This window comes from Staurois parvus, unplaced genomic scaffold (genome assembly GCF_062004578.1).
Source record: "Staurois parvus isolate SC_StPar_1 unplaced genomic scaffold, SC_StPar_1.0 ptg000026l, whole genome shotgun sequence".
Taxonomy (NCBI): Eukaryota; Metazoa; Chordata; class Amphibia; order Anura; family Ranidae; genus Staurois; species Staurois parvus.
This window is the reverse complement of record NW_028317822.1, coordinates 359780-648137: the sequence shown is the minus strand read 5'-3', so window position 1 is coordinate 648137 and position 288358 is coordinate 359780. Positions and strand designations below refer to the sequence as shown.

Here is a 288358-nt window from a genome sequence, read left to right as displayed (position 1 = left end):
TCCTGATCAGGCTCTCCTATACTTAAGAGCTGTCTTGACCCCATGCCAAGCCTACTGCTTTGGGATTGGTCAGAGTCCCTTGAGTATGAAAATCAGCCCCTCCTCACCCCAACCCACTGCCTTCTAGAAACTTCTCAAGCTTCAAGAGCAGGGGGAGGTATCAGGGAACTGAGCTACATAGCCCTCAGCCCTGACCCAAAGTAACCTGGCTGACTCATCCCAGGCAGACTCACACCAAGCTGCTATCCAGCCTCTAACTAAAAAACCTAGCTATTTCCCCCTGGCTAAGTAGAGGGGTGCTACACAAGGCCACAATACTAACTAGGTAGGCATTCAAGGACCAGTAAAAACGCAGATCACCCACCTGACACCCATGTAAAATGGTCCTAAGAGCATCCATGAAATGTTTCAAAGCATGCAATCTCCTAGCGTTCATTTTACAGAAAATAATCATAAATTTATACGTTATTGTTGATGTCGTTTTCTTCTTGTTATTACTTTTGATGTTGCAGGAAGGTGAAAAAAGAAAAAAAAATTGTACCAATTGCTTGATAACGTTAGCCTGTTGGCTCATTGCCTGTCGTAATGAATCACCTTACCTGTCCCACATAATGGGGTATGTTAGCACAACAGCAGCCTGAAGATGATGGAAAGGTCTACGCTATGGGGTTAATGAACCTGATCAATGTCAATTTCTACTGCCTGACCCCAGAGATACTTTGTACTGACGTCCTTCCACAGGGCTATAAGCATAAAATACATAGTGGCGTACAGACGGGTGTCCGTATGATATACAGAATCCATCAGCTAAGGTCAATGTTGAATGCCCCAGAGAAAATTTAGATTCATTCCTACATATATCGTCTTCTAGCCATTTGGTGAACATTTTAGTCTTTTAAGACTGACTCCCATCAAAACCGATCTCCTAGAAAACTAAATACACAGTTAAAATTCTTGTAAGTAAACGGAGATTCTGTTTGGCTGGTGTTGTGTTCTAGAAATCCCTGCCACACAATAGAGCCAGCATTTGAATCTCTCTGCAGATAGCACTGCCCCTCGTCCAGGACCCACCCCAGCCTAGGGTTGGACAATGAAGGAACATATGTACACTAGTTCGGTCAACCCTGTGCTTTTCCTGTCCACTAACATCCTATAGACTTGAATGGGACACACCCATACTGCATTGCTCCATGGTCTGTTATTGTATAGGAGTGGGAATTTTTACCGTCTGGGCTGAAGACAACCCGGAAGCCCTCCACTGGAGAGGATAGGTAAGCACGTTCTGGAGTTTGGGGGCCAGGGAGGGGGTTGGGAGGTTTCGGTAAAACATCCAAACATGTCCTTGAAGAATTTTTAATCAATACATGGCTGAAATAAATGGTAATTTGTGGGGATGTGCAGCGTGGTGAGGATTGAAAATACACAGGGACCAGTTGCAGCAAAATTTGGAACTTGTATTAAACAGAATGCCAATGTTACAAACACCCTGGTGGGAGAACACTGCTATTGAAACAACTCACAGTTCAATATAGTCAGATGTAGAGGATGAGAGGTGCCGACAGCGTCTGTTGCAGAAGGTGAAGCATGGCCTGGCCGGTCTGGGCCCAAGAGGGAGGTTCCTATTCTAGATAGCAAGTCCCTAATCTTTCCCTCCTCGTCTGGAACCTTTCCCTACTGCTAGTTGCTTTCCCTAACCAGCGGTGTCTCTCTCCCTACACTAGCCACGAGCATGGCAAAACCTTGGGGCAGGGACTTATATAAACCCTGTTGACCCAAGATGGCCCCTGAGGGTCAACTGGATGCAGCATAGCCAACCAGAACACTGTTCCATCAACCCAGGAAACCCAGAGAAACTATGTTTCCCGTGGACTTCGTCTCCAAGCTGTGGTGCCATTCGTTTGAGCGCCATCTACAGTGGAGAAAACAAACTGCACCTATCTATAAATTGTTTAAATCTGCCTTGGCTTCAGCTTTAAACCTTGAAATGCATAGAGGGGTAAATATTTGAGCCTTCAAATGCACAAAAGGGAACATTTTTAAGAAGTGAAGTGCACAGGGGGTACAGATTTAGGCCCTGAAATGCATGAGAGGGTACAGATTTAGGCCTTGAAATGCACAGATAGGGTACAGATTTAGGCCTTGAAATGCACAGAGGGGGACAGATTTAGGCCTTGAAATGCACAGAGGGGGACAGATTTAGGCCTTGAAATGCACAGGAAGGGGGGGGGGGGTACATATTTATTTATCCCTGAAATGCATGGAAGGATATAGATTTTGCCTTGAAATGCACAGAAGGGAACAGATTTAGGCCTTAAAATGCACAGGGGGATACAGATTTAGGTCTTGAAATGCACAGGGGGATACAGATTTAGGTCTTGAAATGCACAGGGGGATACAGATTTAGGTCTTGAAATGCACAGGGGGATACAGATTTACGCCATGAAAGGTACGGGTGGGGTACAGATTTAAGCCTTTAAATTTAGAGAGGTGAAACACATTTAAGTCTTGAGATACACAAAAGGAAACAGATTTAGCCTTAAAATGAACAGAGCTCCTTAACTTTAATGCTGTTGTAGAATGCCTGGCCAACTCATGGCCTGAAATTCCCTTCCTGTCAATAGTCTGATACTCTGTGAACACATGTCCTTGAGCCTGAAATGTAAAGACCAGTTATTCCCAGCTCCGCCTACTATAGCCTTCATGTTGCCTCTCAAACAGAGGAAGGAAAGTTGACCAGGATTGAATGGTGCCACAAAAGGCTTCAGACTCCTTCGGGTAAGTTGTTTTTGCAAAGTTACAAGGTTTTCTGAATGACATATGCCTGTGAACCCTTTGTGATTAGGATCCTTTATTTCACCAGACTGATATTATGTAGTATTACACTGATGGTCAATATGTAATGGCACATTCATAGTTTACAGCTTCCTTCCAAAAGAAAAGGGAATCACTAGTGCCATATATACAGAGATTTTCAATAGGCACTTAATATCACCTAGGGGGAAACCCTAAATAGCCCAATTCTAACCTAGCTGTCATAGGCAGTGTTCATTTCATCTGGAACTGGCTGGTTTTCTAGTTTAAACATTTTCAGTTCATTTAAACTTTGGTATTTCCAACACTTCCTCTCTTTTAATTGAAAGTTGGCCACCTCTAAATCTTTCCAGCTCTGCTATGTTCTTCTTGTAGAGAGGTAAATAAACCTTTCGTGTCCATTATACCAAGCATAAAAAGTAGGAATTCGATTAATGAAGGTATCAGAAATCTAGCACTGGAATGTTAATGTAAACTGACTTCTGATTGGGATGTAGAACATGTAGCACGCACTATTATTTATGAAAAGTGTGTGAATAATATATTTCTGTTGATTTATACTACAGTAACTCTGCTATGCACCATGTACACTGGCCTTTCTCAGCCTTTTTACCATGGGAATAACTTTCACGTCTTAGGGAAACCATACCAAAAAACCTTTATCTATAGCCCATGGTACTGTAGCATGGTGGTCAGTGGGAAGAATGCTTCTCACAATTATGGTCAGTGGGAAAAATGTTCTTTACATTGTTGGTCAGTTGAATGAATGCTCCTTACATTGGTGGTCAGTAGGAAGAATGCTCCTTACATTGGTGGTCAGTGGGAAGAATGTCCCTTACATTGGAGATCAGTGGGAAGAATGCTCCTTACATTGGTGTTAAGCGGAAAGAATGCTCCTTACATTGTTATTCAGTGGAAATAATGCTTCTTACATTGTTGCTCAGTGGAAAGAGTGTTACTTACATTGTTGGTCACTAGAAAGAATGTTCCTTACATTGGTGGCCAGTAGCAACAATGTTCCTTACATTGGTGGCCAGTGGGAACAATGTTCCTTAGATTGGTGGCCAGTGGGAACAATGTTCTTTACATTGGTGGTCAGTGGGAAGAATGTTCCTTACATTGGTGGCCAGTGGGAAGGACGCTCCTTACATTGGTGGTTAGTGAGAGGAATGTTCCTAACATTGGTAGCCAGTGAGAACAATCTGCCTTACATTGGTGGTCAGTGGGAACAATCTTCTTTAGATTGGTTGCCAGTGGGAAGAATGCTCCTTATATTGGGGGTCAGTGGGAAGAATGTTCCTTGCATTGGTGGCCAGTGGAAAGAATGCCCCTTACAAATAGCTAAAAAGATTGTTGGTGTCAGTGGTTTCCTATCTGAGAGGCAGAAATTGTTCAATGCTCAAGAAACTCTTACAACCACTGGAGGAGCCTTTGAAATAACTCAGGTTCCAGGGAACCCCTGCAAAAAATTACTTAATCTACAGCTCACGGTACATTAGAGCGGTGGTCAGTGGGAAGAATGTTCTTTACATTGGTGGTCAGTGAGAAGAATGCACCTTACATTGGTGGTTAGTAGAAAGAATGCTCTTTATATAGGTGGTCAGCCGAAAGAATGTTCCTTACATTGGTGGTCAGTGGGAAGAATTTTCCCTTACATTGGTGCTCAGTGGGAAGAATGATCCTTACATTGGTGGTCAGTTGGAAGAATTCCCCTTACATTGATGCTCAGTGGTAAGAATGATCCTTACATTGGGGATCAGTGGGAAGAATTCCCCTTACATTGGGGATCAGTGGGAAGAATGCTCCTTACATTGGGGATCAGTGGGAATAATGCTCTTTACATTGGAGGTCAGTGGGAAGAATGCTCCATACATTGGTGATCAGTGGGAAGAATACTCCTTACATTGGTGGTCAGTTGGAAGAATTCCCCTTACATTGGTGGTCAGTTGGAAGAATTCCCCTTACATTGGTGGTCAGTGAGAAGAATGCTCCCTACATTGGTGGTCAGTTGGAAGAATATTCCTTATATTGATGGTCAGCTGGAATAAAGCTCCTTACATTGGGGGTAGTGGGAAGAATGTTCCTTATATTGGTCAGCAGCTGGAAGAATGTTCTCCTTACAGATAGCTAAAAAGGTAATTCATGTCAAATGTTACTAATCTGCGAGGCAGAAAACGCTCATTGCTCAATTAACCCTCAATAAGCCCTGGTTGAGAATGCCTGATGTACATTAAACTACACACAAGCAAAATGAAACCAAGTTCATTCCAACAGAGAAGTTAGCTGTCATTGCTGCGCCAATTACTGCGTGCTGGGAATTCCCTGCCCCAAAGCTGACACACACAAGGGGGGTGGGATGCTTATGACATCACTGACCTAATATGAGCACATGGATATATTAGGTTAATGTCATTGACCTAATATGGCCATATTAGATCAATGATGTCATGAGCATCTTCACCCCTTTGAAACTTACAGTTTTAGGGTGAGGAATCTCCCACTTGCCACTCATTGGCCCAGGCATGACAGCTAACCTCCAGGTTCAGACCGAACCCAAGCTCACCCTACTGGAGATCCTGATATGTAGGTCTTTGTTCATGCACTTCCTCCTATGGAGTGACAACTGTCTGCTAATTATGCATCTGTGTTGTCATTCTGTCATATGCGCAGTGATGCACTGTACAACCTGCCATGCCGACACACATTTAGCAAGCATGGATCACCATTGTCACTATCAAGCCAGTCCAGAATGATGATGTGCAGCCAATGCTGGAGCAAGTGAATGTAGACAGAAAGGGAAAGATGCAAAAAAAAAAGTTGAAAACATTTTTTAGAAAGAAAATGGCAGTTGCTTTGATACATAAACTAAATTTTATCTTATTAGGGTTTTTATCTATTTTATTGGCCTTCTGTTGGAAACCTATCCACCTATTATGTTTAGATTGGAGTCCTTCTTAAGCCCAAATTTCAAGTCCACGCCTTTACCAGTCCTTTTTTCTGACACGTTACTGACACATAGGGCTGGGTCACGGCATATTTTGTTCTCCGTCTTCTTTTGGGTTCCTGTTTTGCTCGTTCTGTGTACACACACAAGCGTTTAGCTACAATCACGGCTAAATACTGTATATGTCGTATCACATAATAAGTATCTGTAATTGGAGTCTTTTGTCTACTGTAATGGGTAGGCTGCAATTTGCAGTGCAGATGTATTCGTAATCTACCTCTGTTAGTTTAATATCTCATACACATCACATACACGAATCACCTACAGAACAGCAGGCAAAGTGGAGCAAAGTGGTTACGGCGATTCCCCGCAAATGGTTTAGAGACTTAGAGCGGCAGAAAATGAAGATTTCCCAGCCGCTATTTGAATATAAACACTCTTCACTTACATGCAGAAAAGTTTAAAAGAAGCACATCAAGGAAGTAAAAAAAAAAAAAAATCAGATGGAGATAGACACTGATGCCTCACATCTTCATGAGAATGTAAGAAGACAAAAGGGTGTAAAATGATGGCAATTTTATGTATTGCGCATAAGGGCTGTCTAAGTTAATGCATATGACAGGGTAATATAGGGATGATTACAAAGAGCCTTTTGCTCTGCCCCATACCTCTGCAAAGAACAAAGAATGCATATGGATTAACCCTTTGTTGCCAGAGAGGTCTGCATATCCAACTGACCTCATGGGATGACACTTTCCCTTAGGCTGAAAACACATTAGTAGCGTAGAAACAGGGATGGAAGAGACCATCTATTACCGGAGATGCTTAGCCACTTTAGTTTGCTATCTTATAAGGAGCATCTTCAAATGGTAATTGTGCCTAAGCAGTACCCTGAAAACGTACTTTTTGTTTGGGGTCCCTCATGAAAAATAGCAGTGCACTTCCTGTGCCTAGGTACCCCTGTATCTACTGCGCCATAACTCTATATCTGTAGTGTGAGGTCATCTAAAGCAGCATTTCTCAACCACAGTGCCATCTGGGTGCCACGAGCACAGGACCCAGTTTGGTCTGGATCAGCATCGTGCGTTGACATGTGAATGAGGGACCTCTGATGTGATGGGGGTCTCTGGTGTGACGGGGGGACCTTGGATGTGTAGAAGGGACCTCTGATGTGATGGGGACCTCTGATGTGAAGGAGGGACCTTTGATTTGATGGGAGACTGCTAATGTGAAGGAGAGACCTCTGATGTGATGACGAGGACCTCTGATGTGATGAGAGGGCCTCTGATGTGAAGGACAGACACTTGATCTGAATGAGGGACTTATGATTTGATGGGGGTCTCTGATGTGATGGGGGACCTCAGATGTGAAGAGGGGACCTCTGAAGTGAAGGAGGGACCTTTGATGTGATAGGGGCCTGTTGGTGTGAAGGGAGGACCTCTGATGTGATGTGGGACCTCTGATGTGATGGAGGGACCTCTGATGTGAAGGAAGGACCTCTGATGTGAAGGAGGTACCTCTGATGTGAAGGAGGGACATTTGATGTGAATGAAGGACCTCTGATTTGATGGGAGTCTCTGATGTGATGGGGGAACCTCTGATGTGATGGGGGACCTCTGATGTGAAGGAGGGACCTTTGATGTGATGAAGGACTGCTGATGTGAAGGGGGGGACTCTGATGTCAAGGAGGGAAATTTGATTTGAAGGAGGGACATTTGATGTGAATGAGGGCCCTCTGATTTTGATGGGGACCTCTGATGTGATAGGGGACCTCTGATGTGAAGAAGGGACCTCTAATGTGGTGGAGGGACCTCTGATGTCATGGGGGATGTCTGATGTCATGTGGAGACCTCTGATGTAATAGAGGATCTCTTATGTGATGTGGAGACCTCTGATGTGATGGGAGATCTCTGATGTGATGGGGGACCTCTGATGTGATGGGGGACCTCTGATGTGATGGGGGACCTCTGATGTGATAGAGTGACCTCTAATGTGATGGGGGATCTCTGATGTGATGTGGAGACCTCTGATGTGCTGAGGGACCTCTGATGTGATAGAGTGACCTCTGATGTCATGGGGAATCTCTGATGTGATGTGGAGACCTTTGATGTGATAGAGGATCTCTGATGTGATGTGGAGACCTCTGATGTGAAGTTAATTTCATCAAGGCAGTTGTGTGCATAACTCAAGGCTCAGGCTTCCAATTGATAAGTAACATTTATTTTTTTCTACCTTTTAGACTGGGGTACCATGACTGAAAAAAGTTTGAGAAATGCTAAGGCACCTTAGTGGGATTTGTTTATGTCACCATTGTGTTGCCCACTGTTCTCCTTGCTGGATAGGAAGCTGTACCTGAGGAACTGCAGTGCAAGGATCTCCCTGCTTCATTCATCCTGTGGATCTTCATCCACCTCTCCTGCTGCTTTTTGATCATTACCCCACCAGTGATCAGGGAGGATCTTTCACATGAGATGCAAAGCCCTGTTCCTTCACCACGATGGTCATCTCCACAAGTAGACACAGGGCAGAACAAGGCATGATAAGTTAGTAATATGGAAAAGATCAACTGTAGGGAGGATCCAGGCAATACTAGTAATTAGTCTTTCTCCCTATGCTTACCTTTTGCTTACTTTGACAGACTTATTAAAGGCAGACCATTCAAAGGAAGACCAGTCTTGAAAAGCACAAGCTTTTTGTTCTTATTTTTGTGTCTTCTAAGACCTCCTTCATGCATCCTCAACCTGTAAGCACTAGTTTCCAGAAATTCTCTGTTTTAGCCCCAAATTGGCACCCTGCCATGCCCCCCTCTTCCATCAATGCAACACAGGTACATCTGAAGTGCCTGCATAGATTGATACTTTAAAGTAGAACTAAAGGAAAAGTCGTTTTTTTCCATTTTGAATGGAATAGGGTTATAGCCCCTGTCCGTTTTATTTTTGTTATCTTTAGCCCATTGGGGAGATTTTTCTTCACTTTCGTCTCACTTCAAGTGAAGGAATTCCTGGTTGTCACCAAGGTCACCAGAGCTTCCCCATTGGAAGAATTTCTCATTATTCCTTTTCTGGTGACAGCCCAAAATTTGGCATTTTCTTTCACTTTCGGTGACAAGGGTAAACAAGGACAAAAAGAGAAGGCACAGACAGCAAAAAAAAAAAAAAAAAACAACAAAAACCCAACAGGTGTTCCAATCCATTGCCACTTTATCCAAAACTAAAATAAAAAACTTTGCCTTTAGTTATATTTTAAGATTACAATGATGCAGTCAGACCACTGGGGGAGAGACTGAGGAAATGCTTCCTCCTGTCTGCAGCAGACTGATGTAATACCATGCAAAAGAAGTTCATGGGCTCCAGTACAGTAAATTTGTCATAAAGCTGAGATAGTGCCATCAGTCTGCTGCAGGCAGGAGGAAGCATTTTCTTAGTCTCAGCTTGATCAGTACCAGGGGCGGACTGACCATTCGAGCATTCAGGCACTGCCCGAGGGCCCGGGGTCAGTAGGGGGCCCCATGAGATGCCCCTGGTACCTTTAATTGGCTTTTTCATAGGCTTTTTTTGGGTGTGGGCGAGGACACAGGGGCCCCATTATCCCCTATTGCCCGGGGGCCCCATGAGTTGTCAGTCCGCCCCTGATCAGTACCATAATGTCTAAAAGTAGATCTGCTTGCTGGTTTTAGAATCTTACCATTCCAATTGAGAAGGAAAGGGTTAAACTCCCCAAGCAAGTAAGATATGGGTGTCGTTATGCTACAGCTGTTGGAAACATCATTTCAAACAATGTTGAGAAACGACATTTGCGGGCCAGGTAATTTGGGTAATTTGCACCAGTCACACTGGAGAAGCTATAGCTCCAGTATTTATTTTCTTATGGCCGTTTCATGTGGTTCCAGTTTGCAGACGTAGAAATCCAGAGCGATGTTTATTTATAAAGTGCTAGCACAGTCTGCTGCAGCCATGCAGGAAAGGCTCGGACATGCAAATAGCATGAAAGGATAAAGGCATGGCTGTAGTTTTGTGGGCTAACTCCTTGGATAAAGGCGGCTTGCCGGAGAAAGTTTTGGGGTTTTTTAATTCCGAGGTCACTTGTTGTTATTCCTGGTGGCCGGCGAGCCAAAGGAAGCAAAAGAATTAGGTTTGAACGCTCCAAACACAAGCCCCTTATAGAATTGTTCCCACAAACTGAATTTATGGGAGTCTCAGGAGCTCACAAAGCTTGTAGACTTCCACAGCTTCATGTGCCAAGAATGTGAAATGTCAACAGGCATCTTGGCCGAAGCTGAGTACTAAAACAAAGGCCAGCAAGGTATTACTGAAAGTCTTGACATTTGTTTTTGGAAGCCATTTTGAATTTCATTATTTGCGGATGGTTTTGGCCTAGCCAGGAATGTTAGCTAATAAGACCTGGATTTGGTTGCAATTGGTTTATAAGACCTGAAATTGGTTTTACCATATTAGGTGCCACTCAGCTATGGGGTGGACCACCAATCACATCAGAAATCCCCCTTCACATCAGAGGTCCCTCCATCACATCAGAAGTCCCCCATGACATAAGAGGTCCCCCATCACATCATAGGTCCCCTCTTCACACCAGCAGTGTTGGAGGGACCTCTGATGTCATGGGGAATCTCTGATGTGATGTGGAGACCTCTGATGTGATAGATGACCTCTGATGTGATGGGGTCCTCTGATGTGATGGGGAACCTCTGATGTGATGGGGGACCTCTGATGTGATAGAGTGACCTCTAATGTGATGGGGTCCTCTAATGTGATTGGGGACCTCTGATGTGATGGGGGACTTCTGATGTGATGGGAGATCTCTGATGTGATAGAGTGACCTCTAATGTGATGGGGGATCTCTGATGTGATGTGGCGACCTCTGATGTGATGAGGGTCCTCTGATGTGATGGATGAACCTCTGATGTCTTGTGGAATCTCTGATGTGATGTGGAGAGCTTTGACGTGATAGAGGATCTCTGATGTGATATGTGATAAAATATCTGTATCCATGTAACTACACAGAAACCCAAAAGAGCTTGGGAGTGTAAGTTAGGAACAGGGATCAGGCAGATCCCTTTCATTTTGATCCCTTTGACCCATAGAAGACCCAGATGCTGTGGCTTAGTGGTTCGCACTTCTGCCTTATAGCCCTTGGGTCATTGATCCAAATCTCAATTAGCACAACACCTCCATGGAGTTTGCATGTTTCCCCTGTACTTGTGTGGGTTTCCTCCCACACTTCAAAAGATGTGCTGATAGGTTAATAGACTCCTGACAAAACTGGTCCCCGTGTGTGCACATGGAGATAGGGACCTTAAAGTATAAGCGTCTCTACAGCAGGACTGAAGTGAATGTACAATATACAGTTGTGCTCAAAAGTGTGCATACCCTGGCAGAAATTGTGATATTTTGGCATTTATATTGAAAATATGACCGATTGTTCCAAAGAAAAACTGTCTTTTTATTTAAGGGTAGTGATCATATGAAGTCATTTATTATCACATAGTTGTTCAGCTCCTTTTAAAATCCTAATGATAACAGAAATTGGACTTGATCAAAAGCTTACATACGTTGGAATGTTTGGCCTTGGTACAGACACACACAGTGACACACACACAGGTTAAAATGGCAATTAAAGATTCATTTCCCACATCTGTGACTTTTTAAATTGCAATTAGTGTTAGTGTATGAATAGTCAGTGAGTTTGTTACCTCTCACTTGTATGCACTGAGTATATTTAAGGCTTCGGGTATCCTTTTATATCCTTTTCCATCTTAATAAAGTTCCATTACCTTGTTACGCAGGTCTTTTGACAGTTTTTTTCTGCTCCCCATGACTCAGTAAATAGCCTGCTCAGCGCAACTACATGAGAGCTAACAAACTTGTTGACTATACACTGAAACTAATTGCAATTTAAAAAAGCACAGGTGTAGGAAGTTAACCTTTAATTGGCATTTTAACCCGTGTGTGTGTCACCTTGTGTGTCTGTACCAAGGCCAAACACTCCAGGGGAGGGAAACTTTTGATCCGGGCCATTTGGGCAATTTCTGTTATCATTATGATTTAAAAAGGAGCCAAACAACTATGTGATAATAAATGGCTTCATATGATCACTATCCTTAAATAAAGACAGTTTTTTTGGCATGATCAGTCATATTTTCAATATCAATGCAAAAATTTCACAATGTCTGCCAGGGGATGCTATTTTCTTAGCACACCTGTATGTAAATTGCTGGTGCTGTTGTCAGGTGCTGGACTACAGCAATATTGAGAAGACATTGCCTTTTATTTTACTCAACCTCTACTGAGATTCAATCAGACAAACTGACCAATGACTGCTGGCCTTTTAGCTAACCCATGGTGCTCTGGGAATCCTTTGTCATGTATATCCCATAGAATAATAACTATATACAACAGTTTAAAAACATATAAACTTTGGAGAAAAAAGCTAAAACATGTATTCAAACATTCTTTCAGTTTCCTGGTCCAGAAATAGTTTTCTCTTGCCTTGTTGACCCATTTTCAGAAAAGAGAGAAGTCCTGAGTCTCCGTCTGCCTTCATCTTGTATCATAACGGTCCACATATGAAGCTCAAGAATAGAATATTCTATTGATTGCAGGGAGCAGGGTACTCCCTCTTAAAGCAAGGGTCAGTAGGTTCTTCTGAAGAACTGGAGCCTCAAGAATTAGAGAGAAGGTGAGGATATCCATTGATGTCCACCTTACCTATCTGTATGCTACACCCCAGCGAACTAGTAAAGGACTCCTAGAACTTCTTACCTTGTGCTGAAAATGCTGTCAGGAGGGGAGGGCATTGTGAGCTAAGTGATGATGATGAGTGATGATTGAACCCTGTCCTGCTGCTCCTTTACTATCCAACCAGCAGACTGGAGGCGTGTCCTTCACTAAGCTGTACTGCTCTAAAGGTCAAGGACCTGGCTGTAGTGTCCATAAAGGTGCCTGAATCACAAAACCAGCTGCACAGAATTGTAAACCCTTGACAGGCAAAACAGGCCTCATGCATGAATTTCCACTATGTATTGTGCTGGAGTTCAGCTTTAACCCAAGTAGTTAAAAAAACTGGTAGCAATCGTGAAAACTGGCACGGATCCTAAATTTGTCTGCGTGTGGGCTCGTGAAAGCATTGTGCCTATTTGCAATGTTTGGAAGATATAACAATTACAATTACAAAGTCTCTTTGTAAATAAACTCTGATGCGCAGAGTTTTCTCCATCAATGCTGCTTTCTCCAATGTTACTTCCAATAACCACATCAAAAATTGTACACTGAGAAAAGATCTCAAGCATTCATACAGCTGTCATGAATAATCCTTGTAATTTGTTTACTTCCTTTGCAGTGGCAGTGGCCATAATGCGCTCCTTTTCTGATTGGGGTATTTCAGGAAAATACCACAATATGGCCACTAGATGGAGCTGATAATTATAGGAGATCAACATTATGCTGTGGGAATTCTTGAGATATTTTCACAGCAAATTTAATCAAAATGGCACCTTACTATGTATGAAAAAAGAAAGAAAGAAAATATGATAACTCTCATAATATAGGAGGGTGTTGGAAAAACTTTTGTCACCAAAGCAATTTACCGCTTGCCCTCCGCCCTATAGCAGAAGTACTCCTACAGGGCGGCACAGCGTATATATACACGATTTGCATTTCTGGGTAGGGGGCACGCGCGCCGCCCTACCCGCGCCACTATTGGCTGCTGGGGATGTCACTCTGTGATTGATCTCTCTCCTGTCAGCAAGGACATGCTGCTTTGTATCTTTCTGCACAGCATGCCTCCCTAGTAAAACACACACAGCAGACAGTTAACCCTTTGGTCGCCCCAGATGTTAACCCCTTCCTGCCCAGTGTCATTAGTATAGTATCAGTGCTTTTTATTAGCACTGATCACTGTATTAGTGTCACTGGGATATCAGTGGCAGTTAGTCAGTTCCCCCCCAGTGTCAGAATACCCGCTGCAGTCCCGCTATAAGTCGCTGATCGCCGCCATTACTAGTATAAAAAAAAAATAAAAAAATATCCAGTATATATACCGCCATTTGTAGACGCTATAACTTTCACATAAACCAATTAATTTACATGTAATGGGATTTTTTTTTAGCAGAATACATTTTGGCCTAAATTTATGACAAAATTTGATTTTTTAAATGTTGTTATTGGATTTTTTTTTAGCAAAAAGTCAAAAATATTGTTCTTTTTTTTTTTTTTTTTAAATTGTCAGTCTTTTTTTGTTTATAGCACACAAAAAAAAGCAGAGGTGATCAAATACCACCAAAAGAAACCTCTATTTTTTGGGGGAAAAATGATATAAATTTAATTTATGTATAGCATTGCATGACCGCGCAATTGTTAAAGTAACACATCGCTGTATCACAAAATATGGTCAAGGAAGGGGGGTAAATCCTCTGGAGGGCAAGGGGTTAAAGCAGAATTCCAGGTATGGCAGCTTTTACTCTGTTACATTGGTCTAGCTTGGAACAGTGTATGTGTGTGCCATGTCCCTTTAGGGAGATTTCTATTCTCTTCCTGCACTAGAGACACAACAGAATGAAAATCTCTACAAAATGAGAGGAATTCTGTCCTAAGACCGCATACACAGACCCAGCCCCCTCTCCTCTCATCTGCCATCCTATCTGCTCTTCTGGATGGATAGGGAACAGATTCCCATCCGTCTGTTTTTTAGCAGATCAGATTGGATGCAGGCAGGTATAAATGGGCATGAGTCCATTTACATCCATCACTCCCAGGAGCGGACTGACCATTCGGAAAATCGGGCACTGCCCGAGGGCCCGGGGTCAGTAGGTGGCCCCATGAGATGCCCCTTGTACATTTTTCATAGGCTTTTTTGAGTTTGGGCAAGGACACAGGGGCCCCATTATCCCCTATTGCCCGAGGGCCCCATGAGTTGTCAGTCCTGGTCACTCCATAGAAGATAATGGAGGATCCGATTGGGTCCACTTGGAAAAACTGACAGGTGGACCTGATTGGTCCGCTTGTATGAAAGGGGACTTACTTTTTTAGGAAACTTACCTTTTTCGGATGTCTTCAGGAGTTGAGTCCTCTTTTTCTCCTGATTTTCTTCATCAATGGGCAGTCATCCATGACGGAGAGAGTTGTACTCTCTGAACCATTGTAAATAAAAGGCGATGTCCTCAGTTTAACACACGTTTCAAACACAAGGCCCGTGGGGTGAATCCAACCCACCAGGCTATTTTATGTGGTCCTTGACCCTCTCCTGCAACTGCAGCACCCCACTCATCTCCACCCCCACCTTGTTTTAGCAGTCGGCAGCAGGGAGGATCACAGAACTCCTCCTACAGATCCTGCTCCTCTCTGTGCAGCTGCAGCATTCCCTCCCTCCTCCTCACCTCCCCTCGTCTCAGCATTCAGCAGACTTCGGCAGCTGACTCCAGCCCTCCTCTGGTCCTCCTCCAGACCCAGCACTTTCTGCTTCCCATCCCCACCCCCAACGTTTTCCAGACAGCAGCACTGTGCTGTAAGGGAGGGTGTAGGACTCTTGACTTCTGATAGTGGGGGCTCATGACATCTAAAGTGAAGGGGGATGGGTTGCTCTGGACATCTAATCTAACAGATAAAACTGACTCTTGAGGGCAACCATAATGCTGATGTGATTAGAGGGCAGCTAATCTGCTTATTAGCCATGCTTTCAGCTTCAAAGGTAAAATAGTTAAAGGCATACTCCCCCTTTGGGACCCTGATTCATGTTACAGCCACCCATTCTCCAACCCCCCCACCCTTAAACCAATCCTCCTCAGTCAACTGACTTGCAGGGTGTTTCTCCATGCAACTATGGGTTGTTTGTTGCTCTGCGTGGTTCCACTTGCACAGCCGTATCATCCATTCATAGGGATCTGTAAATGAAAAGACTACAAGTCCCATCTGCCACCACAGCAGAGGGAATCACTGATCGCACCTCCTCAGTTGCAGTGATGTCACTACATTTGTAGTCCATTGTTTACTTCCAGCCCTATAACAGAAGGCCCATACCTTCATATAGACCTGGGGTTGGGGTAATCAGTACAGAAACGTGTGCACTGCACCTGCGACACACCGGACACAGTTGCAATGCTCTGCAGGCTTCAGTGCAAACATTTAACTCCTTACCTATTGGGCACTTTGACCCCCTTCCTGCCCAGGCCAATTTTCAGCTTTTTTTTTAATGACAATTGCGCGCTCATGCAACACTGTACCCAAATGGATAGAGCTTTCTTAAGTCCATCCGTGACATTTCCTGGCTACTAAATATTCCACGATCATCTGTTAGTGGTATTATAACAAAGTGGAAGCAACTGGAAACAACAGCAACTCAGCCACCAAGTGGTAGGCCATGTAAAATGACAGAGTGGGCACAGTGTGCCGAAGTCGCCAACTGTCTGCAGAGTCAATAGCTAAAGACCTCCAAACTTGGTGTGGCCTTCAGATTAGCACAACAACAGTGCATAGAGAGCTTCATGGAATGGGTTTCCATGGCCGAGCAGCTGCATCCAAGCCTTCCATCACCAAGTGCAATGTAAAGTGACGGATGCCGTGGTGTAAAGCACGCCGCCACTGGACTCTGGAGCAGTGGAGACGTGTTCTCTGTAGTGACCAATCACTCTTCTCTGTCTGGCAATCCGATGGACAGAGAACGGTACTTGACTGACTGCATTGTGCCAAGTGTAAAGTTTGGTGGAGGGGGGATTATGGTGTGGGGTTGTTTTTCAGGGGTTGGGCTTGACCCCCTAGTTTCAGTGAAGGGAACTTTTAAGGCATCAGCATACCAAGTTATTTTGGACAATTTCATGCTCCCAACTTTGTGGGAAGAGTTTGGGGATGGCCCCGTGCTGTTCCAACATGACTGCGCACCAGTGCACAAAGCGAGGTCCATAAAGACATGGAGGAGCGAGTTTGGGGTGGAGGAACTTGACTGGCCTGCACAGAGTCCTGACCTCAACCCTATAGAACACCTTTGGGATGAATAAGAGCAGAGACTGTGAGCCAGGCCTCCTCCCCGGCATCAGTGCCTGACCTCACAAATGTGCTTCTGGAAGAATGGTCCAACCTTCCCATAGACACCCTCCTAAACCTTGTGGATGGCTTTCCCAGAAGACTTGAAGCTGTTATAGTTGCAAAGGGCGGGGCCAACTCAATATTGAACCCTACGGACTAAGACTGGGATGCCATTAAAGCTCATGTGCGTGTAAAGGCAGGCAGACCAATACTTTAGACAACACAGTGTATGTATATATATGTATATATATTATAATGGTATTCAGCCTTACCTAACACTTTCAAGAAAAAAGATATCTTTGCTTAAATGACTCATTAATTCGTGACACGGGCAGCAGAGGTATGCGTTACTTATTACTTCTAAAGTACGGAAGTCCAGTCCTGCCAAGTATAATGTGACAGGTCCTTGAGATTATTGCTGAGAGTCCTGTAAAAAATGCTGATAGGTCAGGAACATAGTAAAGAGAGTGTAAAAAGGTATTCAGGGCTTTCTGGCAAAGGTATGTCTGTTATGGACACTGTAGGATGCTGCTTCATTTATCTTTCCCACTTCTCACTGAAAACTTTTGCACACATGGCCTTTGCGGAGTCAGATTTATGGTTGGGTTTCATCCCTCCTGGATATCTGGGAAATTCATCAGAGGTGCAGAGGTCACATCGACTGTCCCCGCTTCCATCCCCTGCTGTACGATGTATGGATCGGGGTCACGGCCGGCGTACAAGCCTTTTTTAAAAGCATTCAAGAATTCATAACCGTACAGTCAATATTTTTCTACAATTTGTGTGATTTATGGTACCGTTCCAGAGATTTACAGTGTTGGGAGAAAGAGGGGCTGCTGCAAAATGAGAGCCGAGGCTGGGGCCGGTCCGCTGCATACCACATCTGATAAAAATAAACATTGAACTTCACCAAAAAGACCAGTGGAAGAATTGAATAAGCAAAGGAAACGGACCAACGCTTTATTCTACAGCTTGGGATAAATATTTTACCTAGTACTTAGCAGTGGCGTAATGAGAACCTTTCAGGCCGCTCTGCCAGGAGGCCCACTGCCGCTGTGCAAAGAGGGGTGTAAACAGCACAAAGCCAGGCCTATCGAGAGGCACGGGTGAAACCTTTTGTAGATTGACACTTTTTTTTTTTTTTTATAACTGGTCAAGAAAATACTGCCGATTATTACAAATACTGTAATGCTGGGAAATGCTGTTTCGGCACATCCAGCACTGAATGTACACCCTGTTCCAAATTATTATGCAAATGATATTTTTCTCATTTCCCTAAATAATTGATGTAAATAACAGTCAGCATAATTCTCATGTTATCAGCTATAAAGAGTACAATTCACATTTTATTGAACAAACCTCCTAATGATAACAGGATTTTTGTTCCAAATTATTACACACCGTAAGTTTCAAAACACTTTATAGGTTGTAAAGAACTGAAAATTGTCTTTTGTTGTGTTTGCAGCATATTTACTGAAATCAAAAGCTATTTCAATCAAACTTTTAACAACATTCTAACTTTTTAAACATTTGAACCGGTCACGTTACATTGTAACATAGGAGCCCTTATTTGATAGCAGCTTCACAAGTCTTGCATCCATGGAACTTGTGAGTTTTTGGACAGTTTCTGCTTGAATTTGTTTGCAAGATGTCAGAATAGCCTCCCAGAGCTGCTGTTTGGATGTAAACTGCCTCCCACCCTCATAGATCTTTTGCTTGAGGATGCTCCAAAGGTTCTCAATAGGATTGAGGTCAGGGGAGGATGGAGGCCACACCACGACTTTCTCTCCTTTTATCCCCATAGCAGCCATTGATGCAGAGGTACTCTTTGCAGCATGAGATGGTGCATTGTCATGCATGAAGATGATTTTATTACGGAAAGCATAGTTCTTCCTTCTGTACCAGGGAAGAAAGTGGTCAGTCATAAACTCCACATACTTTGCAGAGGTCATCTTTACACCTTCAGGGACCCTAAAGGGGCCGACCAGCTCTGTTCCCATGATTCCGGCCCAAAACATGACTCCACCACTGCCTTGCTGACGTCGCAGCCTTGTTGGAACAGGGTGGCCGTCCACCAACCATCCACTACTCTATCCATCTGGACCATCCAGGGTTGCACGGCACTCAGCAGTGAACAGGACTGTTTGAAAATTAGTCTTCATGTATTTTTCTGCCCAATGCAGCTGTTTCTGCTTGTGAGCATTGGTTAGTGGTGGCCGAATAGAAGGTTTATGCACAGTTGCAAGACTCTGGAGAACTCTACACCTTGATGTCCGTGGGACTCCAGAGGCACCAGCAGCTTCAAATATCTGTTTGCTGCTATGTAATGGTATTTTAGCAGCTGCTCTCTTGATCCGATGCATGGATCTGGCAGAAATCTTCCTCAATGTGCCTTTATCTGCACCAACCCGTCTGTGCTCTGAATCAGCTGCAAATCTCTTAATAGTGCGATGATCACGCTTAAGTTTTCGTGAAATATCTAATGTTTTCATACCTCGTCCAAGGCATCGAACTATTTCACTCTTTTCGGCAGCAGAGAGATCCTTTTTCTTCCCCATATTGCTTGAAAATGGTGCTCTGCTTAATAATGTGGAACACCCTCCTTAGTAGTTTTTCCTTAAATTGGGCTCACCGGCCAATCTAATTATCACAGGTGTCCGAGATTGTTTTCAGTGATCAAAAGAGCCCTGACACACAATGCCATCCATGAGTTAAACTGAAAAATGAAATATTTAATCTTTGTGGCACTTAAATAGAATTTGCATAATAATTTGGAACACGATGTATATAATAGCAAGAGGTGAAGGGGTGTGCTGGAGACAGGGTCGGGACAAGGGGTGGGCGGGAGAGACAGCTGCCCTGGGCGCAATGGTTTACTGTAGGGATGGGGGTGTTATAAGGCTGACAGTGATTTTGACAAGAGAGTGACTGCTGGGCATAGGATCCCCTAAGCTTGCACATGATGAATGGGGGGGGGGGTTGCAGTTTGGCACCTTTGCCCTGGGTGCTGACTGACCTTGCCCCAGCACTGGCTGGAGGGTCTTTTGATGTCTACTGCTAGGGGGTCTATTGTTGCTGGTAGGGGGATATTTTGTTACTGTGTGGTCTTATGTTGCTAGGCGTGGTCTACCACGCTTGGAGTCACTGAGCTCCTGAGAGCGACCCATTCTTTCACAAATGTTTGTAGAAGCGGTCTGCTTGCCTAGGGGCTTGATTGTATACACCTGTGACCATGGAGGTGATTGGAACACCTGAATCCAATGATTTGGAGGGCTGGCCCAATACTTTTGGCAATATAGTGTATGGATTATGGATCACATTGTTTCCTACACTTTCTGTCACAAGTGGAAGAGGACCTCCAAATCTCCAGACACTTGTCACTTTGATAATGGGAACCTCTGCGACTCTGGAACAATTTTTGATATGGGCTTTAATAAAATGTTGGACGTGACTCTGGTCTGCTTGATTTTGCTATATATTATCCATAATAACTTAGCAGTGGATAACACCTTATTACTTTTTCCAAAACTTAAAAAAATGGTTTTAAATAATTTAAAAAGGGTTCCTTTAACCTTGCAGCAGTTTTCAATGTTCTTTGAAAAGCGCTCTGTGGTGCATCACTTTTCCTTCTCTCTATCTGCTTTAGGCCTCGTTCACACGGGGTGTACTACATCTGCCCATGCCAGTGGTGTGTTCACCCACATGAGGATGCACAGGTGTTCCATGCCTTATCATACAGGCAGTCCCATTGATGTCTACTGGGGTGCAGTGGCTGCACGGACACAGCTGCTGCTCCCAATCTGATGTTTGTGAAGGTGTGGGTGCATGGCCCCAAACTCAGGCAGTGGACAATCCGCGGTGGATCGCAGTCCAGAGAGCAGTTGATAGATGACTGGCAGGTGATTAGTCACCCTATCTATGCCTGTTTTACCCCTTGAATGGGTGCAGTAATGCTTCGCAACCGCATGCCCTACATGTGGTTGCAGTGCAATCCGTGGGGGGCCACTTTACAGAGGGCAGTTGACAGGTGGCTGTGGGGTGATCATTTGAACGCAACATGGGGTATACATGTAGGCAGTTGCAGTCTGTTTTCTCCACTGTAGGTGGCGCTCGACCGGAAAGGTACTGCAGCTAGATGGGAAGTCAAGACAAACTTGGTTTCTCTATGGTTAACTCGGTCTCCTGGAGCAGCGTTCCAGTTGGCTATGCTGCATCCAGGTGACCCTGGCAGCCATCTTGGGCCAAGCAGAGTCTATTTAAGTCCCTGCCCCCAGGTTTTGGCGCATATTTGGAATGTGTTTTTGGAGAGTGGCTAGTGTAGGGAGAGCTCATTCATCTGTCAGGGATAGCACTAGCCATAAGGAAAGGTTCCGGAGGAGAAGGGAAAGAGCAGGGCCTACATCTACACTTCAGCAAGTTCCCTCTTGGGTTGGACGGCCAGGCTGCCCTCCGCCCCCCTTGGCAGGTGCTGTCTTTAGCTCAGGCCTACTACACTGACTCTATGCTGCATTGACAGTGAGTTCCCAGAGGGGTGCCCTCCCTGTCAGGCTGTTGTACTGTTCTGCCAGTTCTTCAGTACAATAGTTTCTGCATTCCTGGCATCAGTGTGATTACTACCGCTGCACCTAGCCCAGACTAGTTTTGCAACAAGCCAACAGATGGCAGCAGAAGGCTGCATGCACAGTCACAGGGAGCCCCAACCTTCATATGTCAGTGTGCAAAAAAGGCATCGTCATGTGTACATCAGGAGTAGAGATGAGCGAATTATTCAAAAATTCGATTCGGCTGATTCGCCGAATTTGCGGAATAAATTCGATTCGATGCGAATTTATTCGCTGCGAATTTAACTTATTAAAAGGGTTTCTAGGCTTCAGAGAGCCTTTATATTAGTGCAGAACACTGTACCTTTAATTTAAATGCCCTTGGAGTCTGCTGGGGAAGAGAAATAATACTGTCAGTCAGTATGACATGCAGATGAGTGCCGTCGATCTTAGAATCACCGCACACTTCACTCATTTGGGCAGTCACGGGGCCAAAACCAGAGTGTGGAGCCACAGTGTGGCGGTGGAGGCAGCAGCAATGGGAGGCCATACAGCACCCTATGACAAAATGGAACCCACCAGCAGTGTGAAGAGACCTGAAAGTGGCACATGGCAGAGTCTGGCGATGAAGTCAGCAGCAATGGGAGGCCGTACAGGGACCCATGACACACTCTGGACCTGGCAGCAGCATGAGGAGGCGGTACAGGGGCCCATGGCAGAGTGGTGAAGCGTAAGCAGCTTAAATTGAAGGCCATACAGAGGCCTATGTTAAAAAGTCCCCCCAGCAGCAGTGTGGGGAGACGATTATCAAGAGTCCAATGGCAGAGTGGCGGAGCAGAAGCAGCTTCAATTGAAGAAGAAGAGGATGAGGATGAAGAAGAAGAGGATGAGGATGAAGAAGAAGATGAGGATGAAGAAGAAGAAGAAGAAGAAGAAGAAGAGGATGAGGATGAAGAAGAAGAAGAAGAAGAAGAGGATGAGGATGAGGAAGAAGAAGAAGAGGATGAGGATGAAGAGGAAGAAGAAGAAGAAGAAGAAGAAGAAGAAGATGAGGATGATGAAGAAGAAGAAGAAGAAGAAGAAGAGGATGAAGAAGAAGAAGAGGATGAGGATGAGGAAGAAGAAGAAGAGGATGAGGATGAAGAAGAAGAAGAAGAAGAAGAAGAGGATGAGGAAGAAGAAGAAGAAGAAGAGGATGAGGAAGAAGAAGAAGAAGAGGATGAGGATGAAGAAGAAGAAGAAGAGGATGAGGATGAAGAAGAAGAAGAAGAAGATGAGGATGAAGAAGAAGAAGAGGATGAGGATGAAGAAGAAGAAGAAGAAGAAGAAGAAGAAGAAGAAGAGGATGAGGATGATGAAGAAGAAGAAGAGGATGAGGATGATGAAGAAAAAGAAGAGGATGAGGATGAGGATGATGAAGAAGAAGAAGAGGATGAGGATGAGGAAGAAGAAGAAGAAGAGGATGAGGATAAAGAAGAAGAAGAAGAAGAAGAGGATGAGGATGAAGAAGAAGAAGAGGATGAGGATGATGAAGAAGAAGAAGAAGAGGATGAGGATGATGAAGAAGAAGAAGAAGAGGATGAGGAAGAAGAAGAAGAAGAAGAGGATGAGGATGAAGAAGAAGAAGAAGAAGATGAGGATGAAGAAGAGGAAGAAGAAGAAGAAGAGGATGAGGATGATGAAGAAGAGGATGAGGATGAGGAGGAAGAAGAAGAGGATGAGGATGAAGAAGAAGAAGAAGAAGAAGAGGAGGATGAGGATGAGGATGAAGAAGAAGAAGAAGAAGAAGAAGAAGAAGAAGAGGATGAGGATGAAGAAGAAGAAGAAGAAGAAGAGGATGAGGATGAAGAAGAAGAAGAAGAAGAGGATGAGGATGAAGAAGAAGAAGAAGAAGAAGATGAGGATGAAGAAGAAGAAGAAGAAGAAGAAGAGGATGAGGATGATGAAGAAGAAGAAGAAGAAGAGGATGAGGATGAGGATGAAGAAGAAGAAGAAGAAGAGGATGAGGATGAAGAAGAAGAAGAAGAAGAAGAAGAGGATGAGGATGAAGAAGAAGAAGAGGATGAGGATGAGGAAGAAGAAGAAGAAGAGGATGAGGATGAAGAAGAAGAAGAAGAGGATGAGGATGAAGAAGAAGAAGAAGAGGATGAGGAGGAAGAAGAAGAAGAAGAAGAGGATGAGGATGAAGAAGAAGAAGAAGAAGAAGAGGATGAGGATGAAGAAGAAGAAGATGAGGATGAAGAAGAAGAAGAAGAGGATGAGGATGATGAAGAAGAAGAAGAAGAGGATGAGGAAGAAGAAGAAGAAGAGGATGAGGATGAAGAAGAAGAAGAAGAAGAAGAAGAAGAAGAAGAGGATGAGGATGAAGAAGAAGAAGAAGATGAGGATGAAGAAGAGGAAGAAGAAGAAGAAGAAGAGGATGAGGATGAAGAAGAGGATGAGGATGAGGAGGAAGAAGAAGAGGATGAGGATGAAGAAGAAGATGAGGATGAAGAAGAAGAAGAAGAAGATGAGGATGAAGAAGAAGAAGAAGAAGAGGATGAGGATGAAGAAGAAGAAGAGGATGAGGATGAAGAAGAAGAAGAAGAAGAAGAGGATGAGGAAGAAGAAGAAGAGGATGAGGATGAAGAAGAAGATGATGAGGATGAAGAAGAAGAAGAAGAAGAAGAAGAGGATGAGGATGATGAAGAAGAAGAAGAGGATGAGGATGAGGATGAGGAGGAAGAAGAAGAAGAAGAAGAGGATGAGGATGAGGATGAAGAAGAAGAAGAAGAAGAAGAAGAGGATGAGGATGAAGAAGAGGATGAGGATGAAGAAGAAGAGGATGATGGTGAGGAAGAAGAAGAAGAAGAAGAAGAAGAGGATGAGGATGATGATGAAGAAGAAGAAGAAGAAGAAGAAGGAGGATGAGGATGATGATGAAGAAGAAGAGGATGAGGATGAAGAAGAAGAGGATGAGGATGAAGAAGAAGAGGATGAGGATGAAGAAGAAGAGAATGAGGATGAAGAAGAGGATGAGGATGAAGAAGAAGAAGAGGAAGAGGATGAAGAAGAAGAGGATGAGGATGAAGAAGAAGAAGAAGAAGAGGATGAGGATGAGGATGAAGAAGAAGAAGAAGAAGAAGAAGAAGAAGAAGTAGGATGAAAATAAGAAGAATTCCATTCCAGCAAAAAGTGTATCTGCAGAGAGCTCCGCTATTTCTGACAGTTCTCTGACAGTTCCTTCACATTTACAGCGGTTGAAACATTGTATCTATTTGTTTCCGAATAAAAACATCTGTATCCTAAATGGAAACAAATAGATACAATGTTTCAACCGCTGTAAATGTGAAGGAACTGTCAGAGAACTGTCAGAAATAGCGGAGCTCTCTGCAGGGACACTTTTTGCCGGCTGTAGAAGGGATGAAAATTGGCCGATCGGGGAAAATTCGATTCGTGCATCCAAAATTTGCTAATTTTCGGATTCGGCGCGAATCGAATTTTTCCTAATATTCGAAACGAATTCCACTTCGCCAAGTTCGATTCGCTCATCTCTAATCAGGAGCTGTGCAACTGGTGCTATGCTGACCACGTGCATTACCACATCTGCTGTTTCATCATGGACAGCAAGTTAGAACAAAGAGCAAATGTGAAATGTTGCGTGAAACTGAGCAGATCTACCACAGAGGCATCTGAGAATGATTCGTTCGAGGTGTTTTGAGTGGCATGCGCACTTCAAGAGTGGAAAAACGTTGTGGGAAGACAACAAGAGATTAGGAAGACCTTCAACAATCTCAACCTGAGAAAATGTCAAAACCATTCGGAATCTTGTGATTATTATTATTATTATTATTATACAGTATTTATAAAGCGCCAATAGTTCGCTCAGCGCTCTACATTACAAAGGGGGTCAGAACATGTGACAGAACAATACCAATACAATGCAAAACATGAGGGGATCGAGGGCCCTGCTCTTTCGAGTTTACAATCTAGGAGGGAGGGGATGGTGGTACAGGAGGAGATAGCTGTGGGGGATGGAGTGGTAGGAAGAGTGGAGGAGGTTGGCAGGTTAGCAGGGGGTGGGGTAGGCTTCCCTGAAGAGATGGGTTTTCAGGGTGCTCCTAAAGGAGAGTAGGTGATAATCTGATGGGTTGGGGCAGGGAGTTCCAGAGGATGGGTGACATCCTGGAGAAGTCCTGGAGGCGGGCGTGGGAGGAGGAGACCAGGGAACTAGAGAGAAGGAGGTCTTGTGAGGAGCGGAGTGTGCGTGCTGGGCGGTACTTGGATATTAGGTCAGTGATGTAGTTCGGGGCAGTATGGTGGACGGCTTTGTACGTCAGTGTTAGGATTTTGAATTTGATCCGTTGCGCAATCGGAAGCCAGTGGAGGGATTGGCAGAGGGAGGTGGCGAAGATGGAGCGGTTGGAAAGGTGAATGAGTCTGGCAGCCGTATTCAGGATCGACTGAAGGGGGGATAGCCAGCGGCGAGGCAGGCCAGTGAGGAGGGAGTTGCAGTAGTCGAGTCGTGATATGATGAGGGAGTGGATGAGCTGTTTAGTGGTTTCTGGGGTTAGGAACGTGCGGATTTTGGCGATGTTGCGGAGGTGGAGTCTGCACGAGTTTGTTAAAGATTGGACTTGGGGCTGGAAGGATAGGTTGGAGTCCAGAATGACACCAAGTACTCTGGCCTGCGGGGCGGGATTGATGGTGGCGTTGTTGGACGTGATGAAGAAGTCAATGGGGGGTGGTGTCCGGGCTGGGGGGAAGACAAGAAACTCGGTTTTGGAAAACAATCATTGATCATTGAAATCATCAGTGATCATTGGAAATCAATCTACAACATTGCTGCCATTGTCATTGTGTCATACGGAATAGTCCAGGCAATCCTCATGTATGATTTGAATATGCGCCATGTTGCTGCTAAGTTCATCTCCAGGCTGCTGACCCAGAAGCAGAGGGAACACCACGTCGAAGTCTGCCAAGAACTCCATCAACTTGCCATGGATGACCTGTTCTTCATGTCCAGGATCCTTACTGGTGACAAAACTTGGGTGTACATGTTTCACGCAGAATTTCACGTTTGCTCAATACTTTTTGATTCCACCTTGTACACAGTCAGCTCTAGGTGCAATGTTTTGTTAAGGGGGGGGGGGGGAGGCTTGGTAAAACCATGGCCCAACTGCCAATTTTTACTGCCCCTTTGCCACAAGTATAAATAAATAAGCCCTAAGAGCGAGCATGGTGTAGTCACACTGATCCAAGATTAAACCAGTGAAAGTTTTTTTTTTTTTTTTTTGCCCTAAGCAGTTTAAGTGAACACAAAATTTTGACCTGCTTCTGTTCTAAGTTATTTTCAAAGAGGGGAAAAGAGAAGCGCCTCTGAGTGTAGACACTCTATAAATGTATTTATTTATTATTTAATATACAAAAAATGATAGAGTATCTACACTTAGAGGCTCTTCTCTTTGTTTGTTACATTTAATATTTATTTCAGGTCCTTATATAGCACCGTCAATTTACACAGTACTTTACATATATATTGTACATTCACATCAGTCCCTAACCCTCAAGGAGCTCACAATCTAAGGTCCCTAACTCACATTCATATACTAGGGACTATTTAGACAGGATCCAATTAACCTACTAGCATGTCTTTGGAGTGTGGGAGGAAACCAGAGTACCCAGAGGAAACCCGTGCAGGCACAGGGAAACTCCAGGCAGGTGGTGCCATGGCTGGGATTCAAACCAACGACCCTAGTACTGCCAGGTGGAAGTGCTAACCATTTAGCCACTGTGCTGCCCTACATGTACTGGAGTCAGCTTCTGCTCCCTGTAGGAAGCCTGCCCTTAGTGGGTGGGCATCTCTTCTTATTACATGGTGGACTTTTGAAATAATACTGTTTCCATTATTGGACATGTAGTGATTTATTCACCTTTAGGAAGTGTTCATCTCTTGCACTCTTTTTCAGTATACACCTCTAGGCTACTTTCTCAGTGCTCTGCTGAAAAAAACATATGCATATGCTTTTTTTTTACGTTTTTGATGAAAGTTTGCTGTGGTGTGTTGCGTTTTATATGTGTTTGCATTGTGTTTTTGCTCACTGGACAAAGCACGTCACACAGATTTGTTATGCCTTTTTCAATCCTTTTAATAGAGGGGTGCATTTTTGGTGTTTTTTTTTTAACTGAACAAACATGCACTAAAAATGCAGCAAGCAGGATTTTTTCACCCCAACTGAAGTGCATTGGATCAGTGTGAAGACGTAGGATTTAAAGGAATTCATTTTTCTTCCACTTTTCTTCTGCTCCATTCCTTCAAATTATAAGGAGCGCTTCACACTGGTCCATTGCACTTCAGTTGTGTTTTTAAAAGTCCTGGTGCATGTTTGTTCAGTTTAACTACTTGCCCTCGAGAGGATTTGCCCCCCTTCCTGACCAGGCCATTTTTTGCGATACGGCGCTGTGTTACTTTAACTGTCAATTGCGCGGTCATGCAACGCTGTACATAAATGCAATTTATGTAATTTATTTTCCCCACAAATAAAGCTTTCTTTCGGTCATATTTGATCACCTCTGCATTTTACATATTTTGCACTATAAACAAAAAAAAAAAGACAATTTTGAAAAAATATATATATTTTTGACTTTTTGCTATAAAACATTTCCAATAAAAAGAATTTAAAATATCTAATTTCTTAATAAATTTAGGCCAAAATATATTCTGCTACATGTCTTTGTTAAAACAAAATCCAAATAAGTGTGTATATATATTTTTTTATACTAGCGACTTATAGCGGGACTGTGGGACTGCGGTGGGCATTCTAACACTGGGTGGGAACCAGGGGCGGACTGACCATTTGGAAACTCGGGCACTGCCCAAGGGCCCGGGGTCAGTAGGGGGCCCCATGAGATGCCCCTGGTACCTTTTTCATAGGCTTTTTTAAGTTTGGGCAAGGACACAGGGGCCCCATGATCCCCTATTGCCCAGGGGCCCCATGAGTTGTCAGTCCGCCCCTGGTGGGAACTGACTAACAGCCACTGACATCCCCAGTGACACTAATACAGTGATCAGTGCTAATAAAAAGCACTGACACTGTACTAATGACACTTGGCAGGAAGGAATCCTCGAGCAATCAAAGGGTTAACTGTGTGTTGTGTGTGTTTTACTTTGGAGAGGGAGACACAGCATCATATCCATGCTGACAACAGAGAGAAATCTGTGTTGTTTACACACAGATCTCTCCCCTCTCAGCCCTCTTGATGATCGCCGAGTCCTGGCCGAGAATCGCCAGCCGGGACCCAATGATTGACATTCCCAGCATAAATCAGGTATATATACATGATTTTGCACAGCTGTGCCTCCCTGTAGCAGTACTTCTGCTATAAGGAGTAGGGTAACTAGTTTAAAAAATGCACCAAAAACACAACACACTTGTGTAAAGTGCTTTGTCCGGTGGGGAAAATAAAACACAAACGCATTAAAAAAAAAAATGCACCTCATCAAAAACACGTTCAATGGAGCAGTGTGAAAGTAGCCTTTAGAGCAGGGGTCTCCAAACCTTCTAAAAAAGGGCCAATTTACTGTCCTTCAAACTTTTTGGAGGCCGGACTGTGGCCAGTGGGAGAAGAAAATGTCCCGACGTCAGTGGGTGTAAACAGTGCTCCATCGTTGGTATCAATAAGAGGAATAGTGCCCCGTCAGTGGTGTCAGTGGTAGGAATAGCATCCCATTGTTGGTGTCAGTGGAAGGAATAGTTCTCCATTGTTGGTGTCAATTGGAGGAATAATGCCCCATCGTTGGAGTCAATGGGAGGAATAGTTCCCCCATCATTGGTGTTAGTGGGAGGAATAGTTCCCCATCATTGGTGTTAGTGAGAGGAATAGTTCCCCATCATACGTGTTAGTGGGAGGAATAGTGCCCCATCATTGGTGTTAGTGGGAGGAATAGTGCCCCATCATTGGTGGTGTCAGTGGGAGGAATAGTGCTCCATCATTGGTGTTAGTGGGAGGAATAGTTCCCCATTATTGGTGTCAGTGGGAGGAATAGTGCCCCATCATTGGTGTTAGTGGGAGGAATAGTTCCCCATCATTGGTGTTAGTGGGAGGACTGGTTCCCCATCATTGGTGTTAGTAGGAGGAATAGTTCCCCGTCATTGATGTTAGTGGGAGGAATAGTTCCCCATCATTGGTGTTAGTAGGAGGAATAGTTCCCATCATTGGTGTTAGTGGGAGGAATATAGTGGGAGGAATAGTTCCCCATCTTTGGTGTCAATGGGAGGAATAGTTCCCCATCTTTGGTGTCAATGGGAGGAATAGTTCCCCATCTTTGGTGTCAATGAAAGGAATAGTGCCCCATCATTGGAGTCATAGTAGGAATAGTTCCCCATCATTGGTTTTAGTTGGAGGAAAAGTCCCCATCATTGTTGTTAGTGGGAGGAATAGTGCCCCATAAATTGGTGTCAATGGGAGGAATAGCGCCTCATAATTGGTATCAATAGGAGCAATAGTGCCCCATCATTGGTATCAATAGGAAGAATAGTGTCCTTTTGTCGGTGTCAGTGGCAGGAATTATGCTCCACTGTTGCAGACAGTGGGGGGAATAATGTCCCCAGGGGCCACATAAAATCAAGCAAAGGGCCACATCTGGCCCCCGGGCCACAGTTTGGAGACCACTGCTTTTAGAGCAATCATCTTTGACTGTTACACAGCACAGTCTTCAGAGAGTACACTAACTGCAACCCTGTGAGGTGCTCTGTGAATTCTGACTGCACAGTAAGAATGGAGTGTCTGACCTCAGCACAGCTGCAGTCTTTGCTATGCGATGATTGGCCTCACTCGTTGCTCGTAATTGCTCTTTCATACACATTTATACATGAAGCTCTTCCCAGGGATCCGATCAACAAAGACTCCAACCTATTCCGGTTATAGATCTGTCTCCTGGCAAATCTCTTGCTCATTGTAAGAATTAGTTCCTAAGTGAACCGTGCCACCTGAACCCGTCTGCAAACGCTCATTTTTTTTTTTTTCCGTTACCACCTGTGCACCCTTCCCGCGCATCTTATTGATGTAAAATTACAAGAGCGGTATAAATAAGTTATGCCGCGATTGTAAAATGGGAGAAATTTTGTTGTAGCAATTATGTTCAGCAAGATGACAAACGAAATTTTCAGCGCCGTGGCTGTCGTAACCTGGGGAATTTAAACCTCATAATTTCCATTCATTTCGGATAATTTGCAGTAATTTCTCCATGTAATAACTTTGTAATGAAAAACACAGTGGTATTGAAGTGATTTGACTCAGTTTTGTTTCTAGGTAAGGCAGGGGCCCCAAAATAAATAATAAAAATAATATTTCCTATTTTGAGTGTGAACGTTGGGTAATTCTCTCAGCAAAATCATAAACTAATACCAAGGGGTAAATCTCTTGTCCACAAAATGAAAAATAAATTGAGTTAAAGCAAGGAGAGAGAGAGAGAGAGAGAAAAAAAAGCTACAGACAATGGATTTTTTATTGTTGGCTTTATTAAATTGTGTCATCTCTCTGCTCTCAAGTACTTCCACCTTTCACTGGGAAAAAAACAGAAAAGTTCGTCTTCTGCATGGATCAGAAACCCAACCTTCTCATTAATGTCTTGTTTTAACGGATCCGGTGCCAGAACAGGAATGCAAAACTGTCTATTTAAACATTTAAGCGCCAAGTGTTCGTTCAACGTATCTTCACTTCATAAATAGATTACAGAAAGTCCAGGTTTGTAAATGTAACCTTTTACCTTTTTTCCTTGCTCCTGCTGTCCCACGGGAGCTCTAAAATTATTTTCAACAGCTCTGGTAGGCTGAAGCCTGGTAAACCGTCCTACGCTGCTATTCCAGAAAGCATCTTTAGCATTCTTTAGATGTTTCTATGATACTAAAGAAAAATCACAATTTTCACCTCTCATGAAATACCAAAATATATTTGCATTTGAAGCAATGTTAAAGTGTTACTAAACCCAGGACCCTGCATCCACTATATCTGGTCTCCCCAGACCCTGCATCCACTATATCTGGTCTCCCCAGACCCCGCATTCACTATATCTGGTCTCCCCAGACCCCGCATCCACTATATACGGTCTCCCCGGACCCTCCATCCACTATATCTGGTCTCCCACAGTACACAGCACATGGGAAAGCAATTATTTTAGTAAATATAAACTGCTAAATACCTTTTCTCATCAGCAGTATATAGAAGTCTTGTGACTTCTATCAGTGTCACTGGTTAAAGTTTGTAGGAGGAGTTTTCATTCTCCTCTGACTGTCCTATGAGGCTGCATAACCCCTTACCCTCTGTCCAGACAGCACTGATTGGTCCTGTGCTGATCACATGCACCCTCCAAGAGAAAAATAAAACTCTGTTGCCATATACACTAAGCTGGGCATGTGCAGAGTGACTCCTAGAGCTCTGTACTATCAGCAGATGGATCGGAGACATTAGAAGATGGGGAGAATCCCAGAAGAGAAGATCAAACAGCCTTTTTTACACAATGTGAAGGATTAACCCCTTATGTTCCACAATGAGTATAACAAGCATTCTTTCCTGCATATACAGACTAATTTTACTGTTGTGGGTTTAGTAACACTTTAATGTTATGTAGCACCCTCTAGGGTGCTACCAGTGTTAGTGTAGGTAAAGTTATTATGGTAAGACACATAGCAATTGTGTGAGTCTTTAATTAGGTTGGGTTACTGCAGGTCAGGCTGGGTAACTCTGAAGGTTGAGAGTTCCTTGCCTCCACCTGATTCTGGAGGAGCATAGGAGCATGGAAGCTTCCAGAAGCCAGCGAACGAGAGGAGTGGAGACCTAAATCTGCATGTTTATGGGTTTTTGACCAATCCTAGGTTTGGAGGCCCTGGTAGTGTGGTAGCGTAGGCTAACCCATAATTATGAGAGAGCCATGTTAGTGGGGAGTTGGGTGGAAGATGGAGTGTTGAGGAGGTTGTCAGTGGCCTGGAAGGAGTCCCCTAGGTCTAGGGGTGGGGATTGACCTACAGGCCAGGCTCTGGCTGGCTCAGGAAGATCCATTCAGATCATGGTATGAACAGGACCATTGTCAGGGAGAGTAGTGGGAGCAAGGAAGACAGAGTAAGTACATCAGCATCCCCAGGCATTCACAAGGGGAGAGACTGTCTATACTACACTCTCCACAAATCCTATCCAGGTGCAATTTCTTGGCACTCTCTAACAATTGTGTAGCAGCTTCATTTTATATAGCTTGGTCTGGTTTTAGGACACCGTCTGTTACTTTCACCTCCCCAGTGTCCCCCAGGACCACTCAGAACAGCACACTTCTGAGATCTCACACCTCTTTAATGTCCCTATCCAGCAGTGCAGCCTCACTGGTGACTCCCTCTACCTTAAATTTGGGTGACCCTGGGTTTGAACTCCTGTCATTAGCAACCCCAGCAGTCTTATCTTTCTCTGTTCCCATGGCCTCTGTCACAAACTTGGTAGTATGGGCAGGTCCCTGTACCTTTGGCTTTCTGGTTAGAGGCCTTCTTCTGCAGGCCACAAGAGTAGTCACCTGTACTCAGTCCCATCACAGGCGAACTCCTGGTGCTGATTATCTCCGTAGCATAATACACTTGGAGTAATCAGAGCTTCAGGTCTCTTAGCAGCACGTCTGGTGAACTCCGGCAAAAAAATGGAATGCCTTGGGCACTTCAAAAGGAGGAGACGCAAAAAGGGCAGGACCAAAAATCTACACTTCTGAAGTAGTTCGCAGCTCATTGGGGGGACATACTTTGGCCTTTTTTTGCCTTGGGTGCTTCGGGACTTTGTCCCACCACTGCTAGTTACAATGGGTGTGGCTGTGACACAAAGTCTACAGAACTGCAGGGTCTTAAAGTGGCTGTGTAATGAAAAAAAAAAGCTTTATGCAAGCACCATTACGTACCTGCTTCGGCATTGTCAGCACTCCCCCATCACCCCACTTTAGATATTGGGAAACCTCTTCACCCAAACAGTCCAGTGCTTGGTGCCTGAAAGGCCAGTCACCAGTCCAAAGTCAAGTGGGGTTATGTTCAGCATACATAGCCTTATACAGACACTAACTGGTGGTATCTGCATAGACTTTTTGGTGGCTGTACGGGTAGAACAGGTAAGGGGGAAGTGTTTCCCAAACAGGAGCAGGTTCTTTTGCACAATAATATATCTGGAGTGTCAGAGAAAAGACTGAAGTTGTTATCTGCATCACCAGGCCAATGAGCCTGTGTGGTAGGGCTGTGTGAATCTTCAGGACTACATGGACCACACAGGGGGTCATTTGCTTGGCGTGGCCATCATGCCTAGAGCGCCTTGTATTTTTTTTTTTTTAATTTGTTACAAGGTATTCTTTAACTGGACAAGGTGAAGATTATGATGTCACCACCCCTCCTCTCCATTTCCTCTAATCAGAGAATGCCTTGTATTCACTGAAAAAAATACAAATCATTATATGAATGGTGCCAGTACAGAGCGTGCATGGAAGCATGGAACTTGAGCAGGACCCCTGAAGATGACACTATCACCATAGTAGCTCTGAATACCACAGTTACTTTCAGCTTCCCCAGCAGGACAATCAGGCATGAGATATGAACACTTTCATTCTGCCAAGCTGGGCCAATGTAAGTATGCAATAAAACATAATTCCTGGAGTTCAGCTTCAGAATATTATTTATGTTATCGCTCCCATTATTCTATGTAGAGTATCTAAAGGCAACATTTTTTTAGCTTTGGATAGAATGGAGAGGGAATAGAACACCTGTCAGGATTTTAGCAAGATTCACCTTCTACAATTGTCCTTATACCATTATCACTGAGAATGAAAGTATCATGTACCTGGTGAAGACTGGAATGTTATGGAGGCCTCTCTTGCACCTCCTGCCCAACACTCCTGAAGATGGAGACAGAGAGTGTGAGGGCAAAGAGTGGCACAAGTGCTGGAGTAGCTGGCTGGTGGTGTCCACTCTGTAGGTTGGTAGAGCTGGTAGTCGCAATCCTTGGAATGGGACGCAGGAGCAGCTTGGCACCAGAGCAGAAGACAGAAGCAGGACTAGGAGACAGACAGCATTCAGCAGTCAGCAAGGACCAGGCAGCGAGGGACTGAGAGGCAGGCAGACCAAGTCTGGGAGGCAGGCCAAGGTCAGTAACAGCCAGGCAAAGCAGTACAGAAACAGCAGGAAAATGCAAGTCCAGTAAACAAGCCAAGGTCAGAGTAATCAGGTGAACAAAGCTTAGGCAGAAGCGAAGTCCAAGGGCAAGCCGGGTCATACACAGGTAAGCAGGTACAGCGGATCAGGTCACAGGAACAGAGGAACAAGCTGAAGACCATTCAGCAGCTGCTCAAATTGACAGACCAGTTTAAATAGGCCATTTGACGCCAAGTGTGCACGCTAATTGGAATGCACACATGCCCATTTGTATGAGCGCATGAAACAGCGCGTCTATTGCTTCTTTGTTCAGAAGTATGAGCATGGGAGCAATGTATTTGAATATGAGCATAAGCCCATACCATTTTTCTGGTGCAAGGAATTCAGTTTCCCTTACAGAAAGCAAAAGAAAATCCCACATTTTGGTTTGTCACCAGGAAAGAGAGAGAAGACAAAGAGGAAATCTTCCAATGTGGATGCCTGTAGGCAGGTGTGCAATCATACAGATGGAGTTGAGCCTTAGAGTGTTCACTCAGGAACTGTCTGATTGGACCCTGCAACTTCTGGTGACCTCTGGTAGCCATCTTGGTTTGAGACCTTATAAATTAGGGTACCTGCATCATTGAGGCACCCCTGGAACAAGTGGTAGGTGAGGGACATAGACCATGCTTGTTGGGGAAAGTAACGAGTGTAGGTAAAGGTTCCTGGAGGGTAGATTGTACATTGCATATGAACAGGGAACATTCTGGTATCCAGACGGGTGAAGTGGGGCTTATCTCAGAAGCATACTGTTGTCCCAGTACACCACCCCTCCAGTGGAAGCTGCCCTCTGGTGAACAGGCCCAAGCCTGGTGACACTGTACAATTACTTTCTGTTACATTGCCTTATATCAGCTGCTATATTGTCTATTGCCAGACTGTGTGTGGTCTCTCCCGATCGGGTACCCTGAGCTTAGGCACCACCTATTCGCTTGTTCTGGTGACAACCAGGGATTCCCTCACTTTATAAGATTTTCTCGCACTTCACGTTTGGGCTATGGGAAAGGAAGTGAAAGGAAATCTCCCCAGTGGGACAAAGAGGGTCAAACAACCTTCGAAGTTATAACCCTCCCTTACTGTATTAAATTAAAAAAACAAACGTTTGGCCTTTAGTTCTGCTTTAAGAATATGATGTATGCTGGCTCTCTTCTTATAATATGGGGTCATTTAACAGTAGGGATGGTGTATCACAACATTTTTTGCACTTCTTTACAGTCTTTCAGCTAATGATGTAGTCTCTATATATGATTCAGCCGTTTACTTTAAGATGTTAAAAAGCCTGCAGACTCCTTTTGAATTCACTGCCTGGAGAGAAGGCAAGGGAATGTCACGTTCACAGTTCTCCGCTCTATAAAACAGTCAATGTACATTACAAACAATCCCTGACCTTAAATAATGTACATTTAAGGCATACCAGAGCCCAGTTATGGCTCTCGGTCAAAAGTCGCCGACTGATACACATTTATTGCCGGCTATCTCGGTAATCTTTAACCTTTCACGGCAGGAGTTAAAAAACGAACAAATAAAGGCTGGGCATTAAGTGACTGAAGTTTATTTCCGATATTGGCACACATGCTCCGCCATCTGGTCATCAGAGGAGAGAACTGGGATGGACTATAAGTGTTTGTTGACAGTGGACAATCCACCAAGCCAATCATTTGTTCTGTTTCCCTGACGACCTGATAAGACATAATAACCTCTCCACTGTGTAGCCATTGTTTTAATAGGTGCTCTCCAGTTGCCTTGATGCAATACGGCCTCAGGTCACGCCGTCACACAGCTCCATGAAGGGAACTTCCCACCAGTCTGATGGCCACTTTTTAAGGCTGCCTATACCCTACAACATTTCGAAAATTGTCCAATAGACTGAATTAATGTAGAACTAAAGCAAATGTTTTTTTTTTATTTTAGATCGAGTAAAGGAGGGTCTCAATCTGTGTTTCATTGGAAAGACTTCACTTCCTGTCCCATAGTCAAAACAGGAAGTGAGAGGAAATCCCTCCAAAGTAAGGAAATCCAGAGATAGTGTCCCCATTGGAAGATTTCTCCTCTATTCTTGTTCTGGTGATAATCCAAAATTTGGAATTTTCTTTTACTTTCACTCTTGATGGTAAACAGGACAAATAAATTAATAAATTAAATAAATAAAAAAGAGCAATAAAAACCTGACTCTAATCCCTCTTTACTTTATCCAAAACTAAAAAATACTTTTTCCTTTTAGTTCTACTTAAAAGCTAAGTTTCACTTAAAAAAAAAGTTTTTCCATGGAGTGGGACTGTGCCCACACTGCAGGGGTTAATGGCTAATTTTTGTTCAAGGGAGAGGAGGAAGGAGATATACTTACCTATTTCTCTGATCCTCCCAGCACAAGACTGGCCCAGCACCTCCGCGCTCCAGTGGTCTTGAGTTGTTGACTGTTCCTGATGTCATCATGCAGACTCCATAGACAAGGAACAGTCCACCACTGGACCGTGGAGGAACACTGTTATCTGGTGGAATTAAGGATCAGATGAATCTCTCATCCCTGGACAAAACAAGCAGTTGACCTGTGCAGTGTGAGCACAGCCTGACGGCATGAGAAACTTTTTTTTGCCAAAGTTGGACTTTAAAGTTCAACCTTGGGCAAAAATCAGCTTTCAATAGTGTGTAGGCAGGTCCAACCTGACCCACTTGCTTTCCACTAGGAACCCACCTAGAACAGGGCTGACTAAGGCTTAAAAACACCAGCTATGCACAGGGCACAGCCCACAAAGTCCGCTTCTGCATCTGGTGTGCACGTATGGCAGGTCCTAAACCCACCATTCACCACAGGCCTCATGTCTTCCATGTGGTTACAGGATCGGGCTCCAATAGTCTGGCGAACACCTGAGGCCCATGTGACATGGGGGCCTGGGTGACTTGCCTTACATGGAGAGGGTCAGCTCCTCACTGACAGGAGGAAGACCTCATCTCTTATCCACCACCTACCCCAACCCAACCAGGTTTGAACTAGAATTTTTTCTCCAGGATTTTGTATCCCACAGTATGTTTCCTCCTGAGATGCACCAGCCTAGCACTATGGCCTAACAATGTGCTGTCTCAACTTACACCTCCAGTGGTAACAGGCATCCACGTCAGTCATTCCAAAGAGGCCAGACACTTGGTACAACTCCATTTTATTGTACTTGAGGGAATTAATAATAACAGTCCATAATAAACAAATGCTCTTCACTCTAACAGTAATACAGGACCTCTTTATATAGCAGTGCACCTCTTATGTCCCAGTATGGGGTGTCCATCCAGGGGCAAAGGAGAAAGAGCAGTGCCTTCTTAGTGTAGCATAAACTGTTTATTACACGAGACATAAAATTGGCAATTTACAAGATTAAAATCATGTCGGCCCTCATTAGTATGTATAGTAACTGCTGGCCGGTCCCGCTGCAGGCGCGGTGGTGTGGAGCATTCAGTGGTGCTGGTGGCTCCCAGCACATCCTGAATGTTCCATGACCCTGGGAGAGCGAAGATGGCGTCAGCACAGGAAGATGTAAGTGGTGGGCCTGGCATGCATTCAGAGTATGCGTGCTCCTTCCTCAGGCCATAGGGAAGCTATCTTGGAGGTGTCCATCCAGGGGCATCAAGAATTAGATTAAGTCCTTTAGTTCATTTCTCCAACCACACTCATCTCATTCCATCAGCCTCTGAACAGTTCCAGCCAGAGTTTATATAGGATCATCATTCAATGCACTTCCTCTGAGCCCAGGTTGTCCAGGACAGGCCCCCAGTCTGTGACTGGACAATAAAATCTGCACAGTGATGAGCTTGTCACTCTGCTATCCACTCATATCAGCATGCTTCTTGTTAGCGCAACAACTGATTTACTCTTTGTGCTGCTGCTTCCTCTCAAACTCTAGCCCTGCTGTACAGGAACTAGGCTGATACCAAGTCACATTCAGGCTCTGTCATCACTTGCATTTAATAATGTTTTAACGATTACTGCATTAACTAATTAGTTTAATGATGAGCTGCATTGATTTGTGCCATTCATATCTGCCTAGAGTTCAACTTTTAAAAAACGGAGAAAAGTTTTTAAAAGCATTTTCAGTACATCTCTGCAATACGTGAAAATGTGTCCATGTTTTGTTTTCAAAAACATTGCAAGTACAAAAAATACTTGCTGATCTGCCAGAAATCCATTGAGCTGACAACGCTTCCTCTGCTGCACTAAAGTCTCAAACTGAGTTGTCGGGCCTGTCTCCTGGAGTTTTCTCCTGGACTTGTGTTAAAGGATAAGTTAGCCTTTTGGAACATGCTACATGTTCCACCCTAAATACAGGTGGCACATGTAACATGCTCCAGCTCCTACAATCCCCCCCCCCCTCGAATCCCCCCTTAATGTGACAGCGGGCGAGCAATCTCCCCTCCCCCCCACACACACACACCCACTGTCAAAATTAAAAAACAGCGCAGCCATGCAGGGCTCCGCCCACGTGGATGCGTCATTCATTCCCGGTTTCCTGAGAATGAACTACAAGTACCATCAGCCACCGTGGCTTACTGCTTGTAGTTTTGAATGAACTGAGAAAGGGGCTGATGAGCACTCTTATAGTTCATTCACAAGCCCTGTAGTTTCAAACTGACAGCCCATATGAAGGTATGGGCTGAAAGCTGCAGGGCTTGTCTGCAGAAGCCTGACATTGCACCCCTAAACCACTGATCGCAGGTGCAATGCTTTCCAGGCTCCTGCAGGAAAAAATAATCAATGCAATTTTTTTGTGTCAAAATTATGTGCATTTATTATTTGCACTTACCGTTTAGGAAGATGAGTGGATCTGAAAGTCTGAAGTTTTCAAACTTGGCGGTGAACCCCACTGAAGTCTGTGCAGGTTAGATGGAATCTTGTTACTCGATTGAGTTATTTCAGGAAAATACTGCATTTTGTCCACTAGATGGAACTGTTGATCACAGGGAATAAACATATTAGACACATTACGGGACTTATTTACAAATGTTGTTACATTCACCCAGCCATTGCAAATAACGTATCTAATACGTATACTTTTCTGATGACCGTCAACTCCATCTAGTGTCGATAATACATTACTTTCCTGATTGAGGTATTTCAGGAAAATATCACATTTGGCCCACTAGATGGAACTGGTGATCCCAGGGAATAAACATGTTAGACACAGTACGGGGATTATTTGCAATGGCTGTGTAAATACTGTGACATTTACACAGCACATTTTAACAAATAGACTACTCTTCGCTGATTTCCAAAAGAAAGTCCAATTGAATGCACTTGAGGGTGCAAGGCCCAAAAATGTTGTATCATATGCCCTCTAGTGGATCCTTGATAATAAACCATGAAGAAATCATAGGCCTGTGACACAATTAGCTCAGCTTAAGTTCTCAGCTCTCAGCTTATCACCACTGAGCGAGGAGTGTAGTGCAGGTTTTACCTGCTTGGCTCCCGGATAACAGTGAAGACCTTGCCAGGGTTCCCTATGATTAAGTTCCATGGGTGGGACGAAACATGTCAGGGGAGCAAAGCCAGGAGGAGTTCAGGATGAAGCCGTATCTTCACCTTTCTAAATAGAGTCTGGGTTCCGGTGTGCGGCATTTCCACTTTCTGCCTTCAGATCTGAGCAAGGAGGGTAATTACCTGCTGGGTTCCCGGATAATGGTGAAGACCTGGCAAGACAACAACTCTTCTCCCACTCCACTGAAAAACAGAATTTCATTTTCAGGGGAATTGCTCTTTAAAAAGAAAAAGTGACTAATATGGTTATTGCTTTTTCCACAAAAGAACCAATTAGCATATTGACTGCAGTAATAACACTGTTTTAATTATGTTTTAAAAAATTAAGATCCAAATTAACTTTGACTTTAAATATGAACAACATGAAAGCTCCCTCTCCTTTTTGTCTCCCGGAATTCACAGCCACCCGCGAGTTAGCCTCTATCTACGACGCGCAATTTCAATTATCCTAAATTGTTTTACACGAGATGGCAGCCGAAAACTTGTGATCTGTCAAAATGCAGTGAGTGTCTAATTGAAGAGACAGAGCAGTGTCCTTGCTATCTATTAACGAAGAACCCCCATCCCCATTTTCAAACGTTTTACAGATAATGAAAATATCATTTTAATTATATTCCTGGTAAAAGCTGCGCATTTTTTTTTTTAGATATATTTGCTTTATTTGCTGTTGTGTGAATACATAGAGGCAAACATGTAAAATAATGGGAGAATTAATTCATAAGTTATCTGTTAAAGCGGAAATCTCTATCAGTTGTTGAATAAAAATTTGTTTTCAGCGATTGAGACCTGTGAAAGCGCGTCTAAATATAACTCCTATGAGATGTAGAACACGTTCGGTATCTGTTGTTTCGAAGATAAAATCATAAAGTTATTAGCAATGGAGAGAATGAATTGAGAGGCAAAGGCACCATAAGAAGACTGACTCGGCAAGAACTACGTGAGATCAATGCTTCATTGGTCCGAAAAGGGCCAGACTGATCAACTGTCATTCCACGACTAGGAGTCATTCCACGACTATGTTGAATCATGAGTTCTCGAAGATCACAACTTTGTATAGGTACTTTGCTTCTTCCAATTTGCTTCTGATAGGAGATAAGGTAAGGATACTGAACAGGGATATATTTAAGGGCTTTGTTAAAGTAACTCCATTAGTTTGGGGCTACTAATAAGGGGTCTTAGTTTAAGTTTTAGGGTTCAAGCATCTCTTTTAGTAAAATAAAAAAAAAAACCTGAGTTGCTTGGGGGGTAGACATGGGGAAATTGGGCATTTCTATAAAATGCTCCAAATTAAAGTTGCTACACTCATTTCCCTATGTCCACCACTTGCCCCCCCCCCCCCCCCCCCATGCCATAACACTGCACTATTCTATAGTCTCAAGGCCTTCCTGCCCCTTCTTGCTCCTGCACATGCAGCTCACCATAGTAATAGACCAATAGGATGGTGTGGTAGGTCGAAGGGAGCAGGCTAGCTTTCATCTTTGATACTACCAGGAAGAATGAGATTGGCTCAGTATTTGGGCTTACTGGCATGGACTTGCTGCAGATATGTGCAAACAACTCTATCATACCCCCCACATAATACTTAATACTGACCCGATGAGGCCCCCTAGCAGCAGGGTGTTTGGCCAGTTCCTGCACTAGGGCCCACAGCAGAAGTTTTGATGTACTTTTCAAGATGGTGAGACAGTGACCTAAAATAATCATCTTCACTCAGTTTAGGTTCCTGTTCACTTTGGCCCAAGGCCATGATGGGAGTCACACAAAAATATAGGCTTCATTCTTACTTCAGTGGTTACACGTTAGATGCGTAGGGGTCTCACCAAGCATCTACCACCAGATGATCCAGTAGCCTGTTACTAAATAGAGAATTTCTAATTTAGGGCTATACCCTCTACAAACCTCCTCTTCTCAAAGCCTAAACCTAATTTTAAAGAATAAATCTACCAATAATAAGACTTAGACTGACTTACATTAGCCCACAATCCCTCGTCTACATTTTAGATCTTAGTTTTGGGATTTAGGTTAAGGCCACTGATTAGGGAGCTTAGTTTAAGTTTGGGTTAAAGCAACTCTTTCAATAAAATAAAGAAAATCTAGAGTAGCCTACACATTCCTGCAGCATCCTCCAAGTCTCCATTGTTTCACCCACTTCCCCATGTCCACCACCTGTCCCCCAATGCCCAAACACTGCAACATTCTGTAATTTCAAGGACCTCCCCCTCGTCCTGCCTACTGCACATTCCAATTGTCAAGTTTTGCAGCCCTTTATAGTTATTGGCCAATGGGAATGTTTGGTAGGACAGATAGAACATTCTAAATTTATCACCAACCAATAAGAATCAGAATGGGTCAGGGTCTGGAAGCTCTTGCAGGTACTGTATGTGTAGGCAACTCTAGTTTACCCCCACCCCAGCCCCACCATTTCATAAAGTACAGGTGTACCCTTAATAAAATCTGCACTAACCCACCCTCCTTAGACCTTCTGAACTAATCTACACTAACACCTCCCTCCCACCACACACATGCGCACACACACAACCACAGCTACTTACTTTTCTCAGTAGGACAGCTATGGTGGGCTTTTTTTCTTCATCCTCAGCAATGCTTAAATCCTTTATACCAATGGTCACACCTGCAAAGTGAGCCCTCATAGACTTGAATAGTGCCACTTTTTCAGATTGAAGGCTCTGAGCAAAAAACTATATATGTAGCACCCTCCTAGTTCACTAGGGGAAGCTAAAGTTCTAATTGTTAGTTAGAGGCTGAGTAGCTGCCTGGTGCAACAGTCAGAGGTGTCAAATTTTGGTCAGAGCTGGGAGGCTCTGCAGACTGGTTCTCTGAGACTTCCCCCTGCACTAGAACTTTGGAGAAAGTTCTTAAAGCAGTGGGCGGAGGTAAGGAGTAGCTAGTCTGCACTTTTAAGGGATCCTAGCCAATCCCCAACAGGAGGCTGGGCAAGGGCCCAGGACAACCCTTAAGCATGACAGAGCCTGCTCAGTAGCAGGAGAGTTTGGGTGGAGGATGGAGAGGACGTTAGGCTGGAGATCAGGAGCCTAGGAAGAAGCCGAGATGAAGATGGGCTCACCTACAGGCAGAGGACCTTGGAGAGAGGAAAGCTCTGGATTACACCAGCCCCCAGAGCGAGGACCACCTGTACAGCAGGGAAGGAGCAGCCCAGCTAGAAGGCCTGGTAGCAGCCACTGACCCACCAGCAACACCGGAGAAGGACTGAGTGAGTAGACATGCACCCCCCTGGGCCACACAAAGGAAGGAGCACTCTAGTGGAAAACTGGATTTGCTTATTTACTCTGGACTGTTTCACACTGCACTGGATCCCCTGCCCAAGGATTCACCCAGTGCAGCTGGATGAGGAGAACATTCATCTAGGGTTCGGGATAGTACAACCGAAGATGCTGGCTAGCTCTCCAAAAGAATTTTTGCTGTGAAGACTTGTACATAGTTGCTATGGAGTTCGTATTCTGTTGTCATTACCCTTGGGCATCCCATACACCCCTTACCCCATCCAAGTTCAATCTCCTAATAAAACTTCAAAACAAGCTCAAGGACTGGTTACTGTCTCATGGATACAAGTCTGTGTGAAGGAAATGCGTGTTGCCTGGCTATGCACGACAATAGAGGGACCAAAACTTCAGTGACTCCTAACGAGGTAGTGCCACATATAAAAACTAAGAGGTGTCAAGCGAGTGGCAGTTCTGCAGCTAAAAACATTTTGTTCACCTACATTATAGGCTGTAATGAATGAACACCTCTGTTTTTCTATATAACGTTTGGTCATGTGTTTGTGATATTAATTCGTATGCATGTGTAGGTGCTACCCCAGCAGGAGCCTCGTGGTAGATTCTCTGTTCTTCTGCCTTAACTCTGAGAACAACCTCAGCCACACTCACACACAAGTTAAGCAAATGGATACTGCATTGCTACTGGGAGCACAAATATAGATAATCTGCACACAACTAAGGTTTAGTATCAAAAAGGAAACATCAGACTGGTTAGTGGTAAATTAACCCAATATATTGTAATGGGCTGTGGTAAATAGCAGTATGCACACAAATGAATAAGCAAAGGATTAGGTCTATCACAGTTCACTAGACAATATGTTCACTAGACTATAGCAGCACACAATGGAGTTCTATGCAGCTAGATTAGAGTAAACCTGGTAATCCACAAAATCAGCAATAGGTAATGGCATTGGAAATCAGTAACAGGAATGATAATCAATACTGTGATAATTTGTCTGTAAAGAGTAGTCTATATCCATTTTAGAGTGCACTCTATATGATTGCAGTGATGACCTCTTACTATGGACAATAGGCAAAGCACTCGTGAAGCAGCTATATGAGTGAACAGTCTTTAGCCCTAGTTCTTCAGCTGACTTGTGTTGGGGCCAAGTCTTTATGGTGGTGCGCATAAGTACAGTCTCAGGAAAGTCTGCATTTGGTAAATAATGCTGCTAGTTAGATAGCCAGTCCCTATGTGCTCAGTCTCTGCTAGATGCAAAAAGTTAATGGCAGAAATGTCCTCTCACCAGTGCCAACGATACAACAACAGGGGTCTCACTGTTCCATTTACTTCTGGATCTGTCTGAAGTGACCATGGCTGTAGGCTTGTGGAAGGTTGATATGCACATAGGAGCAGTGATGTGCACAACTTGGACTCCTCACAGCAAAGAGAAAGTTCCTCTGTATTCAGCCTGAGAAACTAAACCTCTCTCCTCTTATACCCGGATCACATTGGGAATTTTTTTTTTTTTTTAATCAGGTAATTTTTATTGAAAGTTTTCTTGTACAAGAACAGTACAACATTTATCTCAAATTCAGAGAGAATATAGAGCAAAATTCATGGAAAACTGAAAAATATAAAAGTAACACAACAAAGAGATTGTGCATTCTATAGTTTTTCAAGATAAAATAAACTTATATATAAATGTATATATAAAATCGAGCGCAGTATGAGGATGTAGATAGGGTAGCTGCTGGCACAAAAGGCACCTCGTGAACCTCCAGAGTAATGGTAAAATATGATGCACTTTCATATTTTACCATTATAGTTTTTCAAGACACAAGACCATATATCAGCAGTAAAGTGAGATTGACCCCCAGACCCTCCACCAAGAATCCATCCCAAGCAGGGGTGGATTGACCATTTGGAAACTCGGGCACTGCCCAAGGGCCCAGGGTCAGTAGGGGGCCCCATGAGATGCCCCTGGTACCTTTTTCATAGGCTTTTTTAAGTTTGGCAAGGACACAGGGGCCTCATGATCCCCTATTGCCCGGGGGCCCCATGAGTTGTCAGTCCACCCCTGATCCCAAGTGTAGGTCTATGATTCCAAAGATACAAATGCTAATATAAAGAACCATATGCAGTTGGCAGAGCATTTATCCTTTTCTTAATCAACATTCATGGATGAGGAAATATGCGGTTTTTTTTAATTTCTTGGGGCAACCTGTATTTTCTTCCCTCCTTAGATTTAAATTAAGAGCATCTTGTCATTGTGAAAGAATCAGAGGTGTAAGCAAAATCCAACTCTGGCAGGAGATACCTCTTCCAGGATAATGCCCAGGATAGCAACCTTTGGATCGGGAAGCACACAGAACAGATGCAATTAAGTAAATTGAAAATGGATGTCCAGTAACCATGATGTTTAGGGCATCTCCCCAGCATAGACAGTTACATTCCTGGCACATGTCGGGAATGTAACCGTTTTTTGAAACTATTAAATTGATTGGTTTAGTTCCACTTTAATTGCACAACATGCTCATTCCTGTGTGTTAGCTTGAATAACCATGCACATTCAGCACTAGTTTTGGAGCCAAAAGCTCTATTTTAGGCATAGTACAACTAAAAGAGAGTTTCTGGGTGGTCATCATCTCCTGTGACCAGTGACCTAACCTGCATTTTGCTATCCTGTGTTCTGTATCCAGATCTCCTGTTGCAGACTCTGGCTCGTATCTCTTGACTACGCTGTCTAGGTATTTCTGCTGCTCATCTGTTATATTAACCTTGGCCTATACCTTCTTTCTTCTGAATTTGTATTTTGTCTTTTGCTGACCCTTCTTGGCCTGACGACAACTTATCTCCTTGTGTCTGCAAGTTCCTGTGGTTGACCTGTGTAACAGGTTCCTGACCTGGTCTGAGTATTTCCAGCAGCATAACAACTCCCAGACTTACCTTCTGCTGCATCTGGACCCACTGCAGGCACCATTGCCTCTTCTTGTCCTGCTACACCTTGTCCATGGGGTACTGGGCAAGGACAGAAAATAAGAAAGTCCCGTAATGCACAATTAAGTCAGGTGGGTAGGCAGAGCTGACTGGAGCCACTTAGAGACTTGAGCAGAGGAACGTTATCTTGCAATGATGCTGACAGGCCTGGCAGGTCCACATCCAAATAGGAGGCTTGCTGAAAGGGGATAGCGTAGTCCCTGCACTTTCCCTACTCCTGTGGAACTTCTCCCTTTGCTATACACTGTCCCTGACAGACAGGGAACCTGTCCCTTCATTAACCAGTCACACAATGCACACCAAATAATTGATCCACGGAATATCCGCTTGCCTCTCAGGGGATCAGAAAGGAATTTTTTCCCTGCAGGAGCAAATTGGATCATGCTTTGCTTGGTTTTTTTTGCCTTCCTCTAGATCAGTGTTTGTCAACTCCAGTCCTCATGGACCCCCAACAGGTCATGTTTTCAGGATTTCCCTCAGATGAAACAGCTGTGGTAATTACTAAGGCAGTGAACTGATCAAATCACCTGTGCAAAATAATGGAAATCCTGAAAACATGACCTGTTGGGGGTCCATGAGGACTGGAGTTGAGAAACACTGCTCTAGATCAACTGTGGGTGTAGGATTGTAACTTTTTTTTTTTTTTTTTTTTAATGGTTGAACTGGATGTACTTTTGTCTTTTTTCAGCCAGACTAACTATGTAACTATGTAGGGAGCCAGGGCCTTAAATAGGCTCTGCCCTCATCCAAGATGGCCACAGAGGTCACAAGGAGCACCAGAGTCTAATTAGACAGCTGTTCCCCTGGTGACTGCAGGAAGTCATAGTCAAGTTCCTCATGACTTCCTTCCCCTTCTGTATTTCAGCTTCGGTCGAGCTCCACCTACACTGGGAAGTACATACTGCACCTGCCTACAGGCCTCTACCAGATATGTAACAAAAGCCACTCAGAATAGTGGAGCGGGGCAACTCCATATTAATGCACGTAGTTTTGGAATGAGATGTCCAACAAGCTCAAAGTATGATGGTCAATCACCCACAAACTTTTGGCTATAAATTGTAACATGCAAGTAACTCTACAGCACTTTGCAGACATAGGAAAACATAACTTCACACTTATCTCATTACCTAAAACTTTATTAAAAAGCATGCAGATTTACATAAAGATTCTTACAAAACAGAAATCAGACTCACCTGGGATTTGTAAGTGTTTGAGAGATGTGGTTCATTTTGAAATGATGATTCTAGGTTCTCATCATAACAACCGCCATTGGTTTTAATTAAATATTATTGCCACACAATCCGCGCACGAGACCGGCAAAGTGAGAAATAATTATTATTCCTCATTTTCCTGCCGCCGTTTACCAGCGTTGGAGCTAATTAAAATAAATTAAATTTGGACGACTTTAGAAAGGTAGATCAATATGTGCTGTATTACAGGAGGCAGGCGCAACACGAAAGGTAATATTTGTAAAGTGTCTTTATTTTTTTTTTCCCTGTAGAAAATTACTGGCATTCATCTTCTAATCAAGCCTGACTGCTGTGACTTGTACGTCCACGTTGTGTTTTTTATTGTGCTTTGGAGTTAGCTGGAGTTCTGCATTTTCCTCAAAATTAATTTTGTAGAGAGCAAAAAAAGAAGAGAGCGGACAACAGGTTTGAAAAGTTTGTCCCTGCTGGAGATGACTTCAGCTTGTTCTATGATGGGAACTAAATTCTTTTTTTCCTATTTCTTTTATCTATAAAACATATTTTTCTGATGTTTAAAACTTTTATCATGGACCTATGGTGAACATATACTTGACCATCACACCTATACTATGTAGGCAGGTGCAGTTAGCTATTTCACCACTAGGAGGCACCAGAATAGTGTCTGGTACAGCAGGTAGTGACACCAGGTGTTAGGCCCCTTTTGGGTAGAACCCTCCTACAGTGATGTCAGGGGTGAGTCAGCACCCACACATAGGCTAGGTGGTGAGGAGCACACACACTCCTGGGGTATAGGAGATAAACACCCCACACTTGTGAGGATGTAGTCAGCACACTTAGGTACAGGACAGGGCAGGAGGGTGGAGTGGCCCTGTATGCTGTAGTCATTCTGTCCCTTATTGAGGTGGGGGCTAGGGTGGATTGCAAAAGGCCTTTTAGGCTAGGCTGGAGATCCCTGAGTGAGGCCACTTCCCTGGAGAGTTCCCGGAGAGATGTACCTAGCAAGGAGGTGACTACAGAGAGCACAGTCCTATGAGTACTAATGACCCTGGGCAGAGGAGAGACTGTAGGGAGACAGTTGCTGAAGTGCTGCACATGCTTTCACTTGTGACTTTTATTGATCGGCCACTTTATGTGATATACTACCACCAATAAATTGCAGCAAAACCTATTTCTTATGTGAACATTCCTTCCTTGGCATATAAAGGTCTATAGCCAGGAAGAGGCTTATGGCAAGGAGTAAGATGCAAGATGGTGGAGGGTTGGGCCTCAGCAGGAGGAACAGTGTTCTAGCAGGGCTGGAGCAAGGGTAGGAACTTGTGCCTTGGTGCCAAATTTAACCACAAAGCCCCTCCTACAACTCTCTGGCCAAAAGTATGTTGATACCACTCAAAATTATTGAGTTGTGTGTTCCCAGTGAATGGCAATTTTAACGCTACAGCATACAAAGACAATTTAGACAATTGTGTGCTCCCAATCTTGTGACAAGTTTGTTGAAGGCACTTTTTGCTTCAACATGATGGGGTCCTGTACACCAGTTGTCTCCAAACTGGATGTGGCCCTTTGCTAGCCTTTATCCGGACCTTGGGGCACTATTCCTAACACTGACACCAAAAGTGGGGCATAATTCCCACAACTGACATCAGCAATGGGACACTATTCTTCCCACTAATATCAATGATGGGGCCCTATCCCATCCACTAACATCAATGATGGGCCAATATTCCTTCCAGTGATAGCAATGATGGGGAACTATTCCTCCTCCTACTGACCACAGGCACTAGGCAACTGAACACCACACCTGAGACCTTGTTTACTCTCACTGATGTTGGCCCTGAGACTTTTTCTACCCCCACTGGCCACAATTCGGCCCCCCTGAAGTCTGAAGGACAGGAAACTGGCCTTTGTTTGAAATGTTTGGAGAACCCTCCTATACACAAAGTCAGCTCCATATAGACACAGTGTATTGAATTTGGTGTAGAGGAACTCAAGTGTCCTGCACAGATCCTTGAACTCAGCCCTACTGAACACCTTTGGGATAAATTAGAATATGATTGCAAGTCATGTCAACATCAGTATCTGACCCCACAAATGCTCTGTTGTCTGAATGGGCACACATTCCAACACTCCAAAATCTTGTGGAAAGTCTTTCTTGAAAGTGGAGGCCATTATAGCCAGAAGTTGAATGGGGCAGCAATTCCATACTACTGACCACGGTTTTGTAATAAAATGTCCAGCACAGCGGTTCTCAACCTGTGGGTTGTGACCCCTTTGGGGGTCGAACAACCCTTTCACAGGGGTCTCCTAAGACCATCACAAAACACATATTTCCGATGGTCTTAGGAACCGAGACACCGCTCCTCTATCAGTCTCCAGGTGGGTTCGCCCACATGCAGATACGTCCACATTTCCCTGGACCGTGATGTGTGCGCGGGATGACATGCTGCCCCTGTCATCTGGCCACATCCCAGGGATCACTCAACAGCTCCGCCTCCTCACCAGTGATTGGCCGCCGGAACTGTAGCTCAGGAGAGGCACACTGGCGGCCAATCACCGGCGAGGAGGTGGAGTTTGGAGAGGTGGAGCCGAGCAGCAGCGCGAAGATCAAAGAAGATCGAGCAAGGGAGCCGCTGAAGGATGAAGACAGCTGACAGGTAAGTGTCTGTAGCGTGCAGATGGTGCTGCTGCAGCCAGGTATGCTGGCTGTAGATGGGAGAGGGAGGGAGTGAGCCCAGGCTGGAGCAGAAGTCAGCAAGGTAAGTATCATTGGTGTCAGTGGGAGGAATAGTGCCCCATTATTGGTGTCACTAATACCAATGATGGGGCACTATTCCTCCCACTGACACCAATGATGGGGCACTATTTCCTCCCCCCCCCTGACACCAATGATGGGGAACTATTCCTCCCCCCACTGACACTAACGATGGGGCACTATTCCTCCCCCCACTGACACCATCGATGGGGCACTATTCCTCCCCACTGACACCAATGATGGGGCACAATTCCCCCCCACACTAATATCAATGATGGGGCACTATTCCCCCCCCCCCACTGACACCAGTGATGGGGCACTATTCCTCCCACACTGACACCAATGATGGGGCACTATTCCTCCCACTGACACCAATGATGGGGCACAATTCCCCCCCACACTAGTATCAATGATGGGGCACTATTCCCCCCCCCCCACTGACACCATCGATGGGGCACTATTCCTCCCCACTGACACCAATGATGGGGCACAATTCCCCCCCACACTAGTATCAATGATGGGGCACTATCCCCCCCCACTGGCACCAGTGATGGGGCACTATTCCTCCCACACTGACACCAATGATGGGGCACTATTCCTCCCACTGACACCAATGATGGGGCACTATTCCTCCCACTGACACCAACAACGTGGTACTATTCCTCCCACTGATACCAATGATGGGACACTATTCCACCCACTGACATCAGTGATGTGGCACTACTCTCACTGCAAAATTACAGTTATGAAGTAGCAACGAAAATAATTTTATGGTTGGGGGTCACCACAACATGAGGAACTGTATTAAAGGGTCGCGGCATTAGGGAGGTTGAGAACCACTGGTCCAGCAAGATCATCAAGTGTGATGGTCAAGTGTCCACCAAATTTTGGCAATATACTGTAATGTAAAGTTGGCTATACACTAATAGATTTACGAATGAACATTTGTACGAAAATTCGTATGAACAAATTCTCTGCATATCCAATGAGTTGATAAATGTCTTTTGAAGGTATTTCAAAATTTTGTTTTGCTTTTGGAATGAATGGACTATCACGAACTAAAATCACATCCATGGTTAGAAATTTCATTTGAGAAAAAATTTCCATCCTGTTCCATCAAATGTTTTCATCACTGTGGTCGAAAACAAATGTCAATTTGACCCCACTAATGAATAGAAAATTAAATGAAAGTTCTTAAAATGTAAAAATATTAAGAAAATTCTACTAGTGTATGGCTAACTTAAAGTGTTACTAAACCCCGGACCCTGCATTCACTCTATCTACTCTCCCACAGTACACACTACATGGAAATGCAAAGATTTTAGTAAATATAAACTGCTAAATACCTTTTCTCATCAGTAGTTAAAGCAGTCTTGTGACTTATAAGTGTTCAGCAGAGCACTGCTTACTGCTTGTAGGAGGAGTTTTCTTTCTGCTCTAGGAGGATGCAGAACCCCTGACCTCTGTCTGGACAGTGCTGATTGGGCCTGTGCTAATCACATGATCCGTTCTAATTAGCCAGGGGCAGCTAGCTAGGTTTTTTTAGTTAGAGGCTGGATAGCAGCCTGGGATGAGTCACCCAGGTTAACTTTAGGTCAGGGCTGAGGGCTCTGCAGGTGAGTTCCCTGATATCTGTTCCTGCTCTACAAGTTTGTGAAGTTTCTAGAAGGCACTGAGTGGGGGGTGAGGAGGGGCTGATCTGCATACTCAAAGGACTACGACCAATCCCCAAGCAGAAGGCTTGGCATGGGGTCAGGATGGCCCTCAAAGCGGAGCTCCACCCAAAAGGGGAAGTTCCGCTTTAAGGACTGCTCCCCCACTCTTTATTAAGGATTGGCAGCTTTAAGGGGTGGGGGGGAGCGGGTACCCGAATTTGACAGGTACCCGCTCCCACTTCCGGTCCGATCGCCTAGGCGACTGGAAGCAGAAGGTGTCCTCCCTCCCTGTGGTTTTTTGAGACACGTGACAGGTCCCAGAAGACTACAAAACCATTCATGAAGCTCAGCACTACTCGTGCATGCGCAGTGGGCAACTGGCTGTGAAGCTGCAAGCTGTCACAGCTGGGTGCCCACACTGAAGATGCCGGCCGGAATACAGGACGGCTGGTGAAACGGGCTGCGGGGGACACACCGCGGGACCAAGGGACAGGTAAGTGCTGTTTTTTAAAAGTCAGCAGCTACATTTTTTGTAGCCCATATATATCAAGCCAGGGGTGCCAGATCTGTAGAAACTTTGTGTGGGTGTCCAACAGCATGGCCATCAGCTTTTCATTAACCATTATAAAATTCATCCGGTTTCATTAACTGCCTCAAAGCTGAGAAGAGGGGTTTTCCAAGCTCTCGCGATCGTTAATTTGGTAGCCATAAATAGATGCAATGCCAGCTGCCACTCAGGACGAAGTAGGCCCACTAATGGTTTAAATAATAGCACTTCGTATGGGTTGTGCTTAATATTTGTGTGAAACATAGTGCGGAGAAGGGCATAGGCCTTAATCAACAGTCTGCAAACCTTGGGACAAGTCCACCCAGGGGCCCATTTACCACAAGGCAAACAAGGCATTTGCCTAGGGCGGCATTTTTCAGGGGGGCAGCGCTGCCCCCCGGAAAAGGGGACTGAAGAAGGGACACATGCGACATGGGGATCAGGTGGGATCCGAGAGAGGCTGCGGGCTGCTTGACGGTATATGCAGAGCCAAAACAGTGCAAAAATTATGAGTGCAGCGCTAATTAGTATCTAATAGAACCGTAATACAATATATACTCAATCCCCAAAAAAAATCCAAGATACTCAATACATATACAGTGTCATGCATGTATTCCCTCATGGGGAATATCTCGTGCAAAAACGTGAAAATAAAGTAATATATACTATAATAACATATACACTAATAATAAACAGTGCCACACAAAAAGTGCACAAAGGAATGAACGATAGTTCAAATACGAGAAAAGTCCAAAGTTAATAATAATAATACTGATGATGCTGTGCTTAATGATGAACTTCACACTCCACTCTTCATGCAAAATTATGTGCAGTGTACATGATTCACACGTGACAATCCTTAACAGCCAAAATGCCCCCTCACCTCCTTCCTTAGACCCCAAGGGGCCAGCACGCTTTCAGGATCACACGATCCTATCAGTACGGATCACTCTCTAGATAATGTCTTCCTCCTCCAGCGTCCACCAGTTTAGCAGCCAGCTCCTCCCAGGGTCATAGTAAGACACAAGCAGAGACCCTCCATAGTGCAACCAGTAATTTTATTGGTAATAGGTATAAAAAGTAGATTTCCACTCACAAAACGATGAATCTTCCAGCCTCCTACCACATGCTATGGGTGTACTGCATGGGTAATACACAGTGTGTTCCAATATGGCCCCCACGCCGGAAATGACGTCACCGCGATTACCGGAAGCTCCTCCCCACGTACCGACTAGTTGCGTCACTCCCACTTCGTGACTTCATCAGCTTTTCATTAACCATTATAAAATTCATCCGGTTCTTAACTGCCTCAAAGCTGAGAAGAGGGGTTTTCCAAGCTCTCGCGATCGTTAATTTGGTAGCCCTAAATAGATGCAATGCCAGCTGCCACTCAGGATGAAGTAGGCCCACTAATGGTTTAAATAATAGCGCTTCGTATAGGTTGTGCTTAATATTTGTGTGAAACATAGTGCGGAGAAGGGCATAGGCCTTAATCAACAGTCTGCAAACCTTGGGACAAGTCCACCCAGGGGCCTATTTACCACAAGGCAAACAATGCATTTGCCTATGGCGGCATTTTTCAGGGGGGTAGCGCTGCCCCCCCGGAAAAGGGGACTGAAGAAGGGACACATGCGACATGGGGATCAGGTGGGATCCGAGAGAGGCTGCGGGCTGCTTGACGGTATATGCAGAGCCGACTCTCATTCTCGAGGATATCTGGAGCTGTGGAGGTGAGTGTCTTTCTGTCTTTCGCCGGGTGGGGAAGGCGGTGTAAGGGGGGCAATGGTAGTGGAAGGCTCTCTTGGGTGGAAGGGAGCAGGGTGTTGTTGGTCAATGTCTCAGGCTCTCTCCTCCATGGGGATGGGGGGTGGTGACATTGGTTGGTTTCAGGCTCTCTCCATAGGGGGGTGTAGGCGTGGCCGATTTTTGTGTTGCCTAGGGCAGCACAAAACCTACTTACACCAGTGAGTCCATTAAATATGAGCCACAGTGCCTTTTTGTTGACAACCCCCGAAAACAAGTCGGGGAGTATGAAGGGATAAAACCAGCCAGACGGGCGGGCGTATAATACCATCTATAGAGGACCTTATAGGCAATTTCTAAAATAATATCCTTCCTCGAACATTTAGACAAAGCTTGGGTCGTGATCACTTCAGCTAAGTTTCAAATGTTGTTGCAAAGGGTCTGAATACTTATGCCAATGTGATATTTCAGTCTTTCCTATTTCATACAGTTGCAAACATTTCTAAAATTCTGTTTTCACTTTGTCATTATGGGGTACTAAACAGGGGCGGACTGACAAGTCATGGGGCCCCCGGGCAATAGGGGATCATGGGGCCCCTGTGTCCTTGCTCAAACTCAAAAAAGCCTATGAAAAAGGTACCAGGGGCATCCCATGGGGCCCCCTACTGACCCCGGGCCCTCGGGCAGTGCCCGAGTTTCCAAATGGTCAGTCCGCCCCTGGACTACTGAGCATAGATTAATGAGAACAAAAATGAATTTAAATCACAGTATATCCTATATACCTCTGTGAAGGGAGTTTTGATGCTAGGAACTTCGAATTTTGAAGAGCAAGTGATTTTCCCTGTACAGCTCCGAGGACAACAAGAGCAATGTAACTGCTGAAAAGTAATATTTGCAAACTTGCTTGATTTTCTGCTTACATTCAAGGTGATAAGTTATGTTGAAATTTTACTTGTCCTTTAAAGCGACTCACATCCCTACTTGTAAGGGAAGCCAGTCAAGTGGCACAAATACATTCCTGACATAATTCGTACACCTCTGAATTACTGCAGCACATGCCTGTACTTACAAGCAGTGACCCGGCATGGTGAACTCAATCATTAACATCACACAGGCAGTAGATGTCTTCCTTCCTGACGGCCCACCCACACCTTTCATCACTGCTCCCTGACACACAACACAGTCACCCACTACATCCCGCTCAGATGCACACATTGGGGCTGATACAGAAATCCACAGCTCGCCACAGAAACTAGAATGCAGAACTAGGGGAATGACAGCTGGATTCTGATTGGTCGATGTGAGCAACACAGACATTTTCCTTTCTTTTTGTAAACTAACCTAGAAAATGTGTAATAAGTAGATGCATAGTGATGGCACAGGGGCTGATACTCTTTAAGGCTAGGTTCACATCTGTGCGGGTGATGTGGCTGCGGATCCGCACGAAAATCCGTGCAGCCGCACCACCCGCACAGAGGAATGTGGACCTGCGGGCAGGTGCCATTAGTTCTAATGGCACGCCGCCCGCACTGGAAAACGCAACCGTACTGGGAACCAAGGTTCCCGTGCGCGCTGGGTTTTCAGATGAAATGCAGGGACTTCTTCCCTGCGTGTCCCGGGGCACGGGAGTCCATTCAAATGAAGGGGCTCTCGTGCCCATGCAAAACGCGGCCCGCGCGGCCGCATATATGTGGACCAAGGGTAACCTCCCTGGCGATCTGATTATGTTAATATTTTTGAATGTCAAAGCGGTACATTATTTTGCATGGAAATTTGTTGTTTTATATTGTAGGCCTACAATTCTTAGGAATAACTCACTTAACCCCCTGGCGGTATTCCCGAGTGTAGCTCGGGGTAAAGTTTCAGCACCACAAGCAGTAACCCCGAGCTACACTCGGGAATACCCTGCAGCATTGCTCCGGGATCTCTTCTCTTACCTTGTCCTGCGCTCCCGCGATGGCCCCCCTGCAGTGTCCCCTGTAATGTCCTCCGGCCGATGCTGGCATCCGTCTTCTGGGTTCCGTTCCCTGCGACATCGGGACGTACGGGGGACGGAACGGCGGGAAATTTAAAAATGTGAAAAAGTGACATTCACTAAATACACTAAAATCACATAGTAAAACATTCCTGTATCACACCACTTCACATACATTTTGTCCCGAGTGCTTTGTCTGGCGCCCTGCCTGCATTTTTACTGTTCTTTCTGCCTGGAAACTGAGAAATGTCCATGGCGTCCAAAAAGCGTCCCTTTAGGTCAAAACCAGTTTTAGACCAGCATGAGAACAGCGATAGTAAATCAGAACCACTTGCAGAATTGAGTGATAATGATTTGTGGGGAGATTCATCATCAGACACTGAAAACGATTTTGTGACTGAGCTCAGTGATGTGCGAACTTGGCGCTCTATTTCAAATTTCAGTGTTTTTGGTTTGATTATATTATTGAATTAAATGTATTATTACTATTTTTTATGATTATTTATTAAATTATAATTCATGATTTCGTGTTTCAAATTGTAACATACCCGGGATGTTTACTAGACTCTTGTTTGGACAGATTTCAGTGAGTTATTCCTAAAAATTACAGGACTACAATAAAAAAATACATATTTCCATGCAAAAACTGTACTGCTTTGAGCACAGAAATACTGACATAATCAGACCGCTAGGGAGGTTAAATCTGTCCAACAAAATGTCTAGTTCACATCCTGGGGATAAACTTTGAAACACGAAATCATAAATTATAATATAATAAATAGTTATAAAAAATATTAACTTTAATTCAATAATGTAATCAAACCAAAAACACTGAAATTTGAAAATAGAGTACCAAGGTCGCATATCACTGAGCACATCACATCACTGAGCACATCACATCACTGAGCACATCACATCACTGAGCTCAGTCGCAGAATCGTCGCTGTTGTCACTTTCAGTGTCTGATGACGAATTTTCCCACGAATCACTATCGCTGAACTCTGCAAGTGATTCTAATTCACGATCGCTGTTTTGTAGCCGGTCTAAAACCACTTTTGACCTAGAGGGGTACTTTTTGGATGCCATGGACGTTCTCAAGTTTCCAGGCAGAAAGAACGGTAAAAGTGCAGGCAGGGCGCAGGACAAAGCAGTAGGGACACAATTTAGGTGAAATGGTTTGAATGTCATGTTTTTACTTTTTTTGAATCTCCCACTAGGTCTGCCCCCCTGCATCGCGACGCTCGCACGGAAGGGAACCTGGAAGACGGATGCCGGCATCGGCCGGAGGACACAGCGGGAGGACATCGGGGGATCGTAGGACAAAGTAAGTTACACTACAGTGCAGGGGCGGACTGACAACTCATGGGGGATCATGGGACCCCTGTGTCCTCACCCACACTCAAACCACATCCAAAAAAGCCTATGAAAAAGCCTATGAAAGGCACCAGGGGCATCTAATGGGGCCCCCTATTGACCAATGCTCGAGTGCCCGAATGGTCAGTCCACCCCTGCTACAGTGTAATCCCGAGTGAGGCTCGGGGTTACTGCTTTTGGTACTGAAAATTAACCCCGAGCCACACTCGGTATTACTGCCAGGGAGATTAATAATACATACAAGCCCAACATGGGTACCTAGGCTAAAGGGAATTAAACCCCAAACCAAAATTGTCATATATTGCAGCTTTTTATATCAAAAGTGCAGCACAACGATCATATCAAAAAATTAATACTGTAAATAAATAATAAAGTTCCTTAAAACCAGCAAAAAAAACTGTTTGTTGGGTTTATGGAACTTGATTATGACCCCTTGGCTGGGGCCCTTTCCACTGATCCTGGGGCTTTTACTCCTGTCCCATGGCCCTTTATTACACTCCTGCAGCAGACCCCCCCCCCTTCCTGGCATCTATGGGCCCCCCCATAGTGGAATAAGGCCAGGTCCTGGTCACTAGTGCAACCTTTGCAACCCTGGTAGTTCTACCACAGGTGTCAGTAGATTTTTTTTTTTTTAGTTTTACTTTATTTTACTTTTAGTTTTTTTTAAACCATTTTATTTATTTATTTTTTACAATTTTTTTTTTTTTATTGTTACAATTTTTTAGGAGCCCCGTTGGAGGCTCTGATGAAATATCAGGGGTCTAAGCAGGCCTCTGATGTTCCATCTTTGAGACAGAAAAAGGAGATTGAGGACACAGCCCTCAATCTTCATCTCTGCAGCCTCAGCAGCACAGGATGAATGGACAGGACTAGCTCTGTACAGAGTTTCCCATTTATTCACAAACTGAAGCATAGTAAACACAGTTGAATGAACAGAGTCAGTGATTGGTACTGATCAATGACTGTATTCATTAAGGCAAGGAAGGGGCAGGTAAATGACACATTTACTGGCCCCTTTACTGCTCCACATCCTGGCACATCTCCTGCAGCAGCAGGGGAGGGGAAGGGAGGAACCTGGCATCGCTGTGGGGGATGAGGGGGGACCAGAGGATCACACAGGAGCCTAATTACAGCAGAAGGTGGATAGTAGGGGCGGAATGCAGAGGAACCGATACCCTCCGTTTTCCTCCTCCACTGAAAGGTTAATCTACAGTGGGGATCGAAAGTTTGGGCACCCCAGCTAAAAATTTGTATTAATGTGCATAAAGAAGCCAAGGAAAGATGGAAAAATCTCCAAAAGGCATCAAATTACAGATTAGACATTCTTATAATATGTCAACAAAAGTTAGATTTTATTTCCATTATTTACACTTTCAAAATAACAGAAAACAAAAAAATGGCGTCTGCAAAAGTTTGGGCACCCTGCAGAATTTATAGCATTCACTGCCCCCTTTGCAAAGCTGAGACCTGCCAGTGTCATGGATTGTTCTCACTCATCATCTCGGAAGACCAGGTGATGTCAATCTCAAAGGTTTTAAATGCCCAGACTCATCTGACCTTGCCCCAACAATCAGCACCATGGGTTCTTCTAAGCAGTTGTCTAGAAAACTGAAACTGAAAATAGTTGACGCTCACAAAGCTGGAGAAGGCTATAAGAAGATAGCAAAGCGTTTTCAGATATCAATATCCTCTGTTCGGAATGTAATTAAGAAATGGCAGTCATCAGGAACAGTGGAAGTTAAAGCAAGATCTGGAAGACCAAGAAAAATATCAGACAGAACAGCTCGCAGGATTGTGAGAAAAACAATTCAAAACCCACGTTTGACTGCACGATCCCTCCAGAAAGATCTGGCAGACACTGGAGTTGTGGTACACTATTCCACTATAAAGAGATACTTGTACAAATATGGTCTTCATGGAAGAGTCATCAGAAGAAAACCTCTTCTACGTCTTCACCACAAAAATCATCGTTTGAACTTTGCAAGTAAACATATAGACAAGCCTGATGCATTTTGGAAACAAGTTCTGTGGACCGGTGAGGTTAAAATTGAACTTTTTGGCCGGAATGAGCAAGGGTACGTTTGGAGAAGAAGGGGCACAGAATTTAATGAAAAGAACCTCTGTCCAACTGTTAAGCATGGGGTTGGATCAATCATGCTTTGGGGTTGTGTTGCAGCCAGTGGCACAGGGAACATCTCACAAGTAGAAGGAAAAATGGATTAAATAAAATTTCAGCAAATTTTGGATGGTAACTTGATGCCATCTGTGAAAAAGCTGAAGTTAAAGAGAGGATGGCTTCTACAAATGGATAATGATCCTAAACACACCTCGAAATCCACGGGGGATTACATCAAGAGGCGTAAGCTGAAGGTTTTGCCATGGCCTTCACAATCTCCTGACCTCAACATAATTGAAAATCTATGGATAGACCTTAAAAGAGCAGTGCATGACAGACAGCCCAGAAATCTCAAAGAACTGGAAGACTTTTGTAAGGAAGAATGGGCAAAGATACCTCAAACAAGAATTGAAAGACTCTTGGCTGGCTACAAAAAGCGTTTACAAGCTGTGATACTTGCCAAAGGGGGCAGTACAAGATATTAACTCTGCAGGGTGCCCAAACTTTTGCAGACGCCATTTTTTTGTTTTTGGTTATTTTGAAAGTGTAAATGATGGAAATAAAATCTAACTTTTGTTGACATATTATAAGAATGTCTAATCTGTAATTTGATGCCTTTTGGAGATTTTTCCATCTTTCCTTGGCTTCTTTATGCACATTAATACAAATTTTTAGCTGGGGTGCCCAAACTTTCGACCCCCACTGTATATGCTGCCCTGCCGCCCTTCCTATCCTGGTGTACAGGAAAGCCGCATGGGCTATATCTCATGCACTGTACATGGGGGTGGGCTATATTTGCTTGCTTATTGTGACTTATAATGACATTTATTTGATCTCAGCAGTTTTTGAGCAAGAATGCTTCCTGTATTCTCTGACGTACTGAGAGCTGCTAAAGAAAGAACTTACCATCCCGTATCAGAAACGTCAATCAGTTGAAAGCCGCGCTCTGTCTTATGGCGGCAGAGACGTTGGGTCTACGGGGCACGAGCGGGTAATATAACAAAGGCATAGCTCACCTGACCGCGAAGCTGGGGGAGGAATCCCCACCCTGCCCCATTCAGCCCATTTACTGTAATCCTCCAGCTACTCAAAATAGCGCAGAAGGGAACTATTAAAGCGTTCATTCTTGGGCTCGATCCTCGCTGGCTGGCTCACATGTTTAAATAAATGCCTCTTTTATGTGATGTCCAGATGTTCTCTAGACACATTAAAGGGATCTGCAATTAGCCCGGCAGTACAGGCCTGCCCCGTAGGACTGCGGCGAATGGAAAGGGTTAAAGGTGCCACGATAATTGGGAGAGCGCCGATATCAAGCACACACTCATTATGTGGCCATCTTCCTGGAATGACATCAATATTCGCAGGACAAATAAAAATCAAGGAGCGCCGGCTTTCCTTGCGGTGTTTTTACCAGGCTTAGCGACTCTTCCCGACTTTTAGCCCTAAAGGGCTCAATCTTACGTGCCGTGGTGTATGACGCTCCTCTGAAAAGCGATTGGTGGTGGAAACTTTTCAGAGGCATTTGGCAAGCAGGAAGATGATGTGACGCCTCCTCACTGCCTGCTTTAACCTTCAATATATCGACCCACTGGTCGCGTTGCGGCCCCATTCACTTGAACGGGTTGCGTAAATCGGTGGTACTGCCTTCAATGCTTGCTGCTGCCCGGAAGCAAATCATTGAGGCGATGGGTACAGACATGAGAGGCTGCATTTCTCTTTTTAGGTTGGCAGTCAGTTACGGCGGTAAAACTGCAGCTCAATTGCTGCTTTTGCCACCCCCCCCCCCCAGCCACCTGTATGAAGGAGCCCTAAGGGCCCCATTCTTAGTGGCAATTATGTGCAATAAAAAGGACCATGCCCACAATGACAGTGACGTATGGGCACTTGAATGGACCTCTTTCACCCTGGCAATGCCATACGGGCACGTGATTGGGCCTCATTCTCACTGGCAATGCCATACGGGCATGTGATTGGGCCTCATTCTTACTGGCAATGACATACGGGCACGTGATTGGGCCTCATTTTCACTGGCAATGACATACGGGCACGTGATTGGGCCTCATTCTCACTGGCAATGCCATACGGGCACGTGATTGGGCCTCATTCTCACTGGCAATGACATACGGGCACGTGATTGGGCCTCATTCTCACTGACAATGCCATACGGGCACGTGATTGGGCCTCATTCTCACTGGCAATGACATACGGGCACGTGATTGGGCCTCATTCTCACTGGCAATGACATACGGGCACGTGATTGGGCCTCATTCTCACTGGCAATGACATACGGGCACGTGATTGGGCCTCATTCTCACTGGCAATGCCATATGGGCACCTGGCAATGTTGTACGGATACATGATTGGTCCTCATTCTCACTGGCAATGATGTACAGGTACGAGATTTGGTCCTCATTCTCACTGACAATGCCATACGGGCACGCAGTTGGGCTTCATTCTCACTGGCAATGATGTACTGGCATGTGATTGGGCCTTATTCTCACTGGCAATGCCATATGGGTACGTGATTGGGCTTCATTCTCACTGGCAATGCCATACGGGCACGCAGTTGGGCTTCATTCTCACTGGCAATGATGTACAGATACGTGATTGCTCCTTATTCTCACTGGCAATGCCATAAGGGCATGTGATTGGGCCTCATTCTCACTGGCAATGATGTACAGGTACGTGATTGGTCCTCATTCTCAGTGATAATGATGTACAGGTACGTGATTGGTCCTCATTCTCAGTGGCAATGCCATACGGGCATGTGATTGGGTCTCATTCTCACTGGCAATGACTGACAGGTACTTAAATGAGCCGTATTCAGTGACGGTAAGGCCTGCCATGAAAAGCATTGCTGCATGGGTATAGCTGTGAGAGGCTTCATTTTTCTGTTTAGGTGGGTGGTCAGGTAAGGCAGTAAAACTGCAGCTAAAGTGTGGCTTTAACCCCCAAAAATGTACTCCCAGCCATTTTTTTTCCACTTCACTGATATTTTATTAACACTTGTCAAACGTGCTGTAAGTACGCCAGGAACGTGCTGTAAACACGGCAGGAACGTGCTGTAAACACGCCAAGAACGCATTGTAAACACGCCAGGAACGTGCTGTAAACACGCCAGGAACGTGCTGTAAACACGCGAAGAACGCATTGTAAACACGCCAGGAACGTGCTGTAAACACGCCAGGAACACATTGTAAACACGCCAGGAGTGTGCTGTAAGTACGCCAGGAACGTGCTGTAAGTACGCCAGGAACGTGCTGTAAACACGGCAGGAACGTGCTGTAAACACGCCAGGAACGTGCTGTAAACACGTCAAGAACGCATTGTAAACATGCCAGGAACGTGCTGTAAACACGTCAAGAACGCATTGTAAACACGCCGGGAACGTGCTGTAAACACGCCAGGAACACATTGTAAACACGCCAGGAGCATGCTGTAAACATGCCAGGAATATGCTGTAAACACACCAGGAAGGGAGAATGTCACCAGCACACTGAGGATCACCAATATGGGTCCACAAGATTTAATAAATGATCACATAGTTACAGCAAGGCAACATTTCGGAGTCTCGCAGGACCCCTTCATCAGGCATGTGACTGCGTTTACATTCTAAAATGCCCGTGCTCACTAGTTTATGTGGGCAAAACAAATGGTTCCTTTGAGCGTAGGTTTCAGAAACACATCCTGCTATACCTCCACCTGCCTTCCTCTCCACAATGACGGAACCATCTCTGTTCAGCCATCATCCTGCTTCTACTACCTAGACTGAGATCTCCGCTCACAGATGACACAGCCATGTAAATTCTAGTACCTGGACACTTCTTGGCTGTGTTCACAGATGTCTGTCCTGCCACAAATGTATAGTGTACAGTCCAAGTGATCATTGAGGGGGAAAGAGACTGAGGAAATGCTGAGATCCTGCCTACAGAAAACTTGATCCAGCCTAGGCAAAGTCACTGACAGATATATGGATGGATGGATGGATGGATAGATAGATAGATAGATAGATAGATAGATAGATAGATAGATAGATAGATAGATAGATGTCTGTTGCTACAGCTGAGAAGGATCCACCCATAGCAGCACTGTTGCAGCTGGACTTATGATTGGCTGTAGAGGAAAGGAGAGAGGAAAATGGAAGAAGAAGCACATGTGGGGAAGCAGACATTTTCAGGGGACCACATGGAGCAAGGGCTCCTGGTGTAAAGTCACAGAGTCTCACTCTCTATGCTACTAGAGCCCATGGGCTGGGCTGGGAGTGTGTAGCAGAGAAATTCTTGCAGGAGGACAGTGTGCAAACTAAGGATTGTCCTGCTTGACACTCAGGATTACAGCCACTCAAGTGCATGTGTCTCTCAAAGTCTGGAACTGGTGAAAGAGGGAGGATTTCTACTACTGTCTAATGCTATCTAGAGGACAATCCAGAAACAGTCAGTACTCTGTGATGAAAGCAGATTTTGATATTGCTGCATTTGCTGCTCATCTCTGGAGAATGGTCATGAGAAAGCCTGCTCTCTAATTCTCAGAGTGACACAGATTTTGAAAAGCCCAAGCTGCTCAGAATTAGCTATTCCTGTTGCTGATTGATGAGAGAACTCTGTCTCTGTATATTACTGGTTTGTCTCCTCAGGACTTGTGCTGTGGCTGAAGAGAGTGTTTAGTTCCAAGTCCCCACAGAAGCTTGCTGCTCTGAATATACCGAGCAAGTGTCAGTACATCAGGATTTCACCTGTATGGTAAAGATTTTGTTGAAGTGTTGTTTTCTTCTATTGCAATGTTCACTGGAAGATTCTACTTAAAGGAAACTGTGCTATCCTGCTACCCCTGGATTACAAATACTCTCCCATGCAGAGAGTGAGCGCTCTTCCATTGATTAAAGGGCCCCAACATTGAGAGACTTTAAGTTTCATCCCACTGGGCAGTGGTTAGGGAGGACATTTCTGATCTAGATAGTACTGCTATAGCAAATGTCAATAAGCTGTTTAACCTCATTAACAGTCATTGTTCATGTGTCAATGTCACCCTCATATGTCACCCTAGTCAGTGTGATACTAGTCAGTTTTTGGAGCCTTTGGCGAGTGAAGAGTGATTTCTTACTAACTGTGTTATGCAGAGTGGTATCTGTGTTCTATGTACATTACCTGTGGTAAATCAGCTAGTTCTTTTTCAGGGTTTTTCTTCTTCAATAAAACCCATAAAAAATATTCTCAGAGTGTCGAAGTGTTCTGGGTATAATCTGAGGTGTCACCAGACTCAGGTGGGAGCTGAACCTATATATCTAGCCAAGTTCCACCCAAGGGTGTGCTACAGATAGATAGATAGATAGATAGATAGATAGATAGATAGATAGATAGATAGATTATAGATAGTTATTGGATGGATGGATAGATAGATGGTTGGTTATAGATGGATGGATGGATGGTAGTAAACTGATGGATGGATGGTAGTAAATTGATGGATGGATGGATGGATGGATGGTCAGCTATAGATGGATGGATGGTAGTAAATAGACGGATGTATGGATGGTAGGATATAGATGGATGGATGGTAGTAAATAGATGGATGGATGGTCGGATATAGATGGATGGATGGTAGTGAAGGGATGGATGGATGGTCGGATATAGATGGATGGTAGTAAATAGATGGATGGATGGTAGTAAATAGATGGATGGATGGTAGTAAATAGATGGATGGATGGTCGGATATAGATGGATGGATGGTAGTGAATGGATGGATGGATGGTTGGATATAGATGGATGGTAGTAGATGGATGGATGGTAGTAAATAGACGGATGGATGGTCGGATATAGATGGATGGATGGTAGTGAAGGGATGGATGGTCGGATATAGATGGATGGTAGTAAATAGATGGATGGATGGATGGTAGTAAATAGATGGATGGATGGTCAGATATAGATGGATGGTAGTAGATGGATGGATGGTAGTAAATAGATGGATGGATGGTAGTAAATAGATGGATGGATGGTCGGATATAGATGGATGGATGGTAGTGGATGGATGGATGGTTGGATATAGATGGATGGATGGTAGTGGATGGATGGATGGTCAGATATAGATGGATGGTAGTAGATGGATGGATGGTAGTAAATAGATGGATGGATGGATGGATGGTAGTAAATAGATGGATGGATGGTCGGATATAGATGGATGGATGGTAGTGGATGGATGGATGGTCGGATATAGATGGATGGATGGTAGTGGATGGATGGATGGTTGGATATAGATGGATGGTAGTAGATGGATGGATGGTAGTAAATAGATGGATGGATGGTCGGATATAGATGGATGGTAGTGAATAGATCAGCGGTTCTCAACCTGGGGGTCGCGACCCCTTTGGGGGTCGAACGACTCTTTCACAGGGGTCGCCTAAGACCATCGGAAAACACATATTTCCGATGGTCTTAGGAACCGAGACACCGCTCCTCTATCCGTCTCCAGGTGTGGGCGAGATGACAAGGCGCCCCTGTCATCTGGACACACCCTCGGGATCAATCCTCGCCGGTGATTGGCCGCCGGAACTGTAGCTCAGGAGAGGCACACAGGCGGCCAATCACCGGCGAGGAGGTGGAGCTTGGAGAGGAGGAGCCGAGCAGCACCGCGAAGATCGAGCAGGTGAAGAGGAGGAGAGTGGCCGGAGAAGGAAGACATCTGACCGGTAAGTGTCTGTACCATGGGAGAGGGAGGGAGCGAGCGAGCCCAGGCTGGAGCAGGGGTCAGCAAGGTAAGTATCATTGGTGTCAGTGGGAGGAATAGTGCCCAATCATTGGATTCACTAATACCAACAATGGGGCACTATTCCTCCCACTGACACCAACGATGAGGCACGATTCCTCCCCCCACTGACACCAACGATGGGGCACTATTCCTCCCCCCACTGACACCAACGATGGGGCACTATTCCTCCCCCCACTGACACCAACGATGGGGCACTATTCCTCCCCCCACTGACACCAACGATGGGGCACTATTCCTCCCACTGACACCAATGATGGGGCACTATTCCTCCCACTGACACCAATGATGGGGCACTATTCCTCCCACTGACACCAATGATGGGGCACTATTCCTCCCACTGACACCAATGATGGGGCACTATTCCTCCCACTGACACCAACGATGAGGCACGATTCCTCCCCCCACTGACACCAACGATGGGGCACTATTCCTCCCCCCACTGACACCAACGATGGGGCACTATTCCTCCCCCCACTGACACCAACGATGGGGCACTATTCCTCCCACTGACACCAATGATGGGGCACTATTCCTCCCACTGACACCAATGATGGGGCACTATTCCTCCCACTGACACCAATGATGGGGCACTTTTCCTCCCACTGACACCAATGATGGGACACTTTTCCTCCCACTGACACCAATGATGGGGCACTTTTCCTCCCACTGACACCAATGATGGGACACTTTTCCTCCCACTGACACCAGTGATGGGACACTTTTCCTCCCACTGACACCAGTGATGGGACACTTTTCCTCCCGCTGACACCAGTGATGGGGCACTATTCCTCCCGCTGACACCAATGATGGGGCACTATTCCTCCCGCTGACACCAATGATGGGGCACTATTCCTCCCGCTGACACCAATGATTGGGGACTATTCCTCCCGCTGACACCAATGATGGGGCACTATTCCTCCCGCTGACATCAATGATGGGGCACTATTCCTCCCGCTGACACCAATGATGGGGCACTATTCCTCCCACTGACACCAATGATGGGGCACTATTCCTCCCGCTGACACCAATGATGGGGCACTATTCCTCCCACTGACACCAATGATGGGGCACTATTCCTCCCACTGACACCAATGATGGGGCACTATGCCTCCCACTGACACCAATGACGGGGCACTATTCCTCCCGCTGACACCAATGATGGGGCACTATTCCTCCTGCTGACACCAATGATGGGGCACTATTCCTCCCGCTGACACCTATGATGGGGCACTATTCCCCCCACTGACACCTATGATGGGGCACTATTCCCCCCACTGACACCAATGATGGGGCACTATTCCCCCCACTGACACCAATGACGGGGCACTATTCCTCCCACTGACACCAATGACGGGGCACTATTCCTCCCACTGACACCAATGACGGGCACTATTCCCCCCACTGACACCTATGATGGGGCACTATTCCCCCCACTGACACCTATGATGGGGCACTATTCCTCCCACTGACACCAATGATGGGGCACTATTCCTACCACTGACACCAATGATGGGGCACTATTCCCACTGACACCAATGATGGGGCACTATTCCTCCCACTGACACCAATGATGGGGCACTATTCCTCCCGCTGACACCAATGATGGGGCACTATTCCTTCCGCTGACACCTATGATGCGGCAGTATTCCCCCCACTGACACCAATGATGGGACACTATTCCCCCCACTGACACCAATGACGGGGCACTATTCCTCCCACTGACACCAATGATGTGGCACTATTCCTCCCACTGACACCAATGACGGGGCACTATTCCTCCCACTGACACCAATGACGGGGCACTATTCCTCCCACTGACACCAATGACGGGGCACTATTCCTCCCACTGATACCAATGACGGGGCACTATTCCTCCCACTGACACCAATGATGGGGCACTATTCCCCCCACTGACACCTATGATGGGCACTATTCCCCCCACTGACACCTATGATGGGGCACTATTCCTCCCACTGACACCAATGATGGGGCACTATTCCTCCCACTGATACCAATGATGGGGCACTATTCCCCCCACTGACACCTATGATGGGCACTATTCCCCCCTCTGACACCTATGATGGGGCACTATTCCTCCCACTGACACCAATGACATGGCACTACTCCTCCCACTGCAAAATTACAGTTATGAAGTAGCAACGAAAATAATTTTATGGTTGGGGGTCACCACAACATGAGGAACTGTATTAAAGGGTCGCGGCATTAGGGAGGTTGAGAACCACTGGAATAGATGGATGGATGGTCGGATATAGATGGATAGATGGTAGTAAATAGATGGATGGATGGTCGGATATAAATGGATGGATGGTAGTGAATGGATGGATGGATGGTCGGATATAGATGGATGGTCAGCTATAGATGGATGGATGGTCGGATATAAATGGATGGATGGTAGTGAATGGATGGATGGATGGATGGTCGGATATAGATGGATGGATGGTAGTGAATGGATGGATGGTTGGATATAGATGGATGGTAGTAATGGATGGATGGTAGTGAATAGATGGATGGATGGTCGGATATAGATGGATGGTAGTAAATAGATGGATGGATGGTAGTGAATAGATGGATGGATGGTCGGATATAGATGGATGGTCGGCTATAGATGGATGGTAGTGAATAGATGGATGGATGGATGGTCGGATATAGATGGATGGTAGTGAATAGATGGATGGATGGATGGTCGGATATAGATGGATGGTAGTGAATAGATGGATGGATGGATGGATGGATGGATGGATGGATGGTCGGATATAGATGGATGGTAGTGAATAGATGGATGGATGGATGGATGGTCGGATATAGATGGATGGTAGTAAATAGATGGATGGATGGTAGTGAATAGATGGATGGATGGTAGTGAATAGATGGATGGATGGTCGGATATAGATGGATGGATGGTAGTGAATAGATGGATGGATGGATGGATGGTCGGATATAGATGGATGGTAGTAAATTGATGGATGGTTGGTCGGATATAGATGGATGGTAGTGAATAGATGGATGGATGGATGGATGGATGGTCGGATATAGATGGATGGTAGTAAATTGATGGATGGGTAGATAGATAAACACATAGTAGTAAATGGATGGATGGATGGATGGTCAGTTATAGATGGATGGTAGTAAATAGACAGACAGACATACGGATAGAACATGTATTTGCTGTCTGTATTTATTATAAATCTAGGAGTTATGGACTGTGCACAGGTGTGCTGGTGGGGCCCGGGGCCCCTGGTCTTGTCTCCAATGACCTGTCCATATGATGGGATGCTGGACTCCGCACAGCTGTCACAGGGACAATGCTCCATCCAAGGTCGTCTCACTGTCAAGGTCAATGATGGAATGTGCCATCAGCGGTTGGCCCTCTGGTTCTCACACTTGGCCGGGGCCGGGATTCAGTCCTGATGGCTCTCCAGTGGCCAGGAGGCAGAGTGTGTCATAGTCTGGGGATTTCCATAGGGGGGGGGGGAGATATTACATATCATCCCACCATCCAGTGGCAGGCCTCATCATAGTCTGCATGCTGTCACATGGATTTGGTCATCCATTCATCATCTGGACGGTGTCTGGGGTACGCTGGCCCTCCCTGCCCTCCCATTGTTCAGCTGTGACCCTAGGGGGGGGGGAGGGGAGCAGTCCAGACACCAGGACCAGGGGGGCTGTGCAGACTGTGGGAAGACCCCATTAGTGGGGACAGAGAATGACAGGGCAGCCTCTTCCCTCTGGCAGGGGGGATGACTGATGACTTGGAGAGCCCCCATCCCTCCCCATCCCCCACTTCTTGCTGGCTGTAGCCGATGATCCCATGCATTCTTCTCGGTGTCCAGGCAAAGCCTGGGGGACCCTCATTCCGCAGAGCCAGACATCCAAGAGGGCCACCACCTGCTTCCCGATGAGCAGCACAGGCCCAGACACTCTGCCCTCCATACCAATGAATGGAATCCATACAACACAAATAAAAATGACACCGGCGGTCAATGGATGCCGCTCTGCGGGGGGGGGGGGCGCAATAAAACCTGAGCGGACTGGGAGCGCGGACATATGCTGCGCAAAGCTAGACGTGATATATTCATGACGGGAAAATGTCACCGATCCACCTCTATAGATAAATCTCCTTTATATAGCGCTGACATATACCGAGGCGTAGAGTGTCTCATCGCCCGCAGCTCCGCGGATTCTGTTCTCCATTAACCCTTCCAGCTTGGCTTGCACCGTCTGCGTTGCATTTAATGGTGACGCATGCGAAGCGTGCCGGAGGGGACTTTATTTCGCAGTGCCATCCAAAATACTTTTTTCTCCCCCAACACACATTGTACCGCGCCGCGCTGCGGTCGACTACAGCATGTTCCATTCTGGCTCAGTGCGTCGGTGTGAACCCGGCCTATCGGGAACAACGCACGTCAGCTTGTCATCGCCTTGGGAACACATTGAGTGTGAAGGGGCGCTAAAGCCCACCACCCATGTCACCATCCCATTGTACAATCTCCGATCGATTTGTTAAGTTAAGCAGGCCATAGATGGGTCGAAAAAAAAAAATCGGCCGATTTTCACACCGTTAATGGGTTAATTGGTCGGTCGTTTTCGGGGTTTTGGCACATTTTTTTTATCGGTAAAGTTGGAAAATTCACGGCCGATTTTCCCGGTAATGATGGGCAAATCAGCCGATCGTTTTACCGATAAAAAATCTGCGCATGGGCCGTGACCTGCAAGAAGAAGAAAAAGAAGAAGAGAAGAAGAAAAAGAAAAAGAAAAAGAAGAAGAAGAATTCCAGTCCGCTCCTATATTTGATATGAAAAGTCTAGCAGTTGCAACAATGTATCTATTTGTATCCAAATAAAAACATCTGTATCCGAAATGGATACAAATGGATACATTGTTGCAACTGCTAGACTTTTCATATAAAACATAATAGCGGATCTCTCTGCAGGGACAGAAGTAATTATGGGGTTAAATGCCGGCCGTAGACAGGACAAAAATCGGCCGATTTTTTTACTGTTGGTGGTAACGTCAGCCGATCGAACGACCGATTTTTCTTTTTTTTTTAAAAAAAAAAGCCCGGTTTTCGACCTGTCTATGGCCTGCATTACTCATTTCGTTTCGTTGCATTACTAACAAAATTTGTTTCGTTTTGTTTACATCCAGATTTACTATTTTTTCAAATGGATTTGAAATATTTGAATCTAATTCGAATCGAATTAGAATTGAAAATATCGAATCAATCCAAATTCATTGTGAATAGCTGGTTCTATTCTATTCAAAATTAGAATTTTGGAAGTCAGTTATATTCTTTCTATTTTATTCTAGTCTTTTCTATTCTATTCTGTTTTATTCTATTCTATTCTTTTCAAAAATTCAAATTGTGGAAGACAGATATATTCGCTTTTATTGTATTCTGTTCTATCTTTTATTCTAGTCTATTCTATTTCATTCTGTTGTACTCTATTCTATTTTATTCTATTCTATTCTTTTCAAAAATTAAAATTGTGGAAGACAGATATATTCTGTTCTGATCTATTTTTTTATTCTAGTATATTCTATTTCATTCTATTGTATTTTGCTTTATTCTATTCTATTCTTTTAAAAATGTAAATTTCGGAAGATAGAAATATTCTTTCTATTTTATTCTATTGTATTTTTTCTATTCTATTCCTTTATTTTCTATTTTATTTTATTCTGTTCTATTTTATTCTCTTTTCAAATCTATTCTCTTTTCTATTCTATTCAATTCTATTCTTTTATTTTTCTATTCTGTTTTATTCTTTTCAAAATTTGAATTTAAGAAGACAGCTATATTTTTTCTGTTTTATTCTATTGTATTTTTTCTATTCTATTCCTTTATTTTCTATTTTATTTTATTCTGTTCTGTTTTATTCTCTTTTCAAATCTATTCTATTTTCTATTCTATTCTATTCAATTCTTTTATTTTATTTTCGATTCTGTTTTATTCTTTTCAATTCTTTTCAAAACTCGAATTTAAGAAGACGGCTATATTCTTTCAGTTTTATTCTGTTGTATTTTTTCTATTCTATTCCTTTATTTTCTATTTTATTTTATTCTGTTCTATTTTATTCTCTTTTCAAATCTATTCTCTTTTATAATATATTCAATTCTATTCTTTTATTTTTCTATTCTGTTTTATTCTTTTCAATTCTTTTCGAAATTCGAATTTCAGAAGACGGGTATATTCTAACAATAATACACACAGTCTTTGAAGGAAATCAGCAATAGTCAGCAAAATGTTCACATTTCAAATTTGTTTTCAAATTCAATTACGCTTACGAATGCAATTCGAAGCAAGTCAAATTTGATTCGAATTGCGGGCAAAATTTTGTTTTGTTATTTCGGATTCTTTTAAATTCATTGCTATTGTATGTTGGAAATTTGGATACATCCGAAACTCCATATAATAACAATTGTGTGCAAATTTTGATTCTGAACGAAACAAACCGCACATGTCTAACCATCAGCTATGTAGTACAAGGGCCTGCCTGATTTGATACAAACTGAATAGATTGTTCAGGTGCAAGGTGGACTAACTACTCATGGGGCCCCCGGGCAATAGGGGATCATGGGGCCCCTTTGTCCTCACTCACACTCAAACCACACCTAAAAAAGCCTATGAAAGGTACCAGGGGCATCTCATGGGGCCCCCTACTGACCCTGGGCCCTCGGGCAGTGCCAGAGTTCCCAAATGGTCAGTCCGCCCCTGTTCAGGTGGTTCCTCCTATTACATAGTTTTGGGAAATCTAAAGGAAATTGTACAGAGTTTGGACAATCAGATTGCATAGTGTATGACCAGTTTTAGGATTATCCCTATGTTGTACAGTAAGGTGGGCATACACTGTGCAATCTGATTGTACAAACCTTTTTAGATTTACAATCAACTATGTAGTGCAAGGACCTGCATGACTGGATACAAATGGAATGGATTGTTTAGCTTTATTCTAAGATTACATCATTTTGGGAAACCTAAGGCTTACCATACACATTACAACCTGATAGTACATTAGATCTATCAACAACTATGTAGTGCAATGGTCCTCCTGATTGGACACAAATTGATTGGATAGTGTAGGTGTGTAGGTAGGTCCTCATATTACATAGTTTTGGTATGTTTTACTCTATTCTATTCTATTCTTTTTTTGTTCTATTCTTTTAAAAATTCAAATTTCAGAAGATGGCCACATTCTTTCTATTTTCTGTTAATCTATTCAATTCAAATCTATTCTATTTTTTATTCTATTCTATTCAGTTTTATTCTATTTTATTCTATTTTTTTATTCTCTATTCTTTTCTGTGCTATCCTGCTTTATTCGATTAAATTTTAGGTTTTGGTAAACCTCCACTCCACTCACACCTGGGCGTATTATGATTGCGGCAGAATCGCATATGTGTGTACCAGGGCAGCTCCACTCACACCTGAGAGTATTATGATTGCGGCAGAATCACATGTGTGTACCAGGGCAGATCCACTCACACCTGGGCGTTTTGGAATCACAGCAGAATTGCATATGTGTACCAGGGCAGCTCCACTCACACCTGGGTGTATTGGGATCGCTGCAGAATCGCATATGTGTACCAGGGCAGCTCCACTCACACCTGGGCGTATTGGGATCACGGCAGAATTGCATATGTGTACCAGGGCAGCTCCACTCACACCTGGGCGTTTTGGAATCACAGCAGAATTGCATATGTGTACCAGGGCAGCTCCACTCACACCTGGGTGTATTGGGATCGCTGCAGAATCGCATATGTGTACCAGGGCAGCTCCACTCACACCTGGGCGTATTGGGATCACGGCAGAATTGCATATGTGTACCAGGGCAGCTCCACTCACACCTGGGTGTATTGGGATCACGGCAGAATTGCATATGTGTACCAGGGCAGCTCCACTCACACCTGGGCGTTTTGGAATCACAGCAGAATTGCATATGTGTACCAGGGCAGCTCCACTCACACCTGGGTGTATTGGGATCGCTGCAGAATCGCATATGTGTACCAGGGCAACTCCACTCACACCTGGGCGTATTGGGATTGCGGCAAAATCGCCTATGTGTATACCAGGGCAGCTCCACTCACACCTGGGCATTTTGGGATCGCGGCAGAATCGCATATGTGAGAACCAGAGCAGCTCCACTCACACCTGGGCGTATTGGGATCGCAGCAGAATCGCATGTTTGTGTACCAGGGCAGCTCCACTCACACCTGGGCATATTGGGATCGCGGCAGAATCGCATATGTGTGTACCAGGGCAGCTCCTCTCACACCTGGGCGTATTGGGATCGTGGCAAAATCGCATATGTGTGTACCAGGGCAGCTCCACTCACACCTGAGCATTTTGGGATCGCGGCAGAATCGCATATGTGTACCAGGGCAGCTCTTCTCACACCTGGGCGTATTGGGATCACGGCAGAATTGCATATGTGTACCAGGGCAGCTCCACTCACACCTGGGTGTATTGGGATCGCTGCAGAATCGCATATGTGTACCAGGGCAGCTCCACTCACACCTGGGCGTATTGGGATTGCGGCAAAATCGCCTATGTGTATACCAGGGCAGCTCCACTCACACCTGGGCATTTTGGGATCGCGGCAGAATCGCATATGTGAGAACCAGAGCAGCTCCACTCACACCTGGGCGTATTGGGATTGCAGCAGAATCACATGTGTGTGTACCAGGGCAGCTCCACTCACACCTGGGCATATTGGGATCGCGGCAGAATCGCATATGTGTGTACCAGGGCAGCTCCTCTCACACCTGGGCGTATTGGGATCGTGGCAAAATCGCATATGTGTGTACCAGGGCAGCTCCACTCACACCTGAGCATTTTGGGATCGCGGCAGAATCGCATATGTGAGAACCAGGGCAGCTCCACTCACACCTGGGCATATTGGGATCGCCGCGGAATCGCATATGTGTGTACCAGGGCAGCTCCACTGACACATGAGCATTTTGGGATCGTGGCAGAATCACATATGTGAGAACCAGGGCAGCTCCACTGACACCTGGGCATATTGGGATCGCCGCGGAATCGCATATGTGTGTACCAGGGCAGCTCCACTGACACCTGGGCGTATTGGGATTGCGGCAGAATCGCACGTGTGTGTACCAGGGCAGCTCCACTCACACCTGGGCGTATTATGATCGCGGCAGAATCGCATATGTGTGAACCAGGGCAGCTCCACTCACACCTGGGCGTATTGGGATCACGGCAGAATCGCATATGTGTGTACCAGGGCAGCTCCACTCACACCTGGGCGTATTGGGATCGCAGCAGAATCGCATATGTGTACCAGGGCAGCTCCACTCACACCTGGGCATATTGGAATCGCAGCAGAATCGCATATGTGTGTACCAGGGCAGCTCCTCTCACACCTGGGCGTATTGGGATCACGGCAGAATTGCATTTGTGTACCAGGGCAGCTCCACTCACACCTGGGCGTATTGGGATCGTGGCAAAATCGCATATGTGTGTACCAGGGCAGCTCCACTCCTACCTGGGCATATTGGGATCGCCGCGGAATCGCATATGTGTGTACCAGGGCAGCTCCACTGACACATGAGCATTTTGGGATCGTGGCAGAATCACATATGTGAGAACCAGGGCAGCTCCACTCACACCTGGGCATATTGGGATCGCCGCGGAATCGCATATGTGTGTACCAGGGCAGCTCCACTGACACCTGGGCGTATTGGGATTGCGGCAGAATCCCATGTGTGTGTACCAGGGCAGCTCCACTCACACCTGGGCGTATTATGATCGCGGCAGAATCGCATATGTGTGAACCAGGGCAGCTCCACTCACACCTGGGCGTATTGGGATCACAGCAGAATCGCATATGTGTGTACCAGGGCAGCTCCACTCACACCTGGGCATATTGGGATCGCAGCAGAATCGCATATGTGTGTACCAGGGCAGCTCCTCTCACACCTGGGCGTATTGGGATCACGGCAGAATTGCATTTGTGTACCAGGGCAGCTCCACTCACACCTGGGCGTATTGGGATCGTGGCAAAATCGCATATGTGTGTACCAGGGCAGCTCCACTCCTACCTGGGCATATTGGGATCGCCGCGGAATCGCATATGTGTGTACCAGGGCAGCTCCACTGACACATGAGCATTTTGGGATCGTGGCAGAATCACATATGTGAGAACCAGGGCAGCTCCACTCACACCTGGGCATATTGGGATCGCCGCGGAATCGCATATGTGTGTACCAGGGCAGCTCCACTGACACCTGGGCGTATTGGGATTGCGGCAGAATCGCATGTGTGTGTACCAGGGCAGCTCCACTCACACCTGGGCGTATTATGATCGCGGCAGAATCGCATATGTGTGAACCAGGGCAGCTCCACTCACACCTGGGCGTATTGGGATCACAGCAGAATCGCATATGTGTGTACCAGGGCAGCTCCACTCACACCTGGGCATATTGGGATCGCAGCAGAATCGCATATGTGTACCAGGGCAGCTCCACTCACACCTGGGCATATTGGAATCGCAGCAGAATCGCATATGTGTGTACCAGGGCAGCTCCTCTCACACCTGGGCGTATTGGGATCACGGCAGAATTGCATTTGTGTACCAGGGCAGCTCCACTCACACCTGGGCGTATTGGGATCGTGGCAAAATCGCATATGTGTGTACCAGGGCAGCTCCACTCCTACCTGGGCGTATTATGATCGCGGCAAAATCGCATATGTGTGTACCAGGGCAGCTCCACTCCTACCTGGGCGTATTATGATCGCGGCAGAATCGCATATGTGTGTACCAGGGCAGATCCACTCATACCTGGGCATATTGGGATTGCGGCAGAATCACTGTGATCGCATAATGCGAGTTCAAGTTCCATTATTGTCAATGGGCACCTAAAACGTAGTGTGGATTTGCTGTGATTGTCTCATTGCGTGAAGTCCCGGGTGCTGACAACCCACACTGCGCTAAAAAGAAAACCTGGCTCCTAACATTTTTACTGGCTCCTAGATTCAAAGCGAATTTGTCAAGCCCTGCCTTACCTGCATAGGTCGTAGGTGACCCGTGCCCCTATGTGACACTCTCGGGCTGAGATCAATAGGGCCACGTTCTTGGCTTGGTCCTTCACATACAGGAACCCCCCCTAACAAGCCCCCGTTGGGCCCCTTTCCGTAATTTGAAAATTTGCATGACTCTAAAATTTCAAACAGTTGAGTTGTTTAACGGTGGGAAAGAAGAAAAACAGAGAATAGACGTAAAAATAAACCGACCCCCCCAGAAAAGAGCCGAGATTCGGGGAAGGTGAGCTCCACTCTCATTTATCACCCCGAATAATCCAACAACAAGCTCCAGATGTTCCAATGCCTGGAATGTCTGAAATGTCATCAATGGCTGTGGATGGAGGTCACATCCCCCACCCTCCATACATTATACATGGAATCTCTGCTGTATTTATGGCTTGTATATACCAGCCTGGTAGGGGCAGAAGGAAAAACGTTTATACATTAGTCCCGGAGATCAGGACTCGCTGCCCCGTGACCCCCACCACCCTCCATAGAATATTTTCCAGGGCCCGGGTCCCTCCCAGCTGCTGCAAAATGCTGGCTTTAATTAGAACTTCGGAATTAGCTATAGAAGAGGCCTAAACCTCAACAACTGAAATGTCCAACATGGCCGCACACGAAGACTCACCATACACGGTACAATCTGACCAGGGACGGACCGACAACTCATGGGGTCCCTGGGCAATAGGGGATCATGGGGCCCCTGTGTCCTTGCCCACACTCAAAGCGCACCCAAAAAAGACTATAATAGTGGGCAGCACAGTGGCTCAATGGTTAGCAGTTCCACCTGGCTGTCGAATCCCAACCACGGCACCACCTGCCTGGAGTTCGCATGTTCTCCCCTGCCTGCACGGGTTTCCTGCAGGTATTCCGGTTTCCTCCCACACGCCAAAGACATGCTGGTAGGCTAATTGGCTCCTGTCTAAATTGTCCCTAGTATGTGTATGTATGAATGTGAGTTAGGGACCTTAGATTGTACACCCCTTGAGGGTTAGGAACTAATGTGAATGTACAATATATATGTAAAGCGCTGCGTAAATTGACGGCGCTATATAAGTACCTGAAATAAATAAATAAATGGTACCAGGGGCATTTTATGGGGCCCCCTACTGACCCCGGGCCCTTGGGCAGTGCTCAATTGGTCAGTCCACCCCTGAATCTGACCATACAATCTCTGTACAATCAACATTAGATCTGCTGAAACTATGTCATATGAGGACCTGCCTAATCTATCCTATCAATCTGTATCCAATCAGACAGACCCTTGCTATAGCTGGTGGCACTGATTGGTCAGGAAAGACCCAACAGGCTGGTTGTACAGAAGCTGATTGGTGGGACAGCGGAGATACAAAATGAACTTTGAACTGGCAGCTGCTGAGATTTAAAAAAAATAATAATATCCATTTTCATTAACAATTTGAATCTTCCACGCTATATATGATTAAATATCACAAAGTATGAAAAAGAAGCAGCCAGCACAGTATTGCAGGTATCAATACATGGAGCTTATGAAACAAAAAAGTGCAGCGCTACAAATGCAAAAGTACAACTAAACACAAAAAAAATAATATATAAAAAAATTATAGCGTCCAATAATGTGCCAAAAAAAAAAAATTAAATTAAACTTAAAGTCTTTAGTGACAAATAAAAGTTCAATTCAGAAAGAAGTATGTTTCCAAAACAAGAAATAAAAAAAATGTAAAAAAACTTCTTGTGGATCCACCATCACCAGCACCTCAAAAAAATACTGCCTCTTACCAGACTTATGTGACCCCACAATTACGTGGCGGTCAAGAAAAGCATAGTGCGGATACCAAAATAGGATGACTCTGGGGGATACGGTGCACTCCATACACTGGATGTAGATAGACGCCAATAGGATCCCTCTCATTAGATTCCCAAATCAAGGCATTAGCTCCCAACTAATACTTCAGATAAATTGCCAAATATAGAGCTAAAACAATGAATTATCCTCAAAGAGGACAAAATCATCCAAAAAGCAAAAGAATCCTCATGGTGTAGTATGATTAGCAGGATGTATTGCCTTACAACGTAGTATTATACGTACATCAAAAGATACTTAAAACAGCATGTCACCATATAACCAAATGGTAAGTTTCTAACCAACAAGATGGCCGCCGCGTTCCGGTGCGTGCTGACGTCACGCGTTCTGACTCTTCCCAACGCGTTTCGTCATCTATGCTGTCTTCAGGGGCGGAATCGGAGCAGTTCCTCTTTCTGTTCTGACTTTCACTGGTCGGATGGTCACTTTACCATTCTGGAAGAACAGAAGCCATCCCAGCGAAGCTCAGCCTTGTTTACATGAAGAAAGGCAAGAATACCCGAAATACAATGTACCTCACACAGGATCTGAAAATATAGAACTGTAAAGTACAGCGCCAACTAAAACATGAACAGCTTGTAAAAAAGATTAAAAAGAAAAAGTGGATTTTTCTGCAAAAGTCATCTTCAATCTGAAGCTGACACTCGCAGTACTTCTCTTCCAACACTAGATGTCCTCAGTCTTCCCACATCCAGCTTTAACCCTTTGCCTACTGGGTACTTCCACCCCTTCCTGCCCAGGCTGATGTTCAGCTTTCAGCGCTGTCGCACTTTGAATGACAATTGCGCAGTCATGCAACACTGTACCCATATGAAATTTTTATCAATTTTTTTTCACACAAATAGAGCTTTTTTTTGCTGGTTTTTATTTTTTGCTAAACAAATGAAAAAAGACCAAAAATTTTGAAAAAAAAAGTTTTGCTTCGTTTCTATTATAAAATTTTGCAAACAGGTAATTTTTCTCCTTTACTGATGTACGCTGATGAGGCTGCACTGTTGGGCACTGATAGGCAGCACTGATGGGCACTGATATGCTGCACTGATGGGCATTGATGAGGTGGCACTGATACGCTGCACTGATGAGGTGGCACTGGTGGGCATTGATGAGGTGGCACTGATACGCTGCTCTGATGAGGTGGCACTGGTGGGCATTGATGAGGAGGCACTGATACGCTGCACTGATGAGGTGGCACTGATGGGCATTGATGAGGTGGCACTGATACGCTGCACTGATGAGGTGGCACTGGTGGGCATTGATGAGGAGGCACTGATGAGGCTGCACTGATACTCAGCACTGATGGGCATTAATAGGCTGCACTGATGGGCATTGATAAGGAGGCACTGATGAGGCTGCATTGATATGCAGCAGTGATGGGCACTGATAGGTGGCACTGATGGGCAGCAATAGGCAGCACTGAAGGGCACTAATAGGCAGCATTGAAGGGCACTGATAGGTGGCACTGACTGGCAGCACTGCTTGGCACTGATTGATACCGCCTCGTATTAAACACAAAAGCAAACATTTAATTCACTGCAGCTTACTAGTCTTAGATGTGATGGCTGCTCTCTTTCTTCTTTTTTCACCTGGTGATCTAGCCAGTAAGTCTGTTGTTTTTCAAAAGAGCTCTCTTGCAGATGTAGCAGTTGCAAGGATTAGATAAACCATTTACTACTGACAGGGGTGCTTACAATGATCAGCCTTTATTTATTTACAGTATGTAAAATCTTTATCCCAAAAGAAAAAAAACAGTTTGCTGTAACTGATTATAAAGTGTGAGCTGGAGTTTTGGCTTCAGTTTGTTTGTGTATCTAAATCTGCTAGTACATTTAAAACTACCCTGCCCCTTCTCCCAGACTTACAATGATGCCGTCCAAAGGTTCCCTTTGTGCTCCTTCATCCAGAGTGGGGGCGCTCTCATACAGGTTGTGTGTTACCGGCCAGATCACCAGGTGAAAACAGGGAAAAAAGCCTAAAAAAAAAAAAATAATGCAGCCGCCACATCACATTGGTAAGTTTCAATATATCACATTTTTGGTTTTCCGTTTAATATTGCTTTCTGTGGGTGTTCTTTAATCTCAATGCATTCCCTGCATTACGGCAAAAAACATCCCACTGCTTGTCCCCCCCCCCCCCAACACTAACTTAACACCTCTCCCGATCCAGCGCTGTCCCCATTGGCAGCCCCATTCCCCTCTCTTCCTGGATTCACAGGATTCACTGAGAGCTGTGGGGGCCATAGGTTCTGCTGTCAGTCAAATCATGTGAAGAGGGATAAGAGGGTAACAACTCTAGTAATTTATTTAAAAAAATTCAAGGAGCTATTCAAATGTTATTGGACTATTTTCTGCCCGGGTCAAATATTATTCATTCATAAAAAGTAAAGTGAATCAGAAAAATAATGCATTATAACCACTAGATGGCGCCAACAATCACAGGAAATAAATACGTATTTACTATTTATTTATTTCAGGTACTTCTATAGCGCCATTAATTTACGCAGCACTTTACATATATAGTACATTCACATCAGTCCCTAACCCTCAAGGGGCGTACAATCTAAGGTCCCTAACCCTCAAGGGGCGTACAATCTAAGGTCCCTAACCCTCAAGGGGTGTACAATCTAAGGTCCCTAACTCACATTCATACATGCACATACTAGGGACAATTTAGACAGGATCCAATTCACCTACCAGCATGTCTTTGGAGTGTGAGAGGAAACCAGAGTACCCAGAGGAAACCCACGCAGGCACAGGGAGAACATGCAAACTCCAGGCAGGTGGTGCCATGGTTGGGATTTGAAATGGCACCCCGAGTACTGCCAGGCGGAAGTGCTAACCACTTAGCCACTGTGCTGCCCATCTATCATCTTCAGCTCCATCTAGTGGCTGTAATGAATAACATTAAACCTGGAGAGAAAATAGCTTAATAACATTCGATTTTGTCCCCATTCTCACAAAATGAACGCACATGCACTGCCACGAGATGAATAGCCCTGCAATTTTTTTAATAAATCTTTTTTCCAGGTCTTGACCTCAGACCAGGAAGATGAACATTTGAGGAGTGTAGCACTACCCCCTTAGGAGTCGTTGAGTTTTTGGGGCCCCCTATAGTTCTGCACAGCCAGGCAACTCACATTTGCTTCCTCTACACCTGCACCCTGGAGACAGTAACCAGTCCTTAGGCTTGTTTTTGTAGTTTTATTAAGGGGTATTGAACTTGGATGAGGTTGAGGGATGCATGGGATGCCCAAGGAACTGTGAACTGCAAGGACAATCTCCTTAACAACTAGTGATGGGGCGACCACCCCCCTGTTCGGTTCGCGGTCGAACATTGGAACCTAACGAGAGTTCGACCCTGAACTTTGAACAGAGGGGGCAAGTGGTATCCTATCACATCTGAGTGTGCGATAAAATACCGCACAGATAATAAACACATTCTTTAATCCAGGGCTTAAAATTTCAAGTCCTGAGCTACTAGCCAGGCCTTAGAGTTACTCGCCACCAACAAACACACACAGAGACACCTGTACACACACACAGAAACATGTACACACACGCACAGAGACACATGTACACACACACACAGAGACACATGTACACACACACACATACAGACACATGTATACACAAACAGGCAAGTACAGACACACATACACACAGATACATGTACATACACAGAAATAGACATGCACAGACACATGTACATACACACAGACACATGTACATACATACACAGACACATGTATGTACATGCACACACACACAGACACATGTACACACACACACAGACATGCACATACGCACAGACACATGTTCACACACACAGACACATGTAAACACACACAGACATGTACATACACACAGACACATGTACAATTGTACGTGCATACACAGAAACACACACACATGTACACACACACACACACACAGTTGCAGTACTTCGTTGTTCACTCACAGATCCGGGTACTGTACTCTAGGGGGAGGCAGAGAGCACAGAACACACTCCTTGCTTTGCTTTCACTGTGCTCAGCTATTGAGCAGTCTGACGGCTCCCAGTGCCAATGACAGATCTGGCCTGAGCTCCGAGCCTGCTCAGCAAGACGGCCCTGGGGGACACACTCACCCCCACTATAATTTCCACTCGCCATTGGCAAACAGGCAAGTGGAAACTTCAAGCCCTGCTTTAAGGAATGCTGTGACCTGTAGTTCTACCCCCACCAGGTAGACAATCATTCGGTCACAGGCTGGAAATGTGTAGTAGTCGGGATTGTACGGTAGTCGCAGGCCTCCACGGAGCACTTGAACGTCATCTGTGTTTGTATCAGTTAAAGTGCAGCTATTTTAGGTCAGAGTAAATAAGTCATGCACTGCACACCCCGAGCTTTGTACAAGTGCTTTCAGCTTGTTAATAATACATGGCGCCGTCCATTATAGGGTCTCCGTGTGCCTGTGTTTAGATGGAGAACCAGTCAGGCAGAGAACCTTCTCTTGCCGATATCTTGCCTGATGTTCTGAAGAGAGGGCACGGGCCGTACATGGGGAATGACCTGAAAGAGGGGCGAGAGGCCCTTCTCTGATCATCCTGCCAGATGCATCATTTATGAGAGATGACTCCATATATAGAACGCCCGCTGGCATCTTTCCTACACCCTCTCCCAGGCAAATGTACAAGAGCGCCATCAGGAGTATTAATTATCCAGACTGAGATAGCCGCGGTCTGTCTGACCATCCATCTTTTTTATCTGCTCCTCTGTCTTATATCAAGTGTTCCATCTACTCACCCACCTGCACTGCTTTTCTATATATCTATCCACCTCTCCAACTCATATGTCTGTGTATCTGTCCATCTTTTTGCATGTCTCTCTATCTAGCTCTGTAAAGCTGGCCATGCAGTTTACCCATTCCAACAGCATGGCTGGAGAAATTCTGAAACCGATCACTGCTGCATTTTGACAACAGCCGCCGCTATTGTAGTCTGACAGCCAACACCTGCCGCTATTGTAGTCTGACAGCCGGCAGCTGCTGCTATTATATATTGACAGCCCACAGTTGTCGCCTTTGTAGTTTGACAGCTGGCATTTGCCTCTAATGTATTTTGACAGCCAGCAGCTGCCGCTCTTGGATTTTGACAGCCAGCAGCCACCCCTATTGTATTCTGACAGCCAGCAGCCACTGCTATTGTATTTTCATAGCCAGCAGCCACCCCTATTGTATTTTGATAGCTGGAGGCCACCACTATTGTATTTTGATAGCCAGCAGCCACCGCTATCATATTTTGACAGCTGGAGGCCACCGCTATTGTATTTTGACAGCCAACAGTCGTCTGCTCTTGTATTTTGACAGCCAGCAGCCACCGCTATTGTAGTGTGTCAGCCAGAAGCTGCCATTATTGTATTTTGACAGCCAGCAGCCACCACTATTGTAGTTTGACAGCCAGCAGCTGCCGCTATTGCATATTGACAGCCTGAAGCCGACGCTATTGTAGTTTGACAGCTGGCATCTGCCTCTATTGTATATTGAGAGCCGACAGCCACCCCTATTGTATTTTGACAGTCAGCAGCTGCCACTATTATATTTTAACAGCCAGCATCCATTGCTATTGTATTTTGACAGTCAGCAACTGTCGCTATTGTATTTTGATAGCCGGAGGTCACTGGTATTTTATTTTGACAGCCAACAGCTACCTGCTATTTTATTTTGACAGCCGGCAGCCAACCCTATTGTATTTTAGCAGTCAACAGCCGCTGCTATTGTATTTTCACAGCCGGCAGCCACCGCTATTGTATTTTGACAGCCGGAAGCCACTGCTATTTTATTTTGACAGCCAACAGTCGCTGCTATTGTATTTTGACAGCCGGCAGCCACCCCTATTGTATTTTCACAGCTGGAAGCCACTGCTATTGTATTTTGACAGCCAGTAGCCGCTGCCATTGTATTTTAATTGCTGATTCCCATGGCTATTGTATTTCGACAACCAGAAGCCACTGCTATTGTATTTTGACAGCCAACAGCCACTGATATTGTATTTTGATAGCTGACACCCATGACTATTGTATTATGAAAGCCGGCAGCCACCCCTATTGTATTTTCACAGCCGGCAGCCGCCCCTATTGTATTTTGCATGCCAGAAACCACCCTTATTGTATTTTGACAGCCAGCAGTCGCTGCTATTGTATTTTGACAGCCGGAAGCCACTGCTATTGTATTTTGACAGCCAGTAGCCACTGCCATTGTATTTTAATTGCTGATACCCATCTGATTAGCTGCAGCCACTGTTGGGCCAACAATTGTCTACACAGCCCCCTTAATTTTCAGATTGAAGGATGTTGGGCGCCAACAGGGCCATCCATGTCTAAAAGTTTGGGCGATTTATCAGGAACCACCCAAAATTTGCTCCAAGCATTACCAGCTTAACGCTTTGGTTTTTGCAGTGTGGCCCCTTTGCAGACTTTGGGAATGTGGGCATTGATTTGCAAAGGGGCTGTAAAATCAGTGATCTCCAGCTGGCTCACATAACATGCCCCCATTTTCCGATTACCTCCTGCATCAGGTCTCTAGTAGTGATGTTCTAAGGTTTGGGACAAACACAGTTCAGCCTGAACCTGCAGGAAAGCAGGCCGCTGGCTCAATCAGATGATGAATTCTCCACCATGCAGCCGTGTGTACCAAAGGGTTGGGCATGCTGATGACATCATTGACATAATATGGCCACATGATCATATTTGGTCAATGACTTTATCTGAATATATTAGGTCAATGATGTCACCAGCCTCCTCTCCCCTTTGTTACATGCAGAGAATGGTTGATTGGGTTGGCAGCCTGCTATCATGTGACAGCTTATTCGTTTTGATTTTCTAATCATAAGTGGGGCCAAATCGATGTCCGTTTTCAACAGCAGTGCCGAAAAAATTCTAAGGGGCAGGAAGGAAAACTTTCATCCATCAAATTTTCGCCCAGTATATATGGTTATCATTCAGAAATTACATTCATTTTAAAATCGAATGTTAAAAGCAAAAGACAATTTCCGAACGACATTCGTCCATACATCAAATGTGCAAAGAATTTTTGTACGTCTTTTCTTGTGAATATTCTCATACGGAAATCTACACGCATATGGCCAGCTTTAGTGTCATGGAGGCCCCCCAGTTTGATTTGTAATAGGTACCCATCAAAATAATTTACAAAATGATAAATGCAACATAAGTTTAGGGTGGAACTTCAGCGTGTGACGTCACCGCATTCTGGAGGGAGGGCGGCCATGTTTTTGGTTTGAAACAATTTCAGTTCAATGCTTTTTATTTTAAATCCTTGATGTTTGTGGATCTTGTACTAAATTTTAATGAATTACTGCATCATGAGTTGCTTTTGTTCTTTATTTGTTATTTGAATATCGGATGGGAGTTTCTTCAAGTTTTGGAGGTCTTTAAAGTGGAAGAACTATATCTGGGAAAGGATTTCTATTGATCTATTGATTTCTATTGATTATCTGCCATACTGATTCCTTATTACACTGCGCTTATTGATCGGTGTTATACGGTCAAAGTGTCCAGTACGGGGCTCATTTTTTCGGGTGTATGATGACGGCTCGTGAGATCAGAATCTTCTCTTGCAATTTGTTTCATTCATTTGAGGACTTATATGGACTTTTATTTCTGACATTTGTATGCTTTTTAACCACCTCCTGTCTGGCCGTTGTATATCAATGGCTGGATGGTGGCAGTGCAGGGTCGGGTGGCCATTTATAAACGGTCTCCCCGCCCCCTGCTTGTGCGCGCTCCCTGGGAGCATGCAGCACCGCAATCCGGTGCCCGCTGTGTCCTCCGGACACAGTGGAACACCGATCGTCGTACGGGACCTCTCTGCGAGGTCCCAATCATGTGATCACTGATTGGCCAATCAGTGATCACATGTAGAGCAGTAAGCAAGATGTCACTTCTGACATCATTGCTTACTATGTGTGAAATCTGTGAATGATCACAGAGGTCACATGGTACAAGGCCATTCACAACAGCTTTGTACCATGTGACAAGCTGTGACCAATCACAGCTCTCACAGGATTTCTCAATGGCTGCAATGGGTGTAAAAGCAATCGGTGTAAAAAAAAAAAAAATCTTCATCACCCCCTATATGTAGTACAGTGTCACCATGCTGACACTGTACTGCTAGGGTGACAGTATAAAAAAAAAAAAATAAATAATAATATAAAAAAAATAAAACTGTCAAAAAAATGTTTAAAAATTATCATTTTTGGTTATAAACTAATTTGGGTTATTTTATTTTTTACTAAAAAGATAACTGAATACATTTTGGCCAAGATTTATAATGAAATATTATTTATTTGCAAAATTTTATAAGAAAAACACTTTTTTCAAAATTTTTGGACTTTTTCATTTACATAGCAAAAAAAATAAAAATCCCAGTGGTGGATAAATACCACCAAAATAAAGCTTTATCTGTCTCAAAACAGTGCTAAAAAATTCATATGGGTACAGTGTTGCATGACCGCGTAATTGTCATTCAAAGTGTGATAGCGCTGAAAGCTGAAAATTGGCCTGGACTGGAAGGGGGTGAAAGTGTCCGGACTGGAAGGGGTTAATTAGCACTGCATTTTTCCTGTTTACATTTGCAATATTGCCTTTTATGTGCAAGCTGCATTTTTGTTTTACTGTATTTTTGATTTTGGAGTGTGGTTACATCTAAGTGCAGTTATTGTGTTTTAGAACATCAGTTTATACACTTGTAATCCTAATGTCGGATTGACTATTGCATTGCTGGCACCGTTGCTCATGTTCCTGCATGACTGGAGGTGCGTTGCACTACTGTGCCATTCATTTTGAATTGCACCACAACACACATATACAGAGGACTGTAATGCACAGATGTTGAAAAGAATTGCAGGTTGCATTAGAACATTTTTGTTCAGTGCATTGATAGCCCATTCATAACGAACAGAGTGTCTCAAGGCAATGCACGCTAACACACCGCAACAGTGTGAAACCTGTCAAAAAAAATTAGTATACTTACTAAAAAAGCATTATTTTTTTTCTTTATGAATATTTTCTTAATATAAAATATTTTCTTTCTTTTAGATATTCATAGATATCCTTCGACGTAAACCTTTGCAAGGAAAAACGATAGGGTAACAACTGGGCACCCTCCCGATTGCCACCCCCTTGTTTATACACGTCTTCTGTTGACTTGAATCTCTTGCCGTGCTTTACCCATCACTACAAAGCCCAGTGGAAGCTCTGTTAACCACTTGTCCACCTGAGGATTTACCCCCCTTCCTGATCAGGCCATTTTTTGTATTACGGCACTGCTTTACTTTAATTGACAATTGCACGGTCATGCAACGCTGCACCCACATGAAATTTTTTTTTCCCCCCACAAATTGAGCTTTCTTTCAGTGCTGTTTGATCGCCTGTGCGTTTTTTATTTTTTGCACTATAAGCAAAAAAAGACCGACAATTTTGAAAAACAAAACTATATTTTGGACTTTTTTGCTATTAAATATGTCCAGTAAAAAAATTTAAAAAATCAAATTTCGTCATAAATTTAGGCCAAAGTGTATTCTGCTCCATGTCTTTGCTAAAAAAAAATCCCAATACGTGTAATTGGTTTACGTGAAAGTTATAGCGTTTACAAATGGCGGTATAGATAGTGGGATTTTTGTTTTCTACTAGTAATGGCGGCAATCAGCCACTTTTAGCGGGACTGCGGTGGACATTCTGACACTGGGGGGCAACTAACTTGGTGTCACTGACACCCCAGTGACACAAAAAAAAAGCACTGACACTGTACTAATGACACGGAGCAGAAAGGGGTTAATGTGAGGAGCGATCAAAGGGCTAACTGTGTTTTACTAGGGGGTGAGAGGGTGTTCTTCACTGTAAGTACTCTGATTGGGATGGCTGTACTGTGCACAGCCATCCCGAGCAGTGTGCTTGAGCTGACAGGGAGGAGAATTGTTTGTCGGAGATGCTCGGTAATTGACATCCGCAGCCGAGAATGGCGGCACGGGTAGGGCATGCGCATGGCTCACACGCGCCCCCCTGAAAAACAGATGTAACATGTTCCCAAAGGTGAACTTATCCTTTAATTATCCTTTGGTTCACATACTGTATACATTAACCTGTATACATTTCACCCGCAGAATGAAATATATATATACGTGATCCAGCGCACAGGTGCCGCCCTGTAGCAGTATATCTGCTATACTGCGGTCCTTAAGTGGTTAACCCGTTGAGAGCTTACACCGTGCAAAGGACTCTCTCACCACCTTTGGGCATACTGCATCATGGGAGGAAGAGGATAGAGAAATTCTCTAAGTTCCCCCCAACTCACTTTATTAAGACAGGCAAACAAATAGGCAGGGGAGCTAAGGAAAGGTGCATATTGAGGAAGATGGGTGCAGGTAATCAATTGAACCCATTACTTTTTCCTTCATGGCAAAAGCTGCCCCTGCTCCTATGTGTTTGGTCAAGGCAAAGGCAACATTTTTAACATTCACTCACCTCTATGGCCTAATCCCCCCCAAAATCTCTTAACAATACAGTTTGTTTCCATCCCCTACATTCCTGCTTTGGCAATACCATGTCATGCTTTAAAAAATGACTATTGCATTGTTTGCCGAAAAAAATCATAAAAACAAAGTATAATTATGGCCTTGCAGCTTTAGTTTTCATAAAACATTGAAACGAGCAGTTACAACAATGCCAAAGTGAACAATAGGAAATTGTGTACTGTAGATTGACAACACATTAGCAGCCTCGTGCAGATTTTATTCACAAATCAGGGTAAACAGCGCATTGCCTGCCGAGCAGCATTCTTTACACATCACCTTGGGGCATAATAAATAATTGACGTGGCATTCAGACTTTAGGCTGATACCCTGACAAGCTCCTTAAAGACAGTTACTCACTACAAATAAGTCTGTTTTCAGATGCATTTCAAGAGCTGTGCATAATAGGCTGCGACAGGTTTTTTTACCAAAAGGAAAGCTCCAGTCAAAATTGAATCTTACTACCAATTGAGTGGTCCTTTGTAAACAGGTTAATGTATACAGTATGTGAACCAAAGGATAATTAAAGGATAAGTTCACCTTTGGGAACATGTTACATCTGTTTTTAGAGTGGAACATCTAACATGTTCCCACTCCCGGAGCTGCTACATCTACTGACAGCTAGTGGGGATCTTCTCTCCCCGCTAGCTGTCCACCCAGTCCTCATGGAGAGGGTAGATGATCCTGGACTTGGGGAAGAGAGGAGACAGTGTAGTCTGATCATGGAGAAGATAGATGGTTCTGCACATGGGGAAGAAAGGAGACCATGTGATCTGATCACGCAGAAGGTAGATGGTCCTGGACTTGGGAAGGAGAGGAGCTAGTGTGTTCTCATAATGGAAAAGAGAGATGGTCCTGGTCTCGGGGAGGTGAGGAGACAATGTGATCTGTTCATGAAGAAGGTAGATGATCCTGGACTTGAGGAAATATGTAACATGTTCCCTCTCAAAGAGCAACTTCCTGCTATGCTGCATCTAGTGACAGCTAGTGGGGATCTTTTCCACCCCCCACTAGCTGTCTGCCCCATCCTCATGGAGAGGGTATATTATCCTGGACTTGGGGAAGAGAGGAGACATAGTGATCTGATCATAGAGAAGGTAGATGATCCTGGACTTTGCAAAGAGAGGAGCTAGTATGATCCGACAATAGAGAAGGTAGATAATCCTGGACTTGGAGAAGAGAAGAAACAGTGTGATCTGTTCAGGGAGAAGGTAAATGACCCTATACTTGGGGAAGAGAGGTGTGTGTGATCTGATCATGGAGAAGGTAAATGATCCTGGACTTGGGGGAAAAAAGGAGACAATGTGATCTAATCATGCAGAAAGTAGACTATTTTGGACATGGGAAAGAGAGGAGCTAGTGTGATCTGATAATGGAGAAGAGAGATGGCCCTGGACTTGGGCAAATGAGGAGACAGTATGATCTGATAATGGAGAAGGTAGATGATCTTGGACTGGAGGGAAGAGAGGAAACAGTGCGATCAAATCATAGAGAAGGTAGCTGATCCTGGGCTTGGTGAAGAGAGGAGACAGTGTGACCTGACCATGAAGAGGGTAGATGATCATGGAGATGGTTGATGATCCTACACTTGGAAAAAGAGGAGAGAGTATTATCTGATCATGTAGAGGGTTGATGATCCTACACTTGGAAAAAGAGGAGAGAGTATTATCTGATCATGTAGAGGGTTGATGATCCTACATTTGGATAAAAGAGGAGAGAGTATTATCTGATCATGTAGAGGGTTGATGATCCTACGCTTGGAAAAAGAGAAGAGAGTTTTATCTGATCATGTAGAGGGTTGATGATCCTACATTTGGAAAAAGAGGAGAGAGTATTATCTGATCATATAGAGAGTTGATAATCCTGGACTTGGGAAGGAGAGAACACAATGTGATCTGTTCATAGAGAAGGTAGATAAGAGAAAAGACAGTGTGATCCGATCATGGCAAGGGAAGATGATCCTGGACTTTGGGAAAAGGGGAGACAGCGGGGCCTAATCATAAACAGGTTTTAGAGAGGATACAGCATTACCTCTTCAGGGTCATTGGGAGAAAAAGTAGCATGGGGCTTAGCATGGTTGGAGAGCAGAAGAGAAATCTGTTATGGCTGTTGGGGAAAGAGATAGAGCGGGAGCTGTTCATGGACAGTGGAGAGAGTAAGCAGACATCTCCTTGTTGTGGAGGGGGAAGTAGAGCAGAAGCTGACCATGTTCCAATTGGGGAAGGTTGTTGGAGGAGGAACTGACCATAGGCTAGAGAGTGAAAACAAAGTAGTCAGAGGAGCTGACAGTTGTCTGGGAGGATTTAGTTATGAGCTCAACCTTCCTTCCTGCTGCAACTTATCTGCCGTGTTCCAATATGTGTGAAATAAGGGCTAAAGTGAGTTCAAAAAGAGGGCAGAACTTCAACCAGGGAACGCTCAGTCTATTAATCTAAATAGCCTATGCTGTTGCTGCTGAAAAAGGAAGCTGTCATGTTACAGACACTGTTGCAAAATAAGAAACTGCAGACCTTAAAGAGAAGGTGTGCTAATCACCAGAGTGCAATTAGCAGAGACATACTGTGACCTCCAGCAAGGAAGCTAACGCCATCTGGTATCCATATTAGGTAACCCATGGGTTTAATGGTCAATCTTGAGCTTTCACCTAACAGTAATTCCTCAGCACTGCAGTGTAAATCATTCTGCAGTGCACACCTGCCATTAATCAGTAGTGCTCAAACAGATTTATGGATACTTAGCCTAAACGTGATCTGCCCAGGGGCGGACTGACAACTCATGGGGCCCCCGGCAATAGGTGATCATGGGGCCCCTGTGTCCTTGTCCAAACTCAAAAAAGCCTATGAAAAAGGTACCAGGGGCATCTCATGGGGCCCCCTACTGACCCCAGGCCCTCGGGCAGTGCCCAAGTTTCCAAATGGTCAGTCCGCCTCTGGATCTCCCTGTCCAATACCTGTCTGGCTACCTTGTAATTTAGGTTGCTTTCAGTTCTCTGCTAGAATTGCACCATCAGAAGCTCTGGTGAAGACTTGACACGTCAAATGTGCCTCTGCGAGAATTTGTACCCCTGTACTGGTGACACAGTAGGTCTACTGGACTTCTTGTCAGCAAGAGTAGGTTGTGAATCCCTCTATTCCCTTTGTGCCTGACTCCCCGCAGCCTCTGATTCACTGCATTACAGAATGTAGCATTCATTCACTGGACTGGAGACTGCAAAGGGATTTCAAACTGTCACTGTGCAGGTACTGCTGCAGCTCACACAGGAAAAACAAATGCATGCAACCTGCTATTATGTAAATTATGCCAAATGGTATTCTCTTTTAATTCAGGTGTATTAAATGGAGTTTGACAAAGTTAACTCCGTCAGACGTGCTTCATCAGAATTGGAGGTAATTTGCGACCCAAGTAGCCATTAAGGCCTATTCATCTGGCATTCCCCTAGACAGCCTACATTTTTCCACAGTCACGCGCCTTACAATTTAGCATTAGTTAATGAACACTCATATTATACAGTTACCAAAATACGATCTGCATTTTTTCATTAAAAATGTCATTGGAAGTCCAGTTCCCTGGCGCTCGAGCAATTGAAGGCACTGTCGGGCCAGGCATACTTTTGATATTAATTAAATTGAAGGATGACAGCGCTGTAGAAAAAAAAAATGGCAGTACAATTTTGTTGCTTATAAAAATGACCTTTTCTCGAGTGTTTGTTCTTCTGTAAGAACTGGTCATTACTTGAAATTACTGAGAATTTTCAATAAAGCTTCAACGCTGGAGTCAATTTGTGACTTTAGACAGAGAGAGATGTTTTGTAATGAACAATCTAGCATTATCAAAGCCTTTACTTTATCACAGCTGGGAGCCCAGAATTCACAGAGCCAGATTAAAAACAAAGGTAGCGGAAATCTTACTGCCCTCGCACGGCTTCTCTTGCGTTTGATATTTGCAGCTCTTTTGTTATGATCACCCCAAGTATGCATAGATCATCTTAATATTGAAATATTCCAGGACGGGCATTGAATGTACAGACGTTCATTCTAAGGGTGGTAGGGAGGTGGGGGGGTGGGTTGGCCTTATAGGGCCCAGGATTTGCAATTCACGCAACAGAATTATCGTTTTTGATACCCGGGATCCTGAAAAGAAGCTGAGCTGGTGTATAGAAACCTGGCCGAAGGTTTGCGTTTGAGTTATGTTCCAAGCACTCACCTCGAAATATGGATAGGGGAAAGTGAAGGCTGTCATTGTGGACTTGCTCCTGAAAACCCTATTAAACTATCTGCCCAGGATTTTCAATTCAGGCAACAGAATTATCGTTTTTGATAACTGGGATCCGGAAAGGAAGCTGAGCTGGTGTATAGAAACCTGGCCAAAGGTTTGTGTTTGAGTCATGTTCCAAGCACTCACCTTAAAATATGGATAGGGGAAAGTGAAGGCTGTCATTGTGGACTTTCTCTTGTAAACCCTATTTGACTGTCTACCCAGGATTTGCAATTCACGCAACAGAATTATCGTTTTTGATACCTGGGATCCTGAAAAGAAGCTGAGCTGGTGTATAGAAACCTGGCCGAAGGATTGCACTTGAGTCATGTTCCAATGACTCACCTCAAAATATGGATAGGTGAAAGTGAAGGCTGTCATAGTGGACTTGCTCCTGAAAACCCTATCTGACTGTCTGCCATATTAAAGCAATTAAAGCTATTGTGCTAAAGTTCATCTCTGGGCAACATCCCAGGCCTCATCCCATTGCCACCCATTCACAAAATAAATGAACAATCCACAACTCTTTCCTGAATGACCACTGTGCCTTTTCCAGGAACTAATTAGAGCTAGGTACCACGCTGGACTGGTTTAAGTGGTTACTGATAGTTCTTAGGTGGGTATGTGGTGGAACTGATCTCCCTCAGAAGGTTTGGGTTGCTACCTTACGGATAGGACAGAGTTGTTGCTTCAGTAGAACCAATGCTTGAATGAGAAGAAAGGAGCACGCACTGTCAAAATGACGCAACTCTTGGTGGGAGATTACAGTCATTATTGAAAGTGTGAGAATGCAGAGATTGAGCCAATGCGTTTTGGGGGAAACTGCCTCCCCATTCCTTAGGGCTGTTGATACGTACTAACAGAGATGGATGGACTCCACAGTAGTACCAGAATTCTTTGTGATGGAAAATGCAGTAAAATGCAGAGGCAAAAGCCAGTATTTGCTATCACAAAGAATTCTGGTACTACCGCAGAGTCCATCCATCTCCGTTAGCACATGGCAACAGCTTTGAAAAAGGGTGAGGCAGTTCTCCCGAAATGAGTTGGCTCAATCTGTACGTTCTCATGCTATGTAATCTCCCACCAAGAGTTGTATTATTTTTGGCACCGGGCACTCCTTCCTTTCCATTCAGGCACCTTTTCTAGGAAAGAAAGGTAATCCACCACTGCATTCTGGACTTGCAGACCCTTGTTGCCACCCCTCGTCATGATATCATAGTTACATAGTTAGTCTGGCTGAAAAAAAGACAAAGTTCCATCTAGTTCAACCATTAAAAAAAAAAAATACAAGTTATAATTCTCCTATACTTACAGTTGATCCAGAGGAAGGCAAAAAACCCAGCAAAGCATGATCCAATTTGCTGCTGCAGGGGAAAAAATTCCTTCCTAATCCCCCGAGAGGCAATCGGATATTCCCTGGATCAACTTACCTATAAATGTTAGTATCATCACCTCATCACTGGAGTCTTCAAGACCCTATCAGGATCTTCTTTATAGACAGATCCTAGTGACATGAGCACCTGAAGAAGGACCACAGAGTATTTAAAGGGGGATGGGGTGGACAATGTTTTAGTGGGGGGGATAACCTGGTGATAAACTTTAAAGGACAACTACCATAAGTTGTTGTTTATTAACCCTCCGAAGACACACACACATTCCTGGATGCAGCTCACCCAGTGAAATACCACCCCGTTGCAGTGATCTGGACTATACAGCCCTGCCTAGATTAGGTATAGTGTGACCCAATGTGCACGTACCCTTAAGTGATGTAAACCACAACTGCACTATATTGTAAAAAAAATCCCCAAATTTGTATTGTTAAGAAAAAAATCCTCTTTTTTTGCATCACAGTTCAGCTGATCTCTCCTGCAACTTTCTGTCCAATGTGTAGGAATAACATCATTGCTCTGGACTGGCTTATTTCATGGTGACAATGGTGGACCATGCCTGTACTATATGTGTTTGCATGGCCAAGTGACATCTCCACAAGGGGCACAGGGGACAAGCTGATCATACAAGAGCTCAACTGGGAGACAGGGAAAGTGTCTTCACCCTATAATACTGAATACTTGAACAACCACTTTCATGGAAGGATCACCATTTACTTTATAGCCCCGGTTCACATATATGCGGCTGTGCGGGCTGCGTTTTGCGTGGGCACGAGAGCCCATTAATTTGAATGGACTCTTGTGCTCTGTCACACGCAGAGAAGAAGTCCCTGCACTTCTTCCGAAAACGCAGCCCACACGGGAACCTTGGTTCCTAGTACGGTTGCATTTTCCAGTGCGGGCGGCGTGAACTAATAGCACCCACCCGCGGGTCCGCATTCTTCTGTGCGGGTGGTGCGGCTGCACGGATTTTCATGCGGATCCACAGCAGCACCATTTGCACAGCTGTGAACCTAGCGTGAATGAAAGTTGCAGAATTAGAAAGATTGAAAACTCTTGAAATTATAGTAACATTGTAAACCTGACATGAGATTTTAGTGATTGGGATTGCGTCTATTTTAAAGGATAAGTTCACCTTTCATAACATGCTACATCCATATTCAGGGTATAATATGTAACATGTTATCATACGACCAGCCCCCGCACCCCCCTGATGTGACAGCTAGTGAGGGAACCCTCTCCCCCGCCGTCACAATTTTAAAAACTCCAGCCGTGTGGGGCTCCACTTGCATCATTCATTCAGAGTTCTGTAAATGAGAAACTACAAGTCCCAACAGCCTTTGCGGCTATCTGCTTGTAGTTCTCAATGTACTACCAAGGCACTGTCAAGCACTGTGGTAGTTCATTAATTCTTCCTGTCAGTGTAAGGGCTCTTCACGCAGGACGGACCAGTTTAGCAGATCCGCTTGCTCAGCGGGGGACCTCTGCATTGATCCCTGCTGAGCAAGCAGATGACAGCTCTGTGTCCCCTCCGCTGCTGCAGAGCGGACATAGAGCTGCTTGCTCTCCTCCATGGGCGGTCAGATGAAAACGGACCGCCTGTCCGTTTTCATCCGATCCAATCCGACGGACGGAAGGGGATTTGGATCCCCATACATCCATATTCAGGGTATAAGATGTAACATGTTATCGTACGACCCCCCTGATGTGACAGCTAGTGAGGGAACCCTCTCCCCTGCTGTCACAATTTTAAAAACTGCAGCCGTGCGGGGCTCCACCCACATCATTCATTCAGAGTTCTGTGAATAGGAAACTACAAGTCCCAATAGCGCCTTTGCGGCTGTCTTGTAGTTCTCAATGTACTGCCACAGCACTATCAAGCACTGTGGTAGTTCATTGATTCTTCCTGTCAGTGTAAGGGTTCTTTCACACGGGACGGATGGACCTGTTTAGCGGATCTGCTTGCTCAGCGGGGGATCTCTCTGCTGATGCCTGTTGAGCAAGCGGATGACAGCTCTGTGTCCCCTCCGCTGCTGCAGACACAGAACTGCTCGTTCTCCTCAATGGGCGGTCGGATGAAAACGGACCGCCTGTCCCTTTTCATCTGATCCTATCCGATGGACAGAAGGGGAATTGGATCCCCATCCGTCCCTTTTTGGTGGATCGGATGTCATCGGGTGTAAACGGACACGTCCATTTACACCTACCGCTTTATAGTGGAGAACGTAGGTTCTGATCGGGTTCACCTGAAAAACGGGCAGGCGGACCAGATCGAAACGTTCGTGTGAAAGAGCCTTAAAACTGCTTGCTTGTATGAGCGGACAGATTGGACACCTGCATGACACCCACAATCTGCTGATTGCTGGTGCAATGCTAAACTGTGCGGTTATTATTTTGTGTTAAAAGGTGACGTTACCCTTTAAATGCATGGGCGCACTCTAAAATAGCTAGTATTTTAGCAGAAAAAGGTTATGGCTTTGGCACATAAAAAGCGCATGGCTGTGTTAGTCTTCATCTCCTTTGGCTGATTTTAGTCCAGGAATATAATATTCCTATTTGCATTTTCTGGTGCCCGAAACTGTCCTCCCTCCCCCCCATACATTGGCTGCACGTCCTACACCATCTCTCCCGACAGCTGAGCCCCAAGTGAACTGTACGCTTGTATTCTTCCAGCAGCCATGCCTCGCTCCACATTTTTCTCCTGTATAAGGGACTGAAGCCGGAATGGGGACAATTTGACCTTTATTAACCAAATGAACTGTCACCGTCACCTCAGGTATAGAACTAATGACCAAGTAAGTAGCGCTAAAGAAGTTTGACAGTTTACAGAGATGTCCAAAAATATGAACGGAACTTCATTCGGGATTGTAAGGAAGAGAGAGAGCAGACCCAGCAGAGTCATTGAAGGGAATAGCAACATATAAAAGAAATGTATAAAAATCTGCTGTAAATATCCAAGTGTAAATGTATTTTGAACAATGCCATAGGATATAACAGAGCCTCAGTTCGTTTGGGCACTCCTAGGTCAAATATTACATTTTTTTTTCCCAAAGTGAAAATTTAAAGCTCAACTCCAGATATCTTCATTGCATAATTACATTGGTCCAGCTTGGAAGTTCCAAAAAATGAAAGGAACCTATTTTAATCAGAGTATGGCATCAAGTCAATGAAACTCCTGGTCAGTTAAGTAGCAGAGGGGGTTGTTAATCAGTTTCAGCTGCTTTGGTGTTAATGAAATTAACAACAGGTGCACTAGATGGGTAACAATGAGATGACCCTTAAGACCCATGGGTGCACCGAGTGTGACTTGGCATGCGAATTGCATGCCATGCAACTTGCAAATCGCATGTCAAGTCGCACCCTATTGTCCGCAATTACAGCGGTCATAACGGTGCGATTTCGACTTGGTCGGAGCCGCACCGATTTCTAAAGTAGTACATGCACTACTTTTAGCGCAATTTGCAGACATCTGTGTCAGATGTCTTGGAAATCGCACCTGAAATCAACATGTTCCCCGACTGAAATCCTGTGACTACACTGTAAGCCGCATGATTTCAAAGTTGGGCTTGATGTGACCGAGGTGTAAAACAGGAATGGTTTTACTGGTGGAGTCCACTGAAAGTTTTTTCCCTACTCATCTTTTCTGTTTTTCACTAGTTTTGCATTTGGCTAGGGTCAGTGTCACTACTGGTAGTATGAGGCCATACCTGGATCCTACAGAGGTTGCACAGGCAGTCCAACTCCTCCAGGATGGCACATCAATACGTGCCATTGCCAGAAGGTTTGCGATGACTCCTAGCACAGTCTCAAGAGCATGGAGGAGATTCCCGGAGACAGGCAGTTACTCTAGGAGAGCTGGACAGGGCCGTAGAAGGTCCTAAACCCATCAGTGGGACCGGTTTCTGAGCCCTACAAAATGACCTCCAGCAGGCCACTGGTGTAAATGTCTCTGACCAAACAATCATAAACAGACTTCATGAAGGTGGCCTGAACTTCTCTAGTGGCTTGATTGGCATTTGCCATTGAACACCAGAATTGGCAGGTCCACCACTGGCACCCTGTGCTTTTCACAGATGAGAACAGGTTCACCCTGAGCACATGTGACAGACGTGAAAGGGTCTGGAGAAGCCATAGAGAATGTTATGCTGCATGTAACATCCTTTGGCATGACCGTTTTTGGTGGTGGGTCAGCGATGGTCTGGGGAGGCATATCCATGGAGGGACGCACAGACCTCTACAGGCTAGACAATGGCATCCTGACTGCCATTAGGTATTGGCATGAAATCCTTAGACCCATTGTCAGACCCTACGCTGGTGCAGTGGGTTCTGGGTTCCTCCTGGTGCAGTGGGTCCTGGGTTCCTCCTGGAGCCGACAATGCCTGGCCTCATCTGGCGAGAGTATGCAGGCAGTTCCTGGAGGATGAAGGAATTGATACCATTGAATGGCCCTCACTCTCGCCTGACCTAAATCCAATAGAACGCCTCTGGGATATCATGTTTCAGTCCATCCGATGACACCAGGTTGCACCTCAGACTGTCCAGGAGCTCAATGATGTCCTGGTCCAGATCAGGGAGGAAATACCCCAGGACACCATCTGTCATCTCATTAGGAGCATGCCCCGACATTGTCAGGCATACATACAAGAACGTGGGGGTCATACAAACTACTGAGTACCGTTTTGAGTTGCTGCAATGAAATTTCAGCAAAATGGACTCGCCTGTTGCATCATTCTTTCACTTTGATTTTCAGAGTGTCTGAATTCAGTCTTCTGTAGGTGGATAATTTTCATTTCCATCAAACGATGGGGCGCCCTTACATTTCTAACACATTACCCAGTCCACATCAGTATAGAGATCCAGCAGGAGATTTTTCCCCATTGAGATCTGATGTGTTTTCAAAGTGTTCCTTTAATTGTTTTTGAGCAGTGTATATAAATCTCATAGTACGAAAAAAAAGAAAGAAGGTGCACCAGCCTAGCACATTACCTCTGTAAACCATGTATTGATAAAAACAAAATAGATGTATACTCACAAACAACGGTATATCACAAGCTCATCACAACCATCCAAAGTCAACGTTGCCTAATCACCTTCAGTGAGCTCTGATGAAGAGGGGATTCCCCTTGAAACATGCAAGCCAAACATATCCAGGTGGCATCTCCCCGCAATACTGTTTTTTTTATCAATAAATGGTTTGCAAAGGTAATGCCCTAGGCTGCTGTGCCTTCTTCTTTATGGTAACAGGGCATCCCCAGTCCTAAGAGGGCAGCAAAGTGTGGCAGCCTTTTTTTTATGTCTGGAGAAGTGGATGAATGTGAAACACCGGGGTCTGAACATCCCACTTGTGCGTGGGAGGTTGTTTATAATGTATGCATATCATACACCGGGGGGGAGCACTGGGGTAGTTGATAGCTACTGCAGTGATAGCCGTGATCCTCCAGGTCCCAAGAAGATTCTGTGCAAATAACTTCCCCTCTGCGCACTGAGTGCAGAGGATCACGCACTTCACACTACTGGCATTTATAGAACCCTTTGTACCTTTTTCAAAGAACACAAGAGTTCTCTGTTTGTATGAGGTACACAGGAGGCGGGGAGATGATCTCACAATCTCCCCCCTCATCCAATCAGAGAATCCTTGTGTTCACTGAAACAAATGCAAGTGTTTTATGAATGACAGCAGTGCCAAGTGAGAGACCCAGTGTGGTAGGTATGCCAGTGTTCAAAGGGGGGGCATAATCTATGCTGGAAAGCTGCCATGAATGTGACCCCTGAACAGGGCTCTATATCCAGCCACATTCAGCTGGTAGCCAAGAGATTTCCCAAGCCAGAAGCTAAATGGAAACAAAGGGACCGGGGATACTAGTGATGTCATTACCTAAACGAGACGTAAACCTGACGGGGAACTAGTTCACACAGCCCCATGTTAGACTAGTGGGCCCGATTTGGAACTGAGAGACTGTGACGGGTGCAGTGACTGACCTCTGACCTCAACCTCACTGTTAGCCTCCAACAAATTGATGCACCCGATTCTGACAGGTACAGGAACCTGGCCAAAGCACTGACAATTCTGATGCAGAGGCTCGATGGAAGAGTGTGCAAGTCACAATGCAGGAATTCCCCCAAGTATGTCTCAGCAATAAAAGTACTTCCTGCTTGCAGCTATTATAAATCAAAGTCAAGTGATACTGCAGCTCAATGAAGTAGAGCCTTCTTCAGAGAAGGCCTCGTTCACAGGGGGTGTACTACAGCATACACCTGTGCAATGGCTGTGTTCCATGCAGCCCCATTGATGTCTATTGGGACACAGCAGGTACTCGAACACAGCCTCTGTTCCAAATCTGACATCCGTGTGGGTGCAGGTACACAGAGCTGGTCACACACTGCCTCCCCATGCAGGTGAGCAGAGTCCTCGCGTGGCCTTACGCTGTAGTACGCCATATGTGAAGTCTTAAGTGATATATTTCATCTGTGTGTTGAGCAGTCGGCCTGCCGTCGCCCTGTAAATCACAATCTGATGCACACAAACAAGCACTGAGAAATAACGCCACAGCACAATTTGTTCACATCTCTTTTAATGATGATTTCAGGGAAAAAGAAAAGTAGCTTTGAAAATGTCTCGCTACCGTCGTGAGAACCAGAGGAGCCAAGAATCTACCCTGACCCATCACTTGGGAGATTTACCCCAGTAACCCTCAGCCCCTCCATGACTGCTCTGGTTAAAGCTTTGTGTGAACCCGTACGCCTCCGAACTCCCAGTGACTGAGCGTGCTGTAATGTGATTCACTGTCATAAAATATATACTGTATATATATATATAATTTTTTTTTATTTACACATATATATTAACTTAAACCAAAAGCCTCTATCACTTCTTTGAGTCAGTGGCCAACATTTTCTGGAACATAAACTTGTCTCCAAATGAAACATTAAAAGTATATAAGCATACGTCACCTTCAATTTAAAAAAAAAAAAAAAAACGCATGGCAATAGGGTCAGCGATCCAGGCAGAAGTTATAAACAAATCTTTCCTGTTAATGTCAATCTTGGCCCTGTCCTTCCTACTGGTCAGCGAAGCCACCCACAATGTTAAAGAAAAGGGAAGCTTGGGAACAGGTGGGACCTAGAACAACTTTTACAGCAAAGATCAACTCCAACTCCGGATCTACAGATCACCTTGACAACATTTTTGCTAAAGGTAACTTTGCTTAGGAGTATTTTTTTTTAAATATTTGCTCAGCTTAAGTTGCCAAAGTTCCTTACCGGTTTAATGAAAGGAAACCCCTCATTAAGGCAACTCCCCGTGGGAGGTCTTCTATAAAAGCTGCCAGGGTTTTGGCTCTCCGGGCCCTGAAGTCTATTTACTGCAATTCACATTACTGTCCTACAACTAGGAAGCAGAAATGAATAAGAACACAGCATCTTCCTCTTGAGGTTTCTCACACAGATACTACCACCTTCTGACAGATCCCTATATCATCACCAGAAACATCTTGGACCTCCTTGTTACATCTTCCAAAGTGGTCCAGCCAATCATTAGGCTTTGTTATCAGTAAAGTGAATGAGCTGGATAAGTAATCAAGCAATGGAGCTGGAGGCTTGTTCCAAGTTGGTGCCTCCTTGTATCAGCTGGATGGTTCTGGAAGATGTTTCTTGCAAAGGCGGCCCACAGTGATTCTCCTCCCTCCGATACAAATCAATGTAGAAATTAAAAGAAAAACTCTAAATAACTGCTTCAGGGTACGTAGACAACAGCAGTATGGGTCGTTAGGCATCAGAATACGACTATCTTTCCATATAGTTTACACGTCACCCACAGGCTTTTCATGAAGATCATGGGATTTGCCCCAGTCTTCCACAAAGTCTGTGAAGGTTCTCATTGACCCAGGTCTTGGTAGAGCGAGTAGCAGATAGTCACATTCAACTGGACTTATTCTGTAATGTTTCATAGCTTCTCCAAGCCAATTCTTTGATACCTGTGCGAATATAAAGGCGTGGGTAGGTTTCTGAAACTCATTGGAACTGAAGATGTGGCTTGGAGAAGCTATGAAACTACTACTAGTTCTCCTACAGAAAGATCGAACTGGAGGGAGCGTGACAACACTCACTGACAAGTCTCTGAGCATTTAATGCAGCTAGAATTCTACATGAAATGCTTTGACTATGCCTGGTACTGCTGAAAAGAGGTCAATTCTTTTCAGGACTGTTCAGTGAGTTACAAGACATAAATCACTTGATTGTAGGCAGGCCAAGAGCTGCTTGTGTCTAAGCCCTTACCAGAAAACAGTGGTGCCAATGATGACTGCTTGCTTGGAAAGGTGCTACCCCAGATCCCTATAGAACTAAACAAGTACTTTTCCCAATACTCAACCCACTTCATACTTGATTTCAAACAAGGACTCATTGCAGCTTTTACACTTTAGTTGGGAAGCTGAGGGCTGCATGTCAAACAATCCCCTTCTGTACATAGAAATATTTACTTTCAAGTGAAGAACTTCTTTTAAGTGTGTTCAATACAAGTAAAGTGATGAAGAATGCAGGCACCTGTTTGCAGTCTATGGATGCATTATCTTTACAGTGATCATGTGTCTGATTACTACAAACCTATCCTAAATCAAGAGCTTAGGGAACTGAATAAAGATGACCACTGTGCACTCAGCACTGGGCACAATCCATAGTACTCAAATCTAAGAAAAATTACAAGTGCCAGTGTGCTGTGCCTGCCTCTGGTGACCTTTGCAATGTTTCAAGAACCAGAGGGCTCCAGGGCCCCAACTCTTCATCATCATCTACCATTCTGCAGGTTGACCTACTTAAAGTGGACTCCAGCACCAAATTATGCAATGTAGCCACCACCCATTGCTATCCTATTGTAGACAACTGCAGGAAACTCACTGGTGTAAACTATGCTGCCTTGGCAGAATTTAAAGTAAACCTGTTGTAAGAAAAATGAAGCCCATTTAATAGGCTGAAAGAAAAAAACGTAAATACTTGTTCAATGTTACTGGCGTGAAGTATGGTGCATGACATCAATCAACAGGAATTTTCTGAAGGGGATCTCAGCAGTGGAGGCCTCTAAGCTTTTCTCATAAAAATAAACTTTTAAAGTAGATTTGAGGGCCAGAATAAGGGTGTTAAAATATTTATATATTCTTCAGTAAACAGGCTGTGAAATAAGCTCTGTACCAACCTCAGTAGCTGCAGGCACTGTGAAGCAATTCATCCTCAATATGTACAGGAGAAACACCACTATTATTTCATTAACTTATTTTGTTTCTCGATCAGCAGTGACTTGCCAGCCAATCTCTAATATAAACACAGCTGTTGCACAGGAAAACTGGAGCGTATAGAGTGTTGAGAATGGACTTGTAGCTAGGTATCTCTCCCTTCCTGTCCCTGTTCTCCCCTAGCCACATTACTTCTTTTTTTGTTTCCCTCTTCCACCACATCGAGATTGCCTACTCTTGTACCAATACTTGGTCTCAAGGGACTATTAACCTCTTGCCCTCCTGAGGATTTACCCCCCCCCCTTCCTGACCAGGCCACTTTTTGCGTTATGGCACTGCATTACTTTATCTGACAATTGCACGATCATGCAACGCTGCACCCAAATGAAATTTACATCCTTTTTTTCCCGCGAATAGAGCTTGGCATTTGATCGCCTGTGTGTTTTTTATTTTTTGCGCTATTAAAAAAAACAAAACAATATTTTTTACTTTTTCCTATTAAACATGCCCAGTAAAAAGATTTAAAAAATCAAATTTCATCATAATTTTAGGCCAAAATGCATTCTGCTTCATGTCTTTGCTGAAAAAAAAAAAAATCACAATATGTGTAAATTAATTGGTTTATGTGAAAGTTATAGCGTTTACAAATGACGTATATATGCTGTGTTTTTTGTTTTTTTTTACATTTTTACTAGTAATGGCGGTGATCAACGACTTATAGCAGAACTGCAGGGGGGCATTCTGACACTGGGGGGAACTGACTTGGTGTCAGTAACATCCCCAGTGACACCAATACAGTGATCAGTGCTAATAAAAAGCACTGACACTGTACTAATGGCCCTGGGCAGGAAGAAGTTAACGTGGGGCGATCAAAGGGTTAACAGTGTGCTGTTTTATTAGTGGCTGTGTGTGTGTGCTTCACTGTAAGCACATTGCTTTGCAGTGTTCAGGAGCTGACAGGGGAGAGAACTGTTTACCAACAGCTCTCCCCTCCATCGGAGATCCTTGGCAATCACCGCCTGGGATCCGGTGATTGACATCCGCGGCTGCGAATGGTGGCGTGGGTAGGGCTCATGCACCTCGGAAATACAAAATCACGTATATATACATGTGATTTTGCACACAGCTGCCGCCCTGTAGCAATATTTCTGCTATAGGGTTTTGCTAAAGCAGTTAACCCGTGTATCGATACCCTTTTCGTAGCTTTTGTCACCTAAATTGACATGTTACCAATGATAAAATGGCTAGTTTGTTCTGTATAGCACTTGTCTCATTTTTACCTTTTGTCCTACAATGTCCGCTGCGGATTTCTCTAAATTGCTCAGTTGTTTAGATTCTTTTTTCTAAACTACTGAAAGGAGAACCGACTTGTAAGGCTTCCATGCTTCTGTTTAAGGATGAATTACTGCACAGTGCCTGAAACTATGGAGGTCAATGAGGGCTTCTTTTAAAGCTTATTTACTGCTTGTTAGAAAAAAAAATATTTAATTCTTCAAATGAAAAAAAACATTTTATTCTTCAAACTAAAATTTTATTAAATATTTTTTTTTGCCTATAGAACCTGGCCACAGTTCTACCTAAAGGTTTCAATTGTTCATTAACTTGCAATCAACTTCTTCTGAGCAATAAACCAATATACTAATAAACGCGATCCCCACCCTGATTCTCAATGCCATGCGTGTCAAATGGTATACAGTTGTTTATAGAAACAGACACTTGTAGATATTAATTCCCAATTTGACGATGGATGAACAAATAGTCTTTTTGTTGTTAGACTGAACTTTCTGATCCCTCCGCAATATGTGCAATGGTGCTCATGGGGTTCCATCAGATCAGAGTGGAAAATTGCTATACCAGGTAGTACCTACAGGGGGATACTGTTGAAAAAGAAAGGGATGCTTTATATCTCTGCATTGGCAAGCCATAATATTCTTCAAACTAAATGTAAACTTTTCATAAAAATGGCAAATCTAATAGTCTCTTAAAAAAAGTCAAGTAAATTATATTTTTAAAAGTGGAAATCACCTTTAGGCAACTTCTTAAAGGTTCAGGCATCTATCTAATATCACCATTTTTTCCCCCAATGTGCTTCCAAAAAGCGTAAGATGCCTTGATAGATAAAAATCCATGGACATGTTGATTGTTGCCTATTCCTACATTACCCCTTTAGACAGGTACCCATAATGGAGGAAAGAAAAGCGCCTGCATTGCCTACAGCAGCTGAACAATTCCCAGCTGTCAATCATCCAGGACTGTTTCACAATAACTGCTGGAACCTCATTGGTGGCCAGAGACAACACAAAAACTTTCCTCCACACACTCCTTTTAAAAGGTCAACATAAAAAAAAAAAAAAAAAAAAAACAACAAAGCAGCAACATCTTTATCTGCCAAAAAGGTAACAAGTGAACACAGCAATGAAACTGCACTGTTTCGAAAACTCTGTATTTCTTTCTAAATCTCTGTAAAAGTCAAAAATAGTTCACAATTGCACTTTAGCCGTATCGGTGCACTCCGCAGAAATCTCTTTGGCGTCTTTGGTTGCTTCCTCCTCTGGGAGGACGGTAGCGCTTTCAGACTTGGTCCCATTGAGCAGAGAGTCTTTTCCATTGACGTAACCATTTTCGGTGAATTCAGAAATGGTGAGAGCCTCTTGGATTTTGAGCTCAGCCGGCTCCATGTCTTCTTCGTCAAGGTTTCTTAGCACCAGGGGAAGTTTGGAGTCTGATGCAGTGTTCTCCAAAAAGGCGATGTTGCTTTCTTCGTATTTTGGGAGCGGGTCACCATCCTCTAATCGTTTGCTGTACAGCTTGCGGTTATCGGAAGCACTTTTTACGGCTTTCTCCAAGATCTCCTTCTCCACCAAACGCAGTTTGACAGCCATTACTGCATGAAGTGATAGGTTGCCTTGCTCTAAAAGGTGTTTATCCTCCTATAGGAATAATAAAAAAACAATGTAAGAAATTGCTCAAAATCATTGAATTGCCATAGGCAGCTGTAAAGCTGAACAAAGGGAAAATATATATACCCTCAAAAGTCCCCCCTTGCAAGGGTTAACTGCTTGTTTTGCCTAAAGACCGATAAATATGATGATAAACGTACCTTAGGTCAGCCATACATGGGTTGAATTCTGAAAGAATTTTCTTTTCTAAGAACTTTCGTTTGAATTTCATATCATTAGCGGGCAACAGCAATGGCCAATTTCGAGTGACCATCGAATCTGAGTGATCGGGCATGTTGGAGATTTTTTAAAAAAACAAACAAATTTCTAATTAATGATGGGAGAACTGTGCGAGAAATGTAATTGAAAAAAAATGAGCATGAGCTGAGACCTGGAAAGAAAAGAAAATTCTTGGCCATAAAAATTCTTTTCTGTAGCAGTATGAGATGAAATTAAAGGCTCGGTTGGTTGAATTTCGAAATCAATGGTGGCACCATCGGATTACAAAATGCACGAAAATTTGTTCGGAATTCGATCCATGTATGGCCTGCATTTCTCTTCACTGCCACTAGCTTCTTTGTACGACTGATCCCTGGAAGCCTCTTCTGTTCGCTGCCTGACCTGTGCCAGATCTCAGAAGTCATCCCATACAATGCAGGGTTAGCAGGGTCCTGCATTGTAATAGTGAATGAGGAATAACGTAAGTAAATCACCTTATTCATCATTCCTTGGCAAAGCGAGCAGCTAACCCTTGTAGTGGGGAGAAGGATCCACTGTAAAGGAAAAGTTTTTTTCGTCTTCGGAGTTCAGCATTAAAGTGTACCTAAAGCCAATTTTTAGAACCTGTAAAGAATATCTAAACCCAGCAACAAAAACTGCATTTATTCTAGCTTACCAGTCCTTTGATGTGATCCCTGCATTTGTTTTCTTTTTTCTCCAGGTTGAGTATATTTCCAGCAAGTACAGAAAAATATCTGTTAATCCTGTCAGAAATCTTTTAACTTCCTCTCACACAATGTTTTCAGCCATCTTCATTAAACTACAAAGCACCCACCTCCCCCATGGTATATAAATGAGAAGAGGGAGGTGTTCTATAGTCTTACACATTTCCTGCCCTAGGGTGACAATGCTGCTCCTCCACTGATTCAGTACAGTGAGTGAGCATGGTCACCCTAAGAAAGGTGGTGTTACTGTCAAAGGAGTAGCTTTTGGATCTCTGTTTACAAACACCAACTTGTGGCTTAGTAAACAGTGTAGATAAGGCTGATTTCTCTTTTCTTGCTTGACGATCATTAAAGCTGGTTTATAAAAAACTTGATGTGCAATAATGCTTAAAATAGAAGTATAGGAATAGCAAAAAAAAAAACAACCATATACTCACCTAGATGGCTGCAACACCGATCTCACCTGTAGTTGTCCCCTGCTGGCTCTACGCTGAGAAGTAAGTGATCAAACACTGCCGATTGCTCAGTTCTCCCCCTCTGCTTTGAGCAGAGAACAGTGACTGTCAGTCACCGGCTCTCTGCTCTTCCCCTCCAGCGCTCAGTAGAGTGCTGGGCTGTGGAAGGGGTGGGAGGAGTGGCGGACTCTGGCTCTCAGCGACGTGCTGAGATGCTGAGCAAGCTGACAGGCCACACATCTGGGTGGATCCCAATGTGAAGTCGGGATCTTTCCCAAGCCTGCATATGTGTGTGTGTATTACACACACTTACACACCAAAAAATTAAAGGAACACTTTGAAAACACATCAGATCTCAATAGGGAAAAACGAACATGCTGGATATCTATTCTGATATGGATGCCCCATCGTTAGATGGAATCGAAAATGATCAATTTACAGAGGACTGACACCCAGAAAATCAAAGTAAAAAAATTATGCAACAGGCGAGTCCATTTTGCTGAAATGTCACTGCAGCAACTCAGAATGGTACTCAGTAGTTTGAATGGCCCCCACGTGTTTGTATGCATTCCTGACAACATTGGGGCATGCTCCTAATGAGACGACGGATGGTGTCCTGAGGTATTTCCTCCCAGATCTGGACCTGGGCATCACTGAGCTCCTGGACAGTCTGAGGTGCAACCTGGCGTCATCAGATGGACCGAAACATGATATCCCAGAGGTGTTCTATTGGATTTAGGTCAGGCGAGCGTGGGGGCCAATCAATGGTATCAATTCCCTCATCCTCCAGGAAAGGAACTGCCTGCATACTCTCGCCACAGGAGGCCGGGCATTGTCGTGCACCAGGAGGAACCCAGGACCCACTGCACCAGCATAGGGTTTGACAATGGGTCCAAGAATTTCATCCCGATACCTAATGGCAGTCAGGGTGCCATTGTCTAGTTTGTAGAGGTCTGTGCGTCCCTCCATGGATATGCCTCCCCAGACCATCACTGACCCACCACCAAACCGGTCAAGCTGAATGATGTTACAGGCAGCATTACGTTCTCCACGGCTTCTCCAGACCCTTTCACGTCTGTCACATGTGCTCAGGGTGAACCTGCTCTCATCTGTGAAAAGCACAGGGCGCCAGTGGTGGACCTGCCAATTCTGGTGTTCAATGGCAAATGCCAATCAAGCTCTATGGTGGCGGCAGTGAGCACAGGGCCCACTAGAGGACGTCGGGCCCTCAGGCCACCCTCATGAAGTCTGTTCCTGATTGGTCAGAGACATTCACACTAGTGCCCTGCTGGAGGTCATTTTGTAGGGCTCTGGCCGTGCTCATCCTGGTCCTCCCTGCACAAAGGAGCAGATACCGGTCATGCTGATGGGTTAAGGACCTTCTATGGCCCTGTCCAGCTCTCCTAGAGTAACTGCTTGTCTCCTGGAACTTCCTCCATGCTTTTGAGACTGTGCTGGGAGACACAGCAAACCTTCTGGCAATGGCACGTATTGATGTGCTATCCTGGAGGAGTTGGACTGCCTGTGCAACCTCTGTAGGGTCCAGGTATCGCCTCAAGCTACCAGTAGTGACATTTTCTCTAGTTTTGCATTTGGCTAGGGTCAAACAGTCAGAAAAGATGAGTAAGGGAAAAAAATGGCAGTGACCTCCACCTGTAAAATCATTCCTGTTTTAGGAGTCGTTTCATTGTTGCCCATCTAGTGCACCGGTTGTTAATGTCATTAACACCACAGCAGCTGAAACTGATTAACAATCCCCTCTGCTACTCTACTGGCCAGATCAACGTCCCAGGAGTTTAACTGATCTGATGCTATACTCTGATTAAAAAATGTTCCTTTAAATTTTTTGGTGTGTGTGCGTGCGTTTGTTTGTTTTTATTTATTTTCTCCTTTTTCTTTTGAATAGTGGTCATAATTATTTGCAGCGTTTTTCCTGTCCCAACATATTTAGGCAGAGCACACAGAGCCACTAAAAAATACCCACATTCATTCAATACACTATATGGCCAAACATTTGTGAATGCCCGCTCTTGTATTAAAGTAGAACTCCAGTCAAAAATAACATAAAAATGAATAGTGCAATAAAAGATAGAAATAACAAAACCAGCTTTTGTTGCAATATTCACCTTCAATCCACAGTTTTCCCTGCAATACTTTTTCTACTGCTAGATGTGGGTCTGGTGGGTAGCATCATTCAACCCACTTCAAAGCCCTGGTCCTACTGTACCCAACCCCAGACTGCGACTGGACAGTGACATCATCTCATCCCTGCCCTTTTCTTTCTATTAGCATGCTTCTTGTCAGCACATGAACTCTGAATATTATTTTTATATTATACATATACACAGTATCTCCCAGAAGTGAGTACACCCCTCACATTTTTGTAAATATTTGATTCTATCTTTTCACGTGACAACACTGAAGAAATGACACTTTGCTACAATGTGACGTAGTCAGTGTACAGCTTGTATAACATGTAAATTTGCTGTCCCCTCAACACACAGCCATTAATGTCTAGACTGCTGGCAACAAAATGAGTACACTCACTACGTCACATTGTAGCAAAGTGTCATTTCTTCAATGTTGTCATATATACATCCACACACATATATATATATATACACACACACACACACACACACACACACACACACACACACACACACACAGACATTAATACACACACATGTATATATACATCCATACACACATTCAATATTATATTTGACAGACCACAAGGGAGTAAATAGGATAATTTAATTGTTAGGGATCACATACAGTTGAAGAACAATTTGAGATTACTTTGTGCTTTTATTTCTCCAAACAGGCCCATGAAAAAACAGTTTTGGAAGGAATTTCAACCAGCATTTGATCACAGACAGCCTAGCGGATCAATTTTAACTGTTTATTAGTTTAAACAGTTTAGGAGCCCATTCACAATGTCCAACAGCATTGTTTGTTCCATTAGGAATTAAATGAAAGGACAGTCAAAGCACCAAAAACGGTTTATGTATCATTTCTGGCAGCGCACATCTGTCGACAGGGTATGGCATCTAGAATGAATGGCACCACATAGTACCAATGCATGTAATGTGCATTACCACAACCCAATAGCTTCAAGAGAACATAGCAGATTGCACGGACGTCTGGCTGGACTTGTTTGAAATGCCTTAAAGTGGTTATAAAGCATCAAGGTTTCCAACCTTACTGCATTCTATGCATTAAGGTTACAAAAAAGCCTTCTGTGTCACAGACTCTCCCCATCACCACCCTTATACTTACCTGAGCCCAAGCACTGTGTGTGAGAGCTGAAGCTCTCCTGGCTTTGTCCCTCCTCACTGGGCAGTTCGATAGCAGCAGGAGCCATTGGCTCCCACTCCTGTCAATCAATGATGAGGGAGTGGGGAACGGGGACGAGTCCCGTTGTCTGTGTCGATGGATGCAGCAGCGGGACTCAGCAGCAAGCACACATGAGGGAATAGGAATCAGCTTCTTATTGAGGCACCAGCAAGAAAGGAGGAGCCAGGAGCACCAACGGGTGATCTGAGAACAGGAGGATCAGGGCCACTCTGTTCAAAACCATTGCACAGAGCAGGCAAGTATAGGCATGCTTGTTATTAAAAAAAAAAATCTTTTACAACAACTTTAAATTAAAAAAACATACTTGTGTTGCCCATAGCAACCAACCAAAATGGCAGCTAGCACATGAAGCCCAACCCAGAACACTGAAGATTATTACCTCTATGGTGGTTCTGTAGGTTTTCAGCAGTAGTGAAGCTCGCGCCTCCAGGAAAGTCCACAGCTTGATCTCGTTGTCCCAACTGACAGGAAACTCACTATTCCCCAAAGTGAAGATCTTATCGATTGCATGCTCTCCAATCAAGTGTTCCTTCAGCTCCTCTGGAAAGCAGGAAAAAAGTCCTGTGTTAGTTTATAGGAAGCTTTGTTTATCCCATTTCATCAAGGAAAACTCCGGGTTATTTTCAATAATATTCAAATAGAATATAAAAACTTGCTACACAATGGATCCAACATTTTCCTTTACCTGTCCACAGAAACTTGCCTCACATTTTTCTTAAAAACAGTCAAGGCCACAACATAGAGAGTGGAAACTCAGATTCCAGTATCATCTATACTTCCCCACACTTATCCTGCCTAATGGGCCCAAGTCCTTCCACTCATGGCTTAGAATGTAGAGATCCCAATGCAGACCATCTCCATGCTTGCTGGACATATCCCAAAATCAAACAATTCTGGACAACAATAGTACAATACTCATCTAGTCAATTACATACTATTATCCGCAGAATGGGGACCATTTGACATAACAAACAATCCTGGTAATGGGATTTTCAAGGGCTGCAAAAAAAAACTCCTTACCATCATCACCCCTGGTGGCCAAAAAGACTATCTTGCAAACTTGGATCTACCCTGTACTGTAGTTGACATGATTCCCTTTGCAGCGAAAATGAAAAAGCATGTTACATTCAGCAGGTGGTACTGCTGCAAATGTGATTCATGAACGTGAATAGGGTCCATGCTGTGCCGTGACTCTGCTGCAGTGGGTTTTACATTTTAAAGTGGTTCTAAAGGTCTGGGGTTTTTTACCTTAAAGGATAAGCCCACCTTCAAGAACATGTTACATGTTCCACCCACTTTTAGGATGGAACATGTAACATGTTCCTGCTACTTCAGCTGCTTGGAGATCCGCAGCCTCTGTGTGACAGCAGAAGTTCCCTGTACCAGCCATCACGTTTTGAAAAGAGCGAGGCCGTGCGGGGCTCCACCCACACAGCCACGCCATTCATTCACAGAGTTCTGTGAATGTGAAAAATACACATCGGCATCCATTGTGGCTGTTGGCTTGTTGTTCTCAATGAATTACCACAGCGCTGTTGAGATCTCTGATAATTCATTGAGTCTTCCTGTCTGTGTGAAACTGCCTGCCTGTACAATGTACGGGCAGACAACTACACTGGCAATCTGCAGAAGCCCTGCATGGCACCAGCACTGGTGCAACACTTTCTGGGCTAATAGAAAATAATATAAAAAAAATATATAGTAAATGCAATTTATAGTAAATGCGAAAAAAAAAATGTGCATTTATTTTTTTTTTTTTAAAGTGAACTTATCCTTTAATACATTCTATGCATTAGAGTAAAAAGCATTCAGCAAGCAGTTCTCCGCCAAGCCCCCTCCCCCTTATACTTACCTGAGCCCGATCTCGATCCAGTGATGTGCACGAGAGCAGCGGTTCTCCCTCTCCTCAGTGGACAGAGAGGCAGCAGTTTAAGCCATTGTCTCCTGCTTCTGTGAATCACAACCAGTGAGGAGGGAGTGGAGGGAGGGGTCGAGCTCGTTCTTCATGTCAATGGACACAGAGCCGACTCAGGAGCGAGCACACAAGAGTGCCTCGGCAAGGGGGAGGAGCCAGGAGCACTGGCAGCGGACCCGAGGAGAAGAGGATCAGACCTGCTCTGTGTAAAACCATTGCACAGAACATTAAGTATAATGTGGTTGCTATTCAAAAAAATACCTTTAGAATCACATTAAGGGCGAAAGCCCCTGTCAAACTCCCTCCGGAAAGCAATCCACCTTGGTTTGCTTTTTCAGAGGGGAGGAAGCATAGTCGCACATATGAACAAGCCCTTAAAGAGACAAAAGTGAAATAGCACAGTCACTGTTGAGCAAACTATGCAAAATAGATTCTGATTCCTCACTAAAATTAGGGTAGATTAAAAAAAAAAAATGCAAAGCATAACCAAACGGTCGGGTTCTAATGTTATTTTTTGCCTGCTACTAGATATGCACATGAAATGCCTAGCTAGCCTCACGAATGACCCTGGAGAAAACCAAGCAGTCATTTAGCAGCTGAAATTCTGTTCCATGATGGAAATTGTTATGAGCTAAAGCAAATGAAAGCCAAATAAAAGCCATATTCAGAAATGACAGATTATGGTCTGATCAGTTCTTCCTGAAATAGAACACCTGACTCGTGTTATTTAGTAAATGTGAGGTTGAAACAAAACTGACCCACAAACTTACGGTTTGGTGACTGAATATAGAAATGGAAGCATATTTCAAGCCCAACTATGGGCAATTTTTGTTTTCCCATGCAGTGGGGCTCTGCCCACATTCCATGGGTTAACCACTCGTTTTTTTTTTCTAGGGGAGAGGAGACCGGAGATTTAATTAACTGATCCTCCAAAAACGATCCAGCACCCCCACGCTCCAGCGGTCTTGAGTTGTGGACTGTTCCTGACGTCATCAAGCCCAGTGCAGGCTCCCTAGACCAGGATCAGTTCACTGCTGGACCGTGGGGGAGCGCCGTTTTCCACAGGATCGACATACTGGGCTAGTATGAGCTTTGATGGTAACCCCTAGACAAAACAAGCAGTTGACCCATGCAGTGCGAGCACAGACAAACTACATGGGGGAAAAACATTGTCGCCAGAAGATGGGCTTGAATGACAGCACAAAGAAGAATACAATAGTGTGCCAACCCAATCAGAATTTGTCTTCTCCCATGCAAAATGGGCAGGTGGAAAAATTGCTCATTTTTACAGGGCTCTGAACATCAGGGTCTGTTGGGGTCTTCCTATTGAGCGGACAATGGTGCATGTCCAGGACTTTAGGTCCTTCAGTAAGAGTGCAGCATCAGCCCCATTCACAGGGAGACATTGAACAAGATGAAAAATCTACCTGTTGACAACAAACTCCCCTGACTAAATCAGCCCATAGAGGAGTCAGTTATTTTCGTATAACCAGTGGGTTGAAGAAACAAAAAAAAAAAAAAAAGACTCAATTCCCACTTGATGTGGATGGGGGAATCCTCCACACTCAGCTACTGTAGTCCAGTCGTGGGGAGACCTCCCTGCTGTCAGAATACACTAATCAGCAATGCAGGCTATGTGCTTCTGTTCCCCTGACGACATTGTTTGATGGTGAAACTTGCTGGGCAGGGCTTGATTGGTGACATCGTCACACCCACCGGATGATGCTTGCGAGGCAGTTACTTGTTTGTATATGCTGCTTCTTGATCTACCTCTGTACCTGTTCCTTTTTAACCTCCTCGGCGGTATGATTCTTTCCGATTTTTTGTGCTGAAAGCGGTACATTATTTTGCATGGAAATATGTAGTTTTTTTATTGTAGGCTGTAATTTTTAGGAATAACTCACTGAAATCTGTCCGAACAAGAGTCTATTAAACATCCCGGGTATGATAAAATTTGAAACACAAAATCATAAATTGTAATTTAATAAATAATCATAAAAAATAATAATATAATAATAATACATTTAATTCAATAATAAAATCAAACCAAAAACACTGAAATTTGAAATATAGCGCCAAGTTCGCACATCACTGAGCAAAGTCGCAAAATTGTTTTCAGTGTCTGATGATGAATTTCCCCACAAATCATTATCACTCAATTCTGCAAGTGGTTCTGATTTACTATCGCTGTTCTCTAGCTGGTCTAAAACCGATTTTGACCTAAAGGGACACTTTTTGGACGCCATGGAAGTTTCCAGGCAGAAAGAACAATCAAAATGCAGGCAGGGTGCAGGACAAAGCAGTAGGGACAAAATGTATGTGAAATGGGTTGAAACAGCAATGTTTTACTATGTAAAATCGTTTTGAAAAAAATGAAATTTTTTTAAAATTTTCAAATTTCCCGCTGCCGGCTGCGCCCGTACGTCCCGACGTCACAGGGACCGGAACACAGGAGCCGGATGCCGGAATCAGCCGGAGGAGATGGCCGGGGACACTGCAGGGGACACATCGCGGGAGCGAAGGACAAGGTAAGCTCTGCAGGGACTCCCTATGCAGCGCCGCATGGTAAGCCCGAGTGTAGCTCGGGGTTACCGCTTTTGGTACAGACATTTTACCCCGAGCTACACCCGGGAATACCTCCAGGGAGGTTATTAGAAGTTAATGTGGCAGTTTTACACCATGTGCGGCCTTCTGTTCCTTCGGATGAATGTGGGTGCTGCCCGACCTGACTTGCTGACCTAAGGAGTGACCCAGGCTGAAAGTTGGCGACTTTAACCAGATAGTTGGATGCTGGATGTTAACATGCTTGCTTGATCTCTGTCGTAGGGATCAATCTTAATTAGTAGGCGGCCATTGTTACCTGTGGTGGAGGGCACAAGGTGTCTGGTCATCTCTTCCAGATATTTTCATTTAATAGGCATGCTTTACCGGTCTCAGTTTTTTTTGCAAGTGTGTTGAAGATTTTAGCATTACTGCACTTTTGATATATTCGACTTTTCACTCATCTTTATTGTTGATTTTATTGTTTTGTGTTGAAACAAACTTCTTATGTGCATATGTTGGAGGCTATAGCCTGCAGCACTGATCAAGCAGGGTGGTTGTACAGAAGTTGATCAGTAGGTCGAATTCTCTTCAACCTCCCTGCCCATATATGGATTGAATTTCGGCCCATCCCTGGTGAGCCAGACAAATTTTGATCCATGTATGTCTGACTTAACAGATGTGCTTGATATCTCCCTTTAGTGCAGGGGTGGGCAAACTGCGGCTCTCCAGCTGTTGCAGGACTACAAGTTCCATCATGCCTCTGCAAGTCATAGCTGTAATTGTCAGTTTTGTAATCTTTGCAATGCCTCATGGGAAATGTAGTTCCACAACAGCTGGAGAGCCGCAGTTTGCCCACCCCTGCTCTAGTGCATTAGGGGCAGACCAACTGCAGGTGATGCTCAAAGTCAAGATCATTTCTTGCTTTTATCAGGTTAGCCAAAGAAAATCTAATCTACAGCTGGTCAGATTGCTATGGTTAATTGCATCCGGCCATAACAGACAGTTCAGATATCTCACCTTCACTCATGCAGAAGACTCTAAGAAAGGCCAGCAGTTGAGCTGATATCGGAGGCTCTGTGACATGCAGAGCAAACACACTGGAACTGTAAAAAGAGACAGATTACAATCAGCATCTGACAGAATAACATCAGGTCAAAACAAAATGCCAGCTTGATGATTGGACAATGAAGGAACAGCAGTCTGCTGATCTCCATAGTCTCTAATCCCCTTACCAGCAGGAGGCACCTGAAGGGCCATGAAGCAAATGAAGACTTGAGTGTCACTTCACACAAACTTCTCAGCATAACTTATTATCAACGCTGGCTTCATCACACCATGAAATACAACTATGGCAAGCTTTGTGGTACAGCACCGGTTACACAAGAACTATTTGAAGTGTTCCAAGAAAAGGCGGACACAAATGCTACTTACGTCGGGATGCCTGCTCGGGCTAGGACCTCGGCCTTCATGGCGTACAGCCTGTCGCTCTTACTGACGCCTAGTTTTATCTTCACCCGGTCATGAGCATTGTTTTCAAAGAAAAATCCGTTATGGATGACAAACTCAGCGTTTGACCGAGTGCCGTAAAAAATGTAAATCTGCGTTTGGACAAGAGAAAAGAGATAAGAAAGAATCACAAAGAAAAGGGGGAAGCCTAATATAAAATATATTCTCTGCATTTGGACAAGAGACACCCACTGCTCTGTTTATCCAACTATGATAGCAAAATAATTATTATCCATCTTCCACCCCGTAAAAGTGATTGTGTGGTTTATGCGTGAGACACAAATTCGATCCATAAAAGGTTTCTTCTGTGATGCTGGCAGGCTCAGACAAGCAGACAACACCAATGACATGCACATCTGAGGCTTGAGCTGTATATGCTGGACAGGATATTAAAGGGACCAGTCTGTAAAAGTCTGATACTTCAGATATTCATGAAAAAATCTGAGCGTCGATAGATCTTGATGACGGACTAGTAGGATTGAATATCAAAGCTTCAGGTTTCAGACTAGATAAGGCAGGTATGCTCCTGTAGGGGTTAATTTACTGATGAGCATTAGTTGGAGGTTAGGTTATGACAGGCGGTTAAAGTTAACCTGACAGACTATTAAGAGTTTTAAAAACAGAGCTTTTATATGATATATATATATATATATATATATATATATATAAAAAACATATACACACATAGACATGTGGGTTTTATTCAGCTACCGTTAGGAGATGAGACACTAGCAAACAGAAAAAAATGCGATGGCCCACCCACTATAACTTCATCGCTAACCATTATGCATCAGTTTTGTCAGCAAGTAGTACAAGGGCCAAGACAAAGTGACTGGACCTGTGTCCCTCAAAGGACTACAAGAAAATACGATTTTTGCACCAATTAAATCATTTTTTTGATCATCCGTTAAGCAACAAATGGATATAAGAAATCATAGATATGAGGGACATCCACAGGTTTTCAGGATCCAACTGATGTGGAAATCTTACTAGAAGTGTATCTGAAGGAACAATTGGTGAAAATGCCAGAGAAAAAAACATCAGGTATCAATATGGAAAATTGCTACTATAATGAAAGGCATCAATAATTAATCTGATGCTCCAGGTCAGGACAGGTATCACCAGTGAAGGAAACTTATCTTCAAGAATAATGGACCTCAACAATACAGTGGAGGAGGCCAACCAAGCATCATCATAATAAAGGGAACAACAGGTGGGGGGAAACTTAGGTTAACAGCAAAAGTGGTCAAGAAAACAAAAATGTTTGTTTGGTAAAGGCCAAAAACTAGGCTATGCAATCAGTGACCTCAAAGCATGAATATTGGACAACAACTGTGGCTTGAAGCATAGTATTCTAAAATCTTGGATGAGGGAGATCCTGAATGTATAACAATGAAGGGTAGAGTACCAGGCCTCTGTTAAGGAAGGGACTGAGAGAATCATGCACCTATATAAAAGGGAGGCTAGGTGAGGATAATGCAATAGAAGTACAGGGACCTCAGAACAAAAAGGGATGAGAAGTAGACCTCCAAACTCACAGCAATAATTGACACAGGAGGTGAGAGGGTCATGGATTTTATATACACTGCTCAAAAAAATGAAAGGAACACTTTGAAAACACATCAGACTTCAATGGGGAAAAATCTCCTGCTGGATATCTATACTGATATGGACAGGGTAATGTGTTAGGAATGTAAGGATGCCCAATCGTTTGATGGAAATGAAAATTATCAACGTACAGAGGACTGAATTCACAGACACCCCGAAAATCAAAGTGAAAAGAGAGGGAGGGGGGAGAAGGGGGAGAAGGGGGAGGGAGGGGGGAGAAAGGAGGGGTGGAGAGAGAGAGGAAGAAAGGAGGAGAGAGAGGGGGGGTGAGAGGGGGAGAGGGGAGGGGGAGCGAGAGAGGGGGGAGGGAGAGAGAGGGGGGAGGGAGAGAGGGGGGAGGGAGAGAGGGGGGGAGAGAAGGGGGGAGATGGGGGAGAGAGAGGGGGTGGAGAGAGAGGAGGAGGAGAGAGGGGGAGGAGAAAAGGGGGGAGAGAGGGGGGAGGAGAAAGAGAGAGGGGAGAGAGAGAGAAACGGGGAGAGAGGGGGGAGAGAGAGAGAGAGAGGGGAGGAGATAGAGAGAGGGTGAGGGGGAGATGGAGAGACAGAGAGGGGAGGGGGAGAGAGAGGGGGGGGGAGGGGGAGAGAGGGGGGGTGGAGAGAGAGGGGGGTGGAGAGAGAGAGGGGGAGAGGGGGGTGGAGAGAGAGGGGGAGAGAGAGGAGGGGGGAGAGGAGAAAGAGAGGGGGGGGAAGGGAGGAGAAAGAGAGGGGGGATAGAGAGGGGAGAGGAGAAAGAGGGGGGATAGAGAGGGGAGAGGAGAAAGAGGGGGGGGGGGGATGAATGAGAATCTCATGTGCAGTGAGATGAGGTTCAGTTTATGAAGTGCCCAAAAGTCTAACCAACTCTGCTTTGTCATGTGTACCCTTCAGTGTGCTCACTATAATGTCATAATGTTAACATCCCCATTCTTTTGTTTCACAAACAAAGAATTTGCAGTTCTATTATGCAGTGCAATGAATAGTAACAGCTCACCAACTGACCTTAAATTGAAACTCAGTCAAATCGCCTTTCTATTGTACTTGGTTAGGACAAACTAGAAGGGGTAAAGCCTCCCTTTTTCCACTTGGTAGGGAAGGGTTAGATACTCCCAATCACTAAAATAATGTTATACTTTCAAAAGTGGCTTTTGTTTTTTTTTTTTGTTTTTTTAATCTGCAGCTTTCAGTTAAAGAATGCCCGGCTACCCTGCCATGAAAACCTTTATTTAGATACTTCCTGCTGTGGGGTGACAATGGTTTCCTAATTGTGCGCCTGCGTTGTCACATGAATTACTTAAAAAAAAAAATTTAAAAAAAGCATCTGTCCTGTTGCTCATTGCGCAGGCATGGTTCACCATTATAACCATCAGGAATTTGGTCAAGACAATGATTTGCTGCCAACACCAGAGCGAGGGCATATAGACATGAAATGGCTAAAACAGCTTGCAGGAAATCAGCACAATTAAGATGCAAAATAAAATTTAAAAAAGCAAAAACAGTTTTTTATTTTTTTTTTTAAATATGGCAATTGTTTATGCTACACAGTGCTTTAACAAACTACACATCATCCTGTTTAGTTTTAGATCTAATTTAAATGTAAAATAATGTTTTGGTGCGGCAGACATCGTTGCCTTTTAAGGATAATTGGCTTACTAAATCACATAACGTGGGCAGATTCCTTCTGCTTACACATAAAGGGGAATTTTCGATCAGGTTATTTATAAACAGATGTATGTGAATATTCTCAGGCTCTATAAGAAGTCGCCATAGTAATTATTCAGGCTCTCTGTAGACATCCCTCAATTGCCCTCCGGCTACAAACTCACAATATGGTTCTTAATTCACAAATGGTCCACTCTGCCACATCTTACCTGTTCTCCGGCTTTAAACTCCTGCAACGCCACGCACTCGCATCGGTCATCCTCTAAATTATAACCGGTAGTTATCTAAGCAAGAGGGGAAAAAAGTAATGAATAAAGATTTCAACTCATTAGATACTATTTTACCTGCAGGGAGATTGTCTCTTTAGACGGCATGAAACATTAATGAAAATCATTCAACGTGCGACTCTGTTCCACCTGACGTGACAGGTTTGGAGCTGAATATTTTATGAAACCTACTGGGGATCACAAACACGCCGTATTAAGAGAAGCAAAACTGGGTTCTCATTTAACACCTGCTTGCTGCAGCCGTTATGCTGAATGTGCCAACGGGAGGATGGGCGCAAGATGGGGTTTATTTCACGAGGTAGTGCAAAGTGCACTAAAGAGATTGCAGATTAAAGGGGACCTGTCATCACAGAAACACCTCTTCTGCCATAGTGGAATTCCTTCTGTGCAGTTATATTTCTTGAGGAGGTGCTTTCCAGAGAAACTGCCCCATTGTTGGTGTCATTAGGAGAATTATTCCCCACTGTTGGATAGAAGCAAGCAAAAGGCTGCATCTGGCTCCCAGGCCGCAGTTTGGAGACCACTGCTCTAACCCAAAAAGGACATGGTGACTGTGCCGCTACTTGGAAAAAAAAAAGCTTCAAAATGGGCTTCCTTTAAATAAAAGGATTAATAGTTACGCTTCCCACAGTTCATGCTTCTGATCTCCATGGTCTTCAAGCGCTACCCTGTCTGAACAATCTTCAGCATCCAACATTTCTAAGAGTACTGGATGCCTGCTCCCAGTCTGTGCTCTCTTCTGCCAGTTTCTATCCCACCACGAGACACAGTAGTGACAACGGGTTAAGCAGCAAAAGACCACCTACTAAATGTGACCTGCTACCAGAGCCAAACCAAAAACCAGGTACTTCAAAGATTGGGATATACATGAGTATTCCCCTTGTCTCCCGCCATGTAGGGCTCTGCCCCAAGTGGCCAATCACCAGCTCTGAGTGTTCTCACAAGCAGAGTGTATTTAGCCCTATGCAAATACTGACTTTAAAAAAGTCAGTATTAGAATACATTTTTCAGGAGACTCCATTGGCAGACTGAGGCTGGGAGCCTGGTGAAAAAAGGAGCAGCAACCTTACTTTTAAGGCTGAGGCCCAGTACACACTGCAAGTTTTTGCTAGGTTAAAAAACAAAAAAAAAACAAAAAACAGATTGTCGTACCAACACAAGTGATGTTGGTGCGGCAATCTCTCCCGGCTGTGCTATTGTATTCTGACAGGGAGACCCCCCTCCCCAGCAAAATACACTGGTCACCGCCATTGGCTGCAAGCGCTGATTGGATTCTGGTTTTCCAGCATGTTCCTTTTGTCGAAAGGCATTTGTCAGGCCAGCTTCTGATGGACATATAGCTGTATACACTGACTGAAAGTCGATTGGTTCCTGCTCAAGTGGCCAATTTTCAACCTGTGGTTTCCCAGCTTTACTTTGCAAATTTATTTCCTTAATATTGGTTCATTTTAATCTACGATTAGGCCCTCTCTCCAAGAAATCATAACTCTCATCCTACAAGGCAACCTAATAACTATTATAATATCAATTCCTCTCCAACACTAACTTGTCTGCCAGAATCGGGGTGCCAATGTTTTAGTGCTGGTCTATTTGAAAGTTTCTACCTCATTGATTGTTAGAATATTCCTCCGAGTTAAAGTAGAATTCCAGCTTATACCTAACTAGCCTTAACAATGTCCCCTCACCCCTCCTAACACCTATGCTGACTAACCTGGGTAAAAACAAAACAAACAAAAGGAAAAAAAACAAAAACAAACAAAACAAAAAAAAGGTATATACTTGCTCATTTTCAGCCCTCTCCGGTCTGGTCAATTGATCCCCTGCTTCAGGCAGCCGCGACTGCAGGGGAGAGGAAAGAGTGCTTGACAATGGCTGGAGATTCCAGGAATGGTGACGTCACCCATAGGCTCCCATGATCCATCCATTGTCGGTGCTCTCTCCTCTGTCCTGCAGCCACCACTAACTGCCAAAGGGCAACCAGATCATGTGACCAGACCAAATGTTGGGATAAAAATAGGGTGTGTGTGTATATATATATATATATATATATATATATATATATATATACACATATACACACACACACATACATACATACATATATATATACATATACACATACATAAACACACACATATATATATATATATATATATATATATACACAATTTTTTTTTTTTAAACACAGGTTAGTCAGCATAGGTGTTAGGAAGAGGGAGGAAGCAGTTTTATACTAGTTAGGTTTAGGCTGGAATTCTACTTTAACATGCCAGTCCCTGTCCAGAGACCGTTAAACAGGAATTCTGACTTCAAGTGCCACTTGTTCTGGGTCAGTGGTTCAATAAGTAAGGAAGCAGATTGATCATTATGACAGCCATGGGAGCAGAAACTTCTGAAGGAGTTTGGCAATGCCATTTCTCCTGGCAGTGTCACTTTTTGTCCAGCCAGTTAATTACTTCTGATTGGTTGCTTGATAGAAAAATGTGTGCTGCTAATCAGCTTGGCTCTCTACACTTACCTTTACTGAATATTCTAAAAATGTCTCAAAATATAAAAATCAGGCATGATCTGTGCCATTATTATAGGACACAAAGGGTCTAAAAGCAAATACAATAGCCAATCATAATTCAACTGCCATATCCAGTGTCATTTTGGAACTGGCTGGTTGATAAGTGCTCTTTCCAGGGGCTTATTATAAAACGGTTCATGATAAAATAACAATTATACATGAACTGTCATTCCTCCTGATGTGAAATAAAAGACATTCCCTATACCTATCCCATATCAATGAGGAAGAAATGTAGTGTTCTGCACAGCCACAACATGGCTGTAAAATGGGGTAAGAACCTAGGAATAGGTGGACCAGCTCCTCAGGTCAATGCACGATTCAAAACTACATTTCACATGAGCTGCACAAAGTTTGTTGCACTATGAAAGCTCTTGGCTTCTGGAAAAGTGCGGCTATACTGACATATATGAAAAGAAGACTTCCTACTATCAGCGGGTCAAAGGCCAGCACGAATATACACCTCGGAAACAAACAGGATTTATAATGCAAGAATTTGATCAAAAATTGATGGGAACATCAAAGTGGCGGATATGAGAAAACTAGAACTGTTGCCTCCACCAGTCAAGGTTCACTTGAGGGATGAAACGTGATTGGTTGCCATGGGGGAGGGCTCCATATTTCCTCTAGGTGGACCCGGGCATGTATTTAAAAAGTAGCTCCACTTTTGTTGTGAAAAAACATTCCCTTCTGGGTGATCTATGTACATTGCAAGGGTTTTAACAAACGTCCTAGTTTTTTTATTTTTAAGGCTACGTTCACACTAGCTTTGTCAGCAGGCATCAGACAGGCGTTTGGGAAGCGTTTTTAATGCTTCTGAAAAGGGCTATGAAAATTCTGCACATGGCAGCACACAGTGCTGTTCACACGGAAGCATTAGCGTTGTGGCAAAACGGACGCCTCAAGTCCAGTCAGGAGGAGTTGAAGCCTCCCATTCAAGTCTATGGTGACGTTTCTCAAATGCCTGGCAGGAGTTTGCAGCGTTAATACCATTAAACTTCATTACAGGCATTTGTGGTGCAGTTTTAATGCTTTGCAAATGTTGCAAAAACGCGCATAAGGAGTTTGGGGAGCGTTAAAACCGTTTCCCAAACGCCCGTCAAACGCTATAGGGGCATTTGGCAGGAGTTACAAATAAAGTGAAGCGTGAACGAAGCCTAAGAAATAGCTGCTCATATGTCTGTGTCCATGTGCAAAGTGAATGTGAATAGGAGTTACTTTATAATTATCAATAAGATGCTGCACTTGCAGGGTTATAAAGAGGAAAGTGGCAGGGTCTGCATCCCTTTGGGCGATTTTCCTTTGGAAGTATTTGGGATATATATATTTTTTTTTGGCCATTTCTTTTTCCCATGAAAGTGGAATTAGCTTTTAGGGCTTCATGATGTAAACCAAGAACTCAAAACAGAATTAATTTCCAGAAACAGCAGCCAAAGCCATTTTGTATCCATGCCCAGTCTGCCTTGTACTTAGGCTCTACAAAGTTAGGCTTTGTCTTGACACATTTTCCACTTCAACCCCTTTGCCGTTTGCCTAAATATGACTTATTTTGCTCTCAAACAAAACAAAATGCTATCAAACAACAAACATGTTATACTTACCTGCTCTGTGCAGCCAATGAGGATGGAGAGTCTCTTGTGCACATCCCTGGATCGTGATGAGGCTCAGGTAAGTATTAGGGGAAGATGCTGAACACAGAAGGGATTTTTACCTTCATGCATAGAATGTATGAAAGTGAAAAAAAATCCTTGAGCCTTTACAACCACTTTAAGGCTCCCAACCCCCACATATACTTATTTTCCGCACAGGACTGTGCCGCACTGAGTAGTCCTGACACTGGGTAAGCTCTATGTTGGATGGTATTGGAGCTTATACAGGGTTGATGAAGGGTTGACTAGTGATTAGACGCTAAGGGCTGAACGCCGCATCATGGGAGGAGGTCACATGCTCCCCCATACATGAGTGTCAGTTATTCCTTGGTGGCTAAGTAATAGCCTCAATAATAGTCAATTTTTCACATGCTTCATGAATTTATGGACTTGAAAAATCACTAATTAACTTCCAGCATGTATTTTCTGAAAGCAGAGGATGTATATATTTAAAAGATGTATGCCTTTAGATATGATATACGTATCAATACATATTTCTACCAGTACTTACTAAACAAAGCAGAAAGCATCACCTACCAGGCCATTGGTGTGGTTACACATGTCCCAGAGTGGAATTAATGCCAGAGTCACCCGTGAACCGTCCTCTGTAGGGATCTGATTCTGACGCGTCATGACGGAGGACACGGCCCATCTGTACCCAGGAAAACACGTGTTAACAAATGTCTGCTTGTGCAGTAAGAAATCAAAATAAAACAATAGAGGTACACTCCACTGAAATGTGACAATTGGGTACAGAAATAGATTCGTACAATATTTTTGTAGATGTCCCTACTAAATAAAACCCTATTTCTTCCATTACCTTGGTGTACTAACCTTCTGAAGAATGAGCCTGGAATCTGCAAGTCAGTGATTCCCAAAGATAATAGTCTCTCTACTGTCAACATATGGACACAGTCTATTGCAGGCCATAGACGGGGAGAAAACCGGCCGTTTCTTTTTTTTTTTTAAACGAAAAATCGGTCGTTCAATCGGCCGATGTTACCACCATTGGTAAGAAAAAGTCGGCTGATTTTCGTCCTGTCTACGGCCAGCAAATATAATAGCGGTGTCCCTGCAGAGAGCTCCGCTATTATATTTGACAGAAGAAATAGAATAAGAAGAAGAAAAAGAAGAAATAGAATATGAATAAGAAGAAGAAAAAGAAGAAATAGAATATGAATAAGAAGAGGAAAGAAGAAATAGAATATGAATAAGAAGAGGAAAGAAGAAATAGAATATGAATAAGAAGAAAAAGAAGAAATAGAATATGAATAAGAAGAAGAAAAAGAAAAAATAGAATATGAATAAGAAGAAGAAAAATTTGCAACAATGTATCTATTTGTATCCATTTCGGATACAGAGGTTTCTATTTGGATACCAATAGATACAATGTTGCTATACTTTTAAATGTCAAATATAATATCGGACTGAAATTCTTTTTTTTTTCTTCTTCTTATTCATATTCTATTTCTTCTTTTTTTCTTTCTTCTTCATATTCTATTTTCTTCTTCTTATTCATATTCTATTTCTTCTTTTTCTACTTCTTATTCATATTCTATTTCTTCTTTTTCTTCTTCTTGCTGGTCACTGCTCATGCGCATTTTTTAAAATCGGTAAAAAGATTGGCCAATTTGTCCATCATTTGTCCATCATTGCCGCGAAAATCAGCCGAATGACAAAATTGGCCGATTTTTTTTCCAACATGACCAACCAAAAAAAAAAAAAAAAGTGTCAAAATCACGAAAAACAGCCGACCGATTACCCCACGAACGATCCGAAAATCAGCCGATTTTTTTTTTCGGCCGAAAAATAGGCCGGTTTTCTCCCCGTCTATGGCCTGCATATGACAGTATTTGCAGTGTGTGTGTCTTCATGCATCATCACCTCCCTCATAAAGGAGGGGGGGGGGGACAGGTTGTCAGTGACAGCCCCCTTATTTCTTATAGGACAGGTTTTCTTTCAAAGACAACTGTACTTTGAGTACATGTAGGGCACATTCACACAGGTGCAGAGGCCCATTCAGCAAGTTGATATACATGTTGACGCATCTGGGAGTGAGAGATGTTCAGGGCACCCGCTGCCAGTGGTAAAACTCAGTGACAGGCTGACCAATGCAGAAGATTTATGGATCTTCCCCGAACATGGTAATATCTACATAGGTACAGGGATGGATGCATGGCCCTGAATGCACACTGTAAACGCTCGGATGTGTGGAAAGATACAGGAGCTCCTGTCATTGATTTTTTTAACAGGCTGCTGGCGGTGGATGCACAGAGCGTCTATCACTCAAGGGTGCATAAAAAGACACATAAACATGCAATATACAAACCTCTGCGTCCATGTGAATGAGCCTTGTAATTCGCTGTGCAGCTCTCTAGAAGCCTCCCAGCTGGACGCTGCTTTTATTTATTTCTATGGCAGGGCAACCCATCACTAGGACAAATGTCCTTGGAATGAATAGAAATTGTGCAAAAGAAGCAGAGCCCAGCCAGAAGACGAAGAGTGCAGCTCCCAGCAAAGAGGCTGTAGGGGTGGGTAATACAGCTCCTGTCAGGTCCTAAAGTATTACTAAACCCAGGACCCTGAATTCACTATATCTGGTCTCTCACAGTAGTATATAGCAGCCTTGTGACTTCTATCAGTGTTCGGCTGAGCACTGGTTAATCTTGTAGGAGGAGTTTTCATTTTCCTATGACTGTCCTAGGAGACTGTATACCCCTGACCCTCTGTCTGGACAATTCTGATTGGCCCTGTGTTGATCACATGCACTCTCCAAAAAAGAAAAAAAACAAAAACCAATAAAAAAAAACACCTCTCTAGCAAAACACACCACACTGAGCATGTGCAGAGTGCCTCCTAGGCTCTGTACTATGAGCAGATGGATTGGGGACAGTAAAAGAAGGGGAGGATCAGAAAAGACAGAATCAAACAGCCTTTTCAAATAATGTGGTGAATAAACCCCTTAGGTTCCACAGTGAGTACAACAAGCATGCTTTACTACATATACAGACTTGCTTGTACTGTTGTGGGTTTAGTAACACTTTAAGCTAGTCATGTATGGATACAAATTCAGCCGATTCAGTAGGGACCATCCAACTTTTGATCCATGTATGAGCAGGCTGGTAGTATAGAGATCAATCTACATATCGACTTCTCTGCAACCACTCTCAGGTTTTTCTAGATCCATCAGTGCCGCTGGCTATAGCCGGCTGCACTGATCAGTGCATTCTGAAGGAAGGGAAGTCTCCTCGCTGCCAGAATACAACAGTTCAACGGAAAGGATTTTTCCATCCACGCTGAGTGTATAAATGGGGGAATAAAGTCTTTTTTTTCCTTCAACCCTCAGCTTACAAATTATTAGATGTGATGGCTGCATTATTTTTTTCCTCTGTTTTCACCGAGTGATCTGATCAGTAACACACCTTCTGTATTAGAGTGCCCCCACTCTGGGTGAAGGAGCACAGGGGGCAACTTTGGACAACAGCATTGGTAATTTGGGGCAGGGGAGTGTTAGCTGTACTAGCAGATTTAAATTCTCTAACAATTTGAAGCCAAACTCTAGCTCACACTTTATAATCCGTTATAGCAACAGTTTTGTTCCTTTTGGCATAAAGGTTTTACATAAATACACTGCTCAAAAAAATTAAAGGAACACTTTTTTTTTCATCAGAGTCTAGCATCAAGTCAAAAACTCCTGGGATATAGGTCTGGTCAGATAAGTAGCAGAGGGGGATGTTAATCAGTTTCAGCTGCTTGTTTGTTAATGAAATTAACAACAGGTACACTAGATGGGCAAAAACAAGACAACCCCCAAAACAGGAACGGTTTTACAGGTGGAGGCCACTGACATTTTTGTCCCCACTCATCTTTTCTGACTGTTTTTCACTAGTTGTGCATTTGGTTAGGGTCAATGTCACTACTTGTAGCATGAGGCCTTACCTGGACCCTACAGAGGTTGCACAGGAGTCCAACTCCTCCAGGATGGCACATCAATACATGCCATTACCAGAAGGTTTGCTTTGTCTCCCAGCACAGTCTCAAGAGCATGGAGGAGATTCCAGGAGACAGGCAGTTACTCTAGAAAAGCTGGACTGGACCATAGAAGGTTCTTAACCCATCAGCAGGACCGGTATCTGCTCCTTTTGTGCAGGGAGGACCAGGATGAGTACTGCAAGAGCCCTACAAAATGACCTCCAGCAGGTCACTGGTGTGAATGTCTCTGACCAAACAATCAGAAATGGACTTCATGAGGGTGGCCTGAGGGCCCGACGTCCTCTAGTGGGCCCTGTGTTCACTGCCCGGCACCATAGACCTCAATTGGCATTTGCCATTGAACACCAGAATTGGCAGGTCCATCACTGGTGCCCTGTGCTATTCACAGATGAGAGCAGGTTCACCCTGAGCACATGTGACAGACGTGAAAGGATCTGTAAAAGCCATGGAGAACGTTATGCTGTCTGTAACATCGTTCAGCATGACCGTTTTAGTGGTGGGTCAGTGATGGTCTGGGGAGGCATATCCATGGAGGGACACACAGACCTCTACAGGCTAGACAATGGCACCTTGATTGCCATTAGGTATCGGGATGAAATCCTTGGATCCATTGTCAGAACCTACGCTGGTGCAGTGGGTCCTGGGTTCCTCCTGGCGTACGACAATGCCCGGCCTCATGTGGCGAGAGTATGCAGGCAGTTCCTGTAGGATGAAGGAATTGATACCAATGAATGGCCCCCACGCTCGCCTGACCTAAATCCAATAGAACACTCTGGGATGTCATGTTTCGGTCCATCCAACACCTACACGTTGTACTTCAGACTGTCCAGGAGCTCAGTGACGCCCTAGTCCAGATCTGGAAGGAAATCCCCCAGGATACCATCCGTCGTCTCATTAGGAGCATGCCCCAATGTTGTCAGGCATGCATAAAAGCACGTGGGGGCCATACAAACTACCGAGCACCATTTTGAGTTGCTGAAATAAAATTTCAGCAAAATGGACTAGCCTGCATCATTTTTTTTTACTTAGATTTTCGGGGGGACCTTTGAATTTTGATTTCCATCAAACGATGGGGCATCCTTACGTTCCTAACACATTACCCCGTCCATATCAGTATAGATACCCAGCATGATATTTTTCCCCATTGAGATATGATGTGTTCTCAGAGTGTTCCTTTCATTTTTTTGAGCAGCAGAAGTAAATAAAATCTGACCATTGTAAGCACCCATGTCAATGATAAATGGTTTGTCTCAACCCCCTAACTGCTATTTCTGCAGGACATCTTGTTCTGTTGAAGTGGTAGACTGCTGGAACCTCTGTCAGCTTTGTATTGTTGTCTAATTTAGATTTTCCCTCACTTATTGCCTGGTAAAAAAAAAAAAATTCCCAACAACAGGAAGTGAGAGGAAATCTCTCTAGAAGCTTTGGGTATAGATACACTTTACAAATTCTCAAATCGATACATTTATAGAATAACTTGGCTACAGTTACCCTTTAGGCCCAGTTCACACCATGAATTGCACAGGAATGTGCACCACAATCCTGTGTAATTCCCAAAAACAGGAAGTGAGAGGAAATCTCTCTAGAAGTTTTGGGTATAGATACACTTTACAAATTCTCAAATCGATACATTTATAGAATAACTTGGCTACAGTTACCCTTTAGGCCCAGTTCACACCATAAATTGCACAGGAACGTGCACCACAATCCTGTGTAATTCACATACGAATCATTGCAGTGCGATCTGAGCCTATTCATTTTGAATGGCTTAAAATTGCACCACATCACTCCAGGCTGCAACTGAACTGCATGGTAGGTTTCTACCATGCGATTTGGTGCCGCAAACTCACTACATTTGCAACCTGCGTAACATTGCAGTGACACCCGCTGCATATTGCAAGGACAGTGAGTGTTTATTGTGAACCTACACTTAAAGCTGAACTCCAGGTAAACTGCTAAATACAGAGTTGAAACATAAATGGAAGCCTATGAAACCAGAGCCTGGTTGGTGACATGACTATTTATAATGCAGTCAGTAGTTCTAAAGTTAAAATGTTTTTTTACCTTAATTAACTTTCTTAGGTTAAAAAAAAAAAAAAAACAAACTCCCCGCCACCTACCCTACCCACTCCCAGCCCTAAAACACTTACCTGACTCCTATCACTGCACCAGCACTGTCCTGGCTGTAACACTGCTCGTTCACTTCCTGGCCTCACAGGAGACACTGAGAGCAGGGAGAGGCAGAGGTTCCTGCTGCTGTCAGTCAAACTCCTGTGAAGAGGGACTGGGAGTGGCTTACCAGCTCTGTGTGTCTATGAATGCACACAGCCCAGCACAGAAGCACTTACGCACGGGTGCCTCCACAGCATCCAACTTGCAAAGGAGGCACCTGGAGGAGAGAACATCACTGGCAAGGGACTGCTAAAGAAGAGGGAATGCTCTGTGCAGTATTTTTGCACAAAGTAGGTACACATAAAATCTTTTTTATTTGAATTAAAAAAAAAAAATGAATATTCGTTTTAAACAACACAGATTGGTAACTACCCTCCCCTTCTCCCCCCAAGCCTTTTACAGTGAAAGAGCAGCAGCAGTAGACTAATGAGCTAATTTCTCCGCTCACAATGATCTCTCCACCCTTCAGCATGTTCCTTGTTAGCACATGTGCTCTGCAGCACACCTGATTGGCAAATAATGCTGACTCTCCCTCCTCCATTTCAATGATCCTGTATAGGGTAGCATCAATCAAATTCAGGTGCTGACCCCAGTTGCATTTCAAAAACACATTTCGTGATTTTAACGTATCTAACTACATTACATTTTTTTAAAGCTATTTTTTAATCTCCGCCTGGAATTCAGCTTTAAAACAAATGCCAAGGACTGTCTAGCTCATTCTAAATTCGATAAATGAAAGCTAATCTGCCTCTCTGGGTGCTTTGATAGAGCAACGGGAAAAAAAATAAATAACCAACCTGTAGTCATCAAATGTGAATGCATCCTTTAGGGGCAGCTTGCTGGCATTTGGATGAGTCTGAGGGCAAGAAAGAGAAGAAGAGAGAAAACCCATCAGAACACACTGTGCAAAATTTCATCACTTTCCTTCCTAACCGATCCTAACAAGAGCCAAATGAAGCGGGAGGTGCCCGGCGATGTAACGCAGGGATCATCATGCTATTATGTTCTCATACATCAACGTCAACTTAATTTGTTGTGCCCAGCAGCTTCCATTAATCTGCGTCTCCGGATTCTGAGACGGCAACTCGCAGGCAGCGCAACTTTAACGATATAAGGTGGACGCTGCGGACAGGCAAGCGGCCATCATTTATACATGTCAGCCAGGAAGCAAGAATTAATTAGGCATTTCAGCTTACGCTCTCTAAACAAATGTTTCAAAGAAGGGTTTTTTTTTTCCCCTCTCCAGTTTCCCTCAGAAATTTTAATTTTCAATTTCACACTGTGGCAGGCATCGACATATTAAAGGGATCGTTCCGAAATCCTTTGTCGCTTTATTCTACGGGTTAGAAAATTAGCAGCTATTTTTGTTGGGAGGCGAAACGTTCAGTGGTTTTGATGTGTACAAGTAACATGGGGGGGGGCTGTGGACAGGGTGGCTGTCCTGACTAGCGCGCAGCTTTTTTTCTTTGTGGTGGTGGCAGCCATTTTGAATGCAGCAATGGACACTAATCCTTTATATTAAGATATTATACAGTTTATGGTTTCACCTCACAAATACGGTTGCCACCACTTAAAGCGTTGCTCCAGGTCCCCCAACAAAAAAAAATACTGTAGCTGCTGACTTTTGATAGAATGACTCTTACCTGTCCAGGGATCCAGCAATGTCCTCACCCAAGTGAATGGTTCCACAGTCTTCCTGTGAAGAATCCCAGAAGACTGCGGGTGAAAGAGGGGTTGAGGGCGAACGTCCAGCTCAGATCGCCAAAGCGCATCTGACCGGAAGTGGGAGCGGGTACCTGTCAAAAAAAGGTACCCACTCCCCCCTTCCCCCCCCCCCAAAAGTGCCAAATATGGTAGTGAAGGGGGAAGGAGGCAAACAAGTGCAACTTCCCCTTTTGGGTGAAGTTCCACTTTAAATCCATTGCTTTTCTACAATGCAGTAACTTCACCAACGTACCTTCTGGAGGCGCTGATGTATGTATAGGAAACAGCCTTTTTGAAAGTAGGGTTATAAATGTTTAAGGGTCCATTTACTTCTCTGCAGTGCATGAATGCACATGTGTTAACGCACGTTATGTCATGTTGCATTGAGGAACTTCAAGTCCCCCCCCTTTATTTGTTAATCCCTGCTTATCGAATTCGGAGCTGTGCACAAATCAGATACTAACTCACCCAGCAGATCCAGCGTTGTTCTGATCAGATACACTTTTCCTCTGCCACCGCTACCATTTTCCTCTGTGACATCATTGGGAGGCAGCCAACTTCTGGGTTTAGGCAGCCACCTCTCAATGAAACACCACTAGGCTCACCCTTTTTGTAAATGGGATACCAAAAGAGTGGAGAGTGCAAAATCTGGTGCAATTCTGCACAGAAACCAATCAGCTTCCAGGTTTTTGCTAAAAGCTTAAAAGCGGAGTTCCACTCAAAAGCAGCAGCTCTGCTTATTTGTCTCCCCCCCCCCCCCCCACTGCCATATTTGGCACCTTTTGTGGGGGAGAGGACACCTGTTCTTGACAGGTACCTGCTCCCACTTCCGGCTCAGTTCGATGCGGCAGACGTTTGGTCCCCTTCTCCCTCTCGCAGTTTCCTGGGAACTTTCACAGGTCCCAGAAGACCACCAGACCAATTAGGAGGCACAGCACGACTCGCGCATGCGCAGTGGGCACCAGGCTGTGAAGCCGCAAACTGTCACAGCCTGGAGCCCACAGTTGAGCTTCCACCGCTGTGGAGGAGAGAAGGGACGGCGCGGGTGAGAACATTGCTGGACTCTGGGACAGGTAAGTGTGTATTTATTAACCACTTCCAGACCGGACACTTTTACCCCCTTCCTGACCAGGGCAATTTTCAGCTTTTAGCGCTATCACACTTTGAATGACAATTGCGCGGTCATGCAACACTGTACCCAAATGAATTTTTTACCATTTTTTTTAGATAGATAAAGCTTTATTTTGGTGGTATTTATTCACCACTGGGATTTGTATTTTTTTTGCTATGTAAATGAAATGTCCAAAAATTTTTGAAAAAAAGTGTTTTTTTTATAAAATTTTGCAAATAAATAATATTTCATCATAAATCTTAGCCAAAATTTATTCCGTTATCTTTTTAGTAAAAAAAAAAATCCAAATTAGTTTATAAGCAAAAATTATAATTTTTAAACATTTTTTTTACATTTTTATTTTATTTTTTTATATTATTATTTTTTATTTTTTTTTTACATACTGTCACCCTAGCAGTACAGTGTCACCATGGTGACACTGTACTACTTGTGAGGGGTGATAACGATTTTTTTTTTTTTTTTACACTGATTGCTTTTACACCCATATAGGATGTAAAAGCAATCATTTCTCTTTCTCTCTGTGTGCATTCCTGCACTCATTGAGAAATACAGAGTGAGCTGTGATTGGTCACAGCTTGTCACATGGTACAAGGCTTGTGAATAGCCTTGTACCATGTGACCTCTGTGATCATTCACAGATTTCACACATAGTAAGCAATGATGTCAGAAGTGACATCTTGCTTACTACTTTGCATGTGATCACTGATTGGCCAATCAGTGATCACATGATCGGGACCTCGTACAGAGGTCCCGTCCGACGATCGGTATTTCACTGTGTCCGGAGGACACAGCGGGCACCGGATCGCGGTGCTGCGCGCTCCCAGGGAGCACGCACAAGCAGGGTGCGGGGAGGCCGTTTATAGACGGCCACCCGACCCTGCAGTGCCACCGTCCGGCCGTTTATATACAACGGCCGGTCGGGAAGTGGTTAAAAGTCACCAGCTACAGTTTTTGTAGCTGCTGACTTTTAATAAACACCAAAATGGTTGGAACTCTGCTTTAATTGAACAAGCTGACATTAGTAGCCGATTGGCTCCCATGCACAGCTGCACCAGATTTTGCACTTTCCAGTCTTAGTAAATCAACCCCTATGCCTCCTGGAATATGGGACTTACATATCCCAGAAGGCACCAGGAGCACTGCAGGAATTTCACGTAGGCAAGAACAGAGGATGGGGGCAAGACCAAAACCTGTACAATGGGGGAGAAAAAAAGCAAAAGATTTGTGTAGCGGAATGGAGGACTAGAGAGGCAGAAAGTTTGTTTTCAAGGTAAAGGTCTGCTTGAAGCCAGCCTGTGCAGACTATGCAGTCTAACATGCCTAAAATCACAAATGACCCTTTCTTTGTAATGCAATGCGAGGTGCACTGCCTAAGTGCTTTGGGGTAGCATTCAAATGAATTGCATCACAGCAGGGCATGTGCTTTACCACAATGCAGACGTTTGAATAGGCCCTCAAAGATATCTTTCGCTCTCCTTAAATGATCACATACTGCTCTGCAACAAGCATTTAACTGTACAACAAAACTGCCTAATAAAGAAGCAAAATTAACAGCAGCTGACCCCTATTGCAGCTTTTATGTAGAACTTTTATTTCAAAAAGGAAAAAAAAAACTGTGTGAGCTGGAGTTTGGCTTCAATTTATTAGTGTATTTAAATCTGCTAGTACATCTAACACCCCCTCACCTCAGACAGACAATGCTGCTGTCCAAAGGTGCCCCCTGTGCCCCTTCATCCAGAGTGGGGGCAGGAATACAGGAGGTACGTTATAATCAGACCACCAGAATGAGAAAAAAAAACTGAAAAAAAAGAAAACGTCTGCAAAAAAAAAAAAAAAAATGCAGCCACCACATCTAATGATTGCTAAGCTGCAATGTTTTACATTTTTTGGGTTCAATACCGCTTTAAGATCCTGGAGTGGAGCGGCTGCACGAATCCAAACGTGGAAGTCACGGTACACTGGGAGGCTGCTGAATCATCTATTTTTGTAACATTTAATCAGCTCAGGTGGAGCTAATGGTTGGGAGCTCTTTGATTGGGAAAGGCAACCATGACCATCAAAACTCAGAAGCTTGCAGGGAGAGAGGACTACAAATCAGGGCCCTTTGCTGAGGAATGGTCAAGCCAGAGACTGCTATTTTCTGTGACCTCTCATCATTTAACTTGAATGTTAGTTTTCATTCTTGTGTGTGAGAGACTCCCTGGTACCATGTAAAGAACTTTTAAATCACATATATAAAATGTTTCTCTGGGATCATTGCAGATTGATTTTTAAAATGAACATTGCCAGACAACTGGAGGTCTTGGCAAGATCTGTTCGTTGATTTTGGAGTTTAGGGCAAAGCACTACAGATGCTGCAAAGGGCCCCTTGTGATTGGAGGAAAGCTTGGTCACATGCCCTTGGTGGTCAAAGTGCAAACTTTTTGAAAGCCTCCAACCCCCATGGACTACAAAGATTGCTTTAAAAGGCTTTGAAGCTTTTTCCCATGAAAATGCAACCCCCCCCTCCACATTGAATTCCTGGCTGAAGCACAGCTTTAAAGCAGACTGTCACTTTAAAATATGTCCTTCCATGATTAATCCTTCCCTGTCCTGGACCTAAAATAGCGGACAATAAAGCCTCGCGCACACAGGGCTTTTTGCAGCTACTTTTCAGGTGTCAGGCATTTATTTTTTTTTTACTGCTTCCAAACAGCTCTCCATGTTATTCTATGTGTTCATGCACACATAGACTTTTAGAAGCTTTTAGTAGCAGCAGCATTTACCAACAGAAAAAAAAAAACGCTTGATGTGTGTTAATACTAGGCGCATTGTCCAGAATAAACTATTATTACAGTGGCTAAATGGTTAGCACTTCCACCTGGCAGTACTAGGTTTATTAGTTCGAATCCCAACCACGGCACCTCCTGCCTGGAGTTTGCATGTTCTCCCTGTGCCTGCGTGGGTTTCCTCCGGGTACTCTGGTTTCCTCCCACACTCCAAAGACATGCTGGTAGGTGAATTGGCTCCTGTCTAAATTGGCCCTAGTATGTGTATGCAGGGGTGGACTGACCATTTGGAAACTCGAGCACTGCCCGAGGGCCCGGGGTCAGTAGGGGGCCCCATGAGATGCCCCTGGTACCTTTTTCATAGGCTTTTTGAGTGTGGGCAAGGACACAGGGGCCCCATGATCCCCTATTGCCCTATTGCCCATGAATGTGAGTTAGGGACCTTAGATTGTACACCCCTTGAGGGTTAGGGACTGATGTGAATGTACAATATATATGTAAAGCGCTGCGTAAATTGACGGCGCTATATAAGTACCTGTAATAAATAATTATTCTGGCCAATGAAATTAATTAATGCCCAAACGTTTGACGCCTTTAAATGCAAATAAAACGACTGTAAAAGCGTTCAACACTGAAAATCATCACGCAGTGTTTCTGCCAAGCACTGCTGCCAGGTGGAGGAGCATTTTTAAATTGTCCTATGTGCATGAGCCCAAATTTTTCTTGTCCGGCCCCAAATACTCCTCCATTCTCACCTAAACAAGAATGACATCAGCCTGACACTTGCAGTCTCCTGGGATATCCATATCAGATTGGGGGTAGGCTGCAAGATCCAGAAAGACAGCCGCCTCCTGATGATATAGGAAAGGAAGATGGTGGCATGCAGGGGCGGACTGACAACTCATGGGGCCCCCGGGCAATAGAGGATCATGGGGCCCCTGTGTCCATGCCCAAACTCAAAAAAGCCTATGAAAAAGGTACCAGGGGCATCTCATGGGGCCCCCTAGTGACCCTGGGCCCTCGGGCAGTGCCCGAGTTTCCAAATGGTCAGTCCGTCCCTGGTGGCATGAGACCTAATAGGTAGCAGAGCAGCAAACTCCTATAGAACGACATGGGATTTGAAGGAAGGCTGAATATGTTTCTTGAGCACAAGGTAATAGGGTAAGGCCCCATGCACATTGGACATTTGGCCACCTCTCCTAAATGCCTTTCCCCCGGCAGCAGCGTTTTGGAAGAAAAAAAAAAAAACGCCTGACACTTGTAAATACATGTAATGCAATTAAGGCACGTCAATTAATTTAATTGGCTGGAATTATAAGTTATTCTGGCCATTGAAATAAATGAACGTTCAAATTCTAAAGGCACCTACCGTTAATGTGCGTTTACGTCTCAAGTATTTTTTCTGCCAAAACACTGCTGCTCCTGAACACGCTGGCAGCGGAGGATTTTTCTGCCTCTAACCACCCGTGTGTGCATGGATACATAGGCTAACATGCAGGGGTGTTTAAAGGCAGAAAAAAACCCGCCTGGCACCCCTAACAGCAATATGAAAAACATAAGGCCTAAGAGAAAACAAAAAACTAAAGCAGTGTGTGAAGTTTCTCTTAAAGTGGATCTCTGGTTATGATTTGTATTGTATAGATACATTAGTCCAGCTTGGATTGAGGGAGTTTAGGGGGAGCGCAGAAATCTTTGCGTATGCATATCTCATACCTGAATGACTGTTGTGAAAGGTGACAACGCATTTTTTAGTCGCCACTATGGCAGTGATCGCTGCTATCTTCCACGTCCAGTGCTGAGCGCCTTCCCTTCTGAAAAGGGATCACATGGGGTCATTTACTCGGCCTTGCTGACATTCATAGAACGCCTTGTCATTTTTTTTTTTTTTTATACTAATACAAGGCATTTACTGATTGGATGAGGTAGAGATTGTAACATCTGTATATAAGTACCAAAAAATTATTAATATATCAATCATTTTTTGGTACTTATATACACATGAATAGAGGATGTGTTTGAGGTCAGCGCACCTGTATTGATTTTAATTAGTGGCTCACAAGTAACACTCAATTCTGGTAGAGATTGTAACATCACCACCCACATTGCACAATCGAAACATCCTTGCTTTCTTTGCAATAAAAAATTCTGAAAGCAATACCAAGTATGTGAACCCGTGTGGTTATTCAACAAAAGGGAAGCCACTCTGGCACAGGAGATGGAAGATCACTGCTGTAGTGCTGCTGACTACTATGATTGGCAACTTCCACAGCAAGCACCCAGGTATGAGATATGCACACTTATATTGGTCCAACTTGGCACAATGTAATAATACAATAAAAATAATAATTAGAACTCGGCTTTAAAGTGATTTTAAAACTCTGACATGATATAGGAACAAAGCATATCCCTCTATAGTGTGCACCTGTCTCAATCCAGTGTCATTTCTGTCCGCTGTCTCACAAGAGTAATTTCTGACAAGATTTCATGTCACAACAAAAAGAAAAAAGTGACGGGGAAGGAGCTCCAGCAAACAGCCTGTGATTGACAGCCTCAGTTCTGTTCCTGTGTGACCTCCAATCAGCTCTCAGCACTGCTCACCGAGCTCTGCAGAGTGTCAGCTCCGCACCTGTTGCTTTCTGAAAACTCAGACAAGCTGTATAAATTCTGCATTTTGAACTGCAAAGAGAAGAATACAGATAAACAGGTATAGGGAAACAGATTTTTTTCATTTCTGTGCAACACCTGAGGCCAGTCACTTCACTGGGTATATGTCAGGGTTTACAACCACTTTAACCACTTCCCGTCCGGCCCATGTACATAAACGGCCAGATGGGAGCAGTGCAGGAGCGGGTGGGCGTTTATAAACGTCCTCCCTCATCCATGGCCTGTGCGCGCTCCCTGGGAGTGCGCAGCCCGCTGTGAACTCCGATCGCTGTTCAGAACCTCTGTGTGAGGTCCCGATCATGTGATCACTGATGATCACATGAATAGTTGTATGCAAGATGTCACTTTCTGACATCATTGCTTACTACTTGTGAAATCTGTGAATGATCACAGAGGTCACATGGTACAAGGCTATTCACAACAGCCTTGCACCATGTGACCAATCACAGCTCTCACAGTATTTCTCAATGGCTGCAAGAATTCAGCCAGAGAAAGAGAAATTATTGCTTTTACAGCCTTTATGGGTGTAAAAGCAATCAGGGTAAAATGAAAAAAAAAAAATCTTCAATCACCTCCCACAAGTAGTACAGTGTCACTATGGTGACACTGTACTGCTAGGGTGACAGTATGTAGGAAGAAAACAAAAAAAAAACAAATATAAAAAAAAAATAAAAAATGTAAAAAAGTTTTTTGAAAAATTATAAACTTTTGGTTATAGACTAATTTGGGTTATTTTTATTTTGTTTTACTAAAAAGATAGCTGAATACATTTTGGCCAAGATTTATGAAGAAAGATTATTTATTTGCAAACTTTTATAAGAAAAACTTTTTTTTTCAAAATGTTTGGACTTTTTCATTTATATAGCAAAAAAATAAAAATCCCAGTGGTGAATAAATACCACCAAAATAAAGTTTTATCTGTCACAAAAAATTCATATGGGTACAGTGTTGCATGACCACGCAATTGTCAAAGTGTGATAGCACTGAAAGCTGAAAATTGGCCTGGACAGGAAGGGGGTGAAAGTGTCCGGACTTGAAGTGGTTAAGGAGACTGCTTAATGCCTGAAATAAAGCATTTGCAGAGTTTTTAGCAGGCCGCTGTTTATACTGCTCTTATCCAAGCTAAAGCCCATTTGGTCAAGGCCTGAAAGAAACTCATACTGATCATATAAGATCATGAAGCCTATCAATACTGCAAAGCGAAACAAAAACGAGAAGCGCACAAACCTTGCGCATTACCTCAGTAAACAAAAATGTATTAATAAGAAAGGTACTCACAAACAGCGAATAAAATCAGGCATGTAAGTCCTCACAGGGACTTCAGAGATAGAGAGCCAGCGTGAGTCCCATCGTGGAGGTAGACACCCAGTTCAGTTGACGCGTTTCGAAGGCCAAACCTTCTTCATCAGAGCTCAATGAAGAAGGTTTGGCCTTCGAAACGCATCAACTGAACTGAGTGTCTACCCCCACGATGGGACTCGCGCTGGCTCTCTATCTCTGAAGTCCCTGTGAGGACTTACATGCCTGATTTTATTCGCTGTTTGTGAGTACCTTTCTTATTAATAAATTTTTGTTTACTGAGGTAATGCGCAAGTTTTATGCGCTTCTCATTTTTGTTTCGCTTTGTAGTGTTGGTCGGGCTTCCCCAGCCTTGTTTGGAGCCGCACAACCTTTGATGCACCGGTGGTCGCTTTTTTCCAGTTCTGGTTCCATCTATTTGCCACCCGCCTGGGTCCTAGAGCGCAGAAGAAATCGTGTTTGGCCTATCAATACTGACCTTCTGAAAATACAGCTCAGATAAGGCAATATAAAATCATATCCGCTACTCTACATACCTGTTCCAGGTCGGTGTCTCAAAGTACTGAAACCACTGGACCAGAACAATGCTGGGGTCCTAGCATTTTCGAGAGGGGTGGGGGGTTCAACAATGACAACATCCGCATGTCCTCCGTACGCATGTCCTGCTAAAACTCTCATTCAAAACAGCACAGAAGTAAAAATACCATTATGGAAATAAAAGAAAATCTATTCTAAGACTTTCCAAGTGCATTTTCTTGCCTACCCTTGTCGGGCCAACAAAGGATATCGGGAGCTTCAAAGGATGCGGCTGCGTTCTTGTTATACTGAAAAATGTAATCAAACACTTGGGCACGGCTGAGAGAAAATGTGAATACGCGGGGAGGCCTCCTACCACTGCTAATGAAGCCCCCGTGTTGTCCCCAGTTTTACTTCTGATGCATTAGCATCTCAAGTGCGAGGTAATTTATCATTGCTCACTGTAATGTACTCGCTGGCACTGCGTGCAGGACAGTAGGGGATGAGGTAAAAGTGGCTCAAACTATAAATCAATTATGAAACAAAAGCCGAGGCTCAGCGAGCAATTTGAGGAAAATTATACACTGCACGACTGCCAATTGGGTGGGAAATTTCCGTGGCTTCTTCTCCCACCCCCTCCTCGTGTAACCCTTTCATCGCCGCCTCGTTAAAGGGCTCCGGGCCCGTCGTCCCTGCCAGCTAGTGAGGACTTTTACCCACCAGAGTTTAAAACAGAATTACGAACAACATAAATAAATAAAAAAAATCTTAGCTGAGTGACAGATTGCATCGTATAGGTTGTTTTTAAACTCCCCAGGGACAATTTGGTTACCTGTTGATCCTGCCAGTAAATTCTTTATTGTTTTTCCTATTTCAAAGCTGAGTTCTAGCCATGTTACCCCCACACCTTGGTATTAAAGTATTTGTAAACCCTCACCTTGTAAAACAACCCATATAGTTTAAAATACAAATGAAAGTCAAAACATTTGTGTATAGATAGAAATAAAACATTATTATGCCTAACTCTTCAATAAAACTTTATTAAAAAAAACACACACACACTCTAAATACTTTGTTTCTTTTTTTTTTTTTTTTTTTGAAGTGATCACATAACCTCTGCTCTAAGCTGCATAAGAGCTGGGGGAGGAGAAAGCGCAGGACATTGGTCTTCCCAGTGTGTGTGTATGTGGGGGGGGGGGGGGGGAGTTCAGGACAAGTCTGCAGTGGGACCGTTGGAGGAGAGCACACCGAGTACTCAGCACAGCCATAAAACTGACCAGGATGTGCTCTCCGGCTTAGTGTGGTCAGTTTTTAATAGGAAAGCAGAGGGACTGGTAGGAACACTAGAGATTTCGTACAAATGAAACAATACAAAGAGAAAAGGATACTTTTCCATACAAGCACATGGTACAGCAGGCACATATCAGAAACAGGAAATGCTGGGTTTACATATTGTTTAATTTTTTTATTTAAACCCCTACACATGCCTAATTTCCTGCCGTCTTCTTGCTGCTGCTGTCACAGCTTTTTCTCCTTCTAGCAGCGGGTGAAAACGTTTCCAGAATTGAGAAGCACAGTCCGCGAATACCATGAGTCCAGGACTTAGGACCCTAGGGGGTGTGTAAATTACAGGCTAGTCTCACAGGAAATGGGCAGACCAGACATGACGGTCATTTTGCCCTGAAGAGGACCTGCAGCGCTGGACTAAGAAGGGAGTCGGGTGTGCAACTAATGTATGGAGAAGGCATATACAAAGTTTATTAATTATGGGGATGGGGGTGGTGGTGAAAAAAAAAATGGAGTTCTACTTTAACAAGGTAACAGGACTATTTGTGAAAGCTGCACAGCAGCACCATCATCCTATGTACAGGATGCACTTAAATGGAGTGGCGGCAAAATGGCGTGAGAGCGTGCACACTGTGTGCTCCCAGCACAGAGACCAAGATCTCAAAGACAGTTCTCGGCGCCCATAATTGGTATAGGTGGTGGAACCGGTATCTGATCATGTGACCACTGTGACTGCCAATCACAGTGGTCAAATGATCAATGATCCTTCCCACCCCTCCCCCCCAGGCATACAGACCCAATTAATGGAAAGCAGGGACTGGGCAGGAAGGGGATTAAGTAAAACTGGCCATAGATGGATCGAATCTTGGCCAGTTCAGCAGACCGGCCGAGATTCTATCTATTTATGGGCAGGCTAATTGTACCCGTCAACCAAATGATCAACTTGGGTACAACCAGCATGTCGTATTTTTAGCATGTGATCAGGGGCGGACTGACAACTCATGGTGCCCCTGGGCAATAGGGGATCATGGGGCCCCTGGGCAATAGGGGATCATGGGGCCCCTGTGTCCTTGCCCAAACTCAAAAAGCCTATGAAAAAGGTACCAGGGGCATCTCATGGGGCCCCCTACTGACCCCGAGCCCTCGGGCAGTGTCCGAGTTTCCAAATGGTCAGTCCGCCCCTGCATGTGATTATAGCCGCTGACAGTAAATCATTGTGTTCTCCCAGAAGAGATGTCTCCCTGCCGGGAGAACACAATAGATCTGTAGGAGGGATTCCCCCATCAACAATGACTGATGGAGGAATCAAGCGATCAAATTGCGTCATTTATGGCCTGCCTAAGCATCAAATTAAAGTTAAACCCCAGTTACCGCTTTCACACCTGATGCATTCCAGGTTGCCTGGTCACTAAACTTCTACAGGACACAGTAGTGACATGGAGTCAAAGAAAGGCGCAACAGTATGCTGTGGACATAAACTACATGAAATGAAGAAAGAAATTCTTATACTTCATGCCATTATCACAGGTATTCACTACACAAAGTCACAGAATACAGTACTTTTTGCTATAGAGGTCCTTTAACCTTTTACAGTCCCATTCAGGGGCGGACTGACCATTCGAGCACTTGGGCACTGCCCGAGGGCCCGGGGTCAGTAGGGGGCCCCATGAAATGCCCCTGGTACCTTTTTTATAGGCTTTTTTGAGTGTGGGCAAGGACACAGGGGCCCCATGATCCCCTATTGCCCCTGGTCCCATTTACATAGTTGGGGATGCGTCTAGTGCTCAGACATGAGCCTCATTTGCCATATGACAGGTTTGAACCTATAGGGGTAAAAAATGGGCACATCAATCGAAACCCCTGGGATGTTAAAAAGGCAAATCATTGGCTCCCTACCTTTCAAAAAGAAAGAAACACACAGCCTAGGGCTGCCAACCTCCAAGTGACAATGCACATTCCATGCTTCCATTCTCATCCAGTGGCTTCAAAACTTTTTGACTCATCGGAGTGAGAATAAAGTACATAGAACATCTGACCTTACTGGCTGCAAGCTTTTTGCTGGTGAGTAAAATACATTTTCAGAGTCAGAAACAGCCAGGGAAATAAGATTTCCAGAAAAAGGTCAGCAATGGCACTTCATACATCTCTCTTAGGGCTAGGTTCACACCTATACAGCTTCCGTTTGGTCTGTTTCTACATTGCGTTTTTTTTCTTGCCTTTATGCAAATGTAAAATGCAAAACGCAACAAAAATGTGGCAAAAACGCATTCAAAATGCACTACATGCTTTTCCTCAGCGTTTCCAATGAAGTCTATAGAACCAAAAACGCAAATTTTTGCGTTCAAAAAAGTCCCTGACCCTTTCGAAAAAAATGCCCCGGGTGAAAACGTGGAGATGTGAACGTATCCCATAGGAAATTATGTTAAATGGACTGTAGTGCGTTTCTGCAAAACGCTTAGGTGTGAACCTAGGGTGAGCCAAGTATCCTGTAAGCACAGATAAGTCAGTACTATGTGTTCCCTATGCTAGGAAGAGTTAATCCTACACACACTGCCAAGAGGATGTCACCAGTTAAAAGATCAAATCAAGGGTCTGATCATTGTTCATAGAAGATCAGAAGGTCCCATCTATGGAGGATTTAAAGTGCACCTGTCAGACATTTTTTAAAGTAAATGAGTAAGCAACAGAAGGTGCCTCCTATTACCCTTACCTGTCAGAAACCCTCCTCTGTGTGTCTCTCTTGGTTATTAGGGCCCAACTTTCCTGGCTATAGGTCTAAATCCGTTTCCCTTTGCAATAGGGTGGCCCTTACCAGACACTGGGGTATTTCTTTTGGACTAGGCAATACGTTAGAGCAGAGCTTGAAATTTCTACTCGCCTGCTCACCAATGGCGAGTAGAAATTATGGTGGGAGCGAGTGTGTCCCTGTCAGGAATGGACTTGCCAATGGTGGTGGGACTCACCTGCCTTGTGGGCTGCAGTACCAGGGCTGGCCAGCGGGTGCTCTCAGCAACCAGAAGCTCACTCCTGCAGTCAGCCATCACCTGAGGCTGTTTGCAGGAGGTGTATTTAAGGAATGGCCAGACCTGCAGTCAGTGCCTTGGTGTTTGTTTCCATGTGCCCGGTTTCCTGTATCCTGTCTCCTGTCTGCTCGACTCTCCTGCTTGACTCTGACTCTGATAGAACTCCGCCTGCACTGACCCCGGCTATTCCTGACCATTTTTCTGCCTGCTCCCGTTGTACCTTTCTGCCTGATTGTTCCTGACCCGGCCTGCCTGACCACTCCACCTCTCCAGCCCTGACTGCACCTGTACCTATCAGTTTAAGGTTTGTTTTGTTTTGCACTGTGTTCGTTTATTTTGTGCAGCTCATAATAAATATTATTATTATTTAATCATTTCTGAAGCCTGCTGTTTCCCTGTGTCAGTCCACAAATCTCTGGTCATACCGGGATCCCTGACAGTCCCCCAGGGCTGTCTTGCTGAGCAAGCTCGAAGCTCAGGCCGGATCTGTCATTGGCACTGGGAGCCGTCAGACTGCTCAATAGCTGAGCGCAGTGAAAGCAAAGCAAGGAGCGTGTGCTCTCTGCCTCCCCCTAGAGTGCAGTACCCAGCTCTGTGAGTGAACAACGAAGTACTGCAACTTTTTATGGGGTATGTGTACGTGTACTTGTGCTTGTGTATGCATGTACAATTGTACGTGTCTGTGTGTATGTACATGTGTGTATCTGTACATGTCTGCATGTATGTACATGTATGTGTGTGTGTACATGTGTCTGTGTATGTACACGTGTCTCTGTGTGTGTGTGTGTGCGTGTATGTACATGTCTGTGTGTGTGTACAGGTGTCTCTGTGAGTGTGTTTGTTGGTGGCGAGTAACTCTAGGGCCTGGCTAGTAGCTCAGGACTTGAAATTGTAAGCCCTGCGTTAGGGCACTTAGGCCTGGATATAAATGTGAAACTAGTTGAGGAGTGGCACACAGAGGCCTGTTCCCCTCACTAATAAAAGGTAATAGCAGCATGTTTTGGTGTTTGCTCTTAGGCAGAACATTTACTTCTGAAAGTTTAAAGTGGCCGATGGGTTCATTCTAAAGTGAAGAGTGGCAGGGTTTGAACCCCTGTAATGTCTTTTTTGTTTAAAAACCAACTCCAGGCTTGGATAAAAAAAAAAACAAAAAACAAACAAAGCTTGGCTTTGAGTTGAAGTTCCAGGTAAACAGTTTCATAAGCTGGACACAAACCCAGAAATGAGAGCAAATTCAAGATGAAATGGGAATTTGAGAGAATCAGAATAAAGCCGGGGCAGCTAGGAATCAAAACTAACTACAGCTGGCAAGAAAATGCCATCCATTTTACTTTATGTGCACACATCTCTTGGCTGGACATCTGGCTGTGAAAAGACGAAGACTTCTGGCAGCGCAGTAACTCTGGAAGTCTTTAGGAGATACAAAGGTTGTAATGTAGCTGTGAATAATTGATGCAACAGAGGAGATCGAGGTAAACTACTACAGGTAACAGCTACCTGGCAATGTACAGGGTTGTCGCCAAGAAGGGAAAAAAAAAAAAAAAAAGAAAAAAAAAACTACTCTGCTTTCATGATGGCAGGTCTTTTTATTTGCATGTAGTATGTAATGCCAACCCCCCAAGCTTGTTTTTTTGCCCTTATTTAACCCCTTTAAATGGGATTTAATACCTGGGAGACAACATAGCTTCTGTATCACGTGACCACTGTTACTGACTCTCACAGCGTCAGACGACAGCTTGGTCAACACACAAACCTCATGCTGCATATGTGTTGTGGCTGGGCCTTAAAGGCCACCTCTCTTCCTGCTACATATATGCATTATGCAGTTGGCAAGAGATTAAAAAAAAAAAAAAAAAAGGAGCTCCATGCTCCAGCTCTGCTTTCTGCATCCTTCACCCCACTTCCAGGTTGAAATATGCCCATCGTCATCCAGTTCCTTCCTGGGAGGCCAGGCTGTCATGGACACGCCTCTAGTGCTGAGTCATCACATGGGACCACGGTGGAAATGTGAGCAGCACTGAAACCTGTTTAACACTGGAGGTAAAGGATACTGCTCATCATAGGACTGCATGGAATACATTTGGAATTAAGACACGTATGATTTAAATTGTTAAAAATTAAATGCAGAAAAGATTATACTGGTGTGGTGGAGGAGTGATGAGATTTGTTTTTCAGTGGGGGTAGGGGAAATGAAGTTGGCTTTAAAGTAGAACTAAATTTGAAAGATAACTGGGAAGAGGCAGGCTTGTTATTGTAGAAGAGTCATTCACCGTCTCTTCTGCAATAAAATACACTTACCTGCCTACATGCAATCCTGTCAAACATGTACAGACCTGCACATGCACAGCTCAGTTTACATTCTGGCACAGTATTGTGTGTCAGGATGACTGCACCCCTGCACATGCACAGCTCAGTTTACATTCTGGCACAGTATTGTGTGTGTCAGGATGACTGCATTCCTGCACATGCACAACTCAGTTTACATTCTGGCACAGTGCCCATGTGCTGGGATGACTGCACTCCTGCATATGCACAGCTCATTTTATGTTCTGGCACAGTATGTGTGGGTCATGATGATGGCACCCCTGCACATGCACAGCTCAGTTTACATTCTGGCACAGTATTTTGTGTCAGGATGACTGCACCCCTGCACATGCACAGCTCAGTTTACATTCCAGCACAGTGCCCATGTGCTGGAATGACTGCACCCCTGCACGTGCAAAGCTCAGTTTATGTTCTGGCAGAGTATTGTGTGTGTCAGGATGACTGCACCCCTGCACATGCACAGCTCAGTTTATGTTCTGGCACAGTATTGTGTGTGTCAGGAAGATGGCACCCCTGCACAAGCACAGCTCAGTTTACATTCTGGCACAGTATTGTGTGTGTCAGGATGACTGCACCCCTGCACATGCACAGCTCAGTTTACATTCCAGCACAGTGCCCATGTGCTGGAATGACTGCACCCCTGCACATGCACAGCTCAGTTTATGTTCTGGCACAGTATTGTGTGTGTCAGGATGACTGCACCCCTGCACATGCACCGCTCAGTTTACATTCTGGCACAGTATTGTGTGTGTCATGATGACTGCCAGAATGTAAACTGAACTGTGCGTGTGTAGGAATGCAGTCATCATGACACACACAATACTGTGCCAGAATGTAAACGGAGCTGTGCATGTGCAGGGGTGCAGTCATCCTGACCCTCAATACTGTGCCAGAATGTAAACTGAACTGTGCGTGTGCAAGAATGCACAGTATTGTGTGTGTCATGATGACTGCATTCTTGCATACGCACAGCTCCGTTACATTCTGGCACAGTATTGTGTGTGTCAGGATGACTGCACCCCTGCACATGCACAGCTCAGTTTACATTCTGGAACAGTATTGTGTGTGTCAGAATTCCTGCACAGCTCAGTTTACATTCTGGCACAGCGCCCATGTGCTGGGATGACGGCACTCCTGCATATGCACAGCTCAGTTTATGTTCTGGCACAGTATGTGTGGGTCATGATGATGGCACCCCTGCACATGCACAGCTCAGTTTACGTTCTGGTACAGTATGTGTGTGTCAGGAGGACTGCGCCCCTGCACATGCGTGACGTCACCACGCAAATCAAGACATCTGAAGACCTCTACCTGGACGAGGCCCAGGAGAAGATGCCATTAGAACAGAGGCAAGTAATTTTTTTTTTTTTTTTTTGAGTACTGCATTTTTGGTGTCCACAGAAAAACAATTTTTCTTTAGCTCTTGTCCCTCACTAACAGACACACAAAGAGCAATAAAGCATTTCTTTTTTTTTTTTTTATAGCTTAAAGAAAGAGTAGAATCTCATATCCTACCCACAGTTTGTGCGACTGTCTGTGACAGGAAGTAAGGGGAAATCTCCTAAATGGGGACATCATCTGCATTAAAAATCTGACAGAGGTCCCGACAGTTCACTACTCTTGAAGTTGGTGTAATGTAGAAGAGCAGCATTTGTTGTGTGTGCATTCCCTGATCACTGATGTCTGACATGCCTCCCACTACCTCATATAGCTCTGCAATAAGCAAGCTCACTGATAATATGTCTTACTCATCAGGGGGGGGTGTCAGACCTCTGCAGAGAGACCACTGCTTCAACAGAGAACAAAGATCCTTATCAGCAGCATGATGGCAGGGGACAGGCTTTTTTACTCAAATTGTGGCTGCTGTATAAAGAAAACCAACCTTAAAGTGTTACTAAACCCACAACAGTAACATCAGTCTATATATGCAGTAGAGCATGCTTGTTAGACTCACTGTGGAACCTAAGGGGTTAATCCTCTGCATTGTGTAAAAAGTCTGTTTGATCCTTTCTTCTCTGATCCTCCTCTTGTTGAAATGACCACCTGATACAGACTGAATCCATAGTCACATACACATGCTCAGTTTGGTGTGTATTGCTAAAGAGGTGTTTTTTTTTTTCTTTGGAAAGTGCATGTGATCAGCACAGGGCCAGTCAGCACTGTCCAGACAGAGGGTCTGCTCTGCTGATGTCACAAGACTGCTCCAACTGCTGATGTCACAAGACTGCTCCAACTGCTGATGAGAAAAGGTATTTAGCAGTTATTTACTAAAATAATTGTATTTCCATGTTCTGTGTACTGTGGGAGACCGAATATAGTGAATGCAGGGTCCGGGGAGACCGGATATAGTGAATGCAGGGTCCAGGGAGACCGGATATAGTGAATGCGGGGTCCTGGTAGACCAGATATAGTGAATGCAGGGTCCGGGGAGACCAGATATAGTGAATGCAGGGTCCGGGGAGACCGGATATAGTGAATGCAGGGTCCGGGGAGACCAGATATAGTGAATGCAGGGTCCTGGGAGACCGAATATAGTGAATGCAGGGTCCGGGGAGACCGGATATAGTGAATGCAGGGTCCAGGGAGACCGGATATAGTGAATGCGGGGTCCTGGTAGACCAGATATAGTGAATGCAGGGTCCGGGGAGACCGGATATAGTGAATGCAGGGTCCGGGAGAGCCGATATAGTGAATGCGGGGTCCGAAAAGAGCGATATAGCGAATGCAGGGTCCGGGGAGACCGGATATAGTGAATGCAGGGTCCGGGGAGACCGGATATAGTGAATGCAGAAACGGATCAAATGCAAACTGCATAGGTGTGAACCTAGCCTAAGGGCTTGTTCACACCACGTCCTGAGCTCCACTTATCTGCACACCACCACACATATATGGTCAGAACAGAGCATGTAGAAAATATACACGGTGTGAAGAATCCCGAAGATTTTGCATACATTTTTCTTTATTGCACCTGCAGTGTATTTAGTGGATTTAAAATGAAAATTTACTAGAGTTTTAAACTTTGTGATTTGTAATAGTACTGCTTAGACCTTGAAGAAGGGGACATACCCCGAAAGCTTGTCCTCAAAATTGTATGTTAGTGCAAATAAAAAAAGTATCACGGACAGTACTCAATTGTTTCTAGAGTTTTAAAGAAATCAGGAATCAAGAAAAGTCTGTAGACTGCCATTGCTGACCTCTCTTTCCCCGAACACGCTAGAGTCCTGGTTTTACTGTGGACAACATGGCTTCAATACTATGAGTTACGGCCCCAGAACAACTGTGCAGTTCAGAAATCCACTTTGTTTACTTGTTGCATGCCTGTTATAGGTCAGCAGGGACTCAAAGTACTGAGGCATTCAGAATATCAGTGTTTTCAGAAGGCATTCAGCGATGGCATTCCCTGTATTGTTTTTAGAATAGGTTTCCTCTGAAATCATCCTATATCAAGCTATTCTTATAGCTCATGTCATTTATGTGAATTATCTAATGAATTTCAAGCAGCTGTGTAATTGTGTGCAACGACGACATCACAGCCTGAGAAACAACATTTGAAGATAATGATTTTCTGTGTCTGGGCACCTTTGGCAATAAATCAGGACACAGGCGAATCGTCAGTAATGCAGTGACTGCGAACAACATACATCACTTCACCCAGTTTTCTTTACTGGTAGTATGTACTGACTGCGCAATCTTCACACTTACAGAAACAGTAAACTTGCTGTAGTTTAACCCCTCGCCTACAGGGCACTTATACCCCTTTCCTGCCCAGGCCAATTTCTAGCTGTCAGCACTGTTGCACTTTGAATGACAATTGTGCGGTCATGCAACACTGCTTCCATATGAAATTTTTATCATTTTTTTGTGATAGATAGAGCTTTATTCTGGTGGTATTTAATCAACTCTGTTTTTTTTTTTTTTTCTTGAAACAAACCAAAAACCACTGACATTTTTGAAAAAGTTTTTTTTAGTTTTTGTTGTAAAATTTTGTAAATAAGTGATTTTTCTCCTTTACTGATGTGCGCTAATGAGGCTGCAGTGATGGGCACTGATAGGCTGCACTGATGGAGACTGACAGGTGGCACTGAAGAGGCACTGGTAGGTGGCACTGATGGGCACTGAAAGGCAGCACTGAAATATGGCACTGATAGGCAGCACGGACTGGCACTGATAAGTGGCACTGAAAGACAGCTCAGATGGGCACTGATATATGGCATTGATGTGCACTGGTAGGCACTGATATGTGGCATTGACGTGGCACTGTCACTGATGGGGCTACACTTATCATCAGGGCACACTGATCATCAGTGCTCTGATGATCAATGTAGATGTCCCTTCCACGGAATACCGATTACCGGCTCTCCTCTCCTCTGTCAGCGTGACAGCTCGAGAGGAGAGAAATGCCGATAACCGGCATTTCCCTGTTTACATGAGACCAGCTGTGATTGGACACAGCCGATCACATGACCGAGCCGACATCTTCGGCTCTTTCCATGGATCGGTGATCCGCTGTGTCCGAGGGACACAGTGCACCGCCGATCGCCGCGCGCTCCAGGAGCCGCGCATGCGCTGTGAGAATGGGAGGACGTCATATGACATTCTCCCAGAACGAAGAACCACCTTGTGTCCGTCTTATTACTATATGGCGGGCGGGAGGTGGTTAAAATGAAATAATTATTTTGGAAGTGGGGGGAGAGTTATGCAAATTAATTAAAACAGCACCTACCGACATGGCCAAAAATGTCGGCACCCATGCATTTCTGTCATAATGCACCACTTCGCCCAGAAAATTGTTGGAACTACAAAAGTTTTGGCATGCTCATCTTTATTTCTTTTGTGTGAAGAAACAAAAAGCCAAAAATCGGACACATTCCACGCAAAACCCCAAAAATGCACTGGACAAAATTATTGGCACCCTATTTGGTAGCACACCCCTTGGAAAAAAAATAACTGAAATCAAAAGCTTCCTGTAACGATCAATGAGTTTCTTCCACCTCTCTACTGGAATTTTGGAGCGCTCTTCTTGTGCCAACTGCTCCAGGTCTCTCAGATTGGAAGGGTTCCTTTTCCCAACTGAAATAAACATGAAAATGGCTAAACATTTGTAATTGCAACAATTTTCTTGGCGAAGTGGTGCATTATCTGACAGAAATGCAGGGGTGCCAATATTTTAGGCCATGACGGTATGTCCATATACCGGGAAGAACGTCCAAAAATCTGCTGAAAAGGAATAAAGCAACACTTCAGATTTGTGACACTTTACTGCCCTCTAGTGGTAAAATAGGACACCAGAAATCACTTGCCATACTATAGGCAGTCAAGGAAAGGGAGGAAACTCTGGTATAAAAAGTAGATATAGACTTCATTTATTAACATGCCAACATATTATTTATGTAACCATATACACATTCAGCGGCTCCACCTTTTCAGTTCTTGGTATTCTAAACCTTTGTACATAGTGAGTTGGCTTGCTGAGGGTCATCTAGTGATCACAGGCTATGCACCATGGCATAGAAAATATGAGTAGTACTTGTGAGCCACCAATTATAATAAGTATAGGTTTGCTGACATCCAACACATCCTCTATTTATGTGTCAATAAAATAAATATAAATAATGTTGCGCTCCTAATCCAGCAAATAAATGAAATAGTGTACCCGTACAATTGAAAAATGTAATCAAATAAAGAAAACATTTTTTTGTTTAAAATAAATCAAAAATAAAGCCACCTGTGAAAACAATATTAAATAAAACCATATTAAATATTATTATAATATTTGATCACGTTGGTATTATTTAATATTGTTTTCACAGGGGGCTTTATTTATTTTAAACAAAAATTTTTTTCGTTATTTGATTATATTTTTCAATTGTACGGGTACACTATTTCATTTATTTGCTGGATTAGGAGCGTGACATTATTTATATTTATACACAGTGGTATAACTTGATCAATACACTATTGCACTAGGAGAGCATCCTTCATTATGTTTTTGTTAAGTTACAGCTCCTTCTTAGTAGAAAATAACTTGTCTTTAAAGAAAACCACTGGGGGGGGGGGGGGGGTGTCATGGCTACCACCAAGATGGCCGGACGTGTTTGAGGAGAGCTCTGTCGGCCACCTCCAGAATTCATTGTAATCCTGTTACTTCCCAGACCCCCCTCTCCTTTATGGCTCCTCAAAGTGCACAATCATCCGGCCACCACGAGTAGAGATCGGCCATCTACTTCTGCAGTCTGGTTGAAAGAATCTGCCTGTATAGAGAGGCAAGATGGCGCCCGTTAGCCCTCCGCACATTAGAAGCAGCAGTGTTGCAGCCTAAGAGGCCCAGAAGTCCACCACAGCGAGAAAAAGAGTAACCTTACCCTGGAGCAAGTAAATGCAGAGCTTCGTAATGCCACTACAGCTTGCAACACCTCCCTTACAGGAAAAATTTGAGAAAATGAAACTAGATATAGACCTCTGGAGACAAGACATGCAACGTGTTAGGGAATGGGTCAAAGAGAGAACGTAAGATCTCTACCTTGGAAGATGACTTCTTTCCCTAGACGGGTCTCTACAGCTGAAGAATAAATATCTTTTTGGTATCAAAAGACAAGTGACCTTGAGAACCACCTTTAAAAATTAGAATTGTGGGACTACTCAAAAAGGTCAAGTGTCAAAACCTCTGAATTCGTGGAATCCTGGCTCAAATCTACATTCCCTGACACCAGTTTCTCAATTGCTTCCGCTGTGGAAAGGGCACATAGAGCTCCGGTAAAGCCTCCTCAGCCTGGAGCAGCTACACAGCCCTCACTTGCTAGATTGCTCAATTTCAAAGATCCAGATCTTAGTCTTCACATGTCCAGGCGACAGAAGAATTCCAGGCATGGTATATTTGTACATATTTACATTGGCCAAACTTGGACCAACATAGCTATGTCTATGACCAGGCCGATTCCACTGGAAATAACTGAAGACGACACTGCTACTCTGGTTATCTCCACTTGCTTCCAGGTCCTGTGCTGATCGGCTGCCCTGCTGCATTGTGAACACAGGAGGTTGGCTGCTCGGCATGGGTGCCGTTCAGAGAATATTTAGCATTTTCTGATTGGACGAGGCGGGGCATTGCATCAGGAGCTCCACTTTGTTCAACCAGAGAACACGTTGCATTCATACTACTGCAACTCCCTCCTCACCGGCTTACCTCATCACAGACTCTCCCCGCTTCAGTCTATCCTGAACTCAGCGGCCAGTCTGACCAACCGCTCCGTATCCGCCACCCCCCTCTGTCATTCCCTCCACTGGCTTCCGATTGCCCAACAAATAAAATTCAAACTACTAACATTGACGTACAAAGCTATTCATAATACTGCCCCAAACTATCTCACTGACCTGATATCCAAATACCACCCAACACGTACTCTTCGCTCCTCACAAGACCTCCTACTCTCTAGCTCCCTGGTCTCCTCCTCCCATGCCCAACTCCAGGACTTCTCCAGGACTTCCCCCATCCTCTGGAACTCACTACCCCAATCCATCAGACTGTCACCTACCCTTCTCACCTTTAGGCGCACCCTGAAAACCCATCTCTTCAAGGAAGCCTACCCTGCCCTCCCCTAACAGCCGATCTCCTCCACTCCTCCTACCACTCCCCAGCCATTTCCTCCTGTACCACTATCCCCTCCCTCCTAGATTGTAAGCTCCAAGGAGCAGGGCCCTCAAACCCCTCCTGTATTGGATTGTTACTGTACTGTCCCCCACTATAATGTACAGCGCTGAGCAAACTTTTTGGCGCTATATAAATACTGTATAATAATTCACACAGTATATGCAACGCATTTTCTGAATGGTGCCTATGCGGAGCGGCTGACCTCCTGTGTTCAGGAGGCGCTCAGCATGGGACCCGGAAACAAGTGGAGATCACTGGCATAATGGTATCTTCTTCAGCAATTTCCAGGTTCCAGGGGCATCAGGCTTGGATCAGGCTAGATCCAGCTTGGATCACTGTATAAAATATCCATAACTGAAATTCCCATTTAAACCATGACTGCATTCTTACATTGCTCGCTGTAAGGTTGGCTACATAAGCGCCGATCTCATCAATTGTACCAAATTTTTTGTCAAAACCAGAAAGCAGTTGAAGATCTAAACCAAACTTGTGTTCCACTGAGATAAATTACGTCACTCTGCCGCAGGGACAGATGGAACCTGTAATCTTCCATTCGCAGATTCCTGTGAATGAATCTGTGAACAGATGATGAAGTTATGCAGACGCAGCCAAGCACAGCCGCTCCAAATTCATAAGATTACAAAATACCACGGATTATTTTCTCATGGTCTCATTGGATGTAGAAGCACAGCCACCCTCTCTTGCGCCTTACCAAAATGGACAAGGAACTGTAGACTATGGGACGTGGTGTAGATGACCATGACTAACATTCACTGCTCATTCTAAAACAAATAGAAGTGAGAGGGAAAAGAAGGGGTTTAAGAGCACATGGAGGACGTCATAATGGGGCAGAAAAACACAGTAACATAAATTTAATAAAAATAGATTACAGGGCTTTCTTGCAGTATTAAACCCAAAACCAAAAATGTAATATATTGCAGCTTACCAATTCTTAGATATGGTGATTACATTTGTGTTCTTTTTTAGGCTTTCTTCTATTTTCACCTGGTGATCTGGCCAGCAAGTCTTTTTTTTTCAAATGAACAACATGTCCTGCACATGTAGCAGTTACCAGATTGAGACAAACCATTTACCATTGACAGGGGTGTGTACAATGATCAGCATTTATGTAAAACCGTTAAGCTGCATTCACAAATGGGAGTTTTGAATTGCAATTTCAAACCACTCTGCTAGAATGACAAATTGTAGAACCGCCTGTTCAGGTGCTATTCATTTTAATGGCACCTAAAAACAAGGTGTGGTCCTGCCATGATAAATTGCACTGCAATCGCGGCAAACCGCATTGCACAAAGTGCGTTGCCCAGAAGTAGTTCTTTTAGAGAATGCTTTATGTGACACAGTTTTCCATGATAGTAGAGCGACAATTGTGGCAGAACAGCACCATTTTTTAGAGAGGTATTAAAATAAATGCCACCTAAACACGCGTTTCATCATATTAGCCGAGCATTTTGAAATCCTGGTCAGAATTGCAGCGATTCTGCCCACGATTCAAAACGCCCATGTGTGAATGCAGCTTCAAGAATGAATGCAGCCCCAAGCGTGAATGAAGCCTCAAGCGTGAATGAAGCCTCAAGCGTGAGTGCAGCCTCAAGAGTGAATGTAGAGTCAAGTGTGAATGCAGCCTCAAGCGTGAATGCAGCCTCATACGTGAATGATGCCTCAAGCGTGAATGACGCCTCAAGCGTGAATGTGGCCTTATCCAAAACAGGGAAAAAACGGTTTGCTGTAATGGCTTATAAAGTGATAGCTGGAGTTCAGTTTCAATTTGTAAATGTGTATTTAAATCTTCTAGTACACCCAACACTCCCCTTCCCCAAAACGGACAATGCTGCGGTCCAAAAGTGCCCCTGCTGTGCTCCTTCATCCAGAGTAGAGGCACTCTAATACAGGAGATGTGTTACTGGCCAGAACACTATGTGAAAATAGAGGGGGAATAAAAAAACCTAAAAACAAAGGAAAACTGATGCAGTCATCACATCTAATAATTAGTAAACTGCAATAAATACATTTTTGGTTTTGGATTAATACTGCTTTAGTTCCTTGAGGAGAATGACGGTAATGGGGAAGTTTACTCCAAAAGTGCACATACTCTGATAGACCCACCTTGATGCATTTTGACAGCACAGTGGCTAAACGGTTAGCACTTCCGCCTGGCAGTACTAGGGTCGTTGGCTTGAATCCCAGTCACGGCACCACCTGCCTGGAGTTTGCATGTTCTCCCTGTGCCTACGTGGGTTTCCTCTAGGTACTCCGGTTTCCTGCCACACTCCAAAGACATGCTGGTAGGTTAATTGGCTCCTGTCTACATTGGCCCTAGTATATGAATGTAAGTTAGGGACCTTAGATTGGACGCCCCTTGAGGGTTAGGGACTGATGTGAATGTACAATATATATGTAAAGCGCTGCGTAAATTGATGGCGCTATATAAGTACCTGAAATAAATAATAATTTTGCACATACGCTGCTACACTCTTAACCTTACCATACCGTAGCTGAAGGGAGCTTTAAAGCCTGTAAAAAAAAAGCTGCTCAAAGCTTGTAAAAAAGCATTCCAAATTCTTTGAAAAAACATTTGTCCACACTGCTCTAATTCAGGCTAAAGCCCACATGAACAAGACCTTACAAAAGCACGACAATGTTGAATCTTAAACTAGATATAAACTCTACCTGTTTTCACATCTCAATGCTGCTACTCTCATGCAGCCTCTTTGCAGCCACTTCATGTCTACATGCACCCCAGCAAAAGCTGCATGGCATTTCTCAGGGTGGGTTTCCATATTTATTTATTTCAGGTACTTATATAGCGCCGTCAATTTACACAGCACTTTACATATATATATTGTACATTCACATCAGTCCTTAACTCTCAAGGGGTGTACAATCTAAGGTCCCTAACTCACATTCATACATACACATACTAGGGACAATTTAGACAGGAGCCAATTAACCTACCAGCATGTCTTTGGAGTGTGTGAGGAAACTGGAGTACCCAGAGGAAACCCACGCAGGCACAGGGAGAACATGCAAACTCCAGGCAGGTGGTACCGTGGCTGGGATTCGAACCAGCGACCCGAGTACTGCCAGGCGGAAATGCTAACCATTTAGTCACTGTGCTGCCCATATGGTGACAACAGTGGATGATGGCCGCGTAATTTGTAATAAAACAGCTACATGTATTCTCCACTGGAAGCCCGTGTGACTGGGTAACAATGCAGGAGAACAACAGGGAGACGGGACAGAGTGTTGTCATCCTACAACAGGAAGTGCCTGAAGAAGGGCCTTTATGACAGGAGCACCAGGGATTATTTAAAGCAGCAGGTTTTAAAATGCTGAAAATGACTTTATAAAATGACATTAACATGTTAAAGCTTACATAAGATTTCCCTTTGTGGGTTCCCATTCACTTTAATGTCAATTCTAACAAGGCAGGGGAATTATGGCTTTTAAGGCACAGTGTGCAAGAGGAAGTAGGAGGGTTCTGCAAATGACCGGAATATTAAAATGATTATGGAAAATGTAGGGTAAGAGAAGACAGTTAGGCCTGATCCACACAGGCGATGAGAGCCGGTCTGCAGATTCCTGCAGCCAAATCATCAGTGCTTATGTTTAGCTGCAGCCACCCTGCCCATGTGAATGAATGACAAGCCGACAGCAGCTGAATACATATGTGACTGTCCATTGGTAAACATACATGCAGCGGTTACGGACTGATGATCATCCCCGCATGCAGAGAGATGTGTCCAGGATCAAACATCCGTCCTTAACCGCAGGTAACTGCTTACACAGTGATTACTTTACACAGGGCGAGCAGATGCCGCTGTTTACACACACTTGTCATCCCAGCTGCAAGAATCTGCTGGTTGTTGCTGCTGAAATCTGGTGTATGCACATCATCTCCTGTGTGAAGGAGACCTTAACGCCCAATTCCAGGAGACCTGAAAACTCTCCCATGCAGTAGGGCTGTGTCCGCACTGCATTCATTACCACTAGTTTATTCTAAGGAAGAGTAAAACCACTTATACTTACCCGATCCTTTGCTCCCCTGACAGGTGGCACTCCCCCTTGGCTGCCGTGATGGACTGTCCCATGGCGTCCTTACATCCATTGCCCGGCCATGGACCCTATATTGGTCTTAATGTCAGGACCTTAGACCGCTCGAGCAAGGTGGGGGGAGAGAAGAAGCTGCAGGGGACCGATTCAGCAGTACATTGGAGCAGAAGACTGGGTGAGTAAATATTTTTTTCTATGCCCCCCCTTAGACCTACACGAGCAGTTAACCCTTGCAGTGTGGTTGGAGAACTTTTTCATTTCAGCAGCACAGTGGCTAACTGGTTAGCACTTCCGCCTGGCAGTACTAGGGTCGCCGGTTCAAATCCCAACCATGGCTCCACCTGCCTGGAGTTTGCATGTTCTCCCTGTGCCTGCTTGGGTTTCCTCCGGGTACTCCAGTTTCCTCCCACACTCCAAAAGACATGCTGGTAAGTTAATTGTCCCTAGTATGTGTATGTATGAATGTGAGTTAGGGATCTTAGATTGTGCACCCCTTGAGGGTTAGGGACTGATGTGAATGTACAATATATATGTAAAGTGCTGTGTAAATTGATGGCGCTTTAGAAGTACCTGAAATAAATAATTTCCCAGGGTTGGGCTTGAGACTTTTGCCCAGCGATGAGCTTTAATCTGGTGTGTTGGCAATTGTTAAGCATTGTGCATTGCTCTCCCAATGTCCCGCTTTAGGCCCTGTTCACACATGGCGTAATGGGAAAGAGCGTTACCCCCATGCAATTTTCAAAGAGCGATTCTCACTGGAATCTGCGTCTCTCATAGTACCAGTCCATTCACTTGTATGGGTCGTCCGATGCATTTTTGTCACCCAAACATAAGCTTCTGCTTTTTGGTTGACAAGCTTTGCCTGATTTTGTGTGTTCTGCCACGATTGCTGCACAGCGGAATCACATGGCGTTTGGGCTGCCATTAAAAGGATAATGCCACCCAAAACACACGTCGCACTTTGTGCGGCGATTGCCAAGCGATTGGGAATCCCATGCATAACCGGGGCGATTCTGCCCGCAATTCCAAATTGCAAAGTATAAAAGGAGCCGAAGGAGGAGCCCCTGCAAGCCGTTGACGTCTTTGCCACCGGGCCACGGAGATCCGGTGGCCACCCCATGACACCAGCTGGTCAGTTTTTTGCCTTTCACACAATTTGTCACCAAATTGCTCCTGTGTATACTGCATTTATGTACTTTTTTTGGATATATCCTTTTTTAATCATTAAAGTATTCTTGGAATTACTACACTATGGGAATATCCCTATTTTTTGCTCCACTTTGAGCAATTTAATTCCTTAGCGGTTCCTGGCGTATTTCCTAATACCTGGAAGAGGTCGAATCATTTTAGTCTGGGCTTGTCCTGATACCCTGTCATCTGAGGAAGGTCACCCACTCCCAGACTGTTTTTCGGATCGCCCATGTGAAGGGACCCATGATTGATTTACCACATTATATACAACGCGCTTTTATATAGCGCATCTGGTGAGTGCGCATTTTTTACACAATATTGGCATATGCACCCATAAACTGTCTGCACACTGGGACCCTATTACTCTATGATTTCTAGCTCATGTCATCTCACAACTCGGATGCATTCCAGGCTCATGCGTTTTGCATCATCATTTTCATACAGATTTGGACTACTTTCACTTTATATGTGACTACTGTGTATCTAGGAATATAGTGTGCTGTTCATGATATTAACACATTTATTTGATACGCAATTATCTTATACCTTGATGGGGTGCGTTTTGTTTGGTCATATATTTGTTTTCAACATCCCAGTTGGTTTTAATAGGTTTATATGGGTATCGTTGTAATTTTATCCTTTCAGCCACAACGCACCTATCAAGTGTGTGCGTTTTTCATGTTATTAGCTTTTCATCCATCATTTTAGCACCGCACTACCTTTTTATATTAGAATTTTTGAAGGCATATGGTGTACCTTTTAAGTGTTTCAGCTGCTTTAACATCTATTAGCACTCGCTTTACTCCTTTGTTTTTTATAAAAGGAGCCTACGACTCTCTGTGCGGAATTTCCTGTCGGGGGGACGGGTCACCTGTGCCAGTTCTATGTATAGCCCTGGTGTGGATTCCTACAAAATCGCAAACCCCCCTTTCGGCATCGTGATCCACCAGCAGAATCATCGAACACCATTTTATTACATCTCAGCTATTAATAGAGGATTAATAAATGATTTCTTTTAGTTGACTGCAGCTTAGAAATTCAAAATGTCATTTGTATAACAATTGTAAAAATGGGAAGGAGGACCATGGTATGCCAGAAAGCCTGAATCCCAAAGATGAGCTTTAACCCGTTGGCTTCCAGCTCCCCAGTGTTAGGGAAGTAAATATGTATCTGATTTACAGCCTTCTATTATTCTTTTTTTGCCTTTTTCCAGCTGAGCTGAAAACTGGGAGGGGAGAGCAGCTGAAGGCTTTATGAGATGATAAATCCATTTTTATTAAATGAGAGCACCTCGACGGTGCTGAGAAGCGATTTGGTAAACAGTCTTGCTCCGCCACATATAAGGGCTCTGCTCCCCCGTCGTGACTTAATCAGAATATTAAATGGACCTGTTTACAAGATTCCTACAAGAAGCCAGAGCTGTGGGAAGATCCACAGTGCAATGCAGAAATATTCCCCATCTACATTCCACCAATATATACTGAAGTATCAGAAGGAATACAAAAGGTGTATTTTCAGTAAGCACACTTACAGTCATTACTATAATGTTCTACTAAACCCCCTAAAACCAGCTTCCTGCAGCTTTTAACCACTTCCAGTCCGGACACTTTCACCCCCTTCCTGTCCAGGCCAATTTTCAGCTTTCTGTGCTATCACACTTTGAATGACAATTGCGCGGTCATGCAACACTGTACCCATATGAATTTTTTAGCATTTTTTTGAGACAGATAAAGCTTTATGTTGGTGGTATTTATTCACCACTGAGATGTTTATTTTTTTTCCTATGTAAATTAAAAAGTCCAAAAATTTAGAAAAAAAGTGTTTTTCTTATAAAAGTTTGCAAATAAATAATATTTCATCATCAATCTTGGCCAAATTTATTCCGTTATATCTTTAGTAAAAAACAAAAAAACCCAAATTAGTTTATAACCAAAAGTTATAATTTTTTTACTTTTTTTTATATTATTTTTTTATTTTACATACTGTCACCCTAGCAGCACAGTGTCACCATGGTGACACTGTACTACTTGTGGGGGGTGATGAAGATTTTTTTTTTTCTTACACTGATTGCTTTTACACCCATAACGGATGTAAAAGCAATCATTTCTCCTTCTCTCTAGCTGCATTCTTGCAGCCATTGAGAACTACTGATTGAGCTGTGATTGGTCACAGCTTGGCACATGGTACAAGGCTGTTGTGAATAGCCTTGTACCATGTGACCTCTGTGAAGATTCACAGATTTCACACGTAGTAAGCAATGATGTCACAAGTGACATCTTGCTTACTACTCTGCATGTGATCACTGATTGGCCAATCAGTGATCACATGATCGGGACCTCATACAGAGGTCCCGTCCGAAGATCAGTGTTCCACTGTGTCTGGCACCCGACCCTGCACTGCCACCATCTGGCCGTTTATATACAACAGTCGGACGGGAGGTGGTCAAGTGGGCATTATTGCCAAGAAATGTGTGATGTGACTGCTGTGATTGGCTCAGCAGTCACATGATCAGGAGCCCATACCGCTGGCTCCCAATGAGAAGCTGTAACCAGTGTGCAGGGAGTGCACTCTCCGTACACAACCTCAAGCAATCAGCGATGCGTACAGTATGTGCGGATAAAGCCCACTTTTCTTGTTGCTGCAGTCGGTAAGTTGTTAAACTAAACTCCAGCCAGGAGGAATATCTATACCAATGCTCTCCCTGACCTTATGCCGAATGCTTTCAATTTGTTTTTAACGTGCACTCTACAATTTTAGTTCCCCCCTCAAACATGCCCCTAATTCCTTCTCTTTCTGGTTGTTTCGGTTTGTTTGACTGGGCGTTGCTGTTTTCGCAAAATGAAGACATGGCTCCCTGCCGTGTTGCCTCCTAAGTGTGGTTTACAGAAGGAAGTGAAATGGTTAATTTGCACTTCCTTCTTTAGGCCAATGTGATCTCCACAGCACCCCGTCATGGCCTGCCCACAGCCCAAAATCAAAGAACAGCTCTGAGCACTTTACACACACATGAACTTTAATGGCATCCCAGTCTTAGTCCGTAGGGTTCAATATTGAGTTAGCCCCGCCCTTTGCGGCTATAACAGCTGCAACTCTGTGGAAGGCCGTCCTCAAGGTTTAGGAGGGTGTCTATGGGAATGTTTGTATTAATTAAACAGCACCACACTCCCTCAATCAACCCAAATTTTATAGAAAAGTAAATCACTTCCACCCTTGAAAGTTAATCTAAATATAAAAAAAGAGAGGCTTTTCTTTTTACAAATACAATCCACATATAAAAGTGTCCAATATAAAAATGTAATGTCCCCAATGTTATAAACACCATCCGTGATACATCTTTTTCTTCTTCTCAATTTAGGAAGTCTCCAGTAATCACATACCTCAAAAAAACAAAAACTCAAAATAGTGTCATATCCTTTTATACAATTAAAATATATACCCCACACTGTGCAAAAAAAAAAAAAAAAAAAAAAAAAATTTTTTTTACAAGAGTATAGATATAGATGCGTTCAACTGCACACGCACATATATTCCATAACCTTAGATATATAATCAAACTTTTCAATGTGAAACACTCCAAAATGTGTACACTCCAACAAATCAGTGAAGCATTCCTGTGTATATCACCACACTATATTCAACTGTGCTCAAAAACCACTCCAACTTGTGCAGCAATGAATAATTACCCTCTGGGTATATCAGAAAGGCATATCGCAAGACTGGGATAATCTCTTTCTTCAGGATCTACCCATCTTTTCCTCCAATTTCCTCATGGACAAATCAGTAGTTAGATAAGATAAATTCAATATAGTACAAATTTATTCAGCAACTTACATCAAAGATTTAAGAAAAGCAGCTCCTCACATAAGAGACAGGGTATATGGACAAAGCTTAGGGAACAGTAACCGCATGCTCCCTCTTCCAAAATGGCCACGATCGCACTTCCGGTTTGACGACGACACGTGACGACAAGTTTAAAATAGAAAAGAAAGGCAAAACATTTGTGTATAAATGGAAAAAAACATTATATACACCTCCCCCCCCCCTTTCCAATAAGTGATTGCTCAGTTTTCAAATGCATAAGAGCTGGGGGAGGAGAAACAGTAGTACACGGAGCACAGCTAGAAACCCGACCATGTTGTGCTCTCATGCCTAGTGTGGTCAACTTTTAATAGGAAAGCAGAGGGACTGGCAGGAACACCAGGGATTTCACACACAAGGAAGCAATACGAAGAAAACAGGATACTTTTTCATACAAGGACATGGTACAGCAGCCACATATCAGGAATATGAAATGTTGGGTTTACATTTTCTTTAAGTCCATAATGGCCAAAAGACCAGCTACAGGAAGACCACAGGCAATACTGGCGACTAGTCTTTTGCCATTTGCATACCTTTTTTGGGCACAGCTTCCACTTTACAGGTCCTCTTAAAACAAAACCTGTATCAAGAGTAATGGATGGGGATGCTGATAATCTTTTGAAAATGCTAGCTGCCTGGCTTTCTTAGACACCGACCTTAACACAAGCAAGCAGACCCAGATCTCCTGATCTGCACAACTGTTTTGTGCAAATTACTCAAGAACCGAAGGCACTGGGTTAGCATGGCAGACAGGCAACTAGTAAATGGAGAAGAGGAGGTAACTAATGACAGGCACTATACTTCCTATGAAGGTTTCCTTAAAACAGAGTGAGGGGACAAATGTAACTCTTTGAGTCTCCTGTCCTGCCAGATAGCACCGTGTTGGGCAAAGCTGTGTAAATCTCAAGACAGGATGGGCAGAAATACAAAACATTTGGAAAGTAAAACAGCCCCTTACATGGATTCCATCGGTGTTATGAAGCAGTTTGCCTGAACTTCAACTTAAAGTTAACATAGATGTAATCATTCCAGGTTAAATATTTAGATCTGAAGTCCAGTCATGACTGGTTCTCTTCCCCCCCCCCACCAAGTTGAAGTAAATAAGGTTTCGAAAGACTGGTGTAAAGAATATAAAGCTTCTACCTTGGGAAGTCATCAGACTGTCCACCAGTGTAACAACTTGATAAGACAGAGAGGAATCTTATCGTTCTATATGCTATCTGGCTGGGGAGGAGGGAAATGATGAATGAACAGGGCTCGGTAGATGCTGATTATGTTATTCCCTGGTTGTGCGTACATGAAAGCAGTTGGCGTGCAGAAACATTACTAATATTTGGAAGGCACAAGGGCTGATGGGGCGATTAAGCTCCATTCTACTGCCTCAGTGGATGCTTGTCATTTGGTAAAATCTTGTTTTCTGTCCTGGGACTCATGTTAAGTATTTTCAAAGAGAAAAGGATACTGCAGAAAGTTTACGGTGAGATTTAAAGCTGAACTCCAAGAAAACAGCTTACAACAGCAATACAAATAGGATACCAATGGATGTTTGATTTTTTTTTTTTAAATCTCCAGGCAACTCATTTAACCCCCAACTATTCACACTTATGTGTGTTGTCATGCGACAAGTCGCAGCCCAATGTATTTCTATGGATGCCGCTGAAATAAATGCAACGTAAAGTCTCAGCAACTTTTAAAAGGTTCCTGCACTGTTTTGATGCACCTTTTGTGGGACTGGAGTGTCATACACTGCAATGTAAGCTCTCAAAAGTCACATGAAAGTCACATCTTAATGTTATCAATGCAACAGTCAAAGTCAACAGCAAAAGTCGCACCCATCCAAAGTTGCATTCAAGTCTCAATGGAAACTGCATGACTGGAGTCTCTCAAGTGTGAATGAAGTCTTATAGTTTTACACCTTCCTGCTTTGCAGGGAGAATAAACATCCATACAGTAAAGCAAAAGCACCGCATATTACATATTGCTATGCACACAGTTAAATTGGATTACCCCTTCCCAGCCACTGTCACTAGTAGTGAGTGTACAGCAGGGCTTAAAATTTTGAGTCTAGACCAGCAAGGGGCAAACTACGGCCCGCAGGCCGTATACGGCCCAGCGGACCTTTTAATCCGGCCCGCGGAGCTAGGCTCCTCTCACAGTCCGCCCTGAAGACCGGTGTAGCATGAAAATCTGTCTCCTATGAGGATCTGTCCCCCTCGACGTATCTGCGCATGTGCCGGAGATCGCCGATCGGCTGCTAATGCCTGAAACTGGCACATGCGCAGATACGTCGAGGGGGACAGATCCTCATAGGAGACAGATTTTCATGCTACACCGGAACGGCGCGGGAACACGGCGAGAGGAACGCGCGGAGCAAAGGTAAGTGAATTGACACAGGGGGGACTTGGGGACTTAATATGGGGGATGAATTAATATGGGGGATGAATTACTACATGGGGGATGAATTACTACATGGGGGATGAATTACTACATGGGGGATGAATTACTATATGGGGGATGAATTACTATAGGGGGGATGAATTACTATAGGGGGGATGAATTACTATATGGGGGATGAATTACTATGGGGGATGAATTACTATGGGGGATGAATTACTATGGGGGATGAATTACTATATGGGGGATGAATTACTATATGGGGGATGAATTACTATGGGGGATGAATTACTATATGGGGGATGAATTACTATATGGGGGATGAATTACTATGGGGGATGAATTACTATATGGGGGATGAATTACTATATGGGGGATGAATTACTATATGGGGGATGAATTACTATGGAGGATGAATTACTATATGGGGGATGAATTACTATGCTTACTATGGATGACACATACACATCATTCATCTACTCTTGGTCCGGCCCCCGGGTCCAATATATGAACACATTGCGGCCCTCAAGTCAAAAAGTTTGCCCACCCCTGGTCTAGACTTACTAGCCAGGCACAAACCTTACTCTCCACCAGTTGCCCCACCCAACCTTGCCCAGGTCTGCCTCCAACCCCATCCCTGGCCCATCTCCAAACCCCAGCCCTGCCCCCAACCCCGCCCCCTTATAGCTTATGAAATTATATTTTTCTTTAGAATAAAGAGTCCAAAATATAAAACTGTATATAGTAATGTATATCCCAGCCCTCTGTACTCCATTATAGTGATAGGACATGTATACAGTAATGTATATCCCCCCTCCCCTGTACTCCATTATAGTGATATGACATGTATACAGTAATGTATATCCCCCCTCCCCTGTACTCCATTATAGTGATATGACATGTATACAGTAATGTATATCCCCCTCCCCTGTACTCCATTATAGTGATATGACATGTATACAGTAATGTATATCCCCCTCCCCTGTACTCCATTATAGTGATATGACATGTATACAGTAATGTATATCCCAGCTCCCCTGTACTCCATTATAGTGATATGACATGTATACAGTACTTACTCCTCGAGTCCCCCGTGGCGGTGGAGAGGGTGTCTCCTCTCAGCGGAGGAGAGCAAACCTCTCCTACACCTGTCCCCTCAGCGGCGGTGCCGAAGAAGCTGGAAACCGGAAGTTGGAAACTAGAACTAGGCTTCACAATGAGGCTTGGAGCGCAGTCGCTCCATCATCTGTGCTCGCTGTTCGAGAATTTCTCCTCGCATTTGGCGAGTGGCTTTTTCAAGCCCTGGTGTACAGTACTAGCACTGATCACTGTATTAGTGCCACTATCAATGGCAGTGTCCCACCCAGCCAGTGTCAGCTAACACCAGATTGCCCGCCACGCTATCACAGTGCCACGCTATCACAGTCCCACTAGAAGTAACGGATCACCATCATTACCAGTATAGCGTCATAGCTGCGTAAATTCCAGGGTACATACCATAGTTTGTAGACGCTATAACTTTCACCCAAACCAATTTGTATACACTTGCTGGGATTTTTTTTTAACCAAAGACATGTAGAAGAATACATTTTGGCCTAAATTTATGAAGAAATCAGATTTTTTTTTATTGGATATGTTTTAGAACATAATTCCCCCCCCCCCCTCCCCACCACAATTTTCTGTTTTTTTTTAATCGCAAACATTTTTAAAACCCAGTGGTGATCACATACCACCAAAATAAAGGTCGATTTGTGTGGAAAAAAATGAAAATGTCATTTGCATACAGTGTTGTATGACTGTGCAATTGCTAGTTAAAGTAGTGCAGTGCTAAAAAGTCAGGGGGGTAAAACCTTCATGAGCTCAGGTGGTTAATTAGATGCACTGAAAGGAGTCTTCCAGACGCCTTTCACTGCACCAAAACTGCAGGCTGTCTTCAGCTGACACTGAAAAAGGTGAACAAGGCACATTAAAAACAAAGCCTAAGGACCATTTATTCCTTGGCTCTCGGCTTCCAAAAGGTGCACTTGTGACCATTGCTGTCAGCGAGCTTGTTTGCCTAGAAGGCTGGGAGATTTATTCCTAACATGTTTCCCACCTGTTTCTTTTCATCACACAGGGACACACAGCCTGGCTGGAAACGGCAGCTGCAAAACATAAAATGTGTGTTTTTCTCTCTATCTGTGGAGTCTGGCGGCCAAGCAGAGTTGGGACACTCTCCTCTTAGAACACAGCCATTTATGGGCAAGCCCATGAGAAGAAGCAGAGGCCTGACAGAGTTTATGAGAAGCAGAACAGTCTAACCCCTCAAGGCTGCCGGCCTTCTCTCCAGGATTCAATAGAACGTGGCGCTTCACACCCACCTCATCCGGTGCAATAAAAGCTGAGAGGCCAGATAAAGCCTTGTGTATAAGATACAGGTATTCCACACACACCGAGTCAATTGGAGGACAGATCTGGAATGACCCAGCTTTCTGTAGGACTCAAAATGTCTGTGTGACCCACTGGCCTGAACATGATAGTTGCAGCAAGTTTACACCCTGGGTTCATGCACACCACAACGCACATCATGTACAGAAAACACACATCCACATTGATACGCATTAAAACATGGTGACATGTTTTTTTTCCATGCATGGTTGAGATTTTTTCAATGCATTTTTTTTCTGTACAAGCCATATCAAGGGTCAAAATAAATGGCTTTGGACTTGCCTGCAAAACCTTTTCTGCAGTACATCACAGGATACATTATTTTAATTTATTTCCGGTGCTTATATAGCGCCGTCAATTTATGCAGTGCTATATATATATATATATATATATATATATATATATATATATATATATATATATATATATAATATAATATATATATTGTACATTCACATCAGTCCCTAGCCCTCAAGGGGCGTACAGTCTAAGGTCCCTAACTTACATTCATATATATACATACTAGGGACAATTTAGACAGGATCCAATTAACCTACCAGCATGTCTTTGGAGTATGGGAGGAAACCGAAGTACCCGAAGGAAACCCACGCAGGCACAGGGAGAACATGCAAACTCCAGGCAGGTGGTGCCAAGGTTGGGATTCGAACCAGCGACCCTAGTACTGCCAGGCGGAAGTGCTAACCATTTAGCCACTGTGCTGCCCACATTATTGGCTATTATTGTATTCTGATCCACCGCCAGATTATTGGACACTTGCAAAACAACAAAGCGGAAACCTAGCCCTCCATACCTTTTCCAACTCCCAGCATATCACACTTTTGCTAGCTAGCATATTAGGATCATGTGACGTACTTTAGGAATTAGTAGTTAAGTCAAAATGCCGGTTTGCTTTATCATGCATCACAGGACACATCAATGGAATTTTTAGACCACTGGAATGTCCAAAAGTAATCCCATGAGGAGCAGGCAAAAAACAGCAAACAAGGGCCAACATCATCTGCCCCCCTCTCCCAAAAGAAAAACCCAACAATAAGTAAAGGCCCCTTACAGGACCTCCTAGGGGACTTTCCAACCTAATTCAGCATATGTTAAGGCTTGAACATCCACCTGAATAAACGAATGTGAGCAGAAGACAAAATTGCAGTTTTGAGAAGCTGAGGCCAAGGGCAGTTCAAGCCCATGAAGCACCAACACTTCTAATAGAATAAGCTTTTATAGGAAAAGGGGGAACCTTCCCCTTCAGGTCATACATCTGAATGATAGGATAATGAACCCACCTTGCAATGATGAAATGTGAAGCAGCCTGCCATCTCTGAGAACACTACAGTAACAAACAAGGAGTAAGACTGACCAATAGAAGTTGTAGCAGAGAAGTAGATTCTCACGGCCCGAACCACATCCAAAGAGAAAGGAAAGAGGTGCCTCTAAGTGTAGACGTAAAAACGAAATTCATTGCACACAAATGTAGGTAACTCGCAGGAAAGAAGACAGGGAAGGGCACATTTATACCCATCAAGAAGTTAACAGCCACGGTGTGGGAGTCCTCTGAACCACATGCATCAGTTCCAGGCTGGGTGGAAAGATGGAAGAAACTCTGAAGCAAGGGCTGGAGCGCGGCGTCGGCATGATGACGTTACCGGGCGCTGATGCAGTGTGTTTCCTGAGCATGCACACTGTGAATCTTCAGACTGACGCGGCCCTTTGTAAAGCTGACAGGGGGAAGGTTGTGCTGGGTTTTTATAAATGAGCACAGACCGGCAACTGCGGGTCTTAATAAGGGACAGTGGCCTTATTTACCACATCCAAACAATGGGGAGGGGGCCATCTTCTTTGAATGCCTAGTAGCAGGACATAAAGATAGCAACATTACTACCCGATTAATGGGGAGAGCACAACCACCTTGGAAAAGGAGGCTCTAGGCCTCAAAACAACATTGTATTTATGAAGCACAAAAACAGTACCTTAGATGATAAGGCGGCTAACTTGGTAACCCTTCAAACTGAGGTAATGGCCACGAGAAAGGTAACCTTATGAAAGGATAGGGCAAGGCATGACCCCGATGGGTTCAATATAAAATCCTTAGACAACAAACCAAGGTTGAGTTCCCACTAAGTCCTAAGACAGTATACAGGTGGCACTACGTGAGCCACTCCTGAATAAAGGCCCTCACCAAGAAGTGAGAAGGAAGAGGTCTATGGAATAGCATCACCAAGGTCAAGATCTTACTTTTTCATATGATTTTATTAAGTTTCTCAACGCACGCACGCACGCACGCACGCACGCACGCACACACACACGCACACACACACACACACACACACACACCCCTATACAGTAGCCATTAAAATACTTGTAAAATACTTGTCACAGTCACAAAAATCAGTAAACATTACAAGAGTGCAATGTAGAACACAACACTAAATATAGGTGAGGATGGCATTGAAGCGGACTAGGAAAAAAACAATAACACAAAAATCTTGTATAATAAGCCACGGCAAAGCAATACTAAATGAGCTAAGATGAGCAATCTAAGTAATTTATAAAATGTATTTGGGCACCCCCTGTGCTGATATGTCAGCTTTTCTCCAAGAATGTTCTGGACTGTGCGTTTCTATTGAAGGAACAATGAAGGGGTAGAAGAGAGACATTTCTGGGCCACTAATTTGCAGGCCAGAAAGAGAAAACGTATAATCAGCATTTTGACAGACTGAGATGATGATCCTTCCGGAATAAATACTTAAGTGTAATTTTTGGGTCCATTGGCAGGTTAAGTGCTCAAGAAAGAAAAAAAAGAGAAGTCTCTTGTGCTGCCAGATATACCGTATTTTCCGGCGTAGAAGACGACCCCCTACTTTTCCTGTTAAAATATAGGGTTTGGGCTATACTCGCCGTATAAGACTACCCCTCTTCCAATGCACACCAAATAAAAATTAAAAAACATCAGATTTGATTTCAATATGGTATGGTATTCCAATGATGGGGCACGATTCCTCGCTCTGACACCAATGATGGGGCACTATTCCTCCCACTGACACCAATGATGAGGCACTATTCCTCCCATTGACACCAATGATGGTGCCCCATCATTAGTGTCAGTATGCGAGGAATAGTGCCCCATCATTGGTGTTAGAGCGAGGAATCGTGCCCCATCATTGGTGTCAGAGCAAGGATTTATGCCCCATCATTGTTGTCAGAGCGAGGAATCGTGCCCCATCATTGGTGTCAGTGGGAGGAATAGTGCCCCATCATTGGTGTCAGTGGGAGGAATAGTGCCTTATCATTGGTGTCAGTGGGAGGAATAGTGCCCCATCATTGGTGTCAGTGGGAGGAATAGCACCCCATCATTGGTGTCAGTGGGAGGTATAGCACCCCATCATTAGTGTCCGTGGGAGGAATAGCGCCCCATCATTAGTGTCCGTGGGAGGAATAGCGCCCCATCATTGGTGTCAGTGGGAGGAATAGTGTCCCAACATTGATGTCAGTGGTAGGAATAGTACCCCGTCAGTGGGGGGAGGAATAGTGCCCCATCGTTGGGGTCAATGGGAGGAATAATGCCCCATCATTAGTATCAGTGACACCAATGATGGGGCACTATTCCTCCCACTGACACCAATGACACTTGCTGACCCCTGTTCCAGTATAGTGCTGCTGCAGCCAGCATATGTGGTTGAAGCAGCACCTCTGCACTGCACACTTACCGGCTGCTCCCTCACTCGATTTTCGCGGGTCCGCCTCCTCGCCCGTGATTGGCTGCCTGTGTGCCTTTCCTGAGCTACAGTTCTGGCGGCCAATCACCGGTAAGGAGGCGGAGCCGAGCGGCAGGAGTGAGGGACTGACCGGAGTGACTGAAGGAGCAGCGCTTCCTGGACTGGATCGTCGTGGGACCAGAGCCAGGTAAGAGACAGCAGCCCTCTGCCCACCCCTGTACTTAGTGTCCCTTCCGTCGGAAGGGGGGGGCGGCGGCGGCACCGCGCCGCCCCCCTAAAAAGTGCCGCCCTGACGTATACCGGCGTATAAGATGACCCCCGACTTTTGAGAAGATTTTCAAGGGTCAAAAAGTCGTCTTATACGCCAGAAAATACGGTACTAAAAACAAAACCTAAGTGACTGCTAACACCTAACTATAATCAAATAGTGAAAAAATTATATGAAAGAAATGGTGCTGCGCTACTTATCCATAAAGTGAGTGAACAATCAACATAAAAGCAAATAAATGATGTGTAAGAAGGTGCTGCACTACTAATTCATAAGTGCGTGAACAATCGGCATCAAAACATCAAAAAAGAGTTAACAATCAGCATAAAAGCATATAACTTATGGGGGAAAAGAAAATAATCCCAGCAGATGTAAAACAATGAGTGTCCCAAGTGACAACAAGGATGAATATTCACCAAATAGTGAGTGCAAAAACCACAGAATCATCAAGTGTTCAGTGGATGAAATGCATAAAAATAAATATATGGAGAGAAAATAATGTCAATGGCGGAAAATTGTGGCATAAAACAAATAGTCCAAAATAAAACACAAAATGGTGTGTATATCTTCAGCACAAAGCCATGAAAACTCACGGGCAATCCTTCATCGCCTAGCGTGTGCGCTCATCTTCCAACTGCGACCCGCAAGGAGCCACAAAGCATAAATACAGGTAGATGATCCCAGACCGGATGGATCTCAATGGTAAGTCAAACGAAGGCTCCTCTCCACGGCATATACAGTAAGCAGTTATACCGATGTCCTTAAAAGTGTATAACTTTAAATCTCCTCCTCCTCCAAATTCCTCACAAGAAAGGATCAAAAAGAGCTCCATAGTGTAGTAAGTAAATGCTTTATTAATAGACACAAAAAAACCTACTCACATGTGTAAAACAGGTCTGCATACCCAAAAGGCAATCATTGTATTAAACAGTACAGGGTGTATGAGGTTGGGAGTAGCAAGATGGTGGATGCCCTCCGTAGCGGAATGACGTCACCATGCTTCCGTCCTACGCGTTAAGTTGAGAGCCGCGTGACTTCATCAGGCGTGACTCAATGCATAGGACGGAAGAGTGGTGACATCATTCCGGTACGGACAGCAGCCGCCATCTTGGTACTCCCAACCTCATACACCCTGTACTGTTTAATACAATGATTGCCTTTTGGGTCTGCAGACCTGTTTTACATGCAAGATTTTTTTTTGTGTCTATTAATAAAGCATTTACTTACTACACTATGGAAGCTCTTTTTGATCCTTTCTTATGAGGAATTTGGAGGAGGAGGAGATTTAAAGTTATACACCTTTTAAGGGCATCGGTATTACTGCTTGCTGTATATGCCACGGAGAGGAGCCTTCGCTTGTCTTACCACTGAGATCCATCCGGTCTGGGATCATCTACCTGTATTTATGCTTTGTGACTCCTTGCGGGTAGCAGTTGGAAGGTGAGCGTGCATGCTAGACAGTGAAGGATTGCCGGTTTGTTTAGGGTCACTGAGTTTTCATGGTTTTGTGTTGAAGATATATACACCAGCTCTGTTTTTTTGGGACAATTTTTTTATGCCACAATTTTCCACCATTGACATTATTTGCTATCCATATATTTATTTTTATGCATTTCATCCACTGAACACTTGATGATTCTGAGGTTTTTGCACTATTTGCTCACTATTTATCCTTGTTGTCACTTGTGACACTCGTTGTTTCACATCTGCTGGGATTATGTTCTTCTTTTTGCACACAAGTTATACTGTATGCTTTCATGCTGATTATGAACTCTTTTTGATGCCGATTGTTCACGCACTTATGAATTAGTAGTGCAGCACCTTCTTACACATCATTTATTTGCTTTTATGTTGATTGTTCACTCACTTTATGGATAAGTAGCGCAGCACCATTTCTTTCCTATAGGTTAAGCGCACAGAAGTCATTAATCATTTGAAATATAGGAGGTCCAATATCAAAACAATTTAGGACACCTCCAAAGCATATGGGCTTAAATAAAGTACCTCTGTAATTCAGATCTGGGCTATTAGGGGATGATGCTCTTCCTCATGAATACTACTTCTGCAGGCTATGACAACTGTGGTGGACTATGAACAATTGGATGAGTTTTTGAGTGAAGATTAGGGAGAGAGATATGATCCGTAATGTTCCTCAAGGCCAAGGACTTGTCCAAACAGGACTGAAAGAAGAACAAAAAACTCGTCCCATGGCGTACTTAGTGGGGGTAAATTTTTTCTTTGCACCAAGAAAGTCAAGCAGTTATACTGTAGCTAGTGACCGTAAACTAGTGTGGAACACATGGGTTCTTGAGATAATGGGTCTGGATGACCTGCAAGGGGCAACGGAGACAGAAAGGAGCCTATGTCTGAGCACCATGCTCTCCTCGGACAATTTGGTATGAGAATCACCAGAATGCCTTCCCATTTGCTCCTCTGGAAAAAGTAAGGCAGGAGCATGAGAAGGGGGAAGGCTTAAATCAGACTGAACTGATCTAATGAAATTTCAAGCGTCTTCACTGCAAAGGCCCCAGTATACCAGGTTCTGTTTAGTTTGTTGTTGAACCTGGACGCCAGAATGTCCACATCAGATGCCCCCCACTTGAGACGGAATGTCCGAACACAGGTGGAGTGACCATTCTCCAGGATCCACACATCAGCAGCTGAGAGGTCCACTTGACAATTTTCTAAACCTGAAATGTGTCCTTGTGATGAGCCAGCATTGAAGTTTGCTAATCTTCGTAGCTCAACACATCTGCTGAACGAACCGTTAGAGTTTTTAAAGCCAAGAACAATATTGAGATATATTGCAACTTACAGCCCTCTCATGTGGTGGTGACATAGGTTTCCTTTTCCAGGCTTTTTTTTTTCCGTTTCACTTGGTGATCCTATCAGTGACACTCCCCCTGTCCTAGGAGGACAACGTTAACCCTGCTTGACCATAGGTACATAAGAGCAAGTAGTCATCCTAAACCAATTTGGACTACAATCAGCTCCATCTCACCTCATCTCCATTACAATGGAAGGTGATGTTGTAAAGTTCACATAAAAGAACTGGGACGGCTGATAATATTGTGAGGGATTTCAGTTCAGTACACAAAGTTACAAGGATGCTGGATTTCTGGCAGGATCAGCTGGATTTTTACTGTATTTGCCAAAAATGTGCTTAGCCTGCAAAAAGAAAAATAATGCAGACACCACATCTAAGGACAGGTAGTCTGGTAAACTGATGTTTTATATAACTTTCCTCATTTATGGAAAATTATTTTACTAGTCAGCATTTATTACTGAGCACCTCAATGACATTCAGTTTGGTGGGCTTACAGTCTGTTTACTTTGTGGCTGTCTGGATGAGCAACAGGAAAGCTGCAGTATATTACATCTTTTTCTTGGTTTAGACTTTTTTTTTTTCCAGAAAAAAAAAAAAAAATTATATATATATATATATATATATATATAAAAACTATAGAGTGGACGGAAGACACTGCATTTTTCACATCTACTCTTGAGATCTGCATTGGATATAGGAATGTGATCTTTGACATACGAAGCAGAGAGGAAGTTAAACAATGCAAGATTCAGGAACTACACAGTATACAGTATATACATTTCCAGGTATATCATATAAAGGAATTGCAACACTAAATTTCAAATATTAAACAGTATCATCACATGCATTAAAGGATAAGTTCACCTTTAAAAAAAACCAAAACACAACAAATGCACATCTTTTTGCAGGTAATTTATTATTTGCACTTTATATATTTTTTTTAATAATTAGGAGCATGTAAAGCATTGTACCCCCGATCAGCAGATCATAGGTGCAATGCAAGGCTCCTGCAGATTGTCAGTGTAGCTGTCTGCCTGTACCTCGTATGGGCAGGCAGTTACTGAATGAAAGGAAAAAAATCGAACTAATATAGAGCGCTCACAAGCAACCTGGTAGTTTACTGAGAACTACAAACCGTCAGCCGCAATGGCTGATGGTAGTTGTAGTTCTCCCATTCACAGAAGTCTGTGAAAACATTTTTTAAATTGTGACAGTGGGTGTGGGGAGAAGATCCCTGTCCTGTTATCATAAGGGCTCAGGAGGGTGCGGTGGCTGCCTATTTAGTAACATGTTACAACCTAGATATGGATATAACATGTTACAAAAGGTGAACGTATCCTTTAACTGAATAAAACTATCAGAATAAAAAATGTTTTTATTATAGTGGACATGAGTCCCACTGAACAAGATGGACTGGCTATCTTGTACACATACCTGAATGACTTTGTAGAAGTAGGCATACTGACGTGCTGTGTTCTTGTACTGGCTGAATACATCAAGTATGGCTTGAGTAGACTGCAGGAAGCGAACTTCATCCTCTTCAAAATACAGAGGAGTGTCATACTTGCTGGGGAGGGTCTTTATGTACGGCAGCCAAAAGGAACTGGGATTTGCTCTCTCGCAGAGCAGGTGGAAGGCGAGGGTGATGTTCCCCATTGCCTGTAAAATTCGGTCCTGGGAGTATAGGGATCCTAAAGAAAAACAAGCAGATTTACGCTACACATTCAGCTCCCATTTTCTTATAAGGAGTACATCACATTGTCACTTTGTTGTTTTTTTTTTTATTGGTTTTGGGATACTTTTAGATTAGTTATTTTGTTTACCGTTGGGTGATAAAGTGATATTAACGTCTTATAATGACGGTTAAATATGGAAGTAAAAAGAATGGTGACAACTTGTGGAAAGTTAATTCGATCAAATACATCAGTGTTCCAGATATTAAAGTGATCCGTGCTCCGTGCTAGGTGACTCCAGGTGATGAGAACCAGTAACACTATGCACTTACCAGAAGCACATAGTACACGTGCAATAAAGATACATCCATTAAGGGGTCATCTGGGACTGGTCTAGGGCTGTGGGGGTCATCAAGCTCAATGTGGACACATGGGATGATACTGCTCACACTAGGGTCACACTCCGCTCATATACCCATCAAGCTCCAAGATCACAGCATACAGGGACACTCCAGATACAGTCTGGAGTGTCCAGACTCATTATAAGACGTTAATATCACTTTATCACCCATGCGCCTCAGTAGCGCCCACTTGATATAAGTTTACCATTTTGTGCAATATTTTCACTGTACTATATTTGTAATTGTAGTATTTAGCACCGCATATTTACTATATACTGTCATAATAATTTACGTTGATTGAGAGAATAAAATTTCGCTTTAATCCCAGTCACTCTAAAGGTCCAAACCGGATCAATCACTGTTTTTGGTAGAAATGATATTTCTACATGGCAAATAATTTACTAGCAGGTGTAGTAGAGTAATAGAAATCCAACAGACCCAACAGTCATGACATGCATGCTGCTGATTCTGTGTAATTGAATCACTAATTGAAAGGGGCATGTTCAAAATAATAGCAGTGTGGAGTTCTATTAGTGAGGTCATTCATTCTTTGAAAAACAGGTGGAAATTATTGCCCTTATTTAAGGAAGGAAGGCAGCAAATGTTGTACATGCTGGTTACAGTGCATTTCTCTCTGAAATTCTGAGGAAAATGGGTCGTTCCAGACATTGTTCAGAAGAACAGCGTACCTTGATTAAAAAGTTGATTGGAGAAGGGAAAACATATAAAGAAGTGCAGAAAATGATCGGCTGCTCAGCTAAAATGATCGCAAATGCTTTAAAATGGCAACCAAAACCTGAAAGACGTGGAAGAAAGCGAAAAGCTACCATTCGAACGGATAGAAGAATAGCCAAAATTGCAAGGACTCAGCCAACAATCAGCTCCAGGAAGATGAAAGAAGGTGTAAAGTTCCCTGTGAGGACTGTTACAATTAGAAGACGCCTATGTGAAGCCAAGCTATCTGCAAGAAGCCCCCGCAAAGTCCCACTGTTGAAAAAAAGACGTGCTGAAGAGGTTACAATTTGCCAAAGAGCACATTGACTGGCCTAAAGAGAAATGGCGCAACATTTTGTGGACTGATGAAAGTAAGACTGTTCTTTTTGGGTCTAGTGGCCGGAGACAGTTTGTCAGACGACCTCCAAACACTGAATTCAAGCCACAGTACACTGTGAAGACAGTGAAGCATGGTGGTGCAAGCATCATGATATGGGGATGTTTCTCATACTACGGGGTTGGACCTATTTATCGCATACCAGGGATCATGGATCAGTTTGAATACATCAGAATACTTGAAGAAGTCATGCTGCCTTATGCTGAAGAGGAAATGCCCTTGAAATGGGTGTTCCAACAAGACAACGACCCCAAACACACCAGTAAACGTGCAACATCTTGGTTCCAGACCAACAAGATGGATGTTATGGAGTGGCCAGCCCAATCCCCGGATCTTAATCCAATAGAAAACTTGTGGGGTGACATCAAAAATGCAGTTTCTGAGGCAAAACCAAGAAATAGAGAAGAACTGTGGAATGTAGTCCAATCATCCTGGGCTGGAATACCTGATCACAGGGGCCAGAAGTTGGGTGACTCCATGCAACACAGATGTACAGCAGTTCTCAGAAACAGTGCGACTACAACCAAATATTCATTAAGTGATTCAAAAGACAGCAAAATCTTCAAACATTTTTCAGTTTATACTTTACAGCAGTAAAGTAACTGGTTTCCACCATTCCTAGATCTAACTAGACGCTTTATAACAGGGGTCTCCAAACTTCCTAAACAAAGGGTCAGTTTACTGTCCTTCAGACTTTAGGGAGGGGGGGGGGGGAGGGGTGCAGACTATGGCCATTGGGAATGGAAAATGTTCTGGTGTTGGCGTTGTTGGTGTCAGTGGGAGAAATAGTGTTCCATCACTGGGGTCAGAGGAACAGCTCCTCATTGTTGGTGTCATTGGGAGTAGGAATAGTGCCCCATTGTTGGTGTCAGTGGGAGGAGGAATAGTGCCCCATTGTTGGTGTCAGTGGGAGGAGGAATAGTGCCCCATTGTTGGTGTCAGTGGGAGAAGGAATAGTGCTCCGATATTGGTGCAATCGGGAGGAGGAACAGTGCCCCATTGTTGGTGTAATTGGGAGGAATAGTGCCCCATTGGTGCTGTCAGTGGGAGAAAGAATAGTGCCCCATTGGTGGTGTCCGTGGGAGAAGGAATAGTGTCCCAGTGGTGGTGTCCGTGGGAGAAGGAATAGTGTCCCATTGGTGGTGTCCGTGGGAGAAGGAATAGTGCCCCATTGGTGGTGTCCGTGGGAGAAGGAATAGTGCCCCATTGTTGGTGTAAATGGGAGGAGGAACAGTTCCCCATTGTTGGTGTAAATGGGAGGAGGAACAGTTCCCCATTGTTGGTGTAATTGGGAGGAATAGTGTCCTATCATTGGTGTCAGGAAGAGCAATAGTCTCTAGAATCAGAGATAGGAAAGTGCCTCAAGGGCCAGATAAATGCAAGCAAAGGCCTGCATCTGGCCCCCGGGCCACAGTTTGGAGACCACTGCTCTAGAAGATGATCCTATGGCCAAACAACGATCCTTTGCCCGACCTTCACTTGCCGATTATGTCCTTACCCAGCACTGAATTCTTAGCGGACTCCACAGTCATTAATAACTTTCGCGGTACCCAGAGGAACAGCTCTTCAGCCTAAATGGAAGGAAAAAGATTTTGGTCAGTCTATGGACCACTTTTTACTAATCAGCCTCAAAATATTTCATGAAAACCTGTTACAAATCCTAAACCAATTCAGTACAAAAGGCTTCACTCCACATGGTGCCAATCTGTGCCATCTGCTTGTGAGCACCCCTATAGGAAAGTTGTCATTAAGGAAAACCCCCAGCTCATACCAACACAGGACTTGGTTCATATGGGTTTTTTCTTTTTTTTTTTGTAGATATTTCTATATGGGTTTTTAGTACAAAGTCTTGATTAAGCAGTCGCCAAAAATAACTTTCAAAATGTGATGGCATTAAAAGGCCTCTGAGGTTCTGGTACAAGATTGTCGACTGCTGGGGCTGGAACTTTGTAATGGGTAGAAGAAGCAGGAGGACTACACTATGTGGAAAAATTTTTTGGAATTCCCATGCAAAACAAAACTATATGGAGAATTACCTAGGTACAGTGTATGAGCATCTGACAATCAAACCAACTGTATGGTCAAAGTATCTAATCACTCCCTGCTAATGCTACCTGTACAAAAATTTTAGACAGTTGTGATTTTCTAACCTGCCCAAATCCAGCTTCAGGAAGAGATGGTTTGATGAGTGGCCTACACAGAGCCATGACCTAAACCCTAGAGGACACTTTTGGAATAAATTAGAACGCCATCTGCAAGCCAGGTCTTCTCCAACAGCGGGACTTTTCAAATAGCTAAAAATTCATAAACCAAAACGCTGTTTACCATGGGAATGCATTGCAAACCAATTAATCCGTTCCGGAGGTCAGAAAAAAGTAAAACACTAGTAAAATACCGCATGAGTTATTTTATCAAGTCATGAGGTATTTTAGTAGTGACAGCCATGTGTTAATGTTTCAGCTGTCAGTGGGGTTCCCCACTGACAGCTGAATGTAAAAGAATTGCCGGCAAATAAAAAAATTATCTAAAAAACGGCATGGGGTCCCCCCTCCCATCCATATCAAGCCGTTTGGGTCTGATATGGATTTTGAGAGGAACCCCTACGCCAAAATTTAAAAAAAAGAAAAAAAAATGTAAAAAAGGGGGGGGGGGGACGACAAGCAAGCAGCCCCCCTCCCGAACCATACCAGGCCACATCCCCTCAACATGGAGGGGTGCTTTGGGGCAGGGGGGCTCCCCTCCCCCAAATCACCTTGTCCCCATGTTTTTCGGGTCAGCGGCGGTGATGGCGGGCATCGTGACTGACGTTGGGTCTACTGCGGGGGACATTCTTTTAATAAAGAACCTATCAAAGACTGTGTCCTGTCTTTTTCCACACTACACCTTTTGTTTTTTGTGCATGTGTAGGGGTACCATGTACCCCATACTCATTCACATGGGGGGGGGGCCGGAATCTGGGGACCCCCTTGTTAAAGGGAGCTTCCAGATTCCAATAAGCCCCCTGCCTGCAGACCCCCACAACCACCGGCCAGGGTTGTGGGGAAGAGGCCCTTGTCCCCATCAACAGCCCCCCTGCCCCAAAGCACCCCCCCACGATGAGGGCATGTGGCCTGGTATGGTTCAGGATGGGGGGGCCCTTGCTCATCCCCCCCCCTTACCTGACCTGCCGGGCTGCATGCTCGGATAAGGGTCTGGAATGGATTTTGGGGGGGGGGTCCCCCACGCCATTTTTTATTTTTTTTAACATTTTGGCGCTGGAGTTCCCCTCAAAATCCATACTAGACCCGAAGGGCTTGGTATGGATGGAAGTGGGGACCCACGTCATTTTTTTATATACTATAGTGCCGGTTTTTAAATGTAATTACCGCTTTTTTTTTTCTTCACCATAGCTCTGAAATTCAGCTGTCACTCCCCCCCCCCCCCCAGCTAAAAGAAAGTTTCCTTTTAGTTTATTTCTGGACTTAAAAGAAACAAATGTTTCCTTTTAGTTTCTTAAAAGAAACAAAAGTTTCCTTTAACTCCAGGGAAAGTGACAGCTGAGCTATAGTGAAGAAGAAAAAAAAAAAAAGCCAGCAAGTGCATTTAAAGATCGGCACCGACATACAATTTGTATTGTGAAAAAAAATTGTAAAAATTCGTAAACCGAGGCATTATTTTCAATGGATTTTCATTCGTAAAGCGAAAATTACGTTAACTGAGGCATTTGTAAAATTACAGGCAGCCCCCAGGTTACAAACAAGAGAGAATCTGTAGGTTTGTTCTCAAGTTGAATTTGTATGCATGTTAGAACAAGTACATATTTTTAAGTGCAACTCCAGCCAATAAAATAATTAAATTTTTTTGGACCGCAAAGAGAAGGGTTAACACCAGGTTTATTTTGCCGTCTGTGTCTCTGTTCAGAAGATTTCCCCTCACTTTCTGTCCCAGTGACAATTGGATTTTGAAAATTTGGAGTTTTCGTGGAAACAAGGATTGGTGATAAAGCTTCGGTAAAGACACCTTTTTCCCATGATATCGATTACAGGAGAATTTCCCTTCCTAGGGGTAGATTTCCTCTCACTTCCTGTTTTCTCCCTCCGTTTGTATGTAGTAGTCGTATGTAACTCGGAGGGGGGGGCTGCTTGTAATGTCCATGGTTTTGGAACAGGATTATCAAACAAGGTCATCTAGATGTGATAGTCAGGTGTCCACAGACTTTTGCCATTTAGTGTGTCTGCAGGCATCTTCTGGCTTTTTCTGGGAGACATACATAATACAGTGGGAGGAACAGCTCATTGTTGAAATGGGCAGCACAGTGGCTAAATGGTTAGCACTTCCACCTGGCAGTACTCGGGTCGTTGGTTCAAATCCCAACCACGGCACCACCTGCCTGGAGTTTGCATGTTCTCCCTGTGCCTGTGTGGGTTTCCTCCGGGTACTCCGGGTTTCCTCCCCCACTCCACAGACATGATGATAGGTTAATTGGATCCGGCCTAAATTGTCCCTAGTATGTGTATGTATGAATGTAGGTTAGGGACCTTAGATTGTACGCCCCTTGAGGGTTAGGGACTAATGTGAATGTACAATATATATGTAAAGTGCTGCGTAAATTGACAGCGCTATATAAGTACCTGAAATAAATAAATAATACAGGAGTATATCCACTTTAACCACTTCCAGACCGGACACTTTTACCCCCTTCCTGACCAGGGCAATTTTCAGCTTTTAGCGCGATCACACTTTGAATGACAATTGCGCGGTCATGCAACACTGTACCCAAATGAATTTTACACCATTTTTTTGAGATAGATAAAGCTTTATTTTGGTGGTATTTATTCACCACTGGGATTTGTATTTTTTTTGCTATGTAAATGAAATGTCCAAAAATTTTGAAAAAAAGTGTTTTTTTTATAACATTTTGCAAATAAATAATATTTCATCATAAATCTTAGCCAAAATTTATTCCGTTATCTTTTTAGTAAAAAAAAAAAAATCCAAATTAGTTTATAAGCAAAAATTATAATTTTTAAACATTTTTTTTTACATTTTTATTTTTTATTATTATTTTTTATTTTTATTTTTATTTTTTTTTACATACTGTCACCCTAGCAGTACAGTGTACTACTTGTGAGGGGTGATGAAGATTTTTTTTTTTTTACACTGATTGCTTTTACACCCATATAGGATGTAAAAGCAATCATTTCTCTTTCTCTCTGTGTGCATTCTTGCAGTCATTGAGAAGAACTGAGTGAGCTGTGATTGGTCACAGCTTGTCACATGGTACAAGGCTTTTGTGAATAGCCTTGTACCATGTGACCTCTGTGATCATTCACAGATTTCACACATAGTAAGCAATGATGTCAGAAGTGACATCTTGCTTACTACTTTGCATGTGATCACTGATTGGCCAATCAGTGATCACATGATCGGGACCTCGTACAGAGGTCCCGTCCGACGATCGGTGTTTCACTGTGTCCGGAGGACACAGCGGGCACCGGATCGCGGTGCTGCGCGCTCCCAGGGAGCGCGCACAAGCAGGGTGCGGGGAGGCAGTTTATAGACGGCCACCCGACCCTGCAGTGCCACCGTCTGGCCGTTTATATACAGCGGCCGGTCGGGAAGTGGTTAAACATATTTTACATTTAAAACTAAAAAAACTAAAAATAAATGTGTTTTTAGAATGCCACTTGCAAAAAAAACTTGGTGGAGAGCTCCTAATAATTTGATCCACAAATACTACCAACCTCTGTTCAGTTAATTGAAACTTGTGCTTTATAATGCTGGTAGAAATTCATCCTGTGTTTCAGTTTGCAGATAATAATGGAGATGCTGGAGCTTGGCAGTCTATTACCGAGTCACCCATTAATATACACAAGCTACCTGCTGACTCCATTTATTAAAGACAGGATTTTTTTTTTCTTATTTTAACACCGAATACAAATCATGTCAAAGTGATCTGGAGGCCCAGCAGGAACACCATATACATGCAAAAAACAACAAGCCCCAACAAATCATAGGCTTACTGGAAGAGCTTTGGTAATATACAAAAAGTCTAATAAAATAATAAAACAATAATAATGGGCCGTAAGGATATAGCTATAGTCATTAAATGCTGCAGCTCAAAAGTCTGCAGTGGGGCCTAGTACACACGGAACAACACACAGTCGTGACCAAAAATATTGGTACCCTTGCATTTGTCAGATCACGCACCGCTTCGCCAAGAAAATTGTTGCAATTACAAATGTTTAGGCATTCTCATTATTTCTTTTGTTTGTATATGACACAAAAAAGTGGAGAAACCAAAAGCCAAAATTTGACACATTCCACGCAAAACCCCAAAAATGGACTGGACAAAATTATTGGCAGCCTCCATTTAATATTTGGTAGCACACCCCTGTAACCATCAGTGAGATTCTTCCACCTCTCTACTGGAAGTTTGGACCACTCGTCTTTCGCCAACTGCTCCAGGTCTCTCAGATTGGAAGGGTTCCTTTTCCCAACTATTGTTCCCAAGTGCTCTATGGCATTGAGATCTGGACTCATTGCTGGCCAGTTCAGTACTCTCCAGTGCTGTGTCTTCAGCAGGGGCGGACTGACAATTTGGAAACTCGGGCACTGCCCGAGGGCCCGGGGTCAGTAGGGGGCCCCATGAGATGCCCCTGGTACCTTTTCCATAGGCTTTTTTGAGTTTGGGCAAGGACACAGGGGCCCCATGATCCCCTACTGCCCGGGGGCCCCATGAGTTGTCAGTCCTCCCCTGGTCTTCACCCATTTCTGGGTGCTTTTTGTGCTTTGGGTCATTGTCCCGAATACAGTACAGTTACCCTTTAAAGCTAACCTATCATAAGAGAAATAAAGTCATTGATGACCTCCTTTTTTAAATGCTAATCACCTGGCTAGTCAGTTGGCCCCCTGGCTCCATGGTTTTCTGGGCTCTAGAGGAAAGGGGGGAGGTGGTAAAAATGGGCAGCTGAGCCACAGTTTTACCAACCCCTAGCCAGCCAAGCAAACTATAAAATAATAGCATTTTTAATTGAGTGCAGAGCTTTGAATTGCTTGTCAAACTTGCCCACTGGAGTTCAATGGGGCTGTGCAGCAACTATGTGAAATGCACGGGATTATGGCGTAGTAGTGCAGCATTATAAGGTAAAATCAGGCAGTAAGGAGGTCCTGTCAAATCCTCTCTGAAAAGTACTATGACTGGAAGGAGAGAACCTGAGATTAGTACAGTTGGGATTTCTGCAGATCCTGACCTGGAGTGAAGACAAGGCGCACAGCTACTGGGGTTTGCAGCATGCAGGCGCTAACACAGGAAGAACTTGGCAGGGTAGCAGAGTGGCAGATGAGCGTCAGGACAACTCCTAGGCAATGCTCTTTTGCCAGAACTCAGCCTCCCTGCTGTACTGACCAGCTCTTCAAGCTCTCTCCTTCCATCTCTCCACACACAGAGCTGTCAGCTTCCTCAGTGAGAAGCATGGATAAGGACAGCCAAAAGGGCCGGATGTGGCCCTGGGGCTGCAATTGGCCGACGTCAAGTGTACACAATAGATTAAGGTATGGTTCACAGCACATGCAGTCCAGTGAATTTTTAATCTGCATCAAAAACACATGCACAGTGTTTTCCATGAGTTCCAGTGGCTATAGTTCACACCAGTCCAGTGAGCTCCAGTGCAGTCAACAAAATGTAGAACATGCAGCATTTTTTCTGTACTGAACGCAAATGCAACATGGCAAAATGCATAAAAAAAGCACCAGAACGTATCAAAAAGGCACATGCAAAAACAGCTGCTATGTTTCTACTTCTAACCTGCAGTAAAAACTACAACTTGAATTTGTTTTTTGGGCTCACACTGATGGTTATATTGCTACACGATAGGCTTCAATGACAGTTTGCACTAGTTTGTATAAATGTATCTACGGACTTGTGTTAATAGGCAAATGCATTCAGGTGCTTTATGCTTGCATTTGAGAGCAGTTCATTCAGAATTCATGGACAGGTAAATTGGACCTGCAGTTGACATCTTATGCTGCATCAACCCATTTCATGCTGCTTTTGCAGTTTCATATACTTAAAGCGGAGTTCCACCCAAAAGGGGAAATTCCGCTTTAAAGATTGGTCCCCTGCTACCCATTAAGGATTGGCACCTTTGGGGAGCGGTGGGTGGAACGGGTTCCCCGAATTTATCAAGTACCCACTACCACGTCTGTTGCAATCGCCTAGGCGATCGGAAACGGAAGTTGTCCTCATACCCACCCTCCCCAAAGTCTTGTGGGACATGTGACAGGTCCCAGAAGACGACGGGGCCATTCAGGAAGTGCAGCGCTACTCGCGCATGCGCAGTGGTCACCCGGCTGTGAGGCCGCAAGATGTCACAGCCGGGTGCCCACACTGAAGATGCCGGCGCCTGGAATACAGGACGGCAGGTGAAACAGGCTGCGGCGGGGGCAACACGGGATCGAGGGACAAGTGAGTGGCTGTTTTTTTAAAAGCCAGCAGCTACAGTTTTTGTAGCTGCTGACTTATTTTATAAAGAGTGAGTGGAACTCCACTTTAACATCAGAACTGCTTCTTACCCATACAAGCCCTAAAGCAGAGGAAAATGGGGGTCTAGAATGTTCCACATCCACAAGAGATAGTTGAGAATGATATATTATTCCAAATCACACCTTTATCTCTTTTGTAGCTTTCAGCCCGAAGCCTTCATTAGGAAATTCTACAAGTTCAAAACCTTCAGTTGATGCCTCGTTTGTTCTTGCCCACTCAATAAGTTCAGGGAAATAATCTTCTCTCTTCCCGTCAAATACAATAGACAAGCCTACTACAAAATGTCAAAAGAAGAAAAAAAACACGTAAAAAAGTCAGCACTAGTAGTTAAGTTAAAACTGTATTAAAAAAAGAGAACCTGTCACTTTGCTGTAAATGGACAAAAGTGATGGATCTACTTCAGAGACCAATAGCTGGTCTGCAAAGGTTAATGGCTCATTTTGTCTAGGGGAGAGGAGGAATCGTTTTACTTACCACACCCTCAGCTGCCCTGGCTGGCAATGCTTCCCTATGATCTGGTGGTGGACAGTCCCTTTGCATCCTCACACCCAGTGCATGACTCTAGACCAGTGGAGTGTGGGGGCATAGATTATGTGGGGACCAATGTAGCTGCGGGGATGAGCGGAGGATCAGGTATGTAAATCTCCTTTAATTGTTCCCCTAACACAAACGAGGAATTAAACCTTGCAGTGTGGCCACAACCCCACTGCAGAGGGTAACCTCCCCCCCCCCTCCCATTTCCTGGAGTTGGGCTTTAGTAAACACTAAACAAATGGGTGCCATAATGTGTCAGATCATACCTTCCTTTTTTATTTAGGTCCCCGACATTCACACCAGGATTCTCCAAAGTCCTTGTGCAAAAAAGAACTTTCCACAAATTGGTATAGGTTTAGGTATTATCACCCAAGTGACAGTTTCAAGCCTGGCGATAGGTTGCTCAAGCACCTAGCCTGTCATTGTGTTGGGCGGGAGAGGCCTACCGTCTCCGAAAAATTGACATATTAGGGGACATCATGTGAAGATATCAGGAGATACCATGTGGACATATCAGGACACACTGTAAGACCTACAGGGGACTATTAAACAGGGATTACAGTAGGAGCATGAAGGTTGTATGTGGGCCCCTTGGACATCCACTAGACCCCAAGGTGCCTTGTGGACGATCCTGATCCGGTCAGCACATGTGAAATTTTAAATCTTCTTAAACAGAGTACAAAGTGCTTCACTTTGTCTGTCTGCACACCACCACTCTATGTGACTTGTGCCCTTCCAAGCTGTGCAGTGTAATATAAACAAAAAGGGGCAATTTGGCACAATGTGTCATTTCATATTGGTGTAAATAAAACAAACATAAAATAAGAAATCCTTGTATAACAAAAAAAAAAAAAAAGCCTTCACTGACCTTTCTGCTTTTTACGGATTCTTTCGACAAGGCTACGGATCTGCACATATTCTTCCCACTCTCTCCCCGGAGCAGAACTGGGATTACTGCACTCTGCAGGGAGACAACACAACTTAAAAGGAGGAGATGGCAATTATAACATAACAGCTTTCATGTTCACTTTAGCCTCATCAACATGTAAGTTCAGTAAAGTAGTATCTACACCCTAAACTTTTTTTTTTTTCAGTTTTGGATAGAATGGCAAAAAAAATTGGAAAACATGTCAGGTTTCATTGTCTGGGGCTCGGTTAGGGATATTTCTCCTCACGTTCCTTTTACCAGACAGGAAGTGAGAGGAAATCTGCAACAGAGAAAAGAAGTGACAATAAAAAGCTGACAAAGCATTCCGCTACCTAACGTCCTGTCCTGGAGAGCAGTGTTAATTTTGTCATCAAATTTCAATTTAGTTTTTGTGATTAAAATGCCATTTTAGTTTTAGTCGTATTTTAGTCATCTGAATTGTTTTAGTCGTATTTTAGTTGACTAAAATCTCCAGTACATTTTAGTTGACTAAAATCTTCCGGGTTTAGTTAAATTGGAATGCATTATTTAAAACCTCTTCACTCCAGCCGCACACAAATGTGCGGCCTCCCGGCGTCTGGGCCTAGACGCCAAGCGGCCGCACATTTGTGTGCAATTAAAAAAAAAAAACTATGTGCTGAGAGCGCGCTCCCTGCGCGCTCCCAGCACACATGCCCGGTATCACGAAAAGGTCCCGATCTTCTTTTTCGATCGGAACCTTTCCCGATCATGTGACTGCCGTGATGGCAAATCACGGCGGTCACATGACCCTAAAACCCCGCCCCATCTCCCGGCTTCTGAAACCCTTAAAGGGCTAGGAGGCGCCAGCGCCAAGGGGTTAAGCATTTCTCTAGAATTTCCAAACTCATAATACCCTCCTGGGGTAAAAATTTTACATAATTTATGGTATTAAGTTTGCAGTACAGACAGAACATGCAGTACAGACAGATTTAGCTGTGATATATACCCAGTGTTTATTTTGATGTCAAATTTCGATTTAGTTTTAGTCATAGTCTTTTGGCTAAAATTCTATTTTAGTTTTAGTCGTATTTTATTCATCTGAACTGTTCTAGTTTAATCACAATTTAGTCTACTAAAATAGTGTTAGTCAATGAAGGTATTTCCTTCAACAAAATAACACTGCTGGGGACAGAGAGAGTTTTTATTTTGATGGTATTTACCAACCACTGAGTTTTATTTTTCTTTACTATATAAAAAACGGAAAAGACCCAAAACTTGGGTTTGCTTACATTAAATATTTATATCTTTACCTTTAGAAAATTGGTCCCACAATCATTAGTGGTCAGTGGTACTTTAAAGCTGAACTCTGGGGGGGAAAATTTATTTTCTCCTTTGAGCTCAAGACTGATCGTACAATCACCCCCCTCCCACGCTAGCGGTCCTGTGTATGGACCGTTTCTGATGTCATCTCGCCCATAGACCAGCTCTGGACTTGGGAGAGAGCGGTTTTCCGGATGATCAAAGGTCCATGTAAATATAGCTTTTTTGTGTGCCCCTGGAAAAAAACGAGCAGTTAACCCATGCAAGTCACTGCAGGGGAGGGGAGGGAATTCATGCTGCTTTAAACCCTCCCATCATTATTGTTAGTCAGTGGGAGTCCTCACCTTCTACTGATACGTCTTCCTGCTGTGTTCACAAACAAAGTGATTGTAAAGAATTTTTTTTTTTAAATAATAATAATCATGTCATATTTACCTGCTCTGTGCAATAGTTTTGCACACAGCAGCCCTGATCCTTGTATTCTGGGGTCCCCTGCCAGAGGTCCTGGACCCAACCCCCGCGGAGTGTCCTCACAGCAAGCAGCTTGCTATAGAACAATCCAGCAAAATTCTCTCTCCATACTTACTCTGCAGTAGTTCATTGATCAGGTTCATCATCTCCTTCGGGGACACAGCTGCTGCCGCCCCACTGCCAGACTTCTGGGTTTTTACCCTGCTTTTCTTCCCCATCTCTGCCTGCAATTGATATCAGAATCAGCATCATAACAAGAGAGAACGGCTGCACCAAACACAAGGTTATTTATACAGCAAAAGGAACAAAATGTGTTATCTATATTCTGGTGCATCTCAGTTACTTGCAAAAAGATACCAAAATAGCTTGAATTTAATGCAACAAAATCATTTTTTTCCAGGTGGTTATAATGGTCACCACAGGGGCTTCTGTTGTTGTAGCTTCAACCACTTCAAGATTTAACAACGTTTAAGTTTGATTTTAGCGCTCTCACATTTTGAATGACAATTATTTGAATGACGCTGTACCCAAATGCAATTTATATCTTGTTTTCAGACAGAGTTTTCTTTTGGCGAGATTTAAAAACCATTGGGTTTTTTATTTTTTTAGTAAACAAAAAAGGAAATAAGACCTTAACCTCTTCACGCCGGCCGAACACAATTGTGCAGCCTCCCGGCGTCTTTAATAGAACATTTGTGTTCTATTAAAATAAGACATATGTGCTGAGAGTGCGCATCCTGTGCGCTCCCAGCACACATGTCTAGTACTCACGGAAAGGTCCTGATTTCCTCTTTCAAATCGGGACCTTTCCCGATCATGTGACTGCCGTGACGGTGTGTCACATGACCCTAAACCCCGCCTCCTGAAACCCTTAAAGGGCCGGGAGGCCCCGGCGCAAAGGGGTTAAGAAATAATTTTGGAAAAAAAAAACTCTTAGTTTTTTTTCTAAATAAATTAGTGACGCACCGATATATCGGCCACCAAAACATAATCAGGTGAAAGTAGGGTTACTGGCGTTTTGCTGATAGAAAAAAAAAAAAAGCTGCTGATAATGATAATTGACTTAAGGCAAAATCGCATCTCATTGACTTCAATGCAAAAACGCCTCTATTTAAAAAGGTTTTAAATTTTATATACACATTACATTTTATGTTACTGGATTGTATTTTTAAAATTCAGATTTAAACTTATATCATTTTAAAAACTCAAATACAAATATATAACACAAATATAAAAACAAACGGTTTTTCGGTTTTAGGCCAAGTGCATCCTGAATTTTCGGTTTTGTGTAGAATTTACATTTCGGTGCACCACTAAAATGAAGCTTTCTTCATTAATGCCAAAATGTATTCTGCAATATTTCTTTAATAAAGATTACAACCTATACCAGCGTATATTATTTGGTCTTTGTGAAAGTTATGGAGTCTACAAACTATGGTGTGTGTATAGATCTATATCTTTTTTTGGTTTTGTTTTTAAAATTGATCATTCCGGATGTACTGATTGCCCATCTCATTTCTGCAATGACAGTATAAACACCCTCCAAATGACCCCTTTTTAGAAAGTAGACACTCCAAGGTATTCAGTAGGTGGGGTGAGTAGTTTTTTTTTAAAGCACATTTTTTTTTGGAAAATTAAGAAATTAAATAAAATGTGTGTGTTTGTTTTTCTTTTTTTAAGCCATTTCTCATATGCAGCATATGCACACTATCTATTGCACCACAAAACATATTCAGCTACGCCTCCTAAGTATGGGTATCCTACATGTGAGTTTTTCACAGCCTAGACGCACAGAGGGGCCCAAAATCAAATCAACACCTTTAGGCTTTCAATTAGCATTACATTATGTATTTCATTTCCTGACTACCTATCATATTTCTTGAGCCCCTAAAGTGCCAGGAAAGAAGAAGCGCCCACAAAATGAATTTGGAAAGCAAACACCTCAAGTTACTTTATGAAAGGCATAGCAAGTTTTTGGAAAATGAAAGAAAGAAAATAAAAACCTAATTAATAAAGATATTTCTAACACAGATCATAGGCATTACTTAGAGTTATACTTCAAAACACACTTGGCTAATCCTCTTGCGCTTGGTGACACCACGTGTCAGACTTTTTCCGCAGCCTAGCCATATAGAGTGCCAAAATCCAAGGAGCACCTTCAGGCATTCCAGGGGCATAAATTACACATTTCTTGACTACTTATATTTTATGAGGCCCTGGAGCACCAGGACAGTGGAAACACCTAAGCAATGACCACATTTTGGAGAGTAAACACCCCAAGTTATTTTCTAAGAGGCATTGTGAGCCTTTTGAAGACTTTTTTTGTCACAAGTTTTTGGAAAATGCTGAAGGAAAATGAAAAAATAATAATGTTTTGCTTTTTTATTTGCAAAAAGTTGTCATTTTAATAAGATATTTCTCACCCATAGTATGGGCATACTTAGCTTTACACCCCATAACACATTCTGCTACTGCTGCCGAGTATTCGGATACCATGTTTGAGACTTTTTGACCTGTCTGGTTTGATTATCACACAAACACACCTATTGTATCGAAACCAATGTACTCTAATTATCACCTCTATACAAGTGGTCAGGGAATATAGCTAAGTGTAGACTTCCTATAAATCAAGCCTACTGGTACGTGGCTGCCCCCATGAATGCCACATGCACTGGTCAGGAAATACAAGAGGCTGAAGAAATAAGTACAAAGGAGTTTGGTTCCAGGAGTGCAGTTGCCCACAGTGAATGGCTGGGACTGGGGAATTGCAGGAACATAGGTAGTCTGTCTGCCACCTGAACTGATCCATCTGCATGTCCCAGATATGGTCCAGGCAGCAATGTGGTCAATAAATCAGAAAGCAGGCAGAGGCAACACTGCACTGGTGTGATGGTGATCAGGAATACTGTTGCTGCCTGCACTGATCTAGTGACATTGGGCCTGGTGTGGCGAGGATCAGGAAAACGGTTATTGGCTGCACTGCACTCGTGTGAGGACAATCAGTACTGACGTGTTCACACCTGAGGCTGGGGGCGGCAAAACCTTGTGCTTGAGCCACCGTTTTTACCACCCCTTAACTGCTACCCTCTTTTAGCTGCAGAGGCAGCGGTAGGGGGTGTACACATGCTACGACTACAATGCTTTGCTTCGCAGCTGTGGCAGGTATTATACCCCTGTACCCCCACTGATTGCAACCCATACAAGTGAATGGAGGGTCTTGTGTGGGGTCCAAATGGTTAAAGCAGGTGGTGAGGAGGCAATAAAACACCTCCCCATTGCCAGTGAAAAGCTCTCTGAAGATTGATCTGAACACAGATGGCTCCTCAGTGATTAGGGGCACTGACAGATGTAGTGGTGATGAGGGACACTGTGGTGACTGGCAGCACTGGTTTGGGGACATTGTACTGCTGTGGCAATGATCAGAGACAATGGCTGGTGGCAGTGACATCAAAGCAGCAGTACAATGTTACCACAGTGACACTGCACTTGCTCTGGTGACAGTATGTAAAAAAGTTTTTTTGTTTTTTGGGTTTTTTTTTTTTTTTTTTTACACCATTGCTCATAAAGTCATGATGAATGCAGTTAGCTTACCAACATTGTTTGGCTGCATTAATGCAGCCATTGTTTACTACTGTGACCATTACTAATGTGATTGCTGTAATTAGTCACAGTGATCACATTGTACAGGTCCAATGACAGTGGCCCATTTACCCTGATTTGTGATCTGCTGTGTCGATCACAGGTTGTTGCGATAGCGCACGTACAAGCAGCTAAAGTGGGAGGACGTAAAGGTCCTCCCAGAAAGACACTTGTCCCGCTTCGCTGTTTATATATCCACTTGAGTTCCGGAACGTTTTACCCCCTTCACGACCAGGGCATTTTTTGCTGTTTGGCACTGTGCTACTTTAACTGGTAATTGCGTGGTCGTGCAACACTGTACCCAAATGAAAGAGTTGCTCACTCCTCTTTCTGCCTTCTCACTTATTACGGAAACTGATCCAGGTTACTCCACAAGTGGAACCTAAAACTTCAGCTGGTGTGCCTGGACTCTAATGCAAAGGATTGCTGAAAATAGGTTGAGCCACTAATGGGCAACCCTCAAGTGTACAATCCAAACGCACACGTCTCTGCGTTAAAAATGGCTGTGTGTATAAGTGGGTGCTGCAGACACCGTCGGCTGGAACCAAACAGAATCAGCAAGGGAGAATGTCACCAGCACACCGAGCATCACCAATATGGGTCCAAAAGTTTTAATTAATGATCACATAGTTACAGCAAGGCAATGTTTCGGAGTCTCACATGACCCCTTCATCAGGCATGTGACGAACATTGTCACATGCCTGATGAAGGGGTCCTGCGAAACGTTGCCTTGCTGTAACTATATGATCGTTCATTAAAACTTTTGGACCCATATTGGTGATCCTCGGTGTGCTGGCGACATTCTCCCTTACTAATGGGCAACCTGACATACAGCATGACTTCCAAATGGATACTTGAGAAAATGAATAAGAGGTGCAAAAACCTTGGGATTTGTTTAAGTGTAATTGTTATATTAGTGCTGACATTCAGCAACACAGCAATGGTGAAAATGTAGAGAATCTGAGTGATGGGCTGGCGGCTTCTGCACACGGAAGGGTTTCATTGATCACCTTGGGTTGTGATGGCAATGAGTACACTTGAAATTAAAGTGCCTGACCAATTTATTCCAATGATAGTTTTGCAAAGCCAACACATTTCAGTGGTCATAATTTCATCCCCTTCATCAGGGCTTAAGAGAATCAGCAGCTAGTTCAAAAAGGCTACTTGAAGCAGCTGTTGACAGATGCTGTGCTAACTCAAAGCCCTCCAACAATGTCCAACTGCCCAGAGTTTCATGTTGCACCCATATTTAGGGTATAACATGAAATATGCTTGCATACACCATCCCCAGGACCCAAATCAATGCCCTCCCCTTTCCTGAACTGAAGGACGCCATATACAGCACTATGTTTTCATGTGAAAACATTTCGATATGGGTTCATTTCTAGTCAATGACTACACGCTGCATCTGCCACCACAGCAGAGGGACTATACAGAGCACAACAGCAATTGCTCTTCCTTCTTAAGCGCTCTGTAGCTTAGCTGTACTTCCATCCCTTTATATCAGCAGGTCTATACCTCCATACGGACCTGAGGTTCTGGGGAAATACAACTGAAAAAGCCCGTGCACTGCACGGATTACAGGTGCAAAGCTCTGCAGGCTTCATTGCAGAAAAATAGGTAAATGCATATTGATCATAAACTCAATGTTGCTGCAGTTACTCTTTAGATTTTAATGCGGACTTATACTCTGATCTTAATCTCATGTTAAACAATCCTGCTGGAGTGAATTACAGAGTAAGGGTTGATGAAAGTAAAGTTCAATTTTGAAGATTTTTACAGCATTGCTGGGGACTGGGGGACACAAGAGAGGTAGCAATAGAGGGCTTGCAACATCCTCTAAACACAGGTACTGTTAGATGGGATACCAAAGAGTACTCTAGGAGTAACTTTAATTCATACAAAGTTTTCTTAGTAGATAAGGACTTTGAATGCAATTCAGTGCAGTGGATGGCTACATTTCTAAAATCAGCTCATTTTCACCTTTATTTGCTAAACTGAGATCCTGCGATGAAGTCCCGCAGCACCTACCAAGGGAGAAAACAAAAAACAAACAACAAGTTAGCAACAAGGAAGAAGAGTAAATACTTTCAGAAGTTTGTACATAATATGCAGTGACAAAACTACCTACACGCAGCTCTCTATCCTATTTTAACCCCGATGTTAAGAGCGGGCAATGTTCCCATAATTGAGCTATAAAAAGTTACCTTGTATAAGTCAATTTTAATAAAAGGTTTCTAGATGTAAAATAATCACAGTATTGGATATTCATTTTTATGTATTGGACACAGGACCTAAGAATATTCAGGCAAGTATTCCTTCTTCCAAGTCAGGGGTGTCAAACTCCATTTCATGGGGGGTAGCCTCAACACTGTGGTTGCCCTCAAAGGGCCGATAGTATCTATAAGGCTAGACATCCAGAATACCCCACCCCCCATTACATCCGATGTCAATGGCCCCCACACCTTTACAAGTCAAGAGTCCCCCACTCTCCCTTACATAACTATGCACCCTCTTGCAGAGCTGGGAAGCAGAAATTGCAGGGTCCGGAGGGGGAACAGAGGAGGGCTGGAGTCAGCTGAGACCAGGGGAGCAGAAGATGAAGAGGCACAGGATCTTCAGGAGTTCTGGCCTCCCTTACTGTTGAGATAAGGTGACAGAGACATGGCATTCCCATAGATTTGTATGACAATGCAAAACCCTTTTGAAGGAAACAAAAGCCATGGATGTAGACTCTAAAGGGTGACAATCTCTGAGAATATAAAATGCTGTGGAGGAGAAGTTAGACACACACACGGGTTCACTGAAGAGGTGTTAAAAGCAGAAAGAAAAACTAGGCAAGCGTAAGGACTCCAGTGACTTTGACAAGGGCCAAAGTGTAACACACACACACACACACACACACACACACACACACACACACACACACACACACACACACACACACACACACACACACACACACACACACACACACACACCATTATGACCACAGATAACATGAACAACATTGATTATCTTGTTACATTGGCATCTGAAAGTTGGTTGGGGTATATTATGCAGGGAGTGAACATGGGTTCACTGAAGAGGTGTTAAAAGCAGAAAGAAAAACTAGGCAAGCGTAAGGACTCCAGTGACTTTGACAAGGGCCAAAGTGTAATGACTAGACACTGGGTCAGAGCAACTCTAAAAGTGCAGCGGTCAGGACCAAACAAGGAAGGAAAGCCAGAAAACGAGCAACAGGGTCATAGGAGGCCAAGGTTCACTGATTCACATGTGGAGGTGTGGAGAGAAAGTTGGCCTATGTAGACTGATCCAATAGAAGGACTACTGTAGCTTAAATTACTGAAAAAGTTAATGCTGTTTCCAATAGAAAGGTGTTGAATTGCACAGTGCATCCAGTTTGTTGTGTATGAGACTGTGTATGAGGCAGACCGATTGGGGAGTCCATGGTGACCCATGTCCGCAGCCAAAAGTGCCTACAATGGGCAAGCGAGCATTAGAACTGGACCACGGAGCAATGGAAGAAGGTGGCCTGGTCCTTTGAATCACGTTTTCTTTTACATCATGTGGATGGCCGGGTGCATGTGTGTCACCTAGGGAAGAGATGGCACCATGATGGAAGATGGAAAGTCGGTGGATGTGGTGATCTGCTACTGACAGCATGGTGCCAGATATCACAGCATACCTTCAGAAGTCTAGTGGCCTCCATGCCTTGATGGGTCAGGGTTACTTTTGGTGGCGAAAGGAAGACCTACACAATATTAAGAGGCTGGTCATAATGTTATGCCTGATGTATATAAATGTATGTACTATTGTACATTATAGTTCAACAGTTGTCAAACAATCCACTTGCAATCATTTTCTGGAAATCAGCAGAGGGACAACACCGATCTTATCAGCCTCCTCAATGAGCTCAAAGCAAGTGCCACTGTTCAGCTAAACTAACTGAAAATTAATTTCCAGTGATTATCAGCTTCCTGAGGCATAATCAGCCAGCTATTGTATAAATAATAACAGATAATAATAACAACAATAATAATAAACAATATAGCAATGCCTGGAATTATTCTTTGATCATTGATCCATCAAGAACATTCATTTTTCAAACACAAGCAACGTAAGTACCTGAATTTGACCTGGCATCAGCCTCTTGCAGTCCCTGTACAGCAGGGCCAGAGAGGGAGAAGAATAAGCAGCACAAAGAGTGAATCAGTTCATATGCAGACAAGAAGCATGTGGGTAGAAGGAGAAAGCAGAGTGACAGGTGAGCTCATCACCATGCTGCTTCTCTTTTCACTGTCCAGTCACAGGCTGGAGGAGAGACCATGACACGAATGATGCCAGCCGCCATTAAACCCAAAATACAGAAAAGATCTTCTGGTGGAAAAGTACTGCAGGAAAGTGCTCCATCTTGAAGGTGAGTATTGCTATGAAAGCTGCTCTTTTTTATATCCTTCAGGCCTCATGCACACTGGTTAGTGTAAAAACACGGTTTCTACTGACAGGAGAAAATCAGCATTAAAAACGCACCTAAGCTGTGTTTTTTCAGACCAGTTTAGCAGCATTTGGTGTTTGGGCTTTTTTTTTTTTTTTTTTTTAACTGGCCAAATTTTAATATATTCTAGCTACTGAAATATATAAACGCTGAAATGCTAATCGCGCCTAGTGTTTAGCAGCATCAAGCGTTTTCTCTGCCAAATCTCTGCTGCTCCTTGACACACTGGCAGTGGGTTTTTTTCCTGCCTTTAAAGCGGAGTTCCACTCAAAAGCGGAAGCTCCACTTATTTCCCTCCTCTGCCAGATTTGAAACCTTTTGGGGGGAGAGGGCGGGGAGTGGATACCTGTTTTTGACAGATACCCACTCCCACGTCCAGCAAACCGCAACAAAGTGAGCCAGAAGTTCGGCCTCCTCCTCAATCCCTCAGCCTCCTGGGAACTTTCACAGGTCCCAGAAGACTGCTGGACCAATTAGGAGGCGCAGCACGACTAGCGCATGCGCAGTGGCCACCAGTCTGTGAAGCCGCAAGCTGTAGAGATGCCAGTGCCGTGAAGGGGAGAAGGGACGGCGCGGGTGAGAACATCGCTGGACTCCGGGACAGGTAAGTGTGTGTTTATTACAAGTCAGCAGCTACAGCTTTTGTAGCTGCTGACTTTTAATAAACATAAAAACGTCTGGAACTCCGCTTTTAACTCTCCTGACACTAAACACTGCTAAAAGCCTGTGTGTGCATGGACACATAGGCTATCATGCAGGGGAGTTTAGAAGCAGGGAAAAAATGCCCGATACCCCAAGGAGCAGCTGTAGGCCTCTTGCACACAGTACGGATATGAGCATCAGCATTTCTGGACGTAATTTCAGGTGTCACTGTTTTGCGCACATTTACGCATATTTGCACGCACAATACATTCCTAGGCAAACTCCATTAGTATTTATGCTCATATGAGCATATTTGCATGCAGCAGTGTAAAGTACTGACCAGGAACACAAATGTTTCTATTTTACTGAAGAACACGCAACGCTTTAAATCAGAAAAAAAGCCTTTTCAAGCTGCAATGTGCAAGAGGCCTACATAGGTTTTATTGGCAGCAGTTGTGCTTTAAGGCATTGAGATGAAAAAAAGTTGTTAGTAGTCACCTTTGAATTGTGTATTTTTTTTTTTTTTTTTACTTGGACACATTAGCTAGCTGGCTCCTGGGATTTGTCTCTCCTTCCTTAGGATTAGAATAAACAACTGCAAACCAGGGGTGGACTGCCAACTCATGGGGCCCCCGCGCAACAGGGGATCATGGGGCCCCTGTATCCTTGCCCAAACTCAAAAAAGCCTATGAAAAAGGTACCAGGGGCATCTCATGGGGCCCTCTACTGACCCCGGGCCCTCGGGCAGTGCCAGAGTTTCCAAATGGTCAGTCCGCCCCTGCTGCAAACCATACTGTACACTGGACAGAACATTTAAAATGCACGAACAAAAAAACATGTACAGATGACATTCATGTTTCTATTTCATTACACTCTTCACCGGGCAATACCCGTGAACAAAAGCTACGACCAGCGGAATCTCTTTTTTGGAAATGTACAAAAAACTTCCATTCGGTGTCTTTCCTGTTTGAAATGGGAATGAAGTAAACCATGTTTGCACAAGAATCCTGTATCATTTCAGCTAGAAAAAGCATAATTATTTTGTCACCAGCTCCATGGAAACAGAGTAAAGGGATTTATTTAAATATCACAAGTGATCACAGCACAAAACACAGCACTATATGGTGGGGATAAGAGTCTCGGCTTCATCTGTATGGGCGAGATATTCTGCAATGCCAAATATGAAGACGCACATGCTAAAAGGGAAAGTGTAGTTTATATGTATAGAGCTTTTTAAAATTATAATCAAGATTAAAAAAAAAAAAAAACACTCCGAAAGTTATTTTTTTTAGTTTGTCACCCTCCCCAGATAGCAAGGATTAAAAAGTCATAATCTGGGAAATCTGAAAATTATTATTATTATACAGGATTTATATAGCGCCAACAGTTTGCGCAGCGCTTGAAAATTCTCCCTTGCAGTGGGGCTGCACCCAAACTGCAAGTGTTAACTGTATTTACTCTAGGGGAGAGTGAGAGCAATTTTACTTACCTGATCCTACCACTCCTCCGGTGGACAGCGTTCCCCCATGCTCCGGAAGTGGACTGTCCCTGGGTGCCATCACATCCAATATAAGGCTACAGACCTTGCATTGGTCTTGATGTCAAGACTTTAGGCCGCTGAAGCGTAAGGGGGGGGGGGGGGGGGGACACGCTGACCTCTCTAGTAGTGCAGGGCGGCAGAGAATCAGGTAAGTAAATCTTCTTTTCAATGCCCCCTAGACCTAAAGGGGCAGCTAACCATTGAAGCACTGGCACAGCTGACCTCTCTAGTAGTGCAGGGCAGCGGAGAATCAGGTAAGTAAATCTTCTTTTCTATGCCCCCTAGACCTAAAGGGGCAGCTAACCTCTCTAGAAGTGCAGGGCAGCGGAGAATCAGGTAAGTAAATCTTCTTTTCTATGCCCCCTAGACCTAAAGGGGCAGCTAACCTCTCTAGAAGTGCAGGGCAGCGGAGAATCAGGTAAGTAAATCTTCTTTTCTTTGCCCCCTAGACCTAAAGGGGCAGCTAACCATTGAAGCACTGGCACAGCCACATAAGCACACTAGTAACTGTACCTGCTCTGTGCACTGGTTTTGCACAGAGTAGCCCCAATCATCTGCTTGGGTTCCTTTCTGTTGCTCCTGGCTCCTCCCCCCTGCTGAGTGCCCCCACAGAAAGCCACTTGCTATGGAGGCAGTCGTGTGAGCTCGTTCCCGACCCAGCTCTGAGTGTCCATAAGTTCCTGAGCTCAGTCCCGCCCCTGCTCCCTCCGCACTGGCTGCGACTGACAGCAGCAGGAGGCAGTCAGTGGCTGTCTGAGCCAATGAAAAGAGAAAGAGCCGGGAGAGCCGCTGTTCTTTTGAACATCAATGGATTGAAATCGGCTCAGGTATTAGGGAACCTTGGAGGAAGGAGGGCTGGGGGTCAGCTGCACATCGAAGTTTTTTACCTTCATGTATAGAATGCATGAAGGCAAAAAATGTTCAGCCTTTAGAACCACCTTAAATCATAGGATTTAGTTCCACTCTAAAGTGGAACTACACCCACTGATTAGTTCAAAGCATGCTGTGAATGATAACTCTTATAGTTGCTTGTGCTCTCAACTGAACTGTCAAGATATCAAACAGCTGATGTCTTAACTGACCACATGTAGAGAAGATGGCAACTGCAGATCACAGGTTGAGGCGGCAGCTTCCTTGGCTGTAAAGGATAGGAGGGTTTAGTTCCACTTTAAATAGAATATTGAGTGTGTTTTTATTTTATCTGTTCGACATGTAGGGGGAAAAAAACAAAAACAAAAAAAAGTAGCTGTTCATCAATTCAGAAATTTTGTGAACTGATAATTTCCCCTCCGTGGACTGTTACCAGATAGCATTGTTAACTGCTGCCTCCACGGACTACAAAACACCACCTACTGTTATGGAAAGGGGTTGGAGTTAAATAATCTTAACACAATGTTCTGCAGAACAAACACATTCCCTTTCCTAGGGTGACAACACTGATCAGTACAGTCGTCATTCTAGGACAAAAATTGTAATAATGATAGGATTACTAGGTTAAAAGAAAAAAAAGTGTTTGAATGCAACTGCCACATTAAAGGACAAGCAAGCTGCAATACTATCAATTTCTGATTTATATATGCTTTAACGTTGTACTAAAAGCAGAAGCTTTTTTTATCTTAAAGTGTTACTAAACACAGGACCCTGCATCCACTATATCCGGTCTCCCCGGACCCTGTATTCACTATATCCGGTCTCCCCGGACCCTGCATCCACTATATCCGGTCTCCCCGGACCCCGCACTCAGTATATCCGGTCTCCCCGGACCCCGCACTCACTATATCCGGTCTCCCCGGACCCTGCACTCACTATATCCGGTCTCCCCGGACCCCGCACCCACTATATCCGGTCTCCCCGGACCCCGCACCCACTATATCCGGTCTCCCCGGACCCCGCACCCACTATATCCGGTCTCCCCGCACCCCGCACCCACTATATCCGGTCTCCCCGGACCCCGCATCCACTATATCCGGTCTCCCCGGACCCCGCATCCACTACATCCGGTCTCCCCGGACCCCGCATTCACTACATCCGGTCTCCCCGGACCCCGCATTCACTACATCCGGTCTCCCCGGACCCCGCATTCACTACATCCGGTCTCCCCGGACCCCGCATCCACTACATCCGGTCTCCCCGGACCCCGCATCCACTACATCCGGTCTCCCCGGACCCCGCATCCACTACATCCGGTCTCCCCGGACCCCGCATCCACTACATCCGGTCTCCCCGGACCCCGCATCCACTACATCCGGTCTCCCCGGACCCCGCATCCACTACATCCGGTCTCCCCGGACCCCGCATCCACTACATCCGGTCTCCCCGGACCCCGCATCCACTACATCCGGTCTCCCCGGACCCCGCATCCACTACATCCGGTCTCCCCGGACCCCGCATCCACTACATCCGGTCTCCCCGGACCCCGCATCCACTACATCCGGTCTCCCCGGACCCCGCATCCACTACATCCGGTCTCCCCGGACCCCGCATCCACTACATCCGGTCTCCCCGGACCCCGCATCCACTACATCCGGTCTCCCCGGACCCCGCATCCACTACATCCGGTCTCCCCGGACCCCGCATCCACTACATCCGGTCTCCCCGGACCCCGCATCCACTACATCCGGTCTCCCCGGACCCCGCATCCACTACATCCGGTCTCCCCGGACCCCGCATCCACTACATCCGGTCTCCCCGGACCCCGCATCCACTACATCCGGTCTCCCCGGACCCTGCATCCACTATATCTGGTTTCCCTGGACCCTGCATTCACTATATCTGGTCTCCCACAGTACACACAACATGGAAATGCAATTATTTTAGTAAATATAAACTGCTAAATACCTTTTCTCATCATCAGCAGTTAGAGTAGTCTTGTGGCTTCTATCAGTGTCCAGCCCAGCACTAGCTAAAGCTTGTAGGAGGAGTTTCCTTCTGCTCTAGGAGGATAGAAATTCCCTGACCTCTGTCTGGACAGTGCTGACTGGCCCTGTGCTGATCACATGCACTCTCCCAAGAAAAAAAAGAAAAAAACCCCTATCTATACACTAAACTGAGCATGTGCATGCCTACGGTTCAGACTGAGGATAAGTGGTGGTCACTTGAAAAAGGGGAGGAACAGAGAAGAAAGGATCAAATAGCCTTTTTAAACAATGCAGAGGATTAACCCTTTAGGTTCCACAGTGAGTATAACAAGCATGCTTTACTGCATATACAGACTGATTGTACTGGTGTGGGTTTAGTAACACTTTAATGCATTTTATGCATTAAAAGGTAAAAAAAAACAAAAAAAAAACTTGTGAGTGTAGATCCCCCCCAGCCCCATCCCCCCATACTTACCTAAGCCTGATCCACTGCTGTGCCCGAGAGCATTATCGCTGCTCTCTCTCCCCCCTCACTGGCTCAGAAGAAGCAACGGGAGCCATTGGCTCATGCTGCTGTCAATTACAGCCAGTGTGCCAGTGATGAGGGACTGGAGGATAAGACCGAGCCACGCTGTGTGTGTCAGTGGACACACAGAGCATAGCTTAGGATTGAGCCTGTATGAGTGTCCCCATAGCAAGCGGCATGCATGGGGAAGAGCCAGGAGCGCCAACGGGGCACCTGAGAAGAAAGGGACTGGGGCTGCTTTGTGCAAAAACAGAGCAGGTAAGAATGACATGTTCATTATTTAAAAAACATGTTTTCCCCTTTGTGATCATGTGAAAGATTAATTTGTTTTATAGTGGAGAATATGAAGTCGCCATCCCATCTGTCGACCTCATCCAGAGGCACTTTGCAATCATCCAGAAAATGCAAGCATTCTCTGACTGGCACCTATGTCAACCACCTGTGTTCAGAATGCATCAGGCTGGTCGCTCAGCACAGGACCTGGAAGCAAGTGGAGATGACTGGAATAAGCAGCGTCTACTTCAGTGATTTCAAGCTTCCAGGGACATTGACCAGGTATGTTATACACAGAGCTTTATTGGCCCAGACCAATGTGACTGTGTACAAAATATCCATATCTGGAATTCTTCTTTAAATCGCACAAGAACCAGAATCTACATTGCATTATAAAACGGTATAGAGACAACACAGATCTTATCAGCCTCCTACACAGAGCCCAAAGCAAGTGCCACTGTTCAGCTAAACTAAGCGAAAATGATTGAATGTTATCCACAAGGCGAGTGACCTTTACACTGCGGGTCTTCGCAGGCACAGAGCACAGTGCGTCTTCTCACATTTATGGATTTCACTGTTGACGCGGCTTTCAAAACAACGATGATCCGTTTAGATTTAAATGTTAAATATTTATACAGAGCATGGCTCTAATAAAGTGCAGTGACCCCCCGAGAACAGCCAAAGAAAATGTCCAGCAGACAAAATACTATAAATAATATACTAAATACAATCTCATATACAAACATCCCAACACTGTGTATTATAAAGAATAGTAAAACACAAACTGTCCTTTTAACTTACACTAACCTCTGAAATATAATCAACTGCATGGCCTAAAACAACAGCCCAGGGTCTACTAAAGCCAAACTCCCATCGTACAATTTATTTAAAGCGAAACTTCACCAAGAAGTTTTTTATACACAAACTCTTGGCACTTCTCTAGGGAGAGCGAGTACCCGACTTTGACATATACCTGCTCCCACTTCCAGTTAGATGCACTGTGGTGATCTGAGCCGGAAGTTTAACCCCCTTTCTCCGCACCCTTCTGGGACACTTCACAGGTCCCAAAACACTGCAGAGCCATCCACAAAGTGCAGCGCATTTGGTGCATGCACAGTGGAGAACCGGCAGTGAAGCCACAAGGCTTCAATGTTGGTTTCCCTTACTTAAGATGCAGGCGTCTGAAGAATCAGCTCGGGTGAGGACATGGCTGGATCCCTGGACAGGTAAATGTCCTTATATTTAAAGTCAGAAGCTACAAGATTTGGAGCTGCTGACTTCTAATTTTCGGGTGGGGGGGGAGGGCCTGGAGCTCCTCTTTAAACTTAAAAAGTCCAGGATTCTGTTTTTGTTTTGGATAGAGTTGGGAGGGACTAGAACCCCTGCTGGATTTTTACTGCTATCCAGCACTCACTGAGGTCGATTTATAAAAGACACAAGATTCACAAATTTCTGAAATTCCTGGATGTGTAAAGAGGAGCGATAGGACAAAAGTTCAGCTCATCTGACAGATTTTTGAAACATTTAATTGTTAAAAGCAACAAAAAAACACAGCCAACAAGTTTCAGAAGAAACAAACCCTCCTTACTCAGGACTTGAGCAGTCGATGTTAACCACTTCCTGTCCGGACACTTTCACCCCCTTCCTGTCCAGGCCAATTTTCAGCTTTTGGCATTATCATACTTTGACAATTGCGCGGTCATGCAACACTGTACCCATATGAATTTTTTAGCATTTTTTTGAGACAGATAAAGCTTTATTTTAGTGGTATTTATTCACCCCTGGGATTTTTATTTTTTTTGCTATTTAAATGAAAAAGTCCAAAAATTTTGAAAAAAAGTGTTTTTCTTTGCAAATTTTGCAAATAAATAATAATATTTCATCATAAATCTTGGCCAAAATGTATTCAGTTATCTTTTTAGTAAAAAAAAATAAAAATAAAATTAGTTTATAACCAAAAATTATAATTTTTTTAAAAAAAGTTTTTAAATTTTTTTATATTATTTATGGGTTTTTTTTTTTTTTTTTTACATACTGTCACCCTAGCAGTACAGTGTCACCATGGTGACACTGTACTACTTGTGGGGTGTGATGAAGATTTATTTTTTTTTTTTTTACACCCAGAAAGGCTGTAAAAGCAATCATTTCTCCTTCTCTCTGGCAACATTCTTACAGCCATTGGGAACTACTGAGTGAGCTGTGATTGGTCACAGCTTGTCACATGGTACAAGACTGTTGTGAATTTCACACGTAGTAAGCAATGATGTCACAAATGACATCTTGCTTACTACTCTGCATATGATCACTGATTGGCCAATCAGTGATCACATGATCGGGACCTCTCCAACGATCGGTGTTCCACTGTGTCCGGAGGACACAGCGGGCACCGGATCGCGGTGCTGTACGCTCCGAGGGAGCGCGCACAACTAGAAAATGCAAGTTTTGTTTATGAACGGCAACCCGCCCCTAGAGTGACACCATCCTGCCGTTTAAAAACAGTAGGCGGACGGCAAGTGGTTAATATGACAAAATGCATTAAAGGACCTGTGCTAAAGGTTTATGAAGACTAATGGTACTAAGGTACTACCTTACCTTAAGGTGGCCTCTTTAAAAGAGAACTATAGGATTTTAAAATAAACCTACATAATCACCTGGTTGGATGTAGCATTGGTCTGTCGCCCCTCATTGGTCCCTCATAGAATGCATTAAAAGGTAAAACACCTTCTAACATCAGAACCACTTTAAAGGGTTAGTTCACCTTTGCCAAAAAGCTGCCCATGGGGCGATAAAAACAAACTGTGCAGTTAAATAATACCCTCGCTATAGGCGTAGCCCCACTTACGTACCTCATGAAGCCTGACCTGAAAACTCCCAGGACATTGCCAAGCGAGGCCCAGCTATTACTTGTTCAACGCCTCCATCACAGGAGTGAGCTCTCAGACTCTGAGCTACTGAATCAGTGGAGACAAAGAGCATGTGAGGGGTTTGAATCTAAGAAAGAGCTCACTCTTGTGATACTGAAGGTGAACAGTAATACTTGGGTTTTAAGTCGGGCTTCATGAGGTACATCAATGGCCTACACCAGTGGTGGGCAACCTTTTTTTCAACTGAGCCAAATCTCGCCAAAACCACGATTGAAATTTATTTTGAGAGCCACATTTTTAAAACTGAAAATACATAGGATGGTACACTGTTTTTAGTTTCAATAAGTTTTTATAGTAATTCATCCCCCATAGTAATTCATCCCCCATAGTAATTCATCCCCCATATAGTAATTCATCCCCCATATAGTAATTCATCCCCCATAGTAATTCATCCCCCATATAGTAATTCATCCCCCATAGTAATTCATCCCCCATAGTAATTCATCCCCCATATAGTAATTCATCCCCCATATAGTAATTCATCCCCCATAGTAATTCATTCCCCATAGTAATTCATTCCCCATATTAAGTCCCCAAGTCCCCCCTGTGTCAACTCACTTACCTTTGCTCCGCGCGTTCCTCTCGCCGTGTTCCCGCGCCGTTCCGGTCTTCAGGGCGGACTGTGAGAGGAGCCTAGCTCCCCTCACGCTCGTCACGCTGCCCCGCCTACACACATCCTGACAGCCACATCCGCGGGCCAGATTAAAAGGTCCTGACTTTTGGGGCGGCCGCCCGAGAGGAGGGAGGGGAGCGGGCGCCCGGCACACAAGAAGATCCGCAATAGCATGTGTAAAGAGCCGCATGTGGCTCGCGAGCCGCGGCTTGCCGACCACTGGCCTACACCAATAGCAGGGTCTAATTTCAATCTTGGTCAAACCTGCACAGCTTGTTTTCTTCTACAGATATCCCTTTATGCACAGGCAGTATGTTGGTAAAGATGAACTATACCTTCAAGTCATCCCATGCCAGCCAATCTAGGCAGATGAAGATGGACACCTGAAAGAAGCCAGGGTGAAGATGCCAGCGCTGGCATGAGACCTCACGGACTTTGGACTGTTGTAGAGGAGGTAAGTATTGTAACTTTACTTCAGCTTTAACCCCTTGCCCTCCAGAGGATTTACCCCCCTTCCTGACCAGGCCATTTTTTGCAATAATGAGCTGCGTTACATTAACTGACAATTGCGCGGTCATGCACCCAGATGACATTTATGTCCTTTTTTTTTCCCTACGAATTGAGCTTTCTTTCGGTGGTATTTGATCGCCTGTGCATTTTTTATTTTTTTATGCTATAAGCAAAGAAAGACCGACAATTCTAAGAAAAAAAACAATATTTGGACTTTTTGCTATTAAAAACATGTCCAGTAGAAGAAAAAAAATTTTCACATTTCGTTATAAATTTAGGCCAAAATGTATTCTGCTCCATGTCTTTGCACAAAAAAAAAAAAAAATCCCAATACATGTCAATTAATTGGTTTACTTGAAAGTTATAGCGTTTACAAATGGCAGTATAGATACTGGGATTTTTTTTTTTTATTTTTCCTACTAGTAATGGCGGCGATCAGCAACTTTTAGCAGGACTGAAGCGGACATTGTGACACTGGGGGGAACCAACTTGGTGTCACTGACATCCCCAGTGACACCAATACAGTGATCAGTGCTAAAAAAACAGCATTGACACTGTACTAATGACACTGGGCAGGAAGGGGTTAATGTGAGGGGCAATCAAAGGGTTAACTGTGTGTAGGGAGTGTTTTACTAGGGGGTGGGGTTGTGTTCTTCACTGTAAGCACACTGCTCGGGCTGACAGGGAGGAAGACTGTTTGTAAACAAAACAGTCTTCCTCCCCGTCGGTGATTGTGGGTAATGACCAGGTGCCGGCGGGAAATCACCGGCCGGGACTCAGTGATTGACATCCGCAGCCGAGAATGGCAGCACAGGTAGGGCACGCGCCCCCTACCCGGAAATGCAAAAACACGTATGTATACCTGATTTTGGCCACCCCTGCCGCCGTGTAGCAGTGTATCTGCTATACGGCGGCGGGTAAGCGATTAAGTTACAAGGATTGTTACTTGTTATCTACTGGTATTGGAGACTAGAGGGGGTGATGCAGTTACTCTCTTCAAGATGTGACAGCCCTCGAGTTTAGCCACTAGAAACAAACATCTTCACATGGCCAGAGGCCACATGTTCCCTATACGAAAAGCACTGAGCATTTTGCATTAGCTGAGGTAGAGAAAAGAGCAGCAGGCGATCGGAGGAAAAATTAGTATCAGTAGGTTGGGCTTTTTCACAGCCACCATGGCCTGAATAGGCCATTCCACTCCAGAGAATGAGGCCTCCTCTTTGGCGGTCCCCCACGGGCACTGTGCTATGGAGGTATCCATATATGCACAGCCAATCCATGCTGTGTGTACCAAAAAAGATGCACACAGGGCCGGTAAGCCCACTCCCCCCCCACAGTGGGGAACTAACAGAAGCATGAGTACATAGCTCTGCTGCCCTCAGTTTACCTGTGAGACCATAAGTGAGAGGAGTGGTATTGCAGACAGAACAGGGCAAAAGCGGAGCCAGGAGCCAGCTAAGTGTTTAGGGCCGGGGGGGGGGGGGTAGGATAGCTGTCTGTCCATACCTCATACGGCCAGGTGGTTATTTGAGAGCAGGAAGATCAATATACTACGAGAGTGCTCATCCGTGCCATCGCAGTCCATTGAGAACTACAAGCCACAATACTTGTAGGCATTAATTCACAGAAACTGTGAATAAATAGTGCGGCCATGTGGGCGAAGCCCCACATGCCTATTCCGTTTTCAAATTATGACATTGGTTGGGGGAGAAGATCTCCTGCCCGCTGTCACAAGTGAGGGGGCAGGGGGGGGTGCACAGAGAGCCTGCAGGAGCGGGAACATGTTATAGGTTGTCCCTAAAAACAGGTGTAACATGTTCCAAATGTGGAATTACCCTTTAAGCTTGTCACCCTGAATGTCTCTTTAAAGTCTATAAAAATCACCATTGTAAGTTCATTCACTTGCAACATAAATTATTTTCAAATATTTTAAACCTAAATATAAAATAAAACATTGCTAAAGTTTCTATTTGCCAAGCTGTTTAAAGTAACAATTTTAGCCTAATTTCTGAGGCTGCAAAAGAAACCAATATGAAATTTAGCTCACTTCTAACCCAAAAGCTCGGAATGATTTGTTTGCATCCATCCTGTTTAAACCAAGCCATTTACACGAGGCCGTTTGTACTTTTGAATTGTATTACCTCTCAGAGATAGCTGGTGGTTCTGTATTCTCTTCCTCTCAAAGCAGAAGCGTCAGCTTGAAGTCCCTACAATAGTTGTCCCATTTGTCTCAGTTCAGCGCTCACAACAATCATAATGCTGTCAAATAAAAAAGTGTAGTCAGGTTTAGTCAAGTGTGGTCAATGCTTAGTTAACTAACAGGTTTATCGTAAAGTGAACCTGGGGGCAGTCTATGGATGTTCAGAAATTCACATATTCCTAGCAAAAAAAACTGTGTATATATTATGACTTTTTTTTATAAAGGTGACAAGCATGCAAACAAACTAAAGCATGAAAAAGTCTTTATTGTTGATCCTAAAAGCACATAAACTAGTGGTTCATGCATTGGTTATTTCAAAACATTGCAATTACACCTCCAAGTATACCTTCATATAAAGCCTCACTTACCCACTGCTCAGCTTACCAACATATCATTACAATCAAACACGGTTTACAGATACAAATTACATTACAGGAGAAGCTATTGAGCTACTATGATCATTCTACAAAGGGGCAGGGGTAAGCTGAGCTGCTGAGTTGCTTCTACAAGGAACAGCAGGGCAAGCTGAGCTACTAAACCATTGGTTGGGGATCGAGGAGAGGGTTGAGATGGTTGAACAGTAGGAGATGAGCTGTTGAGTCATTAAAGAAGTACAGCCAAAGCTCTTTTGGCTGTACTTCTGTGGATCACAGGAGTGCAGTTACTTCTGCACTCCTGCGACCCGTTTTCAGCTGACAGTGGGCTGAAGCCTGTTGTTGGCTAATCTCACTCAGCCGGGAAAGATCCAGACTTTAAAGTCGGGATCCACCCGAGTCTGGAGCGGCACCTGGCTCAGCCTATCAGCGAGCCGCTGAGAGTCTGAGCAAGCTGCTCCCTTCCGCTCCACAGCTCAGCGCTCCAGTGAGACAGCGGTGACTGCTCACAGCAGTGGTGAAAACTCAGCAGTCATGTGATTGCGGAGTTCTCACCCATACAGCTCGTGGGGGGACACCTAGGCAAGTATGATTTGGGAGGGGGGAGGAAAAAACCTTCTCTATTAATGGGAAGCCCATCTCCAGGAAACTTGAATATTCTCTCTGAACTGGGACTGCTCACCTAGTACTAAGGGACATACAAAAGGTTTACTTACAGGATCCTCTACTTGTCTGTGCTGCTAGGCCAGTCCCTGCAGTGTCTTCTCCTCTATCCTCCAGTGGTCTAAGGTCCCGACATCATCAAGTCCAATACAGGATCCATAGCCCTGCACTGGACCTGATGATGCTGAGGGACAGTCCATTGCCACAGCGTGGGAGAGTACCATCTGCTGGGGGGGGAGTGGAGCATAAAGTAAGTAAAAGTGTTTTTCCTGTGCCCTGGTATATGGGCATTTAATCCTTGCAGTACAGGCACTGTCCCACTACAAGAGAGAATTTTAAGGTTTCCCAGAATTGGGCTTTAAAGCCACTCTGTCATCTAATGAAAATCCTTTGCGTTTTATCCTTGCTATAGTAGAGCTCCCACACCCACCTTTCCAGCGGCCCATGTCTTATACTTTTGCACAGGTAGGCTCAGTATTCAACACTACCACCAGTATCATGTGACTACAGAACACAGCACAGATGAAGGGGTCAGGGGCTGAAACCACAGTAGTTTACAAAGGCATCCGACACCACCAGAAGTGTCATATACTGAAATGCAGCCCAGGAACAGAGTAAAGGTAGGAGACAGGTCGCCGGAGAGGAGAGTATAATAGCTCTTCTATTCCAGGGAATTGCCCTTTTTTGGGGAGACTGACGGGGCACTTTAAGCAGTCTAGAGAGGGTGTGTTTTCAGCACTAAGCAAAAATCTGGAGAGAAGATCTCATCCATGGAGGAATGACACAGACTCCTGAGAGAGAGATGGGATTGCATATGGGCAGCACAGTGGCTAAATGGTTAGCACTTCCGCCTGGCAGTACTAGGGTCATTGGTTCGAATCCCAGCCATGGCACCACCTGCCTGGAGTTTGCATGTTCTCCCTGTGCCTGCGTGGGTTTCCTCTGGGTACTCCGGTTTCCTCCCACACTCCAAAGACATGCTGGTAGGTGAATTGGCTCCTGTCTAAATTGTCCCTAGTATGTGTATGTATGAATGTAAGTTAGGGACCTTAGACTGTACACCCCTTGAGGGTTAGGGACTGATGTGAATGTACAATATATATGTAAAGCGCTGCGTAAATTGATGGTGCTATACAAGTACCTGAAATAAATAATATTATCTCAGCAGCTTAAAGAAGAATTCCAGGAATGGATTATATACAGTGAGGAACAGACGTACTTGAACACCCTGCAATTTTGCAAGTTCTCCCACTTAGAAATCATGGAGGGGTCTGAAATTCACATTGTAGGTGCATTCCCACTCTGAGAGACAGAGTTTAAAATAAAATTCAGGAAATCACATTGTATGATTTGTAAAGAATGTATTTGTCTCGCACTGCTGAACATAAGTATTTGAACACCTGAGAAGATACGTGTTAATATTTGGTACAGAAGCCTTTGTTTGCAATTACAGAGGTCAGACGTTTCCTGTAGTTCTTGACCAGATTTGCACTGCAACAGGGATTTTGGCCCACTCCTCCACACAGATCTCCTCTAGATCTGTCAGGTTTCGGGGCTGTCTCTGAGCAACACAGAGTTTCAGCTCCCTCCAAAGATGTTCTATTGAATTTAGGTCTGGAGACTGGCTAGGCCACTCCAGAACCTTGATATGCTTCTTACGGAGCCACTGCTTGGTTCTCCTGGCTGTGTGCTTCGGGTCGTTGTCATGTTGGAAGACCCAGCCACGACCCATCTTCAATGCTCTGACTGAGGGAAGGAGGTTGTTGCTCAAAATCTCACAATAAATGGCCCCATTCATCCTCTCCTTAATACAGTGCAGTCATCCTGTCCCCTTCGCAGAAAAGCACCTCCAAAGCATGATGTTACCACCCCCATGCTTCACAGTAGGGATGGTGTTCTTGGGATGCAACCAGGGTGGATTTGATTTAAATCAAACTGATTTAAATCATGATTTAAATCACTAGTCAGTAAGGCTTGATTTAAATCCTAGTTTTCTACATAAAGACTAATTCTTGCTGGTATAACTTTAATATGCAAGTAGATGAAGATTTTTAGAATAACAACTTTTCATATTAGTTTTTTTATCCCCAGTTTAATAGGTTAATCATTCATATTTGGACAATTTTTCTGTTGTACTTAGGAAGGAGAAAAATAATCATTACCTTAATAATAACAATTTAAATAGATTTATTCAACTGAAACAATAACATTCCAGCATGTGATTTGCTTAAACATCCATGTTTGTAACTAATTTGGCTAAACAAAATATATATATTTGAAGAAACTTAGACTGTCAGCCCCTTCCTCCTCACACTTAGTTTCACTTTCTTCTTGTGCAGATCTATTCCACTCCAAACAATCAGAAAAATATTATTTCTATTCTATTCACTGAACTTCTTGAAACTTCGCACTGAAGGGGTTGATTCTGTATTCATAGGTTTGTAGAAGTTAGGATGAAGGTCTTTTTCTTAACTCTGTTCATGTTATAACATTTTTGCTGTGAAGAAGAGGCATGTGATCTCCGCTGAGTCAAATTCAGTTTTGAGAACTGCAAAAGTAAACCAAACATCTGTGATAATATCTTGTAGGCAGAGAAACTGCCCAATAATCTTACAAAAACCTCTGGAAGAGCCTGACATTGTGAATGGATTCATGGAATTTATGTACCAAAAAAATGAAACATATACAGCCTTATTCTACATAATTAAAAAACTAATCTTTATTTCATGATGGAATAACCTTTGGATGGCAATATATTTTCCTCAAAAAGCATTTTATTCAAAAAAATCAGATTTAAATAAAAAAAATCAGATTTAAATCATTGATTTTTATCCACCCTGGATGCAACTCACCCTTCTTTTTCCTCCAAACACGATGAGTGAAGTTTAGACCAAAAAGTTCTACTTTGGTCTCATCTGACCACATGACTTTCTCCCATGCCTCCTCTGGATCATCCAGATGGTCATTGGCAAACTTCAGACGGGCCCGGACATGTGATGACTTGAGCAGGGGAACCTTCTGTGCAATGCATGATTTGAAAACATGACGGCGTAGTGTTCTACCGACAGTGACCTTTGAAACTGTGGTCCCAGCTATCTTCATGTCATTGACCAGCTCCTCCCTTGTAGTTCTGGGCTGATTCCTCACCTTTCTTATCATCAGTGATACCCCACGAGGTGAGATCTTGCATGGAGCCCCAGTCCGAGGGAGACTGACAGTCGTCTTTAGCCTCTTCCATTTTCTAACAATTGCTCCAACAGTTGATCTATTTTCACCAAGCTGCTTGGCAATTGCCCCGTAGCCCTTTCCAGCCTTGTGGAGGTCCACAATTTTGTCTCTGGTGTCTTTTGACAGCTCTTTGGTCTTGCCCATGGTAGTAGTTGGCATCTGACTGACTGTGGGGTGGACAGGTGTCTTTAAAGAGCTCAGACAGGTGCTACTAACTTAGATTGAGTGGAGCAGAGGTGGACTTTTTGAAGGCACAGTAACAGGTCTTTGAGAGCCAGAATTCTTGCGGTTTCTCAGGTGTTCAAATACTTATGTTCAGCAGTGCAAGACAAATACATTCTTTAAAAATCATACAATGTGATTTCCTGAATTTTTTTTTTTTAATTCTCTCTCTCAGAGTGGGAATGCCCCTACAATGTGAATTTCAGACCCCTCCATGATTTCTAAGTGGGAGAACTTGCAAAATCGCTGCGTGTTCAAAAACTTCTGTTCCCCACTGTATATTGGTTCCAGTCTGGACCAATGTAACTCTGTATATACCATACCTGGCCGATGCCCCAAAAGATGCAAATCACTGAAATAAACAGCACTGATCCAGTGATCCCCACTTTCTCCCAGGCCCCGTGCTGAGCGGCCAGCCAACTGCATTTGGAACACAGAAGTCGGCCATTTGGCACGGGTTCCATTCAGAAAATGCCGTCAAGCAAGGGCTTTGACTTCAGGGCCTAAAGTCAATATTTGCATACAAAACTCCCTCACGCCTACAGGATCCTTGAGCTTTTAAAAAATATGTGCAAGGGCCTCTCTGTTCCAGCTTCTCACTTGCCAGGTGTCCTTCAGGAGCCCAAGCTGCAGGCCCGAGTTCTACATGTGACAAGCGGATACTCGTTAACTGGCACTTTGGATACACCAGGAACATTTATTTGCAAAGAAGTTCTCTAGCAGTCTCTGACCGTCTCCTGCAGCTCACTTGTGCTCTCTATCTACCCCAGCTCGCTCTCATCCTTTGACTCTCTCCTGAAGCCCACTTGCAATCTTTGGACATCTCCTATCGCTCATCTGCTCTGGCTATCTGACTGTCTCCTCCTGTTCACTTTCTCCCTCTGAACATCTCCTGCAGCTCACTCACACCCTGGGAACAGCTCCTGCAGCTCGCTCGCTTCACGCTCCCTTCCTCTCTCTGACCGTCTCCTTACGCTCCCTTCCTCTCTCTGACCGTCTCATCACGCTCCCTTCCTCTCTCTGACCGTCTCATCACGCTCCCTTCCTCTCTCTCTCTGGCCGTCTTCTCACGCTCCCTTCCTCTCTCTCTGGCCGTCTCCTCTCACACTCCCTTCCTCTCTCTCTGGCCGTCTCCTCTCACGCTCCCTTCCTCTCTCTCTGGCCGTCTCTTCTCATGCTCCCTTCCTCTCTCTCTGGCCGTCTTCTCACGCTCCCTTCCTCTCTCTCTGGCCGTCTTCTCACGCTCCCTTCCTCTCTCTCTGGCCGTCTCCTCTCACGCTTCCTTCCTCTCTCTCTGGCCGTCTCCTCTCACGCTCCCTTCCTCTCTCTCTGGCCGTCTCTTCTCATGCTCCCTTCCTCTCTCTCTGGCCGTCTCCTCTCACGCTCCCTTCCTCTCTCTCTGGCCGTCTCCTCTCACGCTCCCTTCCTCTCTCTCTGGCCGTCTCCTCTCAGGCTCCCTTCCTCTCTCTCTGGCCGTCTCCTCTCACGCTCCCTTCCTCTCTCTCTGGCCGCCTCCTCTCACGCTCCCTTCCTCTCTCTCTGGACATCTCCTCGCGCTCCCTTTTGCTCTCTCTGGCCATCTCCTCAAGCTCGCTTGCGTCCCCTCTAATTGTCCCCTGCCTCCTGCTCTCACTGGCCACCTCCTGCCATTTGTTGGCACTCTCTGGACATCTCCTGCCACTCATTTGCACCCTCTAGCCATTTCCTTCCACTCGCTCGTGCTCTCTGTCCATCTCCTGCAGCTTGCTTGGACCCTCTGCCCGTCTCCTGCTGCTCGCTTTCTCTCTCTGCCTGGCTCCTGCGGCTCGCCCCTGCCCTCTGCCCGTCTCCTGCCACTCTCCCCTGCCCTCTGCCTGTCTCCTGCCACTCGCCCCTGCCCTCTGCCGGTCCCCTGCTGCTCGCCCCTGCCCGTCTCCTGCCCTCTGCCCGTCTCCTGCCGCTCGCTCCTGCTCTCTGCCCGTCTCCTGCCGCTCGCTCCTGCTCTCTGCCCGTCTCCTGCCGCTCGCTCCTGCTCTCTGCCCGTCTCCTGCCCCTCGCTCCTGCCTGTCTCCTGCCACTCGCTCCTGCTCTCTGCCCGTCTCCTGCCGCTCGCTCGTGCACTCTGCCCATCTCTTGCAGCTTACTTGGACCCTCTGACTGGCTCCTGCCTCTTGCTTTCGCTCACTAGTAGTCTGCTACAGTTCAGCTGCCTTCATGAAGATTACATAGTAATATTACGAGGGGCCCTATGCTCTCCTGGGCCACAGTCGAGGCCCCCTGTAGCTCCTGGGTTTACATTGTCTGCCCCAGATACTACAGGCAATGTTCCTGGCAGTAGAGGACAGGCAGCATTGTCAGGCACCCTGTATACACCCAAGGCTCCATTCACACCTCAGTCATGTGGGGTATTCACGTCTGGCGCCCCCTCTGGACCCCCCTGGCTATGACAGCCATGAAATATTGGATGAGCCATTCTTATGACCAGGCCACAGTCTGAGCAGAATGTCAGCTGACAGCCAGGCCCCGCCCACCTCAGGAACCCTGGAGGGCGGCCTGTGCACCCCCTTCCTGGGTACAGCCCTATCACCTCCACACACAGTGTGAGCTCCTGGGTGTCACCCCGCAGGGGACCGGAAGGAAGACTCAGCACTTACCTCCCGTGTCCCCCCCGCGGCTCTCCAATGCCTCCAGTGGCGCCTCTGCGGGGGTGAAACCAGAAGACAGCGCCTGGCAGGATGGAGAGAAGAACCCCGCACACCCTAACCTCCTACCGCCAGCGCCCAGCTCCTCTCAGCCCTTCCCAGACGCTATTGGGCCGACTCCGGCCAGACCCCTCCCGTCATTGGACAGCATTCATGTCACTCACAACCCTACCCCGCCCCTTTCGTCCTCCAATTCTCAAGGTAGGTTGCGGCGAGGCGGCGCTTTCCACGCCCCTCCACCTGACGGCCCGGGCGGCCATTGGACGAACCGCAACCCTGTCCTTTTAAGAGAGGGCGAAGTGGGCGTGGCTTTGCGTCGCGACGTTACCAAGCACGTTAGGTACCAAGATGGCGGCGGGGAGATCGCTGCGCTCGTAGTGTATCTCCTACCGGCGGAAGCTTCTGGCTGGCCGGGGCCTGGGGTGAGTGCGGGGAGATTTAAATAGAGCTCTGGTGGGCAGACAAAAACGCACGAGGCCCTCCAGCTGTGGTCTAACTACCACTCTGACCTCAGGGTGTGCTGGGCCTAGTGGTGCCTCAGGAGCTGGAGGGTCACGTGACCAGTAGTTATGGTGCCTTTCATTGTATATAGTTGCCAGGGCCTCCACTCCTTATATGGTCAGTTCAGGGTACTAGGACCATGTCAGTCTCGTGGGCCAGGAAATCTTCCTCCAGGACAGCCAGGCACACAGTATAGAAGCCAGGATGGTGGTATTTCCAGGAGGGGGCAGCAGATGGCATTGTTATGTGTCTGATCTGACAAGTTCCCTCTAAAGCTGCTGCTATGATCTAATTTGCCTGTTCTTCATCAGCATGCTAGTGACCTGTTACATAAAACCTTCCAGTTTTCAGTATATACTTTATTTTACATCCAATGATGTCATCGCTGGGTCTCTGTGCTTCTCTATGCAACACAGACAGATCGTGGCTGGTGGGAGGAGCCGGCAAGGTGCCGTACATAGCTTCCCAAAAACATGACAACCCCCTGCCTCAGTACTCCTCTACAGAGCCCTCAGTCCTGATGCAAGCAGTGCAAACATCAATGGTAGTGGTGCACCGGAATGAAAAATCTGGGCTGAAACCGAAAATTGCAGTTGGTCGAAAAATAAAAGAAGTGGACAGTTTCTTAACCACTTGCCTACCGGCACTTTCACCTCCTTCCTGCTAATTTTCAGTGATGTCGCGCTTTGGATGACTATTGCGTGGTCATGCAACACTATACCCATATGACATTTTATCATTTTTTGCAGACCAGTAAGGCTTTCTTTTGGTGGTATTTAGGCCTCATGCACACAGGACGTTGTGCGCAGACAGCAGAAATCACTAATCAGTACGGCTTGATGTAAATCCTAGTTTTCTACATAAAGACTAATTCTTGCTGGTATAACTTTAATATACAAGTAGATGAAGATTTTTAGAATAACAACTTTTCATATTAGTTTTTTATCCCCAGTTTAATAGGTTAATCATTCATATTTGGACAACTTTTCTGTTGTATTTAGGAAGGAGAAAAATAATCATTACCTTAATAATAACAATTTAAATAGATTTATTCAACTGAAACAATAACATTCCAGCATATGTGATTTGCTTAAACATCCATGTTTGTAACTAATTTGGCTAAACAAAATATATATATTTGAAGAAACTTAGACTGTCAGCCCCTTCCTCCTCACACTTAGTTTCACTTTCTTCTTGTGCAGATCTATTCCACTCCAAACAATCAGAAAAATATTGTTTCTATTCTATTCACTGAACTTCTTGAAACTTCGCACTGACGGGGTTGATTCTGTATTCATAGGTTTGTAGAAGTTAGGATGAAGGTCTTTTTCTTAACTCTGTTCATGTTATAACATTTTTGCTGTGAAGAAGAGGCATGTGATCTCCGCTGAGTCCAATTCAGTTTTGAGAACTGCAAAAGTAAACCAATCATCTGTGATAATATCTTGTAGGCAGAGAAACTGCCCAATAATCTTACAAAAACCTCTGGAAGAGCATGACATTGTGAATGGATTCATGGGATTTATTTACCCAAAAAATTAAACATATACAGCCTTATTCTACATAATTAAAAAACTAATCTTTATTTCATGATGGAATAACCTTTGGATGGTAATATATTTTCCTCAAAAAGCATTTTATTTAAAAAAATCTGATTTAAATAAAAAAAATCCAATTTTTTTTGATTTTTAAAAAAAAAATCATTGATTTTTATCCACCCTGGTAATAATAAACATTCTGATGATACTACAGAGGTGCTTTCCCATTTTTATTTCTTATGTATCAGCTCTCATTATGTCACTGTGCTCAGACTTTTTCAGGGATACCCAGCATGACAGAAATGGGGATCAAGCTAGTTTCTCCTAATTGGTTCTAGCACTCATGAAACGCCTATTGCCATTCTGATTTTTCTTTCCAGATCATTTTCATGAGTGGAATTAGCTGCGATGAAGGAAAATAAAGAGAACTCGAGCCCTTCGGTGGCGTCTGGCACGTTGGACCCTGCCAAGCCCTGCTGGTATTGGGACAAGAAGGACTTGGCTCACACCCCTTCTCAGCAGGAAGGCCTTGACCCGGCCACTGAAGCCAGATACAGAAGAGAAGGAGCTCGGTTTATCTTCGATGTTGGAACACGGCTGGGGCTGTATCCTTCTATGTTTTATATTCTTTTGTACCAGAATGTTCAGATATCTTCACCTGTATACACACATAGGATTCAGTGGTTGAAGCCTGACTCCACCCCAGGCTTCTTTTCTTAGATGTCGTTGGCATGGAGGAAAGGACCGGAACCAGGGATACACCGAAATAACGGCCGATAGGTAAAAGTGAGCCGAGACAAGTGCCAATGATTGCGGCCTGAGCGACCCAGGCCCCAATCGGGCAGACGGACTATATGGCCAGGGGGTTTGTTAAGGCAGTGTGAACTGCAGATGGGGGAGGAGAAAAGCAGGAGAGGAGGTAAGCAGTGTATACAGACCAGCTCTCTTATTTGCCACCGCTAAATGTCATTGCCTGTTTTTAAATGCAATTGCCGGCTTTTTTTTTCTCTTCACTTTATAACTCCGAGAAGGAGCTGTCATTCACCCCACCGCTAAAGTAAACAAAGAGGTGGGGTCTCCCAGTGACCCTGCCCTTTTGTTTACTTTAGTGGCAGGGTGAATGACAGCTCCTATTTGGAGCTATAAAGTGAAGGGAAAAAGAAGCCGTCAATTGCATTTGGCTAAGGTCAGTGTCACTACTGGTAGCATGAGGCCATACCTGGACCCTACAGAGGTTGCACAGGCAGTCCAACTCCAGGATGGCACATCAATATGTGCCATTGCCAGAAGGTTTGCTGTGTGTCAAGAGCATGGAGGAGATTCCAGGAGACAGGCAGTTACTCTAGGAGAGCTGGACAGGGCTGTAGAAGGTCCTTAACCCATCAGCAGGTCTGGTATCTGCTCCTTTATGCGAGGAGGAACAGGATGAGCACTGCCAGAGCCCTACAAAATGACCTCCAGCAGGCCACTGATGTGAATGTCTATGACCAAACAATTAGAAACAGACTTCACGAGGGTGGCCTGAGGGCCCAGCGTCCTCTAGCGACTGACTGCCATTAGGTATCAGAATGAAATTCTTGGACCCATTGTCAGACCCTATGCTGGTGCAGTGGGTCCTGAGTTCCTCCTGGTGCACGACAATGACCGGCCTCATGTAGAGAGAGTATGCAGGCAGTTTCTAGAGGATGAAGGAATTGATACCATTGAATGGCCCCCACGCTCGCCTGACCTAAATCCAATAGAACACCTCTGGGATATCATGTTTCGGTCCATCCGACGCTGCCAGTTTGCACCTCAGACTGTCTAGGTGCTCAGTGATGCTCTGGTCCAGATCTGGGAGGAAATACCCCAGAACACCATCTTTCATCTCATTAGGAGCATGCCCCGACATGGTCAGGCATGCATACAAGCACGTGGGGGCCATACACATTACTGAGTACCGTTTTGGACTCGCCTGCTGCAGCATTTTTTCACTTTGATTTTTGGGGTGTCTTTGAATTCAGTCCTCTGTAGTGTGATAATTTTCATTTCTATCAAACGATGGTGCATCGGTATGTTCCTAACACATTACCCCGTCTCTATCAGTATAGATATCAAGCATGGGATTTTTGCCCATTGAGATCTGATGTGTTTTAAAAGTGTTCCTTTAATTTTTTTGAGCAGTGTATTTTTTAGTCATGTAAACCAAAAATGTAAAAAAATAAAAAAAAAGTCTCAGAGACTTAAGTGGTTAAATGGATGTAAAAAAATTATGTAAACATAAATTTTTTTAACAAAAATATTGTATTGTAGTTTTTAAATTTATATTCATTTAAATTCATGATATTAATAAAAAAGTTGAATATAATACATTCAATTATATACTTTTGTTTTTCAGCCTTGTGCATCCTAAAGTTTGTTTCAGCACCAGAATTTTTATTTCAGTGCACAACTATTTGGAACATCTTTCAGGGGTTAGCATCTTCATCCTATTTGAGTCATTCACATGGTACCGATATGCAGGACAAACCGCATACGTGTGAATGGGCTCTAATCGTGGCAGAATTGCAGTAACTACATGTCTTTTCTCCTTACTTTGTGATACTTTGTTACATCTGCTCTGTGCAGAGCAGCCCCGATCCTCCTCCTTGGGTTTACCGCCGGAGCTCCTGGCTCCTCCCTCTTGACCTGTGTCCCCAATAGCAAGCTGCTTGCTATGGGGGCATTGGTGCGTGCTCACTCCCGAGCCCTGCTCTATGCATCCATAGGACACATAGAGCCTCGTCTCGGTGCCACCCCCCCTGCTCTCTGCTCATTGGCTGTGATTAACAGCAATAGAATCCAATGGCTCCTGCGGTTGTGTCTCAGCCAGTGAGGGGAGAGAGACCTGGGACAGCTGAGGCACCTGTGCATATCGCTAGATCGAGGGGGAGCTGCACACAGAAGGTTTTTACCTTCATGCATAGAATGCATGAAGGTAAAAAAACCCTCATCCTTTACAACCACTTTAATGAGGTAATAGATTGAAGCTTATTACTGGTTTCACTAGTATATGTTGGAGTCTTGATTTGCAATTATGGATCTGTCTTTTTGGCCTGATGAAGGGCCCATTTCCTGAGTCTGATGCCAATATGTTGTAATTTTGTTTTAATATAAATTTCTTATATCCTGCAGCCCCCTTTTGGACTTTCTACATTTTGAGCCTGGACGACAGGGTTCTGGTTCTGGCATGCATTCATTGCATTACTTGCAGACACTGTCCACCCTTCCCTTTTTGCAGATCTTTAAAAATCCAGCTGGCTAATCACATCAACAGGCTCCCATATTTCCACTGATATATATTCAAGAATAAGGATGAGATACCCCTGTAATGAACATTTGTTTACTCTAAAAATTCATTGTGTATAAAAATAAGTAACTGTACAGTTTTAAGCAAAACAATGCTCACGCTGTGCACATGGCAAGAAGAGCATTGTTCTATATATTACATACTTTGATCACTTAGTGCATTCACTTTTAGTGTCCTTGTATACATGTTCATTTTTTTCCACCCAAGTTGTAGCACTTATTGCTCGTATACATGATGAGAATATCGGATGAACAATCGTTCGGTTTTTTTTTGCATGCTATTCTCGTATCAAAAATGAATAGGTTACTAACATGAAAATTCTCGTACACCAAAATACAACTTCAGAAGTGATGTCATGCATTTTAATGTATTCTTTCGTTTCCAAACATGCATGGCCTTGGTTACTCAATTTTATTTTTTTTGGACGAATACTGTACTGATTAAACAAAAATAGTTCGCTCTGTTATCATACGAGAAAAATGTTCATGCTTGTCCCTTCGGATATTGTCACATGAACTGTTCGAAGCTGATTGGCTGTCGATAGCTGTGTACTAACAATCAGATTATCGTATGATCCCTCCGAAAGCGATTTTTGTCATCCTATTTTCTGATCGTGTGTACTAGGCATTACTATGTACAGTGCTGAAGACTTTATAGTATATTTTAGTACAGTAAGGTACGCAATAACAATTTAAGGCATTCATTTCCTTAACGTGTTCTTCAGACATTATGACACTCTAGCTACTGGAATTATATATTTTCATCGATTCTATATGTTTCATTCCTTTAAACAATTTGCAAGATATGTAAGTTTGTTAGAAAAGTTTGTGCAATGTAGTGTTATTTTTCTTTATTATTGTTGCCAGTGTCTTTCTAATCTAGAGTGTCCCATTTTCTTATGTCATCTAGGTAACCGGTGCCTGCTGTCTGTTCCTGGCTGGTAAGGTGGAAGAAACACCAAAGAAATGTAAAGATATAATAAAGACCGCTCGAAGCTTGTTAAATGATGTGCAGTTTGGACAGTTTGGGGATGATCCAAAGGTAAGATCCTTGAATGTAATATTTTGTTGTGACCATGACCTTTCTGAATCAGTGGGAGTTTTAAAGCCCAGTTCTAGGCACCTACTTTTTTATCTTTGTTCTGCTGTCCCTATTAAACCTTTTAAATGGAATGTGCCTTTATTTGTTGATTTCACTTCAGGAAATGTGTGATACTAGCTTCTCCTTACCCTCCACACCTTGCGAAGACATCGCAGGCTGTGCTTTGTAAATGGCAAAACAGAGGTAGTAAGAGAAGATACAACACCTGAACTGTTATCTGTAACACCAGGAGTTGGGCTTTTGCTGTCACTGATGTAAGGTTTACATTGGCAGAAGCACAGACTTTAAAGAATGAGTTAACTTTAAGGCAAAAAAAGTAAATTTTTTGGCAGGTAAAAAACAAAAATGTGCTTTTAGCCACTTCTCTACTGGGCACTTTTACCTTCTTCCTGCCCAGACCAATTTTCAGCTTTCAACACTGTTGCACTTTGACAATTCTGCGGTCATGCAACACTGTACCCAAAACAAAATTTTTATAATTTTTTTTTCTGTGTCAATATTTTTATTGAAATGCATAACAATACAATACAACTGTTCGCCCGCACAGGTGTTTCAAACCAATAGGTTAACATATATCTTAACAGGCGATGGCTATAACACTTTTGATTCATTATAGATATTCACAATGCGGTCATGCGACCAAGGCCACATTACGGCTTCAATGTCCCAGCAACAGGTCCTGAGAGGACAAATGGTGAGTGTTAGAATTATCAATCAATCGTTTCACTTGGAAGGAAAAAAAAACGGAATAGAGAGAAACAGAAAAGAAGAAAGTGGAAAAGGATCAGAGCAAAAAGTGTGAAGAGAAAAGGAAGGTGAAGGTTCCTGCAGGCCTGGGTCCCAATCAAGATTTAAGCAGTACCCAAACCCATTGGGGATAGGGTAGGGAAGCTGTAGGTCTACTAAAGGCGCCATACTTTCAAAAATTTATTATGTGAGTCATGTAAAATGCTGGCCATCTTTTCATGTAACATCAGAGTGGTCAGGGTAGTCTTGACCTTGTGGAAAGGGACTGAGGGTTTCTTCCATGCCTTGGCTATGACCCGTTTAGCGGCTATAAATAGGTAGGTGGCTAATTTTTGTTGGTGTGCAAATAATCCAATAATGGGACAGTGTAACAGGGCTAGTTTTGGATCTTTTGGAATGGGAATATGGAAGATGGAGTATAAAAGGCCAATTACTCTGGGCAAAAACCCCTTGAGACGTGGACAAGACCACTAGTGAACCATTTTGCCCTGTTGTCCACAGGTGCAAAAACACCTGTCAGCAAAATCGGGATTTGCACTTGCGATGCGGGCGGAGACCCAGTACCACCGCAGAAGGACTTTGTAGGCAGCCTCCACTGTGGACGTGTTGAACGAGCAACAGGAAATAATTGACCATGCTTTAATCCAGTCCTCTGGTTCCACAGAAGCTCCCAGGTCCCTCTCCCAGCTAGATATGTAAGAAAGAGATGAAGAAGCTACAGAATTCAGTGAGGAGTATATAAGGGTGATAGTGCTAGAGGCACCCGGAGAAGTCTGACATAAGTGTTCAAAGACCATGGACGGATATGGGAACGTAGAATTTCGTCTTAGGGAAGATATGCTGTGGCGTAGCTGGACGTGTAGTAGTAGAACTCAGACATCGGAGCCTGGTAAGTTTCCTGAATAGAGGACCAAGAGGGAAACGTTTGTGAGGAAAGAAAATGTTGGACCTGTGTGAAGCCGTGCGTTACCCACCATTAAATGGATGTCGGCTGTTCGAAGCCTGGAGGGAAGAGGGGATTGTTAAATAGCAGTAAAAGAGGTAAATGTGGGACTTAAGGTGGCCAGTGAAACAAACTGAGTCCCAAACTTTCAGATTGTGGAGCATTAGAGGGCTTAGTGAGGAATTATGAGGAGCCACAGCAGTACGACTGAGAAAGGGGCACAATTATGGAGATTCTAAGAATACCCATAAGGGAGATATCTGTAGTAACATGAAGTAAGGTGACCTGTGCTATCTGCGCTGCTTTATAATATTTTGCAATATTTGGAACTCCCAGCCCTCCTCTGAGTCTGGGTATGCTGTGTAGAGCGTGAAACCCTAGGGCATTTGTAGGCCCAGATGAAGGACAGAATCCTGTTTTGTAGAAGGTGTAAAAAGAAAGATGGGACAGGGACTGGAGAATTAAAAATAAAATAAATAAAGGCTGCCTGCCAGCCTGGAATGAAACCCACCTGGTCCCTATGAATCAGCTTACGGAGGTACCTGTTAATACGGGAGCTAAGAATTTTCTCTAGAAGCTTCACATCCTCATTCAGCAATGAGGTCGAAAGTCCCGGGGGTCCGAGGCATCTTCTGAAGATTTGGGTATCGTAGTGATATGGGCTCTGAGGGAATCCGAAGAGGGCAAAGAACCCCTTTTCAATTTATTGATATGTGCCACTAGATGAGGTGCCAGAATTGACGCAAATTTGCGAAATTACAGACCAGAGAAGCCGTCTGTGCCAGGTGCGAATAGTCTTGATAGCCTGAAGAACTTCTTGTTCCATAATGTCTGCCTGCAGCGATTCTCTGGCTGCTTCTAGAGCCGGGAGATGAAGATCTTGAAAAAATTGGTCTGCAAGAGCCGTGGGGAAGGGGGATGGTTTATTATATAGGGAAGACAGGAATTTGGCAAAGGAGGCCACTACTTTTGTAGAGTCAGAGGTTGGTTTTCCCGAGGGTGTAAGTATTCAAAGTGGTTTGTAGAGGCAGAGGCGACGACCATTCAATTTATTAGCCAACATAGAGCCAGGTTTATTTGCATAAGTGAAGTACTTGTGTTTGGTCCATCTCAGGGCTTTCTCTGCTTGGTCAGTGGCCAGAAGATCTAAATCCGCCGCCAGAGTCCCGTTTCTGTTGATTGCGTATTGAGGGGTGAGATTTCCGTAAGGCATCAGCTTCGTCGTTAGATCCCGAAGTTTGTGTTCTTTGGCGCGTTTTTTTAGCCGAGGCAATCTGGATTATGTGTCCCCTAAGGGTTACTTTGTGGGCTTCCCATAACGTAATCACTGATGGGACAGAGCCGACATTAGTAAAATAGGTTTTGTTATCAGTGTTGGATTTCAGTCTGTGTGTCTTGGGATGTCAGGAGGAAATCATTGAGTCTCCAATGGAAAGGTGGGCGGGTGAGGCCCGAGACAGAAAAAGAAAGGATCAGAGGGTCGTGATCAGACCAGGGAGAGGCTGGGATAGCAAGTCTACTCATATTGTAAAGGAATAAAGACATGGTCGATCTTGCAATGGCTTTTATGAAAGTGTGAGTAAAAGGTGTATTCTCGACCCCGAGGGTGAAGTTCTTTCCAAACATCTAGTAAGCCATGAGAGCAGAGGAGAGCACGCATTTTGGTTTCTAGGCCCGGATCATGTAAGGGTTTCGTCCCCGGAGCATATTGTTGGTCCATGGAGGAATCTAAAGCTACGTTGGAGTCTCCCATAAGGAGAAGTGTTCCTCTGGCATGCTGCGCCACCATTTGGAAAAGATGAGAGAAAAATTTAGTCTGAAAGCGGTTGGGAGCATAATAGAATACCAGAGTTACCTCCTGTCCATTAAGGGAGCCCTGAGGAAGCAAGTACCTACCGGTCAGGTCTGTAATTTCCTTAGTACAGGAAAATAAAAGGCCCCGATGAAAAGCAATCAGAACTCCTCTGTGTTTCTCCGGGGCCGAGGCCAGAAAAAAGGTGGGAAAGTGTGAGGAGAGGAACCTGGGAGCAGAGGCAGTGGAGAACCTAGACTCTTGTAAACATACTATATCAATATGGCTAGTTTTAAGATGGTGAAAAATCTTTGCCCATTTAACGGGGGAATTAAAACCTTGGATATTATGGGAGTAGATCTTTAAAAGGGTATTAGCCATAGTAAGAATGGGTGGAGGAAGTTACCCTACAATCCCTCCAGTGACTCATATGATCCCGTGGGAATGGGTCTGCCCTGGTGGAAGGGGGCCAGACCTGCAGGAGCAACAAACCTGAGAAAAGAAGGAAAGGGAAAGGAAGAGAAGGTAGAAAAGCCAAAAAAGATAGTGGTATAGAATTAGTGTGAAAACAAATGCCACTCGAAGAGTGGAGTACATCCAACCATATGGGATGTTAGGTGTGAGGAACTCTGCCGCCAGACACATGGCGGTCATTGCTGATACTGTAAATATATATAAAAACAAAAATGACAACCTGGGGGGTTTCCAAAGGAATCAAGTAAGGGCTCTATGCCCAGGTCATAGGGTAAAAGCCTGAATTAGCGCAAGGAAGAAGGGCTACACCCTATTGAGGGGTCTTAATCTGCTCCACCCATTTAATTATTAAAATATAAATACATCAGTGGGAAAGAAATCAGCCCACTGCAGAGCCTCCATCTCCCAAAAACCGGACCAGAACACGGACAGGCCTCTCACTCCGGACGCCATCTTGGAGGCCCCGCCATCCAGCCCAGATCCTTTCCTTTTGCAGCTCTCGGGAGACTCATTCCCCTTTCTGCTGCTGGTGAAGGCTTGGAGGAACCTCAGTCATCGCAACCAGAGGCCCTCCATGATGCAGAACTGCTGATCTGCTTTAAGTCTCTACTGCAGAACGAGCTCTCACAGCCACAACTAGATTGGCGGAACAACTCACTCCCGCCTGCTCCCCATCGAAGCTTTCGGATCGGGCAAGGGAAAAAGCCAAGGGCCATAAGCATCCTCTGCCTAGCACCCATCCATGACTAGCTCTGCCAGATCTGACCCAGGTCCAGTTCCCGGCCGCGAGAACAGATTTCCTCCAGATCCTCACTGATCTGCATCGACCAGCATAGGATATACATTGGCAACAGCCATGAAGCAGCCTTTAAATAAACCCAACTGTTTTGGCATAAAATTATTGTGGACCAGGCAATTCCAGCGGCCCAATTGGACATCCTGTACCCGCACCCCCAAACGGAGTGGGGGAGCTGAGGCACAGGACCCCAGTTGTAAATTTGTACAGGGAGCCATTTCGTGGGCTGTGTATGAGTTGAGGCTTGACAGTTGGGCTAATGGGGAAAAAGCGGGGGAGAGGAGTGAAAAGAAGGGTAGATTAAGAAAGGGGAATGGGGAGGGGGGGAGGTGTGGATAAATGGGCCGAGTAGGAAGAGGGGGGATAGGGGAAAAAAGGGGGTAAGGGAAGGCAGGGTCAGGGAAGGGTAATGGGAGGAAAACAGTAGGGAAAAAGGGTTGGGGGGGGGGGGGGGAGAGGAAGAGGGACACAAGTATTTATGCCTTCTATAAACAGCTATATCAAGGATATAAAAACTGGTAACAAAATTATAAAAACATGTCTTCATGAATAAAACTGCAAAAGGCTTGCCTGGAGTTCCGGCATCAATGTAACACCGGATATGGGGGGCCGGTGATAGTGAAGATGTCCTCTATTCACAGGAGGAGGCGTAATCTCAGGGAGATTGCTCAACTGGGAGACTCCCAGGTTCAGAAGACCCAAATACAATCCAGCATCCTGGTAAGATTTACCGACCAGTGATTTTGATCAGGATGAGCCAATGAGGTTCTAAAGGAAATCTGTTCTCGCGGTTCGGGAACTCAACCTGGGTCGGATCTGCCAGAGCTGGTCATGGACGGGGTGCGAGAACTCTTACGGCCCTTGGCTTTTTCCCATGCCCGATCCGAAAGCTTCAGTGGGGAGTGGGCCGGAGTGAGTTGTGCTTTTAATCTAGTTGAGGCTGCCGAGAGCTCGGTCTGCAGTAGAGACTTAAAGCGGATCAGCAGCTCCTCATCACGGAGGGCCTCTGGTTGCCATGACTGAGGTTCCTCCAAGCCTTCACCCTCTGCAGAAAGGGGGAGCGAATCTCCCGAGAGCAGCAAAAGAAAAGGATCTGGGCTGGATGGTGGGGCCTCCAAGATTAGCACTAATGGTTCTCCCTTTCATTGCAAGCAGAATTGTTAAAACAGTTTAAGCATATATGGCCAACGTTATCTTAGTTGTGGTGTTTTTCTGATGTATATATAGTGGGTTTTTTTTTTATTTTGTCCCTAGGAAGAAGTGATGGTTCTAGAAAGGATCCTTCTACAAACCATCAAGTTTGACTTACAGGTGGAACATCCCTATCAGTTTCTCCTAAAGTATGCCAAACAGCTGAAAGGTAATGTTGCCTTTATTCTATCCCACACATCCTGCCTTAAGAATATGTAACACAAGGTGTAGCTGACGTATTGCTTTTTTTTTCAGGAGACAAGAACAAAATCCAGAAGTTGGTGCAGATGGCATGGACGTTTGTTAATGACAGGTAGGGATGGTGTTAGGGTTTTCAAGATTCTCATCCCACCCCCCCATCATACATCATGACTTCATTCGTTCTTTACATTCATTATGACGCCTCCCTTCCCTTTTTTTTGTTTTTAATTTTAGCCTGTGCACTACGCTGTCCTTGCAATGGGAGCCGGAGATCATTGCTGTAGCAGTCATGTATCTTGCTGGAAGATTGTGTAAATTTGAGATACAGGAGTGGACGTCAAAGCCAATGTATAGGAGGTGGTGGGAGCAGTTTGTCCAAGATGTGCCAGTCGATGTTCTAGAAGGTATTTTGTGTACTTGATGGCAGAGGACTACACACTTCAAGATTAGTGCATGCATGTTATTGTTATTTTACATGACCATTTCATCTAATTAAAATATTTTAAGCGGACCTTTCTATTTTGCAGGAGGGGGGGCGCATCACAGATAAATAGTTCATTTTACATCAAAGGTCCACTACAAGTGATAACGGTCATTTTAAAGAAAAGCCTGTCACTAACCTTCACAATTCAATCAGCCATTTTTGATTATCTGAACCCCATACCTTCACTTCTTTATTGGTCATGTAATGTAATTAAATGCTAAGAAAAGGAGCAGTTGTTTCATTTGATACTGTCACGTGGATTCCATTCAATTCCTTCTCATTGCTGACTGGGAAAGTCTAGCTGCTTAAATCTCGTGATCAAATTGCTGGACGCCAACCAATCAGAAGAGCAGTAAATCACAAGCTTACTGAAGTTTTGTACTCAACCACTACATGACAATCACAATTGTTTTCAGAGTTTTCAAGATTAAAGTGGAACTCCATGCATTTTTCCCATACTTAAATTGGCCCAGCTTGGCTTGATATAAGTATCTATATCTGATATCCAGAGAATCCCTGAGGATGCTGAAAATCACTTTAGTAGTCCAGTCTACAAACAGTGATAGCCGTGATCTCCCCAGGTGCTGTTTCATTGGTTTCTCCTCTGCACACTAGAACCCAGGGGAGCAGCCACACAGCACCACCATTCAGAGAATGCCTTGTTTTTTTTATTTTAATTATTTTTTCAATGAATCTAAGGCAATCTCTGATTAGATGAGGTGGAGACTGTGATGTAACTCCCCAACCCCTGCCCAATTCACCCAATCAGAGAACAACCTCCTGATAATGGTTAATGACAAACTGGCTTGTGTAACAGTTGTATGTTTTTAAAAAATAAATAAATAGAATGATTGGTCAAATTCCCTCTGTTTTTTCAGACATCTGTCACCAGATCCTAGATTTATACTCTCAAGGAAAACAGCAGATGCCGCACCATGGAGCCCCGCAGCCTTCACCCCAGGTACAGGCACAGATTGCAGCTGTACAGCCTCAGCTCACGTCACAGAACTCCGACTCTCAAGCAGCTCAGGCAAAGGACCCGCAGCAGCAACAAACGACAGCACAGCAAGCTAAGAAACCATCTCCGCAGTCCAGCCCACCGAAACAGACCAAACGGCCTCTGGTATGTACTGTGTAGAGCGTGGGCCTCTTGTGCAGAAACTTAATGAAACTGTTTGCATCATTGTTAGCAGATCTCCATTTCCTTTCATTGCAATATAGGAGGATAAAAGGTTGCTTGAAGCAACTAGATATAAAGTGTTACTAAACCTACATTCACTGTTTCTAGTCTCCCACAGTACACAGAACATGGAAATGCAATTATTTTAGTAACTATAAATTGCTAAATACCTTCTCTCATCAGCAGTTAGAACAGTCTTGTGACTTCTTTCAGTGTCCAGCAGAGCACTGGTTAAAGCTTGTAGGAGGAGTTTTCATTCTCTTCTCGCTGTCCTATCAGGCTGCAGGATCCCTGACCCTCTGTCTGGACAATGCTGATTAGCCCTATGCTGATCACATGCATAAAAGCTCTCTAGCAATACACACCAAACTGGGTATGTGCAGCTTGCCCCCAATGCTCTGTTCTATCGGGAGACAGTGGAAGAGGGGGAGGATCAGAGAAGACAGGATTAAACTTCCTTTTTACACAATGCAGAGGATTAACCTCTTAGGTTCCACAGTGAGTATAACAAACATGCTTTACTGCATATACAGACTGATTGTACTGTTGCGGGCTTAGTAACACATTAAGTGTATGTAAAAGTAAATTTGTTTTTTTTTGGATAGGGTGATGGATTAGCTCTTTCGACAAGTTTTTATTGCTCTTTGTGTGAGATTCTCCCTCCATTTGTCCCAGTGCCCTTTGTTAACAAAGCAAACTGCGGAAGTGATTGGAAATATATAAACTTTGAGTTGTCACCAGAACAAAAGGTGAGGGAAATACTCCAGTGGGGACAAATGTTCCTGTGACCACTCTCTAAGACAGGGGTAGGCAACCTGCGGCTCTAGCTGTTGTGGAACTACATTTCCCATGAGACACTGCAACATTACAAAACTGACAGTTACAGCTATGACTTGCAGAGGCATGATGGAACTTGTAGTCCTGCAACAGCTGGAGAGCCGCATGTTGCCTACTCCTGCAGATGTAATGTTCAATTTAGAGAGGTTTTCTCTAATTTCCTATTTCATTTCCAGAACAAGTAGTGAAGGGAAATCTCCCCAGTGGGACAGAGACTGGGGGAAAATAGCCTGATATGGATCTTAAATTTTCCCTATTCTATCTAAAATTGAAAAAATGTTGTGGCTTTACATATACTTTTTTGTGACCCATTGTGACTGTTTTTTTTTTAAATGTAGGGAAGAAAGGGGTACATGTTACCTCTAGAAACCAATTTCTAGTACAACCCCTGGCAAAAAGTATGGAATCAACACCCTTGGAAAATGTTCATTCAATTGTTTAATTGTGTAGGAAAAAAAACAATCACAGATGTGCCTCCAAAACTATTTTCATTTAACATTCCAACCTTCTGTCTTTAAGAAGCACTTAAAAAGAAAACAGAAAACTAGTCAATTGCAAGTGTTTTTGCAGATCAAGCAGAGGATAAAAATGTGGAATCACTCAATTCTGAGGAAAATATGATGGAATCACCATGTACTTTGCAGTTCTAAAACAAACATCTGCATCAGATTACATCTGCTGATTAGTCTGCATTTAAAAAAGAGTGCTTACACACCTTGGTGAGCTGTTGCACCGAGCTGATTGACATGAATCATGCCTCCAACACGAGAGATGGCAATTGAAACAAAGAGGATTATAAAACTCCTTCAAAAAGGTAAATCATCACAAAATGTTGCAAACGATGTTGGTTGTTCCCAGTCAGCTGTGTCTAAAATGTGGACCAAGTACAAATCAAATGGGAAGGTTGTAAAAGGAAAGCGTACTGGTAGACCAAGGAAGACCTCAAAGCATCCCAACCCCAATCCCAACCACAGCACCATCTGCCTGGAGTTTGCATGTTCTCCCTGTGCCTGCGTGGGTTTCCTCGGGGAACTCCGGTTTCCTCCCAACTCCAAAGACATGCTGGTAGGTGAATTGGCTCCTGTCTAAATTGTCCCTAGTATGTGTATGTATGAATGTGAGTTAGGGACCTTAGATTGTACTCTCCTTGAGGGTTAGGGACCTTAGATTGTACTCTCCTTGACGGTTAGGGACTGATGTGAATGTACAATATATATGTAAAGTGCGGTGTAAATTGACAGCGCTATATAAGAACCTGAAATAAATAAATTAATAAATAATTGAAATAAAGCATCAAGATAGAAAACTTAAGGTAATATGCCTTCAAAACCGAAAATGCACAATGAAACATGAGGAACAAATGGGAAGAAACTGGAGTCAATATCTGTGACCGAACTGCAAGACATCGCCTAAAGGAAATGGGATTTACATACAGAAAAGCCAAACAAAAACCATTATTAACACCTAAACAGAAAAAAACAAGGTTACAGTGGGCTAAAGAAAGGCAATCATGGACTGTGGATGACTGGGTGAAAGTGATATTCAGTGTTGAATCACGAATCTGCATTGGGCAAGTTGTTTGGTTCCGTTTCAGTGAAATGTATAAAGATGACTGCCTGAAGAAAACATGCAAATTTCAACAATCATTGATGATATGGGGTTGCATGTCAGGTAAAGGTATGGGGGAGTTGACAGTCATTCAATCTTCAATAAAATCACAAGTTTATATTGAGAATTTGGACACTTTTCTTATTTCATCAATTGAAAGAATGTTTGGGAATGACATTATTTTCTCAGGATGATGATGCATCTTGTCATAGGGCAAAAGCCGTGAAAACTTTCCTTTAAGAAAACCATAGAATGTCAATGGCATGGCCTGCAAATATTCCGGACCTCAATCCAAAGAAAATGGTCCGTGACAAGACTCCAACCTGAAAAGCTGATCTGACGACTGCCATAAGAGAAAGTTGGAGACTGATAGATGAAGAATACTGTTTGTCGATAGTTAAATCCATGCCTCAGAGAATTCAAGCTGTTTTAAAAGCCAGAAGTGGTGCAACAAAGTAATAGTGGTTTACAGTAGTGTGTTTTTCATGATTCCATAATATTTTCCTCAGAATTGGGTGATTCCATATTTTTTCCTCTGCTTCATCTGCAAAAACAGTTGCAACTTACTAGTTTTCTTTCTTTTTTGTTTTTTTTTTTGTAAAATGTTTCTTAAAGCCAGAAAGTTGGAATGTTAAATGAAAATAGTTTGGAGGAATATCTATGATTTGTTTTTTTTCTACACAATTAAACAATTGAGCATTTTCCAGGAGTGGTGATTCCATACGTTTTGCCAGGGGATGTATAAATTAAAGGAAGGTGGCATCTGATTTGGCGATCTGGCATCCACGCAGATGGTTTTATACCAGGTTCATAGACAAGGCTGCTAGCACATGTCTGGATGAGCCTTTTACAGATGTATTTTCCTGTCTGTTTTTTTTTCAGTCTTTTCATAAGCATGACCTGCAATTCCAACTAAGAAAAACGCACTGAAGAGGTGCTGGGACTTTAATCTCAGTTCATATAAGTTGGTGGAAAGAAAAAAAAAAAAAACATTGAGGATTCACTGGCTAAGGTTAGGCTGCTTGCAACAGACAGGGCTACCTTTTGGCCCTGATTTTAGTTTGCAGTAAAAGAGAGCAAACACATTTTGGAGGCGAGAAAAACTCCACCTTTATCAGGGCTTTAAAATGGAGAATGATGCATCATGGACAAAACAGCAGATGTAAATTAAACAGTATTTTGACAGGACTAGTGAGGGGTCTGTCAGCAACTATTTGCAGCAGCTACAAGGGTCCTTCTCTACAGCATGCTGGCACGTTACAGCCCTTTCTGCTCAGGCCATTGAAGACTACTTTTTGGTTTGATGCGCTTGGAATGTTTTTGCCTGATTAACCCATTTATGACCGCCAAACACATTTGTGTGGCAGCTGAAGGTGGGTTTTAACACACTCTGCACATATGCGTTGTCGGGCAGCCAATGTTTATGTGCTGAGAGCATGCTCCCAAAACAAACACTTGGCGGTCAAAGACAGATCTTGGTCTAGCTCAATGTTTCTCAACTCCAGTCCTCATGGACCCCCAACAGGTCATGTTTTCAGGATTTCCCTCAGATGAAACGGCTGTGGTAATTACTAAGGCAGTGAAACTGATCAAATCACCTGTGCAAAATAATGGAAATCCTGAAAATATGACCTGTTGGGGGTCCATGAGGACTGGAATTGAGAAACACTGGTCTAGCTGGACTGGTCATGTGATCACCGATCCTTCTGCACCCTGGGGCATTCATAACTGTTCTAACGGATGCTGGGACAGACGGGGAGGTGTTAAACTAACACTTTTGTTGGTCTTTAAAGCTCTCTAACCATTTATATCTATTAATTTGTTTTGTTGCTCTTTCAGCCCACATCACCCAAAGAAGAAGGAAAAACACAGGGTATGTATTCATTGTGTATTTATTCCTTTCTCTAGCGTCAACCACATAATTAAGGTAGAGCTCCAGTCTGTACAGATGGCAAAAGCATGCTTATGAGCAAAGTGGGAAAGGAGCAGAACTTCTGTCAAGTTTTTATTGCTGTCTGTGTCTTTGTGCTTTGCCATCACTTCCTGTGGGGGGCTTGAAAATAGTGCAGAAATCTCCCCAATAGGGTAATGGCCCCAGAAAACGGATAAAGATCCTAGTTATTCTCCATCCTGTGCAACAAAGAATGAGAAACGATAATAATAATTTGGCTGACGTTCTGCTTTTACAAACCCACCACGCCAACAAATGATTCATACAGACAATCTCAAATATGTGAGCTAGAGATTCTTGTCTAGCTATCAAACTTTATTAAAGCTTACTTTGGCATGGCGGTGTTGTGTTGATACATTATCAGTACAAGTTGAATGTTGTATTATTGTCTTTTGTTGTATCACTATTATAACAGTTATCTTTGCCTATGAGGGTTCACTTCATGTCTTTGTCTTTTGCAGAGCAACCATTAAGTAAAATGTCTAAAATTGAGCCTTCTCTCCCACCGTTACCACCTGTCCTTACACCATCAGGTGAGTCAATTTTTATGGTAAATTTGTGGGTCTCGTCCCTTTTTTGTTGACATTGACTTCAAAGCAGCAGCCCAACAGCTAATCAGAAACTACAGGTCTCTATAGGGAAATTTTGTGTATCTCTATCCAAAATCTTTATTTCAGTTTGGTTAGGGTATGGAAGGGTTAGAACAACTTTTAGGTCTTTATTGCTGTCTGCACCTGCTGAAGAGCTAAATACTCTGTCTGTCCTGATGACCATTGCCACTGGGACTGGAGTGATTGCAAATACAATATTTCTACTGTTATCACAGAAGTTGAAGATAATGGGGGAAATCTTAAAATGCATAGGTAGCAATAGAGTAAGCACATCAAAATAAAGCACCCAAGTGACCAAACTCAGAATGCAGCACAGCATTCGCTCAGCATGGGACCCGGAAGTAAGTGGAGATCACTGCAGTAGTGGTCTCTATACAGTGATTTCCAGAGGTATTAACCAGGTATGGTATATACATATACTGGTCCAGGCTGGACAAATGCAAACTTGAATAGATTTTTTTTCTTTTTAAACCAGAGTTTAGTGTCACTTTAAAATAAATGATATACTACAATGCAACACTGAAAGAGGGATTTTCACTTTGGAGGGATTTTCTCTCACTTTCTGTTGTGTCTCAGTAACAGGACGTGATGTTCCCCAACAATGTATGGCAAAAACAAGATGACTGATATTAATCCCGCTCTGCTGTATCTCTGCCTGTATTGATCTAGTTATTATAGTACAGAATACCTCCACAGGCTGTCCTTTTCTTGTGTATTTGCCACTTTGAGAATACTTGGCCATCACAACTATATGAGCTTGTTGAAAAACCCATTCCAAAGCCCTATGCATTGATATGGAAATGCCAGCCACTTTTGTGGCAGTAGCCGCATTCACTCCTCTACAAAGATCTTCCACAAGATTTTGGAGAGTGTTTGTGGAAATCTGTGCCGATTCAGCCAGAATAGAATGTTTAAGGTCAGCTATTGATGTTTGAAATGAAGTCCTGAGGGTTGAGTTTAGAGCTCTGTGCAGGTTTTTCTCCTCATCAACTCCTTGTCTACATGGAGCTGACTTTGTTGACAGGGCACAGTCATTCTGGAACAGAAAAGGACCTTCCCCAGACTTGTTACCACAAGGTTGGAAGTGCACAATTGTTTACAATACCCTCAATGCAAACACCCAAACTCCAAATTCAGAAGCATTACATATAAAGGAGTTGAATAAATTTACACAGTCCCTGGTACAATAAAGGGTAATGCAGACTGGACCTTGAAAGAGCAGCAGTGGACTGATGAAGTCATCCCTCTGCTCTGTCCTCCAGTCAGCACGTTACTTGTCAACATGTTTGAATGTGGCATCCCAGATTGGTCTTCCAGCCCTTCCCTCTTCTAGTCTGAATGCTGATGTATTGGGTGTACCAGATCTGCCAGTGCATCCCAGCGAAAAAAAAAATAGCTGACCCTATTTAACTAACGCCACCGAGGGTGGTATGTTGCAACACAGGTTCATTCCCATAGTGCGTTGGAATGCCCTGAAAGTGTAACTAAAGGCAAAACTTTTTTTTTTTTTAGCTTTGAATGGAAAATAGAGTAGAACATCTGTTTTTTTTAATTGTTGTGTGTGCCCCTGTTAGGGAGATTCACCCCATTTGTCCTGTTTACCATTTATTATTGAAAGTAAAAGAAAATCACAAATTTTGGGTTGTCCCAAGAAAAGTAATATTGTGAAATCTTCCAATGGGTACTCTAATTCTGGTGACCTGGGGGACCTTTAATTTACAGTCATTTCCTCTCACTTCCTGTTTATGGCTATGGGAAAGGTGAAGGTAAATCTTATAACCTTCCCTTACACTATCCAAAGTTTTTCTCTTTGATCCTACTTTAAAAATGAATAGCACCACAACGCACAAACACACACGTGTTGCACCAAACACTGTACTGTAATCTAAATATGCGTTCCTCACCTAACAGTCACACAGCAGTATTTCTCAGGGCTATGTTTACAAATATTGTACAGTTGCTATAACACATGACATTTGTCTAGCCAAAAGGTCTTTAAATCTGCGCTTTGAATTTAAATTAAAAAAAAAACATTAATTGTGTGTAAACATGCAGCAAGACTACTTGCAAAAATTTAAATAATGAAAAGCAGTTGCCAAAATGAGAAACACACACAGTGCCCGTCATAGACAGCAATGAAGTCAAAGTACATCTCTAGGCAAAACCTGTGAGGTTTTTGTTTTTTGCTACAGTAAGAAAGGGTTAGACCCTCTGTCAATTTTTATTGATTGCTTTGTCTCTCTGCTGGGAAGATTCACTCCTTTCTATTTGTGACCTAAAGGGAAAGTCCAAAGCTTTAGAGTTGTTCCCAGAAAAAGCGGCAGGGGGAAATCTTCTAATAAGGACACCTGTTCTGGGAACAACTAAGAGGAGAATTCTCCTCAGCTAGGGAGGTTTCCCCTGATCTTCTGTTGGCATCTCTGGTTACAGGAAATTAACACAGTGGTACACAGGCAGAAAAAAAAATGACCTGCTAGAAGTTTACCCCTTCCTTGGTCTATCCCAAACTAAAGAAAAAGTTTAAAAAAGTTTCCTGTTGGCTGTTTTCTGTGTGGTCAGCTGGTTGAGGCAATTTCAGTATTTGCATATTGCGTATTAATTTCTTCTTCTTTGTGGCCTCTAGAGAGAAAACCTCCTCTGGTGCCTGGAATCGTGGCAGCAGAGGGAGATCCCATCAGTGTTCCAGAAACTGCTGATTTGACAAAACTTACAATTCCACCACCTGCTCTTCCTGCTGCTGTTCATCAGCCACCTCCTATACCACACCGACCACCACCTCCACCATCTAGTTACATCACTGGTATGTCTACAACCAGCTCCTATATGTCTGGGGAAGGGTACCAGAGCCTCCAATCTATGATGAAGACAGATGGACCAACTTATGGAACTTTGCCCCCTGCCTATGTCCCTCCAACTCATCTACCATATCACCCCCATGTTTTTCCACCTAATCCTCCTCCAAGTGTACCTCCACCCCCACCACCTTCTACATTCCCACCTCCTAACATTCCTCCTCCAGCTCCAGGATACCCACCTCCTCCTGCTTACAACCCCAACTTCCCCCCGCCTAGACTTCCCCCAACTCATACTGTTCCAAATCACCCACCGCCAGGAATTGGTTTACCACCAACAAGCTATCCACCTCCTACTGTGCCACCCGGAGGCCAGCCTCCAGTCCCTCCTCCTATTCCACCACCAGGGATGCCTCCGGTTGCAGGTCTAGGCCGGGCAGCCTGGATGAGATAGCATGGAGCTTCTGCGGTAGGAATCTGAACTCTGAGAGGAAGTATTATTCCGAGCAGTTTAAAAGCCTGAATAAAAGCAGACATGCTTGTTTTATAATATGTAGATTGTTTTAACTTGCACAGCCCAAACAAGTACAGTGGTTTCCATTAAAAGGCATCATCACTGAGTGCTGATTGTTGGGTCGGGGCGGGTCAATGTAGTGTTTTCATACCCATTGCTCTCCCTGTCAGCTACTGCTTATGCTGTCTAGAAAACAATGCAACTTTGCTGTCGGAAATGTATTCCTCTTAGGTGACTTGGTTCTCACCCTAAGAGCCTGTCTCAATGGGCTTTAGATGTGTGTCAGTGACATCAGTTTCAGATCATTCAGAATTAATCACCAGGTGCGTTTGACCGGCACATTCTTCTGACATGCACTTGACCTGCATCAAACAAATTTTGCGTTCCAATAGACTTGGAATACAAAACCTGTTTAACACAAACAAAATCCAGTGAAGACTTACTCATCGTGCCGAATGGTCAACAGCGATGGTAAGCATGTGACTGGAGGGGTCTTAAACTTGTGTAATGTTTGGGAACCCCAAAGCTCAGCGCACTATTATGCTCAACCACGTGCTGTGGTCAAGAGCCCGCCCCTTCCTGCACTTCCCTATTGGCCCATAACTATAGTCTGCAGCCTGTAGGGTTAAACAGGGGCAGGACTTGAGCTGTCAATCATAGATACTGATGAAAATGTATCTAAAAGGAATGTTTAGTTTCTGAGGCTTGCAGAGTGTTAGACAAGGGGTCACCAAGTTTCTGCTTCCTATCACTGCTGCCCATTTTGCATTTTAATGATGCCAACTCCACCTAAAACTAATATTTTAGTACTTCCTAGTTCCCTGCAAAGGTGGGTTATGTGCTTGGGGGACTTTGAACAGAGAGAGCATCTTTACAAATTAGTAGCAACAAATACCTGAGCAATCCACCAGCAAGATGACGACGCCTTTGTTATACTGCTATGGGAGAAGGGGAGGCACAGACCTATCACAGGGCAATCTCACTGAGAGAATTTACATCATTCATTGCACTGGTTTAGTAAAATCTTGGGGTTCCTAATCAGGACTGTAGCCTCTAACGTTGGATGCCTCGGTGTACATGTGAGGTTTTGGCTTATTGAGCTTAGAGAGGGCAGTGCTTGAACTGTGGAGCACACTGATGCTGTGCGGTTTACAAGGCTCAGATACAGGGCTGCCCACCAAATGAGGACACCGGCAGTCAGCAGGCATTCCGCTAGTACAGTGTGAATGAGAAGATGAGAGGCAGACAACAGCCTGCAAGTTCAATGCACAATGTCTGTTCATGTTCGACTTAAAGCGGAACTAAACTCCCCCCACCTATCTTTTTTAGCTAAGGAAGCTGCTGTCTTGGCCTCTGTTTGATCTGCATCTGCCATGGTGTGCAGCACATGTGATCAGTTATGACACCAGACATTTGATGGTTTGACGGTTTGGTTGAGAGCGCAAGCAGATGTGACCGTTCTCATTCCCTACATGCCGGGAATGTAGCTGTTCTTTGAAACTGTTAAATTGATGGGTTTAGTTCCGCTATGTGTCATTTGGTCCTAGTGTAAACTGTTCCCAGAGAGGTGTTGGGCCGTATCCCCCAAGGTACCCTTGAAGTCCATAAAAGCCACTGTCCAGGGGCGGACTGACAACTCATGGGGCCCCCGGGCAATAGGGGATCATGGGGCCCCTGTGTCCTTCCCCCAAACTCAAAAAAGCCTATGAAAAAGGTACCAGGGACATCTCATGGGGCCCCCTACTGCCCCCGGGCCCCTGGGCAGTACCTGAGTTTCCAAATGGTCAGTCCACCCCTGCCACTGTCCCTTCATAGCTACCCTGATCCGCTCTCAGTGGAGCACTGTTTAAAAGTGGAGTATTTTTTTACAACGGGGAAATGTGTCAAATTGTGTTTTTGTCAGATCTGTGTCCCCTTAAGGAGAAATTTCCTCACTCCCTCTTTCAGTGACAGTGATCACATACAGCAATAAACGGAAAAGGGTCGGGTCTTTTCTCATGTTTTTAGTGCTGTCCCCATAGGGCAGGAAGTGAGGAGAAATCTCCAAAACCACAAAGCTTTCTTGAGAAAAACAGCAGCACGCTGTAATGTCCAGCGCTTGGTGGGTGAAATGTGTCAGAGAAGGAGGTCCCAAGCAGAGATTCTTTACATTTGTCTGGGAATTAATGTTTTACAAGCATTGGACATTACGGCGTGCTGCCGGCTGTTTTTTTTCTCAGGGTGTGTTGACCGTTCCAGGGTAAGGACAAGCTCCTGAGTGGCATCTGCACCAGGCAAGTCATAGGAGTGATACACTATAGAGGAATTAAAGCAGAACTAAACCTTCCTATGTTGTACAGCCAAGGAAGCTGCCTTCTTAGCCTCTGTTTGATATTAGTTGCCATAGTGCTGCACATGTGATCACTTATGACATCAGCCATTTGATGGCTTGACAGTTTGATTTAGAACACAAGCAACTGTCATGGTTATTATTCGCGGCATGCCTTGAATGTTTTTGGATATGGTTATGTTGTTGGGTTTAGTTTCACTTCAAGAGCAACTAGAAACCTTTACAAAAAAAAAACAAACTGAAAAATGACTTTATTGCCAAGTTGTGGTTGAAATGTTGAATGTTTCATATTGTTGCTATGTGCCGGGCTAAAAAGAATACACTATACTATCAATCGTGTCTCCTCTGCGCAGTGGGTCTGCGCTTTCCTTTCCATACAATAAAATTCCGGCTTGATTTCTATGTAACCTTCAAAGGTGCCATATTGGCCGCAAATCATTCTGTTCATGTTGGCTTTTTCCCTGAATTTCTTCTGTCAAAACTAAAGACGGGAATGCTTTGTTTGCGTTTTGACTCCTGTTTTGTATTCTTGTGTTTTCTTCTTTTCGATTGACAGATTTTGAAGCTTTTACAAATGTTTGTAAATATTTTTTTAATGTAAAAAGAAAGTCTAAATGTAACAGCCCAGTATGGCAAAGCTGTCACTATCTACAACATCAAAGTGAATAAAAATACTAAAGTAAAGGCTGGTTTCTTTATTGAGTGGAATCTGCTGTTGAGTAATGTGTGCCACACAGGGTACAATCTTCACCCCAAATGTTCATAGCTCAAGTCTTTCCTGATGCCCCTGGTAGGCAGTTTGGCCCTCCCTCTAACGTGTTATTAAACCCAACTGCAAACATTTCGTAGCCCCCCTGGCGGTATTCCCGAGTGTAGCTCGGGGTAAAGTTTCAGTACCACAAGCGGTAACCCCGAGCTACACTCGGGAATACCCTGCAGCATTGCTCCGGGATCCCTCGGTCACTTACCTTGTCCTTCGCTCCCGCGATGTCCCTCCTGCAGTGTCCCCGGCAATGTAATCCGGCTGATGCCGACATCTGTCATCTGGGTTCCGTTCCCTGCGATGTCGGGATGTACAGGGAACGGAACGGCAGGAAATTTGAAATTTACAAAAAGTGACATTCACTAAATACACTAAAATCACATAGTAAAACATTACTGTATCAAACCATTTCACATACATTTTGTCCCGAGTGCTTTGTCCGGCGCCCTGCCTGCATTTTTACTGTTCTTTCTGCCTGGAAACTGAGAAGCATCCAAAAAGTGTCCCTTTAGGTCAAAATCGGTTTTAGACCGGCTAGAGAACAGCGATAGTAGATCAGAACCACTTGCAGAATTGAGTGATAATGATTGGTGGGGAAATTCATCATCAGACACTGAAAATGATTTTGCGACTTTGCTCAGTGATGTGCGAACTTGGCCCTATAGTTCAAATTTCAGTGTTTTTGGTTTGATTATATTATTGAATTAAATGTATTATAATATTATTTTTTATGATTATTAAATTATAATTTATGATTTCGTGTTTCAAATTTTATCATACCCGGGATGTTTACTAGACTCTTGTTCGGACAGATTTCAGTGAGTTATTCCTAAGAATTACAGGCCTACAATATAAAACGCCAAATTTCCATGCAAAATAATGGTACCGCTTTCAGCAGCAAAAATCTGAAATAATCAGACTGCCAGGGAGGTTAATATTGTAGCTTATCAATTCTTAGATGTGATGGCGGCATTAGTTTTCTTTTTTAGGATTTATGTCCTCTATTATCTGATGATCCAGCAAGCAAGGCTGTTGTTTTTCAAAAGAACAAGCTCTCTTGCAGATTTAGCAGTTTACAGGGATGGGACAAACAATTTAACACTGGCAGGGGTGCTTACAATGATGAGCTTTTATTTATGTGAAACTGCTATCTCAAAAGTGGAAAAAAAAATGTTGTAACTACACCTGCAGTGTTAAATACATAAAACAATGCTGTACTTCTATACACTGCTCCAAAAAATTAAAGGAACATTTTTCAATCAGCATAGCATCAAGTCAGTGAAACTCCTGGGATATTGATTTGGTCAGGTAAGTAGCAGAGGGGGTTGTTAATCAGTTTCATCTGCTTTGGTGTTAATAAAATTAACAGGTGCACTAGATTGGCAACAATGAGATGATCCCCAAAACAGGAATGGTTTGACAGGTGGAGGCCACCGACATTTTTTCCTCTACTCATCTTTTCTGGCTGTTTTGCATTTGTCTAGGGTCAGTGTCACTATTGGTAGCATGAGGTGATGCCTGGAGCAGGTTGCACAGGCAGTCCAACTGCTCCAGGATGGCACATCGATACGTACCATTGCCAGAAGGTTTGCTGTGTCTCCCAGCACAGTCTTGAGAGCATGGAGGAGATTCCAGGAGACGGCCAGTTATTCTAGGAGAGCTGGACAGGGCCGTAGAAGGTCATTAACCCATCAGCAGGACCGGTATCTGCTCCATTGTGCAAGGAGGAACAGGATGAGCACTGCCAGAGCCCTACAAAATGTCTTCCAGCAGGCCACTGGTGTGAATGTCTCTGCCCACTAAACAATCAAAAACAGACTTCATGAGGGTGGCCTGAGGGCCTAATGTCCTTTACACGACCCTTTGCTCACTGTCCGTCACCATAGAGCTGGATTGGCATTTGCCATTGAACACCAGAATTGGCAGGTCCGCCACTGGCACCCTGTGCTTTTCACAGATGAGAGCAGGTTCACCCTGAGCACATGTGACAGATGTGAAAGGGTCTGGAGAAGCCATGGAGAACATTCTGCTGCCTGTAACATTATTCAACGTGACCGTGTTGGTGGTGGGTCAGTGATGGTCTGGGGAGGCATATCCATGGAGGGACACACAGACCTCTACAGTTCCTGGAGGATGGATGAATTGATACCATTGAATGGCACCATGATCACCTGACCTAAATCCAATAGAACACCTCTGGGATATCATGTTTTGGTCTATCCAATGCCACCAGGTTGCACCTCAGACTGTCCAGGTGCTCAGTGATGCCCTGGTCCAGATCTGGGAGGAAATACCGCAGGACACCATCCGTCGTCTCATTAGGAGCATGCCCCAATGTTGTCAGGTATGCATACAAGCACGTGGGGGCCATACAAACTACTGAGGACCATTTTGAGTTTCTGCAATAAAATTTCATCAAAATGGACTCGCCTGCTGCATCAGTTTTTCACTTTGATTTTCAGGGTATCTTTGAATTCAGTCCTCTGTAGGTTGATTATTTTCATTTCCATCAAACGATGGGCATCCTTACCTTCCTCACACATTACCCGTCCATATCAGTATAGAGATCCAGCAGGAGATTTTTCCCCATTGAGATCTGATGTGGTTTCCTTTAATCAATGTATATGAGTGTCACATCAAATAACATTCATCTTTCAATAGCACATAACATAATCCTGTGAACTAAATAATTAATGCTTTATAAACCACCAATCAAAAGATAAAGCCCAACACCATAAAGGTTCTTCCTCTCCTGGAATATCTCTGTGATTGTGTCAGATGATCAAAGAAAAAAAATCACCCAGTGCTTTACACAGACATCAGCCTTGTGAGCTTACCAGATGGCATGTGACTCTAAGGCCCCATTCATACCCGAGTGTTCTGTAGTGCAAAGTTCAGGGAGACAAAAAAAAATCCATATTACTGTATGGAGATAGTTCGGTTCACATCTCCACTCCAAGTCTCCTGAAGCTCAAAAATGTTTGGGAACTACTTTTGTAGCTCTATTCAGGCAGATTGATACATTTTTGGCACATTTTCATTCCCATAGAAATACATAGAATTGAGTGTTTAATACATAGAAATACATAAAATTAACTCCGTGCGCTTTGGTGCATTTTGTCATGTGACTAAGAGCATCTTTCTGGCATAGTAAATGATGTCTATTTCTCTATTAACTAATACAAAAACATCCAAACTCAAAAAAGCCCAAAAAACGCCTGAACAAAACGTACACAAACGTGTGAAAAAAACACGCAAAAGTGCGTGAATGGAGCCTTAGTGATGAAAAAAGTCAAAAAGCGTTTGTGCATAATGGTAATAGAACCTCCTCACCGGAATTCTTCACCTCTCCCCGCTTAGACTTGCTTGCACTGGCTGATGCTCAGGAAAGAAAGGAGAAAAGAGAGCCATGATGTCATAGTGTAAAATCATCAAGGAGTGCTTTATTCAAGTTGAAATGTCAATACAGGAATATACAGCAAATGGCAACGAGGTGTACTACCATACTCAGAATGCTGTTCTAATGTGCGCATGCGTGGTGACATCAACTTCCAGTCACGCCTTACATGCTGCATCAGAAATTACATCATTTGGAGCACCTTGAATAAAGCACTCCCTCTATTTTGCTGCTACTCATTTGAAGTGTTACTAAACCCTGGACCCTGCATATATCCGCTCTCCCCGGACCCTGCATTCACTATATCCGGTTTCCCCGGACCCTGCATTCACTATATCCGATCTCCCCGGACCCTGCGTTCACTATATCCGGTCTCCCCCCGGACCCTGCGTTCACTATATCCGGTCTCCCCCCGGACCCTGCGTTCACTATATTCGGTTTCCCCGGACCCCGCATTCACTATATCCGGTCTCCCCAGACCCTGCATTCACTATATCTGGTCTCCCCGGACCCTGCATTCACTATATTTGGTTTCCCCAGGAAGGACCCTGCATTCACTATATCTGGTCTCCCGCAGTACATGGAACATAGAAATGCAATAATTTTAGTAAATATAAACTGCTAAATTCTTTTTCCCATAAGCAGTTAGAGCAGTCTTGTGACTTCTATCAGTGTCCAGCAGAGCACTGGTTAAAGCTTGTAGGAGGAGTTTTCATTTTGCTCTAGAAGGATGCAGAATCCCTGACCTCTGTCTGGACAGTGCTGATTGGCCCTGTGCTGATCACATGCACTCTCCCAAGAAATAAAAAACACCTCTCTAGCAATACAAACCAAACTGAACATGTGCAAAATGGCTACAGGTTCAGTCTGTCTTATCAGGAGATAAGACGTGGACATTTGAACAAGAGGAAGGGCAGAGAAGACCGGATCAAACATCCTTTTTAAACAATGCAGAGGATTAACCCCTTAGGTTGCACAGTGAGTATAACAAGCATGCTTTACTGCATATACAGACTGAATTTACTTTTGTGGGTTCAGTAACACTTTAATTCAGAGTCCCCATTTGTGCAGTAATCTTTTGTATGTTTAAGTCGTAACTGCAGTGTGAGCTGGAGCTTTGCTCCAGTTTGTTAGTGTATCAAAATCTGCTAGTGCATCTACCATTCCCCTCCTTCCAGACAGACAATGCTGCTGTAGAAAGGTGAACCTTGTGCTCAAGGCTTTTGTTCTCAGAGAATACAGTAGGTGCAGGAACTTCCCTTTTCTGAGTCACCCTTTGTCTCCGCCCCTAGCCACATCTGAGCATCAATCTTTGGTTTCACCCCCTACCCACCTCCCAGTACCACCCTTTTAGAGAATGCAGAACCAAGGATCATTTTGTGGTGCTAAGTAATTTGTATGGAATTTGTTAATGGTAACAAGAAAAGCAGTAAAATAGATCTCGTTCAGCTAGCAACAGTAACCCCCCCCCTTCCCCCTGAAGCAACAATGGACTATCTATGACAACTGACCACCCAGAAACATAAGACGCCCCAGCAACAATAGATCCCCCACCAGGGACAATAGACCTCTAGTGGCAATATATCCCCCAGCAGGAACAATAGACCTCTAGCAGCAATAGATCCCCCAGCAGCCATCATCAATAGACCTCTAATGGCAATAGATCTCCCAGCAGCCATCATCAATAGACCTCTAGTGGCAATAGATCTCCCAGCAGCCATCATCAATAGACCTCTAGTGGCAATAGATCTCCCAGCAGCCATAATCAATAGACCTCTAGTGGCAATACATCCCCCAGCAGGGACAATAGACCTCTAGTAGAAATAGGTCCCCCAGCAGCCATCATCAATAGACCTCTAGTGGCAATAGATCTCCCAGCAGCCATCATGAATAGACCCTGTAGCACACCCCAGCAGCCCTTGCCATTATATAAAGTCAGTGCTGGAGGTGCCAAAAATGTGTTCCCACTGAAAAAAACTCCTGCCTGGGCTCCTTCATCCAGAGTGGGGGCACTCTAATACAGGAGGTATTTTACTGGCCAGATCACCAGGTGAAAACAGAGGGGAAAAGCCTAAATAAAGAAAACGAATGCAGCCAAAATGTGTAATGCATGGTACACTGCACTATACAGTCTTCCATTTTTTATAAATGTATTTTATTTTTTGCAGTGTGGGAGGAAACTGGAGTACCCAGAGGAAACCCACACAGGCACAGGGAGAACATGCAAACTCCAGGCAGGTAGTGCCTTGGGTTTAATAACACTTTTAAATTGCTCAGGTGTGAACGATTTACATGCAGCAGTCTGAAAATTGACCACAAGATGGTGCTGTGGTATAGACATGGCAGCAGTGGAATGGGTGAGCAGCTGTAGTGTGTAGAGTCTGGTCATGGGCCCTGTGCAGTCTATGGAGCCCAGAGGAATGGAGCAAGGACACAGGAGCGATGGGCTGCACTGCAGAACTAGGTAGGTCCTTTATTGTATCAGCACAGGGAGAGACTTTTGCCTTCCTTAAAGCGGAGCTCCACCTAAAAGGGGAAGTTCCGCTTTGAGGACTGGTTCCCCGCTCTCTGTTAAGGATTGGCATCTTTGGGGAGTGGGTACCTGAAATAGACAGGTACCTGCGCCCACTTTCGCTGCGATTACCAAGGCGATCGAAAGCGCAAGTTGTCCTCCCCCCTCCCTCCCCATACTCTTCTGGGACACGTGACATGTCCCAGAAGACTACGGGGCTATTCACCTACTCGTGCATTGTGGAGGAGGGGGCACACAGGGGGGCTGGGCAATGGGGAGAAATGTATGGTGCACAGGGAGGCACCTGGGTGAATCTGATGGGGGGGGCAATTACTGAAATCAATCCCCTGTATGGCTCTCTCTGCAGCAGCTAAAAGCTGGCTGGAGGAAGAGGATAAGATGCCAGCTTTCAGCGGCCTACCACCTGGTTGCTGTTGTTCCCAGTTGCTTCCACTTTGTTATAATCCCACTAACAGTTGAGCGTGGAATATTTAGTAGCCAGGAAATGTCACGGATGGACTTATTGCACAGGTGGCAACCTATCACGGGACCACGCTTGGAGTCACTGAGCTCATGAGAGCGACCCATTCTTTCACCAATGTTTGTAGAAGCAGTCTGCATGCCTAGGGGCTTGATTGTATACACCTGTGGCCATGGAGGGGATTGGAACACCTGAATCACATGATTGGGAGGGCGGGGCCAATACTTTTGGCAATATACTGTATATACCCACATGGAAGAAAAATATATTTTAAATATATTATCAAAATATTCTTCCCAAATATATTGCCATATATTTGAAATGCTACAATTTTGGCCGTATTCAATATATTTCAAAATATATTTCAATAAATATATATATATATCAGGGTGGATAAAAATCAATGATTTTTAAAAAAAAAAAAAAATCTGATTTATTTTATTTAAATCGGATTTTTTTGATTTAAATAGAATTTTTTTGATTTAAATCAATTTTTTTAAAATAAAATGCTTTTTGAGGAAAATATATTACCATCCAAAGGTTATTCCATCATGAAATAAAGATTAGTTTTTTAATTATGTAGAATAAGGCTGTATATGTTTAATTTTTTTGGTAAATAAATTCCATGAATCCATTCACAATGTCAGGCTCTTCCAGAGGTTTTTGTAAGATTATTGGGCAGTTTCTCTGCCTACAAGATATTATCACAGATGTTTGGTTTACTTTTGCAGTTCTCAAAACTGAATTTGACTCAGCGGAGATCACATGCCTCTTCTTCACAGCAAAAATGTTATAACATGAACAGAGTTAAGAAAAAGACCTTCATCCTAACTTCTACAAACCTATGAATACAGAATCAACCCCTTCAGTGCTAAGTTTCAAGAAGTTCAGTGAATAGAATAGAAACAATATTTTTCTGATTGTTTGGAGTGGAATAGATCTGCACAAGAAGAAAGTGAAACTAATGCAGGCCATAGACGGGGAGAAAAACGGCCGTTTTTTCTTTTAAAAAACGAAAAATCGGTCATTCAAGCGGCCGACGTTACCACCAATGGTAAAAAAAATCGGCCTATTTTCATCCCGTCTACAGCCGGCAAAAAGTGTCCGTGCAGAGAGCTCTGCTATTTCTTTGACAGTTCCTTGACATTTAAGGCGGTTGCAACAATGTATCTGTTTGTATCCATTTAGGATACAGATGTTTTTATTCGGAAACAAATAGATACATTGTTGCAACCGCTATAAATGTCAAGGAACTGTCAAAGAAATAGCGGAGCTCTCTGCAGGGACACTTTTTGCCGGACTGGAATTCCTCTTATTTTTCATCCTTCTTCTTCTTCTCCTTCTTCATCATCATCCTCTTCTTCTTCTTCTTCATCATCATCCTCTTCTTCTTCATCATCATCCTCTTCTTCTTCTTTTTCTTCATCATCATCTTCATCATCATCATCCTCATCATCATCATCATCCTCTTCTTCTTTTTCTTCATCATCATCCTCTTCTTCTTCATCATCATCATCATCCTCTTCTTCTTCTACTTCTTCATCATCATCCTCTTCTTCATCTTCTACTTCTTCATCATCATCCTCTTCTTCTTCATCATCCTCCTCCTCTTCTTCTTCTACTACTTCTTCATCATCATCCTCTTCTTCTTCTTCTTCTTCTTCATCATCATCCTCTTCTTCTTCTTCTTCACCATCATCCTCTTCTTCTTCTTCTTCATCATCATCATCCTCTTCTTCTTCATCATCATCATCATCATCCTCTTCTTCTTCATCATCATCATCCTCTTCTTCTTCTTCATCATCATCCTCTTCTTCTTCTTCTTCTTCATCATCCTCTTCTTCTTCTTCATCATCCTCTTCTTCTTCTTCTTTTTCTTCATCATCATCATCCTCTTCTTCTTCATCATCATCCTCTTCTTCTTCTTCATCATCCTCTTCTTCATCATCATCATCATCCTCTTCTTCTTCTTCTTCATCATCATCCTCTTCTTCTTCATCATTATCTTCATCCTCTTCTTCTTCCTCTTCTTCTTTTTCTTCTTTTTGTCTTCCTCTTGCAGGTCACTGCTCATGCGCAGACTTTTTATCGGTTTTTTCCAACTTTACCATTAAAAAAAAACGGCCAAAATACCGAAAAACGGCCGAACAAATAGCCCACTAACGATCCGAAAATCGGCCGATTTTATTTTCGGCCAAAAAATCAGCCGATTTTCGACCCATCTATGGCCTGCATAAGTGTGAGGAGGAAGGGGCTGACAGTCTAAGTTTCTTCAAATATATATATTTTGTTTAGCCAAATTAGTTACAAACATGGATGTTTAAGCAAATCACATCTGCTGGAATGTTATTGTTTCAGTTGAATAAATCTATTTAAATTGTTATTATTAAGGTAATGATTATTTTTCTCCTTCCTAAGTACAACAGAAAAGTTGTCCAAATATGAATGATTAACCTATTAAACTGGGGATAAAAAAACTAATATGAAAAGTTGTTATTCTAAAAATCTTCATCTACTTGTATATCAAAGTTATACCAGCAAGAATTAGTCTTTATGTAGAAAACTAGGATTTACATCAAGCCGTACTGACTAGTGATTTAAATCGAATCCACCCTGATATATATATATATACTGTATGTTGAAATTTGTTTTTATTACAAAATATATGAATTTTTTTTTTAAATACATTTCAAATGTACTGTATGTCTTTAAAAACACAAATCTACATTGTTGGAATGCATTTACAAATATATGTTAAAATGACTATTTTTTATGTTAACCACTTCCCGTCTGGCCCATGTATATAAATGGCCGGATGGGAGCAGTGCAGGGGCGGTTTGCTGTTCATAAATGGCGCTCGCATTTTCAGCCTGTACGCGTTTCCTTGGAGCACGCGGCACCGTGATCCGGTGCCCGCTGTGTCCTGCGGACACAGTGGAACACCGATTGCTGTACGGGACCTCTGTGTGAGGTCCCGATCATGTGATCACTGATTGGCCAATCAATGATCACATGAATAGTAGTAAGCAAGATGTCACTTCTGACATCATTGCTTACTACTAGTGAAATCTGTTAATGATCACAGAGGTCACATGGCACAATGCTATTCACAACAGCCTTGTACCATGTGACAAGCTGTGACCAATCACAGCTCTTACAGTATTTCTCAATGGCTGCAGGAATGCAGCCAGAGGGAAGGAGAAATGATTGCTTTTACAGCCTTTATGGGTGTAAAAGCAATCACTGTAAAAAAAAAAATCTTCATCACCCTCCACAACTAGTACAGTGTCTCTATGGTGACACTGTACTGCTAGGGTGATGGTATGTTAAAACAAAAACAAAAACAAAACATAAATAACAATATAAAAAAAATAATAAAAATGTAAAAAGAAATTTTGAAAAATTATAATTTTTGGTTATAAACAAATTTGGGTTATTTATTTACTAAAAAGATAACTGAATACATTTTAACCAAGATTTATAAAGAAAGATTATTTATTTGCAAACTTTTATAAGAAAAACACTTTTTCAAATATTTTGGACTTTTTAATTTATATAGCAAAAAAAAAATTTAAATCCCAGTGGTGAATAAATACCACCAAAATAAAGTTTTATCTGTCTCAAAAAAATGCTAAAAAATTCATATGGGTACAGTGTTGCATGACCGTGCAATTGTCATTCAAAGTGTGACAGCGTTGAAAGCTGAAAATTGGCCTGGGCAGGAAGGGGGTAAAAGTGTCCGGACTGGAAGTGGTTAAAAAAAATCTGAAGAATATATTTTAAAAATACAGTAGTTTTGATAAGAACCCTCTGCTCCCCCCCACCATGTGACCGTGTTCTATCAGCACAGTTCTATTGCTACTGTACAACCGACGTATGCTCAAGCCTGTAACTTTGGTAGTGAGTTAAGGATTTGACCTCTCTTTTCTTGGGCCACACCCACTGTTATATGACCCACACCCACATTTTGGCATGTATACACAGAGTGTCCCTCATTGTCAAGGTCAAAAGTTGAAAGGTATGCTTATGGGAAGGTATTTGTGGAAATTAATGGTCTAATGATGGGTCTCTGAAATGCATGGGCAGTCTGCAAATTGACCACAAGGTGGTGCTGTGCTATCATTTATGGTGAAGCTGTTAATAGAAGCCAGCTGCCTTTGTGTGGATTTGGGTTCTTGTTACTATTGGTGGAATCAAATAACTACTGCTTCTCCTTAAGGGGTAACTCTACTTTTGTGGGGAAAAAATAGCAAATAAAAAAATAATTATATAGCATATACAATTGTCATATCCTCCACTTTCCTTTCCTGCACCTACTACCCACTGTCATACCCTCCATACTCCCTTCCTGCACATACTGTCCTCTGACATGCCCCTGACACTCCCCTCTTACACATATTACCTGCCATCATAGACTACACATTCCTCTCCTGCACACACTGCCCTCTGTCATACCCCTGACACTCCTCTCCTGCACACACTGGCCTCTGTCACACCCCTGACACTCCTCTCCTGCCCACACTGGCCTCTGTCACACCCCTGACACTCCTCTCCTGCCCACACTGGCCTCTGTCACACCCCTGACACTCCTCTCCTGCCCACACTGGCCTCTGTCACACCCCTGACACTCTTCTCCTGCACACACTGTCCTCTGTCACACCCCTGACACTCCTCTCCTGCACACACTGCCCTCTGTCACACCCCTGACACTCCTCTCCTGCACACACTGGCCTCTGTCATACCTCTGGCACTCCTCTCCTGCACACACTGGCCTCTGTCACACCCCTGACACTCCTCTCCTGCACACACTGGCCTCTGTCATACCTCTGGCACTCCTCTCCTGCACACACTGCCCTCTTTCATACTCCTGAACCTGCCCACTAAGATACTTCTTCAGCATTTTTAGTCTCCTCAACCTTTCTCATTCTGGAATGGGTACACTTGTGTTTGCTCTTAATTTGTTGTTTATTGATTGTGGCACTCATTTTCAGATTCTGCTAGCCAGTAATGTTGTTGTCTATAATTTCTTGCCCAATGCATGTACTCGTTTCCTAACTGCAATAATGAGTTTGAGTAATGAGCAGTGAACCCTTCTCTCCACCAGTGGGATGGACATTTTAGCTGGAACAGGAGAAGAAAACAGGAGGAGGGAATGGATGGAATTTCACAAGCAATCTGGCTTAGCATTGTATTTGGCTTTGATTGTTTTTTTGTTTTCTTTTTAGTATAGGTATGTGAATGTAGTGGTGTCATTCATCAGTCGTGTCTGCATTTACTGTACTGTATATGTATCCTTTCTATTATATGCTGTATGGAGCATAAGGGACGCTGGATTTGATTGGGTCCTAAGCTTTGCATGGCCAGGCAACCTGCATTTTTCAGACTTGTACTTTGAGTCAGTAAAACAGTGCTTGAGCTCATTTTTAGTTGTTGTTGTTTTTTTCTATAGTAAAAGGGTAACAACTTGGTCTAGGGGTACAGTGAGGAACAGACGTACTTGAACACCCTGCGATTTTGCAAGTTCTCCCACTTAGAAATCATGGAGGGGTCTGACATTCACATTGTAGGTGCATTCCCACTCTGAGAGACAGAAATTTAAAAACAATTCAGGAAATCACATTGTATGATTTGTAAAGAATGTATTTGTCTCGCACTGCTGAACACAAGTATTTGAACACCTGAGAAGATCCGTGTTAATATTTGATACAGAAGCCTTTGTTTGCAATTACAGAGGTCAGACGTTTCCTGTAGTTCTTGACCAGGTTTGCACTGCAACAGGGATTTTGGCCCCCTCCTCCACACAGATCTCCTCTAGATCTGTCAGGTTTCGGGGCTGTCGCTGAGCAACATGGAGTTCCAGATCCCTCCAAAAATGTTCTATTGGATTTAGGTCTGGAGACTGGCTAGGCCACTCCAGAACCTTGATATGCTTCTTACGGAGCCACTCCTTGGTTATCCTGGCTGTGTGCTTCGGGTCATTGTCATGTTGGAAGACCCAGCCACGACCCATATTCAATGCTCTGACTGAGGGAAGGAGGTTGTTGCTTAAAATCTCACAATAAATGGCCCCATTCATCCTCTCCCTAATACAGTGCAGTCATCCTGTCCCTTTCGCAGAAAAGCACCCCCAAAACATGATGTTACCACCCCCATGCTTCACAGTAGGGATGGTGTTCTTGGGATGCAACTCATCCTTCTTTTTCCTCCAAACACGACGAGTGAAGTTTAGACCAAAAAATTCTACTTTGGTCTCATCTGGTCTCATTCTACTTTGGTCTCATTGGCAAACTTCAGACAGGCCTGGACATGTGATGACTTGAGCAGGGGAAGCTTCCGTGCAATGCATGATTTGAAACCATGACATCGTAGTGTTCTACCGACAGTGACCTTTGAAACTGTGGTCCCAGCTCTCTTCATGTCATTGACCAGCTCCTCCCTTGTAGTTCTGGGCTGATTCCTCACCTTTCTTATCATCAGTGATACCCCACGAGGTGAGATCTTGCATGGAGCCCCAGTCCGAGGGAGACGGACAGTCGTCTTTAGCCTCTTCCATTTTCTAACAATTGCTCCAACAGTTGATCTATTTTCACCAAGCTGTGTGGCAATTGCCCCGTAGCCCTTTCCAGCCTTGTGGAGGTCCACAATTTTGTCTCTGGTGTCTTTTGACAGCTCTTTTGTCTTGCCCATGGTAGTAGTTGGCGTCTGACTGACTGTGGGGTGGACAGGTGTCTTTAAAGAGCTCAGACAGGTGCTACTAAGTTAGATTGAGTGGAGTAGAGGTGGACTTTTTAAAGGCGCAGTAACAGGTCTTTGAGAACCAGAATTCGTGCTGTTTCTTAGGTGTTCAAATACTTATGTTCAGCAGTGCAAGACAAATAAATTCTTTCTCCCAGGGGATTCTCCAAAGTCCCTCAAACATGCAGTTCTGGGCCTCCTCTCCAAATTCAGAAAGTTCTCAAGTTTCATGAAAGGCAGGAGGACTCCAGAAGCCCTGACCTGTAGAACCTCCCAGCCTGTCCTGAGGTGAACTCTTGCCTCACTCCCAGGCTGACTCATCCCAGGCTGCTGCTCAGCCTCTATCTAAAAAAAGAAAAAAAACAACAAAACCTATCTAGCTAACCTGGAGGGCGTTACTTCTACAATTGTTATATGTCTCTCTCCTGCTGACCACCACCCTAGATCCTACAGGAGACCTTTTAGTTGATTAGTATCCCTATTTATTTTAGGTGTTATCAATTAATATTTTCTTACAGAGCAAGTATGGAGCACTGCAAGCAATTTTCCATATATTGACTATACCTTCTACACGGCCATATGAAAAGTCGGGTACGATTGTAGTTTTCTTGTTTTCAATGTTCTGCCTTAGTTTTAGTCTGGGTATAATTTGCCCTTCCCTGGTCCCCTGCCTCCTACATTCTAAGAAAAGTTCTAAATAAACCCTGTCCATTTTTCATTGCATACCTTATTTTAGACCCAGTAATGTCATCACTGGGTCTCTGTGCATCTCTATGCAATGCTTAGAGAATAGTATACTTCGTGTTCTTAGAATAACTATGTTATCTTTTTTTCTAGACTTTTAGGGCACTGTAGAGGCAGCTGCTAATACAAACAATACGACAGCAATTATTTATAGCCTATTTATATTAACCTGAATGATCCTAAAGTTTGTAAATTTACTTTACACATCTGCTTCTTTTAATTCTGTGACACGCAGTCCCTATGTCCGGCGAATAGGGTCTGCTGTGTCACACATTTCACAGCACCTGCCTCCTGAACTACAGAAGAGGAGTTTCAGGAGGTGGAGCCAGTACAGGCAGCAAGGTACCATGGGGTATGTAGTGTTTAGGGGAAGCTGCAACGCATGCAGGGCATCCAGGAGGTTCTGAAAAAAGACGAGCAGAACTCAGAGCATGAAAGGAGATAAGTAAATGTACATTGGACTGTTAAATATAACTATTGATATTACAATGCTGATGTTATAAAATGTAAAAGTATGTTGTGACCAGAGAACTAAAGGCATTTTTTTTTTTTTTTGTATAGAGAGGGATTAGAACCCCTGTCAGGTTTTTACTGCTGTCTGTTCTGTTCACCCTTTCTGTTTGTCTTGATGACCAATATCTCCAAGAGGGAAAGTGAAAGAAAATCCCACATTTTAAGTTGTCACCAGAAGAGGAATACAGGATAAAACTTCCAAAGGGGTCACAAGTGCTGGCGACGACCAGGGATTAAATAAAAAGAATAATCTCCTGCGCCAAAATGTAGATGTGAATGATTAGATAACAAAAGCAGCCTGTATTAGTAGTGCCACAAACCACAGCACCAAAATCAACAACTCAATATAAAACCAATTAATACGGCGCTAAATGAGCAAAATAAGATCAACCATATAATATAATATAGTGGCTGACATATATAAGGAGTGAAGTGGACAGCTATGAGAATAACATGCATGAAGGTGAGCAAAAACGTGAATAATGTCCTTAATGGATAAACATAAGGTGAATGGTGTCCTTATTGGGTCACACAGACTTCATGCAGGGTGTGAGCCACAATGTGCCAATCCTCTACGGCTGGGGTGCCCCCTCACCTTCCTGCTCAGGCCCCCAGGGACCAAAGAGCTTATAATGCTGATTGTAATGATCCTGCTGGTCGGTGGATCCTGCTGGTAATAGTGGTGTCACTCACTCCTCCTGGTAGGTCTTAGTATGGAATAGTAACCTCAGCACTGCCCGTGATGTCTCTCCGATAAAGGCTCTCCAGTACGGTCACCAGTGAGGCAAGAGAGACTTACATAGTGTAAAACCTTTTATTAGAGTTAAAAACAACCAAGAGCCTACTTACACGGATCTGATTAAAAGCAGGCCTTTACACCTCTCCAAGGGTGTACTGTGTTCAGGACTTGGAGCATCAAGATGGCGTCCACGCCGGATGTGACGTCAAGCCGTCGATCGTAGGAAGCTCCTCCCTCTGGCGTATCTACGCGTTACGTCACTCAAACACGTGACTTCATCAGGATATACGCCTACTAGTGGTGGAGCTTGATTTATTGGTCGTTTAACCAATCAGCATTGCTGATGGGCGGTGCCGACCGCCATTGAAGTGAAGTACAATGAGGGGCGGACAGTCTTCTAGGTATCTTGGTTAAAATAAAATCTCAAACCGAACGATCGTATCGAGAGTTGGTATATAGGGTAAATATATATATAGGTGGATTAAGGTCACTCAGGTGCAAGCTCCGATAACGAAGTAAGGCAACCTAAAGCGGCACTCTAACCTCAATTCCCACCATAGAAACAATAATATAAAATAATTTTAAAAGGAAATAAAACATTAGGGGGATCTATAGTATATCAAAACTAGCCCCTAGTAGTACCTGTTCACCAAAGGTGACTAGGTATATATCGTAAATAAAGACCAGATCGCCCATATACAGTACACCATAGGATTGGTCAATGACCATAACATGACATTATAATTAACAATACAGAGCCTAATGCAGAACATAATGCAGAACATAGAAAATGGTAGGGGTCTGATTTAATAGTTGCTAATGAAGCAATTCAGGTCGAATTCAACGTTGAGGCCCCTCGGGGCTTGTGACCTCAAAAGGAAAATCCATTTGGATTCCATTTGACTAATGGATCTCACTTTATTGCTCCCCCTCCAGTGTCTTTTATATTTTTCTATTGCCCAGAATTTAAGTTTGGACGGGTCATTATGATGGTGGGTGGTAAAATGCCTGGGAACACTGTGTTTAGTGTGGCCCTTTTTTATATTTTGGATATGTTCCCTAATCCTCTTCCACATGGGCCTCTTAGTTCGTCCCACGTATTGCAGCCCACACTCGCACTGGAGACAGTATACTACCCCCTCTGTGTGGCATGTAATAAACTCCTTGATGGTATATGTCATTCCTGTAGTGGTTGCTTGGAATTCTCTCATTTTCCTATTACTTCCCTTTGTGGCCTTGCAGACGTAGCAGGTCTTACACTGGTAGAAACCCTTTAGATCAAAAAGTATATTGCTACGGTTAATCTGAGGGGGGTCAATCACATTTTTGACTATACTAGTTCTAATGCTGGGGGCCTTCCTATATATAAACAATGGTTTAGCAGGTAAGGCTTTCTCTAAGAGGGGATCCGATTGGAGGATAGGCCAGTACTTCTTAAATAATTTCTCGATTTTTTTATAGTGCATGTTATAATCTAAAATGATAGATACACGGTCATCTAGATGTGCCTCCTTAATCTTATCTGCCAACAATTGGGTTCTGTCCATTTTCCCCACTTCGTCGATTTTTTTAGAAATGAGATGTTTGCTATAACCTTTTTGTTCGAATCTATCCCCTAGCTTTTGGACCTGGTTGTTATAATCCTCTATCTCGGTACAGTTTCTCCTTAAACGAATGAACTGGCCCTTGGGAATATTCAAAAGCCACTTAGGATAGTGGCAGCTGTCCAGTGCAATGTAGCCATTCCGGTCAACATTTTTGAAATAAGTGGTGGTAGTTAATCTGTTTCTTTTGATTGCGATGTTTAGGTCCAAGAAATGAATGGATTCTTCACTGGTTTCCCATGAAAATGTAATATTTCGGTCATTAAAGTTAAGTGTTTGTAAAAATAACTGCAAGGAGGTCTCATCACCCCTCCAAAAGATTATCACATCATCTATATAGCGTTTGTATAACGCCAACTCCTTAGGTGTTTGGGAGTAGATGGAATATTGTTCCCAGTGGGCCATAAACAGGTTAGCCACGCTCGGGGCAAAGCGGGCACCCATGGCAACCCCTCTTATTTGTTTATAAAATTGGTGTCCATGCCAGAAATAGTTATGGGTGAGGCAAAAATCTAGACAGTCAATAATGTACTTCTGCTGTTTCACTTGTAAGTTACTATATTTATTCAGGCCCCAATTAGTGGATGAAATTGCATTATCATGATCAATTATGGTATATAAAGAGGAGACATCAGCTGTGGCTATTCTCAGATTGTCCGTGTTCTGGATGGTATCAAGTAACTGGATCAGGTGTTTAGTGTCCCTAAGGTAAGCACGTGTCTCTTTGACTAGGGGTTGTAAAAAAATGTCCACATACGACGACCAGGGATTCCCTTACTTTGGACAGATTTCCTCTCACTTCCTGTTTTGGCCATGGAGCAGGAAGTAAAGGGAAATCTGCCAAATGGGACACAGATGGCAAAAAATCGTCCAGGGCTTATAGTTCTCCCTTAGGATATCCAAAATGAAAGAAAAAGCTTTGCCTCTAGTTCTACTTTAACCACTTTCACATAAAGACCATGGCGTGGCAGTGTTGTTCTTTTTATGTACAATGCTGTATATGTATAGAAGGTTTTTGTATATGAACTATTGGCTGTGTGATTGGGGTATTGTATACACTCACCGGCCACTTTATTAGGTACACCTGTTCAATTGCTTGGTAACACAAATTGCTAACCAGCCAATCACATGGCAGCAACTCAATGCATTTCGACATCTAGGCGTGGTGAAGACAACTTGCTGAAGTTCAAACCCAGTATCAGAATGGGGAAGAAAGGGGATTTAACCTCCCTGGAGGTATTCCCGAGTTTAGCTCGGGGTAACGTTTCAGCACCACAAGCGGCAACCCCGAGCTACACTCGGGAATACACTGCAGCATTGCTCCGGGATCCCTTCTGCACTTACCTTGTCCTGCACTCCCACGATGTCCCCCCTGCAGATGCCAGCATCTGTCTTCTGGGTACCATTCCCTGCGACGTCGGGACGTACGGGGGACGGGAAATTTAAAAATTTTAAAAAGTGACATTCACTAAATACACTAAAATCACATAGTATAACATTCCTGTATCAAACCATTTCACATACATTTTGTCCCGAGTGCTTTGTCCGGCGCCCTGCCTGCATTTTTCTTTCTGTTCTTTCTGCCTGGAAACTGAGAAACGTCCATGGCGTCCAAAAAGTGTCCCTTTAGGTCAAAAGCGGTTTTAGACCGGCTAGAGAACAGCGATCATAAATCAGAACCACTTGCAGAATTGAGTGATAATGATTCGTGGGGGAAATTCGTCATCAGACACTGAAAACGATTTTGCGACTTTGCTCAGTGATGTGTGAACTTGGCGCTATATTTCAAATTTCAGTGTTTTTGGTTTGATTATATTATTGAATTAAATGTATTATTTTTTATATTTATTTATTAAATTATAATTTATGATTTTGTGTTTCAAATTGTAACATACCCGGGATGTTTACTAGACTCTTGTTCGGACAGATTTCAGTGAGTTATCAGGCCTACAATAAAAAACGACATATTTCCATGCAAAAAAATGTACCGCTTTGAGCACAGATATACTGACATAATCGGACCGCTAGGGAGGTTAAATGACTTTGAACGTGGCATGGTTGTTGGTGCCAGACGGGTTGGTCTGAGTATTTCAAAAACTGCTGATCTACTGGGATTTTCACGCACAACCACCTCTAGGATTTACAGAGAATGGTCCGAAAAAGAGAAAATATCCAGTTGTGTGGAGGAAAATGCCCTATAGAGGTCAGAGGAGAATTGGGAAGACTGGTTCAAGATGATAGAAAGGCAACAGTAACTGAACTAGCCACTCATTACAACCAGGGTATGCAGAATACCATCTCTGAGCTCACAACATGTCAAACCTTGAAGCAGATGGGCTACAGCAGCAGAAGACCACTCTGGGTGCCACTCCTGTCAGCTAAGAACAGGAAGCGGAGGCTACAATTGGCACAGGCTCACCAAAATTGGACAATAGCAGATTGGAAAAACGTTGCCTGGTCTGAAGAGTCTCGATTTCTCTAGAGATGGTTGTGTGTGAAAATCCCAGTAGATCAGCAGTTTTTGAAATAGACCAGCCCGTCTGGCACCAACAACCATACCACGTTCAAAGTCACTTAAATCTCCTTTCTTCGGTTTGAACTTCAGCAAGTTGTCTTCACCACATCTACAGTTGTGGCCAAAATTATTCAACCCCCAATGCTGTAAAGGGGTTTAGGGACTATAGTGTACATTTGGAATTGTATTCAGAATCAAATCCTACAAGGACGTTGTAACTACCCAAATGCAACTAAAATGACATCAATTGTTTATGTAATACAGTAGTAAATGGTTCTTATGTGGTTTCTTCATTGCCACAATTATTCAACCCCTTAAAGACTACCACTCTGAAGAACAGAGGTTCATACAGGTGCTTTCCATCAGGTATTGAAAACACCTGTGGATGTCACCGAGCAGCAATCAAGCATAATAAGCACCAATTAGGCAGCTTTAAAATGACTGTGATACTCAGCTCCTTCTAGACATTTACTGGTGTGGTTACAAACATGGTGAAGGCAAGAGAATGGTCCAGGAAGACAAGAGAAGAGGTGATTTCTCTTCACAGGAAGGGCAATGGCTATAAGAAGATTGCAAAGATGTTAAACATACCAAGAGACACCTTAGGAAGCATCATTCGCAAATTCAAGGCAAAGGGCACTGTTGAAACGCTACCTGGTCGTGGCAGAAAGAAGATGCTGACTTCGACTGCTGTGCGCTACCTGAAGCGTAGAGTGGAGAGAAGTCCCCGTGTGACTGCTGAGGAACTGAGAAAAGATTTGTCAGATGTGGGTACAGAAGTTTCAGCCCAGACAATAAGACGCACACTGCGTAATGAAGGCCTCCGTGCCAGAACTCCCAGGCGTACCCCCTTGCTGTCTCCAAAGAATAAGAAGAGTCGACTGCAGTATGCCAAAAGCCATGTGGACAAACCACAAAAGTTGTGGGATAGTGTTCTGTGGACTGATGAAACAAAATTAGAACTGTTTGGGCCCATGGATCAACGCTATGTTTGGAGGAGGAAGAACAAGGCCTATGATGAAAAGAACACCTTGCCTACTGTGAAGCATGGTGGAGGGTCAATCATGCTTTGGGGCTGTTTTGCTTCTGCAGGTACAGGGAAGCTTCAGCGTGTGCAAGGTACCATGAATTCTCTTCAGTACCAGGAGATATTGGATGGAAACGTGATGCAGTCCGTCACACACCTGAGGCTTGGGAGACGTTGGACCTTTCAACAGGACAATGATCCCAAGCATACCTCCAAGTCCACTAGAGCATGGTTGCAGAGGAAAGGCTGGAACATTTTGGAGTGGCCATCGCAGTCACCAGACTTAAATCCGATTGAGAACCTCTGGTGGGACTTAAAGAAAGCAGTTGCAGTGCGCAAGCCTAAGAATGTGACTGAACTGGAGGCCTTTGCCCATGAAGAATGGGCGAAGATACCCGTAGATCGCTGCAAGACACTTGTGTCAAGCTATGCTTCACGTTTAAAAGCTGTTATAACTGTAAAAGGATGCTGTACTAAGTACTAAGATTGAATGTCACTTGGGGGTTGAATAAAACTGATAATGCTGTGAGCACAGAAAAGACATTTGTGGTTATTTCATTATAACTGTTATGTTATATTTGTCTGACCTACAAGTGCCTCTTTAATGTAAATGTAAGCAAGATGACTGAATGATCAAAAGCAATGTCAAACTGGCCAAAACACTCAATTTCAGTGGGGGTTGAATAATTTTGGCCACAACTGTAGATGTCTAAATGCATTGAGTTGCTGCCATGCGATTGGCTGATTAGCCATTTGTGTTACCAAGCATTTGAACAGGTGTACCTAATAAAGTGGCCGGTGAGTGTATAGCGATGAGAAAATGGGTGCAGAGAAATATGGACTTCTTTGTACTCTATAGAGAACAATACAATTCTGTCTAAGCCCGGGTTCACATATATGCGGTGCGGTATATCGCATGTGAATTGCACAGGAACCGTACCGCATTCCTGTGTAAATCACATGCGATTTGTGTGCGGTGCAGTTGGAGCCTTACATTATGTATGGCTCTAATCGCACCACACCCGCACCAAAAAGGTGCAGGACCCCTTTTTGGGTCCCCACTAGAATCAGATCACATGGGTATTCACACTTATACAATCCAATTCTGCACATCGCCCCACGTTTTGTGGATCACTTTCGGGGTGTTGTTAACTTAACATACACACCCGCAGCGGTTCTCATGAACGAGGTTGCGATTCTGATGTGCGGAAATCGCACAGAAATTGCTGCAAATTCCGCACCACATCAGTGTGAACCCGGGCTTAAAGCATAAACCAGACATGTCTGAAGGTGGTGAGAGGAAAAATAATAAATCCCAAAAATCCAGTCTTCTGGTCTCTCTCCGGATTTGCTTCTATGCCCAGTCTCTAGCTTTAGTTCTGCTAGTCCCCCCTCCGCACCTTTTTTTTTGTTGTTTTTTTTCTGTCTAAAGGCCCATTCACACTAAGAGCTGCATTTGAATCGCACCGGATCGCACTGTGCATTCCAGAGTGCGTAGTGCGATTTCAGCCTATTCATTCTGAACGGGTTGAAATTGCACTGCGCCAAAAGTAGTGCACGTTGGAAACACACTGCAACCAGATCACATGGTACATCTATGCCATTTGCGTTCAGAGTGTCATTAACTTTGTACTGACACCTTCTGCAGATCACAAGGGCAGTGCGATTTCAATGCGGTGTAGGAAACCGGCACAGAACGCAGGTTTCCCACAATGCATTCTAGTGTGGACAGGATCTAAAGGGCATGTCAACCCATGAAGCAGAGGTTGGATAAATCAATGTACAGTATAAACGTGATCTCGGTGTAGAGCTATTCACTCCCCAGTCACCACAAAGGACAAGGGGGCGCTCTTTACGTCTGCAGGAAAAGAGATTTAACCTCCATTTATGGAAAGGCTTCTGCACAGTAAGAGCGTGGAAACGTGGAATAGACTCCCTCATGAGCTAGTTCTAGGCCACTCAGTAGATCGTTTTCAAGCTGAGATTATTTTTAAAACTGAACTTCAGGATAAGCAAATATTGTCAAAATACAAGAGTGATGTACTGTATATTCTTTCTTGAATCTTGGTAAACTTTGTGTATTTCTTCCAGATCTGTGCAGTAATCCAGTGAGAACCTTCCCACATGGAAGAAAGATATATTTTAAATATATTTTAAAAATAATTTTCCCAAATACAGCGAGGAACAGAAGTATTTGAACACCCTGCGATTTTGCAAGTTCTCCCACTTAGAAATCATGGAGGGGTCTGAAATTCACATTGTAGGTGCATTCCCACTCTGAGAGACAGAATTAAAAAAAAAATTCAGGAAATCACATTGTATGATTTGTAAAGAATGTATTTGTCTTGCACTGCTGAACATAAGTATTTGAACACCTGAGAAACAGCAAGAATTCTGGCTCTCAAAGACCTGTTACTGTGCATTCAAAAAGTCCACCTCTACTCCACTCATTATTCTAACTTAGTAGCACCTGTCTGAGCTCTTCAAAGACACCTGTCCACCCCACAGTCAGTCAGACGCCAACTACTACCATGGGCAAGACCAAAGAGCTGTTAAAAGACACCAGAGACAAAATTGTGGACCTCCACAAGGCTGGAAAGGGCAATTGCCAAGCAGCTTGGTGAAACTAGATCAACTGTTGGAGCAATTGTTAGAAAATGGAAGAGGCTAAAGACGACTGTCAGTCTCCCTCAGACTGGGGCTCCATGCAAGATCTCACCTCGTGGGGTATCACTGATGATAAGAAAGGTGAGGAATCAGCCCAGAACTACAAGGGAGGAGCTGGTCAATGACATGAAGAGAGCTGGGACCACAGTTTCAAAGGTCACTGTCGGTAGAACACTACGATGTCATGGTTTCAAATCATGCATTGCACGGAAGGTTCCCCTGCTCAAGTCATCACATGTCCGGGCCCGTCTGAAGTTTGCCAATGACCATCTGGATGATCCAGAGGAGGCATGGGAGAAAGTCATGTGATCAGATGAGACCAAAGTAGAACTTTTTGGTCTAAACTTCACTCATCGTGTTTGGAGGAAAAAGAAAAATGAGTTGCATCCCAAGAACACCATCCCTACTGTGAAGCATGGGGGTGGTAACATCATGCTTTGGGGGTGCTTTTCTGCGAAGGGGATAGGACGACTGCACTGTATTAAGGAGAGGATGAAAGGGGCCATTTATTGTGAGATTTTGAGCAATAGCCTCCTTCCCTCAGTCAGAGCATTGAAGATGGGTCATGGCTGGGTCTTCCAACATGACAACGACCCGAAGCACACAGCCAGGATAACCAAGGAGGGGCTCCGTAAGAAGCATATCAAGGTTCTGGAGTGGCCTAGCCAGTCTCCAGACCTAAATCCAATAGAACATCTTTGGAGGGAGCTGAAACTCCGTGTTGCTCAGCGACAGCCCTGAGACCTGAAAGATCTAGAGTATACCAAATATTACCACTTTGTACCAAATATTAACACTGATTTTCTCAGGTGTTCAAATACTTATGTTCAGCAGTGCAAGACAAATACATTCTTTAAAAATCATACAATGTGATTTCCTGAATTTTTTTTTTAAATTCTGTCTCTCAGAGTGGGAATGCACCTACAATATGAGTTTCAGACCCCTCCATGATTTCTAAGTGGGAGAACTTGCAAAACCGCAGGGTGTTCAAGTACTTCTGTTCCTCACTGTATTTGTAAATGCCTTCCAAAAATGTAGATTAAATGTATGTTTAAAGACATACAATATATTTGGAAATATATTTTTAAAAATATTTTTCATATATTTTGTAATAAAAATGCATTTCAACATACAGTATATATATATTTATTGAAATAGATTTTAAAATATATTGAATACGGCCAAAATTGTAGTATTTCAAATATATGTCAATATATTTGGGAAGAATATTTTTAAAATGTATTTTTCTTCCATGTGGGTTTTCCTTCTTGTAATAAAGACCGGTCACTGCTGCCCTCTGTCCTTGTGCAGGGTGACTGGTCTTGTGTCTGCCCCCTCCTGTAGGTTTCTGTAGTGGGTGGGACTGCTATGCTCCTCATAAAGCTCTGCGCTCTGCACAGGTTATGTACAGCACAGTGATGAGGTCACCACTACTTTTATACAGTAATATCTGGGATTGCTAAGGCATTTGGTGCACACAAAGTACATTTATATCCTCAGTGGTTATTGAAAAACAGATATTTAAAGGAAACTTTTTCCTGGAATTCAGCTTTAAAGAGTCCCTGAAATAGAAGACCTTTCTGGTGGCTCGTGTCTCCTACCTTTGCTCTGTTCAAGACCTACAACTTCCACCAGTCTCTTCAGTAGGAGTGTCTGATGCTTGTGTCTCCTCCTGCATGTCACGGTTCCTTCATCTGTACCATCACAGGACACAGAAGTCAAATAGGGTTTGGAAGACCACAATAAGTGGCGGGTACATTACCGGAAGCGTGAATGCTGAAGATATTGATGGAGGCTGCACTGCTGAAATATGGTAGATCAATGGCTGTCAACTTATGAGCTAAATGGGGCTTCAAATGAGGCCCCTGTCACCACCAAAAGGCCACACATGATGTAACGCTTGAGGACTGTCAGTAACTACATACCTAATAGAGGAGATAAAGGTCAGAGATGGTGGACATGCTATATTTTTGGCTGGGGATATGCTGCAGAAGACAATATGAAATGGGAACATGTTATATGAGGCTAGTAGGGTTCAATGCTATTACCTTCATCCATTTTCCCACTACAGACTGCTGAGGTTCAAGGGCTGCTCATATACCAAAGGACTACATGTGGCCCTTGGGCAGCAAGTTGGGCACCAGGGCAGTAGAGCAAAGTTAGGAGACTCGGGCCTGCTGAATAGCAGAGTACAAATTCTCTTCTATTGCAAAGACCTTACAATTATTTTGTTGTAACCTGACAGGGATACTTTAATAATATATATTTGTTTTCTGTTTGTTTTTTGTTTTTTTTACACAAAACCAAACTGTTTCTCCATTCTCTAGCAATCAGAAATTAGAGGAATTTATGGGACATCTGGGAAGGACAGAAATCCAAGGACTTTTCCAGTCAACGACCTGTGACTCTCTCTTTGGCTATCAGGGACAGTTGGTAAATGCGCATCAGTCAAAAGAATGTAAATGTATTTTTAATGATTCTTACAATAACCATTCCCTAATATATTCATTAATTTGTTAATGAGTCATCAATTAGAGCAAATGATCTTCCTAAAGAGTCCTCCTCAGCCGTCATGTCTTATAGAGAATGACATATTTGCTCCAAAGCACTTTGGCGGTAATTGAACGTGCACAATGGAGGGCTGTCATAATTACCCCATTAATCGTTTATTTTGCAGAGATGTGAACCCATTGTGACAGACACAAGGCTGCGGAGGAATGCAGTGTTTGGCATGCTGTAAACAGGTCTTTTACTGACAATTCTGTCTTTCTGGTGTTCTTCAGGGTGGGAATTATTAGAAATGACTGAGCCTTAAAATTGAACGGAGTGAACTATATGGCCAAAGGATTGTGGACACCTGACCATCACACCTATATGAGCTTATTGGACATCTCATTTCAAAACCATGTGCATTAATATGGAGTTGGTTCCCCATTCGCAGCCTCCGTTCTTCTTTGAGGGCTTTCCACAAGTGTTTTTGGTGTCTGAGGGAATCTTGTCCCCCATCTGTGTGTTTAGTTAAGACTGTAAGAAGAAAAATGTTGCCTGATTCAAAAACTCAGGTCACCCAAAGAGTTTATATTGACATCTTTACACCATGGTAGGTCTTGGTTCCACACTTGACTTATCTACTAAGCCCTTCCTTTTAGGTGGTACCAGGAAAGTTGTAAGAAGAGAATAAAGTAACAGATGGTGGCTGGGGTGGTTTTTAGGACAGTGCTGCTTTTCAGGAGGACAGGTAGGGTAGACGTGAGTATCATGCCACTGTGTGGGGCCTCGATGCGATCAAATGGCAGAAGGAATGAACTGCCAACTGAGCAAATTCCTTCATACAAAAGGCCTATTCTCCTCCGCAATCCTGTTCCTGGCTTCTCACTGTAAATGCTTTGATTTTGGACTGCTTACCAGCAAAACACATTGACCTCTAAAATAGCCCCTCAGATTGTACACCCCCCATCCACATACAGTTGTGTTCAAAATAATAGCAGTGTGTTGAGTGAATAAAGCTGAAAATCCTTCTAATAGCTTTTATTTCCATACACACAAATGCATTGGGAACACGACACATTCTATTCCAAATCAAAACATGCAAAAAAATATATCAAGTTTGTGTTGTTCCTCTAAAAAAAATTGAAGAAAAGTGAATATTAGACGATTCAAAAAAAAAAAAATAGCAGTGTTTGTATTCTTCTTTTCAAACTCAAACATTCACTATATAAACTGAAAAATGTTTGAAGATTTTGCTTTCCTTTGAATCACTTAATGAATATTTGGTTGTAGTCGCACTGTTTCTGAGAACTGCTGTACATCTGTGTTGCATGGAGTCACCCAACTTCTGGCACCTGTGATCAGGTATTCCAGCCCAGGATGATTGGACGACATTCCACAGTTCTTCTCTATTTATTGGTTTTGCTTCAGAAACTGCATTTTTGATGTCACCCCACAAGTTTTCTATTGGATTAAGATCCAGGGATTGGGCTGGCCACTCCATAACGTCAATCTTGCTGGTCTAAAAACCAAGATGTTGCATGTTTACTGGTGTGTTTGGGGTCGTTGTCTTGTTGACACACCCATTTCAAGGGCATTTCCTCTTCAGCATAAGGCAGCATGACCTCTTCAAGTATTCTGATGTATTCAAACTGATCCATGATCCCTGGTATGCGATAAATAGGCCCAACACCATAGTATGAGAAACATCCCCATATCATGATGCTTGCACCACCATGCTTCACTGTCTTCACAGTGTACTGTGGCTTGAATTCAGTGTTTGGGGGTCGTCTGACAAACTGTCTCCGACCACTAGACCCAAAAAGAACAATCTTACTTTCATCAGTCCACAAAATGTTGCGCCATTTCTCTTTAGGCCAGTCAATGTGCTCTTTGGCAAATTGTAACCTCTTCAGCACATGTCTTTTTTTTCAACAGTGGGACTTTGCGGGGACTTCTTGCAGATAGGTTGGCTTCACATAGGCGTCTTCTAATTGTAACAGTACTCACAGGGAACTTTACACCTTCTTTCATCTTCCTGGAGCTGATTGTTGGCTGAGTCCTTGCCATTTTGGCTATTCTTCTATCCATTCCAATGGTAGTTTTTCACTTTCTTCCACGTCTTTCAGGTTTTGGTTGCCATTTTAAAGCGTTTGCGATCATTTTAGCTGAGCAGCCGATCATTTTCTGCACTTCTTTATATGTTTTTCCTTCTCCAATCAACTTTTTAATCAAGGTACGCTGTTCTTCTGAACAATGTCTGAAACGACCCATTTTCCTCAGAATTTCAGAGAGAAATGCACTGTAACCAGCATGTACAACATTTGCTGCCTTCCTTCCTTAAATAAGGGCAATAATTGCCACCTGTTTTTCAAAGAATGAATGACCTCACTAATAGAACTCCACACTGCTATTATTTTGAACATGCCCCTTTCAATGAGTGATTCAATGACACAGAATCAGCAGCATGCATGTCATGACTGTTGGGTCTGTTGGATTTCTATTACTCCACTACACCTGCTAGTAAATTATTTGCCATGTAGAAATATCATTTCTACCAAAAACAGTGATTGATCAGGTTAGTGATGTCTGACCGCTATTATTTTGAACACAACTGTAGCTGTGGAATCCATTTTGTATGTTGAAAAGACCAACAAAACAGCTGCCTAAAGCATTGCAGCATAGATAAGATGGCTGCCACTGTGCATCATCAATGTATACACTATGATCCACTAATTGGCTGTGTAGGGGAAATACTGGCTCTGTAACTGATTGAGGCCCCATAGAACAAAAGTTATTAGTTGTGATTTTCAGGAGCCCAATGTGTGAGCTGCTTTGGATATCCAAGTTTGCCAGAGAGAGAGAGCCGCCATGACAGAAAGTCTAGTCAAAACTTGGGTGATTGAAGAATAGCACCCAATGTCCAGAAAAAAAAGTTGCACTTGATAGATCATTATAATCGTTTAGGCCTGTTCTACACCCATGCAGTGTGATTTTTGTCTGTTTTGAAGGGCTTTTTGCATTTTCACCACTTTTTTTTTTTTGTTAAAGTGAACTTTTTTTTGTTGCTGGGCAGAATAAAAATGCAGCAAAATCACACAAACATGCGTTTCAGCAGCTTTCCAATCAACTCTATTGTAGCAAAAAATGATGCTTTTTGCATTTAAAAATGTCCCTAATCCTTTCCAAAAACGTAGTAGCTCAAAAAAGCATAAATATGAACATGTTTAACCATATTAAATGGACTGTAGCGCATTTCTGCAAAAAGCACTAAAAAACACATTGGTGTAAACCAGGCCTTATTGAAGGCAAAAGACAATTTCATGCTTCCAAGTTTGTGGGAAGAGTTTGGGGATGGCTCCTTCCTGTTCCAACATGACTGCGCAACAGTGTACAAAGCAAGGTCCATAAAGACATGGATGAGCGAGTTTGGGGTGGAGGAACTTGACTGGCCTGCACAGAGTCCTGACCTCAACCCGATAGAACATCTTTGGAATGAATTAGAGCGGAGACTGCAAGCCAGGCCTCCTCCCCCGACATCAGTGCCTGACCTCACAAATGTGCTTCTGGAAGAATGGTCAAACCTTCCCATAGACACCCTCCCAAACCCTGTGGACATCCTTCCCAGATAAGTTGAAGCTGTTATAGCTGCAAAGGGCGGGCCAACTCAATATTGAACCAGTAGGTCCCCTTTTTGCTGCCAAAACAGCCCTGATCCATCGAGGCATAAACTCCAGTAGACCTTTTGAAGGTATGCTGTGGTATTTGGCACCAAGCTTTCAGTGGCAAGTCCTTTAAGTCCTGTAAATTGTGAGGTGGGACCTGCATGGATCAGACTTGTTTTTCCAGCACATCCCACAGATGCTCGATTGAGACCTGATGAATTTGAAGGCCAAATCAAAACCTTTAAATCATTGTTGTATTCCTCAAACCATCCTTGAACCATTTTTGCCGTGTGGCAGGGCACATTATCCTGCTGAAAGAGGTCACTGCCATCAGGGAATACCATTTCACCAACAAGGTTTAGGTAGGTGATAGATGTAAAGTAGCATCCACATGAATTGCAGGAAACAAGGTTTCCCAGCAGAGCATTGCCCAAAGCATCCCACTGCCTCTGCTGGCTAATCTTCTTCCCATACTGCATCCTGGTGCCACCTCTTCCCCAGATAAGCCATGCGAACACACCCAGCCATCCACATGATGTAATAGAAAATGTCATTCATCAGACCAGGCCACCTTCTTCCATTTCTCCGTGGTCCAATTCTGATGCTCACATGCCAACTGTAGGCATTTTTGGCTGTGGACATGAGTCAGAATAAGCACCCTGACCAGTCTATGGCTACGCAGCCCCATACCCAATAAATGCAATGCCCATCCTTTCTGCTTTCAACACATCAATTTCAGGGACAACATATTCACTTGCTGCCTAATATATCCCACCAACGTTCATATGTCATTGTAACAAATTAATCAATGTTATTCACTTACCTGTCAGCAATCAAAGTTATGGGTGATCGATGTATATACAATATATATATATAATTATTTTATTTATTGTAAAATGAATGGTCCGACTCCAAGAAGGGAGTGTCCTGATCAGAACAACTGCAAGAATGTCCAGGATTTCCCCTCTCCATTCCCCTTTTTTTTTAACCCTCATGTGGCCAACAAACAGGAACCCTTTCAAAGAAGAATCAACACTCATGTATACAGAGTTTTTAATATACCGGCATAAAAGGAATATATTTTCTCTGTCAACTTCTACGGAATCTAATACAGTGTAACAAAATAGAAATCCATCCACTTTATATACAGCACTTTGGAGGAAAAGTACAACAAAAAAAGTATTTTGGTCTTTACCAAATAAAAATCTACAAAGTCCTTATAAGATTTTTTTTTGTTCCCAGATTTCCTTCAAATAAAACCGATCCCGGCAATGCTCTGTCCTGAAGAAAGTTCACAAAACACAAAGGGTTGGAAAAAAATCCCAGAATTCTTGAAGCTACGCTTCTTGTTCTATACAAAAATATCCAGATTTTTTTTTTTGTTCGCTATTAAATAAAACGATCAAAATTCTTGCTGGGGTTTTGCAAGGGGGCATAATCCAGTGTGTAGCTAATCTGCCTCATTACAAGGTCAGACAGAAGTAATATTCGCACAAAAAATTCATTGGTTGTCTAGTTGTCTAAAGTTAAGGGGACCCAAGAGACGGAGGTTTGGTCAGGCTAGGCATTGTAGTCCAATGGATAAATAACCAAAGACCCCCGAGGCCCCCAATAACTCCAGAACGATGATCTATATGACGACGTGAGTGTGAGAAGAAAGAGACACTTAGTGGTTTTATATCCCCCCACCCCCCCTTTTTTATCTACCATCTGTACAAGTGATATAGAATACAAAATAAAAGGTCCAATAAAATCAGCAGACGTATGTACACTCTATTGTGTCTCCAGCTTATCTAACGACCTCAAGTCACAGTATACAGAGTTCATTAATACAAGTGCCTTAGACAAATTCTTCCTCTAAAGGGAAGAAAAACGAGATTTTGTTCTACAAAGGTCCTTTGAACTGGTTTCCGGACAGATGTTGCCTGATTGAAGGTTTGGAATTGGCGGCATCCCCCAGTTTTCTCCATACCACCTGCAGAAGAACAGACAACTGTAGGTACAATGTTCATCTCTCAAGATACAAATACATCATAAAAAACACAGAAAAATCAAGTGTTTTAAATGCTTTATTGTAGAGTTCTTTTTGTTTTTCTTTCCATAATATACTTTTTCTATTCACTTGCAATGTGTCTTTGAACTTGCTAGAAAATATAACAAATCCGGGAAGAGTCAATTCCCTAGCACAGCCTTCTCCCTCTATGCAAGTCACAGCCCTCTCCTCTTTTGGGAGTCTCCAGTTACTTTCTGTGGTGGCAAAGGCCAGTCACTTCTCTCCACTGGGAGCAGACTGAGAACTGAGCAATCAGCAGTCATGTGATCACTCAGTTCTTGGTCTTAGAGCCAACGTGGGATGGCTACAGCATCACACTGATGCATCAAGACACCGGATTCCAGCCACATGGGTGATATCTGCAACTGCAGACCACCATTCTGCAAATGCTAAATTGCATGTCTGGGCCTGATCTGCATACTTGTTCCAAGTCAGTGATTTGGAAATGTATTGAAGCCAATGAGTCAGAACAGCCAGGCACCTGGCATTTTCCAAAGAAGAGATCATGCACATTTCTCTCAGTAAAGTCTCTCTTAAAACCACATAGATGATACTTAATGGACTGCGCCTATGTGAGGTTACCAGTGAAACACTGGCTGAGACAATATGTACTTACATTGCACATTTCTCGGACAATGGCCTTCTCCTTCTCGCTGAGGTCCTCCTCATAGCTGTCTGCTACCTGCCTGTCCAAGTTTTCATGCACTTCTAGCACCTGTGGGGGGAGAAAGTATTTGTTTGTGATCCACATTTGCTATAAAACTGAACAATTGAGAAGTTGTGTCTTCTAACAGGGGGCTGGGGGTCTGTCCAGGAGGCTGGAGACTAAGCAGGGGCACTGTGGGAGACTTGAGGAATCTTGGGGGGACAGTGTGGGACACGGTCAGTGTGGCTTTACACTGCCTCCGGTTTGCATCCACTTTAAGGTTTGGGGCACTATGGGCAGCTGAAATGGTCACTGGAAGAGGCTGAAGAGTACTATCGGAAGTGGGGGACGGGCACTGCAGTCCACCATGGAAGATTGAGGGGACGGCCACTATAGTAACTAGGAGGCACTATGGAAAGTTATAGGATCTGAAGCTGGCCAGAGGCCTGGTAAGAGGAAGGCCACAAGCTGGGCAGTGGACTATGACCCAGTGGTTAAGGACCACTATTATAGAGAACCAATTGTGATTTTTTTTTTTTTTTTGAGGGGGGGGGGTGAAAGGGAATTGGAATATTACATTTTATGATCTTTCTTAGGCAAACCTAAACAATTAATATTATTTGTATCTTTTTTTTTTTTTAAATCCTTATTTACTTTGGGTCTTCAGCTAGAGAATTGGGGTCATCAGACTTGCCTGACCTAACAGTTTCACAGCTCCCCTGTTCAGGGCATGTGACTAGCTGTGACAGCTAAGAGCATGAATGCATGAGAGTGTAAATGCATCTTTTGTAAACTTTCATTCACAAAATGGTACAGAAGACAGGTATCATGCAAGTTTTCAAGACAGAATTTACATCAGTTTCAAGATACAACCCAAGGCTTAGTTCACACCTACAGGAGCGACAAAGTGTGGACGCCTTTCCACATGTCGCATGTAGGGCAGACCATTCTTTTCAATGGGCTGCGGGAAACGCAGAAAAGAAGTCCCTGACTCTTTTCCAAAAACACACAGCACTGAAATGCATGCTGCACGCATCTGTAGATGTAAGGAGGTGCCATCAACAATTAATGGCATTGCCACACAACTAAAGGGCAGCGCATTTCTGTGAGCGTTTGGAAATCACATGGTTCTGCACACATTCCCAGAATGCATAGATGTGAACCGAGCCTAACTGGAATTCTGGAGCTGCTTCAATATTTTTTCCTGATCACATACCTTCATCGCATGAACGACCGCTTCTGGTTTCTGCACCACTGAGATGTAACCGGTAGGGGGAGTGGATGAGAGGTCGGACGTTAACCGTGCAGGACCCTATAAGACAAATAACGGCAAGTTAGCTTGCATCACACTATATTCACAAGTAATCACACTTAAAGTGGAACTAAACCCTCCAATCCTTTACAACCAAGGAAGCTGCCTTCTTAGCCTCTGTTTGGTCTGCAGTTGGCATGTGTGATCAGTTATGACACCATTTGATGGCTTGACAGTTCAGGTGAAAGCACAAGCAACTCTGATAGTTACCATTCACGGCATGCTTTAAATGTAAATTGATGGGTTTAGTTGATATGCAAGAAAAGTTAATTTTTTTTTTCAATTGCAATGCAACACTTCAACCCTATACCCAAAATAACCACCTTTCTCCAGCTCTGGGCTGATGGTGACAACAGTAGACCATGGCCCTCTGAACTGTCATATTTTGGGTGGTATTGTAACTCTACTGTCTACCTCGCTCTTATATAAATCCTGTATAAGAATAATGCATGGCTCTTTTTGATGAAAGTGGAAATATAGCGCTTGACCCATAGGCATCTCTTCCTGGTATTGTTATCTTACGGTATTGATGTTGGTGTAAATTATCTGGTTCCTGGGCAGGTGGCTTCTACACCCCAAAGGATCTCCACAGTCTCCTTGGCTTGTAGGGTAACATAACGAGAATTGAAATGCCACACCACTGCAAAGAGGTCCAGATAAAACTTTATTCCATTAAACGTCAGGGGCACAATCCAAAGAGTACCCAATGTGTTTCGGGGGTCCAAGAATCCCTATCATTAGGGGTTGACTGGCAATAATGTGAACAAATCAGAAGTGAACTGGACCTACAACTGTTTTTTATTTTTAACAGTAATTGTAAATTACAAACACAGGCCTCATCAGCAGCTTGTTTGGCTACACATTGCTTTGCAGCTCCGACAGGAATTATGCCCTCGTCTTGTATTTGGTGGGTACGACTGTCCCCGAACACAACCCATTAAAGTGAATGAGGCCATGCTGCAACCAACCCAGCATTTAAGAAGTTCAGACATACGGTGAGAAGGCAATACAATGACTTCCCATCACCAGTCAAAGTCTGTTTGGAATGGTACAGTTAGCCCGCTTGCACACGGATGCCATAAAAAGCAGATTTTTTTGCCATACTGGCATTTTTTTTTCTACTGTTGTAAATGCAACCCATTATTTTCAATGTGACTATACAGATGTGCGCATAAACATGCACTGCACATAGATCAGTAAAAACACAGTCCCAGCAAAAGATAGAAGAACTTTTATGCACATGTGCGTGGGAAAACGCATGAATAAACACATTTACTATTATAGCATCCTCCTAGATAGGTTGCTAGAAAGGTTAGGTACATTTAGTAATTTTGGCTCCCCTGTAATCAGTAGAGCCCTATGTGTGGTTGTTTTGGGCTGCTCTAGGCTTCAGTTGCTGCAGGTTTGGCAGTTTCCCCCTGCCTCCTGGAGGATTCTAGAATGTAATGGGTTGGAAAAGACAAATCAACAGCCTGAATATCTAGGTTGTCTCAGCCAATCCCTGGGGGAGGATGCCCAGTAGGTAGCTTGGGAGTGCATAAATAGTACGGGACCTCAGGCAGTGCTGTTCTTGTCCAGGAGAAGTTTCCAGCCTGAAGGGCTACTGCCCTTCTTGCCAAGCTATAGTTCTACATGTGCTCAAGGCAGGGACGGACTGACCATTTGGAAACACGGGCACTACCTGAGGGCCCGGGGTCAGTAGGGGGCCCCATGAATTGCCCGATGCCCAAACTCCAAAAAGTCTATGAAAAAGGTAAGGACACAGGGGCCCCATGATCCCCTATTGCCCAGGGGCCCCATGAGTTGTCAGTCCTCCCATGGCTCAAGGTCTCAGCTAGGGGACTGTCTTACTGAAAGCCTTCTGGAATGGATTAAGGGATTTCACTGAGCATCTGGTCCGAAGAGTTAATGAGAGGAATGTCTGTCTGATATTGGAAGGAGCCATCCAAGTTTCAAGGAACAACGTGAATACAGACCTGAGTGTAGGACCTTAGTGGCTGTTTGCTGCTACTATCCCTTGTGCATCAAGCTTTCTTAAATTGGGACTGCACTTTAGAACCTTTAGACAACATGAAGGTGTCCTCTTATTGCTTTCCAGTGTTGCTGGAGTATCCAACAGCTCCTTGCACCCTATCCAAGTTTAATTTACAATATACCATCAAAAAAGCACCCCTGGACTGATGCTGTGCATCTGGCTGCCAATACACTAGCTTGGGAACAGAACCTGGGACAAATCAGCAGGCCTTTTCAGGGGTGTACTACCCATCCTCGCATTTTTAAGCAGGGATTTTTTGCCAGGAATCTGATGTTCATATATCTGTATTGTGTACAAGTATTTGTATCGAAACCCAAAAACAAAATGAAAAAAAAAAAAAACAAAAAAAAAACCAAGACACTGTTTCTACCTACACCGCGGCGTATTATTTTCTCCCGCAGTACAGGTTCTCTTTGAAAGGTAAAATGCTGGGATCACTAGGCAGCTGTGTGCTGAGCATCTAGCAGAGTAAAGAGATGTCACCTATGCAAGGCTCTCAGATCTAGCACATAATGTGACAGCTGCGGCATCTGTTCAGCAATCATCCTGGTTATGTAAGGTGATGCCTGGGAGAGGGAGCGATCACACAAACAGACGGGCAGGGGGAATGTTAAGGAGATATTTTGAAGCTGATGGACCATTGCCAGCCATCATTAAATAAGCCAAAATAAACCTCGCATTAAAAGGAACCTGTCAGGATGCCGGTTATCCTTCACAGCCGAGAAGCCACCGTTGGGCCAAATCGGAGAAGCTCCAAGGCAGAGCTTGCCCGTACAGCTCACTGCGCAGTGTAAAAACACAATGACCACCGTGCTTGCTGTCGAATAAATGAACAAAATACCAACAGCCACAAGAGAACAGAATCATGGGTATCTCCCAGAATCCCACGGCCCAGTGTCAGAGATGAGGCTCTATTGGAATTAATCTGTTCTGGCTCCAACAGCCCAGCATTGAGAAGGACTCATTATTAGAATGAATTGAGGAAAGTACAAAAATTGCGCTGGACCCATTGTGTTATCTCACTGTTGCTGTAAATTATCTGGTTCCCGGTCAGGCAGCTTCTTCACCCCAGAGGATCTCTACGGCTAACAAAAATGGAAATTGAAGCACCACACCACTGCTAAGAGGTCTAAATACAACTTTATTCCAATAAAGGTCAGGAGGGCAATCCAAAAAGTAGCCAACGCATTTCAACGGTCCAGCAGCACCCCCTTCATCAGGGCTTGTTGACAGCAATGTGAATAGCCTAGATGTGAACAGCACCTATAATGGTATTTCTTCTGGTGTGATTACAAGCACAGGCCTTGTCAACGGCTGGTTTAGCAGCCAGCCAAACCTTCCCTGATGAAGGGGGGCACTGCTGGACCCCCCGAAATGCGTTGGATACTTCTTGGATTGCCCCCCTGACTTTTATTGGAATAAAGTTGTATCTGGACATAGCAGTGGTGTGGTGCTTCCATTTCCATTTTTGATGCATTATTAGAACAGTTCCATTGTGGTGTAGCTGAAGCATAGTAATCACATTTACCCCACATAAGCCAGGATCAGTATTACAAAGGTCCCCCCCACCATCATTTTTTTTTTTAAAGGCGTACAGGTAACCGCTTTGAGTTTTCTACACTATACAGGCAGATCTTGTTTGCTTTACTACGTAATGACCATGCAATGGACTCCTTTCATGTGCAAAGAAACAGAGGAAGAGGTTCTACCTCGAAAAGCGTCAGAATTTGGGGACCTATAGTCCCCCCAACAGCTGCCATCTAGGGAGATTGCTGTCTTTTTTGTGATGTGCCTTTGATTTTAATCTTTTGTGAGTATACTTTTTATTCAATAAATCTCATTTTTAGAAGGTAATGCACTAGGTCTGTGTGCCCTGTTTGCTTCTTTGCACACAGCTTCTTTGGATTTCCCTGGTCCGTTGAGGCCAGTATTGACTTGCATTCCCAAAAGGTACTCCATGTGGGGTTACGGACATTGTGGAGCTCATCGTCCAGCGCAGGAGTTTCAACATTCATTTGCTTACGCTTTTTTATTTAATGGACTCCTTTCACCTATGTTTATGCGGGAAATCATACATTGCACACAAGATACCCCCCCCCTCATGTTTCTGCATGTCCTCCTGCATACTGGGATAGCGCTGGCTGGTGTGAATCTTTTCTTTGTTCAGAATGCCGTCCCAGAAGAAAGGAGCCTCAAAAGGCTGTGGGCAACACAGTGGCTAAATGGTTAGCACTTCTGCCTGGCAGTACTAGGGTCAATAGTTCGAACCCCAGCCACAGCACCACCTGCCTGGAGTGTGCATGTTCTCCCTGTGCCTGCATGGGTTTCCTCCAGGTACTCTGGTTTCCTCCTACACTCCAAAGACATGCTGGTAGGTTAATTGACTCCTGTCTAAATTGTCCCTAGTATGTGTATGTATGAATGTAAGTTAGGGACCTTAGTTTGTACACCCCTTGAGGGTTAGGGACTGATATGAATTTACAATATATATGTAAAGTGCTGCGTAAATTGACAGCGCTATAGAAGTACATGTAATAAAAAAATAAAAAGGATTCCCATTGGTCAGCACGGTCACATAGCACTCAAGCTTTTGGTCACCTTCCCCAACCTAACCCAACTTACCTTCCCTCTTCCACAGATGCATACTTACCTCAATCAGGCAGCTGCAGTTCCACTGTTTGTTTACATCCAGCACTACAAGTCCTTGCAGCTCTGGTCACGCCTGCACATTACAGCCCATAAAAAAAAAAAAAAAAAAAAAAAAATCAATGGGACCACCTCCCTTTGCCTCTGGCCCTGGGACCAAGCCCTATAGGAGTCTATAGAGCATTAAGACTCAGATACAGCCAAGGCAGTAAAGGCATGTACTGCTGGATGTAAACAGAGGAAACGTGGTCATTAGTTTACATTTGTGAAAGAGGATGGCCTCTACTTTCAGAATATATACATTTGAGGGTTTTAACTAATCTTCAGGCTTAAAATGTGCATTTAATGTGTGCAAAAAAAGTAAAAAAAAGGCAGAAACAGCACAGGCAGAGACAGGGTTAAAAGATAAACCTGCTTTATCTTTTGCAAAGTGCACTTATCCTGTTTGCCCCATGCTCTTAAGCAGCAAATACTTTACTCCTGCGCTGGGGATGGACTCAGCAGAGGCTAAGATGACAATATAAATGTTCTGAAATATGCACTGCTTGCTGCCCTCAACGGACTGGGGTAGTCCAAAGTCACTGAATGCAAAAGAAAAACAAAACGAGGGCGCACCGGCCTAGTCCATTATTGTTTAAAATTTATTGAAAGAATAAAAACGTGGGTATCATTCTCACAATGGACATTAAAATTTATTGAAAGAATAAAAAAGTAGGTATCATTTATATGTCCATTGTGAGAATGATACCCACGTTTTTATTCTTTCAATAAATTTTAAACAATAATGGACTAGGCCGGTGCGCCCTCGTTTTGTTTTTCTTTTGCCCCATTCTCATAACCTGACCCACCCTCTCCCACGACAGTTGTATATTTACATCAAATTTGATGCCCACGATTCCACAGTTTGTTTACATTCAGCAGTTCATGTCTTCACCATCATGGCCACATCGATTTCTATAGGACCATTCCTGATTGTCTACGGCCTCCGACACAGTCCCATAGACATCTATGAGGATGCATTCAGAGGTGTATTTACAACAAGGCAAACAAGGCATTTGCCTAGGGCGGCATTTTTCAGGGGGTGAGCACTGGCCCTTGGAAGAAGGGACACACACGGCATGACGACCTGGTGGGATCCGAGAGAGGCTGCGTGTTTCATAATGGCGTATGCACAGCTTGACTCTCGTTCCCGGGGATGTCCGGAGCTGTGAAGGTGAGTGTCTTTCTCTGTCTCAACGTGGGCAATGGTGGCTGGTGTATGGGGGCAGTGGTAGTGAAAGGCTCTCTCAGGTGGGGGGTAGTGGTGTTGGTCAATGTCAGGCTCTGGCTACGGGGGGGGGGTTGCCTAGGGCAGCACAAAAGCGAAATACAACTCTAGTTGCAACCAGTACAATAAAGATTAGATCAGGAAAATGGGGCAAAAATGACCAATGAACAATGTTTTAAAGTGGACTTATGCACTTTGGTTTAAAATGGACTTATCCTTTAAATACACCAGCTTAGCAGCCAAGTGTCCCTGGAAATAACAGAGTAGAAGCATGAAGCCCATCATAAGACGCCTGGCGTTCATCCTTAGGACTTGCATTGTATCAGCTGATGCGTTACAAAGCTCATCGAAAGCCACAAAGAGAAAAATATTCTCTTTGGAAATCTCCACGGCAGATGTCTGTAAAGACGGTAACATTTAATGAAGTGAAGGCTCTCTTCGGGAAACAGATGTGTAATGTGTTTGCAATCCTCAGGAACATTAAAGGATCAACGCGCTCTTCTGTCTCCAAATCCCGTGTTACTCACTTTCACTCGACTCCTGGATGTTAAAAGTAGAACTATGTGCAAAATCAAAAAATGGCTTATATGCTGCAGTCTGTCACCAGCATTAAAGCTGAACTCTGGGGAGAAAAATATTTTTGCACATTTGCAATGTATCAACAAATGACCTCCAATTAGGTGTGTCCCCCATGTGTGGCTGGCTGCTACACTTTGTTAGAATTTTAAGTTTCATTCATCCCTGATAATACAGTAAGTGCTGAACCTCCGGCGCTTACTTCGGACATCCGACAGTGCATACAGTGAAAACTAGTGGGCCACTTGCTCTCTTACTCCTCCGTTCATAAAACATCTTGTATTATTTTCACAGAACACAAATCATTCTGTGATTGGAGGAGGAGAGAGGTGGACAGATATCACTGTCTCCAATCACAGACCTGTCAGTGAAGACAATACAAGGCATTTAATGAATGGAGGAGGCACAGGGGAAAGTGACTCACTATTCTTCATTGTATGTGCAGTAAGAGAGCCAGAACTGTAACGTGTCAGTGCCGAAGTTTGGCGGAGAGGTTGTCCTACTTTCTGTTGTGGTGATAATGCGTTTGCCAGACAGGATAGGAAAAGAGAATACGTACCTTCTTTATTACATCAAGTTTTAATGTTTACTTATTCTATCCAAAGGGGTAATATCACTATCCCTAAAACCATGTTTGTTCTATAAGCCTCACATGGGCCACCTGCATTTGTTTTATTTAAAGAAGTCATCTCATTTCTGTTTTTCTTTTATTACAGTGTTTTGTCCCTTAGGCTTCATTCACATCTGAGCATTGCATTTTTCACGCATATTTTACCACGATTTTTGTTCATTTTCATACAGCATCCTTAGCCATTTTTGAGCTTTTTATTTTTTTTATTAGCCAATAAAGAAAAATATCATCTGTTGCATTATTTGTTGCTGGATTTTTCTGCTGCAGTTTTTCCATCAGCTTTTATATTATTATTGTATTACTTTATTATTATTAAATTTATTTATTTTTTGTTACGGTGATAATGATAAATGAATAAAAAAATCTTAAATAAATACACAAGTAAATAAAAATAATCATAAATACTATGTAATCAAAAATAACCACCCCCTAACCCTTAAAAAATATATTAAACAAATTATTAATAATAATAAAAACTAACCAAACAAAAAAATACATTAATGATAATAGAAAATAAATTTAAAATAAATATAAATAATCATAAATACTTGTAATAATGAATAATAATTAACCCATAACCTTAACGCCCTAAAAAAAAAGTTATAAAATAGGAACAATAATTTTGTAATAATATTAATACACACCCGAACAAAAAATGAATAATAATAATAAATTAGAAAATCACGCAATATGCAGGTTAAAACGCACATTCTATTCTATGAGAATACAAACGCGCCAAAAACGTGCAAATCTGCCCAATTTGAGCTACAAAAGTAGCTCCAAAACTTTTTTGAGCTTCAAGCGTTCTGCTTTAGGCGACTGGAGTGGAGATGTGAACCATCTCCATAGAGTAATATTGATTTTTTTTTACCCTTGAGCGTTTTAAAACTTCGAGATTCAGGCTACGAAACGTTCAAGTTCAGGTGTGAATGGGGCCTTAGGGGAGTCATACATGTAGTACTTTGCTCCATCTTGCTACATGCTGTGGAAGGCTTGCTACTCGGTTGGTCATCTGACCCTTTGCCCAAGACAAGCACCAGCAAAAGAAATGCAGAGGGGCGTGTCTGTCTCCTGTCTCTCTGCATGGCTTGGTTTGGGGTGGAGGAACTTGACTGGCCTGCACAGAGTCCTGACCTCAACCCATAGAACACCTTTGGGATGAATTAGAGTGGAGACTGCGATCCAGGCCTTCTCATTCAACATCAGTGCCTGACCTCACAAATGCGCTTCTGGAAGAATGGTCAAACCTTCCCATAGACACCCTCCTAAACCTTGTGGACGGCCTTCCCAGAAGAGTTGAAGCTGTTATAGGTGCAAAGGACTCTTAAGGCATCAGCATACCAAGACATTTTGGACAATTTCATGCTCCCAACTTTGTGGGAAGAGTTTGGGGATGGTCCCTTCATGTTCCAACATGACTGCGCACCAGTGCACAAAGCAAGGTCCATAAAGACATGGATGAGCGAGTTTGGGGTGGAGGAACTTGACTGGCCTGCACAGAGTCCTGACCTCAACCTGATAGAACACCTTTGGGATGAATTAGAGCGGAGACTGTGAGCCAGGCCTCCTCCCCCGACATCAGTGCCTGACCTGACAAATGTGCTTCTGGAAGAATGGTCAAACCTTCCCATAGACACCCTCCTAAACCTTGTGGACGGCCTTCCCAGAAGAGTTGAAGCTGTTATATCTGCAATGGGCGGGGCCAAAGTCATTAAAGTTCATGTGTGTGTGAAGGCAGGCATACTTTTGGAAATAGTGTGTGTGGTGTGTGTGTGTATGTGTACGTGTGTGTGTACATGTGTGTACACATTTACAAACACATACACACACCCATCCAGTATGTGGGTTTACTGGTCCTTTAAAAAAACTGCATTTTCAGCAATGGCCACATGGAGCAGTGTCGTATTATTTATAAACATTTCTGGTTCCCATCCCATTAACCCACAAGAGGCCGCAGCAAATGATATTGTATATTAATTGTGTTATTAGGATATTGTTTATAAGTTTAGATAGCATTCATAGGCCCTTTATATGCACTACTCAAAGCCACGCCAGGCTATTACAAACTGATTCAGTGCAATAACTCTGCTGTAAAATTCATAATTACAAAGCTGGGAAGGGAACAAGGGATGCGGGATTGTAAAGGCTCTTTATATGCTGGGTTTTGTCACCATTACAAATGCACAAAGCCGTGACATAAAATTTCCCCATCCCAGTCACTTCCTCTCGGTAAATTCTGTCTTCCTTCTGCACCTCATCAGGAATGGGACTGGCTTGTCAGAGGCAGACAGGCCGGACAATAAAGCAGATTATATTATATAAATTCTTCAGCGGCATATTTATGGGAATCCTTGGGGATGAGGCGCTATACATATTCATGATGTCCGCTATTAGGGGGCATAAATCCCCCCTCATTGTCTGCGCTTATAAATATTCATTCTGATGGAGGAGAGGGATTGGGGACCTGTCTCTCTTCCTGCCATATATACACACATGTCACTGGTAAAATTAGAGGCAGCGGAGGGTTTCCTTACGTTCTCCTGGTACGGTGAGAGCGATGACAGCTGGGATTCTGAGTGGTACGGTGATAAGCCTTTCCGTAAACTCCTCAAGTCGTTGTGGCTGGAATGCTAAAACAGAAAAGGAAAAGCGTGACAGCTTCTAGCAGACGAGGGGCAGA

At 43.8% G+C, this 288358-nt stretch overlaps 3 protein-coding genes across 4 annotated transcripts in view; 1 reads left to right on the top strand and 2 right to left on the bottom strand.

Moving 5' to 3' along the window:
* Positions 1 to 102056: 102056 nt before the first annotated feature.
* Positions 102057 to 219834, bottom strand: SETD3 (SET domain containing 3, actin N3(tau)-histidine methyltransferase). The gene is made up of 15 exons (XM_089656399.1): positions 219698 to 219834; positions 212519 to 212636; positions 197977 to 198020; positions 192470 to 192578; positions 190543 to 190635; positions 189263 to 189414; positions 182115 to 182187; positions 178866 to 179122; positions 133099 to 133157; positions 126674 to 126788; positions 121844 to 121918; positions 118314 to 118480; positions 117900 to 117985; positions 112803 to 112963; positions 102057 to 107655 (listed from the first exon to the last, which is right to left on the bottom strand). Exons 4-15 carry the CDS (start codon positions 192570 to 192572, stop codon positions 107206 to 107208), a joined length of 1791 nt encoding a protein of 596 aa, XP_089512525.1. The 5' UTR covers positions 192573 to 192578; positions 197977 to 198020; positions 212519 to 212636; positions 219698 to 219834; the 3' UTR covers positions 102057 to 107205.
* A 185-nt stretch (positions 219835 to 220019) lies between these two features.
* Positions 220020 to 245347, top strand: CCNK (cyclin K). 2 transcript variants are annotated; one of them, XM_089656382.1, is made up of 12 exons: positions 220020 to 220167; positions 222165 to 222389; positions 225837 to 225918; positions 226022 to 226153; positions 226830 to 226907; positions 232220 to 232325; positions 232412 to 232469; positions 232592 to 232761; positions 233720 to 233964; positions 238306 to 238339; positions 238879 to 238950; positions 241652 to 245347. In XM_089656382.1, the coding sequence occupies exons 2-12, from the start codon at positions 222193 to 222195 to the stop codon at positions 242272 to 242274; spliced, it is 1797 nt and encodes a 598-aa protein (XP_089512508.1). In that variant the 5' UTR covers positions 220020 to 220167; positions 222165 to 222192; the 3' UTR covers positions 242275 to 245347. The 2 variants fall into 2 exon arrangements, with proteins under 2 accessions (XP_089512508.1, XP_089512518.1); XM_089656392.1 differs by lacking the exon at positions 226830 to 226907.
* Positions 245348 to 275548: 30201 nt separating this feature from the next.
* CCDC85C (coiled-coil domain containing 85C) overlaps positions 275549 to 288358 on the bottom strand; it is a 180948-nt gene continuing 168138 nt past the window's right edge. Inside the window, exons 3-6 of the mRNA XM_089656367.1 lie at positions 288213 to 288308; positions 278428 to 278523; positions 277182 to 277280; positions 275549 to 276487 (exon numbers count right to left, since the gene is read on the bottom strand). Of these exons, the coding sequence (XP_089512493.1) occupies positions 276398 to 276487; positions 277182 to 277280; positions 278428 to 278523; positions 288213 to 288308 (381 nt within the window). The 3' untranslated portion in view covers positions 275549 to 276397. The remainder of the gene's footprint in view (positions 276488 to 277181; positions 277281 to 278427; positions 278524 to 288212; positions 288309 to 288358) is intronic.

Coding starts and splice junctions, on each gene's coding strand:
- SETD3 (XM_089656399.1), bottom strand. CDS start 192,572: ATGGGGAAGAAAAGCAGGGTAAAAACCCAGAAGTCTGGCAGTGGGGCG. Junction 121,919..126,673: donor GTAACCACACCAATGGCCTG/GTAGGTGATGCT, acceptor CCTCTTGCTTAG/ATAACTACCGGTTATAATTT. Junction 107,656..112,802: donor CCTACAGAACCACCATAGAG/GTAATAATCTTC, acceptor TTATTCCTATAG/GAGGATAAACACCTTTTAGA.
- CCNK (XM_089656382.1), top strand. CDS start 222,193: ATGAAGGAAAATAAAGAGAACTCGAGCCCTTCGGTGGCGTCTGGCACG. Junction 233,965..238,305: donor AACAGACCAAACGGCCTCTG/GTATGTACTGTG, acceptor TTGCTCTTTCAG/CCCACATCACCCAAAGAAGA. Junction 238,951..241,651: donor ACCTGTCCTTACACCATCAG/GTGAGTCAATTT, acceptor TGTGGCCTCTAG/AGAGAAAACCTCCTCTGGTG.